The 288,358-nt window shown below is 39.9% G+C and overlaps 6 protein-coding genes across 9 annotated transcripts in view; 2 read left to right on the top strand and 4 right to left on the bottom strand.

Annotated features, from left to right (window-relative positions):
• Positions 1-39,026: 39,026 nt before the first annotated feature.
• ddx54 (DEAD (Asp-Glu-Ala-Asp) box polypeptide 54) lies at positions 39,027-51,749 on the bottom strand. Its single transcript, XM_062988919.1, has 20 exons — positions 51,478-51,749; positions 49,908-50,034; positions 49,747-49,817; positions 49,471-49,659; positions 48,084-48,133; positions 47,961-48,002; positions 46,733-46,828; positions 46,528-46,649; positions 46,376-46,437; positions 46,166-46,297; positions 45,474-45,684; positions 45,199-45,330; positions 43,561-43,782; positions 43,399-43,472; positions 42,684-42,887; positions 42,435-42,586; positions 41,062-41,175; positions 40,836-40,946; positions 40,545-40,636; positions 39,027-39,495 (listed from the first exon to the last, which is right to left on the bottom strand). The coding sequence occupies exons 1-20, from the start codon at positions 51,595-51,597 to the stop codon at positions 39,185-39,187; spliced, it is 2,634 nt and encodes an 877-aa protein (XP_062844989.1). The 5' UTR covers positions 51,598-51,749; the 3' UTR covers positions 39,027-39,184.
• Positions 51,750-71,142: 19,393 nt separating this feature from the next.
• On the top strand, positions 71,143-92,572 carry rab14l (RAB14, member RAS oncogene family, like). Of its 2 annotated transcripts, XM_062988457.1 has the most exons (9): positions 71,143-71,403; positions 71,504-71,586; positions 80,625-80,683; positions 80,946-80,999; positions 83,569-83,746; positions 85,794-85,860; positions 86,648-86,735; positions 87,963-87,993; positions 88,593-92,572. In XM_062988457.1, exons 2-9 carry the CDS (start codon positions 71,528-71,530, stop codon positions 88,768-88,770), a joined length of 714 nt encoding a protein of 237 aa, XP_062844527.1. In that variant the 5' UTR covers positions 71,143-71,403; positions 71,504-71,527; the 3' UTR covers positions 88,771-92,572. The 2 variants fall into 2 exon arrangements, with proteins under 2 accessions (XP_062844527.1, XP_062844528.1); XM_062988458.1 differs by lacking the exons at positions 71,143-71,403; positions 71,504-71,586 and adding an exon at positions 76,705-76,779.
• Positions 92,573-94,888: 2,316 nt separating this feature from the next.
• abl1 (c-abl oncogene 1, non-receptor tyrosine kinase) lies at positions 94,889-151,773 on the bottom strand. 2 transcript variants are annotated; one of them, XM_062988984.1, is made up of 12 exons: positions 151,682-151,773; positions 150,005-150,484; positions 116,722-116,886; positions 111,683-111,978; positions 108,003-108,275; positions 107,812-107,896; positions 105,009-105,186; positions 102,693-102,877; positions 101,701-101,853; positions 100,455-100,544; positions 100,241-100,366; positions 94,889-98,191 (listed from the first exon to the last, which is right to left on the bottom strand). In XM_062988984.1, exons 2-12 carry the CDS (start codon positions 150,138-150,140, stop codon positions 96,594-96,596), a joined length of 3,285 nt encoding a protein of 1,094 aa, XP_062845054.1. In that variant the 5' UTR covers positions 150,141-150,484; positions 151,682-151,773; the 3' UTR covers positions 94,889-96,593. The 2 variants fall into 2 exon arrangements, with proteins under 2 accessions (XP_062845054.1, XP_062845055.1); XM_062988985.1 differs by lacking the exons at positions 150,005-150,484; positions 151,682-151,773 and adding an exon at positions 128,656-128,881.
• A 3,430-nt stretch (positions 151,774-155,203) lies between these two features.
• On the bottom strand, positions 155,204-268,247 carry exosc2 (exosome component 2). 2 transcript variants are annotated; one of them, XM_062988989.1, is made up of 9 exons: positions 268,175-268,247; positions 162,358-162,459; positions 162,237-162,282; positions 162,024-162,113; positions 161,089-161,154; positions 160,906-160,974; positions 159,368-159,544; positions 158,575-158,703; positions 155,204-155,973 (listed from the first exon to the last, which is right to left on the bottom strand). In XM_062988989.1, exons 2-9 carry the CDS (start codon positions 162,441-162,443, stop codon positions 155,893-155,895), a joined length of 744 nt encoding a protein of 247 aa, XP_062845059.1. In that variant the 5' UTR covers positions 162,444-162,459; positions 268,175-268,247; the 3' UTR covers positions 155,204-155,892. The 2 variants fall into 2 exon arrangements, with proteins under 2 accessions (XP_062845059.1, XP_062845058.1); XM_062988988.1 differs by lacking the exon at positions 268,175-268,247 and adding an exon at positions 164,175-164,303.
• Positions 168,358-182,226, top strand: smyd1a (SET and MYND domain containing 1a). Its single transcript, XM_062988986.1, has 10 exons — positions 168,358-168,566; positions 172,618-172,794; positions 173,733-173,946; positions 175,341-175,471; positions 175,649-175,687; positions 178,091-178,286; positions 178,395-178,487; positions 180,678-180,841; positions 180,936-181,104; positions 181,762-182,226. The coding sequence occupies exons 1-10, from the start codon at positions 168,430-168,432 to the stop codon at positions 181,876-181,878; spliced, it is 1,437 nt and encodes a 478-aa protein (XP_062845056.1). The 5' UTR covers positions 168,358-168,429; the 3' UTR covers positions 181,879-182,226.
• An 8,032-nt stretch (positions 268,248-276,279) lies between the features above and the next one.
• tbx5a (T-box transcription factor 5a) overlaps positions 276,280-288,358 on the bottom strand; it is a 15,753-nt gene continuing 3,674 nt past the window's right edge. The window contains exons 4-8 of the mRNA XM_062988738.1: positions 287,363-287,510; positions 284,334-284,486; positions 279,133-279,224; positions 276,948-277,177; positions 276,280-276,857 (exon numbers count right to left, since the gene is read on the bottom strand). Coding sequence (XP_062844808.1) covers positions 276,280-276,857; positions 276,948-277,177; positions 279,133-279,224; positions 284,334-284,486; positions 287,363-287,510 — 1,201 coding nt within the window. The remainder of the gene's footprint in view (positions 276,858-276,947; positions 277,178-279,132; positions 279,225-284,333; positions 284,487-287,362; positions 287,511-288,358) is intronic.

Genomic DNA, 288,358 nt, shown 5'->3' with positions numbered 1-288,358 from the left:
GATAAAACTTGTTTTAGAGAAATACAATGAATATTTTAGCAGCTATTAAAGTTTTAAAATAGCTAAATTTTTGCACTGCTATTGAGGTGTTGGCTATGCTGTATTTCAATGGTATTAATATCATGGATCAAATCAGTTTTTTATGCTGTTTTTCAATGGTATTAATATCATGGATCAAATCAGTTTTTCATAAGTTATTAAAAGGTACATGTTTAAAAATAAATATTGTAGTGTGTTTTGTGGGTTTTTCTTGATACAATAAAATTAGTTTTAGATAAATTCGATGAATATTTTAGCAGCTATTGAAGTTTAAAAACAGCTAAAAACTTGCAATGCTATCGAGGTGTTGGCTATGCTGTTTTTCAATGGTATTAATATCATGGATCAAATCAGTTTTTTATTAGGTATTAAAGTGTAAATGTTAAAAAATAAATATTGTAGTGTGTTATTTGGGTTTTTCTTCATTAGATAAAACTTGTTTTAGAGAAATACAATGAATATTTTAGCAGCTATTAAAGTTTTAAAATAGCTAAATTTTTGCACTGCTATTGAGGTGTTGGCTATGCTGTATTTCAATGGTATTAATATCATGGATCAAATCAGTTTTTTATGCTGTTTTTCAATGGTATTAATATCATGGATCAAATCAGTTTTTCATAAGTTATTAAAAGGTACATGTTTAAAAATAAATATTGTAGTGTGTTTTGTGGGTTTTTCTTGATACAATAAAATTAGTTTTAGATAAATTCGATGAATATTTTAGCAGCTATTGAAGTTTAAAAACAGCTAAAAACTTGCAATGCTATCGAGGTGTTGGCTATGCTGTTTTTCAATGGTATTAATATCATGGATCAAATCAGTTTTTTATTAGGTATTAAAGTGTAAATGTTAAAAAATAAATATTGTAGTGTGTTATTTGGGTTTTTCTTCATTAGATAAAACTTGTTTTAGAGAAATACAATGAATATTTTAGCAGCTATTAAAGTTTTAAAATAGCTAAATTTTTGCACTGCTATTGAGGTGTTGGCTATGCTGTATTTCAATGGTATTAATATCATGGATCAAATCAGTTTTTTATGCTGTTTTTCAATGGTATTAATATCATGGATCAAATCAGTTTTTCATAAGTTATTAAAAGGTACATGTTTAAAAATAAATATTGTAGTGTGTTTTGTGGGTTTTTCTTGATACAATAAAATTAGTTTTAGATAAATTCGATGAATATTTTAGCAGCTATTGAAGTTTAAAAACAGCTAAAAACTTGCAATGCTATCGAGGTGTTGGCTATGCTGTTTTTCAATGGTATTAATATCATGGATCAAATCAGTTTTTTATTAGGTATTAAAGTGTAAATGTTAAAAAATAAATATTGTAGTGTGTTATTTGGGTTTTTCTTCATTAGATAAAACTTGTTTTAGAGAAATACAATGAATATTTTAGCAGCTATTAAAGTTTTAAAATAGCTAAATTTTTGCACTGCTATTGAGGTGTTGGCTATGCTGTATTTCAATGGTATTAATATCATGGATCAAATCAGTTTTTTATGCTGTTTTTCAATGGTATTAATATCATGGATCAAATCAGTTTTTCATAAGTTATTAAAAGGTACATGTTTAAAAATAAATATTGTAGTGTGTTTTGTGGGTTTTTCTTGATACAATAAAATTAGTTTTAGATAAATTCGATGAATATTTTAGCAGCTATTGAAGTTTAAAAACAGCTAAAAACTTGCAATGCTATCGAGGTGTTGCCTATGCTGTTTTTCAATGGTATTAATATCATGGATCAAATCAGTTTTTTATTAGGTATTAAAGTGTAAATGTTAAAAAATAAATATTGTAGTGTGTTATTTGGGTTTTTCTTCATTAGATAAAACTTGTTTTAGAGAAATACAATGAATATTTTAGCAGCTATTAAAGTTTTAAAATAGCTAAATTTTTGCACTGCTATTGAGGTGTTGGCTATGCTGTATTTCAATGGTATTAATATCATGGATCAAATCAGTTTTTTATGCTGTTTTTCAATGGTATTAATATCATGGATCAAATCAGTTTTTCATAAGTTATTAAAAGGTACATGTTTAAAAATAAATATTGTAGTGTGTTTTGTGGGTTTTTCTTGATACAATAAAATTAGTTTTAGATAAATTCGATGAATATTTTAGCAGCTATTGAAGTTTAAAAACAGCTAAAAACTTGCAATGCTATCGAGGTGTTGGCTATGCTGTTTTTCAATGGTATTAATATCATGGATCAAATCAGTTTTTTATTAGGTATTAAAGTGTAAATGTTAAAAAATAAATATTGTAGTGTGTTATTTGGGTTTTTCTTCATTAGATAAAACTTGTTTTAGAGAAATACAATGAATATTTTAGCAGCTATTAAAGTTTTAAAATAGCTAAATTTTTGCACTGCTATTGAGGTGTTGGCTATGCTGTATTTCAATGGTATTAATATCATGGATCAAATCAGTTTTTTATGCTGTTTTTCAATGGTATTAATATCATGGATCAAATCAGTTTTTCATAAGTTATTAAAAGGTACATGTTTAAAAATAAATATTGTAGTGTGTTTTGTGGGTTTTTCTTGATACAATAAAATTAGTTTTAGATAAATTCGATGAATATTTTAGCAGCTATTGAAGTTTAAAAACAGCTAAAAACTTGCAATGCTATCGAGGTGTTGGCTATGCTGTTTTTCAATGGTATTAATATCATGGATCAAATCAGTTTTTTATTAGGTATTAAAGTGTAAATGTTAAAAAATAAATATTGTAGTGTGTTATTTGGGTTTTTCTTCATTAGATGAAACTTGTTTTAGAGAAATACAATGAATATTTTAGCAGCTATTAAAGTTTTAAAATAGCTAAATTTTTGCACTGCTATTGAGGTGTTGGCTATGCTGTATTTCAATGGTATTAATATCATGGATCAAATCAGTTTTTTATGCTGTTTTTCAATGGTATTAATATCATGGATCAAATCAGTTTTTCATAAGTTATTAAAAGGTACATGTTTAAAAATAAATATTGTAGTGTGTTTTGTGGGTTTTTCTTGATACAATAAAATTAGTTTTAGATAAATTCGATGAATATTTTAGCAGCTATTGAAGTTTAAAAACAGCTAAAAACTTGCAATGCTATCGAGGTGTTGCCTATGCTGTTTTTCAATGGTATTAATATCATGGATCAAATCAGTTTTTTATTAGGTATTAAAGTGTAAATGTTAAAAAATAAATATTGTAGTGTGTTATTTGGGTTTTTCTTCATTAGATAAAACTTGTTTTAGAGAAATACAATGAATATTTTAGCAGCTATTAAAGTTTTAAAATAGCTAAATTTTTGCACTGCTATTGAGGTGTTGGCTATGCTGTATTTCAATGGTATTAATATCATGGATCAAATCAGTTTTTATGCTGTTTTTCAATGGTATTAATATCATGGATCAAATCAGTTTTTCATAAGTTATTAAAAGGTACATGTTTAAAAATAAATATTGTAGTGTGTTTTGTGGGTTTTTCTTGATACAATAAAATTAGTTTTAGATAAATTCGATGAATATTTTAGCAGCTATTGAAGTTTAAAAACAGCTAAAAACTTGCAATGCTATCGAGGTGTTGGCTATGCTGTTTTTCAATGGTATTAATATCATGGATCAAATCAGTTTTTTATTAGGTATTAAAGTGTAAATGTTAAAAAATAAATATTGTAGTGTGTTATTTGGGTTTTTCTTCATTAGATAAAACTTGTTTTAGAGAAATACAATGAATATTTTAGCAGCTATTAAAGTTTTAAAATAGCTAAATTTTTGCACTGCTATTGAGGTGTTGGCTATGCTGTATTTCAATGGTATTAATATCATGGATCAAATCAGTTTTTTATGCTGTTTTTCAATGGTATTAATATCATGGATCAAATCAGTTTTTCATAAGTTATTAAAAGGTACATGTTTAAAAATAAATATTGTAGTGTGTTTTGTGGGTTTTTCTTGATACAATAAAATTAGTTTTAGATAAATTCGATGAATATTTTAGCAGCTATTGAAGTTTAAAAACAGCTAAAAACTTGCAATGCTATCGAGGTGTTGGCTATGCTGTTTTTCAATGGTATTAATATCATGGATCAAATCAGTTTTTTATTAGGTATTAAAGTGTAAATGTTAAAAAATAAATATTGTAGTGTGTTATTTGGGTTTTTCTTCATTAGATAAAACTTGTTTTAGAGAAATACAATGAATATTTTAGCAGCTATTAAAGTTTTAAAATAGCTAAATTTTTGCACTGCTATTGAGGTGTTGGCTATGCTGTATTTCAATGGTATTAATATCATGGATCAAATCAGTTTTTTATGCTGTTTTTCAATGGTATTAATATCATGGATCAAATCAGTTTTTCATAAGTTATTAAAAGGTACATGTTTAAAAATAAATATTGTAGTGTGTTTTGTGGGTTTTTCTTGATACAATAAAATTAGTTTTAGATAAATTCGATGAATATTTTAGCAGCTATTGAAGTTTAAAAACAGCTAAAAACTTGCAATGCTATCGAGGTGTTGGCTATGCTGTTTTTCAATGGTATTAATATCATGGATCAAATCAGTTTTTTATTAGGTATTAAAGTGTAAATGTTAAAAAATAAATATTGTAGTGTGTTATTTGGGTTTTTCTTCATTACATAAAACTTGTTTTAGAGAAATACAATGAATATTTTAGCAGCTATTAAAGTTTTAAAATAGCTAAATTTTTGCACTGCTATTGAGGTGTTGGCTATGCTGTATTTCAATGGTATTAATATCATGGATCAAATCAGTTTTTTATGCTGTTTTTCAATGGTATTAATATCATGGATCAAATCAGTTTTTCATAAGTTATTAAAAGGTACATGTTTAAAAATAAATATTGTAGTGTGTTTTGTGGGTTTTTCTTGATACAATAAAATTAGTTTTAGATAAATTCGATGAATATTTTAGCAGCTATTGAAGTTTAAAAACAGCTAAAAACTTGCAATGCTATCGAGGTGTTGGCTATGCTGTTTTTCAATGGTATTAATATCATGGATCAAATCAGTTTTTTATTAGGTATTAAAGTGTAAATGTTAAAAAATAAATATTGTAGTGTGTTATTTGGGTTTTTCTTCATTAGATAAAACTTGTTTTAGAGAAATACAATGAATATTTTAGCAGCTATTAAAGTTTTAAAATAGCTAAATTTTTGCACTGCTATTGAGGTGTTGGCTATGCTGTATTTCAATGGTATTAATATCATGGATCAAATCAGTTTTTTATGCTGTTTTTCAATGGTATTAATATCATGGATCAAATCAGTTTTTCATAAGTTATTAAAAGGTACATGTTTAAAAATAAATATTGTAGTGTGTTTTGTGGGTTTTTCTTGATACAATAAAATTAGTTTTAGATAAATTCGATGAATATTTTAGCAGCTATTGAAGTTTAAAAACAGCTAAAAACTTGCAATGCTATCGAGGTGTTGGCTATGCTGTTTTTCAATGGTATTAATATCATGGATCAAATCAGTTTTTTATTAGGTATTAAAGTGTAAATGTTAAAAAATAAATATTGTAGTGTGTTATTTGGGTTTTTCTTCATTAGATAAAACTTGTTTTAGAGAAATACAATGAATATTTTAGCAGCTATTAAAGTTTTAAAATAGCTAAATTTTTGCACTGCTATTGAGGTGTTGGCTATGCTGTATTTCAATGGTATTAATATCATGGATCAAATCAGTTTTTTATGCTGTTTTTCAATGGTATTAATATCATGGATCAAATCAGTTTTTCATAAGTTATTAAAAGGTACATGTTTAAAAATAAATATTGTAGTGTGTTTTGTGGGTTTTTCTTGATACAATAAAATTAGTTTTAGATAAATTCGATGAATATTTTAGCAGCTATTGAAGTTTAAAAACAGCTAAAAACTTGCAATGCTATCGAGGTGTTGGCTATGCTGTTTTTCAATGGTATTAATATCATGGATCAAATCAGTTTTTTATTAGGTATTAAAGTGTAAATGTTAAAAAATAAATATTGTAGTGTGTTATTTGGGTTTTTCTTCATTAGATAAAACTTGTTTTAGAGAAATACAATGAATATTTTAGCAGCTATTAAAGTTTTAAAATAGCTAAATTTTTGCACTGCTATTGAGGTGTTGGCTATGCTGTATTTCAATGGTATTAATATCATGGATCAAATCAGTTTTTTATGCTGTTTTTCAATGGTATTAATATCATGGATCAAATCAGTTTTTCATAAGTTATTAAAAGGTACATGTTTAAAAATAAATATTGTAGTGTGTTTTGTGGGTTTTTCTTGATACAATAAAATTAGTTTTAGATAAATTCGATGAATATTTTAGCAGCTATTGAAGTTTAAAAACAGCTAAAAACTTGCAATGCTATCGAGGTGTTGGCTATGCTGTTTTTCAATGGTATTAATATCATGGATCAAATCAGTTTTTTATTAGGTATTAAAGTGTAAATGTTAAAAAATAAATATTGTAGTGTGTTATTTGGGTTTTTCTTCATTACATAAAACTTGTTTTAGAGAAATACAATGAATATTTTAGCAGCTATTAAAGTTTTAAAATAGCTAAATTTTTGCACTGCTATTGAGGTGTTGGCTATGCTGTATTTCAATGGTATTAATATCATGGATCAAATCAGTTTTTTATGCTGTTTTTCAATGGTATTAATATCATGGATCAAATCAGTTTTTCATAAGTTATTAAAAGGTACATGTTTAAAAATAAATATTGTAGTGTGTTTTGTGGGTTTTTCTTGATACAATAAAATTAGTTTTAGATAAATTCGATGAATATTTTAGCAGCTATTGAAGTTTAAAAACAGCTAAAAACTTGCAATGCTATCGAGGTGTTGGCTATGCTGTTTTTCAATGGTATTAATATCATGGATCAAATCAGTTTTTTATTAGGTATTAAAGTGTAAATGTTAAAAAATAAATATTGTAGTGTGTTATTTGGGTTTTTCTTCATTAGATAAAACTTGTTTTAGAGAAATACAATGAATATTTTAGCAGCTATTAAAGTTTTAAAATAGCTAAATTTTTGCACTGCTATTGAGGTGTTGGCTATGCTGTATTTCAATGGTATTAATATCATGGATCAAATCAGTTTTTTATGCTGTTTTTCAATGGTATTAATATCATGGATCAAATCAGTTTTTCATAAGTTATTAAAAGGTACATGTTTAAAAATAAATATTGTAGTGTGTTTTGTGGGTTTTTCTTGATACAATAAAATTAGTTTTAGATAAATTCGATGAATATTTTAGCAGCTATTGAAGTTTAAAAACAGCTAAAAACTTGCAATGCTATCGAGGTGTTGCCTATGCTGTTTTTCAATGGTATTAATATCATGGATCAAATCAGTTTTTTATTAGGTATTAAAGTGTAAATGTTAAAAAATAAATATTGTAGTGTGTTATTTGGGTTTTTCTTCATTAGATAAAACTTGTTTTAGAGAAATACAATGAATATTTTAGCAGCTATTAAAGTTTTAAAATAGCTAAATTTTTGCACTGCTATTGAGGTGTTGGCTATGCTGTATTTCAATGGTATTAATATCATGGATCAAATCAGTTTTTATGCTGTTTTTCAATGGTATTAATATCATGGATCAAATCAGTTTTTCATAAGTTATTAAAAGGTACATGTTTAAAAATAAATATTGTAGTGTGTTTTGTGGGTTTTTCTTGATACAATAAAATTAGTTTTAGATAAATTCGATGAATATTTTAGCAGCTATTGAAGTTTAAAAACAGCTAAAAACTTGCAATGCTATCGAGGTGTTGGCTATGCTGTTTTTCAATGGTATTAATATCATGGATCAAATCAGTTTTTTATTAGGTATTAAAGTGTAAATGTTAAAAAATAAATATTGTAGTGTGTTATTTGGGTTTTTCTTCATTAGATAAAACTTGTTTTAGAGAAATACAATGAATATTTTAGCAGCTATTAAAGTTTTAAAATAGCTAAATTTTTGCACTGCTATTGAGGTGTTGGCTATGCTGTATTTCAATGGTATTAATATCATGGATCAAATCAGTTTTTTATGCTGTTTTTCAATGGTATTAATATCATGGATCAAATCAGTTTTTCATAAGTTATTAAAAGGTACATGTTTAAAAATAAATATTGTAGTGTGTTTTGTGGGTTTTTCTTGATACAATAAAATTAGTTTTAGATAAATTCGATGAATATTTTAGCAGCTATTGAAGTTTAAAAACAGCTAAAAACTTGCAATGCTATCGAGGTGTTGGCTATGCTGTTTTTCAATGGTATTAATATCATGGATCAAATCAGTTTTTTATTAGGTATTAAAGTGTAAATGTTAAAAAATAAATATTGTAGTGTGTTATTTGGGTTTTTCTTCATTAGATAAAACTTGTTTTAGAGAAATACAATGAATATTTTAGCAGCTATTAAAGTTTTAAAATAGCTAAATTTTTGCACTGCTATTGAGGTGTTGGCTATGCTGTATTTCAATGGTATTAATATCATGGATCAAATCAGTTTTTTATGCTGTTTTTCAATGGTATTAATATCATGGATCAAATCAGTTTTTCATAAGTTATTAAAAGGTACATGTTTAAAAATAAATATTGTAGTGTGTTTTGTGGGTTTTTCTTGATACAATAAAATTAGTTTTAGATAAATTCGATGAATATTTTAGCAGCTATTGAAGTTTAAAAACAGCTAAAAACTTGCAATGCTATCGAGGTGTTGGCTATGCTGTTTTTCAATGGTATTAATATCATGGATCAAATCAGTTTTTTATTAGGTATTAAAGTGTAAATGTTAAAAAATAAATATTGTAGTGTGTTATTTGGGTTTTTCTTCATTAGATAAAACTTGTTTTAGAGAAATACAATGAATATTTTAGCAGCTATTAAAGTTTTAAAATAGCTAAATTTTTGCACTGCTATTGAGGTGTTGGCTATGCTGTATTTCAATGGTATTAATATCATGGATCAAATCAGTTTTTTATGCTGTTTTTCAATGGTATTAATATCATGGATCAAATCAGTTTTTCATAAGTTATTAAAAGGTACATGTTTAAAAATAAATATTGTAGTGTGTTTTGTGGGTTTTTCTTGATACAATAAAATTAGTTTTAGATAAATTCGATGAATATTTTAGCAGCTATTGAAGTTTAAAAACAGCTAAAAACTTGCAATGCTATCGAGGTGTTGGCTATGCTGTTTTTCAATGGTATTAATATCATGGATCAAATCAGTTTTTTATTAGGTATTAAAGTGTAAATGTTAAAAAATAAATATTGTAGTGTGTTATTTGGGTTTTTCTTCATTAGATAAAACTTGTTTTAGAGAAATACAATGAATATTTTAGCAGCTATTAAAGTTTTAAAATAGCTAAATTTTTGCACTGCTATTGAGGTGTTGGCTATGCTGTATTTCAATGGTATTAATATCATGGATCAAATCAGTTTTTTATGCTGTTTTTCAATGGTATTAATATCATGGATCAAATCAGTTTTTCATAAGTTATTAAAAGGTACATGTTTAAAAATAAATATTGTAGTGTGTTTTGTGGGTTTTTCTTGATACAATAAAATTAGTTTTAGATAAATTCGATGAATATTTTAGCAGCTATTGAAGTTTAAAAACAGCTAAAAACTTGCAATGCTATCGAGGTGTTGGCTATGCTGTTTTTCAATGGTATTAATATCATGGATCAAATCAGTTTTTTATTAGGTATTAAAGTGTAAATGTTAAAAAATAAATATTGTAGTGTGTTATTTGGGTTTTTCTTCATTAGATAAAACTTGTTTTAGAGAAATACAATGAATATTTTAGCAGCTATTAAAGTTTTAAAATAGCTAAATTTTTGCACTGCTATTGAGGTGTTGGCTATGCTGTATTTCAATGGTATTAATATCATGGATCAAATCAGTTTTTTATGCTGTTTTTCAATGGTATTAATATCATGGATCAAATCAGTTTTTCATAAGTTATTAAAAGGTACATGTTTAAAAATAAATATTGTAGTGTGTTTTGTGGGTTTTTCTTGATACAATAAAATTAGTTTTAGATAAATTCGATGAATATTTTAGCAGCTATTGAAGTTTAAAAACAGCTAAAAACTTGCAATGCTATCGAGGTGTTGGCTATGCTGTTTTTCAATGGTATTAATATCATGGATCAAATCAGTTTTTTATTAGGTATTAAAGTGTAAATGTTAAAAAATAAATATTGTAGTGTGTTATTTGGGTTTTTCTTCATTAGATGAAACTTGTTTTAGAGAAATACAATGAATATTTTAGCAGCTATTAAAGTTTTAAAATAGCTAAATTTTTGCACTGCTATTGAGGTGTTGGCTATGCTGTATTTCAATGGTATTAATATCATGGATCAAATCAGTTTTTTATGCTGTTTTTCAATGGTATTAATATCATGGATCAAATCAGTTTTTCATAAGTTATTAAAAGGTACATGTTTAAAAATAAATATTGTAGTGTGTTTTGTGGGTTTTTCTTGATACAATAAAATTAGTTTTAGATAAATTCGATGAATATTTTAGCAGCTATTGAAGTTTAAAAACAGCTAAAAACTTGCAATGCTATCGAGGTGTTGGCTATGCTGTTTTTCAATGGTATTAATATCATGGATCAAATCAGTTTTTTATTAGGTATTAAAGTGTAAATGTTAAAAAATAAATATTGTAGTGTGTTATTTGGGTTTTTCTTCATTACATAAAACTTGTTTTAGAGAAATACAATGAATATTTTAGCAGCTATTAAAGTTTTAAAATAGCTAAATTTTTGCACTGCTATTGAGGTGTTGGCTATGCTGTATTTCAATGGTATTAATATCATGGATCAAATCAGTTTTTTATGCTGTTTTTCAATGGTATTAATATCATGGATCAAATCAGTTTTTCATAAGTTATTAAAAGGTACATGTTTAAAAATAAATATTGTAGTGTGTTTTGTGGGTTTTTCTTGATACAATAAAATTAGTTTTAGATAAATTCGATGAATATTTTAGCAGCTATTGAAGTTTAAAAACAGCTAAAAACTTGCAATGCTATCGAGGTGTTGGCTATGCTGTTTTTCAATGGTATTAATATCATGGATCAAATCAGTTTTTTATTAGGTATTAAAGTGTAAATGTTAAAAAATAAATATTGTAGTGTGTTATTTGGGTTTTTCTTCATTAGATAAAACTTGTTTTAGAGAAATACAATGAATATTTTAGCAGCTATTAAAGTTTTAAAATAGCTAAATTTTTGCACTGCTATTGAGGTGTTGGCTATGCTGTATTTCAATGGTATTAATATCATGGATCAAATCAGTTTTTTATGCTGTTTTTCAATGGTATTAATATCATGGATCAAATCAGTTTTTCATAAGTTATTAAAAGGTACATGTTTAAAAATAAATATTGTAGTGTGTTTTGTGGGTTTTTCTTGATACAATAAAATTAGTTTTAGATAAATTCGATGAATATTTTAGCAGCTATTGAAGTTTAAAAACAGCTAAAAACTTGCAATGCTATCGAGGTGTTGCCTATGCTGTTTTTCAATGGTATTAATATCATGGATCAAATCAGTTTTTTATTAGGTATTAAAGTGTAAATGTTAAAAAATAAATATTGTAGTGTGTTATTTGGGTTTTTCTTCATTAGATAAAACTTGTTTTAGAGAAATACAATGAATATTTTAGCAGCTATTAAAGTTTTAAAATAGCTAAATTTTTGCACTGCTATTGAGGTGTTGGCTATGCTGTATTTCAATGGTATTAATATCATGGATCAAATCAGTTTTTATGCTGTTTTTCAATGGTATTAATATCATGGATCAAATCAGTTTTTCATAAGTTATTAAAAGGTACATGTTTAAAAATAAATATTGTAGTGTGTTTTGTGGGTTTTTCTTGATACAATAAAATTAGTTTTAGATAAATTCGATGAATATTTTAGCAGCTATTGAAGTTTAAAAACAGCTAAAAACTTGCAATGCTATCGAGGTGTTGGCTATGCTGTTTTTCAATGGTATTAATATCATGGATCAAATCAGTTTTTTATTAGGTATTAAAGTGTAAATGTTAAAAAATAAATATTGTAGTGTGTTATTTGGGTTTTTCTTCATTAGATAAAACTTGTTTTAGAGAAATACAATGAATATTTTAGCAGCTATTAAAGTTTTAAAATAGCTAAATTTTTGCACTGCTATTGAGGTGTTGGCTATGCTGTATTTCAATGGTATTAATATCATGGATCAAATCAGTTTTTTATGCTGTTTTTCAATGGTATTAATATCATGGATCAAATCAGTTTTTCATAAGTTATTAAAAGGTACATGTTTAAAAATAAATATTGTAGTGTGTTTTGTGGGTTTTTCTTGATACAATAAAATTAGTTTTAGATAAATTCGATGAATATTTTAGCAGCTATTGAAGTTTAAAAACAGCTAAAAACTTGCAATGCTATCGAGGTGTTGGCTATGCTGTTTTTCAATGGTATTAATATCATGGATCAAATCAGTTTTTTATTAGGTATTAAAGTGTAAATGTTAAAAAATAAATATTGTAGTGTGTTATTTGGGTTTTTCTTCATTAGATAAAACTTGTTTTAGAGAAATACAATGAATATTTTAGCAGCTATTAAAGTTTTAAAATAGCTAAATTTTTGCACTGCTATTGAGGTGTTGGCTATGCTGTATTTCAATGGTATTAATATCATGGATCAAATCAGTTTTTTATGCTGTTTTTCAATGGTATTAATATCATGGATCAAATCAGTTTTTCATAAGTTATTAAAAGGTACATGTTTAAAAATAAATATTGTAGTGTGTTTTGTGGGTTTTTCTTGATACAATAAAATTAGTTTTAGATAAATTCGATGAATATTTTAGCAGCTATTGAAGTTTAAAAACAGCTAAAAACTTGCAATGCTATCGAGGTGTTGGCTATGCTGTTTTTCAATGGTATTAATATCATGGATCAAATCAGTTTTTTATTAGGTATTAAAGTGTAAATGTTAAAAAATAAATATTGTAGTGTGTTATTTGGGTTTTTCTTCATTAGATAAAACTTGTTTTAGAGAAATACAATGAATATTTTAGCAGCTATTAAAGTTTTAAAATAGCTAAATTTTTGCACTGCTATTGAGGTGTTGGCTATGCTGTATTTCAATGGTATTAATATCATGGATCAAATCAGTTTTTCATAAGTTATTAAAAGGTACATGTTTAAAAATAAATATTGTAGTGTGTTTTGTGGGTTTTTCTTGATACAATAAAATTAGTTTTAGATAAATTCGATGAATATTTTAGCAGCTATTGAAGTTTAAAAACAGCTAAAAACTTGCAATGCTATCGAGGTGTTGCCTATGCTGTTTTTCAATGGTATTAATATCATGGATCAAATCAGTTTTTTATTAGGTATTAAAGTGTAAATGTTAAAAAATAAATATTGTAGTGTGTTATTTGGGTTTTTCTTCATTAGATAAAACTTGTTTTAGAGAAATACAATGAATATTTTAGCAGCTATTAAAGTTTTAAAATAGCTAAATTTTTGCACTGCTATTGAGGTGTTGGCTATGCTGTATTTCAATGGTATTAATATCATGGATCAAATCAGTTTTTATGCTGTTTTTCAATGGTATTAATATCATGGATCAAATCAGTTTTTCATAAGTTATTAAAAGGTACATGTTTAAAAATAAATATTGTAGTGTGTTTTGTGGGTTTTTCTTGATACAATAAAATTAGTTTTAGATAAATTCGATGAATATTTTAGCAGCTATTGAAGTTTAAAAACAGCTAAAAACTTGCAATGCTATCGAGGTGTTGGCTATGCTGTTTTTCAATGGTATTAATATCATGGATCAAATCAGTTTTTTATTAGGTATTAAAGTGTAAATGTAAAAAAATAAATATTGTAGTGTGTTATTTGGGTTTTTCTTCATTAGATAAAACTTGTTTTAGAGAAATACAATGAATATTTTAGCAGCTATTAAAGTTTTAAAATAGCTAAATTTTTGCACTGCTATTGAGGTGTTGGCTATGCTGTATTTCAATGGTATTAATATCATGGATCAAATCAGTTTTTTATGCTGTTTTTCAATGGTATTAATATCATGGATCAAATCAGTTTTTCATAAGTTATTAAAAGGTACATGTTTAAAAATAAATATTGTAGTGTGTTTTGTGGGTTTTTCTTGATACAATAAAATTAGTTTTAGATAAATTCGATGAATATTTTAGCAGCTATTGAAGTTTAAAAACAGCTAAAAACTTGCAATGCTATCGAGGTGTTGGCTATGCTGTTTTTCAATGGTATTAATATCATGGATCAAATCAGTTTTTTATTAGGTATTAAAGTGTAAATGTTAAAAAATAAATATTGTAGTGTGTTATTTGGGTTTTTCTTCATTAGATAAAACTTGTTTTAGAGAAATACAATGAATATTTTAGCAGCTATTAAAGTTTTAAAATAGCTAAATTTTTGCACTGCTATTGAGGTGTTGGCTATGCTGTATTTCAATGGTATTAATATCATGGATCAAATCAGTTTTTTATGCTGTTTTTCAATGGTATTAATATCATGGATCAAATCAGTTTTTCATAAGTTATTAAAAGGTACATGTTTAAAAATAAATATTGTAGTGTGTTTTGTGGGTTTTTCTTGATACAATAAAATTAGTTTTAGATAAATTCGATGAATATTTTAGCAGCTATTGAAGTTTAAAAACAGCTAAAAACTTGCAATGCTATCGAGGTGTTGGCTATGCTGTTTTTCAATGGTATTAATATCATGGATCAAATCAGTTTTTTATTAGGTATTAAAGTGTAAATGTTAAAAAATAAATATTGTAGTGTGTTATTTGGGTTTTTCTTCATTAGATAAAACTTGTTTTAGAGAAATACAATGAATATTTTAGCAGCTATTAAAGTTTTAAAATAGCTAAATTTTTGCACTGCTATTGAGGTGTTGGCTATGCTGTATTTCAATGGTATTAATATCATGGATCAAATCAGTTTTTTATGCTGTTTTTCAATGGTATTAATATCATGGATCAAATCAGTTTTTCATAAGTTATTAAAAGGTACATGTTTAAAAATAAATATTGTAGTGTGTTTTGTGGGTTTTTCTTGATACAATAAAATTAGTTTTAGATAAATTCGATGAATATTTTAGCAGCTATTGAAGTTTAAAAACAGCTAAAAACTTGCAATGCTATCGAGGTGTTGGCTATGCTGTTTTTCAATGGTATTAATATCATGGATCAAATCAGTTTTTTATTAGGTATTAAAGTGTAAATGTTAAAAAATAAATATTGTAGTGTGTTATTTGGGTTTTTCTTCATTAGATAAAACTTGTTTTAGAGAAATACAATGAATATTTTAGCAGCTATTAAAGTTTTAAAATAGCTAAATTTTTGCACTGCTATTGAGGTGTTGGCTATGCTGTATTTCAATGGTATTAATATCATGGATCAAATCAGTTTTTTATGCTGTTTTTCAATGGTATTAATATCATGGATCAAATCAGTTTTTCATAAGTTATTAAAAGGTACATGTTTAAAAATAAATATTGTAGTGTGTTTTGTGGGTTTTTCTTGATACAATAAAATTAGTTTTAGATAAATTCGATGAATATTTTAGCAGCTATTGAAGTTTAAAAACAGCTAAAAACTTGCAATGCTATCGAGGTGTTGGCTATGCTGTTTTTCAATGGTATTAATATCATGGATCAAATCAGTTTTTTATTAGGTATTAAAGTGTAAATGTTAAAAAATAAATATTGTAGTGTGTTATTTGGGTTTTTCTTCATTACATAAAACTTGTTTTAGAGAAATACAATGAATATTTTAGCAGCTATTAAAGTTTTAAAATAGCTAAATTTTTGCACTGCTATTGAGGTGTTGGCTATGCTGTATTTCAATGGTATTAATATCATGGATCAAATCAGTTTTTTATGCTGTTTTTCAATGGTATTAATATCATGGATCAAATCAGTTTTTCATAAGTTATTAAAAGGTACATGTTTAAAAATAAATATTGTAGTGTGTTTTGTGGGTTTTTCTTGATACAATAAAATTAGTTTTAGATAAATTCGATGAATATTTTAGCAGCTATTGAAGTTTAAAAACAGCTAAAAACTTGCAATGCTATCGAGGTGTTGGCTATGCTGTTTTTCAATGGTATTAATATCATGGATCAAATCAGTTTTTTATTAGGTATTAAAGTGTAAATGTTAAAAAATAAATATTGTAGTGTGTTATTTGGGTTTTTCTTCATTAGATAAAACTTGTTTTAGAGAAATACAATGAATATTTTAGCAGCTATTAAAGTTTTAAAATAGCTAAATTTTTGCACTGCTATTGAGGTGTTGGCTATGCTGTATTTCAATGGTATTAATATCATGGATCAAATCAGTTTTTTATGCTGTTTTTCAATGGTATTAATATCATGGATCAAATCAGTTTTTCATAAGTTATTAAAAGGTACATGTTTAAAAATAAATATTGTAGTGTGTTTTGTGGGTTTTTCTTGATACAATAAAATTAGTTTTAGATAAATTCGATGAATATTTTAGCAGCTATTGAAGTTTAAAAACAGCTAAAAACTTGCAATGCTATCGAGGTGTTGCCTATGCTGTTTTTCAATGGTATTAATATCATGGATCAAATCAGTTTTTTATTAGGTATTAAAGTGTAAATGTTAAAAAATAAATATTGTAGTGTGTTATTTGGGTTTTTCTTCATTAGATAAAACTTGTTTTAGAGAAATACAATGAATATTTTAGCAGCTATTAAAGTTTTAAAATAGCTAAATTTTTGCACTGCTATTGAGGTGTTGGCTATGCTGTATTTCAATGGTATTAATATCATGGATCAAATCAGTTTTTATGCTGTTTTTCAATGGTATTAATATCATGGATCAAATCAGTTTTTCATAAGTTATTAAAAGGTACATGTTTAAAAATAAATATTGTAGTGTGTTTTGTGGGTTTTTCTTGATACAATAAAATTAGTTTTAGATAAATTCGATGAATATTTTAGCAGCTATTGAAGTTTAAAAACAGCTAAAAACTTGCAATGCTATCGAGGTGTTGGCTATGCTGTTTTTCAATGGTATTAATATCATGGATCAAATCAGTTTTTTATTAGGTATTAAAGTGTAAATGTTAAAAAATAAATATTGTAGTGTGTTATTTGGGTTTTTCTTCATTAGATAAAACTTGTTTTAGAGAAATACAATGAATATTTTAGCAGCTATTAAAGTTTTAAAATAGCTAAATTTTTGCACTGCTATTGAGGTGTTGGCTATGCTGTATTTCAATGGTATTAATATCATGGATCAAATCAGTTTTTTATGCTGTTTTTCAATGGTATTAATATCATGGATCAAATCAGTTTTTCATAAGTTATTAAAAGGTACATGTTTAAAAATAAATATTGTAGTGTGTTTTGTGGGTTTTTCTTGATACAATAAAATTAGTTTTAGATAAATTCGATGAATATTTTAGCAGCTATTGAAGTTTAAAAACAGCTAAAAACTTGCAATGCTATCGAGGTGTTGGCTATGCTGTTTTTCAATGGTATTAATATCATGGATCAAATCAGTTTTTTATTAGGTATTAAAGTGTAAATGTTAAAAAATAAATATTGTAGTGTGTTATTTGGGTTTTTCTTCATTAGATAAAACTTGTTTTAGAGAAATACAATGAATATTTTAGCAGCTATTAAAGTTTTAAAATAGCTAAATTTTTGCACTGCTATTGAGGTGTTGGCTATGCTGTATTTCAATGGTATTAATATCATGGATCAAATCAGTTTTTTATGCTGTTTTTCAATGGTATTAATATCATGGATCAAATCAGTTTTTCATAAGTTATTAAAAGGTACATGTTTAAAAATAAATATTGTAGTGTGTTTTGTGGGTTTTTCTTGATACAATAAAATTAGTTTTAGATAAATTCGATGAATATTTTAGCAGCTATTGAAGTTTAAAAACAGCTAAAAACTTGCAATGCTATCGAGGTGTTGGCTATGCTGTTTTTCAATGGTATTAATATCATGGATCAAATCAGTTTTTTATTAGGTATTAAAGTGTAAATGTTAAAAAATAAATATTGTAGTGTGTTATTTGGGTTTTTCTTCATTAGATAAAACTTGTTTTAGAGAAATACAATGAATATTTTAGCAGCTATTAAAGTTTTAAAATAGCTAAATTTTTGCACTGCTATTGAGGTGTTGGCTATGCTGTATTTCAATGGTATTAATATCATGGATCAAATCAGTTTTTTATGCTGTTTTTCAATGGTATTAATATCATGGATCAAATCAGTTTTTCATAAGTTATTAAAAGGTACATGTTTAAAAATAAATATTGTAGTGTGTTTTGTGGGTTTTTCTTGATACAATAAAATTAGTTTTAGATAAATTCGATGAATATTTTAGCAGCTATTGAAGTTTAAAAACAGCTAAAAACTTGCAATGCTATCGAGGTGTTGCCTATGCTGTTTTTCAATGGTATTAATATCATGGATCAAATCAGTTTTTTATTAGGTATTAAAGTGTAAATGTTAAAAAATAAATATTGTAGTGTGTTATTTGGGTTTTTCTTCATTAGATAAAACTTGTTTTAGAGAAATACAATGAATATTTTAGCAGCTATTAAAGTTTTAAAATAGCTAAATTTTTGCACTGCTATTGAGGTGTTGGCTATGCTGTATTTCAATGGTATTAATATCATGGATCAAATCAGTTTTTTATGCTGTTTTTCAATGGTATTAATATCATGGATCAAATCAGTTTTTCATAAGTTATTAAAAGGTACATGTTTAAAAATAAATATTGTAGTGTGTTTTGTGGGTTTTTCTTGATACAATAAAATTAGTTTTAGATAAATTCGATGAATATTTTAGCAGCTATTGAAGTTTAAAAACAGCTAAAAACTTGCAATGCTATCGAGGTGTTGGCTATGCTGTTTTTCAATGGTATTAATATCATGGATCAAATCAGTTTTTTATTAGGTATTAAAGTGTAAATGTTAAAAAATAAATATTGTAGTGTGTTATTTGGGTTTTTCTTCATTAGATAAAACTTGTTTTAGAGAAATACAATGAATATTTTAGCAGCTATTAAAGTTTTAAAATAGCTAAATTTTTGCACTGCTATTGAGGTGTTGGCTATGCTGTATTTCAATGGTATTAATATCATGGATCAAATCAGTTTTTTATGCTGTTTTTCAATGGTATTAATATCATGGATCAAATCAGTTTTTCATAAGTTATTAAAAGGTACATGTTTAAAAATAAATATTGTAGTGTGTTTTGTGGGTTTTTCTTGATACAATAAAATTAGTTTTAGATAAATTCGATGAATATTTTAGCAGCTATTGAAGTTTAAAAACAGCTAAAAACTTGCAATGCTATCGAGGTGTTGGCTATGCTGTTTTTCAATGGTATTAATATCATGGATCAAATCAGTTTTTTATTAGGTATTAAAGTGTAAATGTTAAAAAATAAATATTGTAGTGTGTTATTTGGGTTTTTCTTCATTAGATAAAACTTGTTTTAGAGAAATACAATGAATATTTTAGCAGCTATTAAAGTTTTAAAATAGCTAAATTTTTGCACTGCTATTGAGGTGTTGGCTATGCTGTATTTCAATGGTATTAATATCATGGATCAAATCAGTTTTTTATGCTGTTTTTCAATGGTATTAATATCATGGATCAAATCAGTTTTTCATAAGTTATTAAAAGGTACATGTTTAAAAATAAATATTGTAGTGTGTTTTGTGGGTTTTTCTTGATACAATAAAATTAGTTTTAGATAAATTCGATGAATATTTTAGCAGCTATTGAAGTTTAAAAACAGCTAAAAACTTGCAATGCTATCGAGGTGTTGGCTATGCTGTTTTTCAATGGTATTAATATCATGGATCAAATCAGTTTTTTATTAGGTATTAAAGTGTAAATGTTAAAAAATAAATATTGTAGTGTGTTATTTGGGTTTTTCTTCATTAGATAAAACTTGTTTTAGAGAAATACAATGAATATTTTAGCAGCTATTAAAGTTTTAAAATAGCTAAATTTTTGCACTGCTATTGAGGTGTTGGCTATGCTGTATTTCAATGGTATTAATATCATGGATCAAATCAGTTTTTTATGCTGTTTTTCAATGGTATTAATATCATGGATCAAATCAGTTTTTCATAAGTTATTAAAAGGTACATGTTTAAAAATAAATATTGTAGTGTGTTTTGTGGGTTTTTCTTGATACAATAAAATTAGTTTTAGATAAATTCGATGAATATTTTAGCAGCTATTGAAGTTTAAAAACAGCTAAAAACTTGCAATGCTATCGAGGTGTTGGCTATGCTGTTTTTCAATGGTATTAATATCATGGATCAAATCAGTTTTTTATTAGGTATTAAAGTGTAAATGTTAAAAAATAAATATTGTAGTGTGTTATTTGGGTTTTTCTTCATTAGATAAAACTTGTTTTAGAGAAATACAATGAATATTTTAGCAGCTATTAAAGTTTTAAAATAGCTAAATTTTTGCACTGCTATTGAGGTGTTGGCTATGCTGTATTTCAATGGTATTAATATCATGGATCAAATCAGTTTTTTATGCTGTTTTTCAATGGTATTAATATCATGGATCAAATCAGTTTTTCATAAGTTATTAAAAGGTACATGTTTAAAAATAAATATTGTAGTGTGTTTTGTGGGTTTTTCTTGATACAATAAAATTAGTTTTAGATAAATTCGATGAATATTTTAGCAGCTATTGAAGTTTAAAAACAGCTAAAAACTTGCAATGCTATCGAGGTGTTGGCTATGCTGTTTTTCAATGGTATTAATATCATGGATCAAATCAGTTTTTTATTAGGTATTAAAGTGTAAATGTTAAAAAATAAATATTGTAGTGTGTTATTTGGGTTTTTCTTCATTACATAAAACTTGTTTTAGAGAAATACAATGAATATTTTAGCAGCTATTAAAGTTTTAAAATAGCTAAATTTTTGCACTGCTATTGAGGTGTTGGCTATGCTGTATTTCAATGGTATTAATATCATGCATGAAATCAGTTTTTCATTAGGTATTAAAAGGTAAATGTTTAAAAATAAATATTGTAGTTTGTTTTGTGGGTTTTTCTTGATACAATAAAATTAGTTTTAGATAAATTCGATGAATATTTCAGCAGCTATTGAAGTTTTAAAACAGCTAAAAACTTGCAATGCTATCGAGGTGTTGGCTTTGCAGTTTTTCAATGGTATTAATATCATGGATGAAATCAGTTTTTTATTAGGTATTAAAGGGTAAATGTTAAAAAATAAATATTGTAGTGTGTTATGTGGGTTTTTCTTCATTAGATAAAACTTGTTTTAGATAAATTCGATTAATATTTTAGCAGCTATTGACGTTTTAAAATTGCTAAATACTTGCAATGCTATTGAGGTGTTGGCTATGCTGTTTTTCAATGGTATTAATATCATGGATGAAATCAGTTTTTCATTAGGTATTAAAAGGTAAATGTTTAAAAATAAATATTGTAGTGTGTTTTGTGGGTTTTTCTTGATACAATAAAATTAGATTTAGATAAATTCGATGAATATTTCAGCAGCTATTGAAGTTTTAAAACAGCTAAAAACTTGCAATGCTATCGAGGTGTTGGCTATGCTGTTTTTCAATGGTATTAATATCATGGATGAAATCAGTTTTTTATTAGGTATTAAAGGGTAAATGTTAAAAAATAAATATTGTAGTGTGTTATGTGGGTTTTTCTTCATTAGATAAAACTTGTTTTAGATAAATTCTATTAATATTTTAGCAGCTATTGACGTTTTAAAATTGCTAAATACTTGCAATGCTATTGAGGTGTTGGCTATGCTGTTTTTCAATGGTATTAATATCATGGATGAAATCAGTTTTTCATTAGGTATTAAAAGGTAAATGTTTAAAAATAAATATTGTAGTGTGTTTTGTGGGTTTTTCTTCATACAATAAATTCGATTAATATTTTAGCAGCTATTGACGTTTTAAAATAGCTAAAAACTTGCAATGCTATCGAGATGTTGGCTATGCTGTATTTCAATGGTATTAATATCATGGATGAAATCAGTTTTTCATTAGGTATTAAAAGGTAAATGTTTAAAAATAAATATTGTAGTGTGTTTTGTGGGTTTTTCTTCATACAATAAAATTAGGTTTAGATAAATTCAATGAATATTTTAGCAGCTATTAAAGTTTTAAAATAGCTAAATTTTTGCACTGCTATTGAGGTGTTGGCTATGCTGTATTTCAATGGTATTAATATCATGGATGAAATCAGTTTTTCATTAGGTATTAAAAGGTAAATGTTTAAAAATAAATATTGTAGTGTGTTTTGTGGGTTTTTCTTGATACAATAAAATTAGATTTAGATAAATTCGATGAATATTTCAGCAGCTATTGAAGTTTTAAAACAGCTAAAAACTTGCAATGCTATCGAGGTGTTGGCTATGCTGTTTTTCAATGGTATTAATATCATGGATGAAATCAGTTTTTTATTAGGTATTAAAGGGTAAATGTTAAAAAATAAATATTGTAGTGTGTTATGTGGGTTTTTCTTCATTAGATAAAACTTGTTTTAGATAAATTCTATTAATATTTTAGCAGCTATTGACGTTTTAAAATTGCTAAATACTTGCAATGCTATTGAGGTGTTGGCTATGCTGTTTTTCAATGGTATTAATATCATGGATGAAATCAGTTTTTCATTAGGTATTAAAAGGTAAATGTTTAAAAATAAATATTGTAGTGTGTTTTGTGGGTTTTTCTTCATACAATAAATTCGATTAATATTTTAGCAGCTATTGACGTTTTAAAATAGCTAAAAACTTGCAATGCTATCGAGATGTTGGCTATGCTGTATTTCAATGGTATTAATATCATGGATGAAATCAGTTTTTCATTAGGTATTAAAAGGTAAATGTTTAAAAATAAATATTGTAGTGTGTTTTGTGGGTTTTTCTTGATACAATAAAATTAGATTTAGATAAATTCGATGAATATTTCAGCAGCTATTGAAGTTTTAAAACAGCTAAAAACTTGCAATGCTATCGAGGTGTTGGCTATGCTGTTTTTCAATGGTATTAATATCATGGATGAAATCAGTTTTTTATTAGGTATTAAAGGGTAAATGTTAAAAAATAAATATTGTAGTGTGTTATGTGGGTTTTTCTTCATTAGATAAAACTTGTTTTAGATAAATTCTATTAATATTTTAGCAGCTATTGACGTTTTAAAATTGCTAAATACTTGCAATGCTATTGAGGTGTTGGCTATGCTGTTTTTCAATGGTATTAATATCATGGATGAAATCAGTTTTTCATTAGGTATTAAAAGGTAAATGTTTAAAAATAAATATTGTAGTGTGTTTTGTGGGTTTTTCTTCATACAATAAATTCGATTAATATTTTAGCAGCTATTGACGTTTTAAAATAGCTAAAAACTTGCAATGCTATCGAGATGTTGGCTATGCTGTATTTCAATGGTATTAATATCATGGATGAAATCAGTTTTTCATTAGGTATTAAAAGGTAAATGTTTAAAAATAAATATTGTAGTGTGTTTTGTGGGTTTTTCTTGATACAATAAAATTAGATTTAGATAAATTCGATGAATATTTCAGCAGCTATTGAAGTTTTAAAACAGCTAAAAACTTGCAATGCTATCGAGGTGTTGGCTTTGCAGTTTTTCAATGGTATTAATATCATGGATGAAATCAGTTTTTTATTAGGTATTAAAGGGTAAATGTTTAAAAATAAATATTGTAGTGTGTTTTGTGGGTTTTTCTTCATACAATAAATTCGATTAATATTTTAGCAGCTATTGACGTTTTAAAATAGCTAAAAACTTGCAATGCTATCGAGATGTTGGCTATGCTGTATTTCAATGGTATTAATATCATGGATGAAATCAGTTTTTCATTAGGTATTAAAAGGTAAATGTTTAAAAATAAATATTGTAGTGTGTTTTGTGGGTTTTTCTTGATACAATAAAATTAGATTTAGATAAATTCGATTAATATTTTAGCAGCTATTGACGTTTTAAAATTGCTAAATACTTGCAATGCTATTGAGGTGTTGGCTATGCTGTTTTTCAATGGTATTAATATCATGGATGAAATCAGTTTTTCATTAGGTATTAAAAGGTAAATGTTTAAAAATAAATATTGTAGTGTGTTTTGTGGGTTTTTCTTGATACAATAAAATTAGATTTAGATAAATTCGATGAATATTTCAGCAGCTATTGAAGTTTTAAAACAGCTAAAAACTTGCAATGCTATCGAGGTGTTGGCTTTGCAGTTTTTCAATGGTATTAATATCATGGATGAAATCAGTTTTTTATTAGGTATTAAAGGGTAAATGTTAAAAAATAAATATTGTAGTGTGTTATGTGGGTTTTTCTTCATTAGATAAAACTTGTTTTAGATAAATTCGATTAATATTTTAGCAGCTATTGACGTTTTAAAATTGCTAAATACTTGCAATGCTATTGAGGTGTTGGCTATGCTGTTTTTCAATGGTATTAATATCATGGATGAAATCAGTTTTTCATTAGGTATTAAAAGGTAAATGTTTAAAAATAAATATTGTAGTGTGTTTTGTGGGTTTTTCTTGATACAATAAAATTAGATTTAGATAAATTCGATGAATATTTCAGCAGCTATTGAAGTTTTAAAACAGCTAAAAACTTGCAATGCTATCGAGGTGTTGGCTATGCTGTTTTTCAATGGTATTAATATCATGGATGAAATCAGTTTTTTATTAGGTATTAAAGGGTAAATGTTAAAAAATAAATATTGTAGTGTGTTATGTGGGTTTTTCTTCATTAGATAAAACTTGTTTTAGATAAATTCTATTAATATTTTAGCAGCTATTGACGTTTTAAAATTGCTAAATACTTGCAATGCTATTGAGGTGTTGGCTATGCTGTTTTTCAATGGTATTAATATCATGGATGAAATCAGTTTTTCATTAGGTATTAAAAGGTAAATGTTTAAAAATAAATATTGTAGTGTGTTTTGTGGGTTTTTCTTCATACAATAAATTCGATTAATATTTTAGCAGCTATTGACGTTTTAAAATAGCTAAAAACTTGCAATGCTATCGAGATGTTGGCTATGCTGTATTTCAATGGTATTAATATCATGGATGAAATCAGTTTTTCATTAGGTATTAAAAGGTAAATGTTTAAAAATAAATATTGTAGTGTGTTTTGTGGGTTTTTCTTCATACAATAAAATTAGGTTTAGATAAATTCAATGAATATTTTAGCAGCTATTAAAGTTTTAAAATAGCTAAATTTTTGCACTGCTATTGAGGTGTTGGCTATGCTGTATTTCAATGGTATTAATATCATGGATGAAATCAGTTTTTCATTAGGTATTAAAAGGTAAATGTTTAAAAATAAATATTGTAGTGTGTTTTGTGGGTTTTTCTTGATACAATAAAATTAGATTTAGATAAATTCGATGAATATTTCAGCAGCTATTGAAGTTTTAAAACAGCTAAAAACTTGCAATGCTATCGAGGTGTTGGCTATGCTGTTTTTCAATGGTATTAATATCATGGATGAAATCAGTTTTTTATTAGGTATTAAAGGGTAAATGTTAAAAAATAAATATTGTAGTGTGTTATGTGGGTTTTTCTTCATTAGATAAAACTTGTTTTAGATAAATTCTATTAATATTTTAGCAGCTATTGACGTTTTAAAATTGCTAAATATTTGCAATGCTATTGAGGTGTTGGCTATGCTGTTTTTCAATGGTATTAATATCATGGATGAAATCAGTTTTTCATTAGGTATTAAAAGGTAAATGTTTAAAAATAAATATTGTAGTGTGTTTTGTGGGTTTTTCTTCATACAATAAAATTAGTTTTAGATAAATTCGATTAATATTTTAGCAGCTATTGACGTTTTAAAATAGCTAAATTTTTGCACTGCTATTGAGGTGTTGGCTATGCTGTATTTCAATGGTATTAATATCATGGATGAAATCAGTTTTTCATTAGGTATTAAAAGGTAAATGTTTAAAAATAAATATTGTAGTGTGTTTTGTGGGTTTTTCTTCATACAATAAATTCGATTAATATTTTAGCAGCTATTGACGTTTTAAAATAGCTAAAAACTTGCAATGCTATCGAGATGTTGGCTATGCTGTATTTCAATGGTATTAATATCATGGATCAAATCAGTTTTTTATTAGGTATTAAAAGGTAAATGTTAAAAAATAATACACACTACAATTTTTATTTTTAAACTTTTACCTTTTAATACCTAATAAAAAACTGATTTTATCCATGAAAAATCTCAATAGCATTGCAAGTATTTAGCAATTTAAAAATTTCTATAGCTTTTAAAATATTCATCAAATTTATCTAAAAGTTGTATTTTATCGAGTGTAACCCACATTACACACTACAATTTTTATTTTTTAACTTTTACCCTTCAATACCTAATAAAAAACTGATTTTATCCATGACTTTAATACCATTTAATATTCAGCATAGCAAAAATCTCAATAGCATTGCAAGTATTTAGCAAATTAAAAACTTTAATAGCTTTTAAAATATTAGCAAATTTCTCTAAAACAAGTTTTATTTTATCAAGTGTAACCCACATTACACACTACAATTTTTATTTTTAAACTTTTAGCTTTCAATACCTAATAAAAAACTGATTTTATACATGACTTTAATACCATTGAAAGATTCAGCATAGCAAAAACCTCAATAGCATTGCAAGTATTTAGCAATTTCAAAATTTCTATAGCTTTTAAAATATTCGTCAAAATTCTCTAAAACAAGATTTAATTTATCAAGTGTAACCCACATTACACACTACGATTTTTATTTTTAAACTTTTAGCTTTCAATAGCTAATAAAAAACTGATTTTATCCATGACTTCAATACCATTGAAAGATTAAGCATAGCAAAAACCTCAATAGCATTGCAAGTATTTAGCTATTTAAAAACTTTAATAGCCTTCAAAATATTCGTCAAAATTCTCCAAAACAAGATTTATTTTATCGAGTGTAACCCACATTACACACTGCAATTTTTATTTTAAAACTTTTACCCTTTAATACCTAAAAAAAAACTGATTTTATCCATGACATTAATACCATTTAATATACAGCATAGCAAAAACCTCAATAGCATTGCAAGTATTTAGCTATTTAAAAACTCTAATAGCATTGCAAGTATTTAGCATATTAAAAACATCAATAGTTTTTAAAATATTCATCAAATTTCTCTAAAATAAATTTATTTTATCAAGTGCTACCCACATTACACACTACATTTTTATTTTTAAACTTTTACCTTTTAATACCTAATAAAAACTGATTTTATCCATGACATTAATACCATTGAAATATACAGCATAGCAACAACCTCAATAGCATTGCAAGTATTTAGCTATTTCAAAATTTCTATAGCTTTTAAAATATTCATCAAATTTATCTAAAACAAGTTGTATTTTATCGAGTGTAACCCACATTACACACTACAATTTTTATTTTTTAAACTTTTACCTTTTAATACCTAATAAATAACTGATTTTATCCATGACTTTAAAACCATTTAATATTTAACATAGCAAAAACCTCAATAGCATTGCAAGTATTTAGCTATTTAAAAACTTTAATAGCCTTTAAAATATTCGTCAAAATTCTCTAAAACAAGATTTAATTTATCGAGTGTAACCCACATTACACACTACAATTTTTATTTTAAAACTTTTACCCTTTAATACCTAATAAAAAACTGATTTTGACCATGACATTAATACCATAGAAATGTACAGCATAGCAAAAACCTCAATAGCATTGCAAGTATTTAGCATATTAAAAACATCAATAGTTTTTAAAATATTCATTAAATTTCTCTAAAACAAGTTCTATTTTATCGAGTGCTATCCACATTACACACTACATTTTTTATTTTTTAAACTTTTACCTTTTAATACCTAATAAATAACTGATTTTATCCATGACATTAATACCATTGAAATATACAGCATAGCAACAACCTCAATAGCATTGCAAGTATTTAGCTATTTCAAAATTTCTATAGCTTTTAAAATATTCATCAAATTTATCTAAAACAAGTTGTATTTTATCGAGTGTAACCCACATTACACACTACAATTTTGATTTTTAAACTTTTACCCTTCAATACCTAATAAAAAACTGATTTTGACCATGACATTAATACCATTGAAATGTACAGCATAGCAAAAAACTCAATTGCAAGTATTTAGCAATTTAAAACCGTCAATAGCTTTTAAAATATTTATCAAATAACATAGCAATAACCTCAATAGCATTGCAAGTATTTAGCATATTTATAGCTTTAATAGCTTTTAAATTATTCATTAACTTTCTCTAAAACAAGTTGTATTTTATCAAGTGTAACCCACATTACATACTACAAGTTTTATTTTGACACTTTTACCTTTTAATACCTAATAAAAAACTGATTTTTATCCATGACTTTAACACCATTGAATGATTCAGCATAACAAAAACCTCAATAGCATTGCAAGTATTTAGCATATTAAAAACGTCAACAGCTTTTAAAATATTCATGAAATGTGTTTAAAACAAGTTTTATTTTATCAAGTGTAACTCACATTTTATCCATGACTTTAAGACTATTGAAAGGATTCAGCATAACAATTTCAATAGCATGATTTTTATTGCTCCAAAATTATTAGGGTACCTGCAGCATCTGGTAGACCTTCACCCACTTCCCAGCGTTGCAGGCCTTACAGTTTGACTGAAACAAAAGCCTTAAGTAGCAAACAGGCTAATTAGGTCTGACAACCTGCAGCTGTACCTGCCCCACTTAAGAAGGTACCGCTTATCCATGACTTTAATACTATTGAAAGGATTCAGCATAACAATAAATTCAATAGCATTGCAAGTATTCAGCATATTAATAACTTCAACAGCTTTTAAAATATTTATCAAATTGCTCCAGAACAAGTTGTACAAGTGTAACCCACATTACATACTACAACTCTTTAACTGACACTTTTACCCTTTAATACATAAAAAAACTGATTTTTATTCATGACTTCAATAGCATTAAAAGTATTTACCATATTAATAACTTTAATAGCATTGAAAGTATTCAGCATACTAATAACTTCAAAATCTTTAACTGACACTTTTACCTTTTAATACATAAAAAAACAGATTTTTATTCTTGACTTCAATACCATTGAAAGTATTCAGCATAATACTTACTTCAATAGCTTTTAAAATATTCATCAATTGTATGTACATTTTGTGAAGACCGTGAGACGTTATTAAAAAACATTCTTTTTCTTAGAATAGCCCTTTTTAAAAGGAAAAATAGTTCTTGTGTGTGAATTACAAGGGCAAGAAAAAGTACGGCAGACACAAAAGTTAGAACAGGGGACGGTCCGTGTACTTTTGGGGTCCGTGTACTTTTGGGGTACGTGTACATTTGGTCATTTGTTTTTCACTTCAAATCCCAAAATTGAAAAACAAGAAAACAGGGCGTTTTTTGTTTTAAAAAACAATATTGAAACATGGGAAAACGGGACCTTATTTGTTTTTCATTTTAAGATCAAAAATCAAATAACAAACAAGCAGAAAATGAAAAACAGCTGGTATTTTAATTGTCCAAAATCAAAAAATGTTATCAGTTCAACTGGAAATAAACACACAAGCGCGTGCACGTGATGACGTGCGTATACATGCTTCATATACAGGGGTTGGACAAAATAACTGAAACACCTGGTTTTAGACCACAATAATTTATTAGTATGGTGTAGGGCCTCCTTTTGCGGCCAATACAGCGTCAATTCGTCTTGGAAATGACATATACAAGTCCTGCACAGTGGTCAGAGGGATTTTAAGCCATTCTTCTTGCAGGATAGTGGCCAGGTCACTACGTGATGCTGGTGGAGGAAAACGTTTCCTGACTCGCTTCTCCAAAACACCCCAAAGTGGCTCAATAATATTTAGATCTGGTGACTGTGCAGGCCATGGGAGATGTTCAACTTCACTTTCATGTTCATCAAACCAATCTTTCACCAGTCTTGCTGTGTGTATTGGTGCATTGTCATCCTGATACACGGCACCGCCATTGGATGCACATGGTCCTCCAGAATGGTTCGGTAGTCCTTGGCAGTGACGCGCCCATCTAGCACAAGTATTGGGCCAAGGGAATGCCATGATATGGCAGCCCAAACCATCACTGATCCACCCCCATGCTTCACTCTGGGCATGCAACAGTCTGGGTGGTACGCTTCTTTGGGGCTTCTCCACACCGTAACTCTCCCGGATGTGGGGAAAACAGTAAAGGTGGACACATCAGAGAACAATACATGTTTCACATTGTCCACAGCCCAAGATTTGCGCTCCTTGCACCATTGAAACCGACGTTTGGCATTGGCACGAGTGACCAAAGGTTTGGCTATAGCAGCCCGGCCGTGTATATCGACCCTGTGGAGCTCCCGACGGACAGTTCTGGTGGAAACAGGAGAGTTGAGGTGCACATTTAATTCTGCCGTGATTTGGGCAGCCGTGGTTTTATGTTTTTTGGATACAATCCGGGTTAGCACCCGAACATCCCTTTCAGACAGCTTCCTCTTGCGTCCACAGTTAATCCTGTTGGATGTGGTTTGTCCTTCTTGGTGGTATGCTGACATTACCCTGGATACCGTGGCTCTTGATACATCACAAAGACTTGCTGTCTTGGTCACAGATGCGCCAGCAAGACGTGCACCAACAATTTGTCCTCTTTTGAACTCTGGTATGTCACCCATAATGTTGTGTGCATTGCAATATTTTGAGCAAAACTGTGCTCTTACCCTGCTAATTGAACCTTCACACTCTGCTCTTACTGGTGCAATGTGCAATTAATGAAGATTGGCCACCAGACTGGTCCAATTTAGCCATGAAACCGCCCACACTAAAATGACAGGTGTTTCAGTTATTTTGTCCAACCCCTGTAGACCGTGTAAATCAGGCACAAATGTTGAGAAGACGGAGCACAAAGTAATAACGTTACGCCGCGTCCCCTGTTCTATTTAAGCAATAGAACACGAGAGGAAGTGTGTTATCGCGAATAACATCATGGCTGTGATTTGATCGCAGGCATGAGCCAAAATGTCTTTTGCTTTTATACAACAGTTTTTTCAAAATAAAGAAAGAAAATAAATCAAAGAAGCCCTAAATTTCATATTAAATATGTTTTAATATTGACAATACCTTCCGCCAAAAAGTAGTTCCACAACGAATTCCCTACCCTGCCTTAACACAGGAGGCTAAAAAAGGCATATAGTTTAACACTACAAAGCAGACATCCCAAGTTGCAAAAACTCATTTCAGGGAGGTAAGAAGAACAAGAAGAAGAAGAAGGCAAGAACCTCCGAAGGGAAAAAAAGAAAAGAAATAAAAAACCTCTCACACACACCAAAGGATATGGGTGATAACAGAACTTTTAGGAGCTGCTAACTGGGCTATTAAGCTAACTGTTTGCGTTACAAACACAGTGCACTAAATTGGGTATCAGATCACGGATTTATGTTCCCTACATAGTGCACTAGATAGTGAATTAGACAATCGATTTACGTTCCCTACACAGTGCGCTAGATTGTAGATCAGATAACGGATTTAAAACGTGATCGGGAAAAAAGTCTGTGTCGCCTGCGTGCGCGTTTGTGTGCATGAAGCTTGTCGTTACTGGCAACGCATCAGCGGAGTATTACAGTTGTGGTGTGAAAAGGCCGTGCTGTTATCACAAATATCAGCATGGTTAGAACGCTTTTCAACCAATCAGATTGTAAGGTCGGAACTAACTGTTCAATGAGGTAAACAATAACAATGCTACTGCACATGTCTGTTCCTTCAGCCTTTTCGGTAGCGGCATTTTAAATATCCATCCAGCTGTCAAAATGACAGGCTCGTACTTTGCGAGTCTCCCGAACAGAATATAAGCAGAAATTAATAATAGATCATCAAGTATCTTTACCAGACCCTTTTGAGGAGAATTTAAGAAGACAGTGTTTTTCCGCTGACTGAGGTAACATACCCAGACGAGTATCACTACCTTGTTGAAACGATGTGTGTTTACACCAGAGAGACAGTGAAAGCATACCGCAGTTTGGACACATACAATTAATTATTAAAATAATTATTATTAAATTATTATTATATTCTGTGAAAAGTTTGTTGAGCTAAGAGCCATTATAATATAATGATAATCTGACAAACCACAGTGAATTACTTCTCATCTGAATTAGAACATATTAGCTAATGCTGAAACAATTTTTATAGCCTAACTGGAAATACATGAAATATTTCACACTAAGCACAATGTATTCATAAATAGTTTATTTACTTATTGTATTACAAAAGTAGAACAATGTTTCTTTACAGGTCTGCATGTCATTAAATAATTGAGCTAAGAGCTGTTGATATAATTCCATATAGTGACATTTTCCCAAAATATAGTCCTATAAAGTTATGGCTTTTACACAGTATTATAAGGGGAATGTAAACTTTTTAAGGTTTATGTTAGGTTTATGTTTATTCTGTTCTTTTGATACAAATATTAAGTGCCTGCGTATTTTAATACACTTAAACTAAACGTCAGGGACAAGACACCAGAAGATAAGAAGATATACTTTATTTGTCACATATACAGGTGTACAGTACAATCAAATTCTTTCTTCGCATATCCCAGCTTGTTTAGAAGCTGGGGTCAGAGCGCAGGGTCAGCCACCTTACGGCGCCCCTGGAGCAGACAGGGTTAAGGGTCTTGCTCAAGGACCCAACAGTGGCTGCATAGCAGAGCCTGGATTTGAACCCCCCAATCTTCCAGTTGATAGCCCAAAGCTCTACCCACTAGGCTACCACTGTCCCTATGAGAACAGTGTTCAAGTGAGTACATCTGTTCACAATATTTTATAATGAAAACATTGCTATATATTACATTTATTATAAGAGCTGATAGTGGGTATCCAGCCGTCTCTCTTTACAGCAGCAAGCAAAGCGTTTCGCTGTGCGTTGTCTTTTCGAAATCTGTACACCTTCGTTTCTGAAATCAAGTTTGTACCTGGCCTGAGGGAACATCCGACAACCGAACAACATACTGTCAATAAATCAGACCTGAACTAACGCAAAATAATTGAAGCAGTTGTGGTCAATCGCTATTGTTCTGAGCGCCTCGTCACTTCCTGGACTCATGAATATTCATTTGAAACGGTCTCAATTCAACTCAAGAACTCAATTCTGTAATACAGGCATAACTAATCGTACATGTCACATAGTGGTTAGTGGTGTGCAATACTGCAAAATTTGGTATCTATCCGATACCAAGTAAATACAGGGCCAGTATCGCCGATATCGATCCGATACTTTTAACTTATAAAGCGGTTTATTTACTTTTATGTAGGGAACAGCAGTGTGTCATGATTTATGAGGTGAATGTATCATCAATATGCTTTGTGTTATTATTTTGTGTTCATTAGTTCATTAGTTGATCATGTGCAGTGAAAACCACTGCAGTTTAAAGGTGAATAAAAAGTAATTGTATTAATATAATAAACTTTAATGAAGTTGGGGGTTTTTGTTTAGAAACAATTATATAATAAGAAAACATAATTCCTACTCTCACTGCACTCTCTGGCTTCTTGAGGCCTGAACACCTCTCTCTGCAACTGGATCCTGGATTTCTTGACTGAGAGACCTCAGTCCGTCCGGATCGGTAAGAACACCTCCAGCATCACCACACTGAGCACCGGCGCTCCCCAAGGCTGTGTGATCAGTCCACTGCTGTTTACTCTGCTTACGCACGACTGTACAGCAATGCACAGCTCGAATTCCATCGTTAAGTTTGCAGACGACACAACTGTGGTGGGACTCATCAGCAACAACGATGAGTCAGCGTACAGAGAGGAGATACAACATCTAACGGACTGGTGCCAAGTCAACAACTTGTCTCTGAATGTGGATAAAGCCAAAGAGATGGTCATTGACTTTAGAAAGACACTAAGGGACCACTCCCCACTGCACATCGACGGCTCATCTGTTGAGATCGTCAAGAGCACCAAATTTCTCGGTGTTCATCTGGAAGAGAATCTCACCTGGACCCTCAACACCAGTTCCATCACCAAGAAAGCCCAGCAGCGTCTCTACTTTTTGAGAAGACTGAGGAACCACCCCCCATTCTCACCACGTTCTCTACTTTTTGAGAAGACTGAGGAACCACCCCCCGTTCTCACCACGTTCTACAGAGGAACAATCGAGAGCATCCTGAGCGGCTGCATCACTGTCTGGTTCGGAAATTGTACTGCGTCGGACCGCAGGACTCTCCAGCGAGTAGTGAGGACAGCTGAAAAGATCATCGGGGTCGCTCTTCCATCTCTCACGGACATTTTTAACACCCGCTGCATCCGCAAAGCTCTAAGCATTGTGGACGATCCAACCCATCCATCACATGGACTTTTTACTATGCTCCCGTCTGGGAGACGATACCGCAGCATCCGGACTAACACAACCAGACTGTGTAACAGTTTTATCCCACAAGCAATCAGACTCCTCAACTCAGTACTGTAACAATTTCCTCCGGAATTTTTTCTACTGCCACACACTGAACTACCGTATATTGACTATGTTAGACTGTTTTTATATGTTCATTCAATATTGAAAAAGTCTTTTTGTATTTTTGCACCTTATTTACTTCTTAGGCACCTTATCTCCATTACCAATTTTACTGTTTATTCAAATATTGAAAAGTCTTTTTGTATTTTTGCACCTTATTTACTTTTTAGACTCCATTGCCAATTTTATGCTGCTAATGTACAACATGTCACTACCTCATGAACCATTGTACCATCTATTCACCATCATGCACTAACACTTGTCTTTAGTCCTGTCTTCTAATTACTTGTTTAGATTAGGGATAATTAGGAATATCTTTTGTAGTTATTTATTATAGGATTTTTTGGATTTATTGTTGTACTTACACTGTTTTGTATTTACACTGTTTTGTCTTGCACTTTTTGTACCGTGTTACACCGTGATCCTAGAGGAACGCTGTTTCGTTTCAATATGTACTTGTATGTAGCTGAAATGACAATAAAACCTCTCTGACTCTGCTGTATGTATTTACTTTTGGATAAAACGGGAGGAACGTACTGAATGTAGCGGAGAAAAAAACTGAAACTAATGTATCGATCCCATCGCTACAATCGATCCGATTCCGATACCAAAGTTGGTATCGATAATATCGATATTTGGATCAATCCGCCCACCACTAATAGTGGTGGTAAATTCGGTTCATTTTATGGACTCGGGTTAGTCTGAGTCACTCAGTAATGTGATTCGGTTCACTTGAGTCATTTGTACTGACATCTTGATTGCGATTGATTTACTGCATGAAAATGCATCCAGAGTGCCAGTCAGAGGACTCATAGGATTCGGGTTAATTCAGATCTCGGATTCGTGATTCCTGATTCAGTACGAAGATTAAAATCCTTAACCGAGGCGATTCAATACTTCTTGTTCTTGGCCAATAAACATCCAAAAATGAATAAAATTGCACGAACTAACTCTGCAGTAAACAAGGAGCAAACAACAATTAAATATATTTCAAAAAGTTATTTTGTAAATAATAAGCAGAACGCTGATTAAAAAAAAACATTAGATGTTGTAATAGTTTCACCCAGAGCCGTAGATAGAGAGAGTTGCGACACTCCTTGATCTCGCCGCCACGCGGTCACGTGGTTCATGTAACCCTCCAATAGTTCCAAACAAACCCGGCGCTGTCGTGTTCTCATATGGGACAGGCAGCAGTGAGTGAAATATTAAACAGTAAATAATAAACATTTGTACAATTTCTGGGTATTTTCAACTGCGTTTACATTTACTGCATCTGCTTTAATATCAATTTGGTATATGAAGTGGAAGATTGATGTTTATAATGACTTAATAGGTCGTTCTTGTTAACACACAGTACATTATATTAGCATACATTACATAATGCGATATCATTAAGTAGTAGAGACAATATACAGTACAGAGATTAGACAGTTTTTTATGTTTTGTTTTTTACATAAACTAATCTCCCTTCACTTTCCTGAGGATTCATAATAATAATCATTTTGGTTAAACACTAAGCCATGTGGCTGGATTCATAAGGTTTACCTGCACTGAATGAACAGATTCATAAACACACTACCGTACCAATACCTTTAACATTATAGTGCAGGTACATGAAATAGCATTAATTCATGTCTTATTTCATGAGTAAGTAATAATTTATTCCTACATGTAATACATGAATTAATTCATAATTAATATGCACTAGTTCATTTTGTCTAATGTAAGTGGTGGACAAGGTACACAAACCATGTAGTTGAGTTGAAGTAGAGATATCCAAGGTAACATATTACTCCAGTAAAAGTAGTAGTAAAAGTAAAAATACTCTTTACCTCCACTAAAGTACTAAACTAAATTTACCTTCAAATGTACTTAAGAATGAAAGTAAAAGTATAATGATTTATTATGGCTCTGATGTTTTATTATCATTTCTGTAACAAGACTCTTGATTAATCAACTTTTAATTAATCAATTTTAGGTGAAAAGACTCTAGTGTCAATAATTTAGCTTAGCTGACTAAGCTAAATTCAGTTATACCTATTAATTAAGATAAACATGTAACATTTAGTGCTGAGCAAATGCTAAATAATAACAGTATTACGTATATTAATGACATCAAATTCATTATTTTTTTAAAACAAAGCAACAAACAGCTAAAAATGCTTGATAAGTAGTGGAAATGAATGGGGCTCTATGGGATGTTTGGAACTATACAGAGCTCCACAACCCGGAAGCTGCACAGAAAATATGTCCCGCCCCCTTTCCAACGGTTCCCTATGGGAGTGTCGCCACTCTGTTCTCTCTACCGCTCTGGTTTCACCATGACATGTACGATTTTAGTTACGCCTGTATTACAGAATTGAGTTGTGTACAGTAATATAACAGGGGACGCGGCGTAACGTAATTATAACTTTTTGCTCCGTTTTCTCAATATTTGTGCCTGATTTACAGTTTATATGAAGCATGTATTCGCACGTCAGCGCTAGGGTGGCCAGACATCCGGCATTACGGCGGACAGTCCGGCTTTTCAGCTTCCCGTCCTCCATCCACGCAACGCTAAAACGGACACTTAAAAATCCTCCTTTTGGAGTAAACTGGTTTTTATTTTTGATTAATATTATCTGTCATTGGCTCAGGTACATGTCAAAACAAATGCTTTGTATTTCATTGGTTGAACAGCCTCATTTGACTGCTTACAGTGCTACCACTGGCCAATCGCAGAAGGTCCGCCCTCTAAATGCTAGTCTGTGATTGGGTGGTTGAATTTTGCCCGCCCTCTATGTTCTGTAAACACCTCTACCTGAGTCAATTAGTCACTCTCATGCTCAGGAACGCTGTGAAAATGCCAAAAATAAACTTTTGGAGGCAGCAAGGAACTGACTTAAATATGAAAAGTAGACAACATTTAGTGAGTAAAACAGTAATTTGTTATAGAATTCTTGCTTAAATTGGTCAAAAACTCTGTTATATGGGTTCTGGATTCATTCTGTATGTTGCAGTATCATGCCCCCCTGTTCCCAATATGACGTCCTCCTTTTGGGTGTAATGTCCTCCTTTTTGTGACTATGAATGTGGCCACCCTAGTCAGCGCATGCACGCGCTCGCACTTTTATTTCTGGTTGAACTGACTGATTTAATGTATACTACGTATTCGGTCATACTAACCGCTCTCGCGTACTGTTCAGTATGGAAGTATGCGATTTCGGACGCAGCTATATTCTCGGATTTTTCCGGTAAAAATGTGAAACTGGTAATTCGTTCACTAAACTGTATACTACAACCAATAATAAGAGAGATTGAAAGCTCTGATTTATACATGGTTCATACATCTATCTGTACAGCCAAGACTGAATCCGTTTCAAAAATGAACCGATTCATTGAGCAGCACGACAACATAATAAAAATAGAGTCGATTCTGACTCTTGACTCAGTGATTCAGTTTGCATGTGTGTGCGTGCACGCGCCCACGTGTGAAAGAAAGCGTTCAGTCAGTGCAGCGCGTTGTGCTCAGTGTGGTACTAACAGTTGAAATTAATCAACCCAGCTTTTCTTAACAGTACAAATGAGCTTTGTTACATTTAAAGAGCTTAAATACATCGATTACTCATCTTTATATTTGCTAAAGAACTGTTGGATGTAATCTAATTGGATGTAAAAAGCACTAGCATACTCTGGGTGTCACCAAATGGTGAGAACAAACTCTTAATAAGTCCTAATATAACACTACATCAATTTTATCAGCTCCACTTACCATATAGAAGCACTTTGTAGTTCTACAGTTACTGACTAAAGTCCCATCTATTTTTTTTTTACATACTTTTTAGCCTACTTTCACCCTGTTCTTTAATGGTCAGGACCCCCCCCAGGACGTATTATTTGGGTGGTGGATCATTCTCAGCACTGCAGTGACACTGACATGGTGCTGGTATGAGTGGATCAGACAACAGCGCTGCTGGAGTTTTAAACACCTCACCGTCACTGCTGGACTGAGAATAGTCCACCAACCAAAAACATCCAGCCAACAGCGCCCCAGGGGCAGAGTCCTGTGACCACTGATGAAGGTCTAGAAGATGACCAACTCTCTAGACCTTCATCAGTGGTCACAGGACGCTGTGTGGTGGAATATATATATATTATAATTATATAAAGTTATAAGTCTTACTAGAATCCTCTCTACTCTCTACTTAGGCAGCCTAGGTAGGCAGTAGGCAGCTCACTAGGTTTTCAGACAGACCCATAGAGAACACTGAATATGAAACATATAGAAACAGGGTCTTACTGACACCAATGAGCTCATGCACCCAATCAGAATCCAATCATAATTATGCTCTCAAGACACAAATTTATATGGCATCACAGATCAACCTCACGATCCACTTAATATCCCAAACCCTCCTGAAATAATGAATCTGATACAGTTTGTATTAGGTTTGGAGAGCTGAAATTTGTTCTCCAGCATGAGTTTTATCTACACAAGCTTTTAAAGTCTCTTCCTCATTTTGCCTTTTTTGATGTTGCCGCGACCAAAGCCGGACTTCATGACCTCCTTCAGGCGCTGCTTGCTTTTGCCACGCATCTTCTTCAAGCCGCCACCCTGCACGAAGCGCTGCTTGGAAATCTGCTTGCGCTGTTTTAGGATCTGTTCGTGGTTCTTGAGTTCTGAACGGACCCGTGAGCCACTCCTGTCTTGGGGCTGATGGCCATCTCCGCGTCCACCTCCGCGTCCACCTCCGCGCCCACCTCCGCGCCCACCTCCGCGTCCACCTCCGCGTCCACCTCCACCTCTTTGACCTTAATAACAAACACAAAAATAAATATTCAGACTGCATAGAAGTAAAACACCACATACACCGATCAGCCATAACAATAAAACCACCTCCTTGTTTCTACACTCACTGTCCATTTTATCAGCTCCACTTACCATATAGAAGCACTTTGTAGTTCTACAATTACTGACTGTAGTCCATCTGTTTCTCTACATACTGTTTTTACCCGCTTTCACCCTGTACTTTAATAGTCAGGACCTCCACAGGACCACCACAGAGCAGGTATTATTTAGGTGGTGGATCATTCTCAGCACTACAGTGACACTGACATGGTGGTGGTGTGTTAGTGTGTGTTGTGCTGGTTTGAGTGGATCAGACACAGCAGCGCTGCTGCAGTTTTTAAATACCGTGTCCACTCACTGTCCACTCTATTAGACACTCTTACATAGTCGGTCCACCTTGTAGATGTAAAGTCAGAGACGATCGCTCATCTATTGCTGCTGTTTGAGCTGGTCATCTTCTAGACCTTCTTCAGTGGTCACAGGACGCTGCCCACTGGGTGCTGTTGGCTGGATATATTTTGGTAGTTGGTGGACTATTCTCAGTCCAGCAGTGACAGTGAGGTGTTTAAAAATCCATGAGCATTGCTGTGTCTTATCCACTCATACCAGCACAACACACACTAACACACCACCACCATGTCAGTGTCACTGCAGTGCTGAGAATGATCCACCACCTAAATAATACCTGCTCTGTAGTGGTCCTGTGAAGAACAGCATGAAAGGGTGGTAACTAAGCATGCAGAGAAACAGATGGACTACAGTCAGTAATTGTAGAACTACAAAGTGCTTCTATATGGTAAGTGGAGCTGATAAAATGGACAGTGAGGGTAGAAACAAGGAGGTGGTTTTAATGTTATGGCTGATTGGTGTACATGATCATTTAGTCCAGATGAAACAGTTTGAGGGCTCATTGATTTAACAATAGGACATTAGAGGAAGTTGTTAAATGCTATCAAAATTGTAGCTCGGATTTAGATCACCGTTACAGACATCATGTTTTCTGCACACATACCTCCAAATTTCTGGCCCCGGCCTCCTCCATTCTCTCCATCTGAATCAGACACTGTATCGTCCACCTTGTATTTTTTCTTCCACTCCTCATAGCTAAACCAAAGTAAAGGAATACAGCCTAAAACTCGACTGCGTTCGTGATTTTACATGTAAATTATACACATGAATTACGCGTGAAGTGAGGTTATATTAACCAAAATTTGCCTTTAACTTTACCGAATGCTTAAAGAATGTCAGACTGTAACACCCGTATTTAAAACCTACATAACTGCAACCACAGATAAAAGGATACAAGTTCTTCTTGGTCCTCTTAACACTGACCACTTGCCCACTCTCTGTTTTTATTTTGTTCTTTTTGTCTTCCTTTCCAGTATCACAGACAAAGCGTTTTTTCTTGCGATCCCTAGAAATGGGGAAAAAAAAAAAAAAAACACACACACACAATGTTTTGTTATTATAATATTGCTGATCTGGGTTGGTTATAATGCATTTGTGTATAAAAATTTGACTCCTCTTACCATTTCATCATTTTCTTATGCTGGTCCAGTGTGGTGCTCTCGTCACCCATCAGGTCCAGCATAGCTGAAGAGGCCTGATGATCAAACGTATTTCCTTCTGCTGCTAGACTGAGTCTGTGAGGAAAAAAACACCACATTCTCAATCAGTAACCAGAAGTGTCAGATTATATAAAATGCCAATTATTTATTGAAGGTCACCGCTGCACAACACAGAGCTGAACCTTATAATAATTAATCAGCATTTTTATTTATTTCAGATTTCCTGAAGCAGTATAGCCAACTGAAGCATGTTTACAGTTGAGGCAAAACTTTGGTTTATTAATTACAGTAGTATAAGGGGTTTTTTCCCCCTTTTTTCTAGATCTTCAAAAATAATATAGATATATAACAAATATTTTAATGTATATTTTGTGTTTACACTTTACACTTTCTCTCTACTGCTCTACTGAAGCGAATCCCCGCCATGACTGAGGAGAACGAGACTAAAGGAAAGTCACACCCTGACCAGCGCATTATTCCTCGACCAGCAGAGGTCATAATTGCATCAGTTATGAGGATCGTTGTTCATGTAGGCGCCCAGCCCACCCGGATGGCAAAGCTGAGTTTTAAACTAAGCTTCAAACTGAGCGCCAAACGAAATATATTTAATGAATGAAATCAGTGGCAATTGTCCCATTGTGGTTTACAAGCTGTAAAGTAAAGCCTCCACAAGAGGGGGTTTGTGTACAAGTTCATTTCAAGCTTATGTGTCTGTTAAAATTCATTTATTTTATTTTTCTGTGACCCATATTTTCACTGAATAGTCAGTAGCCAGATTAGGTAATATTAGATTAAAACGCAAGACGGTACACAGAACTAAGAATTAACATGAAGGGCAGCTCAGGTGGCGCAGCGGTAAAAACACACGCTAGCACACCGGAGCTGGGATCTCGAATACATCGTATCGAATCTCAGCTTTGCAATCCAGTAAGCCGGATAGGGTCTCCTCAGAGCTGATGCAACTATGACCTCTGCTGGCTGATTGATGGCACCTGCACAGGGACAGGGAAGGAGTACGTTGATCAGGGTGTGTCTCTCCGTACACAGGGCTGATCCGCATCAGCACTTGCATAGTGCAGGTGAAAAGATGCAAGAATTAACATGAAGCATTACTGCTAAGCAGTTGTTTTATTGCTTGTAGACAAATTCCCTGGTTAAAATTTATTTGTATTAAATTAGAATTTGGTGTTTTAAAATAATGTATATTAACAAATTAAATGGAATGTTTTTTTTTGCTTGTGAAAATTAGAATATTGAAATCTGGTGTAACTGCCCCCCCTCCCAGCAAAATGATGCTAATTATTTTGATATTAGATATTGTATGATAATTATACCCTCTCTCTGAATCAAAGTCTTTGGGTCTGTATGGGATGTAAAACTCCTCGTCTCGTCCTGACTGCCTGTTTTTCTTGCTCTTTGGTCTATCCACGTCCGTGTTCTCATGCTGTTTCCGCTTTATTCCTCCAACTACCTTGGAGAACACACCCTGGAGACCGTAAAATACATGCTTGTCAGCTACTGAAAGAAAGAATTAATGTTTTCTTACCTCTAAAAGCCAAGTCAAACTTGATTTCTGAATTTACCTGAAGGTCTGCGTCCTCGTCCTCTACAGACTGCAGCTGGAATGTGCTCGAGCTCTGAGGAACTGGTGGTTTCTGCTGATTCTCGGCTAAAAGTTCTTCTCTCGTCCTCTGAAATTTGTCCACCAGTTTGCTGTCCCGAGATCGCTTGGTTCGCATGACCTCGCTCGCGTTGGTTTTGTTGTTGGAATTGATCTCAAATATAGTCTGAAATAAATTTTAAAAAATTGGCAAAAATGCATTATTTAGAACATTCTCACTGACAATAAGGAGTCATTCTTTGAAGAGTTGGGCTGCAGGACACTCTGAACTCCCTGGTTTGAAGCTTAGCTCTGCTACCGGTCGGCTGAGCACCCTGTAATGCTTGTAGCAGACAAAACTGGCTTTCAGTCTGCTGGCAAGTAAAGACCGGACTAATGGGTGGGGTTAATTGATCCAGGTTATCAACGCTGTGTAGGGACCTAGGTTGCCCATAGTGCCTGTACAGAGGTGGGGTTATTGCTCTTCGTATGTGAAGCCGACCTCACAAGCAAATCCACCAAAGTACAGGAGAATAAGAAGGGTTCGGTATGACCGCGCATACGCCTGAGGGAGTGTGTGTCAGGCGAATACACCCTACTTGGATGCTGTCGGGGTCCCCAGCAACAGATTGGCTACATTAAATTGGAAATAAAATGCATTAAAAAAGCCACAGCATAGTATCATTTTATTTACTTACAGATTTTGATTTATAAGCCTTAAGATTGTCGACAATCTGCAATCTATCCAACTCCACCTTCTCGAATCCTGACCCTGAAAGCACCCCAGAAAATACCACTCAAAGAAGGCAGCAATCATTAGAAATTACAAATCAGATATGGAGACACGGACTCCTACAAACCTATCAGCGGGTGAATAGCTATGGAGGACAGATCCGTGTTTTTCACCCGCTTGATGGATTCAGGTGAGGGGTTAGGTCGAGACTTCAGGTAGTGCTTGTAAGCATTCTCCGAAATCCGTTTGAGGTTCTCGAGGTCTAAAGAGTTCTCGTGGACAGTGAGGAGGTGTGCGTCCTCATCGTCCAAGACGTTCTGTGGAACACGTCCGAAGACTCCGTCAGCATCTGGGCATGAAATAAATGCAAAGCAAGGTAAACGATGGGTGTGTCCGAAAACCAAGTGAGCTATCTACATGGATAGCAATTTAGGTTATATTACACTTGCTCCAGAGAAAAGGGCTGTTCAAATTCTTGGATGCCTTAAAATGCTGCCTACTAAGGTGCCTTATTTCAAAGTGATAATCTGACTGATGCTTCCTTAGCATATAGTGCAGCACAACTTTTCTCACAAAAAATTACAAATATGTCAGACGAATGCAGAGCAACTAACAGAGTTCTTAGCAAATGTAAATAGATTATTATTGTTTTTTTAATTTGTATAAAAGTGTACCAGTGCGCCCAGTTGATACCGGTCAGCTGGCTGCCATCTAGTGGGCATAATTGGCAGTGCCTGCAGCAGACCCTAATTGGCCACTGTGCATCTGCTAGGGGGCGGGATGACCGGAATATGTGGGTGGGGTCTTCAAACCCCACTACTATGTGTAAAGACCCGGATTAGCAGATAGAGGCGCCTGTGCAAAGTGCATGGGCTGCTAGGACTGCGCGCGTATCGGAGGAGACGTGAGCAGCAATATACCCTCATCGAATGAAATCAGGGATCCCCAGCAGCGGAAGACAGATTGACTATGCTAAATCGGGAGAAAATGGAGAACATGCATAAATAAATAGAAAAAAAGTGTCATTTATTGCAAATTCAGGCTTGTCAGTGATAATTTAATTGTTTACGATACACGGAGGAAGATGCTAGCTGGAATGCTAGCAGGTTGTGCCGCCTCAGCCCTTTGGTTTGAATGGCCTGAGGCTATATCTGTGTTAGCTTGGTAAGCTAAACCTGCGGTGACATAATTGCTGTAATCGCTGTTTAAGTAGTGTGTCTAAATAACCTGTCTTATAAGTTCGATGTCTTATTAGAATTCTCTCTAATGCAAGGCAGCTCACTAGTTTTTTGTGCATTTTCCCAATTTTTTTCCCAGTCTAGCTGTATCCAATTACCCGATTGCATTATGTTTCCTCTCTATTGATGCTGATCGAGGCACGTGTGCAGTAGCCGACTGCATCTTTTCACCTGCATGAGGCGAGTTCATATGTGGACCAGCTTTATGTACAAAGAGCCACACCCTGATCAAATTATACCCCGACTCTGTGCAGGTGCCAGCCAGCAAAGCAAGCATCAGTTATGAGGTCCCTTCCGGCTCCCACCCTGTATGAACAACAGCCAGTCGTTGTTCATGTAGCCGCCCAGCCCAGTTGGACGGCAGAGATGAGTTTCAAACTGACCGAGTTTCGAAATGTCATCTCTGGTGTGCTAGCGTGTTTTAGCGTTGCGCCACCTAAGGGGCTACTAGATTTTTAAACAGACCCCATATCTAGCAAAATGATGAGTTAAAACTTAAGAGAATAAATTGTATGGGAGAAAGATACCTTGTTGATGATCAAAAGTTGCAAACACAACAGGTCGTCCAAGGAAAAGGTGAAGGTCATACACAAATGGAACTTCCTCTGGACACACCAAGCTGAAGGCTGTTCCACTCCTGCCTGCACGAGCTACACGACCTACACAACCAAACAAGCAAAGTCTATCAGAACGCTTCCTCAGATAAAGCACTGGCTTCAGAAAACTCACACTGTTTTAGTATCAAAGACGATCAGGTAGAACCTTATTCCAGAAACATGCTAGATGAGTGCAGTAAACATACCAACTCTGTGCAGAAAGAGCTTTGCCTTGGAGGGAAAGTTGTAATTGATGACATTGTCCAAGAGTGGGATGTCAATACCACGAGCTGCCACATCTGTCACCAGGAGGACCATTGCTTTACGGTGGACGAAGCGACCGATGTTGATCTTTCTGGCTGTCTGGTCCAAGGCGCTGTAGATGTATGCACACTCGATTCCTTCTGCAGTCAGTAACTAGTATAAAAAAAAAGAGTAAAATATCTTTAAATAATTTTAAATGTTGTCATATTAACTGAGGGGCGGCACGGTTGGCTAAGTGGCTAGCACTATCGCCTCACAGCAAGAAGGTCCTGGGTTCGCCCCAGGCCGTGTCTGTGTGGGTTTCCTCCGAGTGCTCCGATTTCCTCCCACAGTCCAAAAACATGCAGTCAGGTTAATTGGAGACACTGAATTGTCCTATAGGTGCCTAGCCGCTAGGTTGCATACACCAGTGCATTGTAGTGCCGATCCCAAGCACAGATAAATAGGGAGGGTTGTGTCAGGAAGGGCATCTGGCATAAAAAAAAAAAAAAAAACAACTATGCCAAATCGATAATGCGGATCACGATCCGCCGTGGCGACCCCTAACGGGAGCAGCTAAGGGAATAGTAGTTGTTATCTTAACTGAGCTGGATATTTGCTATAGATCAAGTTTATAATATACAGGAATGTTTACCTGGTTCAGGTACTCCACGTGGTGTTTGGTAGCTGCAAATACGACCGTCTGCTCCTGCGGCTTCGCAACGTTACGAAGTAAATGCAGCAGAAATGCTGGCTTGTCGTCCAGGCGCAGATAAAAGAAGGCCAGCTACAAAAATTTTATTCTTATTAAAAATAATCAGTTTCCAGGCTCCCCCAGTACAAGTGTTTCAATGTTTTACTGTACCTTTAATTGATCACTGAGTTTACTGTCCACATCCAGACGAATGAGAACTGGATCAGTTAATCCTATCAGAGAGAAAAAAAATTATGCTAAATTGTGCTATTACAGATCACGATGGCTGATGTCAAATTATCCTGATCTAATAACTGGCTTACCAGCTCGAGCAAACTCCACAAGCAGCTTGGGCAGTGTGGCGGAGAAAAGCAGGGTCTGTCGGGTTTCAGGAAGCCGTCTGATGATCTCCTGCAGCTGCGCAGTGAAGCCCATCTCAAAAAGCCTGTTAAAGAGCAAATTAAAAATGATCCCAGATCCTAGAATTCATTTCCTTGTATAAAACTGATATAGTCGTTATATGCTTACCGATCAGCTTCATCAAACACCACGTACTCCACATTCTGCAGCTTAAGGTTCATTTCCATGACGACATGCATCAGACGACCTGGGGTTCCAATGATGCTGAAAAAAAAAGTGTAAAAAAACCCCAACAATTATTAGTTGTGCGTTTATTATTGTGAACATGGGTAACAATTACCTCAATGTAAAAAAGCTGCACAAACAAAAACTCTTTTCAGATTTATACCCATTTAGATAGATAGATAGATAGATAGATAGATAGATAGATAGATAGATAGATAGATAGATAGATAGATAGATAGATAGATAGATAGATAGAGATAGACATGATAGATAGACATGATAGATAGATAGATAGATAGATAGATAGATAGAGATAGACATGATAGATAGACATGATAGATAGATAGATAGATAGATAGATAGATAGATAGATAGATAGATAGATAGATAGATAGATAGATAGATAGATAGATAGAGATAGACATGATAGATAGATAGATAGATAGATAGATAGATAGATAGATAGATAGATAGATAGATAGATAGATAGATAGATAGACAGATAGACATGATAGATAGATAGATAGATAGATAGATAGATAGATAGATAGATAGATAGATAGATAGATAGATAGATAGATAGATTAGACATGATAGATAGATAGATAGATAGATAGATAGATAGATAGATAGATAGACATGATAGATAGATAGATAGATAGATAGATAGATAGATAGATAGATAGATAGATAGATAGATAGATAGCTTTATTAATCCCATAGGAAAAGTCAGTTATTACAGCAGCTCCAGATACATTAAAGCAAAAAAGTATAACAGTATGAAATTATTAAAGTACAAAAGTATTAAGTATAGGAGTATTCAGGTACAAAGTATTTAAGTACACAAGTAACGTTGTACAACGCTATGTAGTTAAATAAATAAAATAAAAAATACAGTATGTAATATAAAAAAAAAAACTTTAAAAGTGTCATTGCTGTAAATGTTATCAGATTAGATATGTAATATACTAAACTGTTATAAAGTGTTCTCTGTAGTAAACATTAGCAGATGTGTAATGTAGGCTCCATAAACAGAGTGCTAGATCATGCTCCATGTGTGTTATACAGAGTGATCGCTGCTGGTACAAACGATTTCCTGTACCGTGCCTTGTTACAGCAGAGCTGGATGAGCCTGTTGCTGAAAGTGCTGTGTGAAGAGGAAAACACTTACATGTCTGGATTCTCATGCAGTGCAGCAAACTGATCGTCCATGCTGAAAGAAAACAAAAAACAAAAGCCTTAATGTGTCTGAACACAGCTTGTGTAAAAAAGAGAAGCTGTCGAAGAAAAGTACCTGTCTCCACCAAGGATCAGTGCTGTTTTCAGCCCTGTAAATCTGCCCAACTGAGAAAAGAACAAGCACACACAAAAAAATGTAGTTTCTGAATGCAAAACTAAACCAAATATTCAATACCTAGAGCACACAACCTGATTTTAAAGTGTCAGAGCATTAACATTTACTTTTATTCTAATTCTGCATTCTTCCTTTTTTTCTTTCAGTCTAGTCGTATCTAATGACCCATCTAATGCAGCGAACCTCTACCCTGACTGAGGAGAGTCACACCTGAGACACTCCCACTCCAACACAGGAGTTTCCATTCGCTTCTTTTCACCTGCCAGAGAAGAGTTCACACAGAGAGCAGAACAGCGTATGGAGAGTCACCCGGTGCTTTTCCTTATTCACGGCACTACACATTTAGGGTGCGTTCGAAAACCTAGTGAGCTGCCTTGCTGTCTTACTGCCTACATAGGCAGCTGCCTCAGTAGAGAGGATTCTACTCACTACTTAGACAGCTATTTCATCAGTTTTCGCTTACTAAACTAACACAGTTAGCCTCATGCCATTCAAATCAATGGGATGAGGTGGCACAACACACTAGCATGTCAACTAACCTCTCCCTCTGTGTACTGAAAACGGTAGAAATAATTGACACTTGTGCATGTTTATACAAATTAAAAATTGGCCATCACCGCTAATGCAGAATCAGATGCTCCCTAATTATTCTGTCAAAATACCAGTCAAATTTAAGGTGCCTTATTAGACAGTATTTTAAGGTATCTAAGAATTTGAACAGACTTCTTCTCGGGAGCGTGCATAGGATGACGTTAAATGCTGCGTATGTAGAGCTCACTAGGTTTTCTAACACACCCTTAGTGTTGTTTAGTGCATGTTAGCTATAAGCACTGGTTCACTATGTAGTATGCACTATGAAAAAGCCTTTAGCAGCTTGACATGTCAGCTAGCTAATGGTAGGTCCAATTTAACTAATAAATTCTTACATTTTTAGCCAATATGTAAAAATTCAGTAGTCTCAGAAAATTCTATAATAACCTCTAAAGCACCAATATGGGAATTCTATGCAGATCATTTTTTATTTAGCTGGCTATATGCTAATGGCAATATGATGAACAAGGTAAAGTGAGTGATAGGCCTAGATAATTGGCAACAATAAAACCTTCTTTTACTATTATGTTAAAAACAAATTTGAATATGCTCAACATCTCTGTGCAATCTGGCAACCCCAGGCTGGCTGACACATGTAAAGCCGTTGCTGAATCTTCATACAGTGACTCTCCACACGAACAGAAGACCATGCTACCCTCTCCCATCTTATTCTAGATCACTGCACCACTTAAAGCACCAAAGAAATTTTATGTCTGCAAGTTAGCCGTGTACAAACCTCTTTAGTAAACTTCATGGTCTGCAGTGCCAGTTCTCTTGTGGGGGTGAGGATCAGCGCTCTGGCACCTGTTTGAGCTTGGGGCCCCTTTAGTCTTTCAAACATGGGCACCAAAAAGGCAGCTGTCTTTCCACTTCCTGTCCTGGCCATGGCTACCATATCTTTACCGTCCAGGATGATCGGAATAGTCTGTTACAAAAAACAACATTAATGTCGCAAAATCAGAGCAAGTTCAGAGCACAGAAATGAGGAACAGAACAAAGGGATTGAACTCACTTTTCTTTGGATGGGAGTGGGAACTTTGTAGCCCTTCCTCATGACCCCTTTAAACACGGGGTAGCTGAGACCTACGCAAAGCAGAACAAAGCAGCAGATAGTTTGTAAGCATGTCGGAGTAACAGTAAGTGACAACAGTTGGAATGGCTAGGATCTCATACCCATTGACTGAAAGCCTCCAGATTTCTTTTTCTTCTTGTTCTGAGCTCGGACCATCTCTCTCATGTCTGGTTCCACATCTGACAGGCAATCAGATGATACTGGGAAGCGAGGCAGCCTTTTACCAGCCTGTCAAGAATATTTTTTTTAATGTCAGCACATATCACATCTAAATAGTATTGAGACTTGGTTGACACGTAGCACTCTAGTCAGAGTATAACAGTTCCAAATAGTTATGTTAATAGATAACTGTTTAACCAAGAACTGACAAAAAAAAAAAGTATTCGGTTAAGATTGTTGGTAAAACTGTGTTATGTGTTCACAGATTAAGATAAAGCGCTACCATTTAACTGCTCAACACTCAATCTTACAACTAAGTAACATTGGATAAAACGCATATTGTGTTTGAAATTTTGTAAATAAATACTAACAAGAAATTAGGACATCATGCTACAAAAGGACCCGGACCTCCCCACCTGGGGATCGAATCCAGGACCATTAGACAATTTAGTATCTCCAATTCACCTCATTTGCATGTTTTTGGACTGTGGGAGAAAACCGGAGCTCCCGGAGGAAACCCACACTGACATGGGGAGAACATGCAAACTCCACACAGAAAGGACCCAGACCGCCCCACCTCAGGGTATATTAAACAGTGGGCTGATGGTAGTTACTCAAAGTGCACAATTTAAATGCAGCAGAAAAAGTGTGACACTGATAAGGGCCAAATCATTATAGCCAGACGTTTGGGTTGAAGTGTTTTCAAAAGGGCAAGGAGTGCTCACAGGCAGCAAGAGTGGACCAAGAGGGGACAAGCCATTGACTCAGTGAAGCCAGAAGACATGAAGGCTGTGTATGTGGTATGGACCGACAGAAGAGCAACAGTGGTTCAAATTGCCCTACAAGTAAGTGAGTGTGAGTGTGAGTGTGAGTGTGAGTGTGAGTGTGAGTGTGAGTGTGTGTGTGTGTGTGTGTGTCCTGCGATGGACTGAAGTCCCGTCCAGGGTGTTACTGTGTGCCTTGCGCCCACTGAAAAGCTGGGATAGGCCCTAATTTGATAAGCGGAAAAGAAAATTAATGAATTAATTAATGAACACCGTTTAAACTCACAGGACTTTTTATTAGGAACACACAGCCTGTTAGCTCTTGCTGTAGATGTACAGTTAGATACTACAGCTATTTCATTTTGTAATTCACAATCTATAGCAATATATACAAAGTATTATATTAAATAACAGTAGGGCAGTTGTAGCCTAGCGGTTAAAGGACTGGACTAGTAATCGAAAGGTCACTGGTTCAAGCCCCACCACTGCCATGTTGCCACTGTTGGGCCCTTAAGCAAGGCCCTTAACCCTCAGTTGCTCAGACAGTATACTGACACAGTATTGTAAGTCACTTTGGATAAAAGCGTCTGCTAAATGCTAGAAATGTAAATACTACATAAAGTACAAAAACTAGTACAAATGTACTGAACAGGTTATAACCACCAGTCGTGACACTATTACTAAATACAACTTTACATAAACCGTGTTAAAGCAGTCAAAACAATATAATTGGTACTTTTCCACTCACAAAACTGTCGTCTTTCATTTCTGCTGCCAGTTCGAAATCTCCCCCATCCGAGTCCACGTCGGGTTCTCTGTGTCCCGTGTGCTTCTTCTTTTTCCACATCTTTTTCCTTCGTTGTGCCATTGTTGACTAGGCAAACAAGACAGAATCTCGTCTATCGTTCTCTCCTGTTAGTGGATAAAATATACTATATGGTTAATATATTTATATATATATATATATATAAAATAAAGATCTCGCCCCAAATCACCACGACTCCAAAACACTACACAGCGCCATGTTCAAACACGTGGGGTGAGATTCTCAGTCCCGGCGCACAATCTGACGTCATTTCTCTTAATCGCAGTGCTGTGACTGTCCACACCGCGGCAGCACGACCTGCCAACATATCCTTTCATTCATTCAGTTATTGTACAGTATGTTTTACCACCGCTTTATCCTGGTCAGGGTCACGGTGGGTGCAATTCACTTGGCGAAAGGTAGAAAACACCCTGGACAAGTCGCCACTTCATCACAGGGCAAACTCAAACTCAAACTCAAACTCAAACTCAAAAGAAGCTTTATTGGCATGACAAATAAGGACATTCGTATTGCCAAGAGAAATAATAAAAATAACAATAAGAAAGAACAAATATATATAAAACAGTTACATGTGCAAAAATATATAATAGAATAAAATATTAATAAAAACAGTGCAAAATAATAACAATAAAAATTATAATATTTACAGTAACGAGGTAGTAATAACGATCAGTTTGTGTGTGTGTGTATATATATATATATATATATATATATGTGTGTGTGTGTGTGTGTGTGTGTGTGAGTGTGTGTGTGTGTGTGTGTGTGTGTGTATGAGACATGGTCAACCACTGTTAGGGTAGCCAGATTCATACTAACAAAAAGGAGGACATTACACCCAAAAGACGGACCTCATATTAGGAACAGGGGGACATGATACTGCAACACACAGAATGAATCCAGAACCCATATAACAGAGTTTTTGACCAGTTTATTTTTGGCATTTTCACAGCGTTCCTGAGCATGAGAGTGACTAATTGACTCAGGTAGAGGTGTTTACAGAACATAGAGGGCGGGCGAAATTCAACCACCCAATCACAGACTAGCATTTAGAGGGCGGACCTTCTGCGATTGGCCAGTGGTAGCACTGTAAGCAGTGAAAGGAGGCTGTTCAACCAATGAAATACAAAGCATTCGTTTTGACATGTACCTGAGCCAATGATTAATTAAAATTAATCAAAAATGAAACCAGTTTACTCCAAAAGGAGGATTTTTAAGTGTCCGTCCTAGCGTTGCGTGAATGGAGGACTGGCAGCTGAAAAGCCGGACTGTCCGACATAATGCCGGACGTCTGGCCACCCTACCCACTGTCCCTCACCTGGTGCAGCAGGTGTGTGTGTAGAGTGCTGCTAGTGTGCAGCTCTCTCTGTGCTCCCCCAGTAGGTGAGGCAGTTTGTCGGGGTCTGGGAGGGAGGTAAAGTAAGGGATGACGTTAAATTTAGGGAAGAATTGGGAGCGGATGTGGTGGCACACACACACAGTCACAGCCACAGCAAGGGCAATTTTGTATCTCCAGTTAACCTGAACTGGACTGAGGGAGGAAACCGGAGCTCCCGCAGACACACGGAGAACCACCTGGGAATTAAACCCAGGATATTCTTGCTGTGAGGCGACAGTGCTACCCACCAAGCCACCATGCCACCCAAAAAACCCTCAAAGGATCCAGGTACAGCAACTTACAGTACTGTGACAGTATATTGTTTAAGCAATTGATGGTTAAGGGCCTTGCCTAAGGGCCCAACAGTGGCAAACTGGAAGTGGTGGGGCTTGAACCAGTGACCTTTTGATTACTAATCGCTAGTCTACAACTGCCCACAGTTTGTTTCCTGTAGACTCCCTTTTTTAAGACTTACATCTTTAGCACACATGGCTCATAGGTGTAAAAATCAATTATATAAAGCACTAAATAATTTTGGGATGAATTTATACACCTTTGTCGATCCCTGACTTCACAGATGCCCATGACTAAGCATGAATGATGCCTATGGTTTTGAAATACGGGGTCTAACAAGCTAATAGTTAAGTGTCTACATTCTCTTTGCCATATAGTCTATGTTTTAATGCATATTAATTTGACTATAAAAGAAGAATGCCATTATTTGTCATGGATACATGTACACAAGTACACTACAAATAAATAATTTGCATATCCTAGTGGTTAAGGTCCTGAACTAGAATTCAGAAGGTCGCTGGTTCAAGCCCCACCACTGCCAGGTTGCTGCTGTTGGACCCTTAAGCAAGGGCCTTAACCCTCAATTGCTCAGACTGTATACTGCCACTGTATTGTAAGTCGCTTTGGATAAATGCATCCGCTAAATGCTGAAAATGTAAATGTCAGATCGCAGGGTCAGCCATTGTACAGCACCCCTGAAGCAGACGGGGTAAGGGCCTGCTCAAGGACACAATAGTGGCTGCATAGCAGAGCCTAGATTTGAACAAACAATCTTCTGATAGCCCAAAGCTCTACTCATATATATTTTTGTGTTAAAATGCTTTGATAAAAAGGTATACTACAAGCTCATATTATTAGTCATTTACAGTTAGCTCAGAAATAGGTAGAAAAGCCTTCTCTTACTTTGTGCCTGGGTCATGAAATAACGTTTAGAATAAACTACTGTACATATTTATGAATTTATTTCTCTAAGCGAGTTTAAAACTTAGATCAAAATGTACACATGAAAGGTGCAAGTGCTGTTCCTAAAATAAATTTTGTATTTTTAACTGCGTCTGTGTTTTTTGTTTGTACAATCATGTCTTATTTAAATGTTTGTTATGCCTGATTTATTAATCTGGAAATTGTGTGCTTTTTTGGCAGTTTTAATCTCAAACTACTTAAATAAATGCTAAATAAATAAATACATATTAATATTTTGGAATTGTTTAATGAGAGCAATAGCAAGAACTTGTGCTTTCCAGAATATGACCTTTCTATCTGTTTTTATTGACCATATACAGTATTTACTTTCTGTTTGTCTTAGAAAGTTGATGATATTGACTATTTGCGATTTACAAATTGTGAGTCCTGTTACATCCCTGAAGTCTTTTTGTTTTTTATGTATTCTTTTTTAACAAAATCAATCATGATTCACACATGCAAATGTAATACTCATGTCATTCTGAATTAATAGGACCCCAGATGAGCTGTTGTGCTCATTATGAGCATTTACCGAGGCCACCAGATATGCTAGGAAGGGTAACCTTGAAGTCCTTTCAACTTTGCACGCTTTATATTCATACGTCTGTTTCTTTTTTGAGTACCACCAGCTGCACTCCATCACCATCCCTGTAATTGCAGCTTCATCAAGAATTCAGCTCACTGCTCTATAAGGAGATATACTGTACTTCATAGCTTTCTCTATTTTGCTGAGCGTTTTAGGAACCGTTTAAAAGGCTATTGTAAGACATTCGACGAGGAAAAAGCTACTGAAAGGATGTGCTTGCATTTCAGAGCCACGGCTTAAGCTTCAAGAGCTGCGCTGGCACTCCGGAATACAATGTTCTTGCGGAAAGCCTGAGATAACTCCACACTATATAATCTTACTATTATCTAATAACACACAGACAATTGCGCTATATAACATCATCATACCTGTATGTGGTGTGTATGGTGCACAAAGTCTGCCAGCCTTCGCTCCCCACGTGCATCAGTGAGCCTTGGCCTGATAGAGAATAGAGATGACCCGGTCGCCGGTTTACCACTGTTCCTTCCTTGGACCACTTTTGATAGATACTGACCACTGCAGACCAGGAACTTAACCGGGTGTTTAATTTCACATCGTTTTTTTAAAACCACAGATTTCAAGGATTTTTTAAAGAAAAGTGCCACATTTCACGGCAGTCATTATATTACACTCATAAATAGAATGATAGAATAAATGAAAGCTACAATACACAGCACAGCCTACCTTATTAACTGAATTTAGACCTAGAACATCCAGTGACAGTGCGAGGCTGTTTTTTCTCCCGATTTTAGTACAACCAATTTTTACCTAATTGCATTATGCTTCCTCTCTTCTGGTGCTGACCCCCGCCCCGATAGAGGAGAGCGAGACTGACACACGCCCCCTCAGACATGTGCGCAGTAGCCGACTGCATCTTTTCACCTCAACATTATTTCTCGACTATGTGCAGACGCCATCAACCAGCCAGCAGAGGTTGTAATTCGCCCAGTTATGAGGAGTTCCCCCTATCCGGCTTTCACCCTGTATGAACAACATGTAGGCACCCAACCCAGAGTTTTAAACCAAAGTTCAAAATGTCAGCTCTGCTAGTGTGTTTTTACCACTGCACCACCTGAGCGCTTACATGTCCACGTTTTGACACACGTAATTCGCTCAGTTATGAGTCCCTATCCGGCTTTATCCTACCCTAAGAACAACAGCCAATCGTTGTTCATGCAGCTGCCCAGCCCAGCCAGAAGGCAGAGCTGAGATCCGATACGATGTATTCCAAATTCCAGCTCTGATGTGCTAGCGTGTTTTACCGCTGTGCCACCTGAGCGGCATTACCATACATTTTTAAGCCTGAACTGTAAATAATTCATTTACATGTAAAAAAGTATAGTTATTTGTTTTTTAGATAAGCATTAGCTTGTCGGTGGATATGACAGGTTTTTAATAACTACTAATAAATTACCACAAATCACATTTTAATAGCAACTGATGCAGTAATTCCAAACAGTTCACATGCTTTGTCTAACATCTGTATGAAGTCGGTTGTGAACTGCATTTTGTTAATAAGACTGGTGCATCATACTGCTGGTGTAATGGTTTGTGACGAGGTTGAGGTGGGGGTTAACATGTCATTTTCACAGATTAGCTCGGAGTAGAATATTAATAAGGATTTCAAAAGCTCTCAGCTCAGCTCCAACTGCTTCTCACCACATTCCATTCACTATCATTCTTCAAAGCAGGAAATAAGGAAAACATTAATCCACAGGAAGCACTTCTGCTGTTACTCAACGATGGCCTAAATAGAAATAAAGCCGCACTGAGTAAAACATGTCTCTCGGTATGAAAGAAAATCATCTATCATGCGACCATATGTTGATTCGGGTGGAAGAGGGAACAGGAGCTTACTGCAAAGCCTGACTTATCTGCAGAATTATGGACTCTAAGAAAGGATTACGCCTTTAATTCTTGATTAGAAAGGATGTTTCTACTGGGTTAAAAAAAGAGATGTGAACAGATACAACCAATTCAGAAAGAAATGCACAAGTTAAATGCCCCGTTATAGCACAATCCTAATAGTAACTAATAAGTAGATGTAATAGCACTGGGAAGACAAAGGTTGCTTTTGTTATTATTTTAGATATACACATATATATTATCTAACTTTTAAAAGGGACAGTAGTAGCTTAGTGGCTAAAGCTGTGGGTTTACCAACTGTAAGGATGTGGGCTCTGCCATGCAGCCACTGTTGGACCCTTGAGCGAGGCCCTTAACCCTCTTGGCTCCAAGGGTGCCGTACAATGGCTGCCCTTGTGCTCTGACCCCAACTTCCAAAGAAACTGAGATATGAGGCTAAAGCATTCAATTAAACTGTATACATATGACAAACAAAGGCATCCTATCTGTCCTAGACTATCCTACTATCCTTAAACATCCAGAAATAATTGCCGCCATACCTAATCAACCGGTTCTCCAACTGTATTTGGAAAGCAATTGAACACATTAAGGTTTCATTTTAATAATAATAATAATACATTTTATTTATATAGCGCTTTTCAAGATACTCAAAGACGCTTTACATAAGACAAATAATTAAAACAAATACGTACATACACCATACAAATCATAGTACAAAATCAAAATAGTACATCAACATCAAGAATAATTAAGATAAAAACAAAGAGAGCAGCATAAGACAGTTCATTAAAAATTAGCTAAATTATGAGAGAGAACAACAAATATAGAACAATTTCTTAAAATTAGACAGAAACAGGACAGATTTACATGCAATCAGGAAACTGAAAACTTTACAAGTTTTAGGATCTAGGACTTCACATTTCTGTCGTGATCTAAGTATAAAAACTATTAAAAAGAATAGCAAAAATAAAAGCATTTATTTCGTGTTGTTACAAGTTAAATGCCACTCTGAATAGATGAGTTTTGAGAAGTGACTTGAATTTGGACAGGTCAGGACAATCTCGTAGGTGTTTGGGGAGAGCATTCCATAAAGATGGAGCAGCTATGGAAAAGGCCCTGTCACCCCAGGTCCGGTGCTTGGTCCTAGAGGGTATGGACAGTAGGTTAGCCTCAGAAGAGCGAAGGCTACGGGAGGGAATGTGCTGATGGAGCAGGTCGGTGAGGTAGGATGGGGCCTGATTATGGAGAGCTTTGTGAGTGAATAGAAGAATTTTGAATTGAATGCGTTGAGCAACGGGAAGCCAATGAAGTTTTTGTAGAACAGGTGTAATATGATCACGGGAGCGAGTATGAGTAAGGAGGCGAGCAGCTGAATTCTGGATATACTGAAGTTTTTTTAGGATTTTGTTAGATGTACCATAAAGGATGCTATTGCAATAATCAATTCTGGATGTAATAAAAGCATGAATCAAGGTTTCGGCGGCAGAAAAGGAGAGTGATGGACGTAGACGTGCTATGTTTTTTAGATGAAAGAAAGCAGTTTTGGTGATGTGATTTACATGGCGGTCAAAAGAGAGGTTGCTATCAAAAATTACACCAAGATTTCGGATGTTAGAAGACGGAGACAAAGTGTCATTATCAATGGTCATTTGAAAATTTTTTGTGGTTTTTGCCAGGGTTGTAGGACCTACGATGATCATATCTGATTTTTCACAGTTTAATTTGAGGAAATTAGCTTTCATCCACAATTTCATTTCAGTGATGCAATTTGTCAGAGTGGAGTGAAGTTCAGTATTAATGGATTTGGAGGAGATGTAAAGCTGAATATCATCAGCATAGCAGTGGAAATGTAAACCATGCCGACGTATGATGTCACCAAGGGGGAGCATATAAAGAATAAACAAAAGGGGACCTAACACTGAGCCTTGGGGAACGCCTTGGGACAGTGGAGCAATGGCAGAACTACAATTGTTGATTTTGTTGAATTTTAGACCCTAATATTAAATTTAAGCAGAATACTAAAGATCACACAGGAACTAATCCAAGCAAATTTCACATATTCTGTACAACGTTTAAAAAATAATGCTAAAATACAGTATAAATCTGGAAAAGGTCAAAAGCATTCCACTAAATTATTTCCCAAACAAAACTTGGAAAATGCAAAACTGTATACAGTGTATTTAATAAAGAGTTACTCTCCTGCTTTCAACCTAAAGTTATCATGTTTGAGTAGTTTTTTCCCTGCAATTGTCAACCTTGGTTTGATTATGCCAAGTTCACACTACACGACTTTCTGATTTGTCGGGTCGCTGTACAGTTCACATTACACGACTGAATCTTTTGCACTCGGAAGTCTTTCAGTCAGTGTGTATTGTGATAGTGTGAAACCCCCCATCACCGATCAATCACCAACTGGAATCGCAGGCGATTCTCTGGTCTCGCTTTTTTAATGATACCACGTCCAAAAATGCACGTCAACAAGTGGTGAGAGATCAAAGTGTTTGTGCGCTGATGTGCAGCGTAAAATCAAGTAGTAAAAATAAATGAATCTGAGTGGATTTGGCAACACGAACAGTATGGATTGTGCAGGTTATTAATACTTTTGCAATGCAGCGTGGGTATCATGTTTTGTAGAGGATGATCAAATCAGAAATACTGTAAAACGTGTGTGTGCCGGTGTATTCTGATATAAACTACTGTATATTAATTAAGCCTTTGTCCCACCTGTTTACACTTCTCTCCTGCGTTTCCTGTATCCTGCGTTCTCATTGGCTGTTCGACATGTCACTCATTCCCAGTCGGACATCTCGGATCAGATATCTGACCTGCTAGAAAACTGAATCCGGTCGGCGAGCCAGTCGGGCCGAGTTGTTGGGTAGTTCACACATAGCGATCGAGAGCCGAGTTGTGATCGCCGAGCGAACGCCGAGTTGCTCCCGAGCCAGAAAATCTAGCGCCGACCAGTCGCTGAGCCAAATCTGGGCAAAAATCGTGTAGTGTGAACTAGGCATTAGGGTTTTTTGAACCTGAATTCTATAAAGGTGGTTTGAAACAATGTTTATTGTAAAAAAACAAAAAAAAAAAACTACAAAATAAATTTGAGAGTGCTTGGTTTTATACAATCAGTCTGTACATGTAAGTTTTAGACTAGTAGTGTACTGTTATTGGTAATTTTTTTAGGAGGAGGTTGGAGGTGGGGAAAAGTTGACTTTTTGGAGGGGCCACAATATCTACTGGAACTTGCAAGGCAACACATACTTTCACCCGGTCTCGCTGAATGAGACCCACTTTAGCAGCTGTACTGCTCCATTTTTTAAATTTTATTTTCATGTTTATCACCACTTTATCCTGTTCAGGTTCACGATGGGCCTCGGTCATCGCCACCCCCATTAGCATCACTGGGGATTTAAGATTGGATCTCAGCAAAGGTGGCTAGCGCAATTTACCACTGTATCACCCAAGTGCCACTATAATAATAATTAAGTTTACTTATTTTGCATCGTTTTATTAACGACACACTTGCACAGCCTTAAATCTGGACCCACAAAGCAAAATGAGTCCTGCATTCGATCCCTGCTTCCAATCACTGTCTGTAAAGAGTTTATATGCTATCGCTCTGGGGACTGGGTTTCCTCGCACCTTCCAGAAACATGTAAACTTGCCCCAAGTTGTGATTACATAAATTAATGTGTGAAGATGTATTGCTCAGTGATGGACTGGCACCCTGTCCAAGGTCACAGAGTTTGTGTGAGGCACAGGACCCACCTTACAGTCCACTGGTCAATCCTGAGTGTAGATCTACGAACCCCCAGATGATGCATTTACAGACCATTTGTGGTCCTTGGGCTAGCAGTTGGGAACTAGACATCCTTATTTAAGCAATAGAACACGAAAGGGAGTGTGTTATCGCGAATAACATCACGGCTGTGATTTGGTCGCAGGCACGAGGCGAGTGCCGTAACAGTTTTTACAAAATAAAGAAAGAAAATAAATCAAAGAAGCCCTGAATTTCATAATAAATATGCTTTAATATTGACGATACCTTCCGCCAAAAAGTAGTTCCACAACGAATATAAAGTTTAACACTACAAAGCAAACATCCCAAGTTGCAAAAACTCATTTCAGGGAGGTAAGAACAAGAAGAAGAAGAAGTCAAGAACCTCCGAAGAGAAAAAAGAAATAAAAAACCTCTCGCACACACCAAAGGATATCGATGATAACAGAACTTCTAGGAGCTGCTAACTGGGCTATTAAGCTAACTGTTCGCGTTACAAACACATTAATGTCCCCTACAAAGTGCACTAGATTGTGTATCGGATAACGCATTCATGTTCACTACATAGTGCACTAGACAATATATTAGACAATTGATTTATGTTCCCTACACAGTGCACTAGATTGTGTATCAGATCATGGATATATGTTCCCTACATAGTGCACTAGATAGTTAATTAGACAATTGATTTATGTTCCCTATACACAGTGCGCTAGATTGTAGATCAGATAACGGATTTAAAACGCGATCGGGAATAAAGGCTTGTCGTCACTGGCAACGCGTCAGCGGAGTAATACAGTTGTGGTGTGAAAAGGCTATGATATTCGTGATAACAGCACGGTTAGAACGCTTCTCAACCAATCAGATTGTAAGGTCGGAACTAACTGTTGTATAATAAAGCAATAAGCTACGAGAGGCCGTGCGTTACTGTGATTTTAGCACAGGGATGACGTTTTTGGCACGACGCGAAGCGGAGTGCCTAAAACTTCTTTCCCCGTGCTAAAATCATAGCAGTAACGCACGGTCTCGAGTGGCTTATTGCTTTTATAAAACAGCGGTCAACATAATGTAAATACAACAATAAATACAACAATATTTAATTCATAAATGTATTTGTGTATAAACTTACAATAAAGCATTCTTCCGCGACGCCAGGTAGTTCGATTAAGTGTTGCTAGGCAACATGAGGGCGAAAATAACATTAACTTTTTCTTTTCAGTGGCGTATTAATATGGAATGATGTGAGGTGATCCTAGGTGTGCGTTTATCGGGGATTTTACAACGGCTTCGAACGCGGCTCAGCCAATCAGATTTTAGGAACGGAACTATCCGTTTTATAAGAAACAATAAGAAATGACATGACAAAGTAAAAAGTTAAATTTGGGCACATTTTTTTATATTTAGTTGACAGCCCCTCTTTTCTCAAAACATCTTTTAGCACCCTGACTTACCACAGACGCTGGAAAAGCTAATGTGCTTTCTTATTTTCACTTAAAAATCAAAATATGACCGAATATTTGGCTAAAACTGTACAAATGTACAAAATAATCTGTTGGAAAGCTTTATAACCATATAAATTTAATAAAATGTAATAGAAATGAGCTAGTCAGAGTGCAGCGGTTTATTCAGAGCTGAGGGTTTTCCCGCCCACACAGTTCTCAGTGTGCAGCGCGCGCATCTCCTCGCGCTGTAGAACAGACGCTCGCGCCACAGCGCTGCATGCAAGAGTCCAGTTCTGGAATCAGATCGCATCTAAAATCACCAGCTCATTCTCGGGAAATTCACGGACGAGTTCTGAGCAGAGCTGCATCCATGGTTTTACACACTTGGCTGGTATATGTTGTTGGATTAACTTTAGCATCTGCACTCTTTATCACACAGGGTAAGTAAAACATACCCAGACTGTGTGCGCGCGCACGTGTGTGTTCACTCACCAGGTACTTTATTAGGTACACACATCTGTATACAATAACTGACTGCAGCGGTGTGTACTGGTATGAGTGTATCAGGTGCAAAACAGTGTTTTTTATTTTCAGTGGTCAGTGGTCCAACTAAACATATAAAGCCAACAGCATCCTGTGATCAGAAAGCATCCACTGATAAAAGACTAGAGGAGGATAAACACATTGTACAGTCAGAGACTAGAGCTATTTTTATTTTGCATGCACATTTGTGTTTATCCTCATTTAGTCTTTTATCCGTGGATGCTTTCTGATCAATGTATCAGGTGCAAAACTGTTTTTTATTGTCAACTAAACATATAAAGCCAACAGCATCCTCTCATACCAGTACAACACCCACTACTATTATCATGTTAGTCATTAAAGTGCTGCAAATGGTCCACCAGCTAAATACATTTTGGCCACTGTGGGTCCTATGAGGGTTCATTTTAATTTTTAAATGGGGTTGGGGGTATTAAAGTGTACAGAACAACAGATGGGCTGCAGTCAGTTATTGTATACCTACAAAGTTCATCTGTCTAATAGATGTAGATAATGAATGTTACACAAGCTGTGCTATACATTTTAAATAGATTGTTTAGTTTGGCATGATGTTATTATCAACTTACCTACTGACTAAAGCCCTTTTGATGCTCTGTTCGTGTACCCCATTTATTAATCACAATGAACCACTGTTGGACCACTGGCCAGATATTTGGGTATTGGACCATTCTCAGCACTGCAATAACACTAACATGGTAATGGTATGAGTGTATCAGGTGCAGCTTGTGTAACATTCATTATCTACATCTACCATACAGATGAACTTTGTAGGTATACAATAACTGACTGCAGCCCATCTGTTGTTCTGTACACTTTAATACCCCCAACCCCATTTAAAAATTAAAATGAACCCTCATAAGACCCACACTGGCCAAATCATGGCCTGGTGGATCATTTGCAGCACTTGATCCTAATGATCCTAACATGGTAATAGTAGTGGGTGTTGTACTGGTATGAAAGTATCAGGGGCAAAACAGTGTTTTTTATTTTCAAACACTAATGTTAAGTGTTGACAGTGGTCCAACTACAAAAATAAAGCCAACAGCATCCTGTGATAAAAGACTAGAGAAGGATTAACACATTGTGCATGCAAAATAAAAATAGCTCTAGTCTCTACTGTTCACCTATAATGAGTGATAACTGTGTGTGTACCTAATAAGCCAGTTCATTTAAACAGTATTTAAAAATCCCAACAACACTGCTGCACCTGATACACTCATACTTAGTGTTATTGCAGTGCTGAGAATAGTCCAATACCCAAATATCTGGCTAGTGGTCCAACAGTGGTCTATTGTGATTAATAAATGGGGTACACGAACAGAGCATCAAAAGGGCTTCAGTCAGTAGGTGCAATCAGTAGGTAAGTTGATAATAACATCATGCCAAACTAAACAATCCATTTAAAATTAATAGCACAGCTTGTGTAACATTCATTATCTACGTCTACCAGACAGATGAACTTTGTAGGTATACAATAACTGACTGCAGCCCATCTGTTGTTCTGTACACTTTAATACCCCCAACCCCATTTAAAAATTAAAATGAACCCTCATAGGACTCACACTGGCCAAAATGTATTTAGCTGGTGGACCATTTTCAGCACTTTAATGACCCTAACATGGTAATAGTAGTGGGTGTTGTACTGGTATGAGAGGATGCTGTTGGCTTTATATGTGTAGTTGAAAATAATAAACACTGTTTTGCACCTGATACATTGATCAGAAAGCATCCACTAATAAAAGACTAGAGGAGGATTAACACATTGTGCATGCAAAATGAAAATAGCTCTAGTCTCTAACTGTAAACCTATAATGAGTGTTAACGGTGTGTATACCTAATAAAGGCCAGTTCATTTAAACAGTATTTAAACACTGCTGCACCTGATACACTCATACCATTACCATGTTAGTGTTATTGCAGTGCTGAAAATGGTCCAATACCCAAATATCTGGCCAGTGGTCCAACAGTGGTCCATTGTCATTAATAAATGGATGCATGAACAGAGCATTAAAAGGGCTACAGTCAGTAGGTGCACAATAAGTTGGTAATAACATCATGCCAAACAAAACAATCCATTTAAAATAGTGCTGGCTTTATAGCACAGATTCTGTGATGATGTGAGAACAAGCTGAAATGTGAAAGCCCACAATTCTTTTGGTCTTTTGGTACATGCGTTAGGTCCCAGAGAACTCATATATTTATCACAATGGCATGACATTTTTCATGCAATGATGTGATGCCATCTGAGGTAATCTGAAGTCCTTGAATCCTAACAATTTACTTTACAATATTATATACTGTAGATTTCTATTTATCTATTTCTTTTTAAGCCTTCCAAAATTTCACAGCATCTTTTCAACTCTGCACTTGAAGCAAAGATAAAAACCACTGGGGTGATTAGTCACAGCCTGAGTAATTTGTATAGTAACAGGTATGGATTTGCACCTCATTCACCTTCATACATTTTGCATTGGGTCTGAAAGTTGAAAGCATTAGGTTGAATTTACAAAAGTAGTTTTTAACAAATTCTAATTCATCAAAATATCCTCTATATTCTCGTAATAATATTTGAGGAGTTTTACTTTGCCCCGTTGCCCTAGGCTTGCTCACCAGGGGATTCTTTTTTGGTGCTGGAATCTGTAAAGTTGCTTTGAGACCATAGTGCTATACAAATAAATTTTGAATGACTGTGGTGCTTGCTGCTGCATGTAAGCACCTCAGTTTGGCTTTTATGACTTACCGATTAGGGTGGTGTGAAGACATTGTCCAACAAAAGAGTGGTAACCATGAGTAATTCAATACGAGCATGACTACAGCAATGACTTCAAGGTGGTTTAAGCATCACGCCACATTGTTAAGCTTATTGTGTTTTTTTCAATATCGACCTGACAATTGGCTGCGCCTGAGGAGTGGGTGGGTTGAATGGGTTTAATTGCAACTGCAACCTCTGTCTGCACTAATAATAGGGTATTCATAGACGTTCTGCCACTTACAGGTTACTTGCGTGATTCCAATCACTACCATGGAAACTTCATGTGGCCTTCAGATTAGCTCAAGAACAGGATGTAGAGAGCTTCACGGAATGGGTTTCCATGGCCGAGCAGCTGCATCCAAGCCTTAGATCACCAAGCGCAATGCAAAGCGTCGGATGCAGTGGTGTAAAGCACGCCGCCACTGGACTCTAGAGCAGTGGAGACGTGTTCTCTGGAGTGACGAATCACGCTTCTCCGTCTGGCAATCCGATGGACGAGTCTGGGTTTGGCGGTTGCCAGGAGAACGGTACTTGTCTGACTGCATTGTGCCAAGTGTGAAGTTTGGTGGAGGGGGGATTATGGTGTGGGGTTGGTTTTCAGGAGTTGGGCTTGGCCCCTTAGTTCCAGTGAAAGGAACTCTTAATGCTTCAGCATACCAAGAGATTTTGGACAATTATATGCCCTTCCTGTTCCAACATGACTGCACACCAGTGCACAAAGCAAGGTCCATAAAGACATGGATGAGCGAGTTCCCATATTCCCATAAACACACTCCTAAACCTTGTGGAAAGCCTTCCCAGAAGAGTTGAAGCTGTTATAGCTGCAAAGGGTGACCCGACATCATATTAAACTCTATGGATTAAGAATGGGAGTCACTCAAGTTCATATGTGTAAAGGCAGATGAGTGAATACTTCTGGCAATATAGTGTATGTTAATATCAAGGTCCTAATAAGCTGTTTTATTTATTGAGTGTAGCTGAAACACTGGAACTCAATAACTAGTCTAGGTGTCATCATACTTTCTCCAAAACACATTCTTGGCTCAAACATGCTGTTAATGAGCATAATTGCAGCTCTTGTGTATTGCAATTTAGTCACGTCAATGTCAAGCTTCTTATTCCTGTGTAGTTAGTGTTATTGAATATGGTACAGTACATGCTGTACAGTGCGTTCAGGAATTACACTCACTGCAAAAATGCTTCCTAAGAGAAGCTTTGGTTGCCTTAAGGCTTTACGTTTTGATTTTTCTTCACGCTGTGATTCTCATAAGAGCATTTCGTAGGGATTAGTGGGGTTTGAAATTCAAGCTGTGGGCTTCCGGCTCGGTTATTTAACATAGAGACAGGATGAGAAGTACGTTTAGACTGTTATTTAACAGGAATTCCCTAATATTTTGCTATTTTTAGAGCTGAACAAACAAAGCATGTTCCAGATAGCCAGATAGCAGAGGTGAGATTTGATGCGACTAGTTCAAAATGTCAGCTCTGGTGTGTTAGCGTATTTTACCACTGCGCCACCTGGGCGCCAATAATTCTGGTTTGACAGTAAAATAATTGAGCCCATTACAGACATCCCAAGTCTCCCGGAAATTCCGGGCGTCTCCCGCATATACATAGCGGCTCCCTGATGCCTGCAAGTCAGATAAAATCTCCTGGAATCTAGAACGAGCGGCCAAGAGCGACACACACACGCACGCGTATTAAATCCGTTATCTGATATACAATCTAGCGCACTGTGTAGGGAACATAAATCAATTGTCTAATATACTGTCTAGTGCACTAAGTAGGGAACATAAATCCATTATCTGATATACAATTTAGTGCACTATGTAGGGAACATAATTAACTATGTAATACACTATCTAGTGCACTATGTAAGGAACTCAAATCATCATCTAGTTATACTTTCTAGTGCACTGTGTAGGGAACATAATTAATTATGTAATACACTATCTAGTGCACTATGTAAGGAACATAAATCATCATCTAGTTATACTTTCTAGTGCACTGTGTAGGGAACATGAATCCATGATCTGATATACAATTTAGTGCACTATGTAGGGAACATAATTAACTATGTAATACACTATCTAGTGCACTATGTAAGGAACATAAATCATCATCTAGTTATACTTTCTAGTGCACTGTGTAGGGAACATAATTAATTATGTAATACACTATCTAGCGCACTATGTAAGGAACACAAATCATCATCTAGTTCTACTTTCTAGTGCACTGTGTAGGGAACATGAATCCGTGATCTGATATACAATCTAGTGCACTATGTAGGGAACATAATTAATTATGTAATACACTATCTAGTGCACTCATCATCTAGTTATACTTTCTAGTGCACTGTGTAGGGAACATAATTAATTATGTAATACACTATCTAGCGCACTATGTAAGGAACACAAATCATCATCTAGTTCTACTTTCTAGTGCACTGTGTAGGGAACATGAATCCGTGATCTGATATACAATCTAGTGCACTATGTAGGGAACATAATTAATTATGTAATACACTATCTAGCGCACTATGTAAGGAACACAAATCATCATCTAGTTCTACTTTCTAGTGCACTGTGTAGGGAACATAATTAATTATGTAATACACTATCTAGTGCACTATGTAAGGAACACAAATCATCATCTAGTTACACTTTCTAGTGCACTGTGTAGTGAACATGATAGCTTTATCTAATACACTGTCTAGTGCACTATGTAGGGAACATAAATCCGTAAAGCATGTAACATTTAATATGTTAATACTGTTGTTCTTCATGCTAATTTTCATAATCCCCTATAGTTAGCGCACTGCAGTGCTATGGCTGTAATGTCATCCATGGGCAGAAGTATGTGGATGTGGGCTGCTCCAAACCCGAGATCATCACCTGTACTCATTCTCACAAAGGCTTTAGACACCGTTTCTGCATCAAGACAGAGAGCAGTAAGTACAGACTACAGTTCCTAACAAAGTTTTTTTAATGAACAATAATGTAAATCTATTGTAAAAACCATTTATATTTTTATTTTATTTACATTTAGTCCAGGAAAATGGAAACTAGTCTTGTCACTAGGTTGCTTGGCACTTGGTTGCTGGGTTCTCGAATACATCGTATCGAGTCTCAGCTCTGCCTGCTGGCTCATAAACAACGATTGGCCTGTAGTTTAGATATGGGGGGGATATTAAAAAAGCCGGATAGGGACTCTTTCATATCTAATGCAACTCTGGCCTCTGCTGGCTGATTGATGGCGCCGTCTCTGCACAGAAACGGTAAAAGAGTGCTGTCAGGGTGTGTCTCTCTGTACACAGTGCTGATCCGCATTGCACTCGTCAAAGTGTAGGTGACAAAATGCAAACGGCTGCTCCCCACGTGTCGTAGGGGGCGTGGGTTAGCTTCGTTCTCCTCAATCGGAGCAGGGATCGGCATTGTTGGAGAGGAAGCATGACAAAAAAATAGTGAACCACAAGTTTTCCTGGCCAAGGAAAAAAAGCCAGAGGGCGTCATGGAGTGTCATGGGGGTGTATTAGTGCCAATGGAATAACAGATGAGTAACTCGCCCATCTGTGAAGGCACTAATAATGCTTAGGGGTACTCATATGCTTCCACAGAGAGTGTTTTTCAGGGAAAACAATGAGTGTCCTTTGGTACAAAGAGAACGGTGTGTTATTCTTTTGCATAGGGAAACTTCCAGACCCTGAAATGCCTACATAGCCAGTAATGAATCACACTGATGTCCACTTAAGACGAAGTGTCAATCTTTTGGACGTTTGAAGCGCTTGGCAGGTTTGGCAGGCAGCTGAGGTAGCACAGTTTTCCACTAGCTCAGGGAAATAACCAGGAGAGAGGATGCTGATGACAGGCCATCAGTAAACGTACTGGTTGAAGTGTGGTAACCTGCTTTTAAACAATTTCAATGCCATGGGTTTGATCTGGACTTAAACAGAGTCACAATCAGTCCATTAAGAGTTTCAAAATAAACATCAAGTATCGCAACCTACTTTCTTTCATTACTGCATAATCCCAGTCAGTTTCTAGGACATACTGGATGGTTGCAAGAAAGTAATAAAACCTTGGTCTGAATTTGTTTATAAATTATTTACACAGCACGGTACAGTGCAGTGCTCCTTACATTGACTTTGATTGTATTTGATTGCAGACAGTTTGAACCTAAGATATTGCATGTTTTGTCTCCTCAACTGCATTTTATTTGGTAATAAACCTCTATTCCTGCATTTCAGGCCTGCAACACATTCCAAAAAATGGGACAGGGGCATTTTAGGGCTAGTAATGAGGTAAAAAATAAATAAATAATGATGTGATTCCAAACAGGTGATTGTAATCATGGTTTGGTACAAAAGCAGCATCCAGGAAAGGCTGAGTCTTTAATGAGTGAAGATGATCAGAGGATCTCCAGTTTGTTAACAAATGTGTGAGAAAATTATTGAAATGTTTAAACACAATGAACCTCAAAGAAAGCTTAAGCTCCCTCAGACAGCTCTGCATCAAGAACCTCCACTCAACAATAGCTGATATAACCACATGGGTGAGGGATTACTTTGGCAAACCTTTGTCAAGCACTACAATACAGAGTTACATGCACAAATACCACTTAAAACTTTACTGTGCAAAAAAGAAGCTTTATGTTAACCATGTCCAGAAGTGGCATCGAATTTTCTGGACTTGGAGGCATCTAGGATGGACCATCACGCAGTAGAAACGTGTATTGTGGTCAGATGAATCAGCATTCCAGGTAATGGACACCGTGTGCTCCGGACCAAAGACGAAAAGGACCATTCAGATATGTGCTGTTATCAGCAACAAGTCCAAAAGCCAGGGTGTGTCATTAACACTTCTGTGATGCAGAATTAATGCAGAAAAGTACATTGAGATCTTAGAGCAACATGTGCTGCCTTCAAGACGTCATCTTTTCCAGAATTGTCCATGCATTTTTCAACAAGACAATGCAAAACCACATGCTGCACACATTACAAAGGCATGGCTGCGGAAGAAGAGGGTACGGGTGCTGGACTGGCCTGCCTGCAGTCCTGACCTGTCCCCAATAGAGAATGTGTGGAGAATTTTGAAATGAAAAATGCGACAACGACGACCCCGAACTGTTGCTCATCTTAAGACGTGTTTGCAGGAAGAATGAGACAAAATAAAAGCTGGAACACTAAATTGCTTGGTTGTACTTCTACTAATGCAGCGGTAGACTACGTTAAGTAACAACAGTTTTCCGAAGTCCTTTAAGCCCATGTGGCACTACTTATTATGGTAGCATGGTGGCTCAAAAGTCATGCATACTTACCAGTTGTTTCCAGCCTTGCCCTATACATAGATGGATGGAAATTTTTTAATTCCCTGAATCTTTTCACAATATTACAGTATAGTACAGTAGATGGTGAGACATTTTGGTTCTTTCTACGTTTATACCCAATTAAGATACCCTCACCTGGTTCCAATTACGTGCTTATAGTGGAATGTTTCAAAATGGTGTAAATTGAATATCAACTTTTATTTACTCTTATTTTGCCCCTGTCCCAACTTTTTTGAGTATGTTATAGGCATCAAATTAAAAATGTGTTCATATTCACAAAATACAATAGTAAATACAAGGTAAATAAAATTAACTATTGTAAATAAATTTAACAAAATGTCCTGACTTTTATGGAAATAGGGTTTGTATATGAGCTTGTAGGGGTGGGTAAGGAGGCGCAAAAACAAAGACCTGCATTGTGTTGTCTGGCTGTTGAGTCTGACCCTGCACTTAAGGCCAATTTATATCAGCCAATCCACCTTCTGCATGTTTGAAGAGAACCAGAGTACCTATTGGAAACCCTTTAGGACCCATGTTACTGTACAGCAGCCACTCAACCTACTGGCCACTATGTGATTTTAAAATTGGCATGTGATCAGAATGTATAACCCACACTTCTGTGCCTTCTTTCTTCTCCCACAGCTGCACTGGGCATCGTCCTGACAAGCGGCTGTGCCACATCCCGCCACTGCCAACAGGAGGAGCTGCCCGGAGTTAATATCCACTGCTGTGATACAGACTTGTGTAACAGTTCCCCTTACTGGCGAGCTGGCATACTACATTTCATCAGCACTCTGGTTGGCACGTTGTTGATCATGCAACTGTGAGGAAAAATGGCAGAATTGTTTAGACTTTGAACTGACCAATGGGAATTCAGTGGAGTGCCGCTTACCAGTCTACTGGGCACCAGTCAGTATAAATAGCAAGAGATACTAAAGCCGTAGCTCATGTAAAACAGAAGGTTTTAAGTGTAAGAAACTAAACAGGTACCTCTTACATCTTAAACCAGGTCTGTTGGTGTGTACTGTGGTAAATGGAAAAGGGAAACAGTGAATACAGTGAACTGGATCAGGAACACTTGGATAATATCAGGTTGGTCAACCTTTTTGATTGATTATAGGACACAGACATTGGGGAACAGGAAAGGGGAAAGGACCTTCCTCCCTATAAAAATGGTTTTCTTAGTTGCCCGATAGCGGCATGCTTCCGCTCCACTAATTCTGACTAAGCTAACCCACGCCCCCTCTGACACGTGGGCAGCAGCCGTATGCATTTTGTCACCCGCACTAGGCGAGTGCATATATGCGACTCAGCCTTGTGTACGAACAGAAACACCCTGATCCGCCTCTGTGCAGGCACCATCAATCAGCCAGCAGAGGTCGCAGTGCATCAGCTATGAGGAGTCCCTAACCGGCTTAATACCCCACCCCTATATAAACAACAGGCCAATCGTCGTTCATGTGGCCACTCGGCACCGCTGGATGCCACCTGAGCGGCCACCTCTTAGTTTATTTAAACCATGGACATAATTGAAGCTAATAAGAGCATTCTAAACATGATCCATCATTGGTAGAGAACAGACAGCTGATGTTTCACCTTTAAGGATTAAGCCCAGTGTAAGAACGCTATTCCTTTTGAGCAGGATCTTGAGGACTAGCTGCTTATATTTGGCAGAAAGGTCAAGCAAAATCCCAATATAACCCCAATAAACCAAAGGCATTTTAGAATCATGTGCTGTGGTGATAAATCAAAATTTGGCCACAGTGAATGTGCTGTGTATACACATTGCCAAATTATAAGCATGGGAACTTTATGATGCTTTGGGGTTGTGTGGCACAGAAAAGTCTGGATTGATAAAGAATGGTTTCCACAAAATATATTAGCTAGTTTAGCAAATGACTTTTACGACTAAAACAAGCAAAACAGAACAACCTCAAAGCTTTTGAAATCATTGAAAATTTGTGGGTAAGCTTTGAAATATGATGAATAAATATACAAGAAAGCTTAAGGACATACAATTAAGGGTTCTACAAGCAAGAGCTTGTACAAATTCATTATGGGTAAAAAAAAAAATACAAAAAACGTCGTGAACTATAAAAGTTTGTATAAAAGCATTTGTCAACTAGAGAGTCCAAACTTTTTCACCTGCCAATTTTACTATTTGCAATATATTTACTAACAAAGTTAAAAATAAAAAATAATACACTGGAACCTTGTAATGTACCATCCCCTAAACTCAAAATGTTTGAAACTCAGCGCCCTTCGTCGAGAAATTTTTACCCTTAAAAGTGTTTCACTTAAACTCAACGTGTTCAGTTTCCTTATTTAAAAAATTTATTAATTTAATTTCAATGCATTTGTGTGCAATAGTTGTCAAATCCAGTCTGAAAGCTCCACATGTTTGTGTTTGTCTGGATTTTTTTCCTCACTGTTTCACTTTTAAACTTGTGTTACAGCTCGAGATTCTGAGAAATTGCGAGAATTAGCTTTTCCGAGAGAGTCTAAAATGCTTATCATTAAAAAAAAAGCTTAATGTGACAATTAAAAAATTACACAAACACTAAACTTCTCTTAATTATTACTGTTCATAAGTTCTCTCCACTACTTAAATGCCTTGCTTGTTTAAGTACAATAAGTCATGTTAAGCTTTGTGCACCGGCCGCTTCTCATGTGAATGCACATTTACTGAATGGTATACGGTATCTTCACGATTAAGAAGCATAAGGAAACAAAAGTAGTAGAGTGCCGGTTTTATTGCATTTTATATTAATTTTAACTGTTTTGAACTGTATTTTAGTGTTTTTTTATTATATGTGTGTTATTTTCAGTGTATAATTGTCAAAAACAACCCCATTATTTTACATTAGCCTAAAATATATATGCAGGGCGGCACGGTGGCTCGGTAGGGTAACACTGTCGCCTCACAGCAAGAAGGTCCTGGGTTCGATCTCCAGGTGGGAACAAAAAAACAGGATCGGGACATCCCTATCTAAGACACCTCAGATTAGCTCTAATTACAAACATTATAAACCTCTAAGACTGACCTGAGATCAGCTCTAATTACAAACATTATGAACCTCTAAGACTGACCTGAGATCAGCTCTATTTACAATCATTATAAACCTCTCAGACTGACCTGAGATCAGCTCTATTTACAATCATTATAAACCTCTCAGACTGACCTGAGATCAGCTCTATTTACAAACATTATAAACCTATCAGACTGACCTGAGATCAGCTCTATTTACAAACATTATAAACCTCTCAGACTGACCTGAGATCAGCTCTAATTACAAACATTATAAACCTCTCAGACTGACCTGAGATCAGCTCTATTTACAATCATTATAAACCTCTCAGACTGACCTGAGATCAGCTCTATTTACAATCATAATAAACCTCTCAGACTGACCTGAGATCAGCTCTATTTACAATCATTATAAACCTTTAAGACTGACCTGAGATCAGCTCTATTTACAAACATTATAAACCTTTCAGACTGAGCTGAGATCAGCTCTATTTACAATCATTATAAACCTCTCAGACTGACCTGAGATCAGCTCTAATTACAAACATTATAAACCTTTAAGACTGACCTGAGATCAGCTCTATTTACAAACATTATAAACCTCTAAGACTGACCGGAGATCAGCTCTAATTACAAACATTATAAACCTCTCAGTCTGAACAGAGATCAGCTCTATTTACAATCATTATAAACCTCTAAGACTGACCTGAGATCAGCTCTATTTACAATCATTATAAACCTCTCAGACTGACCTGAGATCAGCTCTATTTACAATCATTATAAACCTCTCAGACTGACCTGAGATCAGCTCTATTTACAAACATTATAAACCTCTCAGACTGACCTGAGATCAGCTCTATTTACAATCATTATAAACCTCTCAGACTGACCTGAGATCAGCTCTAATTACAAACATAAACCTCTCAGACTGACCTGAGATCAGCTCTAATTACAAACATTATAAACCTATATGACTGACCTGAGATCAGCTCTAATTACAAACATAAACCTCTCAGACTGACCTGAGATCAGCTCTAATTTCAAACATTATAAACCTCTATGACTGACCTGAGATCAGCTCTAATTACAAACATTATAAACCTCTAAGACTAGGGATGTCCCGATCCGATCTCAAAGATCGGAATCGGGGCCGATCAAGGCATTTTTTAATGATCGGTATCGGCTTTACTAAAGCCGATCCTAAACCCGATCCTTTGTTTTACGTCAGCATGTCCGTTGTGTGGAAATACTTTAATTTGGAAAGTGAAACAAGTCCAAGAGTGAAGCGTAATGTCTGCAATGTGAGCGTTTCACGAGGCGGTAGGAGCAGAGCTGCGTTCATTACTGTAGAATTTTACTGTTTATATGGTGTGTGAGAGTGTGTGTGAGTTAAGGATCACTCCGGTTTACAAAACAACGTAGTGATGCACTCACTTAATAAAGAAATAAATACATGTTATATCCACAAATTGTCGGGAGCAGAACACTTTATTAACTTCTTCTGTTACGGTACTGAATAGCGGACAGCTAGAGTCAAGCACGCTATTACATGCACTATGGAAGACCCAAAGGGTCAAAACACACTCGCTTCACGTAGAAACGTCTGGTATTCAGGTTTTACTGTAATGCTGTTAAGTAACTTTTTTTTCTTCTTATATTTAAGTTAAGCTGCTACACAGATTTCTGTTTATTTTTAGTGTATCACTGCATTAAACAGAATTGAGTTTTTTGAAAGTAAAGTTCAAGGTAAAACTGTAATTATCTCACTCATTTTGAACATTAAGCAATAGCTTGGATGTATGCATTTTTTTCAGCACTGCAGAGCTATTCAGTTGTTAAACATATACATTGGATTCATTTGAATAACTGTAATGTACTTGAAGTGTGCACTGTGTGAACAGTATTATCTAGTTCTTATCTAGACAATATCTAAAAAATACAAGTATCGGTTTGAGACTCGGTATCGGATCGGGATCAAAGCATGTTCTCCCCGTGTCTGCGTGGGTTTCCTCCAGTAGCTCCGGTTTCCTCCCACAGTCCAAAAAAATGCAGTCAGGTTAATTGGAGACACTGAATTACCCTATAGGTGAATGGGTGTGCGTATGTGTGTCTGCCCTGCGATGGACTGGCATACCGTAGCCGTCCCCCTCACCTGCGACCCTAATTGGATAAGCGGTTAAGAAAGTGAGTGAGTAAAATATATGCAGTTCCACAGGACCATGAAATGCATTAACAGGTCTCCCATACATCCTTATGGGGAAAAATGCCTTGAAACTCAACGCCACTCCCAGAACCAAATGACGTCGAGTTTCAGGGTACTACTGTAATTAAAACAGTTTGTACCACCAGCCTGTTCATGGATTTATATCTACAGTATGCATGCACTCAGGGGCGGATCTAGAAAAATATTTATGGGGTGGCGAGAGGGGGGCAGGAATTTTTGAGGGGTGGCAACATATGGCAGACGTATTTATACTGAATTTAATCACAGTTATAACAGTTTGATGAGAAATAGTATGTACACACTACAAAAGGGCACGGGCTGCCATTTACAAACTCATACAGACAAACTTAATCTCATGCAATCAATGTCTTGCATTTAAGGTTTCATGTGAAACAGTTCATATTAGGAATAAGTGACCATACAATGTAATCTCATTAATAGGAGATAAAAGCATGGTAACACTACTGTAGGTGGGGCATTATCATTATCAAAGGAAAGGCATTAAGGTAAGACACAGGTGATGAGTGGCAGATGTATGAGAGGGAAAGCAAACAGTTTTTGACTGTGTCAGAGTGGCAGCGTTGCAAATTGGCCATAACTTTTCTTTTAATTTGTTGCTGCCAACTGGGGTGGCAGCAGGGGTGGCAAGGCTTTCTTTTAGGGTGCATTTGCCACCCTATGCCACCCCGGTAGATCCGCCCATGCATGCACTCAACATACACTATACATACAGGGATGCTATTTATGTGTTTATTTAACTCGTGTTAGAAGTCGTATAGCCTTCTAAACCAAAAGCAACCCTAAATGTAGCTCTTCAATGATACATATGATGAAATAAAATGCGATAAAAGCAATGTCTGTGTGCTGTTAAAGCATTTTGTGAGGGGAAAAAGGGAAGTCCAGGGCTGTTTGCGCAGCCATCTTGAATAGGCGATAGTGTGATCGTGTCGTGCGCGTGCGCGAATCTGAGGAGAAGCTGTAGATCTCTGCTGGAAACATACTGAACATCCCTCAGATAAACAACACGGTCCCGGTGAGTACATTTACTTCATCTAACGATTATCCACAACATGTCCGATTATTACTCTATAACTGACATGAAGATATAGCCACCATGTTAGGTTATAGAGGCAATTTGTGGTGTAACAACACCCGGCTTGACCAGTTAGCTGGCTGGCTAACATGACCAGATCGAGCTGTATATAGATACCTAGCCCTGTCTGTAGGTGGACTGTTCGTGTTCTGCGTCAACATTTAAAAATTTTACCATATTTACAATTTGTCATGCTCATATTTTCAATTCTGGTGCAGCTGGGGTGACTTTTGTGCTTGCTTTGATAATGCATTAAACAAAAATGTGAATTAATTGGTTCCAGCTCACGCACATCAATGCTTTAATACGTTTATTAAAATAAAACAAGCTGTCATGGCTGTCATATGGAAATATTTAAGATTCTGGACTGAATAGCTTGTTTGTTTGACAAGAAACAGTCACAGCTTTGCGTCTAGCTTTTATTTGCTATGACGCCACTATGACTACAGCTTTGGCTCTTTAATTATAAGAAATCATCCCGTATAATCCACATACAAGAAATACGTGCAGCGTCCCAAACCACGCACTAGTGTACTTGTTAGTAAACATTGCGTACGGTTTCGGTGGTAATGTGTTTTGACACACTTGAGTGCGCACTGTGCGGTTTGGGATGCAGCCACAGTGTCACTTTTGCTACACAGAATTATAATAGTTTGTGCAAGTCTATGCTATGCTACAAATGTAGGTTGGAACTTTAAATTTAAACATTTTTTAAATACTAGGTAGATACCAAACAACTTTTATCTACTATACTTAGCCACTAAGGTAAATATTTAGCCACTTTTAACTACTAAAATTTGTCAGCTTGGTCATAGAAAACATGGGTTCAGTTTAGCAAGCATTAGCTTGTTTATATTAGCATTGTCAAAGTAAGCTCATGTTAATATTCTTAATACAACAGAAAATGTCATAAAATTCAGCCACTTTATTTGTGACTCAATGCTGCACACAAAATGTATTTGCTATTCTTAGTGACTGAAAAAGCTAGACTTCTTTAATCCTGTCAGTTTCTGGATAGATGTTGGCTGGATATTTTTGGTTGGTGGACTATTTTCAGTCCAGCAGTGACAGTGAGGTGTTTAAAAACTCCATCAGCGCTGCTGTGTCTTATCCACTCATACCAGCACAACACACACTAACACACCACCACCATGTCAGTGTCACTGCAGTGCTGAGAATGATCCACCACCTAAATAATACCTGCTCTGTAGGTGTGGGTCCTGACCATCGAAGAACAGGGCGACAGCAGGCTAAAAAGTATGTAGAAAAACAGATTGACTACAGTCAGTAATTGTAGAACTACAAAGTGCTTCTATATGGTAAGTGGAGCTGATAAAATGGACAGTAAGTGTAGAAACAAGGAGGTGGTTTTAATGTTATGGCTGATCAGTGTATATTTTCAAAACTGTATAGCACTTCTGTCAACAACAGAAAAATTGTACTTCGTAATGCACTGTTTACTTCCCCTTTGCCTCTGTGGATTTGCCCCCAGGGCTGTTGGTTCAAAGCTTTTTAAAGGCCGCTTAGAAAAGGAGAGTAAATTTACATAAGGTAGACGGATACATGCCCTGTTAGCGGCTGTATTGAAAGTTACTGTCTACTGACTGTCTCGTTGCGGTTCAGCACAGCGTTCAGTTATAAGCTTGTTGGGCATCCTATTTCAGTACCCAGAGCAGTTACATAGATATTTTAAAAGGTAGATAGTGGGTGTATGGATGGCTAAGCAGTGTTACCCATCAGAAACTATCTCTGCCTTTGAACTTTGGTTCTTGCAAATACTTTCTAGAGTACCTTACACAGCAAAGAAAACAAACAAACTCACTTAAAGCTCAGATAACCAAACTAAGGCTGTCTTACCCTGGATAAATGATGAGAAGAACTGATTACTATAAAACACCATCATGCTGGAAAGAATTGTAGTTAACAGAGGACAAGAACATTAACATTAAGACATTAGGATGCCCGAACACCCGAACACAGGGCAGAATGTTCTGGAGAAACTCCTTTTTGAGACTTACTCTGACCCACCCTCAGTGTGCATGTGGCAGTTATCTGTCTATATAATCTCATTCAGACAGACAGAGAGCTGCATTTCTAATCTGAACAGAAGCTTGGCTGGCTAACCCACCTGAACAGAACTCTGACCCAGCCAGCCGGGCGGCGACACAGACACGAAAGGCTATGTCTTTGGCTGGGCGAAGTCATGCAATAAAAACTACATACGGATTACTGAACTGGTTCATCTCGAACTCGCAAGTTCAAATCTCAGCTCTGCTACGGACAGAGCGGGCAATGATCGGCTCGTCTGAAGATAATGGAGATCAGTGCTTGACTCCATGTGAACCCACTTTGTGTAGGTGAAAATAATTGGTTCGGGGATACACATGTCGGAAGTGTGTGTTAGTCACGGCCCTCCTTGGTTAGGAGTGGAGGTCAGCAGCAGTAGAAGAAGGAAAAAGTGATTAGGTAATAAGTAGTATGTAACGATACACTCCACCCCCGATGCGATTCATGATACTGGGTTCACGATCTGATTTTTTCCCGATTTTTTTTTTTTAAACAAAATTAAATTAAAGACAAATGATGACAAAGTTTCCTTTTATTATTTCTCTTTAAAAAAATAAAATACTGTATTTGTGCTTATCTTTTATTTATCTAAATAATGAATGTCCTTTTATTTTTGAGGTAGGTACAAACTATGCAAAACAATGCTGCACATTTCCCTTTTTGTGTAAAACAACTGAAATGAAACAAATCCCACATTAAATAAATTAATGAATAATACAAATAATAAATACATCTGGCTGGAAAATTCCGAACCTGAAAACCCTGTAGTGACGTCAACCAGGCAAGGTAAATAGCGCCAGTGCCCTCTGCTGTTTAAAGTGAATATTGATTCATTATACATGTAAACCGATTTGAATCGTTACACATGTGAATCGATTTTTAACTGTCTTGTGGTGCATCGTTACATCCCTAGTAATTAGATAGTAATTACATTGGGAGGAAAATTGGCCCCAAAACGGATACCGATTGCACCAAGCCTTCCACCTCGCTCGTGAATAAAAATAAAAACATAACGTCATTGAACAGTAATAAATGTTGTGTATCATTCCTATTCAGTCTGTTGGCTTTGAATTTGACACCAGTGGGATAATAACAGAAATAGGAACATTGTGTGAAATTCTGTAGAAGTAATGCATGTCTGAGAAGAGAAGGAAAATGCTGGGCGCATGCCAGTCACATGCTTCACTCTGCTTCTTCTTAATGGAGGTCTGCTCAGGAAGTGGAAATTGTTGATCAGTTTACTCTGATGTGGTGGAACTGGTTAGTAGAGGTCAGCCTGCTATGAAGACTCGCGTGTAGCCTAATGAAGCGTCACAAAGCAGGGTCACGTAAGACGGGGCGAGAAAGTGGTAAGAGCTCATTACAGCTCTGTTTTGGATATCTGTGGCTGCACAACAAGGTTGCTTTATCTGAAAGGCTGGGTAGTGTAATGGTACAGTATGTTGATATGAAGTGGGTTGGTGTTTGGCTATTTTGATTATTTAGGAGGAAAAAAGTGAATAATTAAGGGCTTTCGGATTCTGATGCTCATGTATTGGGAATGCAAATTTGGCCAATTTCTTTTAGACTTGATACTTCAGAGCAGGGGTCAGCAACCAAAGCTGGCACATGAAGCACGTTTGCCTGGCACGCTGATTGGAATTAATTCACTCATTCACACATTGGAGAAAGTTTTGTTTGTAATTTGTATGTTCTGTATTTCCTTTTTTTTTTTCCAGAGGCAGAATGGCCACTGCACCGTACAACTACTCGTACATTTTTAAGTACATCATCATCGGTAAGTAAGACTGTAAGATAATGTTAGGGTTTTTAATGTGGGTCAGTTCACATTACTTCATAGTCTCTGCTGACAGACTACATTTCATTCATATTTAATCCCTGACTCTATATTCATCCCCCAGCTCCTCATCTTTTTTTCCCCATGACTCAAACACTCATCACTGCTCGTTAGCATCGAGTGCTATGGAGCGCTGTACTCGGTCACGCTGGTTTTGCATTTCTTTGTGGATTGTAACATGTCCCTGCTGCTCTCTCCTCAGGAGACATGGGGGTCGGGAAGTCGTGCTTGCTTCATCAGTTCACAGAAAAGAAATGTAAGTACCACACCCATCCGACACCACTACACCCCAGATCTATAAAGCCTGATTCTCACATGGGTGAACATGTAGTTTCACAATGACTGACCAGCTGACCTTCTCTAATTAAGATTAGAAATACACGCCGCTCAGGTGGCGCAGCGGTAAAAAGACACGCTAGAACACCAGAGCTGGGATCTCAATACATCGTATCGAATCTCAACTCTGCCTGCCGACTGGGCTGAGCAACCACATCAGCAACGATCGGCCTGTTGTTCATATAGGTGTGGGATATTAAGCCGGATTAAGCGGGACTCTCTCTGGCCGATTGATGGCGCCTGCACAGAGACGAGGAAAGAGTGCGCTGATCAGGGTGTGTCTCTCCGTACACAGTGCTGATCCAAATATGTACTCGTGAAGTGTAGGTGACGAGACGCATACGGCTGCTGCCCACGTGTCGGAGGGCGGCGTGGGTTAGCTTCGTTCTCCTTAATCAGAGCGGTGGTCGGCATTGGTGGAGAGGAAGCATGACGCGATCGGCCAACGCGGAGAAAATGCATAAACAAAATATTAAAAAAAAGGTTAGAAATACACTATCTGGCCAAAAGTATTTGGACACCTGACCATGAGCTTGTTGGTCATCCTATTTCAAAACCAAACAGTATTAAAAATAGAGTGACGTCTTTGTGATATTTTTAGCTGGAAAAACAGCCACTCATCTGAGAAGGCTTCCTACACGACTTATGTCTGTGGGAATTTGTGCCTGTGGGAATTTGTGCCAGTCAAAATTTGAGTACTGATGTTGGTCAAGAAAGATTCAATTGATGTTCCGGTTCATTCTAAAGCTGTTGAGTGGGGCTGAGGTCTACTGGAGTTAAACTGAGTCTTTAAACTGAGCTTTTCCTTATGTCTTTATAGACCTGGGGCATAGTCATGCTGGAACAAGTTGGAAGCATGAAATGTATCACCTGTTAGCAATTGTTGAGGCTAAAAGACATGAGGCTACACCCTACAACTCTAACAGTCTCCGCTCTTTTGAAAAGGCTTTTAGTAAGGTTTGGGTAGGCAGCTTTGTGAAAAAAAGCGCTGATGTTGGATAGGAAAGCTTGACTCGCAATGAAAGTACGATGTGTCACCCACATTTTTTATTTGGTACAGATTAGGTATTTTGGAGTTTTTACCGTTTCTCCAAACTGGTAATTTCAACTGCTCTTAATACGGCTCTCGACACTGAATATGGCATGATTGCTCATGTGAAGCGCTGCGACGCGTACGCCCGCTTCAAAATGCTCGTTCACTAAGGAAACGGCGCTCCAGATGCGGTGTCTGTCCTTCACAGAGCCGCATCATCTTGCATCATCGCACACAAGCGGCCCATTGAGAACTCAAAATAAACAGGAACTGTGTGTGAACAGTCTGAAGAGACCTTTCTGTTTGTGCCCTCCACCAACAGAGGAAACAGGATAGCATAGAAATGTGTAGCATCGCTGTAATATTCTTTTTCACCCCCAATCTAGTTGTATCCAATTACCTGATTGCATTTTGCTTCCTCTCTATTGTTGCTGACTTCCACTTCTGACTGAGGACAGCTGTGACTAACACACACCGCTCCGACACGTGTTGCAGTAGTCGATAGTGTGGCCAGCCGTCCGGCTTTAGGTCGGACAGTCCGGTTTTTCAGCTGCCGGTCCTCCGCCCATGCAACACTAGGACGGACACTTGAAAATCCTCCTTTTGGAGTGAACTGGTTACATTTTTGATCAATATTATCTGTCATTGGCTCAGGTACATGACAAAACAAATGCTTTGTATTTCATTGGTTTAACAGCCTACCTATCGTGGCTCGCCCACCACCACCGGCCAATCTCAGGAGGTCCGCCCTCTAAATGCTAGTCTGTGATTGGGTGGTTGAATTTCGCCCGCTCGCTGTCAATTAGTCAGCTGAAACAAAAAAAAAAGGCAGCGAGGAACGTATTAAATATCAAAAGTAGACAAAGGTAGACACGTTTTGTGAGTAAAACAGTAATTTGTTATAGAATTCTTGCTTAAATTGGTTAAAAACTCTGTTATATGGGTTATGGTTTCATTATGTGTGTTGCAGTATCATGTAAACCTGTTCCTGGTATGACGTCCTAATTTTGGGGGTGTAATGTCCTCCTTTTTATGACTTTGGGGGGTGTAATGTCCTCCTTTTTGTGATTATGAATGTGGCCACCCTAGTAGTCGACTGCATTTTTTCACCTGCACGAGATGGGCTCATATGGGGTTCGGTCTTGCGCATGGAGAGTCACGCACTGATCTCCATTATCCCCTGTCTCTGTGCAGCTGCCATCGATCAGCCAGCAGAGGTCGTAACAGCATCCCCTCTGACATCAAACCCGACGAATGAGCCAATTATTATCCGAATGATGAACGTGCACCCAGCCTGTTGGTAGCAGAGCTGAGATTTGAACTCGTGAGTTCAAGATTTCAGCTCTGGTGTGCTACCGCGTTTTACCGCCGCGCCACCTGAGCACCCGTCTCAAAAACGACTTAAATTATGAATGCTGTTGGCCACTTTATCTAATTTCCCTCGTTTTTTCATCAGTCATGGCAGACTGCCCCCACACAATAGGCGTAGAGTTCGGGACCAGGATAATCGAGGTGAGCGGACAGAAGATCAAGCTGCAGATCTGGGACACGGCAGGGCAGGAGCGGTTCAGGGCCGTAACACGCAGCTACTACAGGGGAGCCGCCGGGGCGCTCATGGTGTACGACATCACCAGGTATAAATCACCTCTGCGTACAACTCAAGCTCTCAAGTTTGAATCTCAAGAGGTCCTATTGGCCTTGCTTGTCACCCATCAGGCCTGACTGGCCATGTCTGAGGGGGATGAAAGGTTGGAAAGGGCTTTACCTTATTGCCGCTAAACAAAATGCATCATCTCTGTCTGGTTCAGATGCACACACAAGTAATGGAGGGTTCACATCCCCTGCACAGCACACAATGGTCTTACACACAACCACGCTCAAGCTCTCAAGTTCGAATCTCAGAGATCCTTTTGGCCCGGCTTGGCACCCATCAGGCCATGTCTGACGGGGGAACGGTCATGAGTAATGGAGGGTTCACATCCCCTGCACAGCACACAGTGGTCTTACACACTACCACACTTACAACAGCTCAATTTTTAAGGTTTGAATCTCAAAGGTCCTTGCTCGTCACCCATCAGGCCTGACTGGCCATGTCTGAGGGGGGAAAGGTTGAAAAGGGCTTTACCTTATTGCCGCACAATGGAGGGTTCACATCCCCTGCACAGCACACAGTGGTCTTACACACGCTCTCAAGTTTGAATCTTAGAGATAGTGTTGGCCCGGCTTGGCACCCTTCAGGCCTCGCTGGCTACAGTATGTCTGACGGGGGAAAAGGTCATGAGTAATGTAGGGTTCACATCCCCTGCACAGCGTGACTCGTCGTATTCCATACAGCTCTCTGTAAGAATACACTAATGTCTGGTCTGTGGCCAGTGTGAGGATGGTGTAAGCAGTAAAGAATTTTAGATAAGACTAGATTGAGAGTAAAAAAAAAAAAGGGGGTGGGGTGGGATGGGGGGGGGGGGGGGGGGGGGTCTTATTGTCAAATGACAATGCTAAAAAAACACAACCTAGGTAATCCCTAAACCTTTTGGGATACTATTGCTGCAAAGTTGGAGACATACACTGATCAGCCATAACATTAAAACCACCTCCTTGTTTCTACACTCCATTTTATCAGCTCCACTTACCATATTTGTACTTTGCACTTTGTAGTTCTACAATTACTGACTGTAGTCCATCTGTTTCTCTACATACTTTTTAACCTGCTTTCACCCTGTTCTTCAATGCTCAGGACCCCCACAGGTGGTGGATGATTCTCAGCACTGCAGTGACACTGACATGGTGGTGGTGTGTTAGTGTGTGTTGTGCTGGTATGAGTGGATCAGACACAGCAATGCTGCTGGATTTTTTACACACCTCACTGTCACAGCTGAACTGAGAATAGTCCACCAACCAAAAATATCCAGCCAACAGCGCCCAGTGGGCAGCGTCCTATGAAGATCTCAAAGATGACCGACTCAAACGGCAGCCATAGATGAACGATCGTCTCTGACTTTACATCTACAGGGTGGACCAACTAGGTAGGAGTGTCTAATAGAGTGGACAGTGAGTGGACACTATTTAAAAACTCATACCAGCACAACACACACCAACACACCACCACCATGTCAGTGTCACTGCAGTGCTAAGAATGATCCACCACCTAAATAATACCTGCTCTGTAGTGGTCCTGTGAGAGTCCTGACCATTGAAGAACAGCATGTAAGGGGGCTAACAAAGCATGCAGAGAAACAGATGGACTACAGTCAGTAATTGTAGAACTACAAAGTGCTTCTATATGGTAAGTGGAGCTGATTAAATGGACAGTATGTGTAGAAACAAGGAGGTGGTTTTAATGTTTTTGTTGTGGCTGAAAAATGAACAAATTAGTAGACATGTCCCAATACTTTAATCCATATAGTGTGACATCATCCTTCGTTTAATGATCTAAACTCATCCAGCGTGTCCTTATGCAAAAACAGATGTAATCAGAAAGGTGTCAGATGCTTTTTCACAGCTCTGTGGATTCAATTAATCCATCAGCCTTCGCACGTTGTTACCAAACATACATCACAAGTACAGAAAGCCTCGGTGTTTACGCTGATAAATAAAATATTACGACGGCTCTTTGTGCAACTAGTCTGCTGTTCACCTAACTGCTGCCATGACAACTGGTCTTCCTCTCTCTGTAAATGATAGGAGAAGCACATACAACCACCTCAGCAGCTGGCTTACAGACGCCCGGAACCTCACCAATCCCAATACCGTGAGTAGTCTTCTGTAACACGACTCTACCTCTGTAAGGTAACTCGACTGTACAACTTCAAACACATGTATGCAGATAAAAAGGTTAAAGCTGCCGCTGGCAACTCTCAATACTTACAAAAAAACCCTGTGTCTGTGTGGGTTTCCTCTGGGAGTTCTGATTTCCTCCCATAGTCCAAAGACATGCAGTCATGTTAATTGTGTTTAACATTAAACTTGAGAACAAATGAATCTGTTAACTAGAAACAACTAGATGGATTCGCGCTTGAGGCCAGTCTTGTGCATGGAGAGTCACACACTGATCTCAGTGTTCCTCCATTTCTGAACCGGCACCTTAGGCAACTAGCTAAAATCCATACACAGTGTTGAACACCGCGCCCTCTTTTCAGTCTAGTCTTTTCCCCACCCAGCAGACTTATACTTACACTTTCTGCATTTAGCAGACTCTTTTATCCAAAGCGACTTACAGTACTGTGACAGTACACAGTCTAAGCAATTGAGGGTTAAGGGCTTTGCTCAAGGGCCTAACGGGGCAACCTGGCAGTGGTGGGGTTTGAACCAGTGACCTTTTGATTACTAGTCCAGTACTTTAACCTCTAGGCTACAACTGCCTACTGACTTAGTGGGCCTGCCAGGGGTGCCCAGCCGACCGCTCAGTTCAGAATCCCAGCTCTAGTGTGCTAGCGAAATATCCCATTGCGCCACCTGGGTTCCTGAAAAGGTCTTCTAATTTTCAAGTCACCTATTTCAGCTTTAATTATGTTTTTTTTTTACATGTGCGTTGGCAGGTAATCATTCTCATAGGAAACAAAGCAGATCTAGAAGCCCAGCGGGATGTGACGTACGAAGAGGCCAAGCAGTTTGCTGAGGAAAACGGTAAGATGCCAGTCTTTACTGTCTATTGTAAGTAAATCACAGATCAGTGCTTCCTCGGGCCCCTTATGTGTGCCGTTAAGGCCTGCGTTACACTGTGTAACAATCTACCATGTTTCTTTAGTCATTATGAGTAAAGATGTGAGTGTTTTCTTAACCCTACTATTTACAAAACTGGTGAAAACATCCATGCAAAACAACAGGTGGGTCATTGATTGCCGATAGCCATTTTGGATGGCTTATTAAAAGGTCCTCTGGTGCATGCAGTACATGAATAATCCACTATACATCAGATTTTTCAGGAAAACAATACACCTACTGATGTGGAGGTCTCTAAAAGTCATGTATCGAATATGATACGCTTGGCGTTATAGGGTTAAGAGAGTCTAAAACGCTTATCGTTAAAAAAGCGATAAAAAAACAGGCCTTGCTCAAGGGCCCAACAGTGGCAACAGTGCAAAGTCTGGCATGCGGACCAGATCTGCTGTGACAACCTCTAAATATAATTATAAATAAAACCCATCAACTGTACTCCCACCCGTACTGGACCTTTACAACAAAAGACGTCTGAGGAAGGCCAGAAGTATATCCTCTGACCCCACACACCCCAGCCACTTCCTGTTTCAGCCACTGCCATCTGGGAGGAGGTACCGGAACACCCGAACTAGAACCACCAGATTTAAGAACAGGTTCTATCCACGAGCAATTAAACTGGTCACACCTGCAATACCAACCAACATGAACATATACAACACTGAGTGTCACAATCCAACCCTGTACCCTACACATTACAGCTACTTAGCTTTCTCTTACACTGAACTTCACCATTGCACATGCACTTTAACTGGAGCCGTATTCGTTATTTACTTGAACTTAAGCTGGATATACTCATCTACCTGCACTGTACAGTTTTTAACACTACCTCAGACCTGTGTAAGCACCTTGTCAATGCACCCTGTTCCTTCTCCCCTATTGTCTTTGCACTATTGTCTTTCTCAGGTCTGCACTGGAGATGTAGCCTGACAGTGTTTCGTTATATTGTACAACCTTGTATTGTATATTGACAATAAAGTTTGATTAAATTTAATTTAATGAAATGCATACAGTAAGACCATTTAAGTGAACTTCCCTATTTCTAAAACATAGCAGTTCTCAGGAGTGCATTGTTGTTAGGACTAATAAAGCTATTGTTTTACTGATTTAAAGCCTTTGTATATATGTCTTCCGCAGGATTGTTGTTCCTGGAGGCCAGTGCAAAAACGTAAGTCAGTACTAATGCTTTTGTTTGATTAAAAGTTACGTTAAAGTCTAAATTTAAGGTCTGAATTTTATATTTTATTTAGAAAAAAGTCCAATAACTCACCGGTAAAATCAGTAGTTGATAATCAGTTGGGTAGTTGGCTTGGGACAGTGGTAGACTAGTGGGTGGACCAACTAGGTAGGAGTGTCTAATAGAGTGGACAGTGAGTGGACACGGTATTTAAAAACTCCTGCGGCGCTGCTGTGTCTGATCCACTCATACCAGCACAACACACACTAACACACCACCACCATTGTCAGTGTTACTGCAGTGCTGAGAATGATCCACCACCTAAATACTGTAATACCTGCTCTTTGTGGTCCTGACCATTGAAGAACAGAGTAAAAGCAGGTTAAAAAGTATGCAGAGAAACATGGACTACAGTCAGTAATTGTAGAACTACAAAGTGCTTCTATATGGTAAGTGGAGCTGATAAAATGGACAGTGAGTGTAGAAACAAGGAGGTGGTTTTAATGACAAATAAAGGCATTCTTAACATTAGCATTTAATTCCTACAGAGCAACTTAGCACTTTGTTTCTTACCCGTCCGTTTCTAACAGAGGCGAGAACGTAGAGGACGCTTTCCTGGAGGCAGCGAAAAAGATCTACCAGAACATTCAGGACGGCAGCCTGGACCTGAACGCGGCCGAGTCGGGTGTCCAGCACAAGCCCTCGGCTCCTCAGGGCGGCCGGCTAACCAGCGAATCTCAGCCTCAGAAGGAAGGATGTGGTTGCTAATGACCAACACTACTAAAACCTGCTCAGCCTTCTCATCCCCTCTCATCCCTTCTTCCGTCTGACCACTCCACCCGGCTCCGGCCTCCGGAACGCTAACAGGGGCCCCCCCAGTACAGACGAAAGGAGGCAACTACAGACAGGCTTGACTGTGTCGTCATCCTCTTTCTCTTTCTTTCTGTCCTGTCTTTTGTTCTTTTCTATATTAGTCTTCACACGCAGTCACGCTCTGTCCGTTCCTGCACTGTCCACTGGCTCAGGATCATGTGGTACAGACCTGCAGTGGACCAGGTATATTTGAGTGAGTATCCGAGAGACAGCAGGAGGTTTTTCTTAAGTTTTCCTAATTTGTTTGGTAGCGCACCAAGCAATATCTTAATAATTCTTGAGATTTTGAGAATGCATAGGAAGTATCTGTTCACAAATTCCATCACCGATTCCTTCCGCTCTTGTATGGTGTAAGTGATGCTTAACCTTTATTATTTATAAAGTTTAAACAAAAACATTGATTTTACTGGGATCAACGCTCAGCAGTGGATGACTGACATAATTATATACACTTACATATACATAAAGTTTTGCACAGCTGTATGGCTGCATACCCAGGGAGTGCGGGTGCTAGACTGGCCTGACTGCAGTCCATTTAAAAAAAATAAAATTATGTGGTGCATTACAAAGAATAAATTACAACAACAAAAACTCGTACAGTTGCTCAGCAAAAGCCTTGTAATTGAAATAAGAATCTAGTTGTTTAAACCCTGAAAGGCTAACTATTTATATTTATAGAAATTGGGGGTAGACGTTTGCTTAGCTCACCTTTCAAACAAATACAGTACGCACCTGGTCACTGCTTGGAAATGCACCCAAATTATTGAATTTAGGTGTTTCTGCCATACCTATTGCTAACAGGTGTATAAAACTAATAATAAAGCATAAATAACATGTTCTCCTTTGTGGTAACAGTTTGAGAAAGGCCCTTACTTCTTTCAGAATGACAATACCCTTGACAACATCCATATAGACATGGTTTGATTTGTTTGGTGTGGGCTGGCTAAACGGAGTCATTTACATTAGCAGACTTACAGTACACAGTCTGAGCAACTGAGGGTTAAGGGCCTTGCTCAAGGGCCCATGAGCAGCAACCTGGCAGTGGTAGAGCTTGAACCAGCGACCTTCTGATTACTAGTCCAGTATCTTAATCATTATGCTAGGGCTTGCCCCTGAGCCTAATGAACTAAAAAGGCACAAATTCCAACACAAACACTCCAGTACCTTATGGAAAGCCTTCTTAACCTTATATTAATGTCTACGGTTTTAAAAAGGTGTGAACATATCAGGTGTCCACACACTTTTGGCCATATAGTGTAACTACGCTGTATATGGTCGTCTCTGGTCGAAATAACCGATTTGGGAATAACCCAAGTTCTTAGTACAATGGAACAGAAAATGATACTTTACATGGTTTCACCTCCTCTTACGCAGCTCTCAGCCACAGTGGTGGCTGGTTTGCACCTTATTTCACGTTTAATCAGCTGGTCTGGTCCACCAACTGGTCGGAATGGGGAAAAACTCCATCCCCCGCGACTTTCCATATCGAGTAGAACGCCGTCTGTCCTTACTATTTATTTATCAGGATTTTAACGTAACGTCAAACAGTCATGGACAGTTTTGTATCTCTAATTAACCCGACTGTGGAAGGAAACCGGAGCTCCCGGAGGAAACCTACGTAGACACGGGGAGAACATGCAAAGGACCTAGACCGCTCCATCTGGGAATTTAACCCAGGTGAGGCAACCACCTCCTTGTTTCTACACTCACTGTCCATTTTATCAGCACTTTGTAGTTCTACAATTACTGACTGTAGTCTATTTGTTTCTCTACATGCTTTGTTTGCCCCCTTTCATGCTGTTCTTTAATTGTCAGGACCCCCACAGGACCACTACAAAGTAGGTGTTATTTGGGTGGTGGATGATTCTCAGCACTGCAGTGTGTGTTGTGCTGGTATGAGTGGATAAGACACAGCAGCACTGTCACTGTGTGACTGCTGGACTGAGAATAGTCCACCAACCAAAAACATCCAGCCAACAACGCCCCGTGGGCAGCGTCCTGTGACCACTGATGAAGGTCTAGAAGATGACCAACTCAAACAACAGCAATAGATGAGCAATAATGGACAGTGAGTGTAGAAACAAGGAGGTGGTTTTAATGTTATGGCTGATCAGTGTATAATGTTAATCATACTACTATCACTGGTGATTCTTACTTTGCTGCACTCCTGTTTCACCTACTGCACACTAGACTACTTTGCAGTATTTCATGATTTTTTTACATGCTAGATGTGCTGGTGTCTGCAGTAAATCTGACTGGCTGCTGTTATATAGGCTTGTAAAATAGCACCGCAAAGCACAAACCCCTTTAACGCAGTTTTCTTTTTAGCATTAGGGTGAGGAATTAACCTTATTTCATTCATTTCCACACAAAAAGCTTATTAAGCAGCTGTATATACACAGTCCAGGCATAACATTATGACCACCTTCCTAATATTGTGTTGATCCCCCTTTTGCTGCCAAAGCAGCCCTGCAACTGTGATGCACTGTGTATTCTGACACCTTTCTATCAGAACCAGCATTAACTTCTTCAGCAATTCGAGCTACAGTAGCTCATCTGTTGGATCCCCACGTGCATCAATGATCCTTGGCCGCCCATGACCCTGTCGCCGGTTTACCACTGTTCCTTCCTTGGACCACTTTTGATAGATACTGACCACTGCAGACCGGGAACACCCCACAAGGGCTGCAGTTTTGGAGATGCTCCGACCCAGTCGTCTATTTTTTTGTTTTTAAAAAAAATGCATTTTCTCCCCCTTTAGCGCGTCCAATTGCATCGTGCTTCCTCTCCGCCTATGCCGATCCCCGCTCTGACCAAGGAGATCGAAGCTAACCCACGCCCCCTCCAACACGTGGGCAGCAAGCCGTATGCATCCCATCACCCACACATTGACGAGTGTTGTGCCACCTAGCGTTGTGTACGGAGGGACACACCCTAAGAGCACTCCTTCCTCATCTCCGTGTAGGCGCCTCTAATCAACCAGCAGAGGTCGTAATTGCACCGGACCCATATCCGGCTTGGACCCATATCCGGCTTAGTCCCGCCCATCTGAACAACAGGCCAAACGTTGTTCATGTGGCCGCTCAGCCTCAGACGGCAGGGCAGAGCTGAGATTCGACACAATGTATCGCGCCACCTGAGCGTCCCCATTGTTCCTGCTTCTAACACATCAACTTTGAGGATAAAATGTTCACTTGCTGTCTAATATATCCCACCCACTAACAGGTGCCTTGATGAAGAGATAATCAGTGTTATTCACTTCACCTGTCTGTGGTCATAATGTTATGCCTATTTGGTGTATATGCGGCCATGTATTCGTTAGGGGCGCTAAACATCTGCACGCTTTCCTTTGTACAGTCGTTTCACGACTAGAGTTCTTTTATATTTTCTATGACTGAACATTCACTCTGATACGCTCGTCGCTCGCAGGATGTTCAGCAGTAACACCACTGTACACGTACGGTTAAAAAGTCACGGTTCAGATTCCAGACCGACGCTTGCTCTGTCCGAATAACTATCCAAACGACTTCTGGCTCTCTGTAATCACTCTGTAATGACTTTACAGCGTGTGTATAAAATTTCTATTGTATATGCTTACCTTTTGAAAGAGCCGTGCTAACATTCTAAACAACTGTCTTGCGTGTACGATTAATGTTGACATTTCGATTTTAATGATAATAAAAACGTTTAAAAGAAACACCGAGGTTTTTTTTCATTAATATTTTGTTTATGCATTTTCTCCCTTTTTTCTCCCGAATTTAGCGAATCCAGTTACCTAATTGCATTACGCTTCCTCTCTACTAATGTTGATCTCCACCCTGGTTGAGGAGAGCCGAGACTGATAACCCCCCCCGGCACGTGTGCAGTACCGACTGCACCTTTTCACCTGCGCGAGACAAGTTCATATGTGAATCAGCTTTGTGTACGGAGAGACACACCCTGATCAACGCATTATCCCTCGTCTCTGTGCAAGCGCCATCAATCAGCCAGCAGAGGTTGTAATTGCATAAGTTAAGAGAAATCCCACCCTGTATGAGCAACAGCCAATCGTTATATTCCAGCCGGGCGGATAGCAGAGCCGAGATTCCAAACGAGTTCGAAATGTCAGCTCTGCTGTGCAAGTGTGTTTTACCGCTGCACCACCTGAGCTAACAATCAATACGATTTTTAAAGAAAGCAAACTATTGTAGGTGTAGTTTTAAAAAAAAATGTAAACAAAATATCAGATTACGGATGACTGACTTATTGAAAGCATTTTTAAGTAACAATTTAGATTTTACGCACTAACTGCATGTTCAAATTTGAATTCTCATTAACAATAAAAATGTATTTCCACTATTTATAATTCTATCCCAATTAAATAAACGATTAACATTTTAGAAGTAGTTTTACATTGTTGACGTTTCAAATAAAGAATTAATTGTATTAGCTAAAATATCACTTTAAAGTGGCACTCAGGTGGCGCAATTTATTTATTTTTATTTACTTATTAGGATTTTAACGTCATGTTTTGCAGACTTTGGTTACATTCATGACGGAAACGGTAGTCACTCATTACACAAGATTCATCAGTTCACAAGTTTAAGGTCAAACACAGTCATGAACAGTTTACTATCTCCAATTCACCTCACCTGCAGTCTTTGGACTGTGGGAGGAAACCAGAGCACCCGGAAAAAACCCACGCAGACACAGAGAACATGCAAATTCCATACAGAAAGGACCTGGACCACCCCACCCGAGGACTGAACCCAGGACCTTCTTGCTGTGAGGCGACCCACTGAGGTGGCGCCAAAATAAATGACTCTACCACACAACCGCTGGGATCTACTGGCAACCTGTCCCAGGTGTGTTACTGCATCATTATTGATTCTGGGAAGACAGAACGCACTGTGACCCTGACCAGGATAAATTGGTGGTAAACCATGGAAATGAAATGACGACTTTATAGTTGTGGTTATACTTAAACTGTAATAATGTGCACATGCAGTGTTACCATGAGCATCACTTGCGTTAGTATTTAAAGAGATGGTCCACTAGAGGGCAGATCAGCACCAAAACCTTCTCATGGCTGACGGTTACGTTTGGGTTTGCTTTCTTTGGGTGATCTTATGGGATGGAGCTCATATCAGACTCTGTATCTGTAAAGCTGCATTGCTACAATTTCTAATGGTACAAGGGCTTTAAATTCATCATTTTGTGTACGTCTACATATACACCGATCAGCCATAACATTAAAACCACCTCCTCGTTTCTACACTCACTGTCCATTTTATCAGCTCCACTTACCATATAGAAGCACTTTGTAGTTCTACAATTACTGACTGTAGTCCATCTGTTTCTCTGCATACTTCATTAGCCACCTTTCACCCTGTTCTTCAATGGTCAGGACCACTACAGAGCAGGTATTATTTGGGTGGTGGATCATTCTCAGCACTGCAGTGACACTGACATGGTGGTGGTGTGTTAGTGTGTGTTGTGCTGGTATTTCACTGTCACTGATGGTCTGAGAATAGTCCACCAACCAAAAATATCCAGCCACAGCATCCTGTGACCACTGCTGAAGGTCTAGAAGATGAGCGATCGTCTCTGACTTTACATCTACAAGGTGGACCAACCAGGTAGGAGTGGACAGTGAGTGGACACGGTATTTAAAAACTCATCCACTCATACCAGCACAACACACCACCACCATGTCAGTGTCACTGCAGTGCTGAGAATGATCCACCACCTAAATAATACCTGCTCTGTGGTGGTCCTGTGGTGGTCCTGACCACTAAAGAACAGGGTGAAAGAAGGCTAAAAAATACATAAAGAAACAGATGCACCACAGTCAGTAATTAAATGGACAATGAGTGTAGAAACAAGGAGGTGATCAGTATAACATCAATCACATTCCCGACCTAATATTCACTTACCGGATTCTTAGTCGTTCTGATATCGTCCTTCTTCCACACTACGGGAAACAAAACATTCCGTGTTTAGTACAAAATGACCACGAACGATACAAGACGTCTTTCAAGTAACAAAATTGCTTTGTATTTTACGCAGCAAATTGCACCATTGTTACATAGAGAAACAAATAAAAAGAGTAAGAAACTTTGTGTATTTACAAAGATGCGCATATTAGTGTACAAAACCATGATGCTTGCATACAAATAAGTAGTGGCATGATCTTTATGAAGATAAAAACAACACAGTCAACATAGGCGGTACCATGTTGAAACGAAGGCAGCTTGTGGTTGGCTTCATCCTCAAGCGTCGCAGTCAGAGGGCTAAGTGTTTGTACATGCTAACACTAATACGGTAAAACAATTGCATTATGCCAACGATACAAGTAAAACAAAAGGAACGCTTTAGTACACGTTTCTGACGGTTGGTTAAATAAAGAATCTCTTAGAGCTCATGATGTCAGTCCTTAACAGTTGACAGTTTATAAAACAAGGCGAATGATGATGATGATGATGGCGCTTCTATAGCGTGGCGGCTCAGAACACCTCGAATCATGTTAGTGATTCTAATCCTTAAAGCTTTTCAGCGACCGAGTGGCGTGCAGAGCGTTACGAAGCAACGACGAGTGCTGATTGGCTTTCTTACAGATTGTTTATGTATAAAACAAAACACATACACAGGTCCTCGTATCGCTGGTCCTGCTTCGCTTACCAGTCCCTTCTCCAGGTCCTGGAGACAGTAGTGTTCAATCAAAAGTCCGTTTCAATATGTAGACGCCAAGTTTTTTTTAAAGATGCATAGTCGATTCATGGTAAGCACGTTTAAGGCACGGCGGCACTGCGGAAAGATCCGCACTGATCTGAAACCTTCATGGAACAGTGATTGTGAACAATTCCTCACATGGTGGGACAGTCGAGGTTTACGCATTAAAGCCTTTTGGTAGGATGTTTTCTAAAAACACACAAGAAGTGGGGCAAGTATGGACGGGAAACACAGATTTGGTCATCGAACACAAGGAATCGCAAGAAAATATGGACCACAGGTGATACAGCGTATGAGGTTGGGTTTTTTATTTAAACTGGAATTGCCTCTGGAAGTGAGCGAAGACTTACGAAGAAGAAGAATTACGGATTCAACTGTTTGGTCCAAATACCTTGGGTATCGATCGTAGATTTGACTTTGGAAGGGGTTCATTAATGCATGTCTTTGCAAATTAAAAGGTAAACATTTACGGTCGCTGATCACAGATTTGGGTGAAACTAGAGTCGAAAGCTAGAACCACTTGATTCCCAACAATTATAAAACCTGAACTTGACACATTAAGGCAACCATGCTATTTAATACTCAGCCTGAAAGCAGATCCGTTCTGAACTCAACTTTAGTCAATGGGAACCCAAACCACTCTTTGGAGCAGAACCAGACTTTCACACCAGCCAAACATACCGAACTCTTGGTGCAAACGGATTAAAATCCGTAACGAAAGTGCGAGTGTGAAAACACCTTAAGACTTTGCCTTGGATATTTTCCGGAAGACCACAGTTGCAGATTCTTAATGCTTTAAAAATGAGCGCAATGGGCATAAAGGTTCCTTTGAACTTGTGCACAATAACAAGACACTTTGGTGAGTCCTACAGTATATCGTAATAACGAGGTGAACGAAGTTTGAACGATGTGTCACAGCCAATCAGAAAGACCTCCCCCCTCTAGATCTGCTTATATTCTGCTGGTTACCCTGAAGAGGAATGAAGCTAAGGATTTAGGCACTTCTGCTACCTCTGAACAATGTCACTGATTTCCTTGACAGAGGTGAGGAGCTTGCTGAAGTCCTGTGCTGTACTGGCTCCCCCAGTAGCAGTAGGACAGATCTGCAGCTCCCTCAAGCTGCTCTCCAGCTTGTTGATAGCCTCTCGGAAGGCGAACTTGTTCCTCATTTGTTGGATGGAGTCCACATAGCTCAGACAGTACTTGGACAGGTTGTTGCCGGCCTCCAGAACGGCGTTGTGACTGCCCGTTTGCTCGGAGTTCCGGCTGATGGCGGTACGCAGGAGCTCCGTGCTTTCGAGGACCATCTCGCGAGTGATGTTGGAAACGCGCTCGGTCGGTTGGCGCGTTTTCCTTAGGGAGCGGCGTGTGTTCACCAGTGGGATGAAGGCGGTGGCTGAACCTTGGTCGCCAGACGGAGAGCTAGGAACTAGTCCCAGAGATTGACCGGTTGGAGAAGTAGGCGAGGTCTTTGATGGCTGTGCTTTTGAGGTGCTTAGTTTTTTGGCGTTCTCCTGAGTCAGGAAGGACGATCCAGAGCTGGAGGGGCTCAGTTCAGGCGTGCCTTTGACTTTAGTGTCAAGGGATAGGTCTTGAGTGGGGCTCCTGGAAATCTTTCCAGGTTTGACACCTGAAGGTGGAGGTGGAGGAGGTGCAGGCTTGGGTTTAGTTCCCAACTTCCCCCTATCCCTCTCTCTCGGAGACGAAACATCTTGAGGTTGTTTATGTCTGCGGGCTCGGCACTCCTCCCCGGCTGCTCCCAGGGCAGGGAACGATTTGAGCAGTTCGGCTTGCAGGGCACTAGTTTTAGAGCCGTCGGCCTGAACCTGCGCCCGGTGACCCAGCTTGGGGGTCAGAGTCTGCGGGCTCGATCCGGGACTGGACTCTGTATCCCTGAAGACCTCGTCCGAAGCGTCGTCGGTTTTCTTGGGAAGGCGAGGAGGTGGGGTGAGAGTGCCGGCGCGCGATGAGCTCTCCAGTTTCGGATCGTTCGCCCTTTTGCGGGGCAGCGCAGGTTTCCCGCCCAAGGTGCTCGAGTCAAAGTGGCGAGACTGTAGGTCGCGGGGGAGGGTGACCGACTTCCACTCTGTGCGGTCGGACCCCGGGGGCATGCTGGAGGCCGACGATGACCTGTGGAAGCGCTTCGAGTTGGACAACGGGTCTTCCTCACCTGGCGGTGTACTGGCTTTTCCAGCCATGTTTGAATTTCCGGATGTGCCCTTTTTGCGTGGGTGTTGTGGGAATGTCTGACCTGGATACGTAGGGGCACCGTTTGTGACGCCTCCAGCGCTGTTATTATTGGTAGAGGGGAACTTTAAATGGTCGAGGCCTTGCGTGGCAAACAAAGAGCCATTGTTGAAATCATCCCTGGAGTCGACGCCCAGTCCTCTGTGATCGGTATGTCTACCCATTTCTCGAAAGGAGCTGCTACGTGTTGGGGGTGCAGGAGCAGTTTTCTTCTTCTTTTTCATTAAACTGAAGGGGTTGAGACTGCTCTTAGACTTGTCCTTGGACGACTGCCTGTCATCCTCATTAAGGATGCTATCCATCAGTCTTTCTTTCCGGGGAAGCATCGGGGACACCGCAACCTCTGCCTCGGCACCATCTGGAAACGGAAGAAAGGCAAAACAATATAAACTCTTTGATTGGCCGAGGAGAGCTGAGACAGTGGCTGCATTTTTTTACCCCTCATGCTAGCAAATCATCCACCACTAGTGCAAGAACTAGAGATGTACCGATTGGGGTTTTTGGCACCGATTTCGATCTCCGATCTCCTTTCAGGGCGATCGACCGATAGCCGATTCCGATGGGGGGGCGGCGACATGCAATTTTTAGCGCAAAATTCGCAGTAACTAAAGTAAATCAAACAAATACAGGCAATACTGTAATGATTATATTTAGACTATGGGTTTTCAACCTGTGGGGCGCGCCCCCCCCCGGGGGAGGGGTAACCGAGTCAGTCAGACTCGTTCTGCCTGTGGAGCTAAACGTTTTCTGTTAGTCAGAGCAGATGATCCTGAACTAACGAATTTAGTAATTAATAAACGTTTGCCTCTGATTGGCTCTGTAACGTTTTCCGTTCTCATCTACTTCAAAAGCAAGAACCGCTTACGATTTACCAAAGTGAACCAGGAATTTATATAACGTGCTCATAGAATCGACTCGGATGGGATCGGGTTGCATTATCTTTTTAAAGTAAATATTTCAATCAGCAAAATTGCATCGTATGTATGATGCACAACGTTAATGATGTTATTTTAGGTCGTGAAATGCGATGGTTGGCGCTTTGTAGCTCAAAGTCTGGATCAATCCACTGAGCTGTTAAGCTTAACATGGAGGTGATCTTTATATATCACGCGATCGGATCTGCTGAATTTAGGAAATATCGACCGATTGCCGATCGCATATTTTGATAAAAAATCGGCCGATTTCGATACATAGTCGATCGATCCTTCCATCTCTAGCAAGAACCTTAACAGGTTAGCAGCAATAAAGCAGCAATAATGCCCCGACAATCTCCCTTCTCCAACAGGCACAGCCAATTGTGCCTGTTTGGATGCCCAGCCTGGTCGATATCATGATCTGGGATTCAAACTCAAAGTTATACATTATTTATTTATTAATTATTTTACAATTTACTCTTGTTTTTTCCCCATTTTTGCATTTTACCCTATTTTTCTCCAAATTTAGTGTAGTCAATCTACTGCTGGGGATCCCTAGTGGTGCCCAAGGAGGGAGTCACTCTTATACATCCACACATCCATGGATTTGGGCGTAAGGCCGGATTTGCGCACGAGGCCGGCTTCATGCACGGAGAGCCACGTCCCGACCTCTGCGCTCCTCCCCTTCTGTGCAGGCACCCTGTGTTTCCTTTCACAGACCCCCCCCACACCCCCAATTATGCCAGCTAGAGGGCGCCCAGCTGACCGGTAGCAGAGCCGAGACTCAACCCTGGGAGTTCAGAATCTCGGCGCTGGTGTGCTAGCGACTTATCACGCTGCTCCACCTGAGCACCCCTTTACATTAAACTCTTATGAGGCCAAAATTGACCATGACCTCGGTAGACATCTCATTTCAAAGGCATGAGCATTAATATGGAGTTTAAGGCTATAACAGCCACCACTCTATTTCAAAAAATCTTTTTTAAAGGCGCTAAAACCTCTAAAAGTAGTATTTAGAAGGGTGGTACACATACATTTGGCCATAAAGTGTCGTTTTTATTCAATGAAAATATTTGTTTAGTCTATATAGTCAATAAAAAGTGCACGTTTGTCAAATTAGCAGAGCTTAAATATTTGTCAACAGGTTGTACTACATGTCGGCATTCAGAATTAAAAAAGTTAATCAAGCATCCGGTGTGCAACTCTTTCTTTCATATCTGAAATCTGGCAACCCTGCCAAAATATATTTTTGTTGTCTGTAATTTTACATTCAAATCAAACCTGAGTTTTTACGCTGGATGCCCTTCCTAACACAACCCTTCTATTTTTATCTGGGCTTGGGACCAGCACTGCGAGCGTACTGACATATGCACCTCCCAACGGCTGGGCTGTTCTGGCCACCCCATCTCAGACATCAGCCAATCGTGTCCGTGCAGACACCAGCACCGCTATCGTATATACAAAAACAAATAAGCTACAAAATAAATGCTCACCAGGACTGTCTCCATCTTTGTCCATGGCTCTACGTAGAGTTCTGGTCTTGGTCGGTAACTCCGGGGCTTGCTGTAGGGGGCCAAGTGTCAGCTTCTTACCCTTTTTCCCAAGTTCTTTCTCCACCTCTGTGAAAAGTAAATCATTGGGTCATTGGATACATCAGAAAAGAGCAATTAGAACATAAGTTCTTGCTAGTAAGAGCTGCTCCGGTACCGTCAGATATACTGGATTCCTGAAACATCGTTTCAAATGCTTGATGAGTCTCAGCAAATGATGGGCGTTCTGCTGGGTTCCACTTCCAACCTGTTAGACAACAAACAAAACACGGTATTAGTAAAAAAGCTTGAGGTGGGAGATACATTGAATATCAAACGATCTATTTAGGAAGCATTTAAGAATCAATTTCTGCAAGATAACCATCAAAAAGGGAATGGTTTTGAAAGTGGTGGCCACAGACAAATACTCTCTCCTTTGCTTCTTGATTGAAGTTTTGCATTTTGCTAGTGTCCTCATCATTACTGGTAGCATGAGACAATACCTGCATCCCATTTAAATTGCACAGGTAGTCCAGCTCCTCCAGGATGGCACATCCATACATGATCTGTCCTGTCACAAGAAGGTTGGCTCCCAGGACAGTCTCGAGAACATGGAAAACACGGGCAGTTACATGAGGAGAGCTGGACAAGGGCCCCGACACCCTCCAGTAGGATCGGAATTGGCAGTTCCTCCATTGGCCCGTGATCTCTGATCCCTCAGACGGCCCTGCATCAAGAACCGCCACTCAACAATAGCTGATATAACCACATGGGTGAGGGATTACTTTGGCAAACCTTTGTCAAGTTACATGCACAAATACCACTTAAATCTGTACTGTGCAAAAAAGAAGCCTTATGTTAACCATGTCCAGAAGCGGCGTCAACTTCTCTGGGCTTGGAAGCATCTAGGATGGACCAGCACACAGTGGAAACTTGTATTGTGGTCAGTATTGTGAATCAGCAATCCAGGTCTTTTTTTGGAAAAATTGGACACCGTGTGCTCCGGACCGAAGACAAAAAGGACCATCCAGACTGTTATTAGGAACAAGTCCAAAAGCCAGGGTGTGTCATGGTATGGGGCTGTGTCAGTGCCCTTGGCTTTAATGCAGAAAAGTACATTGAGATCTTAGAGCAACATGTGCTGCCTTCAAGACGTCGTCTTTTCCAGGGACGTCCATGCATTTTTCAACAAGACAATGCTGCACACATTACAAAGGCATGGCTGTGGAAGAAGAGGGTGCGGATACTGGACTGGCCTGCCTGCAGTCCTGTCCCCAATAGAGAATGTGTGGAGAATTTTGATTGGTCTCATCGGTGCCAAAACGCCTTTTAAGTGTGGTGAAAAGAAATGGCAACATTACAAAGTGTAAAGTGTGTAAATGCTTTACAGTCCCAACTTTTTTGGGGAAAAAATAATTACTCACAAGCTCTCATTAGTTCATAGACTTTCTCTGGGCATCCCTCTGGTCTCTCCATGCGGTAATCCTTCTCCAACAGCTCATACACCTGGGACAAATCAATCCCAGGATAGGGGGACATCCCATAGGTGGCAATCTCCCAGAGCAGCACACCGAAAGCTAAGCAATAAAGAAATTTCATATGATTAAATATGTTTTTTTTTTGTATTTCATGACATAATATTCTACACTATTAATGCAATGCACTGCACTGACTGATTAAAAAAAAAAAAAAAAAAAGTCACACACTCAACCACCTTTCACTTTGAATACTCCACACATCCTACTGTTTTTAAAACCCTGCCACAAAGCAAAAATGCTTCAGGAACGGTTTGAGGAGCACAACAACGCGTTTGAGGTGTTGACTCGGCCTCCAAATTTCCCAGATCTCAATCCAATCGAGCATCTGTGGGATGTGATCTATGGAGGCCCCACCTCGCAACTTACGGGAGTTAAAGGATCTGCTGCAAACATCTTGGGCAAGCTGTAGTCTAGTGGTTAAGGTACTGGACTAGTAGTCAGAAGGTCATTGGTTCAAGCCCCACCACTGCCAGGTTACTGCTGTTGGGCCCCTGAGCAAGGACCTTAACCCTCAATTGCTCAGACTGTATACTGTAACTGTAATGTAAGTCGCTTTGAATAAAAGCATCTGCTAAATGCCGAAAATGTAAATGCAAATTTAAGTCTTGATGCCAGATACCACAGCACACCTTCAAGTGGAGTCTATGCCTCGATGGGTCAGGCAAAAGGGGGACCAACACAATATTAGGAAGGTGGTCATAATGTTATGCCTCATCGGTGTAGTTCTTGTTCTATTTTTACACCTACGACAAGTGCTAACAAGATGTGTGTTCCTAATAAAGAGGCCAGTAACAGCACTGCTGTACCTGATACATTCAAACCAGAACACCACACTCCACTGGGAAAACCTTTTAAATGAAACCATTTGAGAAGCTCACCCCAGACGTCTGACTTGATAGAAAATTTATTATAGGCCAGGCTTTCTGGTGCAGTCCATTTGATTGGAAACTTGGCGCCGGCGTGGGCCGTGTACGTGTCTCCGGTCATAAGACGACTCAGTCCGAAATCCGCCACCTTCACCAAGTGGTTCTCCCCAACCAAGCAGTTGCGGGCCGCCAAATCCCTGAAAATAGTACACAACAATAAGGTGAGTGATTTAAAGATAATGATCTAGATCCATTAGTGAAGCACCAATTTTATACTTCAATTTTATTTGTATAAGCGCTTTTTATAAATCCAGGACCAACAGACCAAAAAACCCCTGTTGAGCGAGCCGAGGGCGACAGTGGCAAGGAAAAACTCCCTTAAAATTACAGGAAGAAACCTTGAGAGGAACCAGACTCAGCAGGGACCCCCCCATCCTCCTTGCGTGGATTCATTTTCATCAGCCGCTCTATACTGATCAGGGTCATGGCAAGCCCCGTTTCATTAAAAAACACTGGGCACAGGGCAGAAATACCCTGGACAAGGTGCCAATCCATTGCAGTGCTTGGACTATTCCCCCTTCTTGTAGATAGACAATCATGTCTGTGTAGACACCCATCTGGCTGGTAGCAAAGCTGAAATTCATACCCCAATCTCAGCAATTTATATATATATATATATATATATATACATACCACCTCCTTGTTTCTACACTCACTGTCCATTTTATCAGCTCCACTTACCATATAGAAGCACTTTGTAGTTCTACAATTACTGACTGTAGTCCATCTGTTTCTCTACATACTTTTTTAACCTGCTTTCACCCTGTTCTTCAATGGTCAGGACCCCCCACAGGACCACCACAGAGCAGGTATTATTTAGTTTTTTTTTTTTTTTTTTTTTTTTTTTTTTACCCCTTTTTCTCCCCTTTTTAGCGCATCCAATTGTTCAATTAGCATCGTGCTTCCTCTCTGTCTATGCCGAACCCTGCCCTGACGGAGGTAATTGAAGCTAACCCGTATCCCCTCCGAAACACGAGCAGCAGCCAGATGCATCTTTGCCACCCACACATTGACGAGTTTGGCACCACCTAGCGTTGCATGCGGAGAGACACACCCTAAGGGCACCCCCTCCCATCTCTGTGTAAGCGCCTCCAATCAGCCGGCAGAGAACGCAACCGCATTCTGACAGAGAGAGACCCACATCCGGTTCTTTGTCCCACCCCCCACATGAGCAACCGGCCAATCGTTGCTCATATAGCCACTCAGCTTCGAACCGGTAAAGGAAGGATTCGATACGACGCTTCTCAGAATCCAGCCCTGGTTGCAGCGCGTTTCTTTTTACCGCTGCGCCACCTGAGCGGCTATTATTTAGTTTTTAAATACTGTGTCCACTCACTCCTACCTAGTTGGTCCACCTTGTAGATGTAAAGTCAGAGACGATCGCTCATCTATTGCTGCTGTTTGAGTCGGTCATCTTCTAGACCTTCATCAGTGGTCACAGGACGCTGCCCATGGGGCACTGTTGGCTGGATATCTTTGGTTGGTGGACTATTCTCAGTCCAGCAGTGACAGTGAGGTGTTCAAAAACTCCGCTCATACCAGCACAACACACACTAACACACCACCACCATTACGGTCAGTGTCACTGCAGTGCTGAGAATGATCCACCCCCCAAATAATACCTGCTCTTTGTGGGGGTCCTGACCATCGAAGAACAGCATAAAAGGAGGCTAACAAAGTATGTAGAGAAACAGATGGACTACAGTCAGTAATTGTAGAACTAGAAGTGCTTCTAGATGGTAAGCGGAGCTGATAAAATGGACAGTGAGTGTAGAAACAAGGAGGTGGTTTTAATGTTATGCCTAATTTTATATAAATGTTTTTTTCTCTCTCGGTTTCGACTGCTCCCATATTTTTATGCCGGATGCCCTTCCTGACGCACCCCTACTTACTTTAATCCGGGCTTGGGACAAGCACTGAGAGTGCACTGACAAGTGACCCCTCCAGTGGCTAGGCTGTTTTGCCAAGTCCCACCCCTCCCACTTGTTTATACCCACTTTGTAGCAGCCCATGTGTGGGAGATGCTTTTTAAGTCTACCTGAGCCAGTGTCAGGTCAGCAGTTAAAGTACTGGACTACTCATCAGAGGGTCACTGACCCACTGCTGGGCCACTGAGCCCTTAACCCTCAATTGCTTGCATTGTATTCAGTCATAATTGCAAGTGATTGGATAAACTTCCTAGATGCCCATAAGCCAACTGTCACCTGCTGATGTGAATGTAAACAGGTTCGTTTTGAGGCATCATGGGTGTTTTTGTGTTCGTTTAACCTGTGAATGAAGTTCTTCTTCTCCAAGTACTCCATGGCAGAGGAGATCTGAGTGGCCATGTAGAGCAGCACCACGGCGTTCACCTCCTCGCGGTTGCACTCACGCAGGTAGTCCAGCAGGTTACCGTGGGTCATGAACTCGGTGATGATGTAAAACGGAGGTTCCCGTGTACACACGCCTAAAACCAACACACACGATAAGATTACTAACCACTCATTTATTTCTTTTCTAGCCAATTACCAATCGCTTTTTGCTTCCTCTACTCCTGCTGATCTCCACTCCTAACTGAAGTGAGCCTTGCTTGACTAACACGCCCCCTCCGACACATGTGCAGTGGCCAACTGCAAGTTCACATGGGGCTTAGTCTTGCGCACTGATCTCCATTATCCCCCATCCCTATTCAGGCTCTATCGATCAGCCAGCAGAGGTCGTGATTGCATCAGTTATGAGGAATCCCGTCCGGCATCCAACCCAACACACGGGCCAATCATTGTTTGTGTAGGCACCCGGTGCCAGTAGCAGAGCTAAGTTCAAGATGTCAGCTCTGGTGTGCTAGCGTGTTTTACCGCTAGGCCACATAAGCGCCTGTCAATCCGATTTTAAAAATGCTTTCTTTTAAAGGTTTCATATAATTTTTATATAATCTTTTACCATCTACTGTGCATGATATTGTGGAAAGGATTAAGGGACTCCAGAAAAATCTCTTGAATGTACGTGACCACACATCAGCATATATTGGGGGGGGGGGGCGCCCCTAGATGCTAGATGGTGCCCACCTGACCAATAGCAGAGCTAAGATTCAAACCGGGGTGTTCAGAATCAATTGTGCCCGCTAGATGGCGCCCAGCCGACCGGTAGCAGAGCCGAGATTCAAACCGGGGTGTTCAGAATCAACTGTGCCCGCTAGATGGCGCCCAGCCGACCGGTAGCAGAGCCGAGATTCGGACCGGGGGTGCTCAGAATCTCGGAGCTGGTGTGCTAGTGGAATATCCCACTGCGCCAAGTGGGCGCCAACATACAGTGTATCACAAAAGTGAGTACACCCCTCACATTTCTGCAAATATTTCATTATATCTTTTCATGGGACAACACTATAGACATGAAACTTGGATATAACTTAGAGTAGTCAGTGTACAACTTGTATAGCAGTGTAGATTTACTGTCTTCTGAAAATAACTCAACACACAGCCATTAATGTCTAAATGGCTGGCAACATAAGTGAGTACACCCCACAGTGAACATGTCCAAATTGTGCCCAAATGTGTCATTGTCCCTCCCTGGTGTCATGTGTCAAGGTCCCAGGTGTAAATGGGGAGCAGGGCTGTTAAATTTTGTGTTTTGGGTACAATTCTCTCATACTGGCCACTGGATATTCAACATGGCACCTCATGGCAAAGAACTCTCCGAGGATGTGAGAAATAGAATTGTTGCTCTCCACAAAGATGGCCTGGGCTATAAGAAGATTGCTAACACCCTGAAACTGAGCTACAGCATGGTGGCCAAGGTCATACAGCGGTTTTCCAGGACAGGTTCCACTCGGAACAGGCTTCGCCAGGGTCGACCAAAGAAGTTGAGTCCACGTGTTCGGCGTCATATCCAGAGGTTGGCTTTAAAAAATAGACACATGAGTGCTGCCAGCATTGCTGCAGAGGTTGAAGACGTGGGAGGTCAGCCTGTCAGTGCTCAGACCATACGCCGCACACTGCATCAACTCGGTCTGCATGGTCGTCATCCCAGAAGGAAGCTGACGCACAAGAAAGCCAGCAAACAGTTTGCTGAAGACAAGCAGTCCAAGAACATGGATTACTGGAATGCCCTGTGGTCTGACGAGACCAAGATAAACTTGTTTGGCTCAGATGGTGTCCAGCATGTGTGGCGGCGCCCTGGTGAGAAGTACCAAGACAACTGTATCTTGCCTACAGTCAAGCATGGTGGTGGTAGCATCATGGTCTTGGGCTGCATGAGTGTTGCTGGCACTGGGGAGCTGCGGTTCATTGAGGGAAACATGAATTCCAACATGTACTGTGACATTCTGAAACAGAGCATGATCCCCTCCCTTCGAAAACTTCATCATGGCAGTTTTCCAACAGGATAACGACCCCAAACACAACCTCCAAGATGACAACTGCCTTGCTGAGGAAGCTGAAGGTAAAGGTGATGGACTAAACCCAATTGCGCATCCTCAAGTGGAAGGTGGAGGAGTTCAAGGTGTCTAACATCCACCAGCTCCGTGATGTCATAATGGAGGAGTGGAAGAGGATTCCAGTAGCAACCTGTGCAGCTCTGGTGAATTCCATGCCCAGGAGGGTTAAGGCAGTGCTGGATAATAATGGTGGTCACACAAAATATTGACACTTTGGGCACAATTTGGACATGTTCACTGTGGGGTGTACTCACTTATGTTACCAGCTATTTAGACATTAATGGCTGTGTGTTGAGTTATTTTCAGAAGACAGTAAATCTACACTGCTATACAAGCTGTACACTGACTACTCTAAGTTATATCCAAGTTTCATGTCTATAGTGTTGTCCCATGAAAAGATATAATGAAATATTTGCAGAAATGTGAGGGGTGTACTCACTTTTGTGATACACTGTATATTTTGATTACGGCCTTATTGAAATGTGCAGAAATTGTCCTGCCAAATGAGTCCACCACCAATAAGGGGTTGAACAGGGCTATTTATTGAGCAGTATGCGTTCTGAGACGCAGCTGTTGTGAAATCAGGCAGCAGCGCCTTTTCTCCACTCAGTACGTGCTTCAGGATTGTAAAAAGTAGTTCCTGACCAAGACCAGACTTACCCAATAGTTGTACCAGGTTAGGATGTTTGATCTCTTTCATGACTGCAGCCTCCTTTAGAAACTCTTCCACCTCCATCGTGTCCTCCTACACACCAAAAATAAAGCAGGAGGACCGGGTTAGTCCCGCACCCTCGTCTGTCCCGTGCAGTCCGACCCCACGACCCACTCCATGTCCCAACTTATTGACAAACCTTTAGAGTTTTCACAGCGACGGTGAGATTGTACTTCTTCCAGACTCCCTCGTACACCTCTCCATACTGGCCTCCGCCCAGCTTGTGTTTCATAGTGATGTCCGTGCGCTCCATCTCCCACTTGTCGTAGTTGGGCGAGACGCCGTAGATGGTGGGCTTGTTGCGTTTGGGCGCCGGGTAGTGAAGTGTGGTGATGAGGCCGTCCGCCACGGTGGAATGATGATGCACGAGCTCGGCCAGGGTGTTGAAGCGGCTCTCTGACGATACGTAAAGCTGATAAAGAAACGAGAAAAATCATACGTGTCAACGTGACGGGGGCTGCGGTGAGTCAGGTGTACAGTGTATCACAAAAGTGAGTACACCCCTCACATTTCTGCAGATATTTAAGTATATCTTTTCATGGGACAACACTGACAAAATGACACTTTGACACAATGAAAAGTAGTCTGTGTGCAGCTTATATAACAGTGTAAATTTATTCTTCCCTCAAAATAACTCAATATACAGCCATTAATGTCTAAACCACCGGCAACAAAAGTGAGTACACCCCTTAGTGAAAGTTCCTGAAGTGTCAATATTTTGTGTGGCCACCATTATTTCCCAGAACTGCCTTAACTCTCCTGGGCATGGAGTTTACCAGAGCTTCACAGGTTGCCACTGGAATGCTTTTCCACTCCTCCATGACGACATCACGGAGCTGGCGGATATTCGAGACTTTGCGCTCCTCCACCTTCCGCTTGAGGATGCCCCAAAGATGTTCTATTGGGTTTAGGTCTGGAGACATGCTTGGCCAGTCCATCACCTTTACCCTCAGCCTCTTCAATAAAGCAGTGGTCGTCTTAGAGGTGTGTTTGGGGTCATTATCATGCTGGAACACTGCCCTGCGACCCAGTTTCCGGAGGGAGGGGATCATGCTCTGCTTCAGTATTTCACAGTACATATTGGAGTTCATGTGTCCCTCAATGAAATGTAACTCCCCAACACCTGCTGCACTCATGCAGCCCCAGACCATGGCATTCCCACCACCATGCTTGACTGTAGGCATGACACACTTATCTTTGTACTCCTCACCTGATTGCCGCCACACATGCTTGAGACCATCTGAACCAAACAAATTAATCTTGGTCTCATCAGACCATAGGACATGGTTCCAGTAATCCATGTCCTTTGTTGACATGTCTTCAGCAAACTGTTTGCGGGCTTTCTTGTGTAGAGACTTCAGAAGAGGCTTCCTTCTGGGGTGACAGCCATGCAGACCAATTTGATGTAGTGTGCGGCGTATGGTCTGAGCACTGACAGGCTGACCCCCCACCTTTTCAATCTCTGCAGCAATGCTGACAGCACTCCTGCGCCTATCTTTCAAAGACAGCAGTTGGATGTGACGCTGAGCACGTGCACTCAGCTTCTTTGGACGACCAACGCGAGGTCTGTTCTGAGTGGACCCTGCTCTTTTAAAACGCTGGATGATCTTGGCCACTGTGCTGCAGCTCAGTTTCAGGGTGTTGGCAATCTTCTTGTAGCCTTGGCCATCTTCATGTAGCGCAACAATTCATCTTTTAAGATCCTCAGAGAGTTCTTTGCCATGAGGTGCCATGTTGGAACTTTCAGTGACCAGTATGAGAGAGTGTGAGAGCTGTACTACTAAATTGAACACACCTGCTCCCTATGCACACCTGAGACCTAGTAACACTAACAAATCACATGACATTTTGTAGGGAAAATGACAAGCAGTGCTCAATTTGGACATTTAGGGGTGTAGTCTCTTAGGGGTGTACTCACTTTTGTTGCCGGTGGTTTAGACATTAATGGCTGTATATTGAGTTATTTTGAGGGAAGAATAAATTTACACTGTTATATAAGCTGCACACAGACTACTTTTCATTGTGTCAAAGTGTCATTTTGTCAGTGTTGTCCCATGAAAAGATATACTTAAATATCTGCAGAAATGTGAGGGGTGTACTCACTTTTGTGATACACTGTATATGTATACAACCCCAATTCCAATGAAGTTGGGACGTTGTGTAAAACATGAATAAGAACAGAATACGATGATTTGCAAATCCTTTTCAACCCATATTCAATTGAATACACTACAAAGACAAGATATTTAATGTTCAAACGGATAAACTTTATTGTTTTTTTGCAAATATTCACTCATTTTGAATTTGATGCCTGCAACACGTTCCAAAGAAGTTGGGACAGGGGCATGTTTACCACATTGTTACATCACCTTTCCTTTTAACAACACTCAGTAAGCGTTTGGGAACTGAGGACACTAATTGTTGAAGCGTTGTAGGTGGAATTCTTTCCCATTCTTGCTTGATGTACAACTTCAGTTGCTCAACAGTCCGGGGTCTCCGTTGTCGTATTTTGCGCTTCATTATGCGCCACACATTTTCAATGGGAGACCGGTCTGGACTGCAGGCAGGCCAGTCTAGTACCCGCACTCTTTTACTATGAAGCCACGCTGTTGTAACACGTGCAGAAGGTGGCTTGGCATCGTCTTGCTGAAATAAGCAGGGACGTCCCTGAAAAAGACTCCAAAAGGCTCCAAAACCTGTATGTACCTTTCAGCATTAATGGTGCCTTCACAGATGTGCCAGTTACCCATGCCATGGGCACTAACACACCCCCATACCATCAACCATGCTGGCTTTTCAACTTTGTGCTTTGAACAATCCGGACAGTCCTTTTCCTCTTTGGCCCGGAGGACACGACGTCCATGATTTCCAAAAACTATTTGAAATGTGGACTCGTCAGACCACAGGACACTTTTCCACTTTGCGTCGGTCCATCTCAGATGAGCTCGGGCCCGGGTGTTGTTGATATATGGCTTTCGCTTTGCATGGTAGAGTTTTAACCTGCACTTGTAGATGGAGCGACGAACTGTGTTCACTGACGATGGTTTTCTGAAGTGTTCCTGAGCCCATGTGGTAATATCCGTTACTGAATGGTGTCGGTTTTTAACGCAGTGCCGCCTGAGGGATAAAAGGTCACGGGCATTCAATGTTGGTTTTCGGCCTTGCCGCTTACTTGCACAGATTTCTCCAGATTCTCTGAATCTTTTGATGATATTATGGACTGTAGATGATGAAATCCCTAAATTCCTTGCAATTGCACGTTGAAAAACGTTGTTCTTAAACTGTTGGACTATTTGCTCACGCAGTTGTTTACAAAGTGGTGAACCTTGCTTGTGAACGACCGAGCCTTTCGGGGATGCTCCCTTTATACCCAATCATGACACTCACCTGTTTCCAATTAACCTGTTCACCTGTGGAATGTTCCAAACAGATGTTTTTTGAGCATTCCTCAACTTTCCCAGTCTTTTGTTGCCCCTGTCCCAACTTTTTTGGAACGTGTTGCAGGCATCAAATTCAAAATGAGTAAATATTTGCAAAAAAACAATAAAGTTTATCCGTTTGAACATTAAATATCTTGTCTTTGTAGTGTATTCAATTAAATATGGGTTGAAAAGGATTTGCAAATCATCGTATTCTGTTTTTATTCATGTTTTACACAACGTCCCAACTTCATTGGAATTGGGGTTGTAAATCCTGATATTGTAATAACAATGCTTAAAAACTACAACTACATAGTTGTTCACAAAAAAACATTGTCACTACACTTTCATGTCATTAGATACTTTAACATGCTACACCATTTGTTTGATGTGCTTGTACCTTGCCGTCAGACGCCGTGTTGATGCGGTAGTGGTAGACTCGCCCCTCGTAGCGTAGCGAGATGGACCGCTGGCCCGGACTGCTCTCGCTCTCACGTACCAGGAAGCTGCCGTTAATGCCGCTGCTGAGCAGGTACTCGGCTGCGTTGCGCGACACTGGCCCGTGGTACCAGCTGTGCTTTTCCAGGCTGTTGACGGGTGTGATGTAGTTGCTGGGTACCCAGCCCTGGCCATTTTTGGTCTGTGCTTCACACCATTCGCCATTGTGATTGTAACCGAGCACTCTTAGCTTCTCCCCTAGGAAACCAGAGAATATGAATTAGGAACATGTTTGATGCACTAACAGTACCAGTACAGGCCAGTCATGATTTAAAAGTATCTGATAATCAAACAGACAATTTAACTGTATTTCCATCATGACTGGACATCATGTTACTTGTCTTTGTATTCTAACCAATCAGAATGAAGAACGCCTTTGTCATATATACATATGCACAAATATACATGCATATCCCAGCTTGTTTGGAGGCTGGGGTCAGACCGCAGGGTTGCCCATAGTATGGCACCCCTGGAGCAGACCGGGTTGAGGGCCTTACTCAAGGACCCAACAGTGGCTGCATAGCAGAGACTGGATTTGAGATGCCAATCTTCCAACTGATAGCCCAAAGCTCTACCCACTAGGCTACCACTGTCCCCAAGGGTATCACTCTAGGGTTGATCTTGTCGGTGTAGCAGTAGGTCAAGTGCCACTCAGAATTGAATTATTAAAGTGGCACAGCGCTAGTACAAGTACGCTAACCCACTACTGCTGAAATCCAGGGTTTGAATCCACAGTGGTGCTATTGGTCAGCTGGAGATTAGATATGTCTAAGCAGAGGTGGATAAGTGTCCTTGCCGCAACGCACCCATTGCTGCTGAGGAAACCGGACCCACCGCGACCAGGATAAAGCACTGTAAAAAATTATATATATTAGAGTATAATATTACATTGTGTTTCCTAATATTAGTATTACTCAGGTGGCACGGCAGACTATTACGCCAGCACACCACTGCTACGATCCGGGTTCAGATCTCAGCTGTGTTATTACCCAGCCGGGCACATACAGACATAACTGGCTATGTCTGAGGAAAGAAGGATGCCCCAAGCCCTCCGGTGGACTGCCGCCCTGTCCAGTGTTTCCTGGTGGAAGCAGTCTGTTGTGCACTGCTTTTTAAAAAAACAATACAACAATAATAAAGTTACTGATACTGAACCTTGTATTGTCCACAGCGAACCCCTTCTTTCAAGCCCATGTTTCTGCCCAGTCGCCTCAGTCTGCTAACCGGGGTCCTTGCACAGCGTTTGAAGACCCCACCCACTCGGTCCGGTCATTTCCCCGCCCAGCAGACACGGTGGCCAATTTGTGTCCGCTGAAGGCACGGCCGATTGTGCCCGCTAGATGGCGCCCAGGCGACCGGTAGCAGAGCCTAGACTCGAACCGGATTGTTCAGAATCTCGACGCTGGTGTGCTAGCGGAATATCCCGCTGTGCCACCTGGACGCCCCAAATAAATTTTTTTCAAATACACTGTTAATATGTGCTATATGGAAATAGTATTGAGACACCCCTTCTAACAGGTGTAATGAATCGATTGTATAAAGTAAATTATATGCTTCTTTTGCAGCAACTTTTCAGCAACAGCTTAGGGAAGGCCCCTTTCTTGTCCCAGCATGACTGTTCCTCCTTTGCACAAAGCAAGGTCCATAAAGACCTTGACCGTGCCATATCAGTTCAGAAGAGTGGCTGTTCTTCAGGCTGAGAAAAAACTATGTTTTTAAAATGTGATGACCAACAAGCTTATGGGCAGGTGTCTAAATACTTTTAGCCACGGCATCAGAGAGCAAATTCACAAATGGGAATTGGAAATGACTAGATTGGGAGATAAAGGAAGAAAAAAAACTTTTTTCCCCACTTTTAATATGCTTGGTATGAGATCCCTTCAATCTAACAATACAACACTATCAGACTGATCGGTCCTAATCCACGAGGTGCGCTCAGACCAGCCCGGCTGCAGCTGCCATGTTGTTTTTCAGCAAGTCAAGTGGAACGAATGCACGAGTGGGAGATAAAGGAAGTGCAGGGGAGATAAGAGGATGAAGGTAAATATGTGGATTTCCAGGCAGTGGCGTCATCTGACTTCCTTAAAAGGACATGCTGGGCCTCTCCGCCACTAACATTTACATTTTCAGCATTTAGCAGACGCCTTTATCCAAAGCGACTTACATTACAGTTACAGTATACAATCTGAGAAATTGAGGGTGGGGTTTGAACCAGTGACCCTCTGATTTCTAGTCCAGTTCCTTAACCACTAGGCTATGGCTTGCCTTTACACCCTAGCACATGTTTAGTCTATGGATCGGATAAATTTCGGTCAAGTACATGGTCAGTACTAGCAGGCACAGCTGGCAGCGTGCAGAGCAGACAAAATTGGCCACTAAGTCTGCTGGGTGGGAAAAGTGTTACCCTGGTTTGTAGCCCGAGGTGCCTGTACAGAAGTGAAGTAATTTGGAGATCGGTGCGTGACTCTCCATGTGCGAGACTGACCACCGAAGTATGGGCAAATAAGAAGGGGTCTGTGGACTGTGTTGGCATCAGAGAGAGCATGGGTCAGGCAAATATACCCCCCTTAGATGTAATCAGGGTACCCAGGAGCGGAAAACTGCAACCTGGCAGTGGTGGGGCTTGAACCAGTGACCTTCTGATTTCTAGTCCAGTTCCTTAACCACTAGGCTAAGTCTATGGGACGGATACATTTTGGTCAAGTACATGGTCAGTATGTAAAAGTTAACTGAGTAAAATAAATAAAAGACAAGAGGAATGGGATATGACAAAAATATCTTTCAAGAAATTAAAATGAGCGCCCAGGTGGCACAGCTGGATATTCCACTAGCACACCAGCACTCGGATCTGAACTCCCCGAATTGGAATCTCTGCTCCGCTATCGGACAGCTGGACGCCCTCTACCAGGAACAGTTGACAATGCCTAGAGCAGACAAAATTGGCCACTAAGTCTGACGGGTGGGAAAAGACCGGATAAAAAAAAAAAAAGTGAGTGGGGGCTTGGACACGGTGTTACCCTGGTTACATTTACATTTTCAGCATTTAGCGGATGCCTTTATCCAAAGCGACTTACAGTACAGTTACAGTATACAATCTGAGCAATTGAGGGTTAAGGGGCCTTGCTCAAGGGCCCAACAGCAGCAACCTGGCAGTGGTGAGGCTTGAACCAGCGACCTTTTGATTACTAGTACCATAACCACTAGGCTACGGCTTGGTTAGTGGCCCGAGGCGCCTGTACAGAAGTGAAAGAACGTGGAGATCAGTGCGTGACTCTCCATGCACGGGACTGATCACCAAAGTATGGGTGAATAATGGCAGTTGTAGCCTAGCTGTTAAGGTACTGGACTAGTCATCCAATGATCGCTGGTGTAAGCCCCACCACTGCCAGGTTGCCACTGTTGGGCCCTTAATCCTCAATTGCTTAGACAATATACTATATAATGTTACAGTGCTGTAGGTCGATTTGGATAATAAATGTGAATGTATAATAAGGGGTCTGAGGACTGTGCTGTGTGCCAGAGAGAGAATGGGTCAGGCAAATATACCCCCCTTAGATGCGATCAGGGTCCCCAGTGGCGGAAAGCTTAGTGGTTGTGCAAAATTTTGGGGTGTATATAAAATATAAAATATTTAAGTACTGTGACAGAATATTGTCTAGGCAATTGAGGGTTAAGGACCTTGCTTAGGGGCTCAACAGAGGCAACCTGGCAGTGGTGGGGCTTGGACCAGTGACCTCTCGATTACTGGATAAACTGCTATACACCATAGAGCCAATCTTCTAGGAAAGCTTTCCACAACATCTCAAAGAAAGCCATTCGGTCAGTAGAGCAGCCGTGAGGTCAAGCACGAGGTTCGCACAACGTTCCGACTCATCCCAAAGGAATTCACTGGCGTTCAGGGTCAAGCAAATTTGCTCACACTCAAACTACGTCTTCATGCACAGGGGTGGCAGCCATCCTGGAACGGGAACAGGAAAAGGGACTTTCCAAACCTTCTTATAAACTTTGTGGTCATTTAGAGGTGTCGAGTCCAGCTCACCAAACTGAGGTCTGGATTCAGTTCCAGGACTGATTCTCAGAATTCGCTTTTAGTTTCCTAATGAAGTTGCGAAAGTGCTTCGTCATTCGCTCTACTCATCTTAGAGTCATTGTTTACACACACGTAAAATGAGCTGCTGGTCGTCGTCAGGGAGAGAGAGAGAGAAGCGAACCGAAAGCTGATAAAATAAAACATACAGAAGATGGGAAAGCTGGCTGGAAAACTATCAAAAATATTTAGGTTTGGGACCAGAATCGATCATCGAGCACCAAAGCACCACAGCAGGATTGAATTCACATAGACCCAATACGTCACTTGTGCATTATTCAAACAGGTCGACGTGATTGACATGAAATGTGGGCACCGTTTCCTTAATTTGCGGTTTGTTACCGTAGCTACGCCTCAGCCCGCCTAAAGCACTGCTAATCTAAAAAGTTTTCATTCATCAGTAGCCTGTTTGCGCTATTTTTGCATTTTTCCTTTTGTAACCTACACTGCTTGTGAAGATGAGTGCGCAACCAAGCACGAAGGAACCCAAACGGAGCCGCTCAGGTGGCGCAGCGGTAAAAAGACACGCTGCAACCAGAGCTGGATTCCAGATACATTGTATCGAATCCAGCTCTGCCTTACCGGTTCGAGGCCGAGTGGCTGTATGAGCAACGATTGGCCGGTTGCTCAGTTGGAGGGTGGTACAAAGAACCAGATGTGGGTCTCTCTCAAAAGACTTTCTTCTTCTAATAAACGTCTAGTAACTAAATGAAGAAGCGTGTACACTGTTCCCTGAACCCTTTCTAAACTGTACTGTAAGTGGAGACCTCTGAATGTTCGAGAAATTTACATAGATTTAAACCAACAGTTACCAAACAAAGCAAAACGAGCACGATGCAAATGCGCCGCCTCACCTTTAGTGATGCTGAGCGTGTTGTCTCCGCTCGCCACGAAGTCGTACAGTGCTACAAATAGATTGGGGTCATTTTCGCTGGGTCCCGCCAACAGGTTCTCTTTGGAGTTCCAGCGTGCCGCCTCAGACAGACTGGAAGGCTCAAAGTCCGGCCGCTGAAGAGCTTCTGAGTGGAAAAAAAAGCACAACAGGAGGAAGAGGATTAGTGATTTAAAAATAATGCATCAATATGAAATTACTAAAAAATAAATATGCAAAGATGAATAATAGTATTGACATGTATTTCACATATAAATTAACCATATAATGCACGGTGAGTGGTGCGATTACAACAATAAATGCATTCATTACTAATAAAACTGATTACTGTGTACAGAAGAATAAAAGTTAAGCACTGACTGGTCAGGTACTGAAATGTTGGTGCTATTACAAACATGACGGTAACATCTGGAGGACAATATAATACAGACCATACCTTTAAACTAGCAGGCAACAAAACAACAAAGTAACAGACAACAGAACGGCAAACTAGCAGGAGGAAAAAGACAAACTAGCAGGCAGCAAAACAGCTGACAGGCAGCAAAACAACAAGCTATCAGGTGACAAAGCAAAAAGAACTAGGAGGGGAGAAAGAAAAAAACTAGCAGGCAGCAAAATTAAAAACTTACAGAAGGAAAAAGGACAAACTAGCAGGCAGCAAAACAACAAGTCATCAGGCGACAGAATGGCAAACAAGCAAGAAAAAAAGGACAAACTAGCAGGCAGCAAAACAACAAACTGAAAGGCAATAAAATGAAAAAAAAAGTTAGCAGGAGAGAAAGGACAAACTAGCAGGCAGCAAAACAACTAACAGGCAGGAAAACAACACACTAACAGGCAACAAAATGGCAAACTAGCAGAAGAAAAAAAAGCCAAACTAGCAGGCAGCAAAATGACAACTTACTAGAAGGAAAAAGGACAAACTAGCAGGCAGCAAAACAACTAACAGGCAGCAAAACAAGCTATCAGGCAACAGAACGGCAAACAAGCAGGAGGAAAAAGGCCAAACTAGCAGGCAGCAAAACAACAAGCTGTCAGGCTAAAGAACGGCAAACTAGCAGAAATAAAAAGGACAAACTAGCAGGAGGAAAAAGTACAAACTGACAGGCAGCAAAACCACTAACTGACCGGCAACAAAACGAAACAAACTAGCAGGAGGAAAAAGGGCAAACTAACAGACAGCAAAACCACTAACAGGCAGCAAAACAACAAGCTATCAGGTGACAGAACTGCAAACTAGCAGTTGGAAAAAGGAGAAACTAGCAGGCAGCAAAACTACTAATAGGCAGCAAAACAAATTAAGAGGCAACAAAACAAAAAAAGCTAGCAGGTGGAAAAAGGACAAACTAGCAGGCAACAAAACGAAACAAACTAGCAAGAGAGAAAGGACAAACTAACAGGCAGCAAAACAACTAACGGGCAACAAGGTGACAAAACGCAAACCAGCAGGCAGCAAAACAACAAACTACAGGTGACAGAACGACAAACTACCAGAAGAACAAACAGGAGGATAAAAGAGAAACTATCAAGTGGCAAACAGCCAAATTAGCAGGCAGCAAAACAACAAGCTATCAGGCAACAGAAGGGCAGACAAGCAGGCAACCGACAGGTGACAAAAAGAAAAAAACTAGCAGGAGATAAAAAACTAACTAACAGGCGACAGAACGACAAACTAACAGGCATCAAAACTACTAACAGGCAGTAAAACAACAAGCTATGAGAAGACAACGGCAAACTAGCAGGTGGATAAAGGAGAAACTAGCAGACGGTAAAATTACAAACTAGCAAGTTGGAGGATCAGAACAGCAAACTAGCAGGTGGAAATGTGACAAACTTGCAAACGGCAATATGGCAGACCATCAGGCGGCAAAACAACAAACCTGCAGGCAGCAAAAGACACAAAGCGCCCATCTAGTCATTTCCAACTGGGACCAGGACCAGAGACCAGTTCTGACCTCATCTTTGTTAAACACAGCCGATTGTGATTGTTGGGACGCCCGGCAGGATGGTGGCTCTGCTGAGATTGGTGTGTTAGCTTGTTACACCAAGGGCTAGCATCTTATGAAGGACAATACAATCTGCTGCAGTAGTCAGAATTCTACCCTCCAACCTTAAATTCCATTACAGCTCTTTTATTACCCTGGTCATCACGTTCCTGAACTTGTCTGACTAGCAGATCTCTAAGCTGACATAAGCAAGATCTTATTTTATTCATCTCCCTGATACAGGTTATTAAACTGGCAGCAAAAGAACGACGCACACGGTGACGTTATAATGCACGACCGTGCCAGCTGTGCCAGCCATGTGCTTCACGAACACTGCTTCGGGACACAACGAAGACTCGAGCGGCGTCACACATCTCTAACATGCCAAGCATTAGCTTCGATTTCAAGCACCTGCTGTTAACTGTGTATGCCTGATGGACCACTGGTACCTCTACTGGTGGGAGGACAACAACTCAGAAATGAGTGGGATCAAGATTAGGGATGTAGCCGCTCAGGTGGTGCAGCGGTAAAGTACGCTAGCGCACCAGAGATACATCGTATCGAAACTCGGCTCTACCTTTCCGACTGGGTTGGGCGGCAGTATGAACAACGTTTGGCTGTAGTTCAGGGGCTTAGGGGAAGTGTCGGAGCATAGGTCCTCATAACTGGCCCGACTGCGGCCCCTGCTGGTTGACTGACGGCGCCTGCACGGGGCTGAGGAATAACATCGATGGGGGTGTGACCCTCCGTGCGCAGTGTCTGTCGGTGTATGAACTCGGCTCGTGCAGGTGAAAAATGCAGGCTGTACTGATTGCGTGTCGGAGGGGGCGCAAGTCAGTTGGCGGCAAAAGGGTCGAATCAGTATAGAGGACGCAATCAGGGTAATTGGACACGACTAGAATAGGGATAAAAAATTGGGGGGAAAAAGTGGGGAAAAAAATAGATTAAAAAAAAAAAAGATTGGGGATGTAACGATGCACCACAAGACAGTTAAAAATCGGTGCACATGTGCCACGATTCGAATCGGTTATTCATTTAAGATGAATCGACATTCACTTTGAACAGCAGAGGACACTGGCGCTATTCACCTCGCCTGGGGGATCTCATTGTGAACGAGGCAACAAGTGAAGCAGTTATGAGGACATCCTGTTCGCCAATCGTGGGTCTGTGTAGGCGCCTGGCAGGCGGATTTAAACTTGAGAGCTAGAGATCTTAGCACTGGTGTGCTAGCGTATTGTACCGCTTCACCACCCAAGTGCAACAGCTGTGTCAAAATCCCAAGACATCAGTCAAACCAGCCTGTCTGACACCAACATACTAGGGTAAATCACAATGTTCGCGACATTAGCTTCGATATGTGGTACTAAAACACTTGCGCAGATTGGTTTCCAGGTGTTTCCAGACGTTTTTAAGCTGAACAGAGCATCATGTGAGGATCATTTTATGAGGTGACACATACACGAGCGATCCCAAGCCTGGCACGGAAATGACGCGCTGATAAAGAAGGATAAACAAGTGAGGAAAAGAACTGACTGTGGATTCCATCATTACGCCAGAGCTTTTCCAGCCAAGAGGACTGGAAACACTCATAAAGGGGTTCAAATTCTGATCTCTTGCAGATGGGCTAATTAAGGCAGTATGAAACGTTTGGATATTAGGGATTTAGAGGCTATTGTAGGACAATCTGATTTTTCCTCTTGGCACGTCTGTAGAGAAACTCTCATGAAGTAATCAAGTACTAAAGACCTGGTGTTTCTATACAATCAACCTTGAAAGGGATTCGAAAGCAAAACCTTTAGTCTGTGCATCGACATGACTGTCGGATCCACCAACGACGAGGTGTAGGTGATTTAGCGATTTAGCTTAACAGTTGTATATAGAGGCCAGTCAATCTAGGCCAGTAAGCTAGCCGTCAGATCCCTTGTTTCATGCTTTTTTTTTTTATTAGCTCCACTTACCATATAAAAGCACTTTGTAGTTCTACAATTACTGACTGTAGTCCATCTGTTTCTCTGCATGCTTTGTTAGCCTGCTTTCATGCTGTTCTTCAAAGGTCAGGACCCCCCACAGGACCACTACAGAGCAGGTATTATTTGGGTGGTGGATCATTCTCAGCACTGCAGTTACACTGACATGGTGGTGGTGTGTTAGTGTGTGTTGTGCTGGTATCTCGCTGCCACTGCTGGACTGAGAATAGTCCACCAACCAAAAACATATCCAGCCATCAGCGCCCCATGGGCAGCGTCCTGTGCCCACTGATGAAGGTCTAAAAGATGACCGACTCAAACAGCAACAGCAATAGATGAGCGCTCGTCTCTGACTTTATGTCTACAAGGTGGACCAACTAGGTAGGAGTGTCTAATAGAGTGGACAGTGAGTGTGGGGTCCTGACCATTGAAGAACAGGGTGAAAGGGGGCTAACAAAGCATGCAGAGAAACAGATGGGCTACAGTCAGTAATTGTAGAACTACAAAGTGCTTCTATATGGTAAGTGGAGCTGATAAAATAGACAGTGAGTGTAGAAACAAGGAGGTGGTTTTAATGTTATGGCTGATCGGTGTATATATATATATTTACAGAATTACAGATATACATAACGGCTCCCTGATGCCCGCAAGTCAGATAAAATCTCCCGGAATCTAGAACGAGTGACCAAGAGCGCGCGCGCACACACTTTATTCGCCGATTGCGTATTAAATCCGTTATCTGATATACAATCTAGCGCACTGTGTAGGGAACATAAATCAATTGTCTAATATACTGTCTAGTGCACTATGTAGGGAACATAAATCCATTATCTGATATACAATTTAGTGCACTATGTAGGGAGCATAATTAATTATGTAATACACTATCTAGTGCACTATGTAAGGAACACAAATCATCATCTAGTTATACTTTCTAGTGCACTATCTAGTGAACAGGAATGCATTATCTAATACACTATCTAGTGCACTATGTAGGGAACATAAATCCTTGATTTGATATACAATCTAGTGCACTGTGTAGGGAACATAAACCAATTGTCTAATTCACTATCTAGTGCACTACGTAGGGAACATAAATTCATATCTAAAATACTATCTAGTGCACTATGTAGGAAACATAAATCCGTTATCTGATATACAATTTAGTGCACTATGTAGGGAACCTAAATTCGTCAACTAATACGCTACCTAAAGCATTATGTAAGAAACATAAGTCTATTATCTAGTACACTATCTAGTGCACTAAGTAAGGAACACAAATTCTTTTATAATATACAATCTAGTGCATTATGTAGGGAACATAAATCTATTATCTTTCACACTATCTAGTGAACAGTTAGCTTAGTAGCTCAGTTAGCAGCTCCTAGAAGTTCTGTTATCACCCATATCCTTTGGTGTGTGCGAGAGGTTTTTTTATTTTTGGGCTTGGGGGGTCGGGGTCAAGGTCTTGGTCCGGGGGTACCTCCCTGAAATGAGTTTTTGCAACTTGGGATGTCTGTACCTGTTACAGAAATATCAAATGCTAGTCACACCACAGCCACACAAGAGCATTGTGGCAAGTAATGCTTAAATATTATTAATATAACTTCATGAATTAGGCGTCTCTCACATATCCATTTACATTTTTAAATAGATGTACTTGAGCATAAATGCAGCTATAATTTACCTCAGAGTTTGGTACTATGCTGTTAGCTCTGACTGTTAGCCGCAACAAGGGTAGAATGGCTAGCTATTTCAGTAGCTAGCAAATTAGCCCGTAAAAAGCAAACTCTATCACTTTTGAATTAATTTGGACTGTTAAGAGTTGCCAGAAAGCAATTTGCATCATTTTGTGCCATTGTTTTAGATGTTATTGTCTTGCGTTACTCGCTGTTACTGAAACACCACATGCTAGCCACACTACAGGCACACAGAAGCAACAAATGCTTAAATCTTATTAATATAACGTTATGAATAAAAAAACACCTAAAACCTGTTACACCAGACTAGACATAAAAAGATGTACTTAAGCATAAATGCAGCTATAATTTACCTCAGAGTTTGGTACTTTGTGTACTGCTGCTAGCTCTGAGTGTTAGCCGCAACAAGGGTAGAATGGCTAGCTATTTCAGTAGCTAGCAAATTAGCCCGTAAAAAGCAAACTCTATCACTTTTGAATCAATTTGGACTGTTAAGAGTTGCCAGAAAGCAATTTGCTCACACCACAAGAGCAATGTGGCAAATAATGCTTAAATATTATTAATATAGCCGCTCAGGTGGCGTAGCGGTAAAAAGTACGCTAGCACACCAGAGTTGGGGTTTCGAATACATCGTATCTCAGCTCTGCCTTCCGACTGGGCTGGGCGGCATGAACGACGATTGGCTGTTGTTCATAGGGGTAAAAAGTCAGATCATGGGTCCTCATAACTGGTGCGACTGCGGCCCCTGCTGGCTGACTGGTGCCGCCTGCACAGGGCTGAGGAATGATGCTGATGGGGGTGTGGCCCTCCGTACGCAGTGCCCGTCGGTGTACGAACTCGACTCGTGCAGGTGAAAAATGCAGTCTGTACTGACTGTACGTGCCGGAGGGGGCGTATGTCAGTTGCGGTGAAGGGTCGAATCAGTATAGAGGACGCAATCAGGGTAATTGGACACGACTAGATTAGGGGGGAGAAAAATTGGGGGGAAAAAAGTGGGAAAAAAATATATTATTAATATAGCTTCATGAATTAGGCATTTTTCACATATCTATTTCGTTATAAATACATGTACTTAAACATAAATGCAGCTATAATTTACCTCAGAGTTTAGTACTTTGCCGTTAGCTCTGACTGTTAGCCGCAACAAGAGTAGAATGGCTAGCTATTTCAGTAGTTAGCAAAACGTTAAGAGTTGCCACATCTTAAAACCAAGACACCTTCAGGGTTAAGATTTTGCTTTCCATTACATTTCCTCCACAGTGGCTTGACAAAATTATGCCATGCTAATCAACTTTATTTTGTACCCAAATTACCCATGTAGACGTGTTGATTTTGAAATAATGGATGAAGCTTTTCTTGACTCACAGCAGTCATAAATACACCACTCCGACCTAAAAGCCCTTTCATTTTGAATTAAGGCGAAGGCGAGTGCCGTAGATCATCACAGCCGTGATGTTATTCGCGATAACACACGACCTCAAGTGTTCTATTGCTTTTATACAACAGTTTTTACAAAATAAAGAAAGAAAATAAATCAAAGAAGCCCTGAATTTCATATTAAATATGCTTTAATATTGACAATACCTTCCGCCAAAAAGTAGTTCCACAACGAATATAAAGTTTAACACTACAAAGCAAACATCCCAAGTTGCAAAAACTCATTTCAGGGAGGTAAGAACAACAAGAAGAAAAAGGCAAGAACCTCCGAAGAGAAAAAAGAAATAAAAAACCTCTCACACACACCAAAGGATATGGGTGATAACAGAACTTTTAGGAGCCGTTAACTGGGCTATTAAGCTAACTGTTCAATAGCAGTAAATAAAATAAATAAACTTAAAAAGAGCCTCACAGTAAAGATAAACCGGAGCAGCGCGCGCGTGTTTGTGTGTGTGTTTGTGCCTTTAGAAGAGACGCTTTGTTCACTGTATCGCTATAAGTGATTCATTGATTCACGAGTCGATTCATTTTTCGCGAAGCGTAAGTTTCTCTTCTCAGTTATCTCTCCGTGTTTACTGTTATTAATTAAATGTCGTGGTTTTAAATAAACACCAGCTACTACAGAACATTCTGTGTGACTCTCTTACATTAAAAAGCTTCATTAAACTGCTATTACCACAGTTCTGTAACCGACCGTCAGACTCGTTCCGTCTAAGGAGCTAAAAGTTCAGCAGATGATCCTGAACTAACGAATTTGGTAATGAATAAACTTTTGCCTCTGATTGGCTCTGTAACGTTTTCTGTTCTCATCTACATCACAAGTAAGAACCGCTTACGATTTACCAAAGTGAACCAGGAGTTTATATAACGTGCTGATAGAATCGACTCAGATGTGACCGGGTTGAATTATCTTTTTAAAGTAAATATTACAATCAGCAAAATTACATCGTATGTATGATGCACAACGTTAATGATGTTATTTTAGGTCATGAAGAGCTTTCACTGTGGTTTCTGTACGATGGTTGATGAATGGTGATGTGATGGTTGGTGCTTCGTAGCTCAAAGTCCGGATCAATCCACTGAGCTGTTAACTTAACGTGATCTTTATATATCACACGATCGAATCGGCTACTTTTAGGAAATATCGCCGATCGCCGATAGCATATTTTGATTAAAAATCGGCCAATACCGATTCATAGCCGATCGATCGTCCCATCTCTAGTTAGAACGCTTCTCAACCAATCAGATTGTAAGGTCGGGAACTAACTGTTGTATAACAAAGAATATTACACAGTGCAGCTTGACGGTTGTTTGAAGGTCTTTTTTACAGGATGGATGCGGTGTAAACACAGTCTGAGCGCAGTTCATTTTACACAATACCAGATAGTCTTAAAACATACCGGTGCCACTGACGTTTGAGCTATCGGAACAGGTGAAAAGAAATATCTGTGGAGAGACAGAGGCTGGAACATGTGGAGTGATGGAAAAACACATCACGGAGAGCTCGAGGTGAAATATTGAGCCACAGGGAAAACTAAATATACTCACGACTGGAGAGACTAACCTGGCGCAAGTGTGAGGAAAATTGAAAGATTTATCGTTTAGAACAGTCCAAAGTCATAAGATTTGTTTTTATATATATTTTGCAAACCATACCTGAGCACCTTCCAATTTTGTCCCAATTACAATGTCGCAAAAAGCAATGCTGAGTGTTCAGACTTACAAGCTTGAATCTTAGCAAGGCCATCAACCTGACCAAAAGTCCATACTTGGTGTAACTCTGTTACACTAGACTTAGGCATTCTTCACCTACCCATGAAAAAAATGACTAAAAGATAAGGTAAGGTGCTCGGTAGGCGCTGTGGTAAAATTCAATAGGCCATTACCGCCGATTTCCACTGAGAGGTGCACTTGTCAGTGTGCTCCAAGTGCTGGTCCCAAGCCCAGACATTAATAAAAAGAGTTGTTTTAGGAAGGCCGTATGGCATGTAAACAACTGCTGTTTTCATTATGCAAACAGGACATGTAACAAACGAATGTCTTTATTTGACAACCATGGGTAGAACCGACCCAAACTGCTTGTTTCTTTAACTATTAAAATGCTTCAATAAGGCCGCGCAGTGGTAAAAACACACGCTGGAACCAGAGCTGGGATCTCGAATACATCGTATCGAATCTCTAAGGCTGAGCGGCCACGTGAACAACGATTGGCCTGTCGTTCAGATGTGCGGGACTAAGCCAGATGGGGTCTCTCTCTCCCATAACTGGTGCAATTACGACCTCTGCTGGCTGATTGATGGAGCCTGCACAGAGATGAGAAAAGAGTGCTCTCAGGGTGTGTCTCTCTGTACACAACGCTGAGCTGCACTGCACTCGTCAAAGTGTAGGTGATAAGATGCATACGGCATGCAGCCCACGTGTCGGAGGGGGCGTGGGTTAGCTTCGTCCTCCTCAATCAGAGCAGGGATCGGCATCGGTGGAGAGGGAGCATGACGCAATCGGGCAATTGGACGAGCTAAAAAGGGGAGAAAAGGGGGAGAAAATGCATAAAGGAAAAAAAAAATGCTTCAATAAGCTTGTGGAAGATGCAGTCCTGTGTAAATTTTATTTGCAGGACAGTAGGTACATTATCGTTAGGTTTAAATTCCTCACCTACTCTCTTCTAAACATACTACTGGACAATGTGGCTAACCCTAGACTTCAGATATATATAGTTGCACTGCAGTGATTCATAACAGACCTTTCCAGCCCAACAACATTCCCTAAGAGCATAGTTCGACCCCTTGCGGGTCTCTTCCGGGCCTTATGTTTTTGGGACCAGAAGTTCCTCAAGATGACCAAGAAGTTTCCAAGAAGTGACATCCCTGACTTTCCCTTTATAATGCTTGTAGAAGTCACCAGTTGGAGACCATCATAATTAGCCCTAATGAGTAGGGCCCTAATACTTTCCTGGCTTGTCCTTTTGCGGCGCAGCACAGGAACGATCACATGTATAGAGAAGCACACTTTTCGAAGAGAAGCATACTCAATACGTAAACACACATCAAACATTGTCAGCACACTACACCACAGAAATGTTAACACTAACTTAATTGCTGTATGGTTGCTAGGACCATTTTGAATTTCACAGGAAATTGCATATTTTACGGGAAACGGCTCATTTCACAATGCGATTTTCACGGCAGCGAATTTGGTAGGGCCTTAATAATAAGAAATTAGGAGGCATGCTTCAAAGCTGAATGATGCTGCAGGACTTTCTACACCAGTGTGGCATTTGGAGCTTCCCCAGGTGATTTTGAAAATGGTCAGTATAAATAAAAAGTCAAGGGTCTCAGCTGACCTAGTAAGTTTGTGACACTATAAAAATCGATAAGAGTAGCCTAGAGGCAAATGGAAAAGTAGGTTGTGGGTTTGAAACCCGGCTTTGCCATTGAGCCACCGTTGGGCTTCAAGGGCGCCATACGACAGCTGACCCTGCGCTCTGGGGCCCAGCTATACACCGATCAACCATAACATTAAAACCACCTCCTTGTTTCTACACTCACTGTCCATGTTATCAGCTCCACTTACCATATAGAAGCACTTTGTACTTCTACAATTACTGACTGTAGTCCATCTGTTTCTCTGCATACTTTTTTAGCCCCCTTTCACCCTGTCCTTCAATGGTCAGGACCAACACAGGACCACCACAGGACCACTACAGAGCAGGTATTATTTGGGTGGTGGATGATTCTAAGCACTGCAGTGACACTGACATGGTGGTGGTGTGTTAGTGTGTGTTGTGCTGGTATGAGTGGATCAGACACAGCAGCGCTGCTGGAGTTTTTAAACACCGTGTCCACTCACTGTCCACTCTATTAGACACTCCTACCTAGTCGGTCCACCTTGTAGAGGTAAAATCAGAGACGAGTAGGTTGGTGGACTATTCTCAGTCCAGCAGTGACGGTGAGGTGTTTAAAAACTCCATCAGCGCTCCATCGTCACTGCAGTGCTGAAAATGATCCACCACCCAAATAATACCTGCTCTGTGGTGGTCCTGACCATTGAAGAACAGCATGAAAGGGGGCTAACAAAGCATGCAGAGAAACATATGGACTACAGTCAGTAATTGTAGAACTACAAAGTGCTCCTATATGGTAAGCAGAGCTGATAAAATGGAAACAAGGAGGTGGTTTGAATGTTATGGCTGATCGGTGTATATAAGACACCCTAGATGATGATAATGGACGTGTTTGTCCAAGTGACTTGAAAGATCCAAATTTGTAAAGATTTTTAGACAAAGAAGTGGATTCCAATCAGGTAGGTACCTACCATGAAGAGTTTCTGAAGTTATTAAACACCCAGAATAGCCCCAACATAAACGTCTTCCAACTTATATTAAGTCAAATGTAGCGTATTTATACAAATACTAGTTGACAGTGTAAACAATGTATTGAGGCCCATTGCGAGTGTGAATTTCTATCCACAGCTGAGTTTGCTTACACAGAACACATACACAGGAATACACGGGAGTCAGATTTCCTAGTATTCTCTCCTCCCTGACTTTTTTTTTTCTTCCTTTCCTTTCTTCTGCTGTGAGCCAGAGCGTCTGGCTTTGCTCTTTCGGTCGCTCTCTCCCCCTCCTCCATTTCTCAAACGACAGGAGAGCTCGGAGGCCTAGAGAGGTGCCGAAGCCTATTATTTCCCCCCAAGCCATCCGGTAAACCGGGAGTTCTCCGGCAGTTCCCCCACCGTCATTCGGAACCGACGTCGATCGCCCCCCACACGCGCGCCATGCCGCACTCCCACAGGAGCCCCGAAATCTTACCTTTGAGGTTATAGGTGGAGGTCGAGAGGCCTTTTTTCGATTTGCAGCCCACCAATTTCAGGCAGATTTCCAACATTTTCATTTGATTTCTTCACCACGACTTGTAAGAAAAATCGCACCTGGAACATCCAAAAGTTCACGAGAGCCCAAACCAATAAAAAGTTTCCAAAAGGCTAAATCGGCATCCAAAGGAATCGAGAAAAACGCATAAACCAGCTTTAAAACGTCCGAGCTGCTATCCACATCCGAAAACACCACAGCTGTATCCACTTTATGACTTAAGGATCTACCGACTTTCCAGTCTGAGAGGCTCCATTTCCCCTTCCTTCCAGTTTCTCTCGAAATCGTTCGCCGAGGGGAGAGAACGACCCATCCGAACACAGAAACTTCTCCCAACTGTCGTCCGGGACCGAATTCAACAATCGGACTCGGAGACGTTTCGTCCCGATAGAGCCATACTGATGTCCGGCGAGCGCAATAGCGGGAGAAGCCGAGCGCTGGTGCTGCTTTCTGCCAACAAAGGGCCCCTTTCAGGCTCTGCCTGGTGGACTGTATGACATCAGCCGGGTAGATCCTCCCACTTCTTGAAAACACACACACACACACACACACACTCCTTTAAACATACACACACACACACACATACTTTCGAATACACACTCGAAGCAGACAAAATATCAGCTGCGAATCAAGCCTTAGGAGATGATAGGTTGTATCAAGGCTGGAGCAGGAACCTTTGTTTTGTAGGATAGACTACACTCGCAGTGCATGATTTTAAGTAGCCCCTACCCCCACAACCCCATCCTGGCTACTCCCTCCTCCCCCCACTGTCCCTCACTTAATCTAGTTTCAAATGCTTACAGCTTTTGAGCATTGTACCTAGAACTGGAAAAGGTCAGTGAGAGAGTATTCAGCCTTTATATAGCCTGTATATATACAACACACCGGTTAGGCATAACACTAGACCACCTTCCTAATATTGTGTTGGTCCCCCTTTTGTTGCCAAAACAGCCCTGGCCCATCAAGCAATGGACTCCACTACTAGACCCCTGAAGGTGTGCTGTGGTATCAGGCACCAAGATGTCAGCAGCAGATCCTTTAACTCCTCTAAGTTGTGACGTGGGGTCTCCATGGATGAGACTTGTTTATCCAGCACATCCCACAGATGCTCGATTGGATTGAGATCTGGGGAATTTGGAGGCCAAGTCAACACCTCAAACTCGTCGTTGTGCTCCTCAAACCCTTCCTGAAGCGTTTTTGCTTTGTGGCAGGGAGCACTATCCTGCAGCCATCAGGGAACACTGTTTCCATGAGAGGGTGTACATGGTCTGCAACAATGCTCAGGTAGGTGGTACGTGTCAAAGTAACATCCACATGGACAACAGGACCCAAGGTTTTCCAGCAGAACGTTGCCCAAAGCATCACACTGCCTCCGCCGGCTTGCCTTCTTCCCATAGTCCAACCTGGCGTCGTGTGTTCCCCAGATAAGCGACGCGCACACACCCGGTCATCCACCTGACGTAAAAGAAAACGTAGAAGACGATTCATCAGACCAGGCCACCTTCTTCCATTGCTCCGTGGTCCAGTTCTGATGCAGGGGTCAGCATGGGCACCCTGACTGGTCTGCGGCTATGCAGCCCCATACGCAACAAACTGTGATGCACTGTGTATTCTGACAACTTTCTATCAGAACCAGCATTAACTTCTCGTCTGTTGGATCGGATCACACGGGCCAGTTTTCGCTCCCCACGTGCATCAATGAGCCTTGGCTGCCCATGACCCTGTCGCCAGTTTACCACTGTTCCTGACCATTGCAGACTGGGAACATCCCACAAGAGCTGCAGTTTTGGAGATGCTCCGACCCAGTCGTCTTTCCATTACAATTTAGCCCTTGTCAAACTCCCTCAAATCCTCACGATTGTTCATTTTTCCTGCTTCTAACATCAACTTTGAGGATAAAATGTTCACTTGCTGCCTAATATACAGGTGCCGTGATGTTTGTTTGTTTGGGTTTATTGCCATATTAGCAACACATTGGCTATTTTATGGCATAGACATTTTTTTTTAGATCCTTACTATTAGAAATGTATTAAAAAACATGAAAATAAATAGTAAAAAATAATTATAAAAAGTAATAGTAAAAAAAATATGCTCAGATAATTTGTTTAAAATTTAGACTTTCTAAAAAGTGAAGAATTTTAGAAGGAGAAATCTTCTCGAACAGTTCTTTTATGTTCTCAACCCTGTAAAAATGGTCTCTGATGGCTGAAACTGTAGGACATGCTAATAAAATGTGTTTAATTGTTTGGGGTGTACCACAGAATTGGTGCCGTGATGAAGAGATAATCAGTGTTATTCACTTCACCTGTCAGTGGTCATAATGTTATGCCTCGTCGGTGTATTTGTTTATGCTTTAAATTTAGGTTTTGTTTGTGGAAAGACAAGCTTTCTGAAAAGTCTCTCTGCGTATGAGGTATGACCACTTTTGAGTCTGAAAAGAAGCTACCTGCTATTATGGGATGGCAGTAAGACAAAGGCATTACTAAAAGTAATTCAGTAGTAAATCTCATGGAAAACTTAGTAAAAAGCCCAGTTTGATTCCCACACAAGATGTAACTCCTAGATAAAAGTCATTTCTATGCTGAGAACTGTCTTCATGTCCATATGGAAAAGAGCTATTCAAATAGCTGGAGATGACATCACAAGTCCCTACCCCAGACGAGTGAAGTCTCCAGACAGCCGGGAACCTGGGTCGCTCTCGAGCCCAGAGACACGCTGGCCGGCTAATATATTCTCTCGGGTTTCCACTGCTCAGAGAGCCGAAACGACTGCGAATAGGACAATAAAACAATTCTACCTTTGTAGTCCGGCCAAGGAATAAAAACTGAGGTATTAAGAGCCAAACCACCCAAACTGCAACCAGAGCTCGATGCCTTCCAGCTTCCCCACTGTATTCACAGCAGAAATGATCTCGGTTGAAAGGAAAACGGGGTCATTCATGCTAAAAAGCTACATTTGTATGCTAAAACAATTACATAAAATACAATATGCTAGTTTATTCCCCCAATTTTTCTCCCCTAATCTAGTCGTGTCCAATTACCCTGATTGCGTCCTCTATACTGATTCGACCCTTCACCGCTGACTGAGGACGCCTCTCAGCTGACATACGCCCCCTCCGGCACGTAGTCAGTACAGACTGCATTTTTCACCTGCACGAGTCGAGTTCATACACTTGACGGGCACTGTGTACGGAGGGCCACACCCCCATCAGCGTTATTCCTCAGCCCTGTGCAGGCGCCGCAGTCGCACCAGTTATGAGGACCTATGATCCGACTTTCTTACCCTCTAACCCTGAACAGCAGCCAATCGTTGTTCATGCTGCCGCCCGGCCCAGTCGGAAAGGCAGAGCTGAGATTCGATACGATGTATTCGAAACCCCAACTCTGGTGCGCTAGCGTACTTTACCGCTGCGCCACCTGAGCAGCTAATATAGTAAACTTGAACATTTGGTAATCAAAGCACTTTATTATAACATTTCTTTAAGGCGCTAGCGGTTTTCAACTTTTTTGACCAACTTTGTTTGAAGTCCTGACAATTTAGCATAAACGTTAGCCAAAATGCTATCAGTTGCTGTGTCATCCTTTAAAACTTTACATAAAACTTTGCTTAATATTACAGAACTACACTAGTCTTGTCAGAAAGAGCTTTAATATATCAAGTGAATCTTAATTATGATTAGCATGTTGCCGCTCAGGTGGCACAGCGGTAAAAACATACGCTGCAACCAGAGCTGGGATCTCGACTACATCGTAAGAGAAAAGTTACATATAGATATATATATATATATTTTTTCTTTATGCATTTTCTCCCTTTAAGCGCGTCCAATTGCCCCATTGCATCATGCTTCCTCTCCACCATGGCCGATCCCTGCTCTGATTGAGGAGAACAAAGCTAACCCACGCCCCCTCCGACACGTGGGCAGCAGCCGTATGCATCTTATCACCTACGCTTTGACGACTGCAGTGCAGCTCAGCACCGTGTACGGAGAGACACACCCTGACAGCACTCTTTTCTCATCTCTGTGCAGGCGCCATCAATCAGCCAGCAGAGGTCGTAATTGCAATGGCTTGCAAAGTCCTGCCCATATAAACAACAGGTCAATCGTTGTTCGTGTGGCCGCTCAGCCTTAGCCGGCAAGCAGAGCTGAGACCCGATACGATGTATTCGAGATCCAGCTCTGGTTCCAGCATGCGTTTTTAAAAGAAAAATAGAGAAGCCTAAATAGAGAACTGTCACCGGCGACCCTAAAGTAGTACATGGATTCGCACTGGTATGTCCACGTCCATGAGGCAGGACGGTTCTTCCTGCTGACATTACTAAAGAAGACGATGCTTTATTCAAAAACATTGGTCTCAAAGCAAACATAATAACGAGACAGTAAAACCTTGTGACTTTAAAACCCCCATGTGAGAAACTATAAAAGCTCCCAAACTGCACAGAGCACCGAGGGAAGGTTCAGAAGAAGAAAAAGGAGGAGGAGGTTTCAGACGGAGAAACATGAAGCACATTGTTCGGTGATGAGCTCATCGTAGAATCACTTCATTACGATTTATATAATGCCACGCTCGGTATGTTAACTGTTAGCTGACGTACGAAGTATGGACTCCTGCCCTTGCACTTTTTCCCCCCCAAAAGAAACCATTCTTTTTCCAAACCCTAGGACACAAGCGCTGAACTTTCTGCTCCCTTATTAGTCCTATATGACCTGAAAATGCATTTTAAAAGCATTTGATCAAATAAAAGTCAGCAGGGTTTTAACTTGGGTTGGGGTGCAGGGAGCCTCAATGAAGTCACTATTTCGCAAGGATAAAATTCATAAAGAGCCACATATAAAACGCTCGGTCCGTTTAAAAGATCAAAGCAAGAGAGCAAGGGTGTCACTTCATAAGTGTTCAATGCTTCGTTTACCACAAGGTCAGATACCACAACGTTTAAGCCTTTCCCGTGATTCGAAGCTTTAAAAAACAATACACAATTATGGTGGACAACATCGAAAGTTTATTTGCATGCAGTTTTCTATTGTATTAATGTACACTGCCTGGCCAAAAAAAGGTTTATATTATGTTTCAGCTGGCAACAAGTTATTTAACCCTAACTGATGCAGTGAGTAGCTTCTCATTTGTTAAACAACCATGTGGAAAGACACATCCTGTGGTCGTGGAAAAGACGTTAATCTGTTTCAATAGGGTCAAATTATTGGCATGCATCAAGCAGAGAAAACATGTAAGGAGAAGCTAAAACTACTAAAATCAGGTTAAGAACTGTTCAACGCATTATTATTATAGTGGAAGGACAGTGAAAAGCGGAAGGACAAAAAAACTTGAATGATCGTGATCGGCGATCACTTACACGTTTGGTGAAATCAAATGGTAGAAAAACTACAGTAGAACTCAGGGAGATGTTTAATAGTGACAGTAAGAGCATTTCCACACGCATAATGCGAAGGGAACTCAAGGGATTGGGACTAAACAGCTGTGTAGCCTTAAGAAAACCACCTGTCAGTGAGGCTAACCGGCAAAAACGGCTTCAATTTGCTAGAGGGCATAAAGATTGGACTCTGGAGCAATGGAAGAAGGTCATGTGCAGGGCTCTAGACTAACTTTTTGCACTGGTTGCACTGGTGCGCCTAACTTTTTTTCTTAGGTGCACCAGCACAAAAGTTAGGTGCACCCTAATTTTCGACCGCATCGCATTTAACACCGCAGTTTTACAGGTTCACTTTTTTTTCGCTGTCCATATAGGCAATATTGACTTGTAAATGATGAACTAACAATCTGGTCAACATGGCCTCGTCTGATGATCTGTTTGCTGCTGCCTGCCGCTGAAAGGCAGTGGGGAGAGGGGACACTTGGGCAGTGCATTTATTGGGGCACGTAATGTGTTTTATAGATGCATTGTGCTTTTCAGCCTTTCAATTCGAAATTTATTAGAACCAGTCTCAAATACACTATTGCCGGCCATGGTCTTCCCATCCTCTTTACAGTTAATTATAGTATTATAGTCTAATTATAGTACACTATTATAAAAATTATAACAATAATAATAGAGTAAATGTGTGTATGTATGTGTGTCTATCTATTTATATGTGTGTGTATATTTAAAATTATATGTATATATATATATTTGTGTGTGTATGGGGCTCTAGAGTGTTAGTGTAATCTTAAATGCAGTGCATTATATTATCGGCTTTACTGGATCTTTTACACAGATTCCCAAAATCACTTGCGGTGCACTTACTGCGGTACACTTATTCTAATATTTCACTGTCTTTTAGTTATTTTTATATTTTACTTAACGAAAATATTGTGGTGTTTTTACTTTCGCTATCGCCGCACTTTACCGCTAGCATTAGCCTATTGCTACTAGAGGGTCGGCTCACCACTGTCCGGGATGTTACAGGTCTCTTGCTGTGTGGTGATGGAGGTGTGGGAATAAAAGCACACGACAAGGTAGACTTCACTGTCTAGCTCCAGAAACCGAACTTTAATGCTGGGACTGTCCGGCGAGTCTCATATACAAAACTAAACCAACTGAACGTCGAAACGCAAACCTGGTGCTGCATTCTGATTGGCTGAGCTGAATGTCGCTCACATATCGCCGCTACAATATTGTCCCGCCCTTCACTGTCTCTGATTGGTTTAGACCATGATACGGGCCTGATGTGTGTCTGTTGTACCACAGGGAGACTTTCAGAGTAGCGGAGACTTCTTTCCCCTTGAACGGCTGGTCGTACCGGTGCGACCTCAGATTTTTTTTAGTCGCACCATTGAGAAATTAGGTCGCATGTGCGACCAAATTGGTCGCACTCTAGAGCCCTGATGTGGTCTGATGAGTCCAGATTTACCCTGTTCCGGAGTGATGGGCGCATCAGGGTAAGAAGAGAGGCGGCTGAAGTGATGCACACATCATGCCTAGTGCCTACCGTACAAGCCTGTGGGGGCAGTGCTATGATCTGGGGTTGCTGCAGTCGATCAGGTCTAGGTTCAGCAACGTTATGTGCCCAAAGAATGAGGTCAGCTGAGTACCTGAATATACTGAACGACCAGGTTATTCCATCAGTGGATTTTTTCTTCCCTGATGGCACGGGCATATTCCAAGATGACAATGCCAGGATTCATCGGGCTCAGACTGTGAAAGAGTGGTTCAGGGAGCGTGAGACATCGTTTTCACACATGGATCGGCCACCACAGAGTCCAGACCTGAACCCCATTAAGAATCTTTGGGATGTGCTGGAGAAGACTTTGCGCAGTGGTCCAAATCTCCCATCATCAATACAAGATCTTGGGGAAAAATTAATGCGACTCTGGACAGAAATAAATGTTGTGACATTGCAGAAGCTTGTGGAAACGATGCCACAGTGAATGCGTGCCGTAATCAAAGCTAAAGGCGGTCCAAAGAAATATTAGAGTGTGTGACCTTTTTTTTGGCCAGGCAGTGTGTTTTAGTTTGAAACTAAAAAGCTCCGGCGATGCTCATCCTTCGGAGACATGAGAAGATAAAAAATTGAAATAGGTTCATGAAACCTTACTGCAATCAAATGGTAAATTAAACCATATTAAAGAGAGCCGCTCAGGTGGCGCAGCAGTAAAACACGCCAGGCTGGGCTGAGCGGCCACATTGTTCGGCCACGACGATCGGCCTGTTGTTCATATAGGGGTGGGATATTAATAGCCGCATAGGGACTGGCTGATTGATGGCGCCTGCACAGAGGCGGGGAAAGAGTGCGCTGATCAGGGTGTGTCTCTCCGTACACAGTGCTGATCTGCACTGCACTCATCAAAGTGTGGGTGACGAGATGCATACGGCTGCAGCCCACGTGTCGGAGGGGGCGTGGGTTAGCTTCATTCTCCTCGATCAGAGGAGATGCCTCAGTCAGGCATTTATGTCAGCAACAAGTGGTTAACACAGAGCGGCAAAGCTGTGCATGTGCATGATGTGGTAGGTAGCGCAGCAGCAAGGTAGCGTGGCACCACATCTCTGCCAGTGCTGGTCCCAGAACCAGTGCTCAGTCAGAGATTTGGCAAATCGTTTTTTTTCCAGCAGCTGTCCCAGTTTTCCTGGTTTACCAGCCAAACCATTACATAATTTAATAAGCAGGCGTAATAATGCACAGTGGAAAAAAATATACAGACACATTTAAGGATCTTACCTTTGATTTGGTTAACATACACTGTACGATCAAAAGTATGTAGACGCCTGAGAAAGCTTCTTGTGCATCTCAACACTGAGCTGTTCTGCTAACCCACCCACCACTTTTGCCACTACTACGGCCTCTACTTACTGGAAAGGCTTCTTTCCGTGATTTTGTAGTGTGTCTATGGGAATTTGTTTCAAAACTTTGATGTTATAAACCTGGCTGAAACACTTGGATGATTAGAATGTCCACATCTGGCTGTGTGTCCACACTATTCAAAGTCAGCCTTCTATGAACAGCACACAGCAGAACAACATGATATAACAGACTCTGCATTGGATTATAGGGGTGCAGCGATTGGTCGAAGTAAACGATGACATTGATGCTAAAAATGGCTTTGACGTTAATATTTTAAACCAGTGCATCGTTTTTAAACCGTTTAGTAATGTTCTTATTTAAATTTCTACAACGGCCGCTAGCACACCAGAGCTGACATTTCGAACTCTTCGGTTCGAAACTCAGCTCTGCTATCCGGCTGGGCGGCTACATGGACAATGTTTGGCCGTTGTTCATACAGGGTGGGGACTGGTTAGGGACCTCATAATTGATGCAATTACGACTTGTGCTGGCTGATTGATGGTGCCTGCATAGAGTGGAGGAATATTGCATTAATCAGGGTGTGGCTCTCCGTACACAAAGCTGATCCGCATATGAACTCGCCTCGTGCAGGTGAAAAGATGCAGTCGGCTACTGCACACGTGTCGGAGGGGGCGTGTGTCAGTCTCGCTCTCCTCAATCAGAAGTGGAGATCAGCATCAGTAGAGAATCGTAATGCAATCGGGTTGTTGGATATGACTAGATTGGGACCAAAATAGAAAAAATACAAAAAAATAAAGGGGAGCTAGGGTTGGGTGACATTGCCGATTTTCATACCGTCATACCATCTTCATAATATACCGCGGTATACGGTATTACCGCGGGGGGCGGGGGGGGGGGGGGGGGGGGGGGGGTGCGGACGTCTCTCTGTTAGTAATGGGTCGTTCGCGAGTGATCCGATTCTATTGAACGGCTCTTTCAAATGAACCGAGTCGCATCTCTGGGGATCGACAATTTATTGTCGGAATTCAAATCCGAAATCCGAGTATCGCGAAGAGTGAGCGCGACACACACACACAGAGATAATATTATATTGTATAAACTTGCACAAGTGTGTTTTTTTTTTTGCAAGTTCGGGCTCGTCAGTGAATGTAACCGTATTCGGAACACGGAGATGTTATAGTGACATGCTACCTCGTTGTGCCACCCCATCCCATGGTTTTGAACGGCAAGATACTAACTGTTAGCTTAGCAAGCAAAACCCGATGGAATCGCTGTCTAAGTAGCGTGTTCGAATAACCTGCCTTATAATAAGTCATTGACTTAATAGAATCCTCTCTACTGAGGCAGCTGCCTATGAAGGCAGTAAGACAGCAAGGCAGCTCACTAGGTGTTTGGACACACCCTATGCAGAGCGCTCCTTAGCTTTTGTGTTATCGCCTCAAAAAGTGAGCACCCCCACAACCAATCAGTGAGCTCCAACCGCCTACAACTCCCGCCCCTCCCTTATTGTGGATGCGCGCAGGTCTTAAAGTCTCCGTTTACAAGGTGGACCTTGAGCAGAAATTTGGCGCTTCACATTTTTTAAATACCGTCAACATTTTTAAATACCGCGGTATACCGTAACACCGTCATACCGCCAAACCCTAAGGGGCGCTGTACGACGGCTGACCCTGCGCTCTGACCCCAGTCTCCAAACAAGCTGGGATACGTGAAGAAAGAATTTCATGGTACTGTACACGTGTATATGTATATATGACAAAGTATATCTCTCTAAAAGATTTTTAAATGCTATTGTCCTTGTAGCTGCTACATTAACTCATTATTAAAGCCATACAATTGTCTGTCTGCTACCTCAGAATTTCTATTAAGTAAGTTTTGAGTAAATGTGTAGGCTAGAATCTAATTCTGTTTTTACTGTACACTGGACTCGACGAGATACGCTTGGTTCTATTTTATTTCCGCTATAATGTGACATTTCCTTTAATTCAACGTGTTTATCCTTAAAAAAATGTATTTATTTAATTTCAAATGAACAATGAACAGCCGCTTCGTTCGGCGCTCTGCTCGAGCGGTGCAGTAAAACGTCATCAAAGTGCGAATATGAGACGAATCTGCATTATAGCTGGAGGTTCTGTTGTGTCAAAAACAACCTAGGGGCGGCACGGTGGCTAAGTGGGTAGCACTGTCGCCTCACAGCAAGAAGGTCCCGGGTTCGATCCCCAGGTGGGGCGGTCCGGGTCCATTCTGTGTGGCGTTTGCATGTTCTCCCCGTGTCTGCGTGGGTTTACTCCGGGTGCTCCGGTTTCCTCCCACAGTCCAAAGACATGCAGGTGAGGCGAATTGGAGATTCGAAATTGTCCATGACTGGTAGTCTAGTTTAACAAACAAACATAAGCCTAGAATTTACACAGTTCCACGGGACCATGGAACGCATTAACAGGTTTCCAAAACATCCTAATTGGAAAAAATACCTTGAAACTCAACGCCTTTAAAACTGAACACCGGTCCCAGAACCAAGTGACGTCGAGTTTCAAGGTACCTCTGTATTTCAAATAAAAGAAGTGTAAATAAGATGCTGAATTTGATTTTTTTTTAGAGGAAAATTAATCGTTTAGACTAATCGACTAATTGGTAAAATAGTCAATAGATTAATCAATAGAAAATTAGTCATAAGTGGCAGCCCCACTGGATTCATTCTGTAACTTCCCTCCGGCAACAGAGGTGGTTCACAGTCTGCAAGCATGCATCGACCGGCCGGATCACGTGACCGTGTTTATTCAGGTCTCATTTTTAGCTCAGGTTTCCTCACTAGCATAGCGGTATTAAATTTAAAGCCACCAGTTGTGACTTCATTTTCTTTTTATTTTCTTTATGCATTTTCTCCCCTTTTTCTCCCTTTTTAGCGCGTCCGATTGCCCGATTGCGTCATGCTTCCCGATCCCCGCTCTGATTGAGGAGAACGAAGCTAACCCACGCCCCCTCCGACACGTGGGCAGCATGCTGCATGCATCTTATCACCTACACTTTGGGTGTGTTCGAAAAGCTAGTGTGCTGTCTACATAGGCAGCATTTTACGTCATCCTGTGCGCGCTCCCGAGAAGGAGGCTGTTCGAAATCCTAGATGCCTTAAAATCCTCACTTCTGAGGCATCTTAATATTTCAATGTTATTTTGGCTCAAGAACGAGTGAGCATCCGACGCTGCCTTAGTGATCAAGGCAATCCCAGCATTCATGGCTGACGGGGCGGAGAAACGAGTGGAGTTATTTTCAAACGTAAATAAAATATTACTGGTTTTTAACTTGTATAAACTTGTACCGAGTGTTTTTATTTGCAAGTTCGGGCTTGTCAGGAAATTTAACCGTTATCGGTACATGAAGGGAGATGTTATTGACGTTAGCGTGCTATGCTACCTCAGTTTATTGGTTTTAATGGCGAGATGCTAAATGCTAAACGCGAAATGCTAAACCCGATGGAATCGCTATCCAAGTAGTGCGTTCGAATAACCTGCCTTATAAGTCACTGACTTATTAGAATCCTCTCTACTAAGTCAGCTGCCTATGTAGACAGTAAGACCGCAAGGCAGCTCCCTAGGTTTTCGAACACACCCTTTGAGTGCAGTGCAGCTCAGCGTTGTGTACGGAGAGGACACACCCTGAGAGCACTCTTTTCTCATCTCTGTGCAGGCACCATCAATCAGCCAGCAGAGGTCGTAATTGCACCAGTCATGAGAGAGAGAGAGAACCCATCCGGCTTAGTCCCGCCCATATCTGAACAACAGGCCAATCGTTGTTCATGTGGCCGCTCGGCCTTAGCCGGTAGGCAGAGCTGAGATTCGATACGATGTATTCGAGATCCAGCTCTGGTTCCAGCATGTGTTTTTACCGCTGCGCCACCACCCATACATCCTTATGGGAAAAAATACCTTGAAACTCAACGCCGGTCCCAGAACCTACTGACGTCGAGTTTCAAGGTACCGCTGTATTTATAAACCCTGTTTACATTTTGTTTTGTGCCATATTATAATCCCACACAGTTTGTTTTTAAAATAAAAGAAGCTTAAATAAGATGCTAATTGGTAAAATAATCATTGATTTATTGATAGAGAAATAGTAATTAGTTGCAGCCCTACTGGATTCATTCTGTAACTTCCCTCCGGCAACAGAGGTGGTTCACAGTCTGCAAGCATGCATCGACCGGCCGGATCATGTGACCGTGTTTATTCAGATCTCTTCTGAGAATTTCGTCTGGGCATCTTCAAGGAATGAAGCAGCCTTTTTAGCTGACGTTTTCTCACTAGCATAGCGGTATTACATTTAAAGCCACCAGTCGTGACTTCATTTTCTAAACACAAATGGAATGACGTGGCAGAAAACTCAAGCAATTACTATTCAAGAGTCCTGATCAGGGATGTCCCGATCCGATCTCAAAGATCGGAATCGGGGCCGATCAAGGCATTTTTTAACTGATCGGTATCGGCTTTACTAAAGCCGATCCTAAACCCGATCCTTTGTTTTACGTCAGCATGTCCGCTGTGTGGAAATACTTTAAATTGGAAAGTGAAACAAGTCCAACAGTGAAGTGTAATGTCTGCAATGCGAGCGTTTCACGAGGCGGTAGGAGCAGAGCTGCGTTCATTACTGTAGAATTTTACTGTTTATATGGTGTGTGAGTCAAGGATCACTCCGGTTTACAAAACAATAACTTTTAATCCGAGTATGAAAACTTCAGGACCGTAACATACAGCTTTTACGAGTTTACTTGTTACAAGACTGAACGACATCTCAGTATCAAGCACTCTGATTGGCTTAGTTATGTAACCGAGCGTCGTAGTGATGCACTCGCTTATATTTATAAAGAAATAAATACACGGTATATTCACAAATTGTCGGGAGCATAACACTTTATTAACTTCTTCTTTTACGGTACCGAATAGCGGACAGCTAGAGTCATCGCGTTAGCCAAGCACGCTATTCCATGCACTATGGAAGCCCCAAAGGGTCAAAACACACTCACTTCGCGTAGAAACGTCCATCAAACCATTGTCACAATACAACCACAGAAAAGTTTGTTACAGTTGCAACACGGCAGGCAATTTTTTTCCTACAGCACTGCAGAGCTATTCAGTTGTTAAATGTATACATTGGATTAATTTGAATTGTTTGTTTGTTTATTAGGATTTGGTTACATTCATGACAAGAACGGTAGTTACTCATTACACAAGGTTTATCAGTTCACAAGTTTATATCGAACACAGTCTTGGACAATTTAGTAACTTCAATTCACCTCACTTGCATGTCTTTGGACTGTGGGAGGAAACCGGAGTACCCGGAGTAAACCCACACGGACACGGGGAGAACATGCAAAGAAAGAAACTCCACACAGAAAGGACCCGGACCGCCCCACCTGGGGTTTAATTTGAATAACTGTAATGTACTTGAAGTGTGCACTGTGTGAACAGTATTATCCAGTTCTTATCTAGACCAGGGGTTGCGTATTGAAATATGACGTAAAAAAGAAACAGACCAGAGCGCCTGGTCGTGGACAGCGGTTTCCCGACGACGCAGGGTTTCCGTTTGGACGTTTATCTTCTCCCATCTTTCATCCTTACGGCCCGGCGGAGATGCTTGGAAATGCGAAAGCACAAAGGCTATTGTTTCCGAATCCATGCGTGGGTGCCGTGACCAAATCAAAGCGCCACGGTCACATGGAAGAAATTAGGAGAGGGATGGAGAGCGCAGATAAGGTCAGACTGACTGGGGCCTGTCATGCAGGGCAAAGATGCAGTAAAAGATGCTGAACATAAAAGCCTATTTTATGCTCTTGTAGGCCATGCAAGACCCCGGCTTTAAGTTTAACGGAATTTGAGTACTTGACCGATTTTGCCAAACTGCTTGTACATTTATAAACTGAGCCGTTACAGTGACGTAGTCGTGTGTACACCTTCATAACAAACAGTATTATTATCAAAGAGCCTGAACGTCTACACACTATAACCTGGATCTTTCTCAGTAGCTTTACACATGCCAGTGGGCGGCACAGTGGCTCAGTGGGTAGCACTGTCGCCTCACAGCAAGAAGGTCCTGGGTTCGATCCCCAGGTGGGGCGGAGTTTGCATATTCTCCCAGTGTCTGCGTGGGTTTCCTCCAACAGTCCAAAGACATGCCAGTGAGGTGAATTGGAGATCCAAAATCGACTGTCCATGACCGTGTTTGATATAACCTTGAGAAGTGATGAACCTTGTGTAACGAGTGACTACCGTTCCTGTCATGAATGTAACTAAAAGTGTGTAACATGACATTACAATTAGGGATGCACCGATCCAACTTTTTCAGTTCCGATACCGATCCGATACATATACTTTGCATATCGGCCGATACCCGATACCGATCCGATACCATTTTAACTTGTATAAACTTGTGTTTTTATTTGCAAGTTCGAGCTTGTCAGGAAATGTAACGGTTATCGGTACATGAAGGGAAATGTTATATTGACGTTAGCGTTAGCGCTGTGCTACCTCAGTTCATTGGTTTTAATGGCAAGATGCTAAATCCTAAACCCGATGGAATCGCTATGTAACGCGTTCGAATAACCTGATTTATGAGTTGATGACTTATTAGAATCCTCTCTAGCGAGGCAGCTCCTTAGGTTTTCGAACACACCCATAATGTAGCTGCTGACAATGAGAAAAACAGTAGTAGCTTAAATAGCTTTTTCAAATAAACTTATCCGTAAATATTTAGTGCAAACAGTAATTCAAAATAAAATATAGCAGCTAAACCTGAGTAATAAACATGTTGCCATCGAACTTGTTAGCATAGCAAGCAAGTGAAATACCTCCATGCAGCTGACTCTCCATGTTGCCGTTTTTGTTTGTGTTATACGCCATACGTCAGCAGCGCGTCCTGTATGGGCTTAGCACGCGTCGCAAACGAATTAAAGTGAACGTATATCGGCCCCACGGATCGGTTTAATTATCCGATATCCGATCCATCTCATTTTGGTAATATCGGGACCGATATCCGATCTTAATATCGGATCGGTGCATCCCTAATTACAATCCTAATAAACAATAAACAAAACTCATGCCAGTAGGTCTCATGATTCACATGCTCAGTGAGGAATAAAATTCTGCATCTAAACACTTTCCAATCTTCATCATGGGCTGAGCGGCCACATGAACAACGATTGGCCTGTTGTTCATATAGGGGTGGGGTAGTAGCAGTAAGCCGGATAGGGTCTCTCTCATAACTAATGCAACTGATGGCGCCTGCACAGGGAAGGAGTGCGTGGATCAGGGTGTGTCTCTCCGTACACAGGGCTGATCCACATTAACGCTCGCCTAGCGCATGTGAAAAGATGCAGTCGGCTGCTGCCCACGTGTCGGGGGGAGCGTGGGTTAGCTTCGTTCAACTCAAATCAGAGCGGGGATCGGCATTAGTGGAGAGGAAGCGTGATGCAATCGGGCAATTGGACCGGTAGCTACTAAAGATTGAAAAACACGTGTACCCATGACAGCAAAGCTCAAGTTTAAGGATTGGTGCTCGGCCAAGAGGACAAACCTCAGACCCATCGGTCAACACGTCAAATTTCCAGGGAATTCATTTCTGTTTTTTAATTCTGAATACAAGAGTTTGGACCAAATAGCCCAAAACTGTCATGTGACCGACACATGGCACAATTTCAAAAGCCTGCGAGCGATACCGAGTGCAGCTGCCATCGTCGTACATCTCCTCACTTTTGTTTCAGCGTGGAACATCCAGCCATCGACAGGCCCCAGTCGCGTCCGTATCCGATGTCGATGGCAGAAGTCAGACAGTGGAACAAGTCTCTGTGGCTCAACAGCTGGCTGAAACCGAGTGCAAAAGCTTAGCACGACAAGACAGCTACATCTGAACCCCTCCGGTTAAAAAAAAAAAAACCCCTCATGTAACCCATAGGAATAATGAGGTGAGATCTTAAAGTCTAGACTGTGCAGATTCCATGAGTTCCAGCCAAGAACTGGGGCAGCAGAATGAAAAACATCAAGGTCCACTCCACCGCAGTCCATGTGTGTTCGGTACAGCTGTTGGCCTGATCGTATCTATGTTCACATTTTGATTCTTGTGTACTAAGTGTACCAAGGTTGAGAAATATACACCAATCAACCATAACATTAAAACCACCTCCTTGTTTCAACACTCACTGTCCATTTTATCAGCTCCACTTACCATATAGAAGCACTTTGTAGTTCTACAATTACTGACTGTAGTCCATCTGTTTCTCTGCATGCTTTGTTAGCCTCCTTTCATGCTGTTCTTCAATGGTCAGGACCCTCCCCGGACCACTACAGAGCAGGTATTATCTGGGTGGTGGATCATTCTCAGCACTGCAGTGACACTGACATGGTGGTGGTGTGTTAGTGTGTGTTGTGCTGGTACGAACGGATCAGACACAGCAACGCTGCTGGAGTTTTTAAACACCTCACTGTCACTGCTGGACTGAGAATAGTCCACCAACCAAAATTATCCAGCCAACAGCGACCACTGATGAAGGTCTAGAAGATGACCAACTCAAACAGCAGCAATAGATGAGCGATCGTCTCTGACTTTACATCTACAAGGTGGACCGACTAGGTAGGAGTGTCTATAATAGAGTGGACAGTGAGTGGACACGGTATTTAAAAACTCCAGCGGCGCTGCTGTGTCTGATCCACTCATACCAGCACAACACACACTAACACACCACCACCATGTCAGTATCACTGCAGTGCTAAATAATTCCTGCTCTGTGGGGTCCTGACCACTGAAGAACAGGGTGAAAGCAGGTTAAAAAGGTATGTAGAGAAATAGATGGACTACAGTCAGTAATTGTAGAACTACAAAGTGCTTCTATATGGTAAGTGGAGCTGATAAAATGAACAGTGAGTGTAGAAACAAGGAGGTGGTCATAATGTTATGCCTAATCATACCGCCCAGCCCTATCCTAATATTTAACCAACAATAGACATCAGCTTATAATTTGCCACACATGAAGGCGCTCGAGTGGTGCATTAGTAGCCCACCAGTGCTGACATCTCAAGCTTGCGAGTTCGAATCTCAGCTCTGCTAATGGCGGGATGGGGGCCTACGCGGACAACGATCGGATTGTCCAAAAAATGGCTGTATGGATTCCTCATAGCTGCTGTAAGTATGTGATACGGCTCTGTGTGGGAACCCAACACTGGCAGATGATAAGAAGTGATTGCAGATTGGGGGATGCACAATTGGGAATTGGCTAGATTGAAAGATAAAGGGGGAAGTGGGGTAATCCAATCCAGGGAAAAAGAAGCCTATTTATATGGGCACAGAAAATCACCAGCTATTGTAAACAACAAGGGAAGAGGAGGCCATGCTATAAGTTCTACAACGTGTACCTTGTGCATATCAGTACTAGAGCAAAAGTAACCTATGCAGAACGTACTCAGACAGGCCTTTGCTTGTCCGGCTCCAAAGCATGAGCAGTTCAAACCTGCTCGGTAGGACAGCCCCAGCCAGGAGGAGTCTCCACAACACGGCTCGAAGTCCCGCCACGGCCCCGATCTCCCTCTACAATCCGGTGTCCTGTTACAGGTGAGCCGAATCCATTCTGTAACCACGCTAAAACACAACGAAACCGACCCCGTTCACACTCTGTGCTCACTGGCAGCTGGCGGGAGGTTGTTGGTCCACCCGCCCCCGAGTCGTCGGCCTCTGGTTGCGCAAGAAGACACGCTGGAATCTGTTCGTGCGAAATGTTTCTGCCTGTTGCGAGAACTGTCGTGTTATAGGAAGGAACTGAAAAGGACAGCCGGGCTTAGTATACATCCTGAACAAAACGAGGGAGTCGGCACCGAGGCCGTTATCAGTGTCCCAGGTCACAGCTAGATGAGACCTGGCAACCCAGAGCAGGACACGATGCCTCCTCGTCCTCTTCAGTCACACCTACCACCTTCATGTCCCTCCTCACAGCGTCCATAAACCTCCTATTTGGGCTTCCACTCCTCCATCCTCAGCACCTTTCTTCCGATATAACGCTCATCCTTTCGTCCGCGCATGCACAGACCATCTCAATCGGGCCTTCCTAAAAATAGCTGCGTCCGAAATCGCATACTTCCATACTTAACAGTACGCGAAATGAGGACGCAAGAGCGGTTAGTATGTCCGAATACATAGTATACACAAAGAGGTAAGCGAGAAGTACCCGGATGACCTACTTATTGGGCAGCCGTGTTTGAGTATGCAAACGATGCACACTTGCGATCCGCTAATGTATCCCATAATGCAACTGGAGCTGCGTAGGCGTTCGAAGCGGAATAAGAAACAAGTAAGATAGCGGAAAACGGAGAGTCCTCTGTTCACAGGTGTAAGTAGGATAAATAAAATACATTTTTTAAAGACGAATAAATAACAAAAAGACGATAAATATCCAAAATGTTGGCGAAATAGTTTAAGTTCCATCACACAAAATGTTTGAATAATTTACAAATGACAGTGGTAGCCTAGTGGTTAAGGTACTGGACTAGTAATCAAAAGGTCACTGGTTACAGCCCCAGGTTGCCACTGTTGGGCCCTTGAGCAAGGCCCTTGACCTTCAATTGCTTAGACAATATACTGTCACAGCACTGTGACAAATGTACAAATACATTACAGCAGGGTTGTTCCAACTTTTTTTCAAGCGACCTGCATTTTGTCCATGGTTTTTACCGCGACCCAGGCAACACATCAAATTTACCCAAACAAAACACAAAACGAAGTATACGTAACTAATAAAAATGGTGGCAATCTAATCAAACTGTGATTTACAACGTGTAACGTAAAGCCTCCACAAGGGGGCGTTTGTGTACATTTGTTTGCTTGTTTATTAGGATTTTAACGCCATGTTTTACACTTTGGTTACATTCATGACGGAAACGGTAGTTACTTATTACACAAGTTCAATGTCAAACACAGTCATGGACAATTTAGTGTCTCCGATTCACCTCACTTGCGTGTCTTTGGACTGTGGGAGGAAACCGGAGCTCCAGGAGTAAACCCACGCAGACACGGGGAGAACATGCAAACTCTGCACAGAAAGGACCCGGACCGCCCCACCTGGGGATCGAACCCAGGACCTTCTTGCTGTGAGGCGACAGTGCTAGCCACTTAGCCACCGTGCCGCCCGCAAATAAAGATGTAAAATGACAATTATATCCATACAAAATCAAATCCATGATACAACAAAAGCGTGGGGCTAAAAGACACGCGCTGCAACCAGGGCTGGATTTCGAAGGAGCGTCGTTTCGAATCCAGCTCTGCCTTCACGGTCGAGGCTGGGCGGCTATGGACAACGATTGGCCTGTTGTCCGGGTGGGGGGCGGGACTTGAGACCGTAGGGGATGCTCTCTCAGGAACGGGGCGGTCGCGCCCTCTGCTGGCTGGTCGGTGGCGCCTGTATGGAGACGGGAGGGGGTGTGGCGGAGTGTGTGATCCTCCGTGCGCAGTACTCTGCCACGCTACACTCGTCAAGTGTGGGTGATAAGACGGTCGATTGGCTGTGCACGTTTCGGAGGAGGCGTGGAACGGCCTCGTCAGCCCCAATCAGGAGCAGGAATCCGCACTAATGAGAGGATGATAGATGGGATGAAATTGGACGTGCTAAATTTATAAAGAAAAAAAAAAAAAAGCGTGGGGCTGGCCAAAGATCTATGATGGACCGGCACCCTGTCCAGGTTATTTGTGCATTTCCCAGTGGAACAAAACCTGACCAAGATGAAGTAGTTGATTGGACTAAATAGAAAAATGAACATTATCTGCCAGTGTATGATTTCATTCTGGACAGTCTGTGTTGTGATTCCAAAAACTATATACAGTATAAGATGAGCCAGTTAGGTGAACAATGTATGAGTATGTTGCCAAGCTTCTGCTAATGTATTAGATGTTTGGAAATAGTCCAAGATGTAAAGAGGATGTCAAGTGTGCTGTCTGGAATGTCTGTAGTAGAAAAGTTGCCATACAAGTTGTTACACTGAGGACTCCACCAGTAGTAAACGGTAGTGGATACTAAACAATATAATCCTTCAACCTTCAATGCTCCCAATGGTCCCATACATAAAAGGATTTGATACCTTAACCCAGTCGTCTGGCCATAATTAAAGTCATTCAGGTCTTTATGTCTGCCCATATCTGCTGCATTCAACACATATTCTACAAATAATTACCATCAACCGGAGACTCGGTCTCGACCCGGACTCGTTTCAAATGACTCTGATTGATTCTACACACATTGTCCATTTTATCAGCTCCACCTACCATATAGGAGCACTTTGTAGTTCTACAATTACTGACTGTAGTCCATCTGTTTCATGTAGCGTGCTTTGTTAGCCCTCTTTCATGCTGTTCTTCAATGGTCAGGACCACTACAGAGCAGGTATTATTTAGGTGGTGGATCATTCTCAGCACTGCAGTGACACTGACGGTAATGGTGGTGGTGTGTTAGTGTGTGTTGTGCTGGTATGAGTGGATCAGACACAGAGTTTTTAAACACCTCACTGTCACTGCTGGACTGAGAATAGTCCACCAACCAAAAATATCCAGCCAACAGCGCCCCGTGGGCAGCGTCCTGTGACCACTGATGGAGGTCTAGAAGATGACCGACTCAAACAGCCGCAATAGATGAGCGATCGTCTCTGACTTTACATCTACAAGGTGGACCAACTAGGTAGGAATGTGTAATAGACTGGACAGTGAGTGGACACGGTATTTAAAAACGCCAGCAGCGCTGCTGTGTCTGATTCACTCATACCAGGACAACACACACTAACACACCACCATGTAGAGACACAGATTGACTACAGTCATTAATTGTAGAACTACAAAGTGCTTCTATATGTTAAGTAGAGCTGATCAAATGGACTTGACAATGATTCTGCACAGAAAAAAACAGAAGTGTAATGCCAACAGGATCATAACCTACAAAAAAAACCCCAAAACATCCTATTCTCGTGCTGCAGGAAACGGCAAAATGCAGAACCTCAGCGCCAGAGGGAACCAAGAGCAGGAACAGAAACTGAACTTCCTTACCGTGAACGTCGAACACGTTGCAGTGCGGAGATCCATGGCGCGGCGCGTCCCTCTTCCCTCCGCCCTTGATGAAGTTCAGAGCAGGCAGGCTCGGCCTCCGATGGTCGCCGACAAATTTCCCTGGCTGCTGCCCCATAAGGGCAGGACGCCAGGCCAGAGCCGGGAATCACAGCTGATGTTGATCACGATCTTGGAACCTTGTGTATCGGAGTGCAACAGTCTCGAGGAGTCCCTCCGTGGTGACGGCCACTTCAGCTTGTACAGCCTTGTGTTTTTCTCAGTCGGGATTGAAACTGGACCTGTAGATCCCATTCAGCGTGGTGCTTTTGTGTAGCGTCAAGCAGACTAGCCAGGCGGAGAACGCACCCAGTTCTTTTGAAGTTCTTGAAGCGGATCATGTATTGAGTAATCTATGCGTATGCGTACGCGTGCGCTACCATCCGGTTACGCTCATGCCTAAAAATACCATCAAACTTCCCCCTGAAGGTGCGAAATTTTAGAATTTTAGTTACAAAGCTTAAGATATAAACTATATTCTGTGCTTCGCAGGGGCAATTCGGGCAATAAGGTTGTGCAGCATTATCGGCATTGCTCGGAAATGTTCTTTAATGCTTGATATTATTATACATAAAAATAATTTCACATCGTTATAGCACCAAACACTTAGTAATTAGACATATAAAACACTGTGGAGAATCAATATTCAAAGTCTTCCTTTAAATCAGACCTATGAATGGCAATGCCTCAGTAAAGTGGCACTTGATTCTAGATCCACTAGATTTAAAATACTCTGGTAATCAACAAGGCACTTGATTTAGAACACTGGTACTACAATGGCACTAGTTTTCAAATACTATGCTAGGCTAAACTGTTACTACATTTGGAGTACATCACAAAATAGGCACTTAATTCTGGGTAATCTTAAACGCTGGTATAATTCTGAGAATCCACCAGATTCTGAGTACTCTGGTAGGCAGGCACTTTAAAATATAGCAGTAAACTCAGAATACTACCATCAGCTGACACATGAGCGAATTTGGCACTGCAGTACACTGTGCTCCAGAAAGCTGGTGAGAGATGGCACTTAATTCTGAGTAATGCACAAAGCTGGCACTAGATTCTAAAAACAAAAAACAAAGACGCAGCCAGATTCTGAACCTCTAGCAGGCTGGTACCTGATTCTGAGTACCCTGGAAAGCTGTGACACTCCAGTGACTTTGAATGGCAATTAATTCTGGGGTAATTCTGAATAATTCTGAGCATCCACCAGATTCTGAAACCTCTGGTAGGCAGGCACTTTAAGAGACAGCAATAAACTCAGAATACAACCGTCAGCTGGCTCCAGAAAGCTGGTGTAAAATGGCACTTAATTCTGAGTAACGCACAAAGCTGGCACTAGATTCTGAACCTCTGGAAAACTGGTACCTGATTCTGAGTACCTGGAAGGTTGCGACACTCCAGTGACTTTGAATGGCACTTAATTCTGGGTACTCTGAATAATTCGGAGAATCCACCAGATTAGATAGCAATAAACTCAGAATACTACCGTCAGCTGGCACATGAGTGAAATTGGCACTTCAGTATGCTGTGCTCCAATAAGCTGGTGAGAGATGGCACTCAATTCTGAGTAATGCACAAAGCTGGCACAAAGATTCTGAACCTCTTGCAGGCTGGTACCTGATTCTGATTACCCAGGAAAGCTGTGATACTCCAGCGACACCCCAGTGACTTTGAATGACACCAGATTGCACTCGGATCGCAGCGAGATGGCACCAAATCCTGAATACTCCTGTATGCAAGGGATACATTCAGAAAAATCTGATAAAGTGGCACTTTAGTTAAAGCTTATACAGAATTATTAGACAGAATTTATGATCAAGGTGTTTAGGAATTAAGTCAGTAGTGTGTAGGAACTAAACTCAGTCACGTGATCTCATGTACTTCAGTATAATTTTGGGTCATGCAGAATTATTAATGCTGTTAATTAGTCCTGGACTTGTGCAAATAAGTTCATGAATACAAAAACAGGTGTAAATATTAGTACTCACCTAAATCTGGCACTAGTTTAAGACTAATAGTTTAAGTCTAATAGTAAACCAAACCAACCTGGCTGCATATCATCAACTTATTAACTTCCCTAACAAGTTTTGCACGCACCACGACGCCGAATTTTCGACTAACCGATTCGAACAAACACAGTTTTAACACATTTCACCCATTTGAGTCGATTATTAGTCGATTATTGTGATTATCCTGATGGACTTCCGCGTGCCCGCTTTAGCTCGGTCTCAGTCTCGGGATACACAGCACTTCCACCCGGACTCGCTTTGCTGTTGCTCCGCCACTCAGCCTGGCTTTTCCCCCGCACTGCCAGCTCGTTTCCCCAAACAAACCGTCCACGCGTGTAAAGCAGAGTCCGTCGGTCCAAATCACCCCGCTGCCTTTTCACTAGTCACTGCACGTTAGTCAAAATTCGAGCGACAATTCCTATCGAGTAGGCTTCGACGCAGGGGCCGCCATATTTCCGTACGCTAGGTGGGCTGGTTCCTCCGCTCACGTGAAACGTGACGCGGAGCTTTATTCCGCCAACAAATAGTTCGCTCTGTGTGAGGAAAAACAAAGTGTTTAATTCGGAATAAAACAAATATAAAGGTCGTATTAAGCACTAAATAAGTATTATTTCATATAATTATCGTGTAAACAAGAATAATTCATAATTTAATTCCATTTATGTGTGGGAAATTCTATATACACAACTCCCAACCTTCAAGTAAATCACATAACATCCATTATTTACAAAGTCGCAAATATTTTCCATTTAAGTTGGTCACAATATCGTATTGAATTAAATGAATTAATTTAAAAAAGCTGCAGTACACTGTTTTGTATTCTGGTTATCAAAATTAGGTTTTGACAACCTTTCTTTCTGCACGGTGTTGCTTCAACCTAGGGCTGGGCGGTATGACCAAAAATTTGTATCACGGTACTATTAAAGATTCTCACGGTTTCACGGTATATCACGGTATGTTTTATTTTGTTTATGACCGTTAAACCATAACATTAAAACCACCTCCTTGTTTCTACACTCACTGTCCATTTTATCAGCTTCACTTACCATATAGAGGCACTTTGTAGTTCTACAATTACTGACTGTAGTACTAGTCCATCTGTTTTTCTACATACTTTGTTAGCCTACTTTCATGCTGTTCTTTAATGGTCAGGACTCTCCCAGGACCACCACAGAGCAGGTATTATTTAGGTGGTGGATCATTCTCAGCACTGCAGTGACACTGACATGGTGCTGGTATGAGTGGATAAGACACAGCAATGCTGCTGGAGTTTTTAAACACCTCGCTGTCTCTGCTGGACTGAGAATAGCGCACCAACCAAAAATATCCAGCCAACAGCGCCCCGTGGGTAGCTTCCTGTGACCACTGATGACGGTCTAGAAGATGACCGACTGAAACAGCAGCAATAGATGAGCGATCGTCTCCGACTTTACATCTACAAGGTGGACCGACTAGGTAGGAGTGTCTAATAGAGTGGACAGTGAGTGGACGGAGTATTTAAAAACTCCAGGAGCGCTGCTGTGTTTTATCCACACATACCAGCACAACACACACTAACACACCACCACTATGTCAGTGTCACTGCAGTGCTGAGAATGATCCACCACCCAAATAATAATGAGCCACCCCCTTTCTGGAACATGCTGGATTGTTTGTTTTCAGTGAGGATAAGTGAAATATCCATTTTTAGTTAATAAAACAATTTGGCAGCTTTTTGGATTTTAAGTATGTCAAAGCATAATTTAAACTCATAATGTAACTAGTACGTCCACAGACATACCCTCCATTTGGGAGTTACAATTGCATTTCCAAATTTAGGTGGTTCTAAACTGTTTCTAAAATGTTTGGGATTTAGGTTATCTCATAAAATATGAGGCAAGATTTGAACCAAGATCTCGAAGACCCTGAATCTCATTCACTATTAAAATAACATTACAGTAATGTGCTACAGGTGCTATCTGGTTTCTACACTTCACCAGCAGATGTCGCAATTCACACCAGCAGAAACCCACTCACACATCCACTTAAACCTGAAAGCAATGTAGTGCAGCTGATGGACCACCTGGGAGGTAACGTTTGTAGTCAGGTATGGTGTCCACATGTTTTTGGCTTGACCCATCATAGCACCTCCTATTCCAAAGTCATTGGCAATAAAGTGAAGTTTGTCCTGTGTGGCTATAACGACCCTATTCATCCTGCATTTATCATCTGTGCCCTTTTAGTCAAAAGCTCACTGAAATGAGTGCTGTCAATCACATCATTAGAGAAGTAAACCTGGCTTAGAATTGACATTGCAATTCCAGTGTTCAATGGGGTTGAGGTCAGGGCTCTGAAGTTCCTGCAATCAGAACTCATCAAACGCCTGTATGGACATATACACTGATCAGCCATAACATTACAACCACGTCCTTGTTTCTACACTCACTGTCCATTTTATCAGCTCCACTTACCATATAGAAGCACTTTGTAGTTCTACGATTACTGACTGTAGTCCTTTTTCTCTACATACCTTTTTAACCTGCTTTTACCCTGTTCTTCAATGGTCAGGACCACTACAGAGCAGGTATTATTTGGGTGGTGGATCATTCTCAGCACTGCAGTGACACTGACATGGTGGTGGTGTGTTAGTGTGTGTTGTGCTGGTATGAGTGGATCAGACACAGCAGCGTTGCTGGAGTTTTTAAATACCGTGTCCACTCACTGTTCACTCTATTACACACTCCTACCTACTTGGTCCACCTTGTAGATGTAAAGTCAGAGATGATCGCTCATCTATTGCTGCCGTTTGAGTTGGTCATCTTCTAGACCTTCACCAGGGGTCACAGGATGCTACCCACGGGGCACTGTTGGCTGGATATATTTTTGGTTGGTGGACTAATCTCTGTCCAGCAGTGACAGTGAAGTGTTTAAAAACTCCAGCAGCGCTGCTCTGTCTTATCCACTCATACCAGCACAACACACACTAACACACCACCACCATGTCAGTGTCACTGCAGTGCTGAGAATGATCCACCACCTAAATGATACCTGCTCTGTACCATTGAAGAACAGGGTGAAAGGGGTTAACAGAGTATGTAAAGAAACAGATAGACTACAGTCAGTAATTGTAGAACTACAAAGTGCTCCTATATGGTTTGTTTATTTGTTTATTAGGATTTTAACGTCATGTTTTACACTTTGGTTACATTCATGACAGGAACGGTAGTTACTCATTACACAAGATTCATCAGTTCACAAGTTTCTATCAAACACAGTCATGGACAATTTAGTGTCTCCAATTCACCTCACTTGCGCACATAAAGGACCCGGACCGCCCCGTCTGGGGATCGAACCCAGGACCTTCTTGCTGTGAGGCGACAGTGCTACCCACTTAGCCACCATGCCGCCCTCCTATATGGTAAGTGGAGCAGATAAAATAGACAGTAAGTGTAGAAACAAGGAGGTGGTTTTAATGTTATGGTTGATCAGTGTGAATTCTTGTTTACAGAACATGTACAAATGCATAAAAAACAACAGAAATGACATTATAGTAAAACTGCACAAATATGTATTATGTTTCTCTTTATCCTCTCGATAGAAGTAGAAAAGCATTCATGAGAAATTAAGAGCTATACGGTTTATTAATATATTGAAAGTGGCTCTGTCAAGAAGCATTTATATTTAACACTGGAGGAGGATCATAAGGTACAAAACATCTTTGACGCAACATTGTCATTTTTTGTCTTTTTGATAACAAAAAATAAAAAAGGCAACTTGGGTTGCATCCTTCTGTTGAAACACAACACAATCCAGGTTCGTAAATATCTATCGGCTGGCATCTTAGCCCTCTTGCTCAAGAAGCCGCTGCCGCGTCTCCATCACAATGTCATCCATGATTTCTGGTTTTAAGATGTCTTTGATCTGCAAGATGACAAAATGACCATTTTTTTAAATTAAAAAGGCACAAAGGACCTGTAGTAAAAAAAAACAAGCACGCATTGTTTGCCGTGTAGCTTTGTAAGGTCAGGTTGGTTTAAAATACCCTTGTACAAACCAGAGATGGGGACTTGAGTCCGAGTCGCACGTAAGTCGCACACACACCGACTTCAGACACGACTCTGACTTGTTTTAAATGACTCGACTCGTGACTCGCAAAAAATGACTTGTGTACAACCAAAGTCAGCAACATTAGTTACGTGTGACAATTATATATATATATATATATATATATATATGATCCGACATCATTCTGATCGTGTCATTTTCTGCTCTCTAATAACACTCTGGCCGTCTTAACGCACGCAATGGATAGATGTTACAGCCAGCTTCCGGTATAGTGATGAAGCGTCGCTCCCTACTTAAAATGGTGGAATACCCTACGTAGTGCACTTCACAGTAACAGATAATGTGAATGGAACGCTTCTACAGAATTGGCGCTAATGCTTGTAAGAACCTCTTTCTGAACCACGCTTACATTTGTTTATTTCTATGCTACATTTACAATATATGGTTTGTGTATATTATATTGACTCGTGACTTGACTCGGACTCTAGCCTAAAGACTCGTGACTCGACTCGGACTCTAGCCTAAAGACTCGTGACTCGACTCGGACTCTAGCCTAAAGACTCGTGTCTCGACTCGGACTCTAGCCTAAAGACTCGTGACTGGACTCGGACTCTAGCCTAAAGACTCGTGACTCGACTCGGACTCTAGCCTAAAGACTCGTGACTGGACTCGGACTCTAGCCTAAAGACTCGTGACTCGACTCGGACTCTAGCCTAAAGACTCGTGACTGGACTCGGACTCTAGCCTAAAGACTCGTGACTCGACTCTGACTCTAGCCTAAAGACTCGTGACTCGACTCTGACTCTAGCCTAAAGACTCGTGACTCGACTCGGACTCTAGCCTAAAGACTCGTGACTCGACTCGGACTCTAGCCTAAAGACTCGTGACTCGACTCGGACTCTAGCCTAAAGACTCGTGACTCGACTCGGACTCTAGCCTAAAGACTCGTGACTCGACTCGGACTCTAGCCTAAAGACTCGTGACTGGACTCGGACTCTAGCCTAAAGACTCGTGACTGGACTCGGACTCTAGCCTAAAGACTCGTGACTGGACTCGGACTCTAGCCTAAAGACTCGTGACTGGACTCGGACTCTAGCCTAAAGACTCGTGACTCGACTCTGACTCTAGCCTAAAGACTCGTGACTCGACTCAGACTCTAGCCTAAAGACTCGTGACTCGACTCGGACTCTAGCCTAAAGACTCGTGACTGGACTCGGACTCTAGCCTAAAGACTCGTGACTGGACTCGGACTCTAGCCTAAAGACTCGTGACTGGACTCGGACTCTAGCCTAAAGACTCGTGACTGGACTCGGACTCTAGCCTAAAGACTCGTGACTCGACTCGGACTCTAGCCTAAAGACTCGTGACTCGACTCGGACTCTAGCCTAAAGACTCGTGACTGGACTCGGACTCTAGCCTAAAGACTCGTGACTGGACTCGGACTCTAGCCTAAAGACTCGTGACTCGACTCTGACTCTAGCCTAAAGACTCGTGACTCGACTCGGACTCTAGCCTAAAGACTCGTGACTCGACTCGGACTCTAGCCTAAAGACTCGTGACTCGACTCGGACTCTAGCCTAAAGACTCGTGACTGGACTCGGACTCTAGCCTAAAGACTCGTGACTGGACTCGGACTCTAGCCTAAAGACTCGTGACTCGACTCGGACGCTAGCCTAAAGACTCGTGACTCGACTCGGACTCTAGCCTAAAGACTCGTGACTGGACTCGGACTCTAGCCTAAAGACTCGTGACTGGACTCGGACTCTAGCCTAAAGACTCGTGACTGGACTCGGACTCTAGCCCAAAGACTCGTGACTCGACTCGGACTCTAGCCTAAAGACTCGTGACTGGACTCGGACTCTAGCCTAAAGACTCGTGACTGGACTCGGACTCTAGCCTAAAGACTCGTGACTGGACTCGGACTCTAGCCTAAAGACTCGTGACTGGACTCGGACTCTAGCCTAAAGATTCGTGACTCGACTCAGACTCTAGCCTAAAGATTCGTGACTCGACTCGGACTCGTATTTCGTGACTTGTGAACATCTCTGGTACAAACCCTATTTCCAGAATAAGTTGCCTCTTCATGTAACATGAAATAAAACAAGACTGTCTTTAATTTTTTGGCTGATCAACTGCATTTTCTGGGATTTGCCTTTGTGTGAAGGTACCACTGACGCAAAAGTGTATATTAGGATTTTAGAGCGACATGATGCACACAAGGTCTTCTCCTGAGTGCATTTGTTTGACTGGCATGCTATGCCTAATTATTCCATAGCGGTTCATGATACGCATCAACGACACAGTAGGAGTCGCTGTTGCAGCAGGAATTAGGTGATGCCCCATTTGTGTCTGTACAGTGCATGACCATGCTGGAGGCTGATGGAGGGCTAGACTGCTGCACCAACCAAACGCGACTTGACCCAAAACATAGTTGTGACCCGCTGGAACCGGTAGTACCTGGTGAGGCAGCGAGGATTCATAACAGTAGAGTACACTGGTGTCATAGAGTAACACTTTGTGAGCTGCCAGGGCCAGTAAACAGTTCCTCAGTCTTGAAATGACCTCCCGATCCGAGAGCGAAACCGGCTAAACAAAGCAAGGCAAGGAAATAAATCCACATTAGACAGACATCCAGATGAAATGAATCAGATATATCAGATATTTTATTGTGTTTATTGTATAATTTATATACAGATTAGCAAATCAAAGGATAAAACCCAACACAAATTATTAGGCGACCACCAACCATGAGAACAGGAGATTAGCTGGCATGCTAGTGGGTGTCGTCACCTCAGCCCACTGGTTTGAATGGCCTGGAGTTAACTCTGTCAGCTTAGTAAGCTAACACTGTGGCGGTAGGCAAGGGCGGCCCATGACGTAATTGTTGTCTAAGTAGTGCACCTAAATAATCTGCCTTCTAAGGGTCGATGTTAGTCAGAATCCTCTCTACCTAGGCAGTGGGTTTCACTAGGTTATCAGACAGACCTCGTGTGTCTCTAAAACTGTACTAGAGGGATGGAACATCATTGGACGGTAACGTTCAACGTTCCAGTTAATTCCCAAAATCTTCAACTGGGTTAAGGTCAGGGCTCTGTACAAACCACCGGCGTTCCTTCAGACCCCACTTGCACTGCAACCCACCTGTATTATCCCGTCATTTCGACACTATTTAAGTTTTCCTTTAAAAATATGTTCCCTGTTCGTACATGTCATGCATCATTTTAATCATTAGGAAACACTTGGTACTAACCTCCATGCTGGTATAGTACCCTCCCGCCTCTTCATCTTGATGTCCCGGTGTGGCATGTAGCCAAATGAAGCCATTGTTCCCCAATATTACGGAAGCTCCGCATGGCAAATTGTGAAAATGGGACTTCTGTCTCTTCACAAGTGATGGTGATACTTGCACCAACACACCCTGTCCGAGCTAAAAAACAAAAAAAACAAAAAAAAAAAAACACACACACAGGACAAAAGGCTTGTCATTAAAATCAGCTCAATACTATGGTAACCAAATCATGTGGTGCACTACATAAGCATATGTGGACACTAGAGATGTACCGATCGGGGTTTTTGGCACCGATTCCGATCTCCTTTCATGGATATCGGCCGATAGCCGATTCCGATCGGGGGTGGGGGGTGGTGGGTTTCTAGCAGTAAATAAAATAAATAAACTTATAAAGGGCCTCACAGTGAAGATAAACCGGAGCAGCGCGCGCGCGCGTGTGTGTGTGTGTGTGTGTGTTTGTGCCTTTAGAAGAGACGCTTTGTTCACAGTATCGCTATAAGTGATTGATTGATTCATGAGTCGATTCGTTTTATGTGAAGCGTAAGTTTCTCTTCTCAGTTATCTCTCCGTGTTTACTGTTATTAATTAAATGTCGTGGTTTTAAATAAACACCAGCTACTACAGAACATTTTGTGTGACTCTCTTACATTAAAAAGCTTCATTAAACTGCTATTACCACAGATCTGTAACCGAGTCAGACTCATTCCGTCTAAGGAGCTTAAAGTTTTCTGATGATCCTAAAAGTTCAGCAGATGATCCTGAACTAACGAATTTGCTAATAAATAAACGTTTGCCTCCGATTGGCTCTGTAACGTCTTCTGTTCTCATCTACATCACAAGTAAGAACCGCTTACGATTTACCAAAGTGAACCAGGAGTTTATATAACGTGCTGATAGAATCGACTCAGATGTGACCGGGTTGAATTATCTTTTTAAAGTAAATATTACAATCAGCAAAATTACATCGTATGTATGATGCACAACGTTAATGATGTTATTTTAGGTCATGAAGAGCTTTCATTGTGGTTTCTGTACGATGGTTGATGAATGGTGATGTGATGGTTGGCGCTTCGTAGCTCAAAGTCTGGATCAATCCACTGAGCTGTTAATTTAACGTGTTCTTTATATATCACACGATCGGATCGGCTACATTTAGGAAATATCGGCCGATCGCCGATAGCATATTTTCATTAAAAATCGGCCGATACCGATTCGTAGCCGATCGATCGTCCCATCTCTAGTGGACACCCAATCATTTACATCCCATTTCAAATAATTGGGCACCTATTACAGCAGTGTGTTGTTTATCCCTGCAGAAGAGGCTTGGCATTGTGCATGGTAATCTTAGGCTTGTGTGAAGCTGCCCAACCATAGAAACCCAATCCATGAAGCTCGTGTCTTGTGGCCGTGCACACTGGAAGTCGCTGAGGACAATGGATTTTACTGCAAGTGTTTATCTCTGGAGCAATGAGTGTGTCTATATATTTTGGTGTTCTTACCTTGCCATATTTTAAGCTGCGTGTATGGAGTGAAAGGGCTCCGTCTGAAAACACAGACTGGACCTCTGCCTTAAACGAGTCAAGGAAATCCTTACTTAGGGAAAACAAATACAATATATACAATAACAACAAGTGACATGTTTGATTTAAGGAATTCAGACTTGATAATACTTGTCAGGATACACTAATGAGGTCTCCTTCTTGAAGATAGTCTCTCATGGCAAGCTCATCCTCTGCTGATCGCCTCCTCTAAAACATCAACATTTTAAAAAGTTAGAAACAATACCTCTTATTTACAGTATATAGTAAACTGAGATGTTGCTCAAGGGTCCAACAGTGGTAAAATGGCAGTGGTGGGGTTTGAACCAGCAACCTTCTGATTACTAGTCCAGTACCAATCGCTAGGCTAAAAACTGCCCTGACCATATCATAGTGTGTGAACAACGGACCATTCAGACTATGTGCGTCGTAAAAGTCTATCATTGCGTCACGCTATCATTGCGTCCTCTCCACCGATACCGATCCCCGCTCTGATTGAGGAGAACGGAGCTAACCCACGCCCCCTCTGACACGTAGGCAGCATGCCGTATGCATCTCATCACCTACACTTTGACGAGTGCAGTGCAGCTCAGCATTGTGTACGGAGAGACACACCCCGAGAGCACTCTTTTCTCATCTCTGTGCAGGCGCCATCAATCAGCCAGGAGATCGTAACCGCACCAGTCATGAGAGAGAGAGAGAGACCCCATCCGGCTTAGTCCCGCCCATATCTGAACAACAGGCCAATCCTAGCCGACAGGCAGAGCTGAGATTCGATACGATGTATTCGAGCTCTGGTTCCAGCGTGTGTTTTTACCGCTGCGCCACCCGAGCGGCCTGAATAGAATAGAATCTTTATTGTCACTATACACAGGTACAATGACATTTCGAATGGTATCTCTCCAATACAGGTAGTAGCAGCAGTAGTGAAGAAGATAGGAGGAGTAAAATCTAATTATTTAACAATTATTTTCTAAATTATTTGTGATTTTGCATCGAAAAATATTATTTTTGAATACTCAAATGTTTCTATTTTGACGTTCGGTGTCAATTTCCGTACATAATGCAATCCTTCTTACCAACTCTCCTCCAGGAAGGTTAACCGATGATAGAAGCAATACAGAGTCCAGCCGAGAGTTCGTTTCCACTTTCCACCGTTTCTGCTGAACCTACAATTAGTCAAGCAGTACAAAATAAAAGTCATTCTCAATATTCATTTTTTATATATATATATATATATACAGTATATAGTACATTGTAGTGACAGGACAAATGATTTCTTAGTTACAAACCTCAGTGATGCGACCAACTACCACATCCCCAACTTCACCATTAAATCTAGAAATAAGAAAAGAAAGGTTGAGTTTGATGTCCTTTATAATGTTAAAATGTTTAAATAGGCACAGCGCATACCTCGTCTTGAGTGGCCGCACACAGATCAGTTTATTTACTCGTTCCACTTCACCAGCCACTGAAGCGGTGAGCTTTTCATCATCCATATACGTGCCATGGCCTCTGTAAAATAATGAAGCAATAATTAGTAACAGTCCCATGTATTTACCTACTAGCCATATTGCTAGAACCACCTGTGCAGTGACAGTAACACAATGGATAAAGTCATAAAAACACAGCAGCCTCAAGATTTTACACAAAATAGTGCAAAAACATCCAGTAAGTTGCAGTTCTGCAAGCAGAAATGCCACATCAGGTGTTAATCATTGTGGTCAAAGGAGAAAAGCTAGACAGGTTTGAGCTAACAAGACATCTACTGTTACTCAAATACACACTCTTTACAAGTATGGTAAACAGACCCATAGAGTCAACGCCTTTAGGTAGGTGGGCTGAAACTGCAGAAGATCATTGGGTTCCACTCCTGTTAGTCAAAAAACAGAATTCTGAGGCTACAGTGGACACAGGTTTAACTAAAGAAACCGGGAACAGGTAACATTGGAGGGCCAGATGATTTCTACTAAGACAAAGATAATAGATAAGTAAAAAGGATAAATATCTTTAACCCCGACTGGACTAGGAGATTTATACACTGTATGTAACTGCAATCAAAAGGTGCAATCGAACTACACCATTTACACCGATCAGCCATAACATTAAAACCACCTCCTTGTTTCTACACTCACTGTCCATTTTATCAGCTCCACTTACCATATAGAAGCACTTTGTAGTTCTACAATTACTGACTGTAGTACTAGTCCATCTGTTTCTCTACATACTTATTTTAGCCTACTTTCACCCTGTTCTTCAATGGTCAGGACCCCCCAAAGGACCACTACAGAGCAGGTATTATTTAGGTGGTGGATCATTCTCAGCACTGCAGTGACAATGACACGGTGGTGGTGGTGTGTTAGTGTGTGGATCAGACAAAGCAGCGCTGCTGGAGTTTTTAAATACCATGTCCACTCAATCAGACACTCCTACCTAGTCGGTCCACCTTGTAGATGTAAAGTCAGAGACGATCGCTCATCTATTGCTGCTGTTCGAGTTGGTCATCGTCTAGCTGTTCATCAGTGGTCACAGGACGCTGCCCACGGGGCACTGTTGGCTGGATATTTTTGATTGGTGGACTATTTTCAGTCCAGCAGTAACAGTGAGGCATTTAAAAACTCCACTTATCCACTCATACCAGCACAACACATACTAACACACCACCACCATGTCAGTGTCACTGCAGTGCTGAGGATGATCCACCACCCAAATGATACCTGCTCTGTGGTGGTCCTGGGAGAGTCCTGACCATTGAAGAACAGCATGAAAGGAGCTACCAAAGCATGCAAAGAAACAGATGGACTACAGTCAGTAATTGTACTTAAAACATTTGTGGGTTAAAAAGTGCAAGATACAGACACAGTGATGTTTTCTGACAAAAATGAGGGCATTTTAAAGCTTTGGCATCACTTACCGTTTAGAAATATTGAAAACAGCCTGAACAGAATCAAATCGATACTTTGTTCACTGTATCGGTTCAGTATCGTCTCTTACATCATGAATAGATGTGTATCACACCTTCACACAGTTAACAACTCTTATTGAACTACAACCAGAAAATACTCATTAAAATAAAACAAACACATGTAGTATAAAGAAAATATTATATAAAGGTTTATATCTGAATATTGCATAAATAAAGCAGAAGAATTAGCGGTAGGCTGAACACATTAGTGAAATGAGTGATGATCCAAACACTATGCACTCAGCAATATTAAAAACATATTTACCTCATAAAACCAGTATCAGATGTGATCACATCCCCCGGAACAACCAGGTGTTTATCTGCCTTGGAATGAGCAGAAAGTGGTATTTGTTTTCTGTATGAGGGTAATCTCATATCCACCGCCATGCTTCACCCATGTGATCGCTTTCCAAAATGGCGGAGTGTTTTTATTATCACTGATATACCGCCATCTATCTGCCCTACTTCAAACATTCAGTCTGAGATTTAAAATACAAACCACATTAAAAACATTAAAATTTTAAAATTCAGTTGTTTTTACTATTACACAAAGTAATAGTGTAATTGCATTTCTTTTTGGAGAACTGTTTTGCTAAGTAGCTAACAACTTTAGTTGCTGTAGTCTAGTAAGTAAAAGTTACAGCCAGGATTCTACCATATACATCTTTTTACCTTAATTTATTTATTTATCTTTAATACAACTTTATCCTGATTGGGACACCCTAGCAGCTACGAGCACAAAACAAAACAGGAATACACCAAATTTACCCACTCACTACCTATACCAAATAGTGATAGATTGCCTTTATTTGTCATATATACACATACAGGTGTACAGTACAACAAAATTCTACTTCACATATACCAGCTTGTTTGAAAGCTGGAGCCCCTGGAGCAGACAGGGTTAATGGCAGCTGAGGAAATTCGACCTGCCACAGGGTCTGCTGATCCAGTTCTACACAGCAATCCTCGAGTCCATCCTTACATCATCTATCACCATCTGGTTTGGTTCCTCCACATCACATGAACGAGCCAAACTCCAGCGTATAATCAGGACAGCGGAGAGGATCATTGGATGTAGTCTGCCAACGCTTCAGGACATCTACAACAGCAGAGTGCTGAAGCGCGCCGGCAAAATTACAGTAGACCCCTCTCATCCTGGACATCACCTTTTTCAAACTCCTCCATCTGGCAGAAGACTCAGGACAATAAAAACAAACACATCCAGACATGCTAACAGCTTTTCCCCCAGAGCTGTAACACTTTCGAACCACAATTAATGTTGGTAAATGTTGGTTAAATACTGGTTAATGTTACATGTCATACATACATGTGTAATTATCGATACTATTACGTGTATTGTGTGTACTACTATGTGTACTACTATGTGTACTATTGTGTGTATTACCAAAGCAAATTCCTTGTATGTGTAACATACCTGGCAAAATAAAGGGATTCTGAATGGCTCAAGGGCCCAACAGTGGCTGCATGGCAGAGCTGGGATTCAAACTCTCAACCTTTCAGTTGATAGCCCAAAGCCCTACCCACTAGGCTACCACTGCCCCCCAAATGACAGATAAAAATCTATCGCAGATGTAATTGCATATACTGTATACATGTACAATTCAGTGTTTTTTTCCCACAATTTAAGGCCTCAATTGGTTGATAGTTTTGGTTTCCACTGACCACTCTTACATCATTTTGTTCTCAACAAATGACACAGTTTATACTGTATCAGTAAAGACCTTCAACTTGAATCATTTATTCATCAAGATTCCTTGTGTGATTTTAGGGTTCCCTTCATTTTTTGAGCAGTGTATATAAGTCACTCATGCTATTATGACATGAATACATTTCATTTTATTCATGTTTATCAGCTTGACATCACATAATCTTATTATCTGTACAACATTTTGCATCTCATGACATGACCGAGTGATTCAAATTTTTTTTTTGCTGTGATTATTAAAGCCAAATGATGTGGAAGATTCAGAAAGATTTTCCATAAAGATAAAGATATAGAAGTGCACAACACAGCTATGTTTGTGATCAGAAACAGTAAAGATTGTTGAATAAACCGCATGTTCAATATAAATGTCACTTTCTACCTGATGTTGGATACAAAATACCACATCCAAAGACGTTAATCAATTCAAACAAATTCATTTCAGATTAAGACTGCACAATTAATTTAGTACATTTACTAATCCCATAAATATGAGCGTTAAGTTTACACATTGCTTCTTGTCTCCTTTCTTTGGTACTGGGATATAAAAAGACGTCTTCCAATGTACCAGCCATTGAGTGGTTTTCCATATTTGTCTATATAACTTGTTCAGCACTTTAACTGAATCATCTTCAGAAAGAATCTTGAAAAACAATTTCACTGTGATGTTATCAATTCATTTTTTTTTCAGTCTTCATAGTATCATTAATCATCCAGTTCAGTTATCCAAAAGCATCTGATCTGATCAGTTGGTGTCTTACGATGGTCCCTTTTGGTACAGGACGTAACAAGGTATACAAAGCAACAGCTAAGGCTACAATCAGTAATTGTATACCTACAAAATTCATTTGTATGGTAGGCACACCTAACAAAATAATAGATAATACTAAAATTATAATGTGAGGGATCTTCAAAAAGTTTCTGCATTTTTGTTGTTGGAAACAGTGAGGGTGAGAAGAGCAGTAATTGGTCGTGTCTGAGAGACGCTTATAGTCCGGATTTAGCACCATCTGATTTCCACCTTTTTGGACCACTCAAAGAAGCTTTAAGGCAGGGGTGTCAAACTCATTATGGTGGCCCTCAAAGCTCTGATTGTAACGTATCCTGCTGTGATTGCACTCTGCCTTTTAAGTCTTGGACAATTTGGAAAATTCTGTGTTTGGTGTCAAAATGGCAAATTTATACTGTATATTTATAATGTATATCTACATTTATATTGTACTCCTTTACCACGGACACGGCCTCATAACACAAGAGACGTACCGGTTTCTCTTCTTGAAGCACAAACTTGTCTTCACTGTCCCTTCTGCTTCAATTTTCTCTTCTTGTACATTTTGGGATTATTTGTAAATATTTCTCAACATCACTTGTTGGAAAACCGCCTCATTTAAACGCTGATATGGAAACACTGCCATCTAGTGGCGGAATGAGGTCACTTTGCGGGTCACAAAATCGACATGCATTGTGGGAGATGCAGTTTAAGTACGATTTTACAGTGTATTTTAAGACAATCATACGTCTTTTAAGCTCTCGGGCCACATCAAATGACGTGGTGTGCCGGATTTGGCCCGTGGGCCTTGAGTTTGACACGTGCTTTAAGAGGAAAAAGATTTTCATGTGATGATGATGTGAAAGCAGCGGTGCATCAGTGGCTATGCGCTCAACCCAAACATTTTTTGCTGATGGCATTAAAAAGTTGGTATGGCGCTCGGAAAAATGCATCGGAAGGTGATAAAGTAGATAAGTGATGTCATTTGTTTTTGAAATTCTTAATAAATAGAGTTAAAAAAGTGCTGAAACCTTTTGAAGAACCCTCATTTTCTGTAATCGGATAACTAAAGCGCACTCGGTGCAAAGTACTAACGACCTGGCTGATGAGAGACATCGTAACTGTTGCAGTTCACAGGATCTGGACAACCTCACAAACCCACAACACACACATCTTTTCCACAGTGTAAATATTTTGTTTTAGCAAGATTATGGAAACTTGCCTGTTTAAAAAGATGACAGTTTGTTTTCCAAAAATAAATCACTGTCTGGAAGGCCAGAATAAATTATCTTCACAAATATAAACTCTACTGTGATCCAAATAACTTTGGTACTGCGACAGATTATGCACTGATGAGCCAAAACATTAGGACCACTCCTAATTGTGCATGTCACGGTCATGACTACAAACTATATGGACAAAAGTATTAAGACACCCCTTCTAATTAACAATAACAGGTGTAATAAATCAGTTATATAAAGAAAATTATATGCTCCCAATTTGTAGCAATGTATAAATGAAGGTCCTTTCCACTCCCAGCATTATCGTGCCCCTGTTTTTTTTAATTGTTAAACAGTTTTAATATGTATATATTAAAACATGAATTTAGAAATAATTAAACAGTAGCACAGATAGTTAGGTCGCAGGTTGTTTCGAGAATTTCACAGCCCAGTCGTCCGACCAGCAGAGTTATCTTCCATGTGACTGGCAGACGCAAATGCTGGATAAAAATACCCACAGGGCTGGGTTCCACTTCTCCCAAACAAGGGGGAAACATCCACTCCCACACTCGCTCAAACTCAGCAGTGCATTCATCTTCTCACATTAGGATTATTTATCATCTCAGGCCAAACTGTAGCCCCCTCCCGCCCTTCATGGGATTCATAGTACAGTTCAGTGTCAGACGGGAGGGAATCTATTTTCGGCTTTGGTGAGCGGTGTATACCTGTGTAAGTGCTGCACAAAGTCACCCAGCACTGGATCCCTTAGCAGTAACTACAGCAGCAGCCTTTCACTTTTAACAAGATGACCCTTCAGAAAATGGAAGCCGTGGAGGTGTTCGCGGCTGGCGAGAAAGGCCGCGGCCTCCGAACCACCAAGGTTATGAAGACCGGTGAGGTGGTGTTCGCGGAGGCCAGCTTTGCTGCTGTGGTCTTTGACAGGTAGGTTCAATGTTTGTATTAGATGCACGAAATAGCTGCATTATTTAATTACAGTTTGAGCAATTAAGAATTAAGGGTCTTGCTTAAGGGCCCAACAGTGACAACATTGCAGAAGTGAGGCTTAAACCAGCAACCTTTTAATGACTAGTCCAGTAGCTTAAACACTGAGTTACAACTGCTGCATTATATATTATATAATTAGATTCCAAGTACGCGACTTACCAAGAACCTTAGGTTGGGAGGCACCAAGAGAAATTCTTGGTAAGTCATGTACTTACCTTTTCATATGTTTAGAAGAAGCCAAATGATGCTTCCTTCACTGATTACAGCTCTTATTTTCAGCAGGAATCTACTATATCTAAGTTAATTAGCAATCTAATTGAAATCATTAGGGTTAATAAGTGGTCTGCATGATTAATAGCCTCTGTTTTGGAACCTTTGTTTAGCAGACTAGCTAGAGTGAAATAACAGATAGGAGTAATATATATTTTGATATAGTGTATTTAATGTACAAATGACACTTAGATTTATTAGCACTTAACATTAAAACTAAATACACATGCAAAAAGAAACTGGTCAGATGGATGGTTGGTCGGTTGAATAGATGGATGGATAAATGGATGGTCTGTCGGTTGGTTGATTGGATGGATGGATAAATGGATGATTGGTTGGATGGTCGGTCAGTTGGTTGATTGGATGGATGGATGGATGAATGGTTGGTTAGTTGGATGGATAAATGAGTTGGATGGATGGATAAATGAATGATTGGTTAGTTGGATGCATGGATAAATGAATGATTGGTTGGATGATTGGTTGGTTGGTTGATTGGATGGATGGATTGATGGATAAATGAATGGTTGGTTGGATGGATTGGTTGGTTGGTTGGTTGATTGGATGGATGGATAAATGAATGATTGGTTGATTGGATGGATGGAAAAATGAATGGTTGATTGGATGGATGGAAAAATGAATGATTGGTTGGTTGAATGGATGGATGATTGGTTGGATGAATGGTCGGTCGGTCGGTAGATTGGATGGATGGATGGATAAATGAATGGTTGGTTGGTTGGATGGATGGATGATTGGTTGGATGAATGTTCGGTCGGTCGGTAGATTGGATGGATGGATAAATGGATGATTGGTTGGTTGGATGGTCGGTTGGTTGATTGGATGGATGGTCTGTTGGTTGATTGGATAGATAGATGAATTAAAATTAACTTTGATGGATAAAAATGAATGATTGATTGGATGGATGAATGGTTGGTTGGATGGATAAATGGTTGGTTGGATGAAAGGACGGATGATTGGTTGGTTGGATAGAAGGCTGAATGTTTGGTTTTAAAATCCTTCTGGTGCATGTATCCACTTTACATTCACACACACACACACACACACACAGTGAATTTTGATGTATTAGTGAGTAAAATGTAATGTTTTAATATACATCAAATATAAAATATATATAAAATATATATTTAAATATATATTTAAATATATGTTTCAAAAGAGATCACAGCAGGTTGTGTATTTGTTTAACACTAATATTTTTCATACACTATATGACCAACAATATGTGGACACCTGACCACGAGCTTGTTGGGCATCCCATTAAAAAAAACGAATAGTATTAACACAGTGACCTTATTGTCATCTTTTTAGCTACAACAGCAGCCACTTTTCTAAGAAGGCTTCTCACAAGACCTTGAAGTATGTCTGTGGACTTTTTTGGCCATTCAATCTAAAAACCATTTGTATGGTTGGGCACTGATGTTGGTCAAGAAAGCCTCAATTGATGTTGCAGTTCATTTCAAAGCAGTTCAGTAGGGCTGTGGTCAGGGCTCTGTTCAGGACAAGCTTTTCTTTAGGTCTTTATAACCATGTGTTTCATTTGAAAATGTATTAAAATCCCATTTTGTTTGATGATTATTTGATTTAAGAAAGCCTATCAGTTATATCCTATCCAGTTATATCTATGTTTTGTACATGACTTCTAACCAGCAATAGGGTGAAGGAGGATTTGCTCTCATGTGACTGGATCAGCATTACATTTCCATAAAAAGTAACAAGAGTGTACAGTAGTCCGCTCCTGCACATGACAAGCTACAGTCTCATATACAGTCACATACAATCTGTATGAATAAAAACCATGGTTTCATTTGTGCCTGAATAAAAATGGTGATTTTTAAAAAAGGGAAATAAGGTGAGATATAGAGAGTCAACGTTCTTGCATAAATTACTCTGTGCTCTAATTCAAAATATGGACTTTTCGAGAAAGATTATAGGACCGTCAAATAAGTTATAGAGATATTCAAGTTCAAATAAGCTGCAAAAGTTAATTCTGTTCAATTTAATTCAAGGCAATCATGAATAAAACCACCGCTATAAAAAGATCTTTCTTCAGGTTCTGCACACACAAACTGAAAATCAGAACTGTACAAGTTAAACAGATATCACTGCTTGCTCTTTAAGTTATTAAAGCAGCAGTAGGTAACTTTAGGGAATTCGTAGATGTGGCTGGTATGGTGTTGCTAGAAACATGAGTCATATTATTAAACACATTAATATACTGTGGATTTGATTTTTGATTTTTTTTAATAAATGCCATTTTAACCATTGATGTACTTTTAATCACATATAATGAAATTAAAACTATTCTAGAGCTGTTTATAAAAATAATAGATAAATGGATGGATGGATAGTTAGGTGGGTGGGTTGAGTGGATGGATGGTTGGTTGATTGGATAGATTAATAGATTAATATATGGTTGATTGGATGGATGGATGGTTGGTTGCTTGGATGGAAAGATGGATGGATAAATGGGTGGATAGATGGATAGTTGGGTGGGTGGGTTGACTGGATGGATGAATGGATGGTTGGATAGATTGATGGTTGGTTGCTTGGATAGATGAATAGTTTGATGGATGGTTGATTGGATGAATGGATGAATGGATAGATTGATGGTTGGTTGGTTGGATGATTGGTTGGATGATTGGTTGGTTGCTTGGATAATAGATGGATGGATGAATGGGTGGATAGATGGATAGTTGGGTGGGTGGGTTGACTGGATGGATGGATGGTTGGTTGGATAAATGAATAGTTTGATGGATGGTTGATTGGTTGGTTGATTGGATGAATGGATGGATGGATAGATTGATGGTTGGTTGGTTGGATGATTGGTTGGTTGCTTGGATAATAGATGGATGGATGAATAGGTGGATAGATAGATAGTTGGGTGGGTGGGTTGACCGGATGGATGATTGGTTGGTTGATTGGATAGATTAATAGATTGCTATATGGTTGATTGGATGGATGGTTGGCTGGATGGATGGATAGATAGATGGTTGCTTGAATAGATGAATAGATTGATGGATGGTTGATTGGTTGGTCGATTGGATGGATAGACTGATGGATGAATGGGTGGATAGATGGATAGCTGGGTGGGTGGGTTGACTGGATGGATGGATGGTAGTTTGGTTGGATGGATGTATGGATGGATGGTTGGTTGGACAGATTGATGGTTGGTTGCTTGGATGGATAGATGTATGTATGGATGGTTGGTTGGTTGCTTGGATGGATAGATGTATGTATGTATGGATGTATGTATGGATAGATGGATGTATGCATGGATGGTTGGTTGGATGGATGGTTATTTGGTTGCTCGGATGGATAGACAGATGGTTATTTGGTTGCTTGCATGGAGAGATGGATGGTTAGTTGGTTGCTTGGATGGTCAGTTGGACAGATAGACGGACAAACAGACAGACAAAAGTCAGACAGATAGATACTCAGTATTCAGCAACTTTACTCCTTTTGACAGTATTAACGGGAATATAGCAATTCTGCAAATGGAAGGACGCTATATGGCCAAAAGTATTTGGACACCTAACCATGAGCTTGTTGGACATCCTATTTCAAAAACAAATGATTTTAAAATAGTGTGACCTCTGTGTGATCTTTTTTATTTGTTCATATTGTGTAGTTGTTAATTAACACTCAACCTAACATAACTCCCAGCATCATGCCCTTTTACCCATAAACCTTGTGTTTCCAGTCTGACCATGCAGGTATGTCACAGCTGCTTCCGCAGACAAGTCAACCCACACCGCTGTGCCCAGTGCAAATTTGCCCACTACTGTGATCGTACGTGCCAGCGTGCAGCCTGGGAGGAGCACAAGCACGAGTGTGCCGCCATCAGGCAGCAGGGCAAGGCTCCCAATGAGAATGTGCGGTGAGTAGAGATTATATATTACAGTTCACGAGAATCCAACATGACCTCATGGTTTTAATAATGTGTGTTTTTAATGATCACTTTTATTTATCCTTTTTTTCCATTGTCTCCTGATTCACCAAGACATCAATTACTGATTTTGCATAAATAACATGACGTTGGGACATAAATAACGGTTTTGTTTTTACACCGATGAGGCATAACATTATGACCAATAAGGTTCCTAATAAGGGTATTGGTCCCCTTTTTGCTGCCAAAACAGCCCTGACCCGTCGAGGCATGGACTCCACTAGACCTCTGAAGGTGTGCTGTGGTATCTGGCATCAAGATGTCAGCAGCAGATCCTTTAACTCCTGTAAGTTGTGAGGTGGGGTCACCATGGATCAGACTTCTATTGTCCAGCACATCCCACAGATGCTCCATTGGATTGAGATCTGGGGAATACGGAGGCCAAGTCAACACCTCAAACCCGTTGTTGTGCTCCTTAAACTATTCCTGAACCATTTGCTTTGCTTTTTACAAGTCCACATGGCAATGCCTCCAAACAAAGGCCACAAGAGGTCACTGTTTCTAAATAAATATAATGGTGGAGAGAGCTGGCCAACATGGTAAGCGTAAACCGATCAGCCATTACATTAAAACGCTCATCTATTGCTGCTGTTTGAGTTGGTCATCCTCTAGACCTTCATCAGTGCTCACAGGACGCTGCTCACGGGGCACTGTTGGCTGGATAATTTTGGTTGGTGGACTATTCTCAGTCCAGGAGTGACAGTGAGGTGTTTAAAAACTCCATTAGCGCTGCTGTGTCTGATCCACTGATCCACTCATACCAGACCAGCACAACACACACTAACACACCACCACCATGTCAGTGGTATATACTGTATATATATATATTGTATTTAACTGTAATGTTTTCCTACATTGTTTCATTCTAGTCTTGCAGCACGGGCTTTATGGCGCGTGCAGAAGCACAAAGGAAAGGTCTGTGACACACAGCTGACTACCCTAGACCTCCTAGAGGACCACATCACTCACATGACCCCAGAAGACCTTAAAAAGCTCAAGGTGGACGTTGACAACTTTCAGGTTTACTGGCCACGCAACAGCAAGCAGTATGGAGCTGACTACATCTCTCATATCTTTGGTTTGGTAGGTAAACTTGTACTGTACACTTGTATTAAGAATTAGTAAAATGTTTTGTCATTTATCCAAACAATTGAGGATTAAGGGCCTGGCTTAAGGGTCCAGAATTGGTAGCTTGGCAGTGGTGGGGTTAAACCGCCAACTTTCCCATAAACGAGAACAGTACCTCAAGTGGAAAGCCACCACTGCATACTCTGTACCTACTTCGTGTATACACTACATTACCAAAGGCTTGTGAACACCTGATACACATCCCATCCAAAGCCACCACACCACAGCTTCCACTTTTCTGGGAAGGCTTTCCATGAGGCATTGCGTCATGCTTCCTCTCCACCAATGTGATCCCCACTCTGATGGTCTGATTGAGGAGAACGAAGCTAACCCATGCCCCCTCCGACATGTGGGCAGCAGCAGTATGCATTTTGTCACCTACACTTTGACGAGTGCAGTGCGGATCAGCGCTGTGCATGGAGAGACACACCCTGATCAGCGCACTCTTTTCCCGTCTTTGTGCAGGCACCGTCAATCAGCCAGCAGAGGTCGTAGTTGCATTAGTTATGGGAAAGTTCCTATCCGGCTTAATATCCCACCCCTATCTGAACAACAGGCCAATCGTTGTTCCTGTGGTTGCTCAGCCTAGCTGGCAGGCAGAGCCGAAATTCTATCCGATGTATTCGAGATCCCAGCTTGAATACAGTGTTCAGCGTGTGTTTTACCGCTGCGCCACCTGAGCGGCAACCCTTCCTTCTTAATTTTTATGTTTTATATACCAATGCAACCAAAACGTGACATTGTACATAGTGATTTTAGGCTATTGTGAGGCTCATGAAAGTTTGCTAGCGCACCAGAGTTGGGGTTTCGAATACATCGTATGGAATCTCAGCTCTGCCTTTCCGAATGGGCTGGGCGGCAGCATGAACAACGATCGGCTGTTGTTCAGGGTGAGAGGGTAAGAAAGTCGGATCATAGGTCGTCATAACTGGTGCGACTGCGGCCCCTGCTGGCTGACTGATGGCGCCTGCACAGGGCTGAGGGATAATGCTGATGCCCTCCGTACACAGTGCCCGTCAAGTGTATGAACTCGACTCGTGCAGGTGAAAAATGCAGTCTGTACTGAGCACGTGTCGGAGGGGGCGTATGTCAGTTGAGAGGCGTCCTCAGTCAGCGGTGAAGGGTCGAATCAGTATAGAGGACGCATTTAGGGTAATTGGACACGACTAGATTAGGAGGGGAAAAATGGGGGAAGAGCATAAAAAGAAACTTTGGTTCTTATAGTCTATCAATAAATTACAAATAAAAATGCAGCATAAAACCATAAATCCAGTTTAACTCCAACATAACACTGGCTTCGTGTGTCAGGATCCTTTACTAGATGCCTCATCTCTGCATTTCCTCTTTAGATCAACTGCAACGCCTTGACTATGAGTGACCAACGTGGGCTCCAGGCAGTCGGAGTTGGCATCTTTCCCAACCTCTGTCTGGTCAATCATGACTGCTATCCAAACTGTACAGTCATCCTAAACCACGGCAAGTAAGTAGACTTGATGAGTATTTTGTTCTGAGATTGTTTAATTAGTCTAATTAGCTCATCTGCTAATAAGGACAGGAAGATGTTGGTATTTTTGATTAGTTAAAAATGTCATTTTAGTATCTGAGAGTATTTAGGTATTATTAAATGTTGTCTGTGATGTGATGCCTTTTTTTCCAGTCAGACAGCTCTGGATACAGCTTTACACTCTCAGAGGAGGTAGTATAACTAGTTAATGCACTGAAACTCATTTGTCTGGCTAATGTGTGTAATATAAAATTAAGTTTTAGCACACCAGCACCAGGTTTCTGAACTCCTTGGGTGCCATCATAATAATGCATAATTGGCAGTGCCTGCAGTAGATACTAATTGGCCACCGTATCTGCAGGGGCGGGGGACGGACTATGAGTGGGTGGGTGGTTCTTCACACGCCGTGCAAGGACCCCGATTGGCGGAAGAGTGCAGAAAGCACGGGCGAGAAGAGGCGTGTACAGCGACGTGCTCTCCTCGGATGCAATCTGGTATCTCTCAGCAGCGGAATACAAAATTTAGTGCGCTAAATCGGAGGAAAATAGGGAGAAAATGCAATGCGCATCCAGTTTCTGCCCGTCAATCATCCTCTCACTAATGCTGGTCCCTGCTCCTGATTGGGGAGGACGAGGCTGCTCCACGCCCTCTTCGACACGTGCACAGCAATCGAACATCTTATCACCTACACTTGACGAGTGCAGTGCAGTACAGCGCTGTGTACGGAGAGCCACACCCTCTACCGCACTCCTTTCCCATCTCCGTGCAGGCGCCACCAACCAGCCAGCAGTCTGTGAGAGAGTCCCCATCCGGCTTAATCCCGCCCCTTATATGAACAACAGGCCAATCGTCGTTCATGTGGCCGCTCAGCCTCAGCCGGCAAGGCAGAGCCGAGATTCGATACGATGTATTCGAGATCCAGCTCTGGTGAACAGCGTATGTATGCATTCTGGTCAAACAATGTGTGTTTTAATATAAGTGCGCCTTAAAAGCATGTTGGTGAATCTTGCATTAACCATTTTTGACATTTGCATTGTGTAATATGCATGTGGTTTATTGCGATGGACTGCTTAAGAAATACGCTCCATGGTAAAAATGGTACATGAAATCTAACATATAGGTCAGCAGGTCAGTTTGTCAGATTTCTGACCTGCTGAAGTTGCCCCAAGTTGATCCAAGAATGCTGACTGATGTGCATCATCATATTAAGCAATGTTAGAATCTGAAGTCTGAGTCTGTCTATGATTTTATGTCTGTTTGTTAATTGAGAGTTAGCGGGGTATACCTACCATGTTATTTACATTCTCCACACAATCCTGAACTCTACAACTGGGCAAACGCCTGCAAATAGCTACTACTACCACGGCAACTAGTTGGTCCACCTTGTAGATGTAAAGTCAAGAGACGATCGCTCATCTATTGCTGCTGTTTGACTTGGTCATCTTCTAGACCTTCACCAGTGGTCACAGGATGCTGCCCAAGGGCGCTGTTGGCTGGATATTTTTGGTTGGTGGACTATTCTCAGTCCAGCAGTGACACTGAGGTGTTTGAAAACTCTAGCAGCGCTGCTGTGTCTGATCCACTCATACCAGCACAACACACACTAACACACCACCACCATGTCAGTGTCACTGCAGTGCTGAGAATGATCCATCACCTGAATAAATATACCTGCTCTGTAGTGGTCCTGGGAGAGTCCTGACCATTGAAGAACAGCATGAAAGGGGGGTAACAAAGCATGCATAGGAACAGATGGACTACAGTCAGTAATTGTAGAACTACAAAGTGCTTCTATATGGTAAGTGGAGCTGATAAAATAGACAGTGAGTGTAGAAACAAGGAGGTGGGTTTAATGTTATGGCTGATCGGTATTTATATTACTGCTGTATTTTACTGTAATGTTCTCTTACATTGTTTCATACCAGTCTGGCATGGCACCACGACAACTACGCAAAAATCAGACATCATTCAATTAAAAAATTAAAATTTTTTACAATTATTTTATTTATGCATTTTCTGCCGAATTTTGTGTATCCAATTACCAAATTGCTCTACTGATGCTGTTCTCCACCTCGACTGAGGAGAGCCGTGACTAATACATTTCTCTTCTGACGTGTGCAGTAGCCGACTGCATCTTTACACCTGCATAAGGCGAGTTCATATGTGGATCAGCTTTGTGTACTGAGAGACACACCCTGATCAACACATTATCCCTCGTCTCTGTGCAGGCACAATCAACTTTGAGGATAAAATGTTCACTTGCTGTTTAATATATCCCACCCACTAACAGGTGCCGCGATGAAGAGATAATCAGTCTTATTTACTTCACCGGTCAGTAGTCATAATGTTATGACTGGTCGGTGTACTCCGCAATGGCTTCCTATTCTTTCTAATGTGTTATATTTCCACTGATGTTTTTCTTACATTTACATTTTCCAAAGCGACTTACAGTCTAAGCAACTGAGGGTTAAGGGCCTTGCTCAAGGGCCCAACAGTGGCAACCCAGCAGTGGTGGGGTTTGAACCAGCGACCTTCTGCTTACTAGTCCAGTACCTTAACCGCTAGGCTACAACTGCCCTTTTTTCTTGATAACAGGATTGAGCTACGTGCCCTGGAAAACATCCCAGAAGGTACCGAGCTGACCGTTAGCTACGTGGACTTTTTAAGCCTGTCCAAGGACCGTCAACAGCAGCTCAAGAAACAGTATTACTTCGACTGCAAGTGTGAGCACTGTACCAAAGGCATCAAGGATGACCTCATGATAGCAGTCAAAGAGACTGATGGCAAAAAGGTGGGCTCACAATATACTTTTTTTGTTTAATAGTGACACTTGGGGTATTTGTAAGAACTCGTGTCGGGTGTTAATAATGTCGGATGTGTCGTTTCTGCCCAATTTTAGCCCTCAGCTGAGCTGGTAAAAGAGGTCACTGACTTTAGTGTGAAAGCCCTGGCTAAGATAGAGGAAGGCCGCACTGAAGGAAACTTCACCAAGGTAAGCCCTGAATTAAGTCTAAATTATTAATTACTAAACTGTCTGAGGAGGGTATATTCCGCCCCACGCTCCCTCCGGCGCGTACGTAGTCCACTGACCCCTTGTTATTCGCCCACACGTTATCAACCGAGCTCCTCCACTGTACAGGAGTACAGGCGCCTCGGGCTACTAACCAAGGTCCTTACACAGCGTCGAAGACCCCACCTACATTAGTCCGGTAAATTTTCTCCCCTTTTGCTCCCTTTTTTAGCGCGTCCAATTGCCCGATTGCGTCATGCTTCCTCTCCACCAATGCCGACCATGGCTTGTCATCTTGTCACCTACACCTACACTTGATGAGTACATATGCGGATCAGCACTGTGTACGGAGAGACACACCCTGATCAACGCACTCTTTCCGCGTCTCTGTGCGGGCGCCATCAATCAGCCAGCAGAGGTCGTAATTGCATTAGTTATGAGAGAGTCCCTATCCGGCTTAATGTCCCACCCTTATATGAACAACAGGCCAATCGTTGTTCAAGTAGCTGCTCAGCCTTAGCCGGCAGGCAGAGCTGAGATTCGATATGATGTATTTGAGATCCCAGCTCTGGTTCCAGCGTGTGTTTTTACTGCTGCGCCACCTGAGCGGCACACGCAGTAGACTATTAAATGGCCAACTTTTGTCTGCTGCAGGCACTGTCAATTATGCCTGCTAGAGGAAAAAACAGTACAACTGATGTACATGAACACTACAATACATTTATACACTCGACACTTCATAAGACAAGCATACCAATTCATCTGCTATACTAGTAATAGTAATAATTAAGGGAGGTTTAGTGTTCCTGTATCGTTCTTTTTATATATTTAGTTGCATTGAACTTTTTTTTGTAACAATAAGCGTTTTAGACTCTCAGAAAAGCTGATTCTCAGCAGCCCAAACTATAACACAAGTTTAAAAGTGAAACAGGAGCAAAATCCATCTAAACAAAGATACATGTGGAGCTTTCAGAGTGGATTTGATGGTTATTCCACACAAATGCAGATTCGTCTCATATGTGCATTTTGATGACATTTTACCGTTGAACAAAGCGTCTGTTCATTGTTAATTTGAAATAAAAAAAAATAAATTCATAAAACAAGCTGAACACTTTGAGTTCAAGGGAAACATTGAGTGTAGGGGTGCAAATTTCTCCACGAAGTGCGTCTAGTTTAGGGGACGTCGAGTTACAAGATACCACTGTATTCATGTTTATTTGCTAGTATTTCCACACAAACTAGTCTCTGTAAGCAAGAGTCCCAAATCTCTCTTGTAATGTCGGTAAAACAAGCTAGCACACCAGGGCTGGGATTTCGAATACATCGTCTCGAATCTCAGCTCTGCCATCCGGCTGGGCGATTGGCTGTTGTTCATAGGGTAGGATAAGCTGAATACTGACTCTTTAGAACTGAGAGAAATACAGCCGCTCAGGTGGCGCAGCGGTAAAAAAGACACGCGCTGCAACCAGAGCTGGATTTCGAAGGAGCGTCGTTTCGAATCCAGCTCTGCCTTCACGGTCGAGGCTGGGCGGCTATGGACAACGATTGGCCTGTTGTCCGGGTGGGGGGCGGGACTTGAGACCGTAGGGGATGCTCTCTCAGGAACGAGGCGGTCGCGCCCTCTGCTGGCTGGTTGGTGGCGCCTGTATAGAGACGGGAGGGGGTGTGGCGGAGTGTGTGATCCTCCGTGCACAGTACTCTGCCACGCTACACTCGTCAAGTGTGGGTGATAAGACGGTCGATTGGCTGTGCACGTTTCGGAGGAGGCGTGGAACGGCCTCGTCAGCCCCAATCAGGAGCAGGAATCCGCACTAATGAGAGGATGATAGATGGGATGAAATTGGACGTGCTAAATTTATTAAAAAAAATAAAAAATAAAAAAAAAGAACTGAGAGAAATACGACCTCCGCTGGCTGATTGATGGTGTCTGCACAGAATCGAGGAATAATGCCGATCAGGGTGTGGCTCTCCATACACAAAGCTGATCCGCATATGAACTCGTCTCATGCAGGTGAAAAGATGCAGTCGGGTACTGCACACGTGTCGGAGAGGGCGTATGACGCTCTCCTCAATCGGGGTGGGGGTCAGCACCAGAACTTTAGTAAGTTTTTGAATGTTATTGTGATGATTTTTATCAACCTGTGATTTTTTTTATCATTTCTTCTGAGTTAGGTGGTTAAAATCTGCCGTGAGTGTTTGGAGAAGCAGGAGCCGGTGCTGGCTGATACTCACCTGTATCTGCTGAACGTGCTCAGGATTGCAAGTGAGGTGCTTTCATACCTGCAGTTTTTCAAGGAGGCTGCCGATTATGCACGCAGAATGGTGGAAGGCTATGCGTAAGCGTGCATGTGTTACTAGACTCTAGACTAGACTCGGCTTAGGTCCCATTTTTTTAAAGTAATTTATATGCTTCTTTCTTCTCTCTGTTAGCAAACTCTATCATCCAAACAATGCTCAGCTAGGTATGGCTACTATGAGGGCAGGCGTAACCCACTGGCATGCGGGGCTGATTGAAGTGGGTCATGGGCTGATCTGTAAAGCGTATGCAATCCTCCTGATTACACATGGACCCCACCATCCAATCACTAAAGACCTGGAGGTAAGACATGGTTGTAAAGAACGGTTGTTTGAGTTACAGTAGTAATAGGCCAGTATTGTTAACTATACCCTTACGATATCACCCATCATCCTCAAGATATGACGATGTTATAGCATCAGTGGGTGAATAATGCAAATGGATTCGAGTATGATGTTTGTATGCCGCTCAGGTGGCGCGGCGGTAAAACACGCTAGCACACCAGAGCTGGGATTTCGAATACATCGCATCAAATCTCAGCTCTGCCATCTGGCTGGGCGGCTATATGAACAACGTTTGGCTGTTGTCCATCCAGGGAGGGAGCCGGATAGGGACTCCTCATAACTGATGCAATTACGATTGATGCCGTCTGCACAGAGTAGAGGAATAATGCTGATCAGGGTGTGGCTCTCCGTGCACAAGGCTGATCTGCATATGAACTCGCCTCGTGCAGGTGAAAAGATGCAGTCGGGTACTGCGCACGTGTCGGAGGGGGCGTGTGTCAGTTCGGTCTCCTCAGTCAGGGACAGGGGTCAGCACCAGTAGAGAGGAAGCATAATGCAATTGGGTAATTGGACGCGCTAAAAATCGGGAGAAAATGTATATATATATAAGATGTTTGTGTGTTGAAACATTTGGCCATTTTGCATAGCATTTGATTAAAATGTGTCTCTTTTTCAGGCTATGCGCACACAGACCGAGTCCGAGCTGCGCCTGTTCAAGGAGAACGAGTACGCCTACCACAGCATGCGCGAGGCAGCTCTCAGCAAAAAGCCCTGGCCCGTGAGAGGAAAATAAAGCTGAGGAACAAATCAGAAGCACACTCCAGACCAATTACATCTATAAACCATTATAATGCATTACACTCTTTTTAAACATCTGCTGAACAAATACAGCGGTACCTTAAAACTCGACGTCAATTGGTTCTGGGAGTGGCATCGAGTTTTAAAGGCGTTGAGTTTCACGGTATTTTTTCCCATAAGGATGTTAGGGAAACCTGTTAATGCGTTCCATGGTCCCCGTGGAACTGCTTATATTTTAGGCTAATGTAAAATAATGGGGTTGTTTTTGACACTGAAATACCACAAATATAAAAAACACTGTAATACGACAGTTAAACACAATAAAAATACAATAAAACCTGCACTTTATCTTTACTTCTTTATTGTTTCCTTATGCTTCTTAATCATGGAGATGCTTGATCTTGGAATACCGTTTTCAGTTAGGGCGCATTCACGTGAGAAGCGGCAAAACCACTTTTGCCCTGGCTGTGCCGTTATTTCCTGTGGACAAAGCACAAAGCTTTACGTGACATTGTACTAAAACAACAAACAAGGAATTTTATTAGTGGAGAGAACTTATGAGCAGTAATAATTAAGAGAGGTCTAGTGTTCCTATGTCGTTCTGTAAGTACATTAAGCTTTTTGTTTTAATAATGAGTGTTTTAGACTCTCTAGGAAAAGCTAATTCGTACAATTTCTCAGAACCTCGAGCTATAAAACGAGTTTAAAAGTGAAACAGGAAGCCGCTCAGGTGGCGCAGCGGTAAAGTACGCTAGCGAACCAGAGTTGGGGTTTCGAATACATCGTATCGAATCTCAGCTCTGCCTTCCGACTGGGCTGGGCGGCAGTATGAACGACGATTGGCTGTTGTTCAGGGTTAAGGGTAAAAAGTCGGATCGTTGGTCCTCATAACTGGTGCAACTGCGGCCCTTGCACAGGGCTGAGGAATAATGCTGATGGGGGTGTGGCCCTCCATACACAGTGCCCGTCGGTGTATGAACTCGATTCGTGCAGGTGAAAAATGCGGTCTGTACTGACTGAACGTGTTGGAGGGGGCGCATGTCAGTTGAGAGGCGTCTTCAGTCAGCGGTGAAGGGTCGAATCAGTATAGAGGACGCATTCAGGGTGATTGGACACGACTAGATTGGGGGGGGGGGGGGGGGGAAATAAAAAAAAAAGTGAAACAGGAGAGAAAATCCAGCTAAACACAGATACATGTGGATGCTTTCAAAGTGGATTTGACGGTTATTCCACACAAATGCAGATTCGTCTCATATTTGTACTTTGATGACGTCTTACTAAGCAAAGCAGTGGTCATTTCTGGATTTTTTATTTAGTTTGGCTGGCCAACTTAATTGGCCAAAATATGCCTTAATTGGGTAAATTAATTGTATGTTGTAAATAAAAACCTGCAACATATAAAACAGACATATGCTGCCGTCAAGGTGAAATCTTTTCAGAGAAGTCCATGGCTTCATAGACATTGACAGAGTGTGTTTGCTTGACTGGCCTGCCTGCAGTCCACATCTGTTTCCCACTGAAAATTTATACTTAGCTTATCAGGGAAGATTCAGATTACGTTGACCACTGTTGAACAGCTGAAGTCATGTATCAAGCAAAGATGGCCACATGAAAAACTACAACAACTAATATCCTCAGTCCCCAAACAATGTTTATTTTTTTTAACCACTTTATCCTGGTCAGTGTAGCGGTGGGTCCAGTTCCACTAGGAAACACTGGGTGCAAGAGAGGAATACCCTGGACTGGGCGTAAATCTATTACAGCGCTTTGGCCACTGCGCTTAAATCCAAACTTTGATCTAAGGTTTGGTGGGCTAGCGTAATAGACTGCCGTGCCTCCTAAGCACCTTTCCAAACAATTTAAAAGTGTGGAGTCACTGTGGCTGGACCAGCAAGACAAAAGCGCACCAGGTCCTCCTCGATGTGTCGCTGATGGAGTGCGGCAGTCTCAGCGCCCTGACAGTGGTGGTCTAGTAGCATCCCAGAGGCGGAGGTTCAACGATGAGCTGCTGGGACTTTTAGCGGCAGATGTGCTCGCGTTAGTTGCGATGGTTTCGGGCGAGATGGAAAAAACGCCGCTGTTAACAGCCCAGGTATGGCTGTTTAACCCCAAACGGCATAAAGGGCGTAACCCCAAGCATCAGGGCACTTGGATCTGGTCCTAGTTGGCGGTTACAGAAGATTCATCGGTTAAAGTCTTTAATATCAAACACAATCGCAGACAATTTCGTATCTCGCATTTAGCGGATGCTTTTATCCAAAAAGACTAACAATTAGAGGGTGGCACTGTTGCCTCACAGCAAGAAGGCTTTGAGTTCGAGTCCCTGGTTGAGCGGTCCAAATCCTTTCTGTGTGGGTTTTTTATCCAGGTGTCAGTACAATAGGTTTGTTTGTTTGTTTATTAGAATTTTAACGTCATGTTTTACACTTTTGGCTACGTTCATGACAGGGACGGTAGTTACTCATTACACAAGGTCCATCAGTTCACACAAGGTTATATCGAACACAGTCATGGACAATTTAGTGTCTCCAATTCACTTGCAAGATTTTTGGACTGTGGGAGGAAACCGGAGCACCCGGCGGAAACCCACACAGACACGGGGAGAACATCCTTCTTGCTGTGAGGCGACCGTGCTACTAGTGATGGGTCGGTCGTGAACGATCCGGCTCTAAGAGCCGGCTCTTTAAAGTGAACGACGGGATCCGGCTCCTGACTGGGAGCCGATTCGTTTTTTTTCCAGTTTTTTTTCTGGGTTTTTTTCTGTCAAAGCCGCACGTGATTGGTCAAGATACATGGTGGCGTTTGTGTGTTTACACTGAGCAGGTGGGGGAGGGGTTACACACACACACAGACAGCATGCACACATACAGGAGAGAGAGAGAGAGAGAACTCAGCGCTTTACATAGCCAGACATTACACGCTGGAAAGGTGAGGAAAATGAGTGAGAGGAGACATAGTAAAGTTTGGACACGAGAAGCCCCTTTTACAGAGAAGTTCAGACCCACTTAGCTGGTGGGAGACCAAGTGTTCAGTCTACCCACATCTTATACATGTGATGGCTCATAGACTGTGTATCTGTCCCCTCAGAGAGAATCTTTTTTAACAGGGCAGATCATAACAGAAAGGAGAAACAGGATCAACCCATCAAAGATGAGCTCCTTGGTTTTTCTGAATGCTAATCTTCACTAAATACTTACAAATACTGTCACCTGAATGCTGCTTTTTCTTTCTGTTTTGCACATTTTCATGTATATTCTGTTGAGTGATGCTTGGTTGATGCTGGTTTATTTTGTTTTGTTTATTAGGATTTTAACGTCATGTTTTACACTTTGGTTACATTCATGACAGGAACATTCACCTCACTTGCATGTCTTTGGACTGTGGGAGGAAACCGGAGCACCCGGAGGAAACCCACGCGGACACGGGAAAGACATGCAAACTCCACACAGAAAGGACCCGGACCGCCCCACCTGAAAAATCGAACCCAGGACCTTCTTGCCGTGAGGCGACAGTGCTACCCACTTAGCCACCATGCCATCCCACTCTAGATGCAAATTTACAATTAATATACACAATCGGATCTTTTGGTCTAATTGAGATGGGTCTTTGTTTTTGTATTTTATAATTTATTGTTGGAGCACTCTGTTCCATGTTGAGTATATAAATAAAGCCATTTAAATAATAACCATTTGATACAATGTTTTTTTACATTAGTAATTCATTTTACATGTAATTTGGTAATAAATTAATTTAAGCAACAAAAAAAATCTAAGGAGCCACTTGGGAGCCGAAAGAACCGGCTCTTTTTAGTGAGCCGAGCCAAAAGAACCGGCTCTCTAAAAGGAGCCGAAATTCCCATCACTAAGTGCTACCTACTTAGCCACCGTGCCGCCCCAGTACAATAGGAATTATTACTGTGTTGTCCTGACACTACAAAGTTTGGAAACCACCGTGTTACCAAGCAGGGGTAAGTAATTGTGTTGTTTTTTCACTAGATGGCAGCAAATACAACCTAGACAGTGTTCAGTATTCCATCAGAGGTCCTCAAAGTCGGTTCTCACAGTTGGTACAGATGCATTAAAATGTATGACTAGGGGGCAAAAGCAAAGAAGTTCATAGTGCAAAGGGCCCAGGATCAAATATGTAGGTCAAATGTTTGTTTTGTACATTGTCTACTACACCTTAACGTTTTTTTTGCTATATAAAATATAATATTATTAATGTGTTCCTATTTCAAGCATGTGAAGCTGATTTAACTAATTCTACGTTGTCCTTGTTATACATCTCACTCTGTGGAGCACTTGATGTATGATGCGCTCTTGTACGTTCTGTATAAAGGACACGATATAATCAAAGGAGGGACATTTAAGCATTTAGCAGACACTTTAGCGTACTTGAGCAATTGAGGATTAAGGGCCTTGCTCGAGGGCCCAACGGTGACAATCTGGCAGTGAAGGCAAGCGGGTGGAGGCCGTGTGATGCTTCGGGCAATGTTCTGCTGGGAAACCTTGGGTCCTGCCATCCATGTGGTTGTTACGTACCACCTGCCTAAGCACTGGTGCAGACCATGTTCACCCCTTCATGGACACGGTATTCCCTGATAACTGTGGCCTCTCTCAGCAGGATGATGCGCCCCGTCACAAAGCAAAAATGCTTCAGGAACGGTTTGAGGAGCACAACGACGGGTTTGAGGTGTTGACTCGGCCTTCAAATTCCCCAGATCTGTGGGATGTGCTGGACCGACAAGTCCGATCCATGGAGGCCCCAGCTCACAACTTACAGGAGTTAAAGGATCTGCTGCTGACATCTTGATGCCAGATACCTTAGCACACCTTCAGGGGTCTAGTGGAGTCCAGGCCTCGACGGGCTGTTTTGGCAGCAAGAGGGGGACCGACACAATATAAGCAAGGGTGGTCAGGATGTTATGCCTGATAGGTGTATCGTGTACATGTTCACTTTGCAATTTACATTTCATTTCAAAATGATATTCATCCAGATTCAGTGACTGCTCGATCATGATCAGAGTCTTGGTGGTCAGTAGGGCTGGGTATCGCCACTAATTTCCTGGATCAATTCGATTCCGATTCACAAGGTCCCGATTCGATTCAATTCGATTCCGATTCAACACATTTAGGCATATTTGAGTTACATTAACAGGTTTTGTTTAAATATGTAAAGACGTTCAGAGAACGAATGTGATAATTGTACAAAGAACACTCATTATTAAAAATATTTGTGTTTACATAAATAATCCAAAACAGAAAACAGTCACAAGCTTTTTTTTATTATTATTATTTAATATGTCTGACACACTACAACAGTGTACATGTAATGTAAACATACACCTTACTGTCGCACAGCTTATGCCAAGTTCACACTACACGACTTTCTGATTTGTCGGGTCGCTGTACAGTTCACACTACACGACTCAAAGGCGATGGGTTTTACACTACACCATCTATCACCAACTGGAATCACGGGCGAGCTTCTCTGGTCTCCCAAACTACGCTTTGTCCCGAAAACAAACGTGACAAGTGACGAGGGGTTTAATGCTACCACGTCCAAAATACACATCAACAAGTAGCGAGCGATCAAAGTTTGTGCGCTGATGTGCAGCGTAAAATCAAGGAGAAAAATAAATGAATCTGAGTGGATTTGGCAACACGAGCAGCATGGCTTGTTCTATAGTGAGTTGGAGGGTAATAAATATTTTGTTTTGTAGAGAACGATCAGGTCAGAAATACTGTAAAACTCGTGTGTGTGCTGATGTATTCTGATAGAATGTATTCTGATCGATTTTATAAACCCACCCCTAGTGGTCAGTAGTCAATATGGCTAAGCTTGCATAAAGGACAACTAGCCGTGTCTGAGAGAGGAAAGGCCAGATTAGGAATCATCTCCATCCTGCTGCAACAGCGTGTTCCTCTATGCGTAGACTTCTGCTTGTAAGGAAGCGTCTGTGGAGGCACGTGTTAGCCTGATGACATTTTGCCAGCGTGGGTGAATCTGGGACCTATGGCTTGTCTGCACTACAGACGTGTCTAGTGAATCCCAGATTACTTTGCTTTCACTACTTATGCTTTCTCATTAGAAGTTAACATAAATGCATTCATGGATACTTACACTCACAGGCCACTTTATCAAATGCACCTACTTTATAATGTGTTACGCATTGTAGCCCATTTGTACCTACTGTCGAAACCATAAGTCAGTGCAAAACAGCCATATCACCACCAGTGTCCATATATTAATTGGGTCAACTGACCATTTTCAGCATGGCAGTAATCCTGACATTGTAAAGACAAAGCAGTATTTGGTGCAGCTATGAGTGTATCTGGCATCACAGTATTGCTGGGAGTTTAAACACCTCAGTGTCAACTGTGGGTTAAGAACAGTACACAAACCTAAAATATCCAGGCTACAGCTTCTTGTGGTCAAAAACTGACCACTGATGAGGGGCTAGAGGGAAATAATAGCTCAAAGTTATGCTGCTTGACCCAAACACACAACCCAATTCAACACTTTCTACAATAAACTCATAGTTATAGTTTTAGTTCCATATTGGTCTTCATTATTTGACTAGTTGATAAAGTTTATGCAACCCCAAATCAGAAAAAGTTGGGACAGTATGGAAATGCAGTGTTTCTTACATTTACTTTGACTTTTATTTGATTGCAGACACTTTGAACATAAGGCTTATGTTAACCATGTCCAGAAGCAGCGTCGACTTCTCTGGGCTCGGAGGCATCTAGGATGGACCATCACACAGTGGAAACCTGTATTGCGGTCAGATTAATCAGCATTGCAGGAAAAAATGGACGCCGGGTGCTCCGGACCAAAGACGAAAAGAATCATCCAGACTGTTATCAGTAACGACTCCAAAAGCCAGGGTGTGTCATGGTATGACTTGGTAAAGGTCATTAACACTTCTGTGAAGCAGCATTAATGCAGAAAAGTACATCGAGATCTTAGAGCAACATGTGCTGCCTTCAAGACGTCGTCTTTTCCAGGGACGTCCATGTATTTTTTCAACAAGACGATGCAAAACCACATGCTGCACACATTACAAAGACATGGTTGTGGATGAAGAAGGTACGGGTACTGGACTGGCCTGCCTGCAGTCCTGACCTGTCCCCAGTAGAGAATGTGTGGAGAATCTTTAAACAAAAAATGCGACAACGACGACCCCGTACTGTTGCACATCTTAAGACGTGTTTGCAGGAAGAATGAGACAAAATAAAAGCTGAAACACTAAATCACTTGGTCTCCTCGGTGCCAAAACGTCTTTTAAGTGTGGTGAAAAGGAACGGCAGCATTACAAAGTGGTAAACGCTTTACTGTCCCAACTTTTTTTGGAATGTGTTGCAGGCCTGAAATGCAGGAATGGATGTTTATTCAGCAGATAAAACATGAAATATCTCAGGTTCATCCTGTCTGCAATCAAATAAAAGTAAATGTAAGGAACACAGTTTATTTTTTTTATTTTTTTTTAATTATTTGCATTTTCCATACTGTCCCAACTTTTTCTGATTTGGGGTTGTACAAATAGGTTAGGTTGTTTACCATCTACCATACATTATGTGAAGAGATTGAAACCTGTATGGATTTTAAAAGTATGGATCTGAAGTCGAATGCATCCCCCTGAATGGGGTCATCTATGTGAGCTATTAAAACCTCACAGATAGGAGTCCAGCCCTGACACAGACAAGAGCTCTCTTGAGCCATCCTATCAGATCGCTCATTTCAAGACCCAGGCTCAATTCTGAAGTGAAGAGGAGTGACCGTTTTATCTTCTTTCCCAGGGTTGACACGACGTCCACTTGAGATAGGACTGAGACACTGCTGTTCCAAAGTTGTGAGATGACAGCAAGTCCAGGGTTGATAAGCTTCACAACGGGAACTGTTTATAGAATTGTTTTATTGGGCTTTCAATTAAACGGTATACAGTGAGCACCTCAATATTTTTACACTCATTACTAACATGTGTATATACTACAACCCTAGATCAGAAAAAGTTGGGACAGCATGGAAAAAGCAAATAATAAAAAACACACACAGTTTCTTACATTTACTTTGACTTTTATTTGATTGCAGACAGGATGAACCTGAGATATTTCATGTTTTATCTGCTCAGCTTCATTTTATTTATTAATAAACATCCATTGCTGCATTTGAGGCTTGAAACACATTCCAAAAAAAGTTGGGACAGTAAAGCATTTACCACTTTGTAACATTGCATTCCTTTTCACCACACTTAAAAGACGTTTTGGCACCGAGGAGACCAAGTGATTTAGTGTTTCAGCTTTTATTTTGTCTCATTCTTCCTGCAAACACGTCTTAAGATGTGCGACAGTACGGGGTCGTCGTTGTCGCATTTTTTCGTTTCTAAACTGTCCACACATTCTCTATTGGGGACAGGTCAGGACTGCAGACAGGCCAGTCCAGCACCCGTACCCTTCTTCTTCTGTTTCCCAGGTAAACGACGCACACGCACCCGGTAGGGCTGGGCGATTTTCACGATTAATTCGGTTAATTCGCATGAACGTTTTCACCCGATGTTAGAATGTGACGATCGCGATCGTTTACGTACTTTATCTTTTAATTAAAATACTAACATGTCACGAGGCAGAAACTGACCAGACGCTCGCGGAATATAAATCAGGTAAAGTTTAATGTCAAAAGGGCAAAAACAGTGTACAAAACCAGGTAGAGTCCAAAACCAGCGAAAACTAAAACAGTAAACGGAAGACAACAAGGATTATACACGGTAACGGTTAGATTCAGTAATAAGGAGCGCAAACACCATCGGCAAAACGAGACACACAAACAGAGTTCAAATAAGAGTCACTGAATCAAACACAGCCGAACTGAATCATAACTCCGGAGCCGATGAGCGCGATCAGGATTGACTGACCGGGGACATGTGCTTTTAAGAAATCTGTAAAGAACTTTTTGTGGTTTTGCACTTTTCCTAATGTGAGGAGGTTCTGCTGCACAATATTTAAAGTAAGGGTTGTTTGTGAGCTATTCTTATAAAGGATAGAGCTAATTAAGATTTCTATTTTGTTTTAATTATTGTTATATCGTTATCGTTATAAAGTTTGAGTCTCTTGAAATGATAATTATAGGTGGTGCTGTTACTATTTTTCAAATGCAAAAAAAAAGAAAAGAAATTTGAGTCTTTTTTTCAATTGCATTATACAAGAACAAAAAAAATCGAAATCGTAATCGACAATCGGTATTAATATTAAAATAATCGAGATTTTTTTTTTTTGGATTCATCAGATCAGACCACCTTCTTCCATGGCTCCGTGGTCCAGTTCCGATGCTCATGTGCACCCTGACTGGTCTGCACTAATGCACTGTGTATTCTGACACCTTTCTATCAGAACCAGCAGTAACGTCTTCAGCAGTTTGAGCTACAGGAGCTCGTCTGTTGGATCGGACCACACGGGCCAGCCTTCGCTTCGCCTGGCCGCCCATGACCCTGTCGCCGGTTTACCACCGTTCCTTCCTTGGACCGCTTTTGATAGATACTGACCACTGCAGACCGGGAACACCCCACAGGAGCTGCAGTTTTGGAGATGCTCTGACCCAGTCGTCTAGCCATCACGATTTGGCCCTCGTCCAACTCGCTCACATCCTCACGCTTGTCCATATTCCTGCTTCACACATCAATGCATCAACTTTGAGGATAAAATGTTCACTTGCTGCCTAATATATCAAACCCACTAAGAGGTGTCGTGATGAAGAGATAATCAGTGTTATTCACTTCACCTGTCAGTGGTCATAATGTTATGCCTCGTCAGTGTACAGTGAAATTCTGCCCTAAGCCTAGCACTGGTTAATATTTAGTGTTTACATTTGTGGCATTTAGCAGACACTTTGACCCAGTTATGACTGAACACATTTTGAGCACACTTCCTCAGGGGCTCAACCTCAGTGAGGGATTGAACAGGCAGCCTTCTGATTACAAGTCCAGTACCTTAACCATAGAGCTACCACTGCCCAGTTAAACATTTGTTTTCAAGCAATGTGCAATTCTGCCCAGCTAAACCCAACCAACTGACCAAAGAGACAATACTTTTCTACGTTGCTGATTGGCTAATGGAAATAGTCCATGTGTGTTGATGTATTTAGCCATTCTTCCACACTTTCCCCCCAGTCTTGTAGTCTTTCTCCTTCCTTCCTTCGCTCTGACGATGTGCTTATGGCAAACCGAACGCCTTGAAATCCCATTTAAGCTGTTCTTCAGTTTTGCTACCCCCTGTCACTGACCCATGACATATGCATCGAGCCCGCTGTAAGGTGTCCCGTGGTACGATCCGCTCAGGTCTTTTGTCCCGCCGCGATAAATCCTTGTGCACCCTATTCACACAGCTAAGTGAATCCAAAGCACAAGCATTTAGTTACACCACATGGAGAGGAAACGCACTTGGTCTGGTCGCTGGAGTCTTCTCAGCACGCAAGGGTTTCTCTCCTCTGTTACATCCCACCCCCCGATCCTCTCTCATCCACTTTCATCCACAACGGTTTCTGGTTTGGTTCTGAATGGTGTTGTTAGGCAAGCGAATAAAGTCTGAATTTAGATACAGAATAGACAGGCGATCAGCCATAACATTAAAACCACCTCCTTGTTTCTACACTGTCCATTTATCAGCTCCACTTACCATATTACAATTACTGACTGTAGTCCATCTGTTTCTCTACATACTTTTTTACCTGCTTTCACCCTGTTCTTCAATGGTCAGGACCCTCACAGGACCACCACAGAGCAGGTATTATTTAGGTGGTGGATCATTCTCAGCACTGCACTGACACTGACATGGTGGTGGTGTGTTAGTGTGTGTTGTGCTGGTATGAGTGGATCAGACAGCTGCGCTGCTGGAGTTTTTAAATACCGTGTCCACTCACTGCCCACTCTATTAGACACTCCTACCTAGTTGGTCCACCTTGTACAGTAGATGTGAAGTCAGAGATGATCGCTCATCTATTGCTGCTGTTTGAGTTGGTCATCTTCTAGACCTATATCATGGACGTTTTTGGTTGGTGGACTATTCTCAGTCCAGCAGTGACAGTTAGGTGTTTAAAAACTCCATCAGCATTACTGTGTCTTATCCACTCCTACCAGCACAACACACACTAACACACCACCACCATGTCAGTGTCACTGCAGTGCTGAGAATGATCCACCACCTAAATAATACCTGCTCTGTAGTGGTCCTGTGGGGGTCCTGACCATTGAAGAACAGCATAAAAGGAGGCTAACAAAGCATGCAGAGAAACAGATGGACTACAGTCAGTAATTGTAGAACTACAAATTGCTTCTATATGGTAGGTTGAGCTGATATACAGCTATATATATACAGTTAGGCCCAGAAATATTTGGACAGTGACACAGGTTTTGGCATTTTAGCTGTTTACCAAAAAATATCCAAGATACAGTTATATAATCAATATGGGCTTAAAGTGCAGACTCTCAGCTTTAATTCGAGGTATTCACATCCTAATTGGAGGTAGGGTTTAGGAAGTACAGCTCTTTAATATGTAGCTGCCTCTTTTTCAAGGGACCAAAAGTAATTGGACAATTATCTCAAAAGCTATTTCATGGGCTGCATGGACTATTCCCTTATTAATCCATCATCATTTAAGCAGGTAAAAGGTCTGGAGTTGATTCCAGGTGTGGCATTTGCATTTGGAAGCTGTTGCTGTGAACCCACAACATGCGGTCAAAGGAGCTCTCAATGGAAGTGAAACAGACCATCATTAGGCTAAAAAAAAAAGAAGAAATCCAGCACAGAGATAGCGGAAATGTTAGGAGTGGCAAAATCAACAGTTCGGTACATTCTGGGGGGAAAAAAGAGCGCACTGGTGAGCTCGGGGACTCAAAAAGGCCTGGAAGTCCAGGAAAGACAACAGTGGTGGATGATCGCAGAATCCTTTCCATGGTGAAGAAAAACCCCTTCACAACATCCACCCAAGTGAAGAACACTCTACAGGAGGTAGGTTTATCAGTATGTAAGTCTACCATAAAGAGAAGACTTCATGAGAGCAAATACAGAGGGTTCACCACAAGGTGCAAACCATTAATCAGACTCAAAAATAGAAAGGCCACATTAGACTTTGCCAAAAAACATCTAAAGAAGCCAGCCCAGTTCTGGAACAGCATTCTTTGGACAGATGAAACTAAGATTAACCTGTACCAGAATGATGGGAAGAATAAAGTATGGAGAAGGCTTGGAATGGCTCATGATCCAAAGCACACCACATCCTCTGTAAAACATGGTGGAGGCAGTGTGATGGCATGGGCATGCATGGCTTCCAATGGCACTGGGTCACTAGTGTTTATTGATGATGTGACAGAAGACGGAAGCAGCCGGATGAATTCTGAAGTGTACAGGGGTATACTTTCTGCTCAGATTCAACCAAATGCAGCAAGGTTGATTGGACTGCGCTTCACAGTACAGATGGACAATGACCCAAAACGTACTGCGAAAGCAACCCAGGAGTTTTTTAAGGCAAAGAAGTGGAATATTCTGCAATGGCTGAGTCAATCACCAGATCTTAACCCGATCAAGCATGCATTTCACTTGCTTAAGACAAAACTTAAGGCAGAAAGACCCACAAACAAGCAACAACTGAAGACAGCTGCAGTAAAGGCCTGGCAAAGCACCACAAAGGAGGAAACCCAGCTTTTGGTGATGTCCATGGGTTCCAGACTTCAGGCAGTCATTGCCTGCAAAAGATTCTCAACAAAGTATTAAAAATGAACATTTTATTTATGGTAAAGTTAATTTGTCCAATTACTTTTGAGCCCCTGAAATGAGGAGGCTTTGTAGAAGAATGGTTGCAATTCCTAAACGTTTCATAGGATATTTTTGTTTAACCCCTTGAATTAAACATGAAAGTCTACACTTCAATTGCATCTCAGTTGTTTCATTTCAAATCCAATGTGGTGGCATGCAGAGCCCAAATCATGCAGACTGTGTCACTGTCCAAATATTTCTGGGCCTAACTGTATAACACCTGTTCAGTACAGTGAAATGCTTTTTTCCCCCACATATCCCAGCTTGTTTGGAAGCAGGGGTCAGAGCGCAGGGTCAGTCATTGTACGGCACCCCTGAAGCAGACAGGGTTAAGGGCCTTGCTCGAGGGCCCAACAGTGGCTGCATAGCCACATATTAAGATGACAGACTAACCGAATTTTTTGCCGTCTAGTCGGCACCTTCCACTCTTTTCTTAGCTGTCCAGGCTTCCAAAGTAACCCCTATAGCTTTGTCGGGTTTCCCTCCTGCACTGGGGTTGGAAAACAAGTCCCCTCTCTCCATGTGGCTTACATTATTTATGAGAAATTATGGGCCTCTAGCTCGGCCATTCCAGCATCAAGAACTCGCATTGTTAATGGCAGTTTAGTGATTTCTGTTCTTTCTTCCTTTCTGAGATAATTGTATAGTAAATGTATGTATACAGTGATGGAACTGGCATACCAACTGTATTGCATTCATGTATTAGACACCATTAGTTTTCTTTTCTTGCATGTCTAAAATACGTGGCTGGAGTTTATTCTCAACAGTCTGTTTGACTTTACATCTTTATGGTGGTATCATGCCTTTATTTACATACACTATTGTTCTGTACTATAAAGCGATGCTGTATTACGTGTCAGCCCGGCTACATGTTCGGCATGCTTTCTGGCTTTCCTCTAAGTCCAAAGCCCTTTGTTTTTTCCCCTCTCGCTAGCTTGTCTGGTGTGCCCGCGTATACTCAAGGTCTCCCGCTCTGATGTGCCCTGCCCCTCCACGGTTAGACACCTCATTTGTCATCGGAAGGATCAGAGGAGGCGGTAAAAATCAAAATAATCATTGGACAAAGTCACTAGGAAAACCTGGCCCCAAGATAACAAGAGTTCTTGGGTTGCAGTAGTACAGTCATAAAAGAAAAGGGGAGGAAGAAAAGTAAACATGAAGATATTGGTGTCCATTTGTTTTAAGCGCAGTTCCTTAATGGTTTTGGATCAAGTTTTTTTTATGTTTTGAGAAATTTGAGCTTAGACGTAAATTGTGAATTTAAAAAGTTTTGTCAAAATTCTATTACATTACTATTAATGTCTTTACAGACACAGATTCAGGCATTTCAGTTAAAACGTCTATTATTTAGTCCCCAGTCCTAATTATTATCTATTAGCCACACCCACTACTCACAGGAATATGAATTTCAATTATATATTAAATTATATTAATGCCGCTCAGTTTGGAGCAGCAGTAAAAACACACGCTAGAACACCAGAGCTGGGATCTCGAGTACATCATATCGAGACTCGGCTCTGCCTGCCGACTGAGCTGAGCGGCCACATAAACAACGATTGGCCTGTTGCTCATACAGGGGGTGGGATATTAAAGCCGGATGGGGTCTCGCTCATAACTGATGCAACTACGACCTCCGCCGGCTGATTGATGGCGCCCGCACAGAGACGAGGAAAGAGTGCGCTGATCAGGGTGTGTCTCTCCGTACACGGTGCCGATCCGCATTGCGCTCGTCAAGTGTAGGTGACGAGACGCATGTGGGTTAGTTTCGTTCTCCCTAATCAGAGCCGGGATCGGCATTAGTGGAGAGGGACCATGACAAAGTCGGAAAATTGGACACGCTAAAAGTCGGGAGAAAAAGGGAGAAAATGCATAAACAAAATAATAATAAAAAATTATATTAATAATAATATATATTATTATAGTCTTATATATCATATTATATTAATGCCCGTGGTTTTGAATAGAATTTTTAAAAAGGTCACGGTCAAGCATCTGCTTTATTTTGGTCAATCATCCAAAAGTACCTTTTATATCCTGAGTAGATAGAACAGTGGTCTCTTAATCTTTTTGCTTGTAATACATTTGTCCAGATGTTAATTAGAAACACAGGTGACAGTATGGTCAGACCCCCTATGGTTCTTCCCTGTAGTTCAAACCATAATTTAATTAAATGCTATAAAATGTATTTTTCTCTTGCTTTTTAATGCATTTGTACAAGAACACAACAGTATGTTTGGCGTATTCATATTAAATCACGGCACATCAAATATGTTGGTTAATTTACTGTTTTTGACGATGTAGTAACTTGCTGGCTATATGTTGATGATGAACCATTTATTAAAAACAAAAAAAACAAAAATACATTAAATGTACTGTTTATCTAACTACAATAAACAATGAATCTGAAGCACACAAGCATGTCCACCCATAAATGGCTCAAAAGAACCTACTACTACTACTACTACTAATACTAATAATAATATCATCAATAAAAAGTCAATGATAATTATTATATTAACAATATCTGGAAATACAGATACCATAGTAATAATAAGAACTAATATTTATAATAAGTAAAATAATTCATTTTCATTCAATATTCATTCATTCATTGACTGTTTTACCACCGCATTATCCTGGTCAGGGTTGAGGTGGGTCCAATTTATTTGGTGAAGTGCGGGAAACACCCCAGACAGGTCAAGAGAGACTCAAGAAAGAGAGTCAAGAGAGGTTTTATTGTCATTTCAGCTATATACGAGTACATATCGAAACGAAACAACGTTCCTCCAGGTCCAAGGTGCAACATAGAACAAAAAGTGCAAGACAGTACAGTACAGTGCAGGTAGACAACATTACGATAAATCAAGAATGCTTAAAATAAATAAAGGAAGACAGGACTGGAGACAAGTGTTGGTCAGTACATGGTACTGAGTACATAAATAATGGTGAGGTAGATAAGTTATGTTTATCGGTCAAGTTAAATCAGACTTATTTATAGAACGCTTCTTACAATGAACTGAGGTCACTAGTCCATCACTCACTCACACCCACACTTAGGGCAATTTTAGTAGCTCCAATAAACCTTTGGAACCACGGGGAGAACATGCAAACGCCACACACAAAGGACTGCCCTTTCATTCAAAATAATTTTGTTAATTTGCAACAATGCAGATGCTGACAGTTTGAATATCCATGATGCTTGGGGAAATTTATTAAGACTGTCATCATTTACTTTAGTATAAGTATAAGTTTGTAAATATAAATAAATTATACTTTACTATAGATGTCTAATCGCCCAGCATTACCTGACAGCCCTTATTTCCTAAGTTTACCTTTGTAGATAATCTAATTTCTTAAACTATTCAGTGGGGTGGTGCTGTTGGGTTCTACTACCATTAGTGGGCAGTGTAGTTGTTGCTTTGGTCAGTACCCTGTGCACTCGCTCATATTACCCGTATCAGTTACCAACAGAACTACTTATTGTGCTATATCTGTACATTCTGGGAAACAACTGCATGATCATAATAATAATGATGATAATGATGATGATTGATAATAATAATAATATATTTCATACATGTATTATTCATACATGTACTGATTGAACGGCAGGGAGTCAGTCCTTAAGAATCAACTCCTTGAATTCACGGAGCAAGTACAGTACAAAGAATCGGTTTCTGAGTTGATTCATTGCACTGAAACGGAATCATTAGCTCTGTGATAACGGTATACACTGATCAGCCATAACATTAAAACCACCTCCTTGTTTCTACACTCACTGTGCATTTTATCAGCTCCACTTACCATATAGAAGCACCTTGTAGTTCTACAATTACTGACTGTAGTCCATTTATTTCTCTACATACTTTTTAAACCTGCTTTTACTCTGTTTACCCCCACAGAGCAGGTATTATTTAGGTGGTGGATCATTCTCAGCACTGCAGTGACACTGACATGGTGGTGGTGTGTTAGTGTGTGTTGTCCTGGTATGAGTGGATCAGACACAGCAGCGCTGCTGGAGTTTTTAAATACCGTGTCCGCTCACTGTCCACTCTATTAGACGCTCCTACCTAGTTGGGTCACCTCGTAGATGTAAAGTCAAGAGACGATCGCTCATCTATTGCTGCTGTTTGAGTCGGTCATCTTCTAGACCTTCATCAGTGGTCACAGGACGCTGCCCACGGGGTGCTGTTGACTGGATAATTTTGGTTGGTGGACTATTCTCAGTCCAGCAGTGACAGTGAGGTGTTTAAGAACTCCAGCAGCGCTGCTGTGTCTGATCCACTCATACCAGCACAACACACACTAACACACCACCACCATGTCAGTGTCACTGCAGTGCTGAGAATGATCCACCACCTAAATAATACCTGCTCTGTAGTGGTCCTGGGAGAGTCCTGACCATTGAAGAACAGCTGGACTCAGAAAAACAGATGGACTACAGTCAGTAAGTAATTGTAGAACTACAAAGTGCTTCTATATGGTAAGAAAAGCCGATAAAACGGACAGTGTGTGTAGAAACAAGGGAGGTGGTTTTAATGTTATGCATTTTAAAACTCTAAAAATCCATATATGAGTTATAATAGTTATGACTGCAACCATTTATGATGTATGCTGTGTTGTTCTTGTTGCTAAATCTATAGCTTTGAACCTCAGCCTTATCTACGACCTATAGCAACCAAACTTCTCCACCCTGACCAATAAAGCAAGAATCGGTAGGGTGTTAGACCCGTGTGGCGCCCGTGTGGCGCCCGAGGCTGAGAGGAGGTTGTGGTGCATGGTGAATATTCTTGACATGTTGTGGAAGTGTGTGGTGGACAGGGGGCAGACAGGACATGACCCGGGAGAGGAAGTCCTCTGCCCGCTATAAGAATGATTCATACATACATCAAGAAGGGGCAAAGGGCAGTGGCCGAAACCTCAAACAAGCTGGGAGGATTAGTTGGCGAATATGTTGCTTTATTTGGCTATGAAAACTCACCGCGGTACTCAAATTAGCATCTACTGGCACAGTCCAGTTTGTGTCTGCCCACTTTCCTTTCTATTGTTGATCAAATGATTATAATTGATGTCTATACTATGTATACTACCTGTAAAGACGTATGGCACAGATAAAGGCCGACTCCCTTTTCATTTGCATCATTGCTTAATTTGTCTTTACCTAAATTGTTAGCATCTCTACAACTGTTGGGTCTTTGAAGCCGATCTAATTCGTCAGAGAAGGTTCATTACTTCTGCACCAAGGCCAAGCAGATCAAAGAGGCGAGGTCGTTTGTCCAGCCACAGAACTGAGCAGCCCTAGGTTGGTTAGGGCACTGGACGAATAGCCCAGAGGTCATGAATTAAATTCCTTTGCAGGGCAAAAAGACCAGATACATTCTGGACTTGTTTTCCCGTATCAGTGCGTGTGTCAAATGCGACCGTTTGTTTAAGGAAACACAAGTTAATCCCATCTGCTTTGCTCAGAACCCTAGAAAAATATAATGCAGCTGAGTCTTTAATTTCTGTAGCAATTGTACCAAAATATTTATATCACATATTCAACTATCACATATAAAAATTAATTCATTTTTAAAACATCAATCAGTCTGTTCCTCTGTGTTATTGCTAAACACACCATATGTCCGAACGTATGTAGACACCCCTCCTAAGTATTACGTTTATTCATTATAGCCACAGCCAATGCTAATTCTAATCTCAAATATGCACATTTTTGTCAACAGTCTAGGATTAGCCATCTCCTGTTCCAATATGACTATACCCCTGTGCACAAAAGCATGGCGGTCCCATCTCACAAATGAAATTGACCGAATGGTTACAAATTCCTACAGACACACTCTAAAAATGATTTTATTTTCTATTCTAAAAAGAAGGTTCCTGGTTCAAATCCCACCACTGCCAGGTTTGCCACTGCTGGGCCCTTGAGCAAGGCCCTTAATCCTCAATTGCTTGGAATTTATACTGTAAGTCGCTTTGCATGAAGGCGTCTGCTAAATGCCAAAAATGTAAATGTCATACATGTACTGATTGTATAGCAAGGAGCCGGGCATTAAGAATCAATTCCTTGATTCCACAAACCGCATACTAAGAATTTATTTCTGATTCCTTGCACAGACACTGAATCATTCGCTTTGTAAATTTGTAGTTGTTAAAGTCTAGATAGATAGATAGATAGATAGATAGATAGATAGATAGATAGATAGATAGATAGATAGATAGATAGATAGATAGATAGATAGATAGATAGATAGATAGATAGATAAACCTAGATAGATAGATAAACCTAGATAGATAGATATATATATAGATAGATAGATAGATAGATAGATAGATAGATAGATAGATAGATAGATAGATAGATAGATAGATAGATAGATAGATAGATAGAAAAACCTAGATAGATAGATAGATAGATAGATAGATAGATAGATAGATAGATAGATAGATAGATAGATAGATAGATAGATAGATAGATAGATAGAAAAACCTAGATAGATAGATAGATAGATAGATAGATAGATAGATAGATAGATAGATAGATAGATAGATAGATAGATAGATAGATAGATAGATAGAAAAACCTAGATAGATAGATAGATAGATAGATAGATAGATAGATAGATAGATAGATAGATAGATAGATAGATAGATAGATAGATAGATAAACCTAGATAGATAGATAAACCTAGATAGATAGATAGATAGATAGATAGATAGATAGATAGATAGATAGATAAACCTAGATAGATAGATAAACCTAGATAGATAGATAGATAGATAGATAGATAGATAGATAGATAGATAGATAGATAGATAGATAGATAGATAGAAAAACCTAGATAGATAGATAGATAGATAGATAGATAGATAGATAGATAGATAGATAGATAGATAGATAGATAGATAGATAGATAGATAGATAGAAAAACCTAGATAGATAGATAGATAGATAGATAGATAGAAAAACCTAGATAGATAGATAGATAGATAGATAGATAGATAGATAGATAGATAGATAGATAGATAGATAGAAAAACCTAGATAGATAGATAGATAGATAGATAGATAGATAGATAGATAGATAGATAGATAGATAGATAGATAGATAGATAGATAAACCTAGATAGATAGATAGATAGATAGATAGATAGATAGATAGAGATAGATAGATAGATAGATAGATAGATAGATAGATAGATAGAAAAACCTAGATAGATAGATAGATAGATAGATAGATAGATAGATAGATAGATAGATAGATAGATAGATAGATAGATAGATAGATAGATAGATAGATAAACCTAGATAGATAGATAGATAGATAGATAGATAGATAGATAGATAGATAGATAGATAGATAGATAGATAGATAGAAAAACCTAGATAGATAGATAGATAGATAGATAGATAGATAGATAGATAGATAGATAGATAGATAGATAGATAGATAGATAGATAGATAAACCTAGATAGATAGATAAACCTAGATAGATAGATAGATAGATAGATAGATAGATAGATAGATAGATAGATAGATAGATAGATAGATAGATAGATAGAAAAACCTAGATAGATAGATAGATAGATAGATAGATAGATAGATAGATAGATAGATAGATAGATAGATAGATAGATAGATAGAAAAACCTAGATAGATAGATAGAGATAGATAGATAGATAGATAGATAGATAGATAGATAGATAGATAGATAGATAGATAGATAGATAGATAGAAAAACCTAGATAGATAGATAGATAGATAGATAGATAGATAGATAGATAGATAGATAGATAGATAGATAGATAGATAGAAAAACCTAGATAGATAGATAGATAGATAGATAGATAGATAGATAGATAGATAGATAGATAGATAGATAGATAGAAAAACCTAGATAGATAGATAGATAGATAGATAGATAGATAGAAAAACCTAGATAGATAGATAGATAGATAGATAGATAGATAGATAGATAGATAGATAGATAGATAGAAAAACCTAGATAGATAGATAGATAGATAGATAGAAAAACCTAGATAGATAGATAGATAGATAGATAGATAGATAGAAAAACCTAGATAGATAGATAGATAGATAGATAGATAGATAGATAGATAGATAGATAGAAAAACCTAGATAGATAGATAGATAGATAGATAGATAGATAGATAGATAGATAGATAGATAGATAGATAGATAGATAGATAGATAGAAAAACCTAGATAGATAGATAGATAGATAGATAGAAAAACCTAGATAGATAGATAGATAGATAGATAGATAGATAGATAGATAGATAGATAGATAGATAGATAGATAGATAGATAGATAGATAGAAAAACCTAGATAGATAGATAGATAGATAGATAGAAAAACCTAGATAGATAGATAGATAGATAGATAGATAGATAGATAGATAGATAGATAGATAGATAGATAGATAGATAGAAAAACCTAGATAGATAGATAGATAGATAGATAGATAGATAGATAGATAGATAGATAGATAGATAGATAGATAGATAGATAGAAAAACCTAGATAGATAGATAGATAGATAGATAGATAGATAGATAGATAGATAGATAGATAGATAGATAGATAGATAGAAAAACCTAGATAGATAGATAGATAGATAGATAGATAGATAGAAAAACCTAGATAGATAGATAGATAGATAGATAGATAAACCTAGATAGATAGATAGATAGATAGATAGATAGATAGATAGATAGATAGATAGATAGATAGATAGATAGATAGATAGAAAAACCTAGATAGATAGATAGATAGATAGATAGATAGATAGATAGATAGATAGATAGATAGATAGATAGATAGATAGATAGATATAGATAGATAGATAGATAAACCTAGATAGATAGATAGATAGATAGATAGATAGATAGATAGATAGATAGAGATAGATAGATAGATAGATAGAAAAACCTAGATAGATTAGATAGATAGATAGATAGATAGATAGATAGATAGATAGATAGATAGATAGATAGATAGATAGATAGATAGATAGATAGAAAAACCTAGATAGATAGATAGATAGATAGATAGATAGATAGATAGAAAAACCTAGATAGATAGATAGATAGATAGATAGATAGATAGATAGATAGATAGATAGATAGATAGATAGATAGATAGATAGATAGATAGATAAACCTAGATAGATAGATAGATAGATAGATAGAAAAACCTAGATAGATAGATAGATAGATAGAAAAACCTAGATAGATAGATAGATAGATAGATAGATAGATAGATAGATAAACCTAGATAGATAGATAGATAGATAGATAGATAGATAGATAGAAAAACCTAGATAGATAGATAGATAGATAGATAGATAGATAGATAGATAGATAGATAGATAGATAGATAGATAGATAGATAGATAGATAGATAGAAAAACCTAGATAGATAGATAGATAGATAGATAGATAGATAGATAGATAGATAGATAGATAGATAGATAGATAGATAGATAGATAGATAAACCTAGATAGATAGATAGATAGATAGAAAAACCTAGATAGATAGATAGATAGATAGAAAAACCTAGATAGATAGATAGATAGATAGATAGATAGATAGATAGATAGATAAACCTAGATAGATAGATAGATAGATAGAAAAACCTAGATAGATAGATAGATAGATAGAAAAACCTAGATAGATAGATAGATAGATAGATAGATAGATAGATAGATAGATAGATAGATAGATAGATAGATAGATAGATAAACCTAGATAGATAGATAGATAGATAGATAGAAAAACCTAGATAGATAGATAGATAGATAGATAGATAAACCTAGATAGATAGATAGATAGATAGAAAAACCTAGATAGATAGATAGATAGATAGATAGATAGATAGATAGATAGAAAAACCTAGATAGATAGATAGATAGATAGATAGATAGATAGATAGATAGATAGATAGATAGATAGATAGATAGATAGATAGATAGATAGAAAAACCTAGATAGATAGATAGATAGATAGATAGATAGATAGATAGATAGATAGATAGATAGATAGATAGATAGATAGATAGATAGAAAAACCTAGATAGATAGATAGATAGATAGATAGATAGAAAAACCTAGATAGATAGATAGATAGATAGATAGATAGATAAACCTAGATAGATAGATAGATAGATAGATAGATAGATAGATAGATAGATAGATAGATAGATAGATAGATAGATAGATAGATAGATAGATAGATAGAAAAACCTAGATAGATAGATAGATAGATAGATAGATAGATAGATAGATAGATAGATAGATAGATAGATAGATAGATAGATAGATAGATAGATAAACCTAGATAGATAGATAGATAGATAGATAGATAGATAGATAGATAGATAGATAGATAGATAGATAGATAGATAGATAGATAGAAAAACCTAGATAGATTAGATAGATAGATAGATAGATAGATAGATAGATAGATAGATAGATAGATAGATAGATAGATAGATAGATAGATAGATAGATAAACCTAGATAGATAGATAGATAGATAGATAGATAGATAGATAGATAGATAGATAGATAGATAGATAGATAGATAGATAGATAGATAGATAGATAGATAGATAGAAAAACCTAGATAGATAGATAGATAGATAGATAGATAGATAGATAGATAGATAGATAGATAGATAGATAGATAGATAGATAGAAAAACCTAGATAGATAGATAGATAGATAGATAGATAGATAGATAGATAGATAGATAGATAGATAGATAGATAGATAGATAGATAGATAGAAAAACCTAGATAGATAGATAGATAGATAGATAGATAGAAAAACCTAGATAGATAGATAGATAGATAGATAGATAGATAGATAGATAGATAGATAGATAGAAAAACCTAGATAGATAGATAGATAGATAGATAGAAAAACCTAGATAGATAGATAGATAGATAGATAGATAGATAGAAAAACCTAGATAGATAGATAGATAGATAGATAGATAGAAAAACCTAGATAGATAGATAGATAGATAGATAGATAGATAGATAGATAGATAGATAGATAGATAGATAGATAGATAGATAGAAAAACCTAGATAGATAGATAGATAGATAGATAGAAAAACCTAGATAGATAGATAGATAGATAGATAGATAGATAGATAGATAGATAGATAGATAGATAGATAGATAGATAGAAAAACCTAGATAGATAGATAGATAGATAGATAGAAAAACCTAGATAGATAGATAGATAGATAGATAGATAGATAGATAGATAGATAGATAGATAGATAGATAGAAAAACCTAGATAGATAGATAGATAGATAGATAGATAGATAGATAGATAGATAGATAGATAGATAGATAGATAGATAGATAGATAGATAGAAAAACCTAGATAGATAGATAGATAGATAGATAGATAGATAGATAGATAGATAGATAGATAGATAGATAGATAGATAGATAGATAGAAAAACCTAGATAGATAGATAGATAGATAGATAGATAGAAAAACCTAGATAGATAGATAGATAGATAGATAGATAAACCTAGATAGATAGATAGATAGATAGATAGATAGATAGATAGATAGATAGATAGATAGATAGATAGATAGATAGATAGATAGAAAAACCTAGATAGATAGATAGATAGATAGATAGATAGATAGATAGATAGATAGATAGATAGATAGATAGATAGATAGATAGATAGATAGATAGATATAGATAGATAGATAGATAAACCTAGATAGATAGATAGATAGATAGATAGATAGATAGATAGATAGATAGATAGATAGATAGATAGAAAAACCTAGATAGATTAGATAGATAGATAGATAGATAGATAGATAGATAGATAGATAGATAGATAGATAGATAGATAGATAGATAGATAGATAGAAAAACCTAGATAGATAGATAGATAGATAGATAGATAGATAGATAGATAGAAAAACCTAGATAGATAGATAGATAGATAGATAGATAGATAGATAGATAGATAGATAGATAGATAGATAGATAGATAGATAGATAGATAGATAAACCTAGATAGATAGATAGATAGATAGATAGAAAAACCTAGATAGATAGATAGATAGATAGAAAAACCTAGATAGATAGATAGATAGATAGATAGATAGATAGATAGATAAACCTAGATAGATAGATAGATAGATAGATAGATAGAAAAACCTAGATAGATAGATAGATAGATAGATAGATAGATAGATAGATAGATAGATAGATAGATAGATAGATAGATAGATAGAAAAACCTAGATAGATAGATAGATAGATAGATAGATAGATAGATAGATAGATAGATAGATAGATAGATAGATAGATAGATAAACCTAGATAGATAGATAGATAGATAGAAAAACCTAGATAGATAGATAGATAGATAGAAAAACCTAGATAGATAGATAGATAGATAGATAGATAGATAGATAGATAGATAAACCTAGATAGATAGATAGATAGATAGAAAAACCTAGATAGATAGATAGATAGATAGAAAAACCTAGATAGATAGATAGATAGATAGATAGATAGATAGATAGATAGATAGATAGATAGATAGATAGATAGATAGATAGATAAACCTAGATAGATAGATAGATAGATAGAAAAACCTAGATAGATAGATAGATAGATAGATAAACCTAGATAGATAGATAGATAGATAGATAGAAAAACCTAGATAGATAGATAGATAGATAGATAGATAGATAGATAGATAGATAGAAAAACCTAGATAGATAGATAGATAGATAGATAGATAGATAGATAGATAGATAGATAGATAGATAGATAGATAGATAGATAGATAGATAGAAAAACCTAGATAGATAGATAGATAGATAGATAGATAGATAGATAGATAGATAGATAGATAGATAGATAGATAGATAGAAAAACCTAGATAGATAGATAGATAGATAGATAGATAGATAGAAAAACCTAGATAGATAGATAGATAGATAGATAGATAAACCTAGATAGATAGATAGATAGATAGATAGATAGATAGATAGATAGATAGATAGATAGATAGATAGATAGAAAAACCTAGATAGATAGATAGATAGATAGATAGATAGATAGATAGATAGATAGATAGATAGATAGATAGATAGATAGATAGATAAACCTAGATAGATAGATAGATAGATAGATAGATAGATAGATAGATAGATAGATAGATAGATAGATAGATAGATAGATAGATAGATAGATAGAAAAACCTAGATAGATTAGATAGATAGATAGATAGATAGATAGATAGATAGATAGATAGATAGATAGATAGATAGATAGATAGATAGATAGATAAACCTAGATAGATAGATAGATAGATAGATAGATAGATAGATAGATAGATAGATAGATAGATAGATAGATAGATAGATAGATAGATAGATAGAAAAACCTAGATAGATAGATAGATAGATAGATAGATAGATAGATAGATAGATAGATAGATAGATAGATAAACCTAGATAGATAGATAGATAGATAGATAGATAGATAGATAGATAGATAGATAGATAGATAGATAGATAGATAGATAGATAGATAGATAGATAGAAAAACCTAGATAGATAGATAGATAGATAGATAGATAGATAGATAGATAGATAGATAGATAGATAGATAGATAGATAGATAGATAGAAAAACCTAGATAGATAGATAGATAGATAGATAGATAGATAGATAGATAGATAGATAGATAAACCTAGATAGATAGATAGATAGATAGATAGATAGATAGATAGATAGAAAAACCTAGATAGATAGATAGATAGATAGATAGATAGATAGATAGATAGATAGATAGATAGATAGATAGATAGATAGATAGATAGATAGATAAACCTAGATAGATAGATAGATAGATAGATAGATAGATAGATAGATAGATAGATATTAGGGCTGTCAAACGATCAAAAATTTTAATCACGATTAATCTCAGAATTTCATATAGTTAATCGCGATTAATCGCATTAAAAAAAATCTGTGTAAATGTTATAGAAAACAAGGATTTTTAAGTGAAATGTTACAGTTAAAATGGTGAACACATTTTATGCTAAATGTACTGATGTTAAAAACTGCTGGGACAAGAGAAAACTGTTTTATTCACTCACATACTAGGCAGTAATACTATCCAGTGGTTTAATGGACGTTTCTACACGAACTGAGTGTGTTTAGACTAGGGTGGCCAGATTCATAGTAACAAAAAGGAGGACATAACACCCCAAAAAGCCGGACATCTTATTAGGAACAGGGGGACATGCTACTGCAACACACAGAATGAATCCAGAACCCATATAACAGAGTTTTTGACCAATTTAAGCAAGAATTATATAACAAATGACTGTTTTACTCACTAAAAGTTGTGTCTTTTCATATTTAGGTCCGTTCATCGCTGCCTCAAAAGTTTACTTTTTGGCATTTTCACCGCGTTCCTGATCATGAGAGCTGAGTGATTGACTCAAGTAGCGGTGTTTACAAAACAGAGAGGGCGGGCGAAATTCAACCACCCAATCACAGACTAGCATTTAGAGGGCGGACCTTCTCCGATTGGCCAGTGGTAGCACTGTAAGCAGTGAAATGAGGCTGTTAAACCAATGAAATACAAAGCATTTGTTTCGACATGTACCTGAGCCAATGGTAAATAATATTGATCAAAAATGAAACCAGTTTACTCCAAAAGGAGGATTTTGAAGTGTCCGTCCTAGCGTTACGTGAATGGAGGACTGGCAGCTTCTTTATTATGCAAGTGCATTACTACGACGCTCGGTAACATTATGTTAACAAACCGCAAATGAAAAACGGTGGCAAGTCCGACATTAAAACGTTTGTTCTACCAGTCAAGTCTCAACATGAACTAGAATTTGCGTTAACGGCACAAATTTTTATAATCGCGTTAAATTGAGATTGCGTTAATGCGTTATTATCGCGTTCACTTCGACAGCCCTAATAGATATACATCGAACAGGCATAACATTAAGACCACCTTCCTAATATTGTGTTGGTCCACCTGTCCACCACTGTGTATTCTGACACCTTTCTATCAGCAATTTGAGCTACAGTAGCTCATCTGTTGGTCAGCCTTCGCTCCCCACTTGCATCAGTGAGCCTTGGCTGCCCATGAATCTGTCACCGGTTTACCACTGTTACTTCTTTGGAACACTTTTGACAGATACTGACCACTGCAGACTGAGAACACACCACAAGAGCTGCAGTTTTGGAGATGCTCTGACCCAGTCCTCTAGCCATCACAATTTGACCCATGTCAAATTTGCTTAAATCCATATGCTCACCCATTTTTCCTGCTTCTAACATCAACTTTGAGGTTAAAATGTTCACTTGCTGCCTAATATAATATATCCCACCTACTAACAGGTGCCGTGATGAAGAGATAATCAGTGTTATTCACTTCACCTGTCAGTGGTCATAATGTTATGCATGGTTAGAGTGGTGAGTGAGAACTCCATATTAAAGCCCATGGTTTTGCAATGGGACGTCCATCAATATTATGGTTGAATGTCTACATAGTTTTTGGCTACATAGTAAAGTATTATTCATTCATTTCTTTTTCTAGTTTAATAACCAATCCACCCCGATCAAGGTCACCGCACGATCTGAACACGCTGTGAGATCCTGGACAGGTTAGCACTTGATAACAGGATAACCTAGTGAACTCTCTACATAGATGCATTTTACGTCATCCTACACGCTCCTAAGAAGAAGGCTGTTGAAATTCTTAGATGCCTTAATATGCTGCCTAACAAGGAGCCTTAATTCTGACAGAATAACGAGGGAGCAGCCGATGCCTCCTTAGTGGTGAAGGTAATCCCAGCATTCAGTGTGAGAGAACTTTTCTCACAAAAAATGACAAATATTCCAGACAAATGCAGAGCAACAAACTGGTTTTTAATTTGTTCAGCGACAACAAAGTTCAACTGTTTTCGGTACACAGAGGAAGATGTTAGCTGGAATGCCAGCGGGTTGTGCCACCTCAGCCCATTGGTTAGTAAGCAAAAACTGTTGTGCGTCTGAATAACCTGCCTCATGAGGTCAATGTCCTATTAGAATCCTGTATACTTAGGAAGCTGCCCGAGTAGGCAGTAGGCAGCAAGGCAGCTTACTAGGGTTTAATACAGACCCTTAGTAATAGTTCAGTAACTATACATAATTATTCATAAAGTAGTAAGAGCTGAACATGGTGATTTTTTTCAGTATACTTGAACTATCTAGACATGATAGGTCACTCAAGCCCTACCTACATTCATTTATTTATTTTAGTAGCCGTGTTATTCTGATCAGTCTGTAGCACCACACCAAAACCAAACGTGAGGAAAGATCAAGGACCAATGTACTGTACATCCATCATGCAAACCGTTCACCCTGCTACCCTCGGAAAAACACTAAGAAGCCTTAAAGTCAAATTCTCTGGATTCTTAAATAGCTTCTATCAAAATGCTATAAAATAAATAAACAGGTCTATCTCGTGTCATTTTACACCTTTACATTCCTCATGGTGCACCACTCAGTTTGCAGAACATCAGTTTGCACTCACATATATATTTATACGTGTAAATATTTGCCATTGCCGGTTCAAGCCCCACCACCAACTCATGAGCAGGATCCTTAACTCTGAAATGCTCACATTTAATTTTTAAATACATAATTGTAAGTCGCTTCGGATGAAAGCATCTGCTAAATGCTAGAAATGTAAATAAAGGTGTAACAACGGTCTGCTAAGTATTATACACTGATCAGCCATAACATTAAAACCACCTCCTTGTTTCTACACTCACTGTCCATTTTATCGGCTCCACTTACAATATAGGAGCACTTTGTAGTTCTACAATTACTGACTGTAGTCCATGTGTTTCTCTACATGCTTTGTTAGCCTCCATTCATGCTGTTCTTTAATGGTCAGGACCCCCACAGGACCCCCACAGAGCAGGTATTATTTAGGTGGTGGATCATTCTCAGCACTGCAGTGACACTGACATGGTGCTGGTGTGTTAGTGTGTGTTGTGCTGGTATGAGTGGAGCATGTCCACTCTATTAGACGCTCCTACCTAGTTGGTCCACCTTGTAGATGTAAAGTCAGAGACGATCGCTCATCTATTGCTGCTGTCCGAGTTGGTCATCTTCCAGACCTTCATCAGTGACTGGATATTTTAGGTTGGTGGACTATTCTCAGTCCAGCAGTGACAGTGAAGTGTTTAAAAACTCCAGCAGCATTTCTGTGTCTTATCCACTCATACCAGCACAACACACACTTCTGTGGGGGTCCTGACCATTGAAGAACAGGGTGAAAGCAGGTTAAAAAAGTATGTAGAGAAACAGATGGACTACAGTTATGCTTCTATATGGTAAGTGGAGCTGATAAAATGGACAGTGAGTGTAGAAACAAGGAGGTGGTCATAATGTTAGGCCTGAACGTAGTTTAGACATTGGTAAGGGTCAAACACTTTTTGATGGGTGTCTTGGCTTTGAAAACTCGCTGATAGAGTTTTTAAACACCGCACTGTCACTGCTGGACTGAGAATAGTCCACCAACCTAAAATATCCAGACAACAGTGCCCCGTGGGCAGCGTCCTGTGACCACTGCTGAAGGTCTAGAAAATGACCAACTCAAACAGCAGCAATAGATGAGCGATCGTCTCTGACTTCACATCTACAAGGTGGACCAAGTAGGTGAGTGGACACGGTATTTAAAAACTCCAGCAGCGCTGCTGTGTCTGATCCACTAATACCAGCACAACACACACTAACACACCACCACCATGTCAGTGTCACTGCAGTGCTGAGAATCATCCACCACCTAAATAATACCTGCTCTGTGGTGGTCCTGACCATTGAAGAAGGTATGTAGAGAAGCAGATGGACTACAGTCAGTAATTGTAGAACTACAAAGTGCTTCTATATGGTAAGTAGAGCTGATAAAATGGACAGTGAGTGTATATTATGGCTACTTAGGTTATTGTTAACCACAGTAGATATATTTAAACAAGCCAACTTACTGACAGTGTAAAGCTTTTTAATCTTTTAAGCAGTATGGTCAAAAGTATGTGGACACCTAAGCTTTTTGGACATCCTATTCCAAGACCAATGGTATTTATATGGAGTTTGCCACTTTGTCATTGGCACAACGTATTAGAATACAGCATGAGAAGAAAAGAAGATCCTTCTGCATGTGCCACATCTTGCTCACCTTATTCACTGTCACTTTAGAAGCGTTTATGTTCATTGCTCTTGTAAGTGTCATCCCCCTGCTTTAAAAACTCACGCTCGTCCTTTACAGTTAATCCTCTATAATTTTTTAATGAAGCAACAAGTGCGCCATGAAGGGTACAGCCCAACGTCCCACGCTCCGCCAGCGCCGCGTCTTCCTACACTTGTGCGAACATGGCAGATCGGGACAGGAGAACTAAATGCTGCCGGATAATAGAAGCCAGCGTGTGATCGCGCCATTACTGATGCTATCGTGTGGATTTCGTTCATTAAAGACGACGTTATAAAGATCAGTCGGATGACCTAATCCGCCGTTTAATCGCATGCATGTTGGTCGTTAGACGTCCTGGATTTGTTCGTGGTGCTAGCCTAGCGGTGGATTCCAATATTTATCCTCGAAGCATGACGTTCTGTCAGCTCTTGAATCATCGTGCGTCGTGGCTGGCGAGAACAAAGCGGGCCCGAGCGAGGGACCAATAGAATCGTGAGGGATGAACCCAGAGGAGTGATAAAATCGAAGAAAACCATCGCTGGAAATCTGCACTCGGTTACTGCGGCTTGCGTTATTGAGAGTCTGGGGATAGGGTTAGGAGCGGCATGATGGGAGACGAAGAACAGGCATCTGCGGCAGACGGCTCTCTCTTCTGACGGGACCCAAACTCTTGCCTATAATGTAATGGATGGGAACTCCTGCCCCGGCCACTTCAAAGACACTAATGGATCACTGATAACGGTGTTATACAGCATTTGTGTGTGGGGGGGGGTTCTCTTTGTGGTAAATGCTTAAGTTAAAGCGTGTGTCATTGGCATTGTGCCATCCTGAGTCTACATACCTTGTCAAAATACATACCAACAGAATGATGTATTTATGTGCTGTTGAAATGTATCATATGCTCAGATGTTCCAAGGCCGGTCAGGGACTGTTGTAGAGGTGCACTCTAGGGCTGCAACTATCGATTATTTTTGTAATCGAGTATTCTATCGATTATTCCAGCGATTAATCGAGTAATCGGATAAGAAATACTTTTGCTTTAACAAAGAGCAAAAACAAATACATATTAGATTAAATAAGACATGTTTCTTAAACCAAACTGTACATTTGTATTCCTTGCATACAGGACAGTTTAACATTTTTTAAATGCAAAATTAAATAAATCAAAAATAAATCAATTTACTTTTAAAATGTAAACAGGCAACCTGAAACATCAGGTCATCAAGTCATAAATAATAATAAACAAAATACATGAACATAAGCCTGTAATTTGTGCAACTTTCAAAACTCAAAGTTTCAGCTACAGCTCACGCAGAACATAAAGCTTTAATATTTTGTTGGGAGGTTTTGTGGTGTTTGTAGGGGGATAAAAATCTGTCAGGATTGTGTCTCTAGATGAGGTAGATCTGGTGTGTGTGTGTGTGTGTGTGTGTGTGTGTGTGTGTGTGTGTGTGTGTGTGTGTGTGTTTGCCTAAATCTTCATAAAAGCCTGTGGTGGTTGAAACGAAGTAAAGTCAGTAAACATGAGTAAAGTAAACACGACGCTCTGATGGTGTGGATGTTATACTGAGTTTTAGTTTTATCAGCTTAAAATGATCTCAAACTTTCTGTGGTTTTCTCTGTCCAGTCTCCTCCTGTTCGCTATTTTCTCTCTATATTTTGCAGTCCGCGCTATCAAATCTCGGCTGCGTCCTAAACTGATACGTTCAGTTCGCAGGAGCGGCGAACGTGTCCAAATACGTAGTGTTCATTAAACTGTCCGCAAAAAGAACCCGGATCAAGTCCTGTTAAGTTCTGTTTATGTTTAAGATATTTGGGACGCAGCCCTCAGATTCTTCACGTCACCTGCACACGGCGTTAAACACGCTGCGCAAAAGTGAAAGTCGTCCGTGTAAAACACCGTGAGCTGTATATGGTTGTGCGGATTAAACGATTCCTCGATGCAAAAAATTTCAATCGATGATTTTTAGTAATAGATTTACTCGAGTTACTCGAGGAATCGTTTCAGCCCTAGTGCACTCAAAAAAAAAAACCTAAAAAAAAAAGAAGCATTCTATGATCAAATTTCTGCAAAGATCACACCACGAGTAGGGCTGCACGATATTGGAAAAAACTGAATCTATATATTGCGATATTAAAAAAATTATTAATAATATTAATAATGCATGTATCTTACTCTAAATAAGGGGCTCATATGTGAAAAAGGGTGGTGCCTACAAGGGACACAAGAGATGATGACAAGCTACATCTTTGTACTCGGTTGAAACTGAGCATTAAACTAAGAAAGCTTCAATATCACATGAGGGAATTAACAGGATTGACAAAATGGGTCATTTAATATTTTATTTCACAATCAAAACCTCTTCAAGTAGTAAACATTATTTCTAAAAAAACTATACAAACAAAAGAGCAGCTATACACCTGTTCGAAATCCGAGATGCCTTAGTTACTAAGCTCACTACTGAGGCATCTTAATATTTCAATGTTATTTTGACTCAAGAACGAGTGAGAATCTGAAGCGTCCTTAGTGATGAAGGCAATCCCAGAATTCATTGCGGCATCTCTTCTCTCACGGAAAATTAAACATGGCTGACGGTGCGGACAAAGTTATTTTCAAACGTAAATAAATTATAAATTTATTAAATAATTTAATTATTGTTTTTTATTTGTAACAGTTTTCTGTACACGAATCGAGATGTTATATTGACATGTTAGCGCTGTCCCACCTCATTCCATTGGTTTTGATGGCAAGATGCTAAATGCTAAACGCGAGACCCGATGGAATCGCTAAGTAGCACGTTCGAATAACCTGCCTTATAAAAGTTAATGACTTATTAGAATCCTCTCTACTGAGGCAGCTGCCTGTGCAGGTAGTAAGACAGCGAGGCGGCTCACTAGGTTTTCGAACACACTGGAACACACGTATTTGATTTAATTTGCATTAAGTGACTTTTGCGCATGCACACATCGCGATGACGATGCTGAACTGATATATCGTGCAGCCCTAACCACGAGCACAAAATACAGTGCTTAAATGAAATGCACAGAACACCTTTTTTTTTTAACTGGAACAGACACCAAAACAACAATACACCCTGGCATGTAACACATGGTGGAGAGCATTGTAGTTTGAGGGCTGCTTTGCTGCCTCGGGTGAAGTGAAGAACACTGATTATCTCTTCATCACGGCACCTGTTAGTAGGTGGGATAGATTATATTAGGCAGCAAGTGAACATTTTATCCTCAGTTGATGTTAGAAGCAGGAAAAATGGGCAAATGTAAGGATGTGATTGAGTTTGACAAGGGTCAAATTGTGATGGCTAGACGACTGGGTCGGAGCATCTCCAAAACTGCAGCTCTTGTGGGGTGTTCCCGGTCTGCAGTGGTCAGTATCTATCAAGCCCGGTCCAAAGAAGGAACAGTGGTAAACCGACGACAGGGTCATGGGCGGTTGCTTCAAGGCTCATTGATGCACGTGGGGAGCGAAGGCTGGTCAGTGTGGTCCGATCCAACAGACGAGCTACTGTAGATCAAACTGCTGAAGAAGTTAATACTGGTTCTGATAGAAAGGTGTCAGAATACACAGTGCATCACAGTTGCGGGGCTGTTTTGTAAGCTAAAGGGGGACCAATACAATATTAGAAAGGTGGTCATAATGTTATGCCTAATCGGTGTATATTCAAATTCCATCATTTATCAATAAGGAGTGGAATAAAGAAATTAGACAAAAGGAAACAAAGGAATTAAATTGGTTGCAACACCAAATTAGACAAGGTTGGGACAATATGGACAATGAAAATACATTACATTGACTTTTATGCATTTCAGGCCTGCAACACATTCCAAAAGAGTTGGGACGGAGGTAATTAAGGCTTGTAATTACAGACATAATTTATGAATTATGATGTGATTTCAAACAGGTACCTTTGTCAAGCGCTACAATACAGAGTTACATTCACTCATACCACCTAAAACTTTACTGTGCAAAAAAGAAGCCTTATGTTAACCACGTACAGAAGGAGCGTCAAGTTCTCCGGACTCTGAGGCATCTGGGATGGACCATCACACAGTGGATTCGTGTATTGTGGTCAGACGAATCAGCATTTCATATCTACAGGTACTGGACTGGATTCTCTCCATGGGAGAGATTAACCCCTTTCTTATTCACCCACGCCATCTGCTGATCAGGGTCTATGCACAGCGTTGGAAGACCCCACCCACATAGTCCTGTCAGCCCGCCCTAGCAGACACGGTGGCCAATTAGAGTCTGCTGCAGGCACCTGGGCGCCAAGCTGAATACAATTTGAGCAACTGAGGGTTAATTGAGGGCCTTGTTCAGGGGCCCAACAGTGGCAACTTGGCAGCGGTGGGGCTTGAACCAGCAACCTTCTGATTACTAATCCAGTACTCTAACCAATGAGCAACCACTGCTTCTATTTTTTTTAATTCATGTGTGTTGTTTCAAATGTAACAGGTATAATACATTAATTTCATAAAAGGAACTATATGGTTGCAGCAACAGTTTAGGGAAGGCTCTTCTTTTTTCGAGCATGACTGTGCATCTATGCACTAAGCAAGCTCTATAAAGACATAAAGAAAGAAACTCCAGTAGACCTCAGCTCCACTAAACAGCTTCGGAATGAATTGGAACATCAATTGAGACTTTCTTGACCAACATCAGTGCCCAGATACAGACTTCTCAGAAGACTGGCTATTGTTACAGCTGAAAAGACCACATAAAGGTCACTCTGTTTTAATGCGCTGTCCAACAAGCTCATGGTCAGGTGTCCCAATATTTTCACATATCAGTTTTACTGACTAAAGTAATACACACTAAAAGTATATTTAATGTCTATGCAGATGCTTCAATAATTCCTCTGCTTACCAAACACGGTATTCATTAGAACAAAGAATGCCGTCAGCTGAAGAGGTTGCCCAGAGTCTCTGGTGTATTTTTATGCAGGGTAAAAGGGCTTAAGTCGTGCCAGCTTCAGACACGTTAATGCATTTGAGATGTACTTGAATAAAATATAGGATTTCATCTGAGACGGAGCTGAGTGTGAGGTTCACAGAAATGGAACCCTTTCACCCATGTACATGTCAAACAGGGCCTATGAAACGTCGACATGCGTGCTGGTTAACTTTTAATGGAAATCACGTCTTGGTGCTTGGTGTTCGGGATCCCGTGGACAGATTTTTGCAGTTGAATTAGTGTGCTTGAGATCACTGAGCGTGCCAGAGCTCGAAAACAAAAAAGGCCAAATGGATGAGTAATGTTACACAAAATATATAAATATAATAAAAATATCTAAATAAAATGTAAAAAATATCCTCTAGCAAATATACAGTAGATTCAGACAGTATGCACTCTTTAATAGATATAAATGATATATAAATATAACTTTATATAAATTACACTGAAATCACTGAAATATCCAATATCTGTCTATCCGTGTATCCATTTTATCTGACTATCCAACTAGTCTGTCTGTTGATGTCTGTCCGCCCATCCAACCACCCATCCAACCACCCATCTACCCACCCATCCATCCATCCATCCATCCACCCACATATCTCTATCTGTCCGTCCGTCCGTCCACCCATCCATATCTATCTAACCATCCATCCATCCATCCATCCATATCTAACCATCCATCCATATCTATCTAACCATCCATATCTATCTAACCATCCATCCATGCATCCATCCATCCATATCTAACCATCCATCCATCCATATCTATCTAACCATCCATCCATCCATATCTATCAAACCATCCATCCATCCATATGTATCTAACCATCCATCCATCCATATCTAACCATCCATCCATATCTATCTAACCATCCATCCATATCTAACCATCCATCCATCCATATCTATCTAACCATCCATCCATATCTATCAAACCATCCATCCATCCATATGTATCTAACCATCCATCCATATCTATCTAACCATCCATCCATCCATATCTATCTAACCATCCATCCATCCATATCTATCTAACCATCCATCCATCCATATCTATCTAACCATCCATCCATATCTATCTAACCATCCATCCATCCATATCTATCTAACCATCCATCCATCCATATCTAACCATCCATCATCCATCCATATCTATCTAACCATCCATCCATCCATATCTATCTAACCATCCATCCATCCATCCTTCCTTTCCTATCTAACCATCCATCCATCCATCCATATCTATCTAACCATCCATCCATCCATCCTTTCCTATCTAACCATCCATATCTATGTAATCATCCATCCATCCATCCTTCCTTTCCTATCTAACCATCCATCCATCCATCCATATCTATCTAACCATCCATCCATCCATCCATCCATCCTTTCCTATCTAACCATCCATATCTATCTAACCATCCATCCATCCATCCATCCAGCCATCCATCCATCCATCCATCCATCCAGCCATCCATCCATCCATATCTATCTAACCATCCATTCATCCATCCATCCATCCTTTCCTATCTAACCATCCATCCATATCTATCTAACCATTCATCCATCCATCCATCCATCCTTTCCTATCTAACCATCCATCCATAGCTATCTAACCATCCATAGCTATCTAACCAGCCATCCATCCATCCTTTCCTATCTAACCATCCATCCATATCTATCTAACCATCCATCCATATCTATCTAACCATCCATATCTATCTATCCATCCATCCATTCTGTCATCTGCAATGAAATAAAGGTCAAAGTTCTATACTGTCCCAACTCTTTCCGATTTGAGGTTGTAAACATGGGTTTGGATGACTTTATTTCTTAATGAGTTTAAATTACGTTTTATATCACTCAGTAAGAAACAATTTGATTATTATATGTTGTAATATGGTTTCTATTTATTAGCTGTGACTGTGTGGTGAGCGTAATGCAGCTTAATGAACAGATGTTGTTGGTTTATGGTTAAACCGCCCTCTGATCATGATACAGCTCAGACCATTCATAATCTTGAATACACTGGGGACATCAGTTCCACCATCACATTTTTGTCTTTGTATAATGACTTACTTTTGGCTATTTTGTGTTATATTGCACTTCTGTGCAACTGAAGCCCACAAACAGTTGGCGTTTGTCTCCAAGCTCCTGACGCAGAGAGTGAAACAGCACCCAGGATGTTCAAAGAAATCCAAGCTCTCTTATAGTTAGTGCCATATCATGACATTATGGACCTTGGGACTACTACATCTTCCAAGGACCCTTTGAGTCATTCCCATATGTGCCTACACTCCACTATGGCTAATATTTTTGCTTATTTTTTTTCCCAGAGGCCATTTGGCCTTTGGGCAGGTGTCCTAAGCCACAGTAAGCCCAAGCATTAGCAAGAGAGTGTATCTGTGCTTAACCTTTCAAGGTCCAAAGCCCAGATCAAGACTTTGGGTGGCATGGAGAACATAGTGGACTAGTAATTGAAAGATCGCTGGTTCAAGCCCCACCACTGCCAGGTCGCCACTGTTGGGCCCTTGATCAAGGCCCTTAACCCTCAGTTGCTTAGAGAGTATATACTGTCACAGAACTGTAAGTAACTTTGGATAAAAGTGTACGCTAAATGCTGAAAATGTATTCCAAAAAAAGTTGGGACGGGGCAATTTAGGGCTAGTAATGAGGTGAAAAAACTAAAAAATGATGTGATTCCAAACAGGTGATTGTAATCATGGTTTGGTTTGAGTCTTTGATGAGCAAAGATGATCAGAGGATCCAGTTTGTCAACAAATGTGTGAGAAAATGATTGAAATGTTTAAAAACAATGAACCTCAAAGAAAGATTGGAAGGGATTTACATATTTCTCCTCTACAGTGCATAATATTATTAAACCATTCAAGGAATCGGGAGGAATTTCAGAGCGTAAAGGCCAAAGGCACAAGCTTAAGCTGAACGCCCATGATCATCGATCCCTCAGACAGCTCTGCATCAAGAACCGCCACTCAACAATAGCTGATATAACCACATGGGTGAGGGATTACTTTGGCAAACCTTTGTCAAGCACTACAATACAGAGTTACATGCACAAATACCACTTAAAACTTTACTGTGCAAAAAAGAACGCTAATATTAACCATGTCTAGAAGCGGCGTCGACTTCTCTGGGCTTGGAGACATCTAGGATGGACCATCACACAGTGAAAACGTGTATTGTGGTCAGATGAATCAGCATTCCAGGTCTTTTTTGGAAAAAATGGACGACGTGTGCTCTGGACCAAAGACAAAAAGGACCATCCAGACTGTTATCAGGAACAAGTCCAAAAGCCAGCGTCTGTCATGGTATGGGGGTGTGTCAGTGCCCTTGGCAAAGGTCATTTACTCTTCTGTGATGCAGCATTAACGCAGAAAAGTACATCTTTTCCAGGGACGTTCATGCATGGCTGTGGAAGAAGAGGGGACGGGTACTGGACTGGCCTGCCTGCAGTCCTGATCTGTCCCCAATAGAGAATGTGTGGAGAATTTTGAAAAGAAAATGAGACAACGACGACCCCGTACTGTCGTACATCTTAAGACGTGTCTGCAGGAAGAATGGGACAAAATAAACCTAAAACGTCTTATAAGTGTGGTGAAAACGAATGGCAACATTACAAAGTGGTAAATCCTTTACTGCCCCAACTTTTTTTGGAATGTGTTGCAGGTCTGAAATGCAGGAATGGATGTTTATTAATAAATGAAATGGAGTTAAACAGACAAAACATGAAATATCTCGGGTTCATCCTGTCTGCAATCAAATAAAAGTCAAAGCAAATGTAAGAAAGTGTTTTTATTTTATTTGCATTTTCATAATTCTCCATTCACAGCAGTTTTCTTCCTTAAATTTGTGGATAATGAGCACCATAAAACATTTCTAAAACACTGTACAAGGACGACAGAAGTAGAGTTAGCTGGCTGCTTTGCTTTCTTACAGTTTTTGTCTTGACATATAGTTTGCTGATGACAGGCAACAATCCAGAAACACCTTTGGTAGAAGTGAACTATTTCTAAAAGCCAAAATTTGACATCATTTTGACAGCCGTCTTTAAGAGAACGTCCAGACTCCGCTGCTTTCTCAGACTAGCCTGATTAAAGCTGTAGTAAATAACTTTAAGCTACTTTAACCTCAAAGTCTCTGGAGCCCTATAGTTACCAGCTGAATGTTCAATCCTGTTTTATTCAACGTTATATCTGGAAAATTACAGGTTTAACCTCAAATTTGCATAAACAATTGTAATCAGTGTAATCAACCATAAAATTAAAACCACCTCCTTATTTCTACACTCACTGTCCATTTTATCAGCTCAACTTACCATATAGAAGCACTTTATAGTTCTACAATTACTGACTGTAGTCCATCTGTTTCTCTGCATGCTTTGTTAGATCAGGTATTATTTGGGTGGTGGATCATTCTCAGCACTGCAGTGACACTGACATGGTGGTGGTGTGTTAGTGTGTGTTGTGCTGGTATGAGTGGATAAAACACAGCAGCGCTGCTGGAGTTTTTAAACACCTCACTGTCACTGCTTGACTAAGAATAGTCCACCAACAAAAAACATCCAGCCAACAGCGCCCCGTGGGCGGCGTCCTGTGACCACTGATGAAGATCTACAAGATGACCGACTCAAACAGCAGCAATAGATGAGCGATCGTCTCTGACTTTACATCTACAAGGTGGACCAACTAGGTAGGAGTGTCTAATAGAGTGGACAAGTGAGTGGACACGGTATTTAAGAACTCCAGCAGCGCTGCTGTGTCTGATCCGCTCATACCAGCACAACACACACTAACACACCACCACCGTGTCATTGTCACTACAGTGCTGAGAATAATACCTGCTCTGTGGTGGTCCTGTGGGGGTCCTGACCATTGAAGAACAGCATGAAAGGGGGCTAACAAAGCATGTAGAGAAATAGATGGACTACAGTCAGTAATTGTAGAACTACAAAGTGCTTCTATATGGTAAGTGGAGCTGATAAAATGCACAGTGAGTGTAGAAACAAGGAGGTGGTTTTAATGCTAATGAAGCAAACAAGAACCTGCTATTACCCGCTGTGCCACCATGACAACTTTATGGAAACCCATTGGGGGTTGAAGGCATTTTGACACACATCCCTCTGCGTCCACAGAATTGGTTGGGCCAATTAATTATTAAATGCTTGTTTTACAGTCCGTGGTGCAGTTTTTTACGTCCATGAATAAGGTAAGGCCTTAATAATAGAGAATAAATCTCCAAAAATATGGAATTCTTGCATCATATTTCTTGTAGAATTTGTACTTTCCTTTTGGAAGTGTCATCTAATAAAGCAATAAGCCACGAGAGACCGTGCGTTACTGCGATTTTATCACGGGGAAGGTCATTTTGGCACGAGTCTCGGGTGGCTTATTGCTTTCATAAAACGGCGGTCAACATAAAATATAATAAAATACAACAATGTTCAATAAATAAATGTTTTTATTTACAAAAACACTTACAAAAAGCATTCTTCCGCGAAATCACGTAGTCCATTAACAGTGTTGCTAGGCAACATGAGGGCGAACATAACATTCACTTTTTCTTTTCAGTGGCGTATTAATATGGAATGATGTGCGGTGGTCATAGGTGTGCGTTTATCAGGGATTTTACAACGGCTTCGAACGCGGCTCAGCCAATCAGATTTTAGGACCGGAACTATCCGTTTTACAATTGTATAAACACCCCACCTGTTTTTAGATCTGGCCACCAGTAGGGGGACTCATTTAATCCTTCCTCTTTTAATCCGCCAACATTGTATAGAGAAGGTAAACCCTGATGAGTCTGATGGGGGCTCCAGGGACGGATTCTTGCTCGAATTTCTGCACGCGGATTTGTATTCATTGCACCCCTGCTGCTACTGATATCATTACGCAAGCACTCCGGCCAGGCGGATGGGAGGTCATTGAGCTAACAGGCTTAATGAGAAGAGACAGTGGCTCCATGTTGGCCGAGCATCCGCCGGAATTCAATCGGAGCCGCGCTTTCCCAGTCGGCGCGTCGGATCAAAGATCATTACCTGCTTATCAAAATACACGAGCTTGAGGGGGGCCCCCCCTTTTGGGTTGCTTTGACGGCAGGGTTGGTGGCGACGGCTACCGGATTAGAGCCGACTATTGTTTCTGAAGGGATAGACTAGCTTTAAGAACGATCCTATACATGGACTTAAATTTTTACTATAAGGCCAAAAGTATGTGCATGCCTGGTGATTGTAATCATCGATTGGTACAAAAGCAGCATCCAGGAAAGGCTGAGTCTTTGATGAGCAAAAATGATCAGAGGATGATGTGAGAAAATGATTGAAATGTTCAAAAACAATGAACCTCAAATAAAGATTGGAAGGGATTTGCATATTTCTCCCTCTACAGTGCATAATATCATTAAACCATTCAAGGAATCGGGAGGAATTTCAGTGCGTAAAGGCCAAGGGTGCCAGTTTAAGCTGAACGCCCATGATCTTCTATCCTTCAGACGGCACTGCATCAAGAACCGCCACTCAACAATAGCTGATATAAACACATGGGTGAGGGATTACTTTGGCAGACCTTTATCAAGCACCACAATACAGAGTTACATGCACAAATACCACTTAAAACTTTACTGAGCAAAAAAGAAGCCTTATGTTAACCATGTCCAGAAGCGGCGTCGACTTCTCTGGGCTCTGAGGCATCTAGGATGGACCATCACACAGTGGGAATGTGTATTGTGGTCAGATGAATCAGCAGACAATGTTATCAGCAACAAGTCCAAAAGCCAAGGCCTGTCATGGTATGGGGGTGTGTCAGTGCCCTTGACACAAGTCATTTACACTTCTGTGATGGCAGCATTAATGCAGAAAAGTACATGCATCCATGCATTTTTCAAAAAGACAATGCAAAACCACATGCTGAACACATTACAAAGGCATGGCTGCGGAAGTAGAGGGTACGGGTACTGGACTGGCCTGCCTGCAGTCCTGACCCGTCCCCATTAGACTCAGGTAACTGAGATTGGAAAACTCCCTACCAATTCTGTGGATGCAGAAAGGGGCGTGTCAAAACATAAATGAGAATTTTCGTCCTTGAGACCATCGCTGAAGGTTAACATTCAACCATTAAGGTAGGCTGTGCTGTGTATTGTAGCTTTCATTTATTCTATCATTCTATTTATGAGCGTAATATAACGACATATTTTCACCTGCACGAGGCGAGTTCATATGCAGATCAGCTTTGTGTATGGAGAGCCACACCCTGATCAACGCGATCAGCCAGCAGAGGACATAATTGCATCAGTTATGAGGATCCCTGTCCGGCTCCCACCCTGTCGGATAGCAGAGCTGAGATTCGAAACGACGAGTTCGAAATGTCAGCTCTGGTGTGCTGGCGTGTTTAACCGCTGTGCCACCTGAGCGCCTGCAAGGTTGGCACTTTTCCCGTGAATTTAGTAGGGCACTATAGACCTATAGTGACTGCTAAAATAATTAGATAAATGAACTGAGTTTTCCCTCTGCTTTATCCTAGTCAGAGTCCCGCTGGGTGGGTGGGGAATTTCCAGAATCTCCGGGCGCAATGCATTAACACACCCCAGATAGGACACCAATGCATCGTGGAGACTCGGCCATCCCACCCTAAGACAAAGCAGCTGATGTTCAAACCCTTGATCCCAGCGGTAGTGGGTTAGCATAATTTACCCCGGAGTCAGAACATCAGAATTTCTAAAACATGTAGATAATGGAAATTACACACTGATATCTTAATGAGTTAGGCTTAGCCAATAAGATTATGGATGACAGGTCAAACTGTGGTCAGTCTTTAAATGTGGTACGCTGCCTTATGATGAAATGATACTAGCTGCCAAAGAATCAAAAAGTGCTCCAGGAAATTTGATCCATTCGGAGTACTCTCGCTGAACCTTCCCTCAAGTGCTGTTTTTGGATCAGTGTCTTGATTCATTTCCCAAGCCAATTATAAAACGACTCCCGATCTGCCATAACATTAAAACCACCTCCTTGTTTCTACACTCACTGCCCATTTTATCAGCTCCACTTACCATATAGGAGCACTTTGTAGTTCTACAATTACTGACTGTAGTCCATCTGTTTCTCTGCATACTTTGTTAGCCCTCTTTCATGCTGTTCTTCAATGGTCAGAACCCACAGGACCACTACAGAGCAGGTATTATTTAGGTGGTGGATCATTCTCAGCACTGCAGTGACACTGACATGGTGGTGGTGTGTTAGTGTGTGTTGTGCTGGTATGAGTGGATCAGACACAGCAGCGCTGCTGGAGTTTTTAAACACCGTGTCCACTCACTGTCCACTCTATTAGACACTCCTACCTAGTTGGTCCACCTTGTAGATGTAAAGTCAGAGACGATCGCTCATCTATTGCTGCTGTTTGAGTTGGTCATCTTCTAGACCTTCATCAGTGGTCACAGAACGCTGCCCACGAGGCACTGTTGGCTGGATATATACTGTATATATACAGTGTATCATAAAAGTGAGTACACCCCTCACATTTCTGCAGATATTTAAGTATATCTTTTCATGGGACAACACTGACAAAATGACACTTTGACACAATGAAAAGTAGTCTGTGTGCAGCTTATATAACAGTGTAAATTTATTCTTCCCTCAAAATAACTCAATATACAGCCATTAATGTCTAAACCACTGGCAACAAAAGTGAGTACACCCCTTAGTGAAAGTTCCTGAAGTGTCAATATTTTGTGTGGCCACCATTATTTCCCAGAACTGCCTTAACTCTCCTGGGCATGGAGTTTTAAGTAGCATTAGACTGACCAATCCCAATATACAGAGAATTACAGTAGTCGATTCTTGCAGAAATGAATGCATGAATAACTTTTTCCAGGTCAGAATAGCAGAGAAAAGGCCTAATCTTCGCAATATTTCTGAGCTGGAAGAAGCTATTCCTTATTATAAAATAAATAAAAACATCTTACATACCTATTTAATCATCATTTCATCATAGGGCAAAATGTATGTAAAATAAACTGAACCATGAGTTTGTTGGACAACTCATTCAAAAACCATGGGTGGTAATTTGGACTTGTGCCCCCCCCCCTTCCTGCAGCTATAATGACCTCCATATAATTAGGAGGAGTGCCACATATTTTTTATAGTGTATTGGTTTTAATTTCTGGCTTTGAGTTTCCTATAAATCTTAACCAGAAGGATAAACAGCAACCGCAAATCAGTTATTTGGAAAGATAAAACTAGATCAATTTATTTAACCCACTTTTAATATTAATATTAATAATAATAATAATAGTAGTAGTAGTAGCATAAAAACACTACTACTATTACTAATAATAATAACATAAGATAAAATAACAATAATAATAATAAGAAAATAATATTAATAATAATAACAAAAAGAAAAAGAAGACTTACAACTACTATTAATAATAATAATATTATTATTATAAAATAACATAATATAAAATAACAAATAATAATAATAAATATAATAATATTATATATATATGATAATAATAATACTAATGCTAATAATAATAATAATAGTAATAATACTAATAATAATAATACCACTACTACTACTAATAATAATACCACTACTAATAATAATTATAAATATGATAACAATAATAATAGTAATAATACTAATAATACCTCTACTACTACTAATAATAATAATAAAAAATATGAAGGAAAACAATAACAATACTAATGTTAATAAAAAAAAAAAAATAATAATAATAATAATAGTAATAATAGTAATAACACTAAATACAACTACTACTACTAATAATAATAATAAAAAATATGATAATAATAATACTAATAAAAATAATAATTATAATAAATATAACAATAAAAATAATAATACTAATAATAAAAAATGATGGTAATAATAACAGTAACAACTAGGGATGCATCAATACCATTTTTTCCCAACCGAGTACGAGTACAAGTACATGTATTTTTGTACTCGCCGATACCTATTTAGAATGATGCAACCTGGAGCATTATGGAATAGTGTAGTTTTTAGTGTAAATTAGTGCAGTGGAACAGTTGCTTGGGTTGCCATCACTAATTGTAAAAAAAAAACAAAAAAACACCGCACAGACATCATTGAGAAAGCTTCTGACAAGCTAACGTAAACGTTCATTAATAAACGCACGTAATTAACGTTGTGCACATCATACATGCGATGCGATTCTGCTGATTGGAATATTTACTTTAAAAAGATAATACAGTCCGATCCCATCTGAGCCGATTCTATCAGCACGTACATTCGTGGTTCACCTCGGTAAATCGTAAACGACTCTGAGTCGGCTCCCGCTCTGTGGTAATAACCAGTATAATTAAGCTTGAGCTTTATAATGTAAGCGAGTCACACAAAATGTTCTGTAGTAGTTGGTGTTTATTTACAACCGCATCATTTATTATAACAGTAAACACGGAGAGATGACTGAGAAAAGAAGCTTAAAATGAGTCGACTCCTGAATCACTTGTATCGACACTGTGAACAGAGTATTGAACACAAACACGTCCTATAACAGCGGTCGCTGCTTTTGTAACCGGTTATCTTCGCTGTTAGCTCTATTTTGAAGGTTTTTTTTTTTTTTTGTCAAACGGAACTAAATAACATTAAACGTGCTTGTGAGCGTGGTCAGTGAGAATAATTCAATCTGTCTCCCGTGGGTGAAAAATGAATTGCTTTAGTTTTAGAAGTAAAAAAATCTCGCAATGTCAAAAACATCTATTATAATTTCATCATATGGTGAAATGTTATGTAAAAAAAAAACTGAACCATGAGTTTTGTTGGACATCCCATTCAAAAACCATGGGTGGTAATTTGGACTTGTGTTCCCCCCTTTGCAGCTATAATGACCTCCATTCTTCAGAAGGCCTTCCAAAAGTTTGGGGGGAAGGATGGGGGGGGGGGGGGTGATAGATCTTCAACAAGAAGGTCTGGCTCACAATCAACATTTCAATTCATTTCGAACGTGTTTAATAGGGCTGCGGTCAGTGCTCCATGCAAGCCACTAGAGCTCCTCCATGCCCGACTCATTATACCTGCTCTTTATGGACCTTGTTTTGTGCACAGGGGCACAGTCAAGCCGGAGCAGTGAATAATTGCCACAAATTTGTATTAAAGTGTATCATTTATTGTATATGCTTATATACACCTGTTAGGGTGTCACATGTTGTTGGTATGGTGTACTGGTTTCAATTTCTGGCTAGGGTTAAAATTGTGGACAACACACAGACACAAATTTCTACCACATGCTAGAAAAATGTAATCACATGCACCTAATAATTGTGTATAGGTTGGTTACTACGGTATGATGCACATTAAAGATTAAACTAGAAACGAATTTTTTGGTTTTCTATCTGTGCTGCTGCCTTAATAGCTTCTCCACTTAGCTCCATTTCTCTGTGTGCCCACATTTCATATAATGAGGTGTACTAATCACCCTGTCTGTGGTGCAGCTGCCTCCCTACAACCCACCATATGACCTGCAGTGCCTGTGTATCTTGAAGCAGGTTTGATCCTTGACCTAAACCCCCTTTCTCTCTGTGACCTAACCAGTGACTTCTATTCTAGTGGAATAACCTCCTGAGCTTTTTCACTGCCAAGAGAAATATGGCATCCAGTCAGCCTTACTCGCTCAATTAACAGATCAGAAAGGGTAACATACAGAGGAAGGATGGAGGAGGATAGTTCTCTTCATTAGCTACCTGACAGTTCTTTTGATGAGCTCTAGGGAAATGAATGTGTATTAGTGATAGGTCAGAGTGATGAAGCCATCCAATTAGTGAGCTTTTTTTTTTGTTTAGATTGGTTTGGTCAAAGTTTTGACAGTTAAGTGCAGTCATGTAGACAAACAGTGCTGTGATCATTTTCTTATCCAGCAAAAGTATTCAGGGAAAAAAAGCAAATAAATAACGGACATTTTGCTCTAGTTTCCAAGATAATGTACTGTTTTATCATACTGCAATGTTCGACCATACACCTTAAAAAAGTGCTGGACTGATTAGAATTGTTTTTCCTAGAACTTACGCCACTTACACACTAGCTGATGTCACTTTATTTTCTAAACTACTCATTTTTTTTGGTATTTAGTATTATTATTATTATTATTATTAATAAATAATTACTATTATATATAAATATTAGTATTATTAATATATTGCATATAATATTATATATAGAATACATAATAATATTGTAAATTATTATTAATAATAATAATAAGTAATAAATAAGAACTATTATACATAATTATTATTAATATATTGAATATAATATTATGTATAGACATATAATAAGATAATATATTATTAAGATTATTATTATTAATATTATGTACATTATTATTAATAATAATAATAATAAATAATAATTATTAAATAATTACTATTATATATAAATATTAGTATTATTAATATATTGTATATAATTTATAGAATGTATAATATTATATATTATTAAAATTATTTTTATTATTAATATTATGTACAGTATTATTATTAATAATAAATAAGTAATAAATAATTACTATTGTAAATAATTATTAGTATTTTTAAAATATTGTATAGAATATTATACACAGAATATATATTATATATTATTTAAGTTATTATTATTATTAATATTATGTATATTATTATTATTCATACATAATAAATAATTACTATTATAAATAATTATTAGTATTATTAATATATTGTATATAATATTATATATAGAATATATACTAATAATACATCTTATTAAAATTATTATTATTATTATGTTTATTAGTATTATTAATAATTACACTATTATAATTAATTATACTATTAATAATGATAATATTATATTATATTATATTTATACGTACATATATCTCTTTGCACACACACACACACATATCCCTTCCTTATTGTGTTTTCTATTTTCTGTATGGTGGTACATTATGGGTTTGTGATGTGTAGTTACATGTTGCTGCCAAACGAGCCCTATTTATATGGGTGCAGAGCAGGTTACAAAGTGTACCAATTGACATATTGTTAACATTATAAATACATGTTAGAATCATAAACGCTATGCATCACCCATACACATATAGCTTGTAAGAAGAGGTAAACCAAAAAGACAGTACTGCATCGCTTCTCTAACAACCTTTTACGGTGCAAAAACTGTAAATGTATTATTCCAGATCCCCCAGTTGAACAACATCCATCATCGACCGGTGATCCAAGCCAACGATATAGAGAAGCAGGTCTGGCAAAATTTGTGCAAGCTAAGCGGTAACACAACACCCAGCAAAAGGATAAAGCCTGGATTTCAAACAGATCCTACCTCTGTTTCTTTTTGTATTTTAGACCTTGCAAAAGTGCTGGTAATAATATGTGGACATTTCCCCCCTTTTTAACCCAATTCTCTACTAACCCCTGCTGCATGACATCCCATTAAAGCTGCAAGCTAGCACACAATTTGTCGGACATGTGTAAAGCCGCCAGCCCCATATATTCACTGACCGGTAGCAGATTAGCAGACCATTCGTATTGGCGCTGTAGCTAGAGGTAAGAAGAAGTTGATATTGCAGATGTAAAGAAGTGGTGTGTAGGCTGATACAGGACCCAAGGTGCAGAGGAACTTCACTAAACAAGAAAGGGAAAAGCCACCCCTTAGGTGGTGCAGCGGTAAAAACACACACTAGCGCACCAGAGCTGGGATTTCGATTTCTGTCCGGCTGGGCCCTGGGCTGAGTGGCCACATGAACGACGATTGGCCTGTTGTTCATATAGGGGTGGAGTATTAGGCCGGATAGGGACTCCTCATAACTGATGCACTGCGACCTCTGCTGGCTGACTGATGGCGCCTGCACAGAGGCGGGGAAAGAGTGTGGTGATCAGGGTGTGTCTCTCCGTACACAAGGCTGATTCGCATATACGCACTCGCCTAGTGTGGGTGACGAAATGCATACGTCTGCTGCTCACATGTCTGAGGGAGCGTGGGTTAGCTTTGTTCTCTTCAAATCAGAGCGGGGTTCGGCATTAGTGGAGAGGAAGCGTGACGCAATTGGGCAATTGGATACGCTAAAAAGTCGGGAGAAAAAATGCATAAACAAAATACATATTTAAAAAAGCAAACCTGCGACCGCGATCAGCCAACCAGCTCGGTCCACCAATCGGCCAACACACAAGCCGAGATCCCCCAATGTCTACGTTGAAGAGATCAAAAAGGGAAAATTCGTTAGCAGCGAGGACTCGACTCGTGAGTCAGATACAGAGTCGAGTCACTAGAGGATTCGCTTTTACCAAAGTAATAGCTTTCAAATACAAAAGCAGAAGCGCTCCTTCTCTTAACTTTTACGTGAAAGATCACTCCTCTAATTGAAGCAAGAAGCAAGGAGTAAGCGTACATGCACCGTCCAACTACCTTACCGACTGAATTTGACTCAGCACAGAGTAACGCTCAGAGTTTGCTTAATAGGAAACTCGCAGGCGCTGAGAGGTGCTAATCACAGCAAAGGCAAGGAAATAATTTCCAAACCAGCCTTTCCTTCCTCAGCTATGACCAACTGTGTATGTAGAGTCACCACTAAGACTCTTACGATTACTCTGAGCCTCCACCACCTGTGAGTTTCTGTTCTTTTGATATAAATGCATAAAAATAAATAATTTAAATACTGATATGCAGGTAAGGTCAGTAGTTTTCATTAACCTCTTTATCCTGGTCGACCCACTTCCACAGAACATTAATATCCTAGACAGGACACTAATCTATCACAGGGTTTCAGCTGATGCCTACTCTGTACCCCCTCATGGAATAGACAACCGTGTCTGTGTAAATGCCTGGCTGGCCGATAGCACTGTTAAGATTTGAAGCTTGATCTCTATGGTGGTGGGCTACCGTAATAGGCTACCGTGCCACCCAAGCCAAGCACCATGGCTAATTATTGGTAATGGCTACTTATTGAGTTCAGGTACACCAACTGCCTTTAGAGCCCTGATCTTAAGCCCATTAAACACAATAGGGCCAATGGTACTTGAGTATTGTCCAGAACATTGCTGGTTTATATCCCACCACTGTGAATTTGCAAATGTTGGACCCACAAAGAAGGCCAAATTTTTGTCCAGCATCAATGCCTGACCTCTTGAACACAAATGCCAAATGGGGGTGGGGGGGTGTTGTACATTAACATTTTCAGCATTTAGCGGATGCCTTTATCCAAAGCGACTTTACAGTTACAGTATACAGTCTGAGCAATTGATGGTTAAAGGGCCTTGCTCAAGTAGTTAATTACTAGTCCACTACGCTACTGCTTGCCTAGTGGTATTATATATTTAAAGAGTTGGAAGGTGGCAACTCCATAGTAATTCCCATGGTTTTGAAATGGGGTGTCCAACAGGTTTATGGGCAGCTCAGGGCTGTTGTAGCCTAGTGGTGAAGGTACTGGACTAGTAATCGAAAGATCGCTGGTTCAAGCCCCACCACAGCCAGGTTGCCACTGCTGGGCCCTTGAGGAAGGGCCTTAACCTTCAATCGCTTACGCTGTATACTGTCACCGTACTGTAAGTATACTGTCACTGTACTGTAAAAGAATCTGCTAAATGCTGTAAATGTAAATGTAAATGGTTAGGTATCCAGTCTTGAACACCACAAAATTTAGAACAGGAACAACTCATACTGTAATAAGGCTTATTGCACTCTTCATAGGAACATAACTGTCCTTGTAAAATGATCAAAACTTTTTTTTGCATTGATTTTAATACACTAGAGTCTCTTCGGCTTCATTGCACCTTTTCACACTGTATCTTTCTACATGTCACTAATCTTTACTCAAAGCCTGGGGAGTGAATCAAGTCAACCAGGAGTCAAAGCTTTCACTGTGTCGCTATTTGTGTGTTCATGGGGAAAGTGAGAGTTGCCTTGGGATGCCCACATCAGCCATCACAGCCCATTGTCTCAGTTTAAGAACATATCGCCTATGGTTCCCGTGGCCATCTCTTCACATTTTGAATATCTTGTTGAAGGTTGACAGCCTTTTTATGACGTCCCTCTGGACTGGAAAGAGCGCCACGGTATCCCTTGTGATTTCACTTTCTCCTAGTCACCTGGTGACAGAATCAATAGTTTAGTAGAGTGGAACTTCATTTTTATCAGGTGTGAGCTTTCATATTTCACCATGTTACAGTGAAACCCAGCTAATGTTTTCCCATGACTTTATGTTCTGTGGATTGATTTCTGTGGTACGTGTAAGAATGTGACTGGTGCCGGGGTGAACTCTTGAGTTTTAATCAATAGAAACGTTTTGTGGCTTTCACCAAACCCTGTGAGGTCTCTTTTACATCTCAGTATGTTTATATACACCGATCAGCCATAACATTAAAACCACCTCCTTTTTTCTACACTTACTGCCCATTTTATCAGCTCTACTTACCACATAGAAGCACTTTGTAGTTCTACAATTACTGACTGTAGTCCATCTGTTTCTCTGCATGCTTTGTTAGCCCCCTTTCATGCTGTTCTTCAATGGTCAGGACCCCCCACAGGACCACCACAGAGCAGATATTATTTAGGTGGTGAATCATTCTCAGCACTGCAGTGTGTGTTATGCTGGTATGAGTAGATCAGACACAGCAGCGCTGCTGGAGTTTTTAAACACCGTGTCCACTCACTGTCCACTATATTAGACACTCCTACCTGTTGGTCCAACTTGTTGATGTAAAGTCAGAGACGATCGCTCATCTATTGCTGCTGGATATTTTTGGTTGGGGGACTATTCTCAGTCCAGCAGTGACAGTGAGGTGTTTAAAAACTCCAGCAGCGCTGCTGTGTTTGATCCACTCATACCTGCACAACACACACTAACACACCACCACCATGTCAGTGTCACTGCAGTGCTGAGAATGACCCACCACCTAAATAATACCTACTCTGTGGTGGTCCTGTGGGGGTCCTGACTATTGAAGAACAGCATGAAAAGGGGCTGACAAAGCATGCAGAGAAACAGATGGACTACAGTCAGTAATTGTAGAACTACAAAGTGCTTCTATATGGTAAGTTAGCTTGTTTAATGCACTTTATTGCTTTCTGAGTTCCTGAGTTACACTGTGTCAGCTGTATATTGATGAATGCTAGTTTTGCCTAAATTTAGAGTTTATCTAACAACCCCCCAAGCTGTTGTTTTTACCTCTTATTGGGAGATTCAAGTATTAATTAAGAGGGCCAGACCCCCCATTCTCCTTGTCTATCTGTCTATCTGTCTATCTGTCTATCTGTCTATCTATCTATCTATCTATCTATCTATCGTTTACTCCTGAGTTATATTCACGGCAGGAAAGTTTTATGTGGGTGCTTTGTATCTGTTACGTAATCTCTGATATTATATGTGTATTCCTAATTTAGTATTTGTAATGAAGTTTAAAAGTTTTCCATTCTCCTTGTAATCAGAATCAGAGATTAATTTATGAACATATTACAGTGTTACAGTAGGATGACATTTGTATCAGTTATTGAACAGCACAATTACCGATGATTTCACTTTGAAGATGATAGTACTGATTTAAATGACAGCTTTTCTACTTTACATACGTCGTTAGCTTATCAACACCCTAGATGATCCATTAACAGAAACATGCCAAAATAGCCTGGATCAGATTTAGAGGGCACAGCAAACCCAATACTGGAGCAGTTGATAAGGCTGACAAAGTGCAGATGGTGTTATTTATAACCCAAGCACTTACTGTCCACTTACTGTCCATTGAGACAGATAATGAAGAAGGTCTGAGAAAAGGTATTAGTCCAGGCCCATACCAAACCCCAATCATATTTCCGTCATGCATTCCCCATAGCGGAAGGTACTTTGTTAAGTACTTGTGGGAGTGCTATTTTGTAGGATGCACGCAAACATTACCCTGGTAACTTTAAGGGTAAGAGAAAATGTCAGAGTGTATAATATGTCCCACTTGAGGCACTTCGGTCCGTGTACATTAACTGTCCTCTACTTGTGTATATTACAATGACCGCCTGCGATTCACATTTACAGAGCTACACTATGTGGCTGTAAGGTTGTTGGACATTCCACTGGCTAAATGCACTGTACACACAGTGGTACAGTCAGGCTGTAACAGAAAGGGCCTTTCTTAAAAGTGTTGCCCCAGTGATAGATTTAATAGATATAATTAATTTTCTGCACCTGAGTGTGGCTCAAAAAACTGAACTCGGTAGTTAGAAGGGTCACATAGTAAAATAATATGTATTTACTGTACACTGATCAGCCATAACATTAAAACCACCTCTATGTTTCTACACTCACTGTCCATTTTATCAGCTCCACTTATCATATAGAAGCACTTTGTAGTTCTACAATTACTGAATGTAAGTCCATCTGTTTCTCTACATACTTTTTTTTAGCCTGCTGTCACCCTGTTCTTCAATGGTCAGGACCACTACAGAGCAGGTATTATTTAGGTGGTGGATCATTCTCAGCACTGCAGTGACACTGACATGGTGGTGGTGTGTTAGTGTGTGTTGTGCTGGTGTGAGTGGATCAGACACAGCAATGCTGATGGAGTTTTTAAACACCTCACTGTCACTGCTGGACTGAGAACAGTCCACCAACCAAAAACTATCCAGGCAACACCACCCCGTGGGCAGCGTCCTGTGACCACTGATGGAGGTCTAGAAGATGACCAACTCAAACAGCAGCAATAGATGAGCGATCGTCTCTGACTTTACATCTACAAGGTGGACCGACTACAGTAGGTAGGAGTGTCTAATAGAGTGGACAGTGAGTGGACACGGGATTTAAAAACTCCAGCAGCTGCTGTGTAATTGTAGAACTACAAAGTGCTTCTATGTGGTAATAAAACGCTGATAAAATAAACAGTGAGTGTAGAAACAAGGGGGTGGTTTTAATGTTTTGGCTGATCGGTGTATTTATACTGACTTAACAAGACACAGATGCCCATTAAATACAATTAAATTTTATAATATTATTCTATCTATTGTTTACTAATAACATTTGTTCATTCGTTGTCTGTTTTACCACTACTTTATCCTATTCAGGGTCATGGTGGGTAAAATTCACTGACCAAAAACAAGGAAACGACCTGAAAAGGTCGCCAGTCCACCACAGGGCAAACACACACATACACACACACTTACACCTAGTATCTCACACATCTAAATATTTAGTCACTTCAGTTAACCTGAATGCATGTGTTTGGACTGTGGTGGGAAACCCACACAGACACGTGGAGAACGTAGGCAGTCAGAAGGTCCTGGGCTCGATGTGTGGAGTTTGCATGTTCTCCCTGTGTCTGTGTGGGTTTCCTCCAGGGTCTCCGGTTTCCTTCAACAATCCAAAGACATGCAAGTGAGGCAAATTGGAGATACAACATTGTCCATGACTGTGTTCGATAACCCACCAAGTTGTGATGTACTATTAATACCCGTACTATGTAAAAATGCCACCGAGACAAATATCTGATTCAGCAGGCAGTCATCTAGCACAGTCTGTTCTACTCATGTACTGAACAGTTGCAATCAGAAATATTCCGATGAATGAATGATGTCGTATTTTAGAGTAGAATGATATTTTACATTTATATTTTATACAATACATATATTCAACACCTGGAGACACTAGTTTAGTGGGTAGAGCTTTGGGCTATCAACTGAGAGGTTGAGAGGTGAAATCCTAGCTCTGCCAAGAAGCCACTGTTGGGCCCTTGAGCAACCCTGTACAATGGATGACCCTGCACTCTGACCCCGGCTTTAGAAAACAAGCTGAGATACGTGAAAAAATCATTTTGTTGCACTGAAAACCTGTATATGTATATACAGTGGGGCCAAAAAGTATTTAGTCAGCCACTGATTGTGCAAGTTCTCCTACTTAGAAAGATGAGAGGTCTGTAATTTTCATCATAGGTACACTTCAACTATGAGAGACAAAATGAGAAAAAAAATCCAGGAAATCACATTGTAGGATTTTTAAAGAATTTAGTTGTAAATTATGGTGGAAAATAAGTATTTGGTCAATAACAAAAGTTCAACTCAATACTTTGTAACATAACTTTTGTTGGCAATGACAGAGGTCAAACGTTTCCTGTAAGTCTTCACCAGGTTTGCACACACTGTAGCTGGTATTTTGGCCCATTCCTCCATGCAGATCTCCTCTAGAGCAGTGATGCTTTGGGGCTGTCGCTGGGCAACACGGACTCCACAAATTTCCTATGGGGTTGAGGTCTGGAGACTGGCTAGGCCACTCCAGGACCTTGAAATGCTTTTTACGGAGCCACTCCTTCGTTGCCCGAGCGGTGTGTTTGGGATCATTGTCATGCTGGAAGACCCAGCCACGTTCCATCTTCAATGATCTCACTGATGGAAGGAGGTTTTGGCTTAAAATCTCACGATACATGGTCCCGTTCATTCTTCCCTTAACACGGATCAGTCGTCCTGTCCCCTTTGCAGAAAAACAGCCCCAAAGCATGATGTTTCCACCCCCATGCTTCACAGTAGGTATGGTGTTCTTGGGTTCTTCTTCTTCCTGCAAACACGACGAGTTGAGTTTTTACCAAAAAGTTCCATTTTGGTTTCATCTGACCACATGATATTCTCCCAATCCTCTTCTGGATCATCCATAAGCTCTCTGGCAAACATCAGACGGGCCTGGACATGTACTGGCTTGGCACTGCAGGATTTGAGTCCCTCTCTGCGTAGTGTGTTACTGATGGTAGCCTTTGTACTTTGGTCCCAGCTCTCTGCAGGTCATTCATCAGGTCCCTCCGAGTAGTTCTGGGATTTTTGCTCACCGTTCTCATGATCATTTTGACCCCACGGGATGAGATCTTGACCCCAAGGGAGATTATCAATGGTCTTGTATGTCTTCCATTTTCTTACAATTGTTCCCACAGTCGATTTATTCACACCAACCTGCTTGCCTATTGTAGATTCACTCTTCCCAGCCTGGTGCAGGTCTACAATTTTCTTCCTGGTGTCCTTCGACAGCTCTTTGGTCTTGGCCATGGTTGAGTTTGGAGTCTGACTGTTTAAGGCTGTGGACAGGTGTCTTTTATACAGATAACGAGGTCAAACAGGTGCCATTAATACAGGTAACGAGTAGAGGACAGAAGAGCTTCTTAATGAAGAAGTTACAGGTCTGTGAGAGCCAGAAATCTTGCTTGTTTGTTATTGACCAAATACTTATTTTCCACCATAATTTACGAATAAATTCTTTAAAAATCCTACAATGTGATTTCCTGGATTTTTTTTTCTCATTTTGTCTCTCATAGTTGAAGTGTACCTATGATGAAAATTACAGACCTCTCTCATCTTTCTAAGTAGGAGAACTTGCACAATCAGTGGCTGACTAAATACTTTTTGGCCCCACTGTATGACAGATAAAGACGTTCTATTCTGTTGTGTTCTATACTTATGAAATACACTGATCAGCCATAACATTAAAACCACCTCCTTGTTTCTACACTCACTGTCCATTTTATCAGCTCCACCTACCATATAGAAGCACTTTGTAGTTCTACAATTACTGACTGTAGACCATCTGTTTCTCTACATACTGTTTTAGCCTGCTTTCACCCTGTTCTTCAATGGTCAGGACCCCCACAGGACTACCACAGAGCAGGTATTATTTGGGTGGTGGATCATTCTCAGGACTGCAATGACACTGACATGGTGGTGGTGTGTATAACCTTGTGAACTGAATCTTGTGTATTGAATAACTATCGTAAGTGTAAAACATGACGTTAAAATCCAGACAGACAGACAGTCCACAGAGAAAGGCCCGGATTGTTCCACCTGGGAATCGAATCCATGACCTTCTTGCTGTAAGTGAACAGTGCTACCCACCGATCATCTTTATTTGAGCATTAAGCCATTAAAAATCATGGATCTGAGGTTCAGAAATGGCAACGCTTGATGGTTCCAGTGTAATTCGGTTCCCAAAATGTTGTACATCACAGATAAGTTGTTTTCTGTAGCATATAATGGGAACTAGATCGTTATAAAAATATACAGACACAGGACTTCAGACTTGGAACTCTCTAGGAATGCATTATACATTATTTTTCCCTTATCCATGGTGATTGCAGCCTTTCAACATAAAGAATTTCTTTCTAAACATGCCCGGGCGGTTGATCCTCAAAGGCAGACTAAACGAACATAGAGGATTTTTCAAACCTAAGTGCTGACCAACCACCTGCACTTTCATCAATCTCTACTGGAGTCAAATGAATAAGAGATAAGCATGAAACTGTATACACACTTACAGATAAGGCTTAAGGCTGTGTAGAAATTACGCAGGAGAACAAAAGGCTTCGGGTCTGATACTGAGCGAGTCTGGCCCGCTAGCTTGATTCTTTTTTTAGGGGAATGTAATTCGTTATTGTCCATGATAGTCCTTTGATTTGTCATTCCAATCCAGGCTAAAGTCTGAGTCGGGACTGGACTACAACTCAGCATTAATAAATCCATCAAAGCATCAATGCTCCACCAAGTTCTGTTCACGTCCAAGCCCAGGGTCTCTCAGCTATTACCTGATAACCACGAAGATGTTTCATTCATTATGATGCCTCACTCATTATGTCGTACCTACTAAAAGTATGTGGACATCTGACCATGGGCTTGTTGGAGATGGAGATATGGAGATTAGCATATAAGAAGGCATTTGTAAGGTCAGGCACTGGGGACGATGACCAGGGCAAGCTTATCAATCAGTGTCTTTTTGGACCTTGCCGGGACCTTCCCCAAACGGTTGCTACCAAGTTAGACGCACATAATCGATTGTATTATTGTAATCCATTATTAAATCCATCAAAGCATCATTGCTCAAGTCATGTTCACTTACAAGACCATGTGCTTCATTACCTCACTCATTATGTCGTACCTACCAAAAATATGTGGACATCTGACCATGATCCTGTTGGAGGTCCCATTCCAAAACCACAGGCATTAATATGGAGATCAGTCATTTGTAAGGTCAGGCACTGGAACGATGGCCAGGGCTTTGTGCAGGCCACACCAAACTCATCAGTCTATGTTTGTTTGGACCTTGTTTTGTCCATGGAACACCATGCTAGGGCCTTCCCTAAACGCTTGCTACCAAGTTGGAAGCACATAACTGATTTTATTAAATCCATTATAAAATCCATCAAAGCATCATTGCTCCTCAACCAAGTCCTGTTCACATCCAAGCCATTATGTCGTACCTACCAAAAATATGTGGACATCTGACCATGATCTTGTTGGACAACACATTCCAAAACCATAGGCATTAATATAGAGATCAGTCATTTGTAAGGTCAGGCACTGGGAACGATGGCCAGGGCTATGTGCAGGCCACACGACACTTATCAATTGATGTCTTTTTGGACCTTGTTTTGTCCATGGAACACCATGTCGGGACCTTCCCCAACCAGTTGCTACCAAGTTAGAAACACATAAGCATCATTGCTTAACCAACAAGTCCTGTTAACATCCGAGCCATCTTTCAACAAGACCAAGTGCTTCATTGCCTCACTCATTATGTCGTACCTACCAAAAGTATGTGGACACCTGACCATGATCTTGTTGGACATCACATTCCAAAACCATAGGCATTAATATAGAGATCAGTCATTTGTAAGGTCAGGCACTGGGAACGATGGCCAGAGATATGTGCAGGCCACACGACACATCAATTGATGACTTTTTGGACTTTGTTTTGTCCATGGAATACCATACTGGGACCTTCCCCAAACGTTTGCTACCAAGTTGGATGCACATAACTGATTGCATTAAATCCATTATACAATCCATTAAAGCATCATTGCTCCACCAACAAGTCCTGTTCACATCCAAGCCATCTTTATACAAGACCAGGGTCTCTTAGCTATTACCTGTGAACCGTACAGATGTTTGATTGCCTCACTCATTATGTCGTACCTACCAAAAGTATGTGGACATCTGACCATGATCTTGTTGGAGATCACATTCCAAAACCACAGGCATTAATATGGAGATCAGAAGGGATGTAACGATGCACCACAAGACAGTTAAAAATCGATTCACATGTGTAGCGATTCAAATCGGTTTACATGTATAATGAATCGATATTCACTTTAAACAGCAGAGGGCACTGGCGCTATTCACCTCGCCTGGTTGACGTCACTACAGGGTTGCCAGGTTCGGAATTTTTCAGCCAAATTTATTTATGTGAGGATACTTTGTTTATTTGTATTATTCATTTATTTATTTAATATGGGATTTATTTCATTTCAGGTTTTTTTTTTTTTTTACACAAAAAGGAAAATGTGCAGCATTGTTTTGCATAGTTTGTACCTACCTCAGAAATAAAAGGACATTCATTATTTAGATAAATAAAAGATAAGTACAAATACAGTACTTTTTTTTTTTTTAATTATCAATTTTTTCCCCCCAACCTTTATCCCTATTCTAGTCGTGTCCAATTACCCTGATTGCGTCCTCTATACTGATTCGACCCTTTTGCCGCTGACTGAGGACGCCACTCAACTGACTTGCGCCCCCTCCGGCACCCAGTCAGTACAGCCTGCATTTTTCACCTGCACGAGCCGAGTTCATACACCGAGAGACACTGCGCACGGAGGGTCACCCCCCCCTCGATGTTATTCCTCAGCCCTGTGGAGGCGCCGTCAGTCAACCAGCAGGGGCCGCAGTCGCACCAGTTATGAGGACCTATGCTATCGATACGATGCATCTAGAAACCCCAACTCTGGTGAGCTAGCGTACTTTACCGCTGCGCCACCTGAGCGGCCTACTTTATTTTTTTACGAGAAATAATAAAAGGAAACTGTGTCATAATTTGTCTTCAATTTCATTTAGTTTTTAAAAAAATCGGGTAAAAGTCGTATCTTGAACCCAGTATCGTGAATCGCATCGCATCGTGGGTAGAGTGTATCGTTACATCCCGAGAGATCAGTCATTTGTAAGGTCAGGCACTGGGAACGATGACCAGGACTTGAATGATATTATTTTGTGCTAGGAAGCTTCGAGCTATAGATGCCACACTGTGAAGCTTCACAAGATGTTATCTTTTGCTTTCTCATCGTTACATGGTTACTCGGGGGGTTAAGAGGGAAAGCAGCCCCTAAAGTGTGTGCCGCTTAACCTTGACCTACGGCGGGATCTTTTCAAAGTGTCTGTGTGTGACTGCAGCTGCCCCCCTGGCCACTTCACAGAGTGTTTACATTCTAGCCAGAAGTCTTTATCTTCCTCAAGCCTGGGATCTCTCGCTATGAGTTTACATAGTTTGAGTGCAGAAACCGACCCCCCCTTTCTTGACACACACACACTTACAACGTGCTGTCTTCCCATCCTTTGCTCTCTTCGAGTTACATACACAGGGTCCGGCGTGAGCCTCACATCGAGATGGCCGAGCGAAGAGAGAGCTGTCACACTCCCATCCATCTTCGCCGCAGCTGAGGCCAAGTTTCCTTTCTACAGCGTAGCACTTTGAGGCCGACGGACCTGTTTGTATACACACACTTGATATGTTATATATCTAGCATGCTTGAACTATTTTCAGGGTTAATATTGTTTTATCTTAAGTTTATAGAACAGCCGTGAGCGTATTCACCACATCACCTTTCCAAAAAACAGGTGACAATGTGTTTTTTTATTCCCAAGAGTTTTAGAGTCTGGTTGAAAACCTAGTGAGCTCTCTACATAGGAAGCATTTTACGTCGACCTACTAAAAATGCTGCCTACTGAGACGCCTTATTCTGAACGATATTCTGACTGAATAATGAGGCATCATCGAATGCTTCCTCCCCGCTAAAGCAATCCCAGCATCCCAAACACCCTATTGCATTATGCTTCCTCTCTACTAATGTTGATCTCCACCCTCCACGTGTGCATCTTTTCACCTGCACGAGGCGAGTTCGTATGTGTATCAGCTTTGTGTACGGAGAGACGCACCCTGATCCCCATTATCCGCCGACTCTAGGGATGTAACGATACACTCTACCCACGATGCGATGTGATTCATGAAACTGGGTTCACAATATGATTTTTTTCCCGATTTTTTAAACAAAATTAAATTGAAGTTAAATTATGACAAAGTTTCATTTTATTTATCTAAATAATGAATGTCCTTTTATTTATGAGGTAGGTACAAAGTATGCAAAACAATGCTGCACATTTCCCTTTTTGTGTAAACAAAAAAACTGAAATGAAATAAATCCCTAATTAAATAAATAAATGAATAATACAAATAAAGAAAGTATCCTCACATATATAAATTTGGCTGGAAAATTCTGAACCTGGCAACCCTGTAATGACGTCAACCAGGCGAGGTGAATAGCGCCAGTGCCCTCTGCTGTTTAAAGTAAATGTCGATTCACTATACATGTAAACCGATTTGAATCGTTACACATGTGAATCGTCTTGTGGTGCATCGTTACGTCCCTAGTCGACTTTGTGCAGGCGCCGTCAATCGAGTTCGAAATGTCAGCTCTGGTGTGCTGCACCACCTGAGCACAACTTTTCTCACAAGAATTTTCTTGGTGGACGGAAACGGAGCAGCCAGCGGAGTTATTTTCAAATGCAAGTAATTAAATGTGTAATTAAAAATGTAACTCATTTGCGATTTCGGGTTCGTCACAGTTTGTGACAGTTTAACAGTTTTCCACACACAGAGGAAGATGTTAGCCGGGATGCTAGCGGGTCGTGTCGCCTCAGCCCATCGCTTTGAAAAGTAGTGCATCTAAACAATCTGTCCTCTTAAGTTCCATGTCATATTAGAATCCTCTTTATTTAGGCAGGTGCCTAGGTAGGCAGTAGGCAGCAAGGCAGCTCACTATATTTTCAGACAGACCCTTAGAGATGTTTTGCTGAGCTCCTGAAGCAGTATAGCCCATCACGAGCACTTCTTTACCCGACGCAGGTCTTCTGTTAATCCTTAGGGTTACTTGCAATTTATCTTGTAAATGGTGTCTCTTTAAAATGAGGAATTTAAGCTCCATATTAAAAAATTACTTTTTAATTCCAATGTGTTTTTAAGTTTTGTAGTCATTTTTAGTGCCAGCTCAGTGGTTAAGGTACTGGGGACAAGTAATCAGAAAATTGCCGGTTGCCAGTTCAAGCCCAGCTGCCACCAAGTTGCCACCGTTGGGTCCCTGAGCAAGGTCCTTAACCCTCAAGTCGTTTTGGATAAAAGCGTCCGCTAAATGCTGCAAATGTAAATTTTTTATACATTTATACTGTAGTTAAGGGACAGTTGTAGCCTAGTGGGTAAAGCCACTGTTGGGCCCTTGAGCAAGGCCCTTAACCCTGTCTGCTCCAAGGGTGCCGTACGATGGCTGACCCTGCGCTCTGACCCCAACTTCCAAACGAGCTGGGATATGCAAAGAAAGAATTCCATTGTACTGTACACGTGTATATGTATATAAGACAAATAAAGGCATTCTATATAAAGGCAATTCCATATAATAATCCCCCCCCCCCCCTTGAGTGTTATCTTATCTTATCATCAACTATCCTAGCTCTCCAATAAACTAATCATTTTCTCAGCAGGACGTGAGGATGTGATTGGCAGGACGACTTAGGCCAGCGTGTCAGTGCTTAGACCTGAAGACCTTCAGCGGTGTCGCACAATCAGCGTGTGACTGGCCTACACCTCCCATCCATCATGATAGGGCTTCTGGTATGGAGAGCTGAGACGCTGAGTCCTCTTGCCTGATTGTATCGTCACCCACGTGGCAGTCTTGTTTGTGTCAAGCAGACATGATCTGTCGCGTTGGACTGCCAAGATCTTTAAAGAATAACTTCTACTTACTTAATAATGTAGCAATATCATTTAGTTACATGGATGTTAGGTTAATTTTTGTAGCCTCACTATGGTTGCTAAAGCATGTTGCACGGTTATTGATTGGATCTCATGTGCCGTGGCTTTATTAGTACTAGAGATGCACGAGTACCGATACTGGTATCGGGTATTTGCCAGATACCGCGCTCATTAACTCGTACTCGTACTCGCAAACGAGGCTCCGATACTAAACATCCGATACCGTGTACCTAGTGCACGTTGCTGCGTTACGCCTGGTTCACACTACACGATTTTTGCCCTGATTTCCACTCGGCGACTGGTCGCCGCTAGATTTGCCGGCTCGGGAGCAACTCGGCGTTCGCTCGGCGATCAAAACTCGGCTCGCCGACCGCTCAGATCGAGTTTTCTAGCACGTCAGATATCTGGGAATGAGTGACATGTCGAACAGCCAATGAGAACGCAGGATACGGTGTGAGGGGGAAACGCAGGAGAGGAGTGTAAACAGGTGGGACAGGGGTTTAATATAGTTTATATCAGAATACACCGGCACACACACACACACGTTTTACAGTATTTCTGACCTGATCGTTCTCTACAAAACATAACAACAAAACACCAACATTGCAAAAATATTTATTAACCTCCAACCCACTACAGAACAATCCATGCTACTCGTGTTGCCAAATCCACTCAGATTCATTTATTTTTCCTCCTTGATTTCATCACGTCAGCGCACAAACACTTTGATCACTCGCTACTTGTTGACGTGCATTTTTGGACGTGGTATCATTAAACTTCTCGTCACTTCTCACGTGTGTTTTTGTTTAAAAAAAAAATTAGGTATCGGTATCTAAATAGGTATCGGTATCGGTATCGGCAAGTACAAAAATACATGTACTCGTACTCGGTTTGGAAAAAATGGTATTGATGCATCCCTAGTTAGTACCATTAGTATAAGGGACTAATGGACTAATCATAAGGGACAGTGGTAGCCTACTGGGTAGAGATTTAGGCTTTCAACTGAAAGGTCCTTATTGGGCCCCTGAGCAAGGCCCTTAACCCTGACTGCTCCAGGGGTGCAGTACAATGGCCGACAATGCGCTCTGACTCCAGATTCCAAACAAGCTAGGATACATGGAAGAAGAATTTCATTGAACTGTACATCTGTATATGTATATATGACAAATAAAGGCACTCTTCATTCTTCAAAAGGGACCCAATAAAGATGTTATTGGGACTAATCACCATGGGCCCTCTCATGCTGTGATAGCCCTGCTCTGACCTCCCCATCCCCCAAACTGCCAATAGTTATGCCCCTGCCCCTAAGCTTTATTCAAACCATTAAAGAACTTACGAGTGAGGTTTCAGAATTAAAACTTTGTTGTCATATTGTGTAAATCCCAAAAGGCTGATATATAAAACCATTGGTAAAGGACATTCAAAGTAATACTCATAATTCGTATGTATTACTGTAACACAATTCCAGATTCCAGATGTTTACTTTGTTGGCTAGCAAGCAAATCTAACAAGCAACACCATGGAAATAAACAAAGCTTAGGTGCTAAAGTGGCACAGCATTCTTTTGCACTAGTCCATCATCTAATGCTACTTCATGCTGTTTTATATCTTCCAGCTTTAGACCATCCCATAAAGACTGAATGATTAAATAAAAATCAGGTGATATTTTTCAACAAATCATTTTTGCGGTTTAAATACCTTAGCACTGTTGCCTCACAGCAAAAAGGTCCTGGGTTCGATTCCCAGATAGAGCGGCGGTCCGTTCTGTGTGAGGTTTGTTTGTTCTCCCCTTGTCTGTTTAGGTTTGGGCAATTGTTAGTGCTCCAGTTGACCTGACTGCATGTCTTTGGACTTGTGGGAGGAAATTGGAGGACCTGGAGGAAACCCAATGGTACATAGAAAACTTTGCACATCTGTCAAATCAAATTTATTTGTATAGCGCTTTTTACAACAGACATTGTCTCAAAGCGACTTTACCGAATCCAGGACCGACAGGCCAAAAAAAACCCTGATGAGCGAGCCGAGGGCAACAGTGAAAAAGGAAGGAAAAACTCACTTAAAAATACAGGAAAAAACCTTGAGAGGAACTAGACTCAGCAGGGACCCCCATCCTCCTTGGGGAGGCCTGGAGAATAATTTAAATGAATTAGACCAACACAAATCATCCATACACAAAAATAATTTAAACTAAAAATTATAATTAGTTATAAAAAATAAGCAATTGGAGTTCTTTATTATTCAGTCCAGTCTGTGATAAAGTCCGTAGTGAGTTCTGGACATTTTTGGTTCAAACATATCAGGTTTTTGTCACATCTAACAGGAGCAGCATTGTTAGCAAGGCAGTCTCAACTTCAGTGGGTAAATGTGAAATCATTAGGAGTAAAATGTCAGTTCTGCAGAGAGAAGCATGAGACTCCGGCATCCCTAATTATTACAGCATAACTAATGGATGGATGGATGGATGGAAGGAAGGATGGAAGGAAGGAAGGATGGATGGATGGATGGATGAAAGGATGGATGGATGGATGGAAGGATGGATGGATGGATGGATGGATGGATGGAAGGAAGGATGGAAGGAAGGAAGGATGGATGGATGGATGGATGAAAGGATGGATGGATGGATGGAAGGATGGATGGATGGATGGATGGATGGAAGGATGGATGGATGGATGGATGGAAGGATGGATGGAAGGATGGATGGAAGGATGGAAGGATGGAAGGATGGAAGGATGGATGGATGGATGGATGGATGGATGGATGGATGAAAGGATGGATGGATGGATGGAAGGATGGATGGATGGATGGATGGATGGAAGGATGGATGGATGGATGGATGGAAGGATGGATGGAAGGATGGAAGGATGGATGGATGGATGGATGGATGGATGGATGAAAGGATGGATGGATGGATGGATGGATGGAAGGATGGATGGATGGAAGGATGGATGGATGGAAGGATGGATGGATGGATGGAAGGATGGATGGAAGGATGGATGGATGGAAGGATGGATGGATGAAAGGATGGAAGGAAGGATGGATGGATGGATGGAAGGATGGATTGAAGGATGGAAGGAAGGATGGATGGAAGGATGGATGGATGGAAGGATGGATGGAAGGATGGATGGATGGAAGGATGGATGGATGGATGGATGGATGGATGGATGGAAGGATGGATGGATGGAAGGATGGAAGGATGGATGAAAGGATGGATGGATGGAAGGATGGATGGAAGGATGGATGGATGGATGAAAGGATGGATGGATGGATGAAAGGATGGATGGATGGAAGGATGGATGGATGGATGGAAGGATGGATGGATGGATGGAAGGATGGATGGATGGATGGAAGGATGGATGGATGAAAGGATGGATGAAAGGATGGATGGATGGAAGGATGGATGGATGGAAGGATGGATGAAAGGATGGATGGATGGAAGGATGGATGGATGGATGGATGAAAGGATGGATGGATGGATGGATGAAAGGATGAAAGGATGGATGGATGGAAGGATGGATGGATGGATGAAAGGATGGATGGATGGATGGATGGAAGGATGGATGAAAGGATGGATGGAAGGATGGATGAAGGATAGATGGATGGAAGGATGGATGGATGAAGGATAGATGGATGGATGGATGGAAGGATGGATGAAAGGATGGATGGAAGGATGGATGAAAGGATGGATGGATGGATGGATGGAAGGATGGATGAAAGGATGGAAGGATGGATGGATGAAAGGATGGATGGAAGGATGGATGAAGGATAGATGGATGGATGGATGAAAGGATGGATGGATGGATGGATGGATGGATGAAAGGATGGATGGAAGGATGGATGGAAGGATGGATGGAAGGATGGATGAAAGGATGGATGGATGGAAGGATGGATGGATGGAAGGATGAAAGGATGGATGGAAGGATGAAAGGATGGATGGATGGAAGGATGGATAAAGGATGGATGGAAGGATGGATGGAAGGATGGATGAATGAATGGAAAGATAGATAGATAGATAGATAGATAGATAGATAGATAGATAGATAGATAGATAGATAGATAGATAGATAGATAGATACCTGAATTTTACATATACAGGGGTTGGACAAAATAACTGAAACACCTGGTTTTAGACCACAATAATTTATTAGTATGGTGTAGGGCCTCCTTTTGCGGCCAATACAGCGTCAATTCGTCTTGGAAATGACATATACAAGTCCTGCACAGTGGTCAGAGGGATTTTAAGCGATTCTTCTTGCAGGATAGTGGCCAGGTCACTACGTGATGCTGGTGGAGGAAAACGTTTCCTGACTCGCTTCTCCAAAACACCCCAAAGTGGCTCAATAATATTTAGATCTGGTGACTGTGCAGGCCATGGGAGATGTTCAACTTCACTTTCATGTTCATCAAACCAATCTTTCACCAGTCTTGCTGTGTGTATTGGTGCATTGTCATCCTGATACACGGCACCGCCATTGGATGCACATGGTCCTCCAGAATGGTTCGGTAGTCCTTGGCAGTGACGCGCCCATCTAGCACAAGTATTGGGCCAAGGGAATGCCATGATATGGCAGCCCAAACCATCACTGATCCACCCCCATGCTTCACTCTGGGCATGCAACAGTCTGGGTGGTACGCTTCTTTGGGGCTTCTCCACACCGTAACTCTCCCGGATGTGGGGAAAACAGTAAAGGTGGACTCATCAGAGAACAATACATGTTTCACATTGTCCACAGCCCAAGATTTGCGCTCCTTGCACCATTGAAACCGACGTTTGGCATTGGCACGAGTGACCAAAGGTTTGGCTATAGCAGCCCGGCCGTGTATATTGACCCTGTGGAGCTCCCGACGGACAGTTCTGGTGGAAACAGGAGAGTTGAGGTGCACATTTAATTCTGCCGTGATTTGGGCAGCCGTGGTTTTATGTTTTTTGGATACAATCCGGGTTAGCACCTGAACATCCCTTTCAGACAGCTTCCTCTTGCGTCCACAGTTAATCCTGTTGGATGTGGTTTGTCCTTCTTGGTGGTATGCTGACATTACCCTGGATACCGTGGCTCTTGATACATCACAAAGACTTGCTGTCTTGGTCACAGATGCGCCAGCAAGACGTGCACCAACAATTTGTCCTCTTTTGAACTCTGGTATGTCATCCATAATGTTGTGTGCATTGCAATATTTTGAGCAAAACTGTGCTCTTACCCTGCTAATTGAACCTTCACACTCTGCTCTTACTGGTGCAATGTGCAATTAATGAAGATTGGCCACCAGACTGGTCCAATTTAGCCATGAAACCTACCACACTAAAATGACAGGTGTTTCAGTTATTTTGTCCAACCCCTGTATATTGCATAAAAGCCAGGGAATCGAACCCAGGCCCTTCTTTCTGTGTTACTGTGCCACCCCTAAAGTTTGTTGCATATCAAGTTATATAAAATAAACATTTTATATAAAATTTTATATATAACATTTTATATAAAATAAATGATATGCCTAAAACACTAAAACATATAGTGTATTACAGTCAATGACACAGGCTTGTTTAGCCAATCAGGCAGACCCTGGGAGATAAATGTTTAAACCTATGTATGAAATATTAACATTATGCGTATATATACTGTATATATAAAATATTATCATAATTATTTATATATATATGTGCTGTCATTGTCCATCCCTGTGACCGCTGGTGTGTTCTGTTCACGTGTGTGCTTCAGAGGAGAGAGATAAATACTCTGTCAGCAGGACATGCAAGTGGGGCCCCTCTGCCAACCCATCTGCTGCACTTAATTGAAAATGCAAACAAAAAACACAGATTTGTCAAACTCCGGAGAGGTCGACAAGCCGGGCAAGAGATTATACGCTCGTGGTACGAGATCTTTTGATAGTTTGGGCATATTTATTTAACGCCGGGCTGAGGCCGGGGGCGACGGAGTGCCTGGTTTGTTTGTAAAGCGAAGGTAGTTCTGGACCACCAACATGAAGAGGATCATCGTACCTTCAAACACATGCAGGCTGCCCTAGCTCTAGCACAAAGAGATGAGTATGAGCTCGGTCATTAGTTAACTTTATAGTTAAACACACTTTCAGTTAACGCGCTTTGATATGTGAATGATAGGGACGTCTGAGCTGTACAGCGGTGCTTGAAAGTTTGTGAACCCTTTCCATTAGATTTTCACACGAGTCCTAAAAGTAGATAAAAAGAACCAGATTAAACAAATGACACATTGATGATCCAGTGATCCGCTGCAGAAATATGTGAACCTTTGCTTTTAGTATCTGGTGTGACCCCCCATGTGCAGCGATAATTGCACCTAATGCCAGGTTCACGCTACACGACTTACCAAGTCGTCAGATCGCTGTACAGTTCACACTACACTGACTGGATCTCTTGTAATCGGGAGTCTTTTAAGTCGTTGTGGATTTCACACAACACGGCTGATCGGCGACAGGGGATGACGCACTACACCATCTATCACCTAACCACCAAAAATGCACGTCAACAATAAGCGAGCGATCAAAGTTGTTTGTGCGCTGATGTGCAGCGTAAAAGCAAGTAGGAAAAATAAATGAATCTGAGTGGATTGGGCAACACGACCAGCATGGATTGTCTGTTCTGTAGTGAGTTGGAGGTTTAATGGTCAGGACCACTACAGATCAGGTATTATTTGGGTGGTGTATCATTCTCAGCACTGCAGTGACACTGACATGGTGGTGGTGTGTTAGTGTGTGTTGTGCTGGTATGAGTGGATCAGCGTCCTGTGACCACTGATGAAGGTCTAGAAGATGACCAACTCAAACAGCAGAAATAGATGAGCGATCGTCTCTGACTTTACATCTACAAGGTGGACCAACTAGGTAGGAGTGTCTAATAGAGTGGACAGTGAGTGGACACGGTATTTAAAAACTCCAGCAGCGCTGCTGTGTCTGATCCACTCATACCAGCACAACACACACTAACACACCACCACCATGTCAGTGTCACTGCAGTGCTGAGAATGATCCACCACCTAAATAATACTTCCTCTCTTGGTGGTCCTGTGGCTGTCCTGACCATTGAATTGGGCAACATGACCAGCAGGGATGGTAGTAAGTTGGAGGTTATTAAATGTTTTTTGCAATGCATTGTTGGTATTATGGTTTGGCGTGGACGATAAGTCACAAATACTGTAAAGCTTGTGTGTGCTGATGTATTCTGATAGAAACTATATTATCCCCCCCCAGGTTTTCCATCACCACTTATCCTGCGTTCTCATTGGCTGTAGTTCCACATAGCACTCGCTGCCACTCGCAACTTGCTTACAACACCTTTTACACTACACGATTTTGAGTCGGCGACAGGTCCAGATATTTAACATGCTAGATATCGGCGAGCCGCTCAGATCGAGTCGTCAAACGGTTCACACATAGCTATTGAGAGCCGAGTTTCTGTTGGCGAGTGAAAATCAGGGCAAAAATCATGTAGTGTGAATTATGCTTAAACGTAGCTTTGTTAATACCATTAGCGTTTGTCTAAGCATCATTTAACTACGGATGTTACTGGGACTAATCACCATGGGCCCCCTCATGCTGTGAGTCCTAAGTGTGATAGCGCTGCTCTGACCCCCTCATCCCCCCAAACTACCAATAGTTATAATGGCCCTGCTAAGCTGTAATCAAACCATTACAAAAGTGCTTGAAAGTTTGTGAACCCTTCAGAGTTTTCCATATTTCTGTGTAAATTTAACCTAAAACTTCATCAGATTTTTACACAAGTCATAAAAGTACATAAATAAAACAAGATTAAACAAATGAGACAAAAATATTAGACTTGGTGATTTATTTATTAAGGGACATTTGAAGGTGAAAGTGAAATTCAGTAAGAGTCAGGTGTTTTCAATCATTGAGATGGCTATCGGGTGTGACTGACCACCCTGTTTTATTTAAAGAACAGGGATCTATCAAAGTCTGATCTTCACAACAAGATTGTGGAAGTGTGTCGTGGCACGAACAAAGGAGATTTCAGGGACCTCAGACTCTCTTGGACTCCATCAATCCACAGTCTGACACATTGTGTACAAATGGAGGAAATTCAAGACCACTGTTACCCTCCCCTTCTACAATTACTGACTGTAGTCCAGCTGTTTCTCTGCATGCTTTGTTCGCCCCCTTTCATGCTGTTCTTTAATGGTCAGGACTCTCCCAGGACCACCACAGAGCAGGTATTATTTAGGTGGTGGATCATTCTAAGCACTGCAGTGACACTGACATGGTGGTGGTGTGTTAGTGTGTGTTGTGCTGGTATGAGTGATCCAGTGAAACACCTCACTTTCACTGGTGGACTGAGAATAGTCCACCAACCAAATACATCCAGCCAACAGCGCCTCGTGGGCAGCGTCCTGTGACCACTGATGAAGGTCTAGAAGATGACCGACTCAAACAGCAGCAATAGATGAGCGATCGTCTCTGACTTTACATCTACAAGGTGGACCAACTAGGTAGGAGTGTCTAATAGAGTGGACAGTGAGTGGACACTGTATTTAAAAACTCCAGTCATACCAGCACAACACACACTAACTCACCACCACCATGTCAGTGTCACTGCAGTGCTGAGAATGATCCACCACCCAAATAATACCTGCTCTGTAGTGGTCCTGTGAGAGTCCTGACCATTGAAGAACAGCATGAAAGGGGGCTAACAAAGCATGCAGAGAAACAGATGGACTACAGTCAGTGATTGTAGAACTACAAAGTGCTTCTATATGGTAAGTGGAGCTGATAACATGGACAGTGAGTGTAGAAACAAGGAGGTTTTATTATTATGGCCTTTTCAGTATATTAAGTGTATCATCTGCAGTATCAAAATAAGAACATTTGTAGCCTTGAGTGTTTCATTCACTTTTAGCCTTTCTCAACCACAAGTGTAAACATGCACTTTTGCTAGAGGGCACATAAAAAATAAACTGACATGCTTAATTATATCGATTCAGACAACCAGACTGTCAGGAGCAATATTGAGTGTTGGAATCCTAGAGTGCTCCTTGAGGCTGTGTTGACTCGCCATCCCTGCTCCGCCCAACGGCCGAGGGTCATCAGTCTGTAGCTAAATGAAATTTTATTGATAGCATCAGATCACACTTTGGTCCCTTTTGAGAGTCCTTGCTGTTTTGCGTGGTGTGCCGGGGCAGGAGCTTCGGCATTCAGACAGCTTAGAGAGTGAGCCTTCCAGACCCCTGCAGTTCTGTAGATCAATACCCCTCAAAAATCACCTCGAACGCTGGTGAGGAACATGCTCATATCGACCACTGATTGGTGTTAACAGAGCGAGTGACCTGTGTTTTATGCTTTTTTTGTATTTGTGTACCAAAGCGTCTTTGGACTGTGGGAGCTCCAGGAGGAAACCCACACAGACACGGGAAGAACATGCAAACTCCACACAAAAAGGACTCAGACAGCTCCACATGGGAACTGAACCCAGGACCTTCTTGCTGTGAGGCAATGGTGCGACCCACCGAGCCACCATGCCAACCTGGACATTTCTAAACCGTCAGCATTAATACGGAGTTGACACCAATTTGTAGCGATAACAGCCTCCACTTACTGGAAGGGTCTTCCACCAGATTTTTGAGTGCACCTGCAAATTTGTGCCCACTCGGTCAAGCGAGCATGTAGTTTTGAGGACAAGCACTGAGGCTGGGCAAGGTGACCTGACTTCCAATCAATGCTCAAGTTGCGATGTATCTAGACTTATCGACTTCTTGTGTCCAGGCTCTTCTTGGACTCGTCTTTTGAAGACAGTGAAAGACTCAGATGTTCAGACAGACAAGGAAAGTTCATTCCACCACTTGATGCTTGTCTTCCTCGAGTTCTGGGTGGAGGATCAAGGCGAGTGAGACTAGTGGTTTGGAGGTTGCATGGTGCAGAGCGGGGTTTTATTAGTCCATTAAGGTAGCTTGGGGACAATCTAATGGACTAACAAATCTGGGTTTTCTGTATCTCAGGATGCTACCTGCATGGTACTAATACATGGTGCCAACAATAAATTCAGTTTGGAAAAGGAGAAATGTTATGAGCCTGGTTGGCAGAAATCATCACTGCTCCAAATACTATTTTGAATAGTAGTGGAACCTCATGATGATGTATCTAGATAGACTTATTGACTTGTGTCCAGGCTCGTCTTGGACTCTGTGGGTCATCGGGTAAAATATCGATCTCATGGGCTGCACACACAGGTTTCCTGTTGGGCCTGCCAGCACACAGCTGTTCTTCAATGACTCCAGCCTTCATTCATGCTCCTCAAACTCAGGGTTGGGGGAGTACGTGCACCCCCTGCTTGTGTCGTCTGGTGACCAAATTACTCCCGTGTCATGTCGCTAATGACCACCAGTTGTGAGCTGTATTTTTTCCTGTTTATTCTGCTCTAAATATTGGCATGCATATTTTAGAAACCAGAGCACTGTTGGGCCCTTGAGCAAAGCCCTTAACCCTCAATTGCTTAGACCAGGGGTGTCAAACTCATTTTCACAGAGGGCCACATCAGCATTATGGTGGCCCTTGTAACGTATCTTGCTGTGATTTCTCTCTGCTTTTTAATTCTTAGACAATTTATTGTTTTTCTTGGAGGCTAAATTCTGCATTTGGTGTCAAAATGCCAAATTTATACTATATATTTATAATGTATATCTACATTTACAGTAAGGAAAATAAGTATTTGATCCCCTGCTGATTTTGTAAGTTTACCCCCTTACAAAGACTTGAACAGTCTATAATTTTTATGGAAGGTTTATTTTAAGAGAGAGAGACAGAATATCAACAAAAAATCCAGAAAAAAAACATTAAATAAAAGTTATAAATTAATTTGTATTTAATTAAGGGAAATAAGTATTTGATCCCCTACCAACCAGCAAGAATTCTGACCCCCACAGACCGGTTATGTGCACAAAAGGCACACAAATTAGTCCTGTCCCTGTATAAAAGACACCTGTAACAGAATCAGTTTCTTCTGTTCAAATCTCTCTACCACCATGGGCAAGACCAAAGAGCTATCAAAGGACTTCAGGGACAAGATTGTAGACCTGCACAAGGCTGGAATGGGCTACAAGACCATCAGCAAGAAGCTTGGTGAGAAAGAGACCACTGTTGGTTCGATAAATCGAAAATGGAAGAAATACAAGATCACAGTCAATTGCCCTCACTCTGGAGCTCCATGCAAGATCTCACCTGGTGGGGTAAGAATGATTCTGAGAAAGGTGAGGTCAGTCCAGAATTACACGGGAGGAGCTTGTCAATGATCTCAAGGGAGCTGGGAGCAGAGAAATGCTGGATATGACCCCAAGAACACCGTCCCCACCGGGCATTTCTCTGCCTCCAAACACGGCGAGTGGAGTTGATGCCAAAGAGCTCAATTTTGGTCTCATCTGACCATATCACATTCTCCCAAGCTTTCTCTGAATCATTCAGGTGTTTATTGGCAAACTTCAGACGGGCCTGTACATGAGCCTTCTTGAGCAAAGGGACTTTGCGGGCACTGCAGGATCTCAATCCATTACGGCGAAGTGTGTTACTAATGGTTTTCTTGGTGACTGTGCTTCCAGCTCCCTTGAGATCATTGACAAGCTCCTCCCGTGTAATTCCGGACTGACCTCACATGATTTGTAAATATTAGGGATGTCCCGATCCGATCTCAAAGATCGGAATCGGGGCCGATCAAGGCATTTTTTAACTGATCGGTATCGGCTTTACTAAAGCCGATCCTAAACCCGATCCTTTGTTTTACGTCAGCATGTCCGTTTTGTGGAAATACTTTAAATTGGAAAGTGAAACAAGTCCAACAGTGAAGTGTAATGTCTGCAATGCGAGCGTTTCACGAGGCGGTAGGAGCAGAGCTGCGTTCATTACTGTAGAATTTTACTGTTTATATGGTGTGTGAGTCAAGGATCACTCCGGTTTACAAAACAACGTAGTGATGCACTCGCTTAATAAAGAAATAAATACACGGTATATTCACATATTGTCGGGAGCATAACACTTTATTAACTTCTTCTGTTACGGTACCGAATAGCGGACAGCTAGAGTCATCGCGTTAGCCAAGCACGCTATTCCATGCACTATGGAAGCCCCAAAGGGTCAAAACACACTCACTTCGCATAGAAACGTCCATCAAACCATTGAGATGCTGATTTTCCTCAAAAAGAACCTTCACTTTATTTTAAGTGTTCTAGTTTTACTACTACAATGCTGCACTAAGTTTGTTTACTTTTATTTTGTAAAAATAAAAGCACATTAAGCAATAGCTTGGATGCAGGCAATTTTTTTCCTACAGAACTGCAGAGCTATTCAGGTGTTAAACATATACACTGGATTAATTTGAATAACTGTAATGTACTTGAAGTGTGGACTGTGTAACAGTATTATCTAGTTCTTATCTAGACAATATCTAGAAAATACAAGTATCGGTTTGAGAATCGGTATCGGATCGGGATCAAAATTAATGATCGGGAACAAAAAAAACGTGATCGGGACATCCCTAGTAAATATTTCTCAACATCACTTTGATCACTTTGCAGGTCACAAAATCGGCATGCATTGTGGGAGACGCAGATGCAATTGTTTTGCCCTCGCTATGAAATGTTTCCTCCTTTCTCAGACAGACAGACAGACAGCTCCCTCCAAAAAACAGTTAGGTCGGTTTTATTTGCTTCCCAACTGTACACTGTTACACAGAATGGAGTAAAACTACAAAATACAAACAATAAAAGCAATAAAAAAAACTTAGTACAGTACATGCACAACTGCATAGCTGTAGTTAAGTGTTACATCTAGTACAATATGAAATTTAACCAAACGTAAAATAGCACTAACGAGTTAGCATTTTGCGTAAAAATACTAATAGCTATAGTAACGGTAACAACCACGCTGTAACATACTCGCTAAACATTTACAAACAACTGAGAATATAAATGTCTACTACTTACAGACGATGCTTCTGTATTGAATTGCAAGAGAATTAACGTCTATTTATTATTGTTTACGCTACTGACTATACCCCGCATTCTTTTGCCGCTAAAACTTAAGTGACATGGATTCTTAGCAAAGGTCAAAGTTAATTCCCATGACTACGATGTCAACTGTTGCCGCTTAAAGGCGCAGGTGTCCCATTAAATTATAAGTACGTCTCTGTAACTACTCGAACCATCACAACAATCATATAAGCTCTCGCGGGCCATGAGTTTGACACCCCTGGCTTAGACAGTATACTGTCACAGTACTGTAAATCGCTTTGGATTAAAGGGTCTGCTAGGTGCTGAAAACACCTAGGCTTTCCACAGGTAAACAATGCACATGTGCCTGGCTGTCCACATTATCTTGAAAAAACAAGATTCGTTGGACCTCTGAACCTTCTTCTTTTATTGATGTCTAGTTCCAGTACCACCCCTTGTTGTTTCGGAGATACTCCAACCCAGTCATCTGGCCATAACCATTTGGCTCTTATCACAGTCACTTAGCTCTTTATGCTGCTCATATCGCCTTCATTCAACACATACTCTACAAGTGACCACCACCATCAAACCAGCATTTAATATATGCCCATAAAACCCAAAAATATTCCAGCTGTACTTCGGTACGACTGCGTGACACAAAATAACGGGTGAGAGAGACGTTGTCAACAAGTGATGAGAAAGAATGAAATGACACAGTCTGAAATGACGCAGACCCCCGCACATAATACCCGCTCCCCGTAATACAGAGCTTCAATGCGTTCCATATGGTGCACAAACGCAGGTGAAAGAACAAACTTGGTGTACCAGAACACCCCACAGGCCTTTTACGTTTAAACACACACTGCCTAAAGGTGGACAATATGGGGTGTCTTATCAGCCTTAATGATTAGACAGCTGGAAGCTATTACCAGGTCTGGGGCTAGATTAAGGTTGGAAACCTTCAGTTGTTCATACAGCCGTTCCATGACAAGGATGGATGGAGATGGTTTGATGTGTATTAAAATCTGATATGAGTGCTTTTTACATCAGTGCCACTATTTCATCGGTGTAGACGAATAAACGATAAACGTTGGTGCATTGCGATGAGATGACGAAGATAATTAGAGTTGATGTCCAGTTAGAACTGCTTTGTACAAAGCTAAAGGCTCTTTATTCAGCATTGCGCTCTATATGGCTACAACAACTTAAAAAAGTTTGTTTACCTTGTATGGTGTAAAAACTTACTCTATAGAAAGCATGTTTACACCTAGAATACTCGATTATAAAAAGAATCAATAGCTGCAGCCCTATCTTCTACATTTTGGGATTATTTGGGATTATTTGGGCATGCATTGTGGGAGATGCAGATGCAATTGTTCTGCCCTCGCTATGAGTTTTTTCCCCCTTTCTCAGCTATACAGACAACTCCCTCCAGAATGCAGTTATGTCGGTTTTATTTGCTTCCCAACTGTACACTGTGTGAATCAGACTAAAATACATGTTTGTTTGTTTGTTAGTTTATTAGGATTTTAACGTCATGTTTTTACACATTGGTTACATTCATGACAGGAACGGTAGTTATTCATTACTAGAGATGTACCGATCGGGGTTTTTGGCACCGATTCCGATCTCCTTTCAGGGACATCGGCCGATAGCCGATTCCGATCGGGGGTGGGGGGCGGTTAGCAGTAAATAAAATAAATAAACTTAAAAAGAGCCTCACAGTGAAGCCTCACAGTTTATCTTCACTGTGAGGCTCTTTTTAAGTTTATTTATTTTATTTACTGCTAACCGCCCACCCCCCCCCAACCCCCCCCCACCCCCGATCGGAATCGGCTATCGCGCGTGTGTGTGTGTGTGTGTGTGTGTGTGCCTTTAGAAGATACGCTTTGTTCACAGTATCGCTATAAGTGATTCATTGATTCACGAGTCGATTCATTTTTCGCGAAGCGTAAGTTTCTCTTCTCAGTTATCTCTCCATGTTTACTGTTATTAATTAAATGTCGTGGTTTTAAATAAACACCAGCTACTACAGAACATTCTGTGTGACTCTCTTACATTAAAAAGCTTCATTAAACTGCTATTACCACAGTTCTGTAACCGACCGTCAGACTCGTTCCGTCTAAGAAGCTAAAAGTTCAGCAGATGATCCTGAACTAACGAATTTGCTAATGAATAAACTTTTGCCTCGGATTGGCTCTGTAACGTCTTCTGTTCTCATCTACATCACAAGTAAGAACCGCTTACGATTTACCAAAGTGAACCAGGAGTTTATATAACGTGCTGATAGAATCGACTCAGATGTGACCGGGTTGAATTATCTTTTTAAAGTAAATATTACAATCAGCAAAATTACATCGTATGTATGATGCACAACGTTAATGATGTTATTTTAGGTCATGAAGAGCTTTCATTGTGGTTTCTGTACGATGGTTGATGAATGGTGATGTGATGGTTGGCGCTTCGTAGCTCAAAGTCTGGATCAATCCACTGAGCTGTTAATTTAACGTGTTCTTTATATATCACACGATCCGATCGGCTACTTTTAGGAAATATCGGCCGATCGCCGATAGCATATTTTGATTAAAAATCGGCCGATACCGATTCATAGCCGATCGATCGTCCCATCTCTATTCATTACACAAGTTTATATCGAACACAGTCATGGACAAATTTAGTGTCTTCAATTCACCTCACTTGCACGTCTTTGGACTGTGGGAGGAAACCGGAGCACCCGGAGGAAACTCACGCAGACACGAGGAGAACATGCAAACTCCACACAGAAAGGACCCGGACCGTCCCACCTGGGGTTCGAACCCAGGACATTCTTGCTGTGAGGCGACAGTGTTACCCACTTAGCCACCGTGCCACCCTAAAATACATATAAAGGGTGTAAAATGTAAATGCTTTTTTTATCACTTCCCTTGAATTATTTAAGTCATTATATACACTTACACAAAATTAAACATTTTTTAACCAGTTATGGAATATTATTGTTTGAATGTGCAATACACACAAAACCAGATTTAACTTATTTCAAACAACATCTTTATTTACCTGACCTTGCTTATTAAGCATAACAGTAACAAAATATTACTGACCAGTAGGCCTGCTCTGCCTGAAAAGTATATGCATTGTTTATAACAAATTGCATATTACATTCTTTATAAAACTGGGTACCGTAAAAGCAGCTGTGCCACACATGGTTTACACATCGTCTTGTTTTTCACGACGTCAAATGAGAAATGTGTCCATATATCGACTCTCCTCTTTCTCCCTGTTGACATTGTGGAGTTAACTTAGTTCCATGAGTAAAGAAAGTTCACAGGCTAGTCTGGTCTTCCCGGGTTTAGATCAAATATGTGCGAGTGTGGTCTTACCGCGGTACTGCAAAAGATTAGTTCTGATTGGATCTCTTCCTTACTTGTCCCTACCTTCCACAAAACTAAATCAGTTCTGATTGGATGTCGTCCCTGCCAAACATTTTCGTCTCGTTTTTATTCGTTGCCGAAAGTGTCAATTCATTTCGTCATAGTTTTTATCCTTTTATGTAGTTTTTATTTAGTTTTCGTCTCGTTTTCGTCATGAAAAAAAGGTTCGTTGACGAAAACTATGACGAGAATCATTCGTCAACAAAATTAACACTGCATGTTTACACCTTATTGCATTAACCTTTATCCATCCAATAAAAAATATTACGCCAACCCACGGAAATCCCAATAAATTACCAAAAGGTAGGAGTGGGCCAGTAGCAATGGCCTATGGATAATTATGTAGAGCAGTTGTAGCCTAGCGATTAAGGTACTGGACTAGTAATCAAAAGGTCAAGCTGGGTCGAGCCCCACTGATTCACTACCACTGTTGGGGTCACTGTTGGGCCCTTGAGCAAGACCCTTAAACCCTCAATAGCTTAGACCGTATGTTATCACAGTACTGTAAGTCGCTTTGGATAAAAGTGTCTTCCAAGGCGCTCAGGTGGCACAGTGGTAAAATTCGCTACCACACCAGAGCTGGTACATCGTATCGAATCTCAGCTCGGCTGGGCGCCTACATAAACAACGATTGGCTGTTGTTCACAGGGTGGGAAAAGCCGGGCTGGGTTTCCATAACTATTGCAATTATGACCTCTGCTGGCTGATTGATGGCTCCTGCAGGGTGTGGCTCCCCGTGCACAAAGCTGTTCCGCATATGAACTCGCCTTGTGCAGGTGATGGGGCAGTGGGTACTACACACGTGTCGGAGGGGCGTGTGTCAGTTGCGATGCTCCTTAGTCAGCAGTGGAGGGTTGTATCGGTAATTGGATATAACTAGATAAGGGGAGAAAATTGGGGGGGAAATTTGAGAACAAAAGAGGGAAAAAAAGCGACTAAATGCCGAAAATGTAAATGTAGGGAGTTCCCCCAACGGGTCAACCGCACTAAACAAAAGACTGCGACAACATTTCAGTCCTGGCCAGCGGGGATGGCCATAAGATTGGAAAAGGTTAATATGGCGTTGCTACAAAAGTCTTCTTTGTTCTAAAAAGGGTTTTATACACCTGCTAACATCTAACCTCAATAGTTATAACTGGGGTCCACATACTTGTGGTCATATAGTGCAAGACAATCAGCCATAACATTAAGACCAACTGCTTATATGCTGTTATAAAAGCTCTAGCATAATAATTTTAGTGGATTAGAATGGGCCAGCAGCAATGGCCTATGGATAATTATGTAGGGCCTAGCAGTTAAGGTACTGGACTAGTAATCAAAAGGTTGCTTGTTCAAGCCCTTGTCATTGTTGGGCCCTTGAGCAAGGCCTTTAACCCCCCATTGTTTAGACTGTATACAGTCACAGTACTGTAAGTCGCTTTGGATAAAAGCGTCTCCCAAATTCCTGAGCATGTAAATAATTCATTTGTGTCACTCAGGTGGCGCAGCAGTACAAAGACACGCTGCAACCAGGGCTGGATTCTGAGTACCTCGTATCGAATCCAGCTCTGCTTCACCGGTTTGAAGCCGAGTGGCTGTATGGGCAACGATTGGCCGGTTGCTCAGTTGGGGGGGGTGGGACAAAGAACCAGATGTGGGTCTCTCTCTGTCAGAATGCGATTACGACCTCTGCCGGCTGATTGGAGGCGCCTGCACAAGAGATGAGGAAGAGTGCTCTTAGGGTGTGTCTCTCCGCATGCAACGCTAGGTGGCACAACACTCATCAATGTGTGGGTGGCAAAAATGCATCTGGCTGCTGCTCATGTTTCGGAGGGGATATGGGCTAGCTTCGATCTCCTCGGTCAGGGCAGGGTTCGGCATAGACAGAGAGGAAGCACGATGCGAATTGAACAATTGGATGCGCTAAAGGGGGAGAAAAAAAGGGGGGGAAATAAAAAAAATAATAATTCATTTGCTTGTATTTATAACAGGTGAACACTGGCTCCAGATGTTCAAAGTGATCAAAGCATACGCTTTAATAGAAAGGATAAGGATAACATGCTTGTTTACTATTCGGTAGCAACAGAATACTAAGACGTTCTAAAATGTATGTTTTCACGTAGTTGCCCTTTAGCTCCGATAGCACTTGCAATCCCCCACGCTCAGCAGCTCCGTTTCTCGCTCTTTCAGTACCCGTGCTCGTCAAGCTCAAGGGTGCTAGGTGCTGAAAGAGTGAATGTGGGGATAGGCAGAGGGCCTCTGTTCTCATATAAGTGCTGCGAAGCTAGCGCTGGACACAGATGCTGCGCGTCATCCGGATGATACATGTCTCTGTTGATACGCTGGATGTCTTTACATGAACCAGACAATACGGTCTCGGCTGGAAGCTTGGACAGACTCAGGGTTCCATGTATAATGAGCTTGCTGGACATTTTTCTTATGTGCAGGCCAGGTTTTATAATATGGATGTTTAAATGTTGACACTTGCTTATAACTTGGTACAATAATACATTTAAAAATTCCTCCTACCTCTTCCTCATACATTAAATTATAGAATAAACGGAAGCTACATTACACAACACAGCCTACCTTAACAGCTCCCCTTTCAAAGACGAACATACTCCTCCGTATTGTGACCCCCCCCCCATTCTGTGTCCACAAAATTGGTTGGGGAGTCTTCCGAACTCAGTTACCTGTTTGCCGAGTTTATAAAGAAAGAAAGAAACTGTACATAGACAAACTATTGAGAGCATTATACTTGACTGGCTGGTTCTTTTGAGCACAAACTACAGAGAGATGATCACATGTGTAAAGAAACACACTTTGCCAATGACTTTGGAATCCACAAGGGGACAAAATGAACTCAATACATACACACATACACTGATCAGCCATAACATTAAAACCACCTCCTTGTTTCTACACTCACTGTCCATTTTATCAGCTCAACTTACTATAAAAAAGCACCTTGTAGTTCTACAATTACTGACTGTAGTCCATCTGTTTATCTGCATGCTTTGTTAGCCTGCTTTCACCCTGTTCATCAATGGTCAGGACCCCCACAGGACCACCACAAAGCAGGTATTATTTAGGTGGTGGATCATTCTCAGCACTGCAGTGACACTGACATGGTGGTGGTGTGTTAGTGTGTGTTGTGCTGGTATGAGTGGATCAGACACAGCAGCGCTGCTGGAGTTTTTAAATACCTGTCCACCTTGTCCACACTGTCCACTCTATTAGACACTCCTACCTAGTTGGTCCACCTTGTAGATGTAAAGTCAGAGATGGTCGCTCATCTATTGCTGCTGTTTGAGTTGGTCATCTTGTAGATCTTCATCAGTGGTCACAGGACGCTGCCCACGGGGCGCTGTTGGCTGGATATTGTTGGTTGGTGGACAATTCTCAGTCCATCAGAGCTGCTGTATCTTAGCAGCGCTTCGGTGTCTGATCCACTCATACCAGCACAACACACACTAACACACCACCACCATGTCAGTGTCACTGCAGTGCTGAGAATGATCCACCACCCGAATAATACCTGCTCTGTGGTGGTCCTGGGAGAGTCCTGACCATTGAAGAACATCATGAAAGGGGGCTAACAAAGAATGCAGAGAAACAGATGGACTACAGTCAGTAATTGTAGAACTACAAAGTGTTTCTATATGGTAAGTGGGTCCGTTACACTAACGTAATTATGATGCCGTTATTGGGTAAAATGTGTCAACTTGATCATCACAGTGCAGAATTAATCATCAAATTAATACATCGCTCTCTATATATTTTTGGCCCCAAACATTTTTAAACCACCCACAACAAACCTTTGCTAAAATCAGATGTGTTGTGTTCCAATCATTCTGTCACAGTATTAGAAAAAAATATAAGATAATTTAATAGGAAAAATGAGATGAGATACTTATGAAATCTTAACAGCCTTTGGTATGAGTTACTTTCGTCTCCGGCCTTTGGACTGTTTAAGTCTGTCTACCTATCTGATCCAGCTGTGCTACAGAACGGACTTATCAGGGAGTGAGATGCTCTGTGTTTAAAACTGCTACAGTCGGGCCTGAGCAAACGTTTCAAAGAAGCTGTGTGACTCCTGCGGCAGACAGATCTGTCTCCTCCGGACTCTTCCTTTTTGAACTAGCCATTCATCACCGCCTGCCCGCATTTCAGTGCATCTTAATAAAGTAATCCCCCGCTCTCATTTTTTTCCCTCCCCTTTGGAATGCTCTTGTTCTTTCTGTTTCTCTTTACTCATTCAGGGCACCCCAGCGATGATTTGTTTTCTTTTCAAATTCTGGGTTGAGAAGGGCCATGGTTTATCATTACTCCAGCTTGACTCGGCATCTCTTTTTTTAAAGATCCCGAGGCTTGCCCGGCGTTTGATACCTTGCGTGGAACAGTTGAGCTTAAAGGCCAGTCAGAATGAAAAATTCCACACGGTACGATATTTATATAAATGGTGCGCCACTGTAAAATATGGATAAAATCAGTGGAGCTGTTACCACAGAAAGGGAGGGGGGGAGGGGGGGGGGGGGCTTGAGAAGGATTTACTCTAAAAAGTGATTCCATAGTGGAGTGTAATAAACTCAAGATATTGTTATACAACCTGCAGTTTGTTCACAATTATTAAACTTGACGAATGTGAATCATAATCTTTTTTAGTGAAAGTGCTTAAACTTCAGAATCAATCATTATGTCTCTTGGAGATAAAAAAAAGTTATACTTGCCAAAGTACATAAATGTGTTTATAAAGCTAATCACCTTAAAGAGGAACAGTCATGTTTAGCTATTTTTAATATTAGAAAAGGCTGCTTTTTAAAAATCACCTTTCCCCCCTAAACCATTAATGATGAAAAACATAATATTAAATATATTATTTAAAAAAGGGACTAATTATAGTATTGTGCTCTTTTACTATTACTATTAACTTTTACTATTAATTCTTGGATGTTGAGTTACAAACACAGTGATTGATGTCAGTGATCCAGTTTTCACTGGTTTCACATGAAAATGGTTCAAGAAAATTTAAATAAATACTTTTAATACTTGAACAATACAAGCTAGTTTAATGTAGCTAACCCAAATTTGGTTATACATTGTTGAATATTAATTATATATATACACTGATCAGCCATAATATTAAAACCACCTCCTTGTTTCTACACTCACTGTCTATTTTATCAGCTCCACTTACCATATAGAAGCACTTTGTAGTTCTACAATTACTGACTGTAGTCCATCGGTTTCTCTGCATGCTTTGTTAGCCCCCTTTCACCCTGTTCTTCAAGGGTCAGGACTCTCCCAGGACCACTACAGAGCAGGTATTATTTAGGTGGTGGATCATTCTCAGCATTGCAGTGACACTGACATGGTGGTGGTGTGTTAGTGTGTGTTGTGCTGGTATGAGTGGATAAGACAGCAGCACTGCTGGAGTTCTTAAACACATCACTGTCACTGCTGGACTGGGAATAGTCCACCAACCAAAAATATCCAGCCATGAGCGGCATCCTGTGACCACTTATGAAGGTCTAGAAGATGACCAACTCAAAAAGCAGCAATAGACGATCTACAACGTGGACCAACTAGGTAGGAGTGTCTATAATAGAGTGGACAGTGAGTGGACACGGTATTTAAAAACTCCAGCAGCGCTTCTGTGTCTGATCCACTCATTTTTTCCAGTATTTTTTTCTGAAAGTCTATACAGTGGTGCCGTGTTACTCGACATCCCCTAAACTACAAATCTTTGAAACTCGACGCCCTTAGTTGAGAAATGTATACCCTTAAACTCGAAGTATGTGCGACTGCCGCTTTAAAACATCATTAAAGTATTAAAACTGACAATATTTATATCAAACAAAGCAGCAGAATCCTACAATCACATCTATGCTGTTAGTTGTACTTCAAATAAACGAGCACTTAAAAACACGAAAAAGTTTAATATTTGATAATGCTCTGCTATCATTGCGCAATGAAAGCGAGGTAAACAGCAGCACCGCGACCCAGGTCAACCCACACAGCAGTATAAAGACATAACCGCCGCTTACCTTTAGCTTCTCCGTTGTTCCTTAGTGATACAAGCCACTTGTTTATCTTCATGGCGGCCATGTTGTATGCTTCCAGAATATTCCCAGAATACACATATATCAATTTCTAACTGTGTTTGTTCACCTAACTAACGAAAACCGTCGAAAAACTAAAATAAAAAGCGGTAAAAGGCTGAAACTGGTAATTCATTAACTAAGCTTTCATTTATACTACAAACAAAGCAGCACTGGTTCATGGAGACGTCGTCTTCTTGTTCTTCTTTTGCTTTTTATGGCGGTTGGCAAACCAAAGTAAAGGTGCATTACCGCCACCGGCTGGGCTGGGTGTGTGAAACACGAGATATTCATGATTCATGGTGACGTCATAATGACGCCATAATGAAACCGAGTCAGCAAAACGAATGAATCTTTACCATAGATGAGAGCATACCATACCAAAGAGTCGTTTATGACTTGTTTTGACTCAGTGATTCAGTTTGCTTTTTCACACAGACTGTTGTGCAGAAATGAAAAACGGGTTAATTTAATGTGTATGACAAAGTCTGACATATATCTGTCATATATATATATAAGCTAAAAGTAAGCAGCGATTATGTCTTAATACTGCTGTGTGGTTGACCTGGGTCACGGTGCTGCTGTTTACCTCGCCTTCAGCCTTCATTGTGCAATGATAGCAAAGCATTATCAAGCATTGCTGGTATTTTTAAGTGCTCGTTTATTTGAAGTACAACTAACAGCATAAATGTGATTGTGAGATTCTGCTGGTTTGTTTGATATATACTGTATATTGTCAGTATGTATGTATATATATATATATACAGGTCCTTCTCCAAAAATTAGCATATTGTGATAAAGTTCATTATTTTCCATAATGTAATGATAAAAATTAAACTTTCATATATTTTAGATTCATTGCACACCAACTGAAATATTTCAGGTCTTTTATTGTTTTAATACTGATGATTTTGGCATATAGCTCATGAAAACCCAAAATTCCTATCTCAAAAAATTAGCATATCATGAAAAGGTTCTCTAAACGAGCTATTAACCTAATCATCTGAATCAACGAATTAACTCTAAACACCTGCAAAAGATTCCTGAGGCTTTTAAAAACTCCCAGCCTGGTTCATTACTCAAAACTGCAATCATGGGTAAGACTGCCGACCTGACTGCTGTCCAGAAGGCCATCATTGACACCCTCAAGCAAGAGGGTAAGACACAGAAAGAAATTTCTGAACGAATAGGCTGTTCCCAGAGTGCTGTATCAAGGCACCTCAGTGGGAAGTCTGTGGGAAGGAAAAAGTGTGGCAGAAAACGCTGCACAACGAGAAGAGGTGACCGGACCCTGAGGAAGATTGTGGAGAAGGGCCGATTCCAGACCTTGGGGGACCTGCGGAAGCAGTGGACTGAGTCTGGAGTAGAAACATCCAGAGCCACCGTGCACAGGCGTGTGCAGGAAATGGGCTACAGGTGCCGCATTCCCCAGGTCAAGCCACTTTTGAACCAGAAACAGCAGCACTGGACTGTTGCTCAGTGGTCCAAAGTACTGTTTTCGGATGAAAGCAAATTTTGCATGTCATTCGGAAATCAAGGTGCCAGAGTCTGGAGGAAGACTGGGGAGAAGGAAATGCCAAAATGCCTGAAGTCCAGTGTCAAGTACCCACAGTCAGTGATGGTCTGGGGTGCCATGTCAGCTGCTGGTGTTGGTCCACTGTGTTTTATCAAGGGCAGGGTCAATGCAGCTAGCTATCAGGAGATTTTGGAGCACTTCATGCTTCCATCTGCTGAAAAGCTTTATGGAGATGAAGATTTCATTTTTCAGCACGACCTGGCACCTGCTCACAGTGCCAAAACCACTGGTGAATGGTTTACTGACCATGGTATTACTGTGCTCAATTGGCCTGCCAACTCTCCTGACCTGAACCCCATAGAGAATCTGTGGGATATTGTTAAGAGAAAGTTGAGAGACACAAGACCCAACACTCTGGATGAGCTTAAGGCCGCTATCGAAGCATCCTGGGCCTCCATAACACCTCAGCAGTGCCACAGGCTGATTGCCTCCATGCCACGCCGCATTGAAGCAGTCATTTCTGCAAAAGGATTCCCGACCAAGTATTGAGTGCATAACTGAACATAATTATTTGAAGGTTGACTTTTTTTGTATTAAAAACACTTTTCTTTTATTGGTCGGATGAAATATGCTAATTTTTTGAGATAGGAATTTTGGGTTTTCATGAGCTGTATGCCAAAATCATCAGTATTAAAACAATAAAAGACCTGAAATATTTCAGTTGGTGTGCAATGAATCTAAAATATATGAAAGTTTAATTTTTATCATTACATTATGGAAAATAATGAACTTTATCACAATATGCTAATTTTTTGAGAAGGACCTGTATATCCAGGGTTCGATCACCAGGTGGGGCGGACCAGGTCCTTTCTGTGTGGAGTTTGCATGTTCTCCCCGTGTCTGTGTGGGTTTCCACAGTCCAAAGACATGCAAGTGAGGTGAATTGGAGATACTAAATTGTCCAGGACTGTATTCGACATTACCTTGTGAACTGATGAGCCTTGCGTGTGTGTGTGTGTGTGTGTATGTATATGTAATTTCAGACCTGCATTCCTACTCACATTCACTGAAACTTTAAAAAAAATTAAAAAGTGCCTACATTTTTTTAGTTTAATTATCATTCAAGCATGGTAAAATATCATCATGGCATTTAGCTGTTGTTTACTTTATGGGGTTTTATATTATATTAAACTATAAATCTTGTAAACTTTCTAAATTAGAAGCCTTAAAAACTATGTATGTCCTTTAGGCACAAAACAGGTCTGACAGCCAAGGGGTTAACTGTTAAACTTGTGTTATAGCTCGGGGTGCTGAGAAATTGTGAGAATCAGCTATTTCGAGAGAGTCTAAAATGCTTATCATTAAAAGAAAAGCTTAATGTGACAATGTGTTTAAAAAACCACTCAAAAGTGCTCAAATGTTCTCTACACTAATGAAATTCCTCACTAGTTGTTTTAGTACAATAAGTCACGTTGAGCTTTGTGCACCGCCACACATACAAAATAGCAGCACAGCCAGCGCAAAAAGGCTCATGTGAATGCGCACTTACTGAAATCGCTTATTATTATTATACAGTATATATGATATAGATAAAGATATAAATAGGTAAAAAGTTTTTGAATAGACTTAAATTTTAGGGATTTTACCAAAACTGGACCAGTGTTTAATTAGAACCATCTGAAGTTTTGATTGTGGGTATGTGTCTTTTATTTGTTTATCTTAGCATCTTCAACTAGTCCTACCTATCCAAAACTGCTGAATGTGTGATTGTGTAATATTATTAATGACCCTGCCCTTTCAAAAAATCTACCAGCCAGTTGAACCCATGCTTTGGAGGGCTTAGTATGAAAATTAACCTATAGGCTTAAAGCATCTTTAAAAAAAAAAAATGTCTTGTCTAATCTGTCTTGGCTTACACAAAAATGTTTGGCTGATTGAAGGATGACTGGGGTGGACATGGTGATAAATCAGACATTAAGCAGCAGGGCCGGGGCTGAGGGGCTACGGGGTTAATGAATTTCTCTGGCTTGTGGGGGGACGACATCAAGGATTTTAGCAATGGATAACGCTGGCCGCGTAGGAGCAGGTAGTCCAGAGAAGTTTCATCTATCAGATCAAAGGCATCTGAGGGAAAGGTCACCGCATTCGTCCGAAAAAACCTGCCCAGAGTAGGGGAGAAAGATAGGGAGGAAAAAAAACAAAAGAGGAGGAATGAATTAAGAAACTGGCTTTCAGCTGGTCAGATTTTACTGCAAATATCTTTAAGAATACGCTAGATAAAACATTGACCATGCATTATTTATTATGTCCATATATTTTTGGTAAAAACTCTAAAGGCTAATTGCTAAATTGTTTATATTGGTATTATTAGGGGAGTGGTAGCTCAGCAGTTTAGGTTCTGGATTAGTTACCAAATGGTTACCAGTTCAAGCCCCACTACTGCCAAGTTGCCACTGTTGGACCCTTGGGCAAGGCCCTTAACCCTCAATTGCTTGAACTGTATTCAGTTTTGGATAAAAGCATCTGCTAAATGATTAATTTGATACACTCACATGCTTCTAGGTTAAAGATGGGCTAAATGTGCCACCCCATGCAATGAATGGCACTTTGAACCAGTTACATAAGCAAACAATAATGTTTTATTTAAAGCTTGCTTCCTTGATAACCAACTATCTATTTACAGTCATAATTAATCATGCGTGTCACTTAAGCATCTCGTCTTGATGGGCAGTGTTGGTGATGCACAGCCCAAAAGAACAACGTTAATCCTCTCCTCTGGTTACTATCTGTGATTAGTTGGGCATCTTTGTGTTCAAATGGATTTCCTTTAGATACTCCTTTGGAAATTCCTCCTATATCCTAAAAGCCTGCTTGTACAGTGATTGGTTACTCTCAATCCCCCCTAGGAGTGAAGGTAAATGAGTATGTAATGCCCTGTGGCAGACTGTAGTCCTGTCCAAGGTGTATTACCCAAGGCCTTGAATCCAGTTTACCCTTTCAGGATAGTTTGGTTACTAAATGTACACCGCATCAGGCATAACATTATGACCACATCCTTGTTTCTACACTCACTGTCCATTTTACCAGCTCCACTTACCACATAGAAGCACTTTGTAGTTCTACAATTACTGACTGATGTCCATCTGTTTCTCTACATACGTTTCCATACTTCCACAGGACCAACACATAGCAGGTATTATTTGGGTGGTGGGTCATTCTCAGCGCTAGGGCTGCAGCTATCGATTATTCCAGCGATTAATCGAGTAATCGGATAAGAAATACTTTTGCTTTAATAAAGAGCAAAAATAAATACGTATAAGATTAAATAAGACATATGTCTCCTAAAACAACATTTTTATTCCTTGCATACAGTACAGTTTAAAGAGAACTTTTTTGAAATGCAAAAACAAATACATCAAATTACTTTAAAAATCTATACAGGCAACCTAAAACTAAGTCATAAATAATAATAAACAATAATACATAAACATAAGCCTCTAATTTGTGCAACTTTCAGAACTAAAAGTTCACATACCACAAACCTTTAATGTTTTGTTGGGAGGCTTTGTGGCATTTTCGGGCAGGTTCTGTCAGGATTGTATCTGTCAGATGAGGTAGATTTGGCTTTTGTGTGTGTGTACATGTGGGTTTGCCTAAAGCCTTCAAAAAAGCAAGAGTATCAACAAGATGCTCTGATGGTGTGGATGTTGTTCTGAGTTTTTGTTTTTTCCAGCTTAAAATGATTTCAAACTTTCTGTGGTTTTCTCTGTCCAGTCTCATCTGTTCGCCCCTCGCTATTTTCTCTCTCTCTTCATATAGCTGTCCGCGCTATCAAATCTCGGCTGCATCCTAAATCGCACTTTCATACTGAACAGTATGCGGGAGCAGCGAGCGTGTACAAATACGTAGCATTTATTAAACTGTACGCGAAAAGTACCCGGTTTAAGTCCTGTTAAGTACTGTTTAAGTATGAGATTTCGGATGCAGCCCTTGGCTTCTTCTCATCACCTGACCACAGCGTGAACGCGTTGTGCAAAAGTAAAAGTCATCCATGTGAAACACCGTGAGCTGTATGTAGTTGTATGGATTAAACGACGTCGAGGAATCGTTTCAGCCCTACTCAGCACTGCAGTGACACTGACATGGTGGTGGTGGTGTGTTAGTGTGTGTTTTGCTGGTGTGAGTGGATCAGACACAGCAGCGCTGATGGAGTTTTTAAACACCTCACTGTCACTGCTGGACTGAGAATAGTCCACCAACCAAAAATATATCCAGCCAACAGCGCCCAGTGGGCAGCGTCCTGTGACCACTGATGAAGGTCTAGAAGATGACCGACTCAAACAGCAGCAATAAATGAGCGATCGTTTCTGACTTTACATCTACAAGGTGGACCAACTAGGTAGGAGCGTCTAATAGAGTGGACAGTGAGTGGACACAGTATTTTAAAACTTCAGCAGCGCTGCTGTGTCTGATCCACTCATACCAGCACAACACACACTAACACACCACCACCATGTCAGTGTCACTGCAGTGCTGAGAATGACCCACCACCTAAATAATACCTGCTCTGTGGGGGTCCTGTGGGGGTCCTGACCATCGATGAACAGGGTGAAAGCAGGATAAAATGTATGTAGAGAAAGTGCTCTGGAGCTAATAAAATGGACAGTGAGTGTAGAAACAAGGAGGTGGTTTTAATGTTATGGTAAATTAAATGTCAGTACATTGGCCTACAACATAAATCTGCTTTGTCTTTATACTTGGTACTAATGAGAAAAGAAAACTAGTTCCAAAGTACATCTTTTAAGATTTATTTCATTTCTGTTGCATACAGTATGTACATTTCTATTTTATTTACAACAAGTAATTAGTGTATTTATCATTTCTTGCTCTTTAATACATGTCCAAATACTGTATCTCATCCAGCCTGTTTTGTTTTTTTCTCAAAAATAAAAGAAGTGTCCGAGTAAAACAAGCCTTACAAAAAAAGCTTTAGATAAAGAATACAGAGAAAATAAATACTATTCACAGGGAGAACTGGTGAACATTTTGAGCATTATATTAAGATTTGTCTATTGCTCAGTTATGCTTATGCTGTTTTTTGGAAGATTACATTTCCCAATTACGACTATAAAAGTGCTAATCCATTGAAATAACAGGTCAGTATAGCTTATGTCTAAGTTAATGATACACCGACCAGGTATAACATTATGACCACTGACAGGTGAAGTGAGTAACACTGATTATCTCTTCATCACAGCACCTGTAAGTGGGTGGGATATATTAGGCAGCAAGTGAACATTTTATTCTCAAAGTTGATGTGTTAGAAGCAGGAAAAATGGGCCAAATTGTGATGGCTAGACGACTGGGTCAGAGCATCTCCAAAACTGCAGCTCTTGTGGGGTGCTCCCGGTCTGCAGTGGTCAGGAACAGTGGTAAACCGGCGACAGGGTCATGGGCGGCCAATGCACGTGGGGAGTGAAGGCTGGCCTGTGTGGTCCGATCCAACAGATGAGCTCCTGTAGCTCAAATTGCTGAAGAAGTTAATGCTGGTTCTGATAGAAAGGTGTCAGAATACACAGTGCATCACAGTTTGTTGCGTATAGGGCAGCTGAAGGGGGACCAAGACAATATTAGGAAGGTGGTCATAATGTTATGCCTAATCGTATGCCTAATGCCTAAATAGAAACTGTTAAATGTTCAGTATCATTCTATTCTATCTAGTACAAATGGTGAAACTCTTGGACATCTGACTCTTATTAACATTATTAACATACTGTATTTAAAGACTCCAGATGTGACATGATGAGTGCCCAGGTGGCGCAGCGGGATATTCCCCTAGCACACCAGCGCCAAGATTCTGAACTCCTCAGGTCGGCTGGCCGCCATCTAGCAGGCATAACACGGTTCTGCTAGGGCGGGATGACCGGACTATGTGGGTTGGTTCTTAAAATGCTGTGTGAGGACCCTGATTAGCAGTTAGAGAGGCGCCTGTGCAGAAGGGTTGGGGGAGGCTTGGGCAGCAATATACCCACCTCGACTGCGATCGAGGGTCCCCCAGCAGCGGAAGACAAATTGACTATAGTAAATTGGGAGAAAATGCATAAATAAAATAGAAAAAAAGATGTGACATGATTTTCTCTGATATTTAAGAGTACAAACATAAAGCAGAACAAGCATAAAGAAAAAAAACGTTACTACAAAACTGGTGTTCCTTCATTTTCAGTCTTTTTGGATTGACTTCTCAATAAAACTTCCCATGTGTATGATTTAATTACAAAAGAAGCCATGTTTACTTGACATGATTAGCTTTGATTTACAGAATACATAATTTTTTACAGAATACAGTAACAAAAACTGTCCATAATATTAGAAATATCTGCACTATTTTGTCTTCAAGTCCCACAACCAGGCTGTTACTTCCAAGAAATACGTCTTTTTGTGTCCGATATTGATGCAGCCACAAGATTGCGCAAGATAGCTTAAATATAAATACACATACATACATATATGTTTTATATTCTTCATGAGAATCCAATTAACTTCCCTCGTTCCATTCAGGCATGATGCTCACACTGTGTACAGCGTGATACTGGTGAGGCGACAGGGTACGAGGAATGCCGTGAGTGTACAAGTACTCGTTCCCCTGCATGCTGGAACCGGGCGAATGGATTCCTGCTCCGGGGTTACACTGCCGGCTCAGAGTCTGGTGGGGCATCGAACTCTGGTACATGGCGTGGGCATCACCCAGCTGTGGTGAGGCATGGCCCGCCACTCCGCTCAGCCTGGACACGAGGGGTCCGGAGGTGAAGTGGGCGGAGAAGTGCTGGTAGGGCAATCGCTCCACTGGCTGCATGGAACAACTGCTGTAAGGAGACACGCCAGCCCAGGTGTTGCAACTGATGTCTTCTAGGCTTGGAACGGGCTCGCTAGCCTGTGAAGCGCTGGCGTACATGCACGCTTGCCGCTGTCCTGACTCGGTCCGATACGGGCCGCTTGCAAGGCCCAGAGTTTGAGAGTAGCTGACGGGGCGATAGTAATGGTCATCTTCGCTGGATGAGCTATCTATGTAGGCTTTTTTGTAGGAGTGGTCCCCTGTGTGGCACTCATCCTCGACTGCAACCAGAGAAAATGACCAAATAAATGATTGCAATGGCTTATAGGATGAAATAATAGTCAAATATATGTAGACAGCAGTTTTCTCACCTTTTCTCTTGATGCAGTGATAGTCTTGGCTGTGCTCATGAGGTAATGGGTAGGAGCTGGACTGGGGCAGGAGGTCCTGCGAGGTGCTGGTAACCCCATTCTCACAGCTGTACTGAGAACCCATGCTGCTGGGTGTTGGCATCCCTTGAACATCGCCACTGAAAGGACTATGACTTGTGCCCACTCTTTGACGCACCGTGCTTCGGGGAACCACTGGATACTCCTTGGTGCTGTAGGAGGAAAGAATGGTTTGTTGCTATTAGAACCATTAATCATGCTTGGCCTACAATAACATGGGGTCTACTGGATGACTGGATGAGTGGACATTTTGGTAACTAAGCAAATCCTATCCACAACCCGGATTAGGTACTGAGCCCTTGGTTAAGTCCGTTGTTGAAATTCAAGGATTGATTTAATTCCATGTAGTTCATGAACGCCAAAAGATTTATATTTCCTCATGCTGGCTCTGTTGGTTCCTTTCAGTTTGGAGCTGGGGATCTGCCTTTTCTGTATATTCAGGACCAAACAGACTGTCCCTGTACCTGCTGGACTGAGAATAGTCCACCAACCAAAAACATCCAGTCAACAGCGCCCTGTGGGCAGCATCCTGTGACCACTAATGAAGGTCTAGAAGATGACCAACTCAAACAGCAGCAATAGATGAGCGATCGTCTCTGACTTTACATCTACAAGGTGGACCAACTAGGTAGGAGTGTCTAATAGAGTGGACAGTGAGTGGACACAGTATTTAAGAACTCCAGCAGCACTGCTGTGTCTGATTCACTCATACCAGCACAACACACAGCTCATCCCCAAGCGCAACACAACCAAAGGCTATTTTACTTACTTTTAATATATTTTAAATAATTTTATTAGCAGTTAGCTGCTAGTTAATAGCAGCTAATCTGTCAGAGTTTATTTGATACCTTTCTGTGTGTTTTTGGTGTTCTTTTGGTTGTGTTACATCTGAGGCCTCCTCCATGTCAAGTCAGACACCACCAGTTTACTTCTTTACTTCATATTTCAATTTAAACCAGTATCATTAGCTCTGCTGCCATTATCCCTCCACAAATCAAGCCCTGAATTAAGTTCTGGCTTTAAAAATATGACTAATGACATGCCCACCCATTATGTTTTACTGCCCCCCAAGCAAAGCAGTCCAGAACCGGGGTTTTGGTGTTTTTTGGTTCTAAGATTCTAAGAGGCTGGGGGATCTGGATCAATTCTATATGAATATAATTAATCACACATTTTACAACCACCTGTACTCATTCTGTGTTACTACCTTGTGGTTAGTGCTTATGGTTGAAATCCTTTGGGTGAAACAAATTAATGAATGGCTAAGCAACATCTACATAATGTATAACACAGCCAATAGCAGATGATCCATCATAAAGGTTTGATAATGAATAACTATATTGTGGAGAGCCTAGCCATTATCCCCTGTGTATAAAGAAATCTCATTCTTGAGTGGACAATGCCTTTGTGGATTGACTGCTAAGACCCATAATCTGAGATTTCCTTTTTGAAAATGTGTGCATACAGTATGTATGGGTGTGTGTTATACATTCGTCATCTGGAGTGAATAAGAAGAAAAGCTGTGTGGGCTTTGCCTCCAAAAGCAAACTGAAGCACTACCACAGACAGTTCAATACATGCATGAAAAGCAAATACTTTATATTAAACTGAAATATTGCCAAGGTTTTACGGTCAAAGCAGACCAGCTTTGAAAGCGATCAGTCAAAAAGCTGGCCCTCCTTCAAGAGCTACAATTATATCAGTACCTTCTTATTAAGGCAAAGGAGAAAAGACAACTACTTTTCTGAAAACAAGCACCTCTGGTTTGTATCTAAAAGAGGCTGTTTGTTCTGAGTGTGCATACCTATTGATTAGCACGTCTCAGCTTGGTGATAATTCTGGAGCATTTGAGATTGTTGACTCTTCCTTTAGCCAGTGCCTATCTCACAATGCCAATCAAGCCTCTTGTCAAGGATGCCCTTCGTATTTATAACATCTATATCTAGTGTGAAGGCACTCGTTGACGTTTCACGTGCAGAAATAACTTAAAGGTTAAATATGCAACTACAAACTTTTGCAATTACGCTCATTTAATAAGTAAAGTATTGGATGACAGTTGTATTCTTTTTTTTTCATAATTAATTCAATATTAAATCTTTGCGTTTACCTCTGCATTCTTGACATCCGATGCAGTTCCATATCATCACTGCCACGAAAACCTTTCGCGAAAGGGTTGTTCTCGATTTTCAGCTGGGTAATCTGGACAGAAAAACAAACAAGAACCCAAGCAAATAATGTTAGATATTTTTACCCAACACGATTTACTATACTCAATATGGTAGCAGTCCACTGAAGTATCATTAGAGCTTAAATTGATTCTTGTTTTTCAGTTATTACTTATTGGGCTTCGCCTTAACAACTTTAGAATGCTACAATTACTTACATCTTTTAAATCTTTGATTTGTTTATTGTTATTATGTTATTTTACTACCACTAGTAAGAAGTTGCTTCATCAAAAGAGCAGTTAAATGCTATGTTTGGCACTAAAGGCTACTTGTGTTGTGTCTCTGATGAGTAATAAAACTTTTAATACATAATTTAGACTTAAAAATAGGTCTAAAACAAACTTGGCCCCAGTTTAAATATGTTTACAGTAGATTGTAACAAGGCCGTTTTTCCCCAAAAAATACTGGGATACATATCATCATGTTATACTTAAAGTATTAGAAGAGTTTTAATGTCCAAATTTACACTATGACAACAGTTTAGTGACCACAGACTATCTCAGTCCGCATATCTAAGCCATATTGAAACCTGTAGTATGTGCTTAACATGATAGACCACCAGACAGCACCTAAAGTCAGAGATTAGAACCAAAGAACTAAAATGTATGTTGTCTTATAAATAAATAATACGATATTGCACCTTATGTGATGTTTATGTACTTCTAAGCTTAGCGAACAAACTGGGCCCCAGTTTAAATATGTTTACAGTAGATTGTAATTAAGTTTTAAAGTTCCAATTCTCAATGCATATATAACTCATTATTATAAGTCTATATTTGAATATATGAATTATATGTTTATAATACATAGATTTTTATTTTAGCAATTTGCTCTTGCCATGAAGTCTATGTTTTGTATACCAAGTGTGTTCATAAACAAGATTAAATGCAAAAAATATAACACTATTTCATGTGCTTTTTATAAATAATTAAGAGCAACATGCAGTAACCAAATGGTGCAATGAAAGGGCCTCTTTATTTGGAAGTAGGAATATAATTATCCCTTAATAAATAAACCATTACACCAAGCGAACACAACAAATTTGTATGCAGGTTATGAATATGCTGTAGTCAACATAATATCCTGTCTATATTAATCTCAGGTAAAACATTGCTGTTAAGTGCCTTGTTGGTGTGGACGTAAACAACTGGCAACATTCTAACATACGACATCAATACGTCAACAGCTATACAATTACTTGAGTACCAAGCTTAAAATATAGTACATAAAATATTTAGGCATGCAAAATATTATTAGCTAACATTGACATTGGTGGTCTAGTGGGTAAATGGGCAGTGGTAGTGTAGTGGGTAGAGACAGCTTTGGCCTTTCTAATTGCTTTAAAACCCTTTAATGGTCTGCTTAACCATTTGGTTGAGCTTACTTCGAGTCTAAACTCTTGGATAAAAATAAGCCGTATTTAAATAATCTTGTTTGGGTCATATTTATGCCTTGGTTGAAGTGTGTTAAACTCAAAACTATAGGTAGATGACACTGGTTTTAAGAAAACAGCCTTTCTAACCTTTACGTTAACTTAAAGCTGAAAAATCATCCATGAAAAGTTGTTTGGTCGAGGCTCATTAAAAAAATACTGTGCACACTAGTAAAACAATATGAATTGTTTGTTGTTGGTATAGTCCTAAAGAACTAAGAGGAGGAAATAAAAATAATTTTTTTAACATTATTTTCTTGGTGAGACCATTTAACAAAATTTTGGGCCCCCTCAACAAATTTGATCAGCTATATAGCTGATCAAGATATATTATATATATTATATATTAAAGATTCATTCTGATTCATCCAGTGCACCTGCCCCACCTGCCCCCCTGTAGTTACGCCCCTGGTTATAATTAAGGTGTTTATGACAAAATAACCTGAAAAGATTAGGATTTTTACACCTACGTGCCAAAGAAGCAGACAAAAACGATGCAAAAGTTACAATACAACGTTGTTACAACCCTTAATGTTTCATTTCGACTTTCAATTCAATTCAATTTCAAAGTACAACTTATGTGTGCAAATGTCAAAGTTAGTGGTTGTACATACGCAGTGAGTATGTTCTTTTGTTTGCTGTGTTACTTGATAGGAATGCATTTTTAAGACTTAATTTGATGTTTTGACCAATAAACTTTAAACAAACGCTTTCTTCTTTAGTGTAATATACATTGGACCATAACCCCAATAAACTCATCCCACCCTAGAAGTCAAAACCTCATTCAGACTAATTTGCTTGCTACCAGTCCACCACTGAATGGCTTTGATGATCAAACAGCCTGGACGTTTAATTACCCCAAGCATACCAGAACTGGTAAAAATGGTTTGGAGCAAATGACGAATTCTGAAACTAACAAGGAACCCTATCCTAGAAACTGTTTGGATTTGAGGAATCTCCCTCGGAATAAGCCAGGGTTTCTTGGCAGGTTGGTTGTTGGCTGTGTGGTGTGATTCTGAACAAGACAGGAACTTTAACTGCATGTTGGCTCTCACTTGAGACCCTTGAAAAAGATCTTCATGTTGGGACGCTTTTTTTAAGCTCTCGTTAACGCACTGAGAACTTGGCAGCTATAAAAACTAAATATTGTGATTTTGTGTATGCTATTCTTAAAATATTACTTGGTTTGTGAGTTATTTATCGCGGACTGGTTTAAAACGCATTTCACGTGGGCTATTTTAAACAAATGTAAAAAAAAACAAAGTTAACAAGGGTGTTCTTACATTTTTGTTGTTGTTGCTATTTAAATTTTTTAGTTAACTGCATCCACACACTGTGATCTTTGTGATCTTAATTTTAAATTTATTATGAAATTTTTATTTTATTTTTTATTTTATTTCAGTGTTTTCATTTAGTCTGTTAATGCTTTGGTGGTGTTGTGAAACTCACGTCCTATAACTGACAATGTATTTGGTCATATATGCATTTTAATGACTTGTATTTGTATTATATATGTTTTGCATGAATAAACAAGTGTACGAACTTATTAAAAACTGTTCTAAAAATGAAAATGAAAAACGTATTCAATAAATAAATACTTTTTTTAATGAATTGATTTTTTTGTTATTAGCTATTAGTTGTTTTTTTTTATTGTACATCTTTACATTTTTCATGTGCATGTACGTATATACCACTTGTGATAGATTTGATTGGCTTAAACAGTGCCAACCAAATAAATGTACATTGAATGCTATACGACATAGTGTCTAAAGTCGATAGTCTCGATAGTCATAGATCACATCGGCCCAAAGCCTATAATAGCCTACTATGCTTAGAGTGTTTGGATTTGGTGATGGATAAATATTCTAACACACAAGAACATTATAGACAAACTGGTAGTCACATAAACTGGTAAAACCATTTGTTGTCGATATTTTAAAATTGCCATGTACTAGGAGAAAGTATCCTAAAGTACAATTCATTTCATTTTCATCAAATGCATTATCCTGGTTAGGGTAGTGTATATTGTTCACTTCATTTTCATCAAACGCTTTATCCTGGTTAGTGGGGATAGGCAGTAACACCCCGGACAGGGCACAAGTCCATCGCAGGGTTTTTGAGTTTCCCTGCTCCCCAGCCATAGCCAATCATGTCTGAGATTCGAACCCAGATATTAGCGGTGGAGGACTATGGTAATAGACCGCTGCGCTGCCCGCAAATTGAAACCTAACCTGTTGTTAGGTTTTAAACTATTTTTAACTATACTCACAGAAACTGCAAACAGATTTTTACTTTACAGAAGAGAGATAATTGTATTGAGACCTATTGCCATAATTAAAGAAGACAGACGTAACTGTTGAGTGTAGACGATACAGTAGCTGCATCTATCACTATTAAACTTTAGATAAATGTGTGCATTAAATCAGGATTTTAAAAAACAAAACACGCCGATTGTTTTAAACTATAACACACCTAAACCCACGATTTAAATAGAATTTAGAGTTAGAAAAAAAAATACTTAGGGGATGAGTACATTATCCAACTTAGCCTAAAAAGTTGAATCTCAATTATTTACGTTTTAAAAAAGAAATCTAAATATATGTAAACGCTTCGTGTAAAAAATATTAATATGTACAGAAAATAAAATAGTAAAGTTATTAAAGTTAGTATATGTTGACTTTTAGTAAACATTTACAATTTTTTTCTCAGATTGCCTGACGTTTTTAACAAAGAATAAAATCACGCATAAAAAAAATCACAATGTTTTTAACTTGGTACGATCATACATACATTATGTGAAGTTAAAGTAAAATTAAAGGTTTATCTACTAAACTGTGTTAAAACGTCTTAACCAAGCGCTTCAAACACTATCAATATCTAGGAGTGTTCATTTTTATGTATTTATTATTTATTCGTCCATTTTAGGAATGTATTATTCATTCCGACTGCAGGTTTAACATTTCGGTCTCTAAAGTATTAAAATAAAAATTAATCTGTTGTTTACAAATAAACACTTAAAATATACAACTGCTCTGTTTTAAATTCAATTGAATTGAATTTGTCTATTAGAAACAGCTCAAGTGCCTTTATAAGAAACAAGCAAATTTGAAGAAAACCCTACCAAAATCATACATATACACTCATAAAAAATAAATAAAATATATGTAAAAAATGAATTTAATTTTAGCGTTTTAGAATAAAACAAATCTGCTCAAAATACCAAACATGATGTATGTCATAATTTAAAAAAAAATCAAGATCAATTATGAATCAAGCAAATCAAGCACATTTGACGTTAATAGTATTTTTGCATATAGGCATAAATAATACAATTTTCTAAAATGTAAAATTACAAAAATAATTTTATCTTCATAATTTTCCGAGTTATCTAACCAATTACAAGCAGTCAATTATATGTTTCGATTATATTTTCATGTTAATTAAAAAAGTAAAACAAATCATACCAATTATTACTTAATAGGCTAAAGATATTTTTAACATTATCAGACTTGGCAGAGACTAAACTTAGTTCAGTTTAGGTTAATAAATTAAAAGCAATACAGCAGCAGAGCAAACCAAAAAGTAAACAGGTCATGCAATATCATGATAAATGTAAACCCTCCAAAACATTCTTTCTTTTCCTCTGTTTACCTTGTGGTTCTGGTAAGACGTTACTGCTATGAAAGCTGTTTCAGGGAACACATGAGTGCAGAATGCAGTGTTTTTGGAGCCGAACCCGTTATTTTCATCCGCCTTGACGATGTGTATTCTCGGCTGATATTTATGCATAGAGTTCAAAATGATCTGGAAGAAAAGAAAAGAAAAGAAAAGAAAAAGGCCCAAGAGTTGATCATTTGAAAAACGAACTAAAAACGTGTACTGTGATTGCAGAAATTAAATATTTAAATAACTAACAAAATAAGTAATATTAAAATGTAAATAAAATTAATTTAAATAAGAAACTTGTCAAGTTTGTAGTCATGAGTTATTTTCAAGAATCTTGGCATTATGTGTGCATTAATTTCTTTTGCGGCATTACATGGCGACACGTAGACGCTCTTTAGTCTTGTTGAACTTGAGCCCAAAACTTAAGGGTAAAGACTTAGTATCTGTTGGGCTAAGCCTAATTGTATTGACACGTTAGGCACCAGAAGTAATGTCCAAACTTTCAACCAGTAACCTCAAGTTTTAAATAGCCTTAGAGGTTAAGGTTTTATTATTATTATTATTGTTATTATTGTTATTATTATTATTATTATTATTATTATTATTATTATGTATCACTTCACTTGTGTACCTGCAGAATTATTTTATTAACGAATATAATATTCCTGCCCTGTGCCAATGGCGTCTGGGTTGTGTTAGATTCACCACAACACTGATAATTTACTTTCCATCTGTCCATCTGGTTAATATAAATCTAAATTGTGTCTGACAATTCATGAATCTTGCATCACATTTTAAGTCTAAATACTAGTTTAATACAGTGGTAGGTAGTAGGCCCACTTTGATCTGATTCATCCATCTTTTCTGCTGTCTGAAGGTTCTTAGCTAAGCATTCACATTGGAGCCAAGATTGGTTACATAGTCTGTTCTAACCCTCAAACAATACACTTACTCTCAACCATCTATCTCTGTCTAAGATCTAATACTAATAAATATTTACATTGGTGTATGTTGAACCCTTTACATTGGAATTAACAAAATATACTCTTAAAAATGAGGGATTTTATAGACGAACATCTGTACCTTCTGATTGATTGTCTTTTAAAAAGCTTTTGATCCTGCCAAATGAAGCTGATAAATCATTTCCAATAATACAACATTTTATTAGATAGTTGTTTCAGATGTAAATTGATTAGTTAGTTGTAGCTCCAACAAAGAAATAAAATAAATTTTGAAAAGGACCATAAACTGAATAAATAACCCCTTTGTTCAATCTTAATGAATACAGGGTACAACAAAAAGGGTGTCTATAAAGATAGGATCCCTTCAAAAAATAAAACATACAACTTTCGACATCTCTTACAGTATTCTTAAATCTGTACTATAAGGCAGAGGAAAGTTTCTCTGGTATGCTTGTGGTAGGACCACACACTAGGAGTGCAGTATTTGTATGAGTTTGGTGCCCTCCTATGTATCTCAATTTGCCCCAGCTCTGTATGATATTTTTAATGATAGCAAGGGATCACCAAGGGCCGTGATTGCTTGCTCCTCTCTTTGATGTTCCTGACATCATAGGGACTCTGAAAAACTCCAGATTAACTGACTTTGTGTACCTTGGTTCATCAGTCATTTTGCGTTGTCTTTTAGCATAAACAGTTTGAAGCACTGTTATCCAAACTCCACCCTTAGGCTTAAATATCTCTAGATAGTTGTGAGAAAAGAAAGAATGTGAAGGCCTATTAAAACAATAGTGATTGGTACTAAAATAATCAAAGCTTTGGTTAAGTTGGCAGAAGAACACAGACAAGCCTTTTTATTCAGAAAAGCTAAGTAATGTGATCTGCCTTGTATTATTTAGGAATTGTTTGTCAAAAACATTTGATTATCAGAAATGTGAGATTAATTAGGATCAGTATTAAAACACTGGTGGGTTTTATGTGTTCCCTAATGGATCCAGCCTGCAATAATGAATATTCAGCTTACATCACTGAGGTTACTAATTAAAAATAAAATATTCAAACCACCTGGAACAACAAGTTGATGGATTGCTATTTTGGTTAAGATACCATACTTTTATTTTAAATATATAAATTCCAGGTTGCTCTTTCAGGATAAATAGGGGAACATGAAAGGACCCAGTGCGACCAATCCAAAAATGCTTTCTGGTCAGAAATGTACAACTTCACTGAAATTCTAAATGGGGTTCAATTTCACCAGCTGTGAGTTGGCAAGACAGAAAGTATGATAACTTGAGATAAGCACAAAATATTGATGTATGCTGGTTTGTATTAATGCTGGTAACCTTCTGAATAGCCAAACAACACTGGTTTGAGTTAGTGACTTAAGAAAAATGTATCTCCAAATGAAGGACAAGATAAAGGTTGATGGACCTCTTTGCATTATTTAAACACTGGTAAAATCGCATGGATCCTTGAAATAAACATTTAATAAATGTGGTATTAGTATAACTAGGAAGGAATTGTGTTAATCGTAAGGTTTAGTACATTTAAACCTTTAATTAGTAGATCATTGTGACTTAATGACACAACCATGTGTGTAGAAACTGATCAGGCTTGTGTCATTACCGAACTATGTGCTTTAATACTACACAACCAAATTTTACAGAGAAGAAATTTGGTCCGTACAATAAAATATGTTGTCTACATCAGAGACTCTTTTAATTATCATTGCCACTTATTGTTATGACCCCTGCTCTGGCATTCGTCAGTGGCACCTTTTAAAAGTCGTATTCACTCATTTCTGGAGTTCCGATGCTTGCAATTAGGAGGAGAAGCCACCCAATTTCACCTACATGGTCTTAAAACACCAACCATGCAAGTTTAACACATTTGAATGAATCATTTACCCAGAGAACATGTGCAGCATGTGTCAAATGTTCGACTAAGTATTATTTTTGTATGCTGAATTATTTACGGAGCAAGGAGCAACACATATTAAAAAAAAATCTCTTAAGTGTTTGAAGAACACAAACCAATATTGAACTGATTACTTACATGCCCAAAAGGATCCAGGTGGTTGTTGGTGAGTTTGAGTTTCTGGAAGGAAACTAGCTGTCGCATCCAGTGCGCGCCTGTTGCAGGAGAGTCGGGATGGACATAGAGCCTGCCTGGCATTGCGGGCTCTGCCTTACCTGTAACTGACCTTAAATATACGCATACAAGAATACATCATTAAAAAGTCGATCAGCTGTACATTTAATATATTTCATTTAATCTATTATATAGATCAAAATAGCTGCCTTTATTGGTTTGTCATTTTTAAAGTAATTAAAATGCATTTGTACAAACACAGTAAGGCGTATTTGGTGTAAGGTGTTTGGACCCAACGCGCACAAATCTTTGATATGTACTTGTCTTGTGGGAATCCATTCTTACCATATAACCTAAACACCAAAACTGTTTAGAATAAAAAGTCAAAACGTAAGAATTACATTGCGTTCTTGCTGGTGGTGGAATTTTCTATAGGCTATGTTAAATATCTTCCAGTTTGATGGGAAAGCTTGATCTTTTACTCAAGTGTACACATACAAAACCCAGTAAAAAAAAACATCTACCATGTCTATTCTTGAAAATCACATCGATAAACCAAGTAAAAACAGAATACAATTACCTTGCTTAAGTCATTATGACAACGTTGCGCAAAAAGATGTCAACAGCGCAATTGCAATTTCGCCGTCGGGAAAACAAAACACCTTTCCAATAGTTTTCTTAACTGCCTTATGACTGCCTTATGTCTTTTAATGTAAATATGTATTTTCTTCATATGTATGTTTCATTGTTGACATTTTATATTGACGCAAAAAGTACGATTGTTTTTATGCGCCATTAAGATCTCAGGTTTGCAATTTAAAGTAAGACTATTTTACAATTAAAAACTATTTTAAATACTTCAACTTGCCGTTTATTCTTTTTTTTCTTATTCTTTATTATTTCAGTTTTTCTGTCCTTTTTTCTAAGTTTATTTTGTATCCGATTTTGTATGTTATTTTA

The sequence above is a fragment of the Trichomycterus rosablanca genome, chromosome 26 (genome assembly GCF_030014385.1).
Source record: "Trichomycterus rosablanca isolate fTriRos1 chromosome 26, fTriRos1.hap1, whole genome shotgun sequence".
NCBI classification, from domain to species: domain Eukaryota; kingdom Metazoa; phylum Chordata; class Actinopteri; order Siluriformes; family Trichomycteridae; genus Trichomycterus; species Trichomycterus rosablanca.
Note: the sequence above shows the minus strand (reverse complement) of the source record. Positions and strands in the feature narration are given on the sequence as shown.

What these genes read in the sequence shown, in the direction of transcription:
- ddx54 (XM_062988919.1), bottom strand. Translation starts at nt 51,597, where the DNA reads ATGGCACAACGAAGGAAAAAGATGTGGAAAAAGAAGAAGCACACGGGA. An exon ending in AACTTTTGATCATCAACAAG is followed by an intron (nt 43,783 to 45,198) that starts GTATCTTTCTCC and finishes TTTCATGCCCAG; the next exon opens with ATGCTGACGGAGTCTTCGGA. An exon ending in CATAAGAAAATGATGAAATG is followed by an intron (nt 40,947 to 41,061) that starts GTAAGAGGAGTC and finishes CCCCATTTCTAG; the next exon opens with GGATCGCAAGAAAAAACGCT.
- rab14l (XM_062988457.1), top strand. Translation starts at nt 71,528, where the DNA reads ATGGAAAAGGGAAACAGTGAATACAGTGAACTGGATCAGGAACACTTG. An exon ending in TTTTAAGTACATCATCATCG is followed by an intron (nt 80,684 to 80,945) that starts GTAAGTAAGACT and finishes CTCTCTCCTCAG; the next exon opens with GAGACATGGGGGTCGGGAAG. An exon ending in GCAGTTTGCTGAGGAAAACG is followed by an intron (nt 86,736 to 87,962) that starts GTAAGATGCCAG and finishes TGTCTTCCGCAG; the next exon opens with GATTGTTGTTCCTGGAGGCC.
- abl1 (XM_062988984.1), bottom strand. Translation starts at nt 150,140, where the DNA reads ATGGGGCAGCAGCCAGGGAAATTTGTCGGCGACCATCGGAGGCCGAGC. An exon ending in TCGCTGTGAAAACTCTAAAG is followed by an intron (nt 107,897 to 108,002) that starts GTTTGTCAATAA and finishes TTTGGTGTGTAG; the next exon opens with GAGGACACGATGGAGGTGGA. An exon ending in AAGAAGAACTTCATTCACAG is followed by an intron (nt 102,878 to 105,008) that starts GTTAAACGAACA and finishes TACTATTTTCAG; the next exon opens with GGATTTGGCGGCCCGCAACT.
- exosc2 (XM_062988988.1), bottom strand. Translation starts at nt 164,296, where the DNA reads ATGGCGGTGGATATGAGATTACCCTCATACAGAAAACAAATACCACTT. An exon ending in TAGTTGGTCGCATCACTGAG is followed by an intron (nt 162,114 to 162,236) that starts GTTTGTAACTAA and finishes GACTAATTGTAG; the next exon opens with GTTCAGCAGAAACGGTGGAA. An exon ending in GGTACTATACCAGCATGGAG is followed by an intron (nt 158,704 to 159,367) that starts GTTAGTACCAAG and finishes TGCTTTGTTTAG; the next exon opens with CCGGTTTCGCTCTCGGATCG.
- smyd1a (XM_062988986.1), top strand. Translation starts at nt 168,430, where the DNA reads ATGACCCTTCAGAAAATGGAAGCCGTGGAGGTGTTCGCGGCTGGCGAG. An exon ending in TCTCTCATATCTTTGGTTTG is followed by an intron (nt 173,947 to 175,340) that starts GTAGGTAAACTT and finishes TTTCCTCTTTAG; the next exon opens with ATCAACTGCAACGCCTTGAC. An exon ending in GTCATCCTAAACCACGGCAA is followed by an intron (nt 175,472 to 175,648) that starts GTAAGTAGACTT and finishes CTTTTTTTCCAG; the next exon opens with TCAGACAGCTCTGGATACAG.